Source organism: Cyprinodon tularosa, unplaced genomic scaffold (assembly GCF_016077235.1).
Source record: "Cyprinodon tularosa strain WSP-4 unplaced genomic scaffold, ASM1607723v1 ctg490, whole genome shotgun sequence".
Taxonomy (NCBI): domain Eukaryota; kingdom Metazoa; phylum Chordata; class Actinopteri; order Cyprinodontiformes; family Cyprinodontidae; genus Cyprinodon; species Cyprinodon tularosa.
The window spans coordinates 285,243-532,000 of NW_024039219.1; the positions used below are offsets into that span (position 1 = coordinate 285,243).

Below are 246,758 nucleotides of genomic sequence, written 5' to 3' on the forward strand. Positions count from 1 at the left end.
TTTCAAGAAAAACTGACTTCCAGAGCTGTTTAAAGAACATGTTTGTTTGCTATAGTTTTATGGATCATTATAAACATTCATCATGATTGAACCTCAATATTTTGGTATATTTTATGGCTTTAAAGACCTGCAGAAAGAGGCTGTGACATAAAGTACTTCATCCAAGCATGTCACCTTTGCCTGTATATGAAACTTTGCACCCCCAATCTCAGCGTTTACTCATTTTAAAAGTCTATAATTAGGAATCATTCTAAAAATCTTAACTTCTATGTTTAGAAAGTCAAATATTCATTTCTAATGAATGGAAAACATTGCAAGATTCTTTTCTAAATTAATCTAATCTAATCCTCCGGAGTACCTGTGGGTGATAGGATGGTGAGGGGGGGGGGGGGGGGGGGGGGGCTCTACGCTTTTGGCAACCTGCCCCCGGCGACACCTGCTGAACGGGACGGCCTTTTACGCGCATGCGTAATGATCAGCCAAAAATCCCAACACCGTCTCGCCTGACATGCAGCGGTGTTCCAATCTGTCCAGAGATCCGGTCGGAGCAGGTCGGAGAGGGAAGGGATTAGGATTTATAGACTTTCTGAGTCCAACAAGATGCCGAGGTCCTTCCTGGTGAAGAGCAAAAGGGCCCACAGTTACCACCAGCCCCGCTGGCCGGACGATGACTGCGCCACGCTGGACACTATTCTGGCACAAGTGTGCGCAGGTGGGTCCAAATGTGCGCAACTCAGGGAACTTTTAAAACAAGTTCTCAGTGAAAAAATTATTTTATAAAATATAAAAGATGCTTTTGTGGTGTCAGCAGGGAGCAGAACTCAGGGGGAGTTTGAATCCAAGCTGGAGGCTGAGGAGAACATGAGCTCCGGCGCTGACAGAGACTCCCCCGGATCCAGCCGGAGGTCCCGGGGGTCGCTGTCCTCCAGCTCCCCGCTGAGCTCCGACTGTGATTTCTGGCGTCCGCCGTCTCCGTCCTCCTCACCAGGTTTGGCACCAATCTGCTTTCATTTAGGGGAAACTTTGTTTAAGCTGTTTAATTCCTTCAGATAAAAGATTTATTATATAATAAGTTAAAGGCATCATTTAATTTCCTTATCTGTAAAAATATGATTGTTTTTATTGGCTAATATATTTTAATCGATGTCAAAATCGAAAAGAAATTCTCATTAAGGTGATAAAATCTGAATAAACTATTTAAGATCTGATATTATTCCGTGTTTTTATTAAAGTTTAAATGTTAAATTCATCTAGACTCTGAGAAATGTCCCACACCCGCAGCGGAGGAGGCCCCCTTCCACATCCCGCTCCTTCCTTACACCTGGTCGGCTTACAGCGGCTCAGATCTGCGGCATCTTGTCCAGGGGCCTCACCAGAGACAGCGGCACCTCAGGGGCCACGGGGGGTCCCACCCACCCGCAGCGGGCAGGCCTGTCTACGGGTCGGAGCTCGGCGGCGGCGGCGGAGAGCGCGTTTACGCGCAGCGGGGCCTCGGCGGTGTGAGCAGGTGTTACCAGGAGTATCCACCGTGCGCAAACCGCGGGATCTTCAGGGTGCGGGACGGCGGGGAGCTTTACGCGGGGGCCAAGCAGAAGGAAATCAAATCTGAGGAGGATTTTATTCTCTCTAATCTGGAGGAACATGGATCCTATAAGTGCATCAAATGCTGCAAGGTAGCAGGTTTTCCTTTAGTAGAATTAAAAACAAATATTTATTTTATTTAAGAGGTGAAATAATAATTAAACACATTTTATTCTGTTATTTTCTGAATTTTTTCCCGCGAAGGTTTTTTCCACACCCCACGGCCTGGAGGTTCACGTGCGGCGCTCCCACAGCGGGACCAGGCCGTTTGAATGCGGGATCTGCGGGAAAACCTTCGGGCACGCAGTGAGCCTGGATCAGCACCGAGCGGTTCATTCACAGGTAACCTTCCTCAGACCGAGGGCCTCCACACGCTGGGCCCCGCATCCACACACGCTGGGGCCCCGCATGCACACACGCTGGGCCCCGCATCCACACACGCTGGGGCCCCGCATCCACACACGCTGGGGCCCCGCATGCACACACGCTGGGGCCCCGCAGGTCCAAATCACTCAAACGCATCCAGAACACACACAATAACACGGTTACGATTTGATTTTATAGCTATGGTTCAATTAAAATGGTTCAATTAGAATAATATAAACAATAAAACATAAGTTTGCAACTTTTGATCCAATTAGGCTATTAGTTTAATAAAAGGGTTGGATCAGCAAGAAATACACAATGATCATTATTTATACCCAAAATAAATATGTTCACAGTGATATAAAGTCATTGTCAAATCATTCTGGCTTAAACATGTATATAAATTTACTCTTTATAGGACCATATTGTCCTAAAATTTAGAAAATTTATATAAAAAAAATAATAAAATCCTGTCTTAAAATCTGTGTTTTTTCCCGTTATCTTCTGCAGGCCAGTTAGTTCTACGTCAGCCTGAACACCTAAATTCGGCCAATCATATATCAGCGGTCATCTGTCAATCACATGTTTTCGGTCATAGCATCTTGATTCATATGTCGCAGCTAATATACGCAACGGTTGAAATCAGAATCCTTTCCTTTCCCATTGAGTTGCGTCCCAGTGTTCACGGGGATGGACGTCTGTGTCTTCGGCAGGCGTAGAGCTAACAGAACTGGCAGCGTTGCGAGGCGAGGGCTCAAACATGTATGGCTGGAAGCCTTCTACACCAAACCAAGCTTCTGCCGCCCTGGCGTCCTCTTCCACAACATCTTCGTCCCCGCTTTCCTCCTCTAAATAAAAAATGGATGATGGAGGAGACTCATCCACGACCTCCGACACTAAACTCTCCTCCTCTTGCATGTTTCCTCTGTCCATAGCGTTCCTTGACAGCGTCGTTTCTAAGTCACCAATTTAGTGCTACTTGGTCCCAATGGAATTTCCCATTGGGAACCTGCTAGCACTAAGTTGCTAACTGGTTAGCAAGATGCTTCCGACAAACCGGCCACAATCAAATTTGCTTGCAAACCTTCCGCCACAACAACCCAGCCCTTCTGATAATCAACCAATCACATTAATTTTATTCACTCATGTAAAGTTGTGCACCAATCGGGAGAATTACCGTTAATCAGTAAAACAATTAATCCATCTTCCAGCAGTGACGTCACGGTGCGGTAAGCCTAGCGCCATTCTCCCCGCTTTCCAAGCTAAATCAATGGGAACTACTAGACACATCTGCAATCAACAACAATTATTGAAGATTTCCAGAGGACTTCACCATTGAAATTCACCAGAGCTACAGTGAAACTGACAATGCCCACGTGCATGGCAGCTGGATGCTGGAATACATCGGGTAAAAGTGAAAAAAAAAGAGTTATTCCACCTTTCTGATTCCTGATCCTCCACAGACGGGTTGGTCGTTGGATCGCCAACTTGAAGAGGGAGGATTTGCCATCGAACTTCTGGCCAGAGAAAAAACCCGTAATATGTAGCCAACATTTGGAAGAAGAATGTTTTCAAGATGACTTGGATAATAGCGCGTTGTGACAAACACCAGATACAGCACTGGGACTTGATCAACAGCCGATACCGCACCGTGACGTCACTAACCAGTAGGTGGCAGTAGTGTTCTTTGACAAACATGGATGCCTCCAGTAAAGCACATTCACATGAAAATTACTCTGAATTAAAAACACTGATCATTTATTGAACAGGATGGAATCATTTCAGATTTAAAGAACTTTCAGAAGTTTGAATTCTGAATATGAGCGACTTTTCCTTTCATTTGGGATTTTTTTAATGGTCTTTCGAGTCAATATTCAGCACTTTAACTCATATCAATGCAGAAAATAAATCGCATCCTTCCCTGATCAGATATATTTTATGTTTCTCTGATGTAAAATTTAATCCTAAAGAACAGTTTTCCCGCCAGAGGTGTCTCTTTATTGAACTCTAATCCTCACTGATCACACTGCGCTCATACATTGATTACATTGCCTTGCTGACTGTTACTATAGTAACAACTGTTTAAATGCATCTTGCACTACTTACCTTGACTGAAATATCAATTTGCACTGCCGACTGTTTATTTACAGTACCTATTGTTTACATATACATTTGCAATACCGTACTTTAACTGTTATTTACAATTACCTTCACTGAACTTTAATCTGAAAAGCCTCTGTCCACGTTTTAGTTTTCTTTATTTGTTTTATAATAATATATTATATCCTGCACTTGCTGCTATTGCATTTCTGGTTAGACCTAAACTGCATTTCGTTGCCTCTTACCTGCACCTGTGTAATGACAATAAAGTTGAATCTAATCTAATCCACCCGTTTCATTTCGGATGTGATCAACCATTAGATGAACATTATTAGCGGTTATCAGTCCCATAGAATGGCCTCAGACTGCGCCTCCTCTACCTTCTAGTAAGTTTCTTCAATTCAAATTCTATTCAGTCTATTTCTATAGCTCCAATTCACATCATGTCATCTCAGGTCACTTTCCAGTTCACCAGATCATCCAGTCAGATTGATTCAAAGTTTTCTATCTAAGGAAAACCAGCTGATTGCATCGACTAATTGACTCTTCAGCAATCCCTCACACTAAGCATGCTTGTAGCGACAGTGGAGAGGAAAAACTCCCTTTGAACAGGAAGAAACCTCCAGCAGAACCAGGCTCAGTGTGAGCGGCCATCTGCTGAGGCCCACTGGGGTTCAAGGAGGCTTATAGCTGATAATATGTTTGATAATAGCCGCTTTAGCCACATCTAAAATCTTATGTTTCACTTTCTATTTACCTACTTTATACATTTTATCTACTTTATTTACAGCCTACCTTCTTTAAAAAAAACTGCGTTTTAAAGCTTTAGTTCCAGTGACATGTTTCAGTCATATGGATTTAATGTGGCGTTTAAAAACAGCTGACAGGACATGATATTTTATTTGGGAGGGGTTGTTCGCAATGAGTGACATGCTGATCAACTTTTTATCTTTTTTATAATGGATGAGGAACTATTAAAATTATATTGAGATTACACATAAATACATTAATTAATTCTGTGGGTAAAAAAGAAATGAGTTTAGGGTCAGGATTAGGATTCATTCGGTGATAACCTAATGAGGCAGTGTATTCTCATTATGAGTTCGTATGAAATCGTACGAAAAGTTATGCACCGTAATTTCGTACGTTTTGGACGTTTTTTTCGCCGTATTTTTACGTCTTGCCTCGAGACAAGATATCCTTGCGCATGCGCATCTTACGCACCATTCAATAACATACAATTTAACATACAACTGACCCTAACCCTAAGACACAAAACAGCAAGAGACGTAGTTAGAGACATGAAGAAGTAATTATTGCACAGTTTTTCCCAGTTTTACGTCCGTCCGCGGATCTGCTTTTTTTGTCTGTCTGCCTGCGCACTGATCTGTTTTTTTGAGGAAAAACGTCAAAAACGTACGAAATACTGTGCATAACTTTTCGTACGTTTCATACGAACCGATAATGAGAATATGTTGAATGAGGCTACTAGTAGGAAGAACAATCTGAAGCCATTCTACGGGACTAATAACCACTAATAACAGCCATTTATTGGGATAATAACATCCAAAGTGGTTCATTTAATCTAGGGGTAAAAGTGGCCGTGAATTTATCAGGAATCCCATGAAGTCTCAATCTGCTGCTTCATAGTGATCTGCTATCAGATTCCAACACGCTATTTAAAAAGGGTTCATTTAGTGACTACGGCAGGGCATTAGGGACATACTAAGATCATCTAAAATCATATATAAAATCCTAGCTATACGAGAATGAAGCCATAACATTAAAAGATAGTTTAATATTGCTATTTTAATTCATAGCATTAAGAGATTTAAAATCTTAACATTACAAGATTAGTTATAACATAGAGTACAGTCATAACATTACGACATTAATCACAGCATAACCTGAATAAGGGAGTAAGATTTCGAGATTAAATTTGCAACGTTACGAGATTAAAAATCGTAAAATTTCTAGAATAAAGCTGCAACATTACAAGAAAAAAGTTGAAACTTTACGAGATTAGGTCATAAAACTACAAGATTAGTCATAATATAACACGAATAAAGTCGGAACATTACAAGACTAAAGTTGTAATTTTACAAGATTAAAATTTTTATATTTAGAGATTAAAGTAAAATATTGAAGTTGTAACATTAACAATTTAATTTTTTTTAAGATTAAGAGAATATTTGTAACATTATGAGATTAAAGCTGTAATCCAACCAGATTAAAGCGTAATATCCTGAGTTTATAGTCATAAAACGACAAGAATAAAGATGTTATGTAATGAGATCAAATTCATATTACGAGATTAAAATTGTAACGAGATGATTTTAGAGTTGTAAGATTCAGAGAATAAATTCAAAACATGGATGCCTCCAGTAAATCACATTTAGATGAAAATTATTCTGAATTAAAAACACTGATCATTTATTGAACAGGATGGAATAATTTTATATTTAAAGAAATTTTAATTCTGAATATAACCCGGACTTTCCCTTTCATTTGGAAAAGTCTCAATATCACAAGATTAAAGCTGTAATCCAACCAGAATAAAGTGTATTTACTAAAATAAACTTTTATTGAGAGTTTAGTCATAAATTACAAGAATAAAGATGTTATGTAATGCGATCAATGCCATATTAAAAAATTAAAAAAGTAGCCTACTGTGATCTAACCTCTTAGAAAAAGGCAATATGCTCAGGCTGATGATGGTTGATCACCCTGTCAACAATTTTATTTTATTAGAATGATTTGTCTCATTTCGACGTTAATATTATAGTTTATTCTCATAATATTACAACTTTAGTTTCATAGCATTACCACTTTAGTCTTGGCCTGTAATATTCTGTTATATGTAATAGCGCAGTGTTTCCTGTTGCTTTGTGGATGCAAAACCACAGCTCTAGTGCCCCTAGTGGCTAAAAGTTTGTGGCTTTGAATAACCAAAGATAAGAAAAGTGGATCTGCTGATAACTTTGACCGTCTAGGCTACTGAACATGGAGCGCATATGTCAAACTTGATCCTTGGCAGGAGACCCGCCTCTGGTTCTGCTGCGGCTTTCAGCACGCACCCGCGGCAGCTTCAATAACTGCCTTCTGCTTATTAGCATCATTTCCTCCCTTTTCACATTTCCCTCTTGTCGGTGTTGTTGGATTAAAGATGGAGCTGTTTGCTGCTATTAGCGATATTAGCAGCATGGTTATTAAAGGAGAGGTCCGGTCAGCGAGGAATAATCAATGGGTCATTATTAGTTGTGCGCTGATGCCATTTTTTGGCCCCGATACCCGATACCTGGCTGTGCCTCATCTGTTTGAAATTGATGTGTTTATATATGAAGAACTGCAGACTACATTGGATGTAAAATAATCACCATCATGGCTTCATGTCAAGCTGCTGCCTTCCTTTGTGAAGCAGGAAAAAGACTAAAACAAAGTGAAACCAGTAGAACTTTTTATTGCCTACCTGGAATGGGTGACAATAGTTAAAGAAACTTTTGGCTCAAAATGGTACCGGTGCCCTATTGGTTGGTTCTAGAGACTGACATTTTTTCGGGAATCCCACAGGTCACGGGATTCCCGTGGGATTCCCGTCAGTATTAGTAACGATCACGTGATTGGGACGGTACAGGATTAAACATTAACGGGAGCAGACGGGAGCGGGAGCAAACCAATAGTAACAAAAAAAAAAACTAGTATCGATGCCAAAAAATAAAATAAAATAGGAAGAAAAAAAATCCAGTACTGGCGCCGCCATTTTGTAGTTTTTTTCCTTGAAGCCTACACTATTATGCGAGTCAAAAAAACTACACGACCCAAAAACCAACAGTGCTTCCGCTCTAAACAACAATGGAGGGACCAACAGTTAGTGGCGAACTCGACTCGAATGGTAGTGGTGCGGGAGTGGGAGTAATTTCACCAGGAGTGGGACGGGACAGGATTTAGATTTCTACTCTGGCCTGGGATCGGGACGGGACACCATTTTTTTCTGTGGGAGTGGGACGGGACAGGAGTGAAAATCCACTCCCATGTCAGTCTCTAGTTGGTACTCTCCGATACAGATACCACCATTTTAGTGCTGGATCGGGGCCCGATACTGGTATCGGTGCAACACTAGTCATTATTTATAACTAAAAGTAATACGTTCACCAGGATAGTTAAACTGACAAAGCCCCCATGTGCATGGCAGTTAGATGTTGGAATACATCGGGTAAAAGTGAAAAAAAAAACGAGGAGTTGGTCGTTGGATCGCCAACTTGAAGAGGGAGGATTTGCCATCGAACTTCTGGCCAGAGAAAAAACCCGTAATATGTAGCCAACATTTGGAAGAAGAATGTTTTCAAGATGACTTGGATAATAGCGCGTTGTGACAAACACCAGATACAGCACTGGGACTTGATCAACAGCCGATACCGCACCGTGACAATGTCACTAACCAGTAGGTGGCAGTAGTGTTCTTTGACAAACATGGATGCCTCCAGTAAAGCACATTCAGATGAACGTTACTTAACAGCAGAGATGGGAAGTAACGAAGTACAAATACTTCGTTACTGTACTCAAGTAGATTTTTCTGATATTTTTACTATACTGCTTATTTTTATGGCGACTTTTTACTTCTACTCCTCACATTTTTACACAAATATCTGTACTTTCTACTCCTTACATTTTAAAAAATTGGCTCATTACTTTAGTTTTGAATCATTTCAATGGAGTTACCATTATTATTTTTCACGTCATCAATACCAAATTCAATCTAATTGGATGGGAATCTACGTTGCATTTGACGCACCACTACAAGATGAATCGACAGATTCGGCGGTATTCATTGGCGGCAAATCATTGCAGCTTGGTGGCGGTGGCGTTAGCATAGTAGCATGGACGACGAGATGATTGAAAATGAACACAACGGAGATCTAGTCCTATTGGCAGACATCCATTTAAAATGTAGGCAACGGCATGTAAAAAGTGGTTTCTACTTTTACTTTTAGACTTTAAGTAAATTTACAAGCCTGTACTTTGTTACTTTTACTTGAGTAAAGAAGTTTAATCAGTACTTCCACTTTTACCAGAGTATTTTTTAACACAAGTATCTGTACTTTTACTCAAGTACGGAAAGTGAGTACTTTTGCCATTTCTGCTTAACAGTGTGTAATAATTTCATATTTAAAGTACTTTCAGGAGTTTGAATTCTGAATATGAGCGGACTTCTCTAAGTCCTGCAGAGTAAAGTCTGCATCTGCATAAAGCTTCTCAGACGAGGGAAAGGCAACATGTAAAGTTTCATGTTAGATTGCTGGGATGACTGTGAACTTTATGAAACATGGAGGACTGGAAACTTTACTCTGGACCATTAGCAGCTTTTCTTTTTTTTTTTCTTTCTTCCTCAGTGATCTGGGACTTAGATTAAACTAGTCAGAGGACCGCTGATCAAAACTCCAGTCCTATTTCTCCTCAGTTTAGGAGGAATATTTCAGATGGTGTCTCTTGTCCAGAAGTGACTCAGAACATCCCTAATCCATCAGTTGTAGCCCATAAACCCTGGAGGTGTCCAGCTTAGCGGTTCCTGAAGTTTCTACTCCATCTCCAGTCTTCTACCAAAGGTTTTCCTTCCACCCAACTTTACATTAATATGATTGGAAGTTCCTCTCTGTGAGCAGCCATTTTTCTTTAGCTACAACCTTATGCACCATGACATCCGACCTCTGGATTAAAAACCTTTTTGGCTCTGCTGTAAACCATATAAATGACAAAATAACAGAAATAAACATAAAAGGTAAACACGTAAAAATATAAATATATTGGTTTGACTTTCTAAATGGGATTACTGCATAGATGAACCCATAATAAATCTTATTTCTCTTTGCGTGATTTCTTGAACAGGAAAGGAGCTTTAGCTGCAAAATCTGCGGGAAGAGCTTCAAGCGTTCCTCCACGCTCTCCACACACCTGCTCATCCACTCGGACACGCGACCCTATCCCTGCCAATACTGCGGGAAGAGGTTCCACCAGAAGTCCGACATGAAAAAACACACCTTCATCCACACAGGTGAGGGGAGGTGCGCCTTCTGCTTGGCTTCCTTCTCCCAACACGACTGATTATTTTAACCATTTGTTGCTGCTGCAGGGGAGAAGCCGCACAAGTGTCAGGTGTGTGGGAAGGCGTTCAGTCAGAGCTCCAACCTGATCACTCACAGCCGGAAGCACACGGGCTTCAAGCCGTTCGGCTGCGACCTGTGCGGGAAAGGCTTCCAAAGGAAGGTGGACCTGAGGCGGCACAAGGAGACGCAGCACGGACTCAAATAAGCAGATCTGGTTGAATCAAGCCCTTTCTCTAAACATGGGCCAGTCTTTTTGTTCTCTGCATTGATCTGCTGTTTTTTTTTCCTCACTATTTAACTATTTATCATTGGTTTTTACTTTATAATGAGGAACTTGAATGATAAATTTCCAAGATTGAATATTTGTATCAGCTGTATGAATTTCCTGTTATTTGTTATACAAACATGGATTAAATATTAATTTAAAGATCTGATTTTTTTATTCTCTCCCTCTCCAGGGTGCCGTAACTTAGAAAAATTTTGTCCTGTTCACAAATGTTTCTTCTTTTTCTATCAGGTGTGTTTCACTACATTTAAAGCGGGAAACAGAAGCAAACGCAGGCTTCAGATTTTTCACAAAACATCCAGAGTCAGATTGATCTCATTATGATAAACGTTAGTTCACAGGTTCGATTACTACCTGAGCTATAGTTTAGAAATCACTTAAACAGAACCCATTTGACACCATGAAGTAGGCCAAAAACTTTTAAAAAACACCACCTGAATTTGCCTTTGTGTAAAGGAGTCATAAACCGGTATTTTACTGATACAAACCTTTTAAATTTCTCTTTAAATTCTTGTTCAATCAGTTTTAGGAGACAAAATAATGAATTGGAGCTCATTCTGACCTGTTTTATACCCACTTTTTATTTGCTAGGCTGTGCACGATAATATCAGTAGCGTATTTGTGTGTTCTTATGGATGTAGCATTAGCAACATTAGCAGTCTGCCATGGTTCATTTATCGTCTTTTTTCAGTCTCTTAACCCTTTAAAGCCCGATCCAAGAATAAAACAAAACAGAAAATTACTTTTTTTTTGGTTTCAAGTCCTTATTTGCCCTTTTAACAAAATATGTAAAAAGAAAAAACAGAAATACATTTTTGATATTAATATTTTATTACTATGCGATAAGTCAAGATTATTTTTTGTGTCGTCTTCTACTGGCTGTTATCAGGTATATCTGATTGTGTACAATAGGATTTTGAGCAAAGTTTTTACCATTAAATTATGCAAAAGGTGTCAGACGCAAAACATTTCAGAAACCGTATGTATCAAATACGATACATTTGGCATTTCAGGGTTAATTCAATTCAATACAGTTTATTTCTAAAGCTCCAATTCACATCATGTCACCTCAGGTCACTTTCCAGTTCACCAGATCATCCAGTCAGATTGATTCAAAGTTTTCTCTCTAAGGAAAACCAGCTGATTGCATCGACTCATTGACTCTTCAGCAATCCCTCACACTAAGCATGCTTGTAGCAACAGTGGAGAGGAAAAACCCCCTTTGAACAGGAAGAAACCTCCAGCAGAACCAGGCTCAGTGTGAGCGGCCATCTGCTGAGGCCCACTGGGGTTCAAGGAGACAGAAGCAGACATAGAAAAAGAAGCATACAGGTGCTGGTCATAAAATTAGAATATCATGAAAAAGTAGATTGATTTCAGTAATTCCATTTAAAAAGTGAAACTTGTATATTATATTCATACATTACATACAAACTCATATATTTCAGATGTTTATTTTGTTTAATTTTGATGATTACAAATGACAACAAATGAAAATCTCAAATTCATCATATCAGAAAATTAGAATATTGTGAAAAGGTTCAAAATTGATGGCCCCTGGTGCCACACTCTAATCAGCTAATTAACTCAAACCACCTGCAAAAGCCTTTAAATGGTCTTTCAGTCTAGTTCTATAGGCTACACAATCATGGGGAAGACTGCTGACTTGACAGTTGTCCAAAAGACGACCATCGACACCTTGCACAAGGAGGGCAAGACACAAAAGGTCATCGCTAAACAGGCTGGCTGTTCACAGAGCTCAGTGTCCAAGCACATTAATAGAGAGGCGAAGGGAAGGAAAAGATGTGGTCGAAAAAAGTGTACAAGCAAGAGAGATAACCGCACCCTGGAGAGGATTGTGAAACAAAACCCCTTCAAAAATGTGGGGGAGATTCACAAAGAGTGGACTGCAGCTGGAGTGAGTGCTTCAAGAACCACCACACACAGACGTATGAAAGACATGGGTTTCTGCTGTCGCATTCCTTGTGTCAAGCCACTCTTGAACCACAGACAGCGTCAGAAGCGTCTTGCCTGGGCTAAAGAGAAACAGGACTGGACTGCTGGTGAGTGGTCCAAAGTCATGTTCTCTGATGAAAGTAAATTTTGCATTTCCTTTGGAAATCAAGGTCCCAGAGTCTGGAGGAAAAGAAGAGAGGCACTTCATCCACGTTGCTTGAAGTCCAGTGTAAAGTTTCCACAGTCAGTGATGGTTTGGGGTGCCATGTCATCTGCTGGTGTTGGTCCATTGTGTTTTCTGAGGTCCAGGGTCAACGCAGCCACATACCAGGAAGTTTTAGAGCACTTCATGCTTCCTGCAGCTGACCAACTTTTTGGAGATGCAGATTTCATTTTCCAACAGGACTTGGCACCTGCACACAGTGCCAAAGCTACCAGTACCTGGTTGAAGGACCATGGTATCCCTGTTCTTAATTGGCCAGCAAACTCTCCTGACCTTAACCCCATAGAAAATCTATGGGGTATTGTGAAGAAGAAGATGCAATACACCAGACCCAACAATTCAGAAGAGCTAAAAGCCACTATTAGAGCAACCTGGGCTATCATAACACCTGAGCAGTGCCACAGACTGATCGACTCCATGCCACGCCGCATTGCTGCAGTAATACAGGCCAAAGGAGGCCCAACTAAATACTGAGTGCTGTACATGCTCATACTTTTCATGTTCATACTTTTCAGTTGGCCAACATTTCTATAAATCCTTTGTTTTTATTGGTCTTCAGTAATATTCTAATTTTCTGATATGATGAATTTGAGATTTTCATTTGTTGTCATTTGTAATCATCAAAATTAAACAAAATAAACATCTGAAATATATGAGTTTGTATGTAATGTATGAATATAATATACAAGTTTCACTTTTTAAATGGAATTACTGAAATCAATCTACTTTTTCATGATATTCTAATTTTATGACCAGCACCTGTAGATACAAAAGGCAACCAGCTCCACAGGCGGCCCCGTCCAGGAAACACACAGCCAGGCAGACGAGCTCCGAGCCAGCTCCCATGTCAGAAAATTGAGGTTTTTCAAAAATGCTTGAAAAACTTCCAAGAGGGCTTAGATAGCTTTTTATTCCACGTAAAAAAAAATATAATTGAAATCTAAATGCTGTGTAGCCGGCTTACAGTTCTAAAATATGAAAGATTTGATTTAAGGGTTTTTTACCTTTTCTTTTTACAGTACTGTGTATTCAGTGAGCTTATGTTTTGGGATCCCTCTGCTCAAATTAATGCTAGAACCACCTAAAAAAAGCACTGCTGTGGTTTTCTTTGTTCGCTCCACTGATTTCTATACAAGAAAACAAAAACAAAAAACAAGAAGCTCTACGTGAAGTCATGCAGACCATCAATCACATCCCCCAATCTGCAGTGACAGGTCAGAGCTGATACCTCTCATATCTGAGCACAGGAACGTTTCACAGCATGCGCCATCTGGCAAAAAACAAATATTCTCAGGCAAAGCAATCATTCACATACCCATATAACAAATGACATTAGTGGGGGCCCATAAAAGGCAACGTAAAGGAAGTCTGCAGGATTTGAGCAGCTTTTATTACAGTGGAAGCGCCTCTAACTGCAGCAATAAGCGGCCATATCCACATGGTGTTTTCACAGCGGGCAAAAAGCTGGGTGTGATTTTCTTTTTGCTTTGCGTTGCCTCTACCTTGGTTAAATATTGAAACCTCAAGGATGTGATTTGCACATAACTGGCCACGGATTGTCTCTGTAATCCGGCTCTGCAAGTACAGGGAGAAGCATTCATTGATAAAAAGCAAATACAAATAAATAAATCTTACATTGTCAGAACAAAATCTCTCACTGGAAATGAGCAAATAAAAATGTTCAGATTTAATTTTGACAGTATCCTGTTACCCTGCAGTCATGATAGCCTTTATGACCCCTCTGCTAATAGCAAAATATGTTTGGCCCACAGCATCACAGGTCCTAGATCTTGTTTAACAGTAGGGATGAAGGTGCTTTTCTACATAGCTGTATCCATTTCCATCCATTTTTGTGTCACGCTTAATCCCAGCTGGGGTGGCGAAGGGTGCTGGTTTCTATCTCCAGCTGTCTACGGGTGCACTGGAAAAATGATCTAGAAATAAGAAAACATTTCTTAAATTAAATGTATTTACCTTTGATTTGAGTAGGTAAATGAGATAATTTGCCAATGGAATGAGTTTTTTTACTCTTGAAATAAGATAATTAGATAATATGCACTTCAAATAAGACAATGCATTTGTGTGTTCTTATTTTACATCTAAACTGTCTCGTTCCATTGGCAAAATGTATCTTTTATCTCCTCAATTCAAGAACAAATGCACTTATTTTAAGAAGTAATGACTTATCTAGATTTGGATTTTTTTCAGTGTGAGAGGCGGGGTCCACCCTGGACAAGTCTCCAGTCCATCACAGGGCAACACAGAGACAAACAGGACAACCATTCACACACACACTCACGCCTAAGGAGAATTTAGAGAAGCTAATTAACCTAACAGTCATGTTTTTGGACGGTGGGAGGAAGCTGGAGTACCCGGAGAGAACCCACGAATGCACAGGGAGAAGATGCAAACTCCGTCAGGGATTGAAGAGATCAGAGATTGCATGAATGTTTGAAGACTAAATTTGACTTTGAAAAAACGGCCAGTAGATGGCATCTATATCTACCACTTGCATGAACCACATTTGTTTTGATATCTAGTTTTGCTGCTAAGCGTCATGTTCAGCAATGAAAGCACACATCCTTATATTTAACTCTCATACACGATCAGTTATTGATGCTGGTACATCAGCTGTCGCCGTAGCTCCCGGCTAACGTGTAGCGTGCGCGACCGCACGAACAGCAGTTTGATGACCAGGGTCTAACTCATGTTTTTTCCTCTGGATGTGTAATTAACTGTTCCTGGAGCACAGCATGCAGAAGCAAGCGTCTGGTTGACCTAACTTCCTGCTCCAGCTGCTAAATGGCTAGCCATCTCGTCCCGTCTCCTCCAGCCATGCACGGCGCCATTTATTTTTCAACCTTTATTTATGATCGTGACATCTTCCACGGAGTTCATGAACTGCATGGTTCCCCCTCCATGCTATTCCGTTCTCTCTATCGTCCTTCTCTCCAAACACAAGGTTTCATTTATTTATTTTTTTCACTTTTAACAAGTCTCTCTGTAGAATGGAGCTGTAAACAGCATAAGGTGACTTTCCGTGTAAAACTTCAGAACTGCACAACAATCTATCTGGCGTCTTGAGCGAGAAACGAGAGGAGTAGGTACATGTTTCCCTAAGACCCGCCCCCTTCTTCTTCCGATTGGCTAATACTGTTAGTTTCAAACCGGCCCTGTCCGATACTGGTATCGGTGCAACACTAATTACAATAGTGATTTTCTAGTTTTTTATGACGGAAATCAGTCATTAGGTCAACAAGATTAAAATTGTGAATATCGCCCCATTTACGCTACCCTCTCAAAACCAATCCGTGCTGAGCTCGGATCAGTTAACCGTGCCGAGCTCGGGTCCATACGACCATTTAGACACCACGCTAGTATGGTTCCTCGCCTCCTAGTGGCAAGCAAACCAACATGGCGGCGCCCGTAACATTCAGGAAGTTTGCTGAGATTCTGGCAAAGAAGGCAGCCTTTGGTGAATTTAACTGACAAAGTCGGCTTTAGGGAAGTGGATCCGCCAAACGATAGTCTAATCAGGGTTCCAGACGCAGGAAACAACGACAGACGTTGAGGTTCATCACACTGGTAAGCAGAATCATCACTGGAAATCGTGTGGCGCGGTAGGGATGATAGGATTTTCATGAATGTCTGAAGTTTCATGATTACGGAGGCTGACTGTAAGGAGATAACGAGGTCTGCTCATTGCGCTCTTTGATATCTGAGAACCGAGCCAGAACTGAACCGCGCCGAGCCCTACTGATGAGCTAGCACCATGTTAGCGAGGTTGGGTTGTGTCTGCCGCGGTTCAGTTCAGTTCTGCAATTTACACTCAACGGTTACCAGAGATGGCAAAAGTACTCACTTTCCATACTTGAGTAAAAGTACAGATACTTGTGTTAAAAAATACTCTGGTAAAAGTGGAAGTACTGATTAAACTTCTTTACTTAAGTAAAAGTAACAAAGTACTTAAAGTATAAAAGTAAAAGTAGAAACCACTTTTTTCATGGCGTTGCCTACATTTTAAATGGATGTCTGCCAATAGGACTAGATCTCCGTTGTGTTCATTTTCAATCATCTCGTCGTCCATGCTACTATGCTAACGCCACCGCCACCAAGCTGCAATGATTTGCCACGAATGAATACCGCCGAATCTGTCGATTCATCTTGTAGTGGTGCGTCAAATGCAACGTAGATTCCCATCCAGTTAGATTGAATTTGGTATTGATGACGTGAAAAATAATAACGGTAACTCCATTGAAATGATTCAAAACTAAAGTAACGAGCCAATTTTTTAAAATGTAAGTAGTAGAAAGTACAGATATTTGTGTAAAAATGTAAGGAGTAGAAGTAAAAAGTCGCCATAAAAATAAGTAGTAAAGTAAAGTAAAAATATCAGCAAAATCTACTTGAGTACAGTAACGAAGTATTTGTACTTCGTTACTTCCCATCTCTGACGGTTACCTTGGTTACCGTGCTTGGCCCGATCTCAGCAAGGTTCCTAAAGGGTAGTGGAAATGGGGCCATTATGTCACTTAACCAGAATAAAGTCTTAAAATTTTGAGAATAAAATCGCAATGAAGATAAAGCTGCAGCATTAACAGAATGGTTTACAAGAATAACATCAAAGGGGTCGAAGCTAAGTACTGGAGTACCTTAGAGCTCTGGATGTTGTCGGACTGTCGTGGTTCAACGTTGCATGGAGGTCAGGGTCAGAGCCACTGGATTGGCAGACAGGGGTGGTGCTTCCTGTGCATTTGATGGACAACCTGTCCTCTGACCACTTTTTAATAATATTCAGGATTTCTTTAACAGAGTTCTAATCCTCCAAAAGGAGGCTTCACTTTAGCAGATCATTATCAGATAGTGCAGTTATAAATTTTAAAGAATCTGTTGCATTTTCTCTCTCCTCTGTGTCGCTGAGCAGTGCTGCAGATGGCAATAGCTTAATTTATTCCTCTTCACAGGTTGATGATTTTACACAAAACACAAGCTCATTTTGTTTCATTCTCAACATCTTTTATAAGATTGAAAATATATATCCTACATCTGTTTATGTTCACTTTGAGTCAGTTTGTAGTGGGTTTAAAGAGCTGAACTAGACTCAGAAGGTCCTGCTCCCGTAGGCCCAGCTCCTCCATCAGAGTGTTTAAATATTGGACTGAGGCCGACATCTTCAGGGCCTCCTGCACCACAGGAGACACGTCTGATAACCTAAAAGAAAAGAAAATACAATAAAAAGAAAGAAAAACCACTGGAACCATTAGAGACATTTTCCAGCTTCACTTTAATGAATCAAAGGAAAATAAATCCTGATATGAAGCAGGAGTTAAAGGACTGGGGTCAAGATGGCAACTTCTGCTATGAGGCACAAAAACTCTTAGTCTGAATACGAGTTAATTAAACCAAATAGATGAAAAACAATTATATTATTTCCACTGATACATTATAATAGGAGCTGATTTAAACTCACCAAATGAGTCAGTGATTGCCGCCTAATTTTTACAGATCAATAAACGCACCAATCAAAAAAAATTAAAAAAAGTCGCCTTTTTGGCTCCCACTGTGATCCAGATGTGTTTAACAAAATAACCCCTATGGGGTGCCATTTGTGAAATATTCAGTTATATTTTGGATTATTCAGTCTGTCAATTATATCATATAGAACAGAAGGTGCCCCTTAATTAGTTTAAAGTAGCAGCCTTTCAAAATGGCCCTTCCCAGTCAAATGCCACCCGAATGGCAGCCTACTTCCTGCCACTGACTGACCCCCCTCTTGCATATTTTTTTGCTCTGACTCCACCCTTTCACTGAATTACAGGGTCTGACCAGCAGATGGCGCTTCTCTTTAGAATGTCCACAAATCATGACAGAAAAGGTATTGTAGGGCACCAGCCCTACCAGACGAGCCAAAGACCAGCCGAGGACCAGTCGAGGGCCAGCCAAAGACCAGCCGAGGACCAGTCGAGGGCCAGCCAAAGACCAGCCAAAGACAAAGCGAGGACCAGCCGAGGGCCAGCCGAGGACCAGCAGAGGGCCAGCCAAAGACCAGCCGAGGGCCAGCCAAAGACCAGCCGAGGGCCAGCCGAGGACCAGCAAAAAAAACCCTACCGAGGGCCAGTCGAGGACCAACCGAGGGCCAGTCAAAGACCAGCCGAGGGCCAGTCAAAGACCAGCCGAGGGCCAGTCAAAGACCAGCCGAGGGCCAGCCAAGGACCAGCAAAAAAAACCCTACCGAGGGCCAGTCGAGGACCAACCGAGGGCCAGTCAAAGACTAACCGAGGGCCAGCCGAGGACCAGCAAAAAAAACCCTACCGAGGGCCAGTCGAGGACCAACCGAGGGCCAGTCAAAGACCAGCCGAGGGCCAGTCAAAGACCAGCCGAGGGCCAGTCAAAGACCAGCCGAGGGCCAGCCAAGGACCAGCAAAAAAAACCCTACCGAGGGCCAGTCGAGGACCAACCGAGGGCCAGTCAAAGACCAGCCGAGGGCCAGCCAAAGACCAGCCGAGGGCCAGTCAAAGACCAGCCGAGGGCCAACCAAGGGCCAGCCAAAGACCAGCCGAGGGCCAGTCAAAGACCAACCGAGGGCCAGCCAAAGACCAGCTGAGGGCCAGCCAAAGACCAGTCAAGGCCCAGCCAAGGACCAGCAAAAAAAACCACGCCGAGGGCCAGTCGAGGACCAACCGAGGGCCTGTCAAAGACCAGCCGAGGGCCAGCCAAAGACCAGCCGAGGGCCAGTCAAAGACCAGCCGAGGGCCAGTCAAAGACCAACCGAGGGCCAGTCAAAGACCAACCGAGGGTCTGTCAAAGACCAGCCGAGGGCCAGCCAAGGGCCAGCCAAAGACCAGCCGAGGGCCAGTCAAAGACCAACCGAGGGTCTGTCAAAGACCAGCCGAGGGCCAGTCAAAGACCAACCGAGGGTCTGTCAAAGACCAGCCGAGGGCCAGTCAAAGACCAACCGAGGGTCTGTCAAAGACCAGCCGAGGGCCAGTCAAAGACCAACCGAGGCTCTGTCAAAGACCAGCCGAGGGCCAGCCGAGGGCCAGCCAAAGACCAGCCGAGGGCCAGTCAAGGGCCAGCCAAAGGCCAGCCAAGGACCAGTCAAGGCCCAGCCAAGGACCAGCAAAAACAAACACGCCGAGGGCCAGTCGAGGACCAACCGAGGGCCTGTCAAAGACCAGCCGAGGGCCAGCCAAGGACCAGCCAAGGGCCAGTCAAGGACCAGCCAAGGAGCAGCCAAAGGCCAGCCGAGGGCCAGCCGAGGGCCAGTCAAGGACCAGCCAAGGACCAGCCAAGGGCCAGCCAAGGGCCAGTCAAGGGCCAGCCGAGGGCTAGCCAAGGGCCAGCCAAGGAGCAGCCAAGGAGCAGCCAAGGAACTGCCAAAGGCCAGTCAAGGGCCAGCCAAGGGCCAGTCAAGGGCCAGCCGAGGGCTAGCCAAGGGCCAGCCAAGGAGCAGCCAAGGTGCTGCCAAGGAGCAGCCAAAGGCCAGTCAAGGACCAGCCAAAGACCAGCCAAGGGCCAGCCAAGGGCCAGTCAAGGGCCAGTCAAGGGCCAGCCGAGGGCCAGCCAAGGGCCAGCCAAGGAGCAGCCAAGGAGCAGCCAAAGGCCAGTCAAGGACCAGCCAAGGGCCAGCCAATGGCCAGTCAAGGGCCAGTCAAGGGCCAGCCAAGGGCTAGCCAAGGGCCAGCCAAGGACCAGCCAAGGAGCAGCCAAGGAGCAGCCAAGGAGCAGCCAAGGAGCAGCCGAGGGCCAGTCAAGGAGCAGCCAAGGAGCAGCCAAGGAGCAGCCAAGGAGCAGCCGAGGGCCAGCCAAGGGCTAGCCAAGGGCCAGCCAAGGGCCAGCCAAGGACCAGCCAAGGAGCAGCCAAGGAGCAGCCAAGGAGCAGCCAAGGAGCAGCCGAGGGCCAGTCAAGGAGCAGCCAAGGAGCAGCCAAGGAGCAGCCAAGGAGCAGCCGAGGGCCAGCCAAGGGCTAGCCAAGGGCCAGCCAAGGGCCAGCCAAGGGCCAGCCAAGGAGCAGCCAAGGACCAGCCAAGGAGCAGCCAAGGAGCAGCCAAGGAGCAGCCAAGGAGCAGCCGAGGGCCAGCCAAGGGCTAGCCAAGGGCCAGCCAAGGGCCAGCCAAGGACCAGCCAAGGAGCAGCCAAGGAGCAGCCAAGGAGCAGCCAAGGAGCAGCCGAGGGCCAGTCAAGGGCCAGCCAAGGGCCAGCCAAAGACCAGCCGAGGGCCAGTCAAAGACCAGCCGAGGGCCAGTCAAAGACCAACCGAGGGCCAGTCAAAGACCAACCGAGGGTCTGTCAAAGACCAGCCGAGGGCCAGCCAAGGGCCAGCCAAGGGCCAGCCGAGGGCTAGCCGAGGGCCAGCAAAGGATCAGCCAAGGACCCATCAAGGAAAGTGGGGAAACTTTTTAAATGGCTGCTACTGTATCAAGACCAAATAATTTATTTTTGGAAAATTCAAAGATTCTAAGACTTGGTTTGATTGACTGTTTTTTGCAGATCATCAGATCTCATTTCCAGATCGTCACTCAATTATCCAAACCAGCCAATCAAGTGAAGCTCATTTAAAGAGCAGAACCTAATAAAGTGGCTGCTGGATGTTCTCTGCAGGTCCAGCACATTTAGTCCAGTGGAAGTTTTTAAGTTTTAATGGGACCAAACGTGAATCATGGCTCTTTGAAAATCCTCACTCTTCAAATAAAACTCATGTCCTCCGTGCTGCTTTCTGTCCCTCCCTACTGTCTACCATCCTGCCGTTTAATCTCCGGTTCAACTCGGAGTCTAGTGTTGCAGCTATCGAGGGGGTGTGGGGGGGCGGATATGTATTATTCATCTGGGCCAAACAATAGAGGCCAGACGAGCTCCACAGCTGCCGCGCAGCGGACAGATAAGACCGCGCTCCAAATTATTCATGACGGAGGAATGGAAGGACACGAGTTCAATGAGAACCGATGAAATCATGGAGGTAGGGGGCAGGTAGAGAGGACTTTAACGTCACCTCAGCCGGTCAGAGGAGCCCGTTTCAGGGAAATTCACCCGAAACTGCTGTGATTGATGGGAGAAAAACCCCCTCCGCTCCCATCAGACGCAGAGTCCAAATGTTTTTCGGTTTTTGAATTTTCAGTTTCCCCCAAAATAAAGTCAGTAATTTCTTTTTTTCCTCTGCAGAGAAACCTGTTGGCCTGAGGAGAACTTTGGGTCTAAGTGAGCAAACGGAGCTGGAAGCAATAAATCAGGATGGGACAAGCATCAGGTGAGGGTTTTCCCAGAGAGGCCGAGTCGGAGGAGTGGAAGCTGTGTTTAAATGTGTGTGTGACGGACCTGGAGAGGGGCAATCAGGCCGCGAGATAAGGCTGTGTGTACTCAGGCGGGAGCAGCACGGAACTGTCCATGAACGGCAACACACGTGTATATATACACCATATGGCGCTGCCGAAACAATCCCCCAGCTGGTAGCATGAAGGCACCCCCCCCCCCCCTCCTCTGCAGGAAACTTACAGATGCAGAAGCACCACAGCTATGAGGGTCCACTCAGGGGTTTTATGGATGATGTTGGAGTTGGTGAACCTGCAGGGGAAAGGAAGCAGAGGCCACCATGAGTTCAGTGCAGAGACACCAGGAAGACAGTCTGAGACATTTAGTAGATCTCTGCCTCGGTGAGACTTTGTAAAAACGCTGCTGGACTTCCTGCTGGACGTTGGACTCTCCTTTGTTTACTTTAAATCGGCGGCTCCTCGCCAAAAACTAACGCCAGCATTCTGTCATGTTATAATGGGAAACATTTCTGCATATTTTATTTTATGGAACAGAAATGGAGTCAATTTTGTTCCAAAATATATGTTTTGTAAATGAAAACCTGCAGAAAAAAAACAATCTGAAAAACACACTTGGCTCTTTTCTCAGAACTTTTTTCCTCATATTTTATTTATTTATGTTTTTTTTTCAAACTTTGGTTTTTGAACAGCTTTTTATGCAGATTTTATATTTTGGGTTGAGTTTTATGAACTGCATTATCTTCACTTCCAGCCTGATCCAGCTGCTTGCTATTGGTCACTGCAATGTTGCTAACATCCAGCAGAGCAATAGAAATGATTTTTTTTTGTTCTTCAGTCCAGAGGAAATCCCACCAGAAGTGAAGATAACCTCATTAATAAAATTCAATCGGGAAAACGGAAAATAGAAAAAAAGTTTTTTTATATATATATATATATATATATATATATATATATATATATATATATATATATATATATATATATATATATATATATATATATATATATATATATATATATATATATATATATATACATACATACACATTTTTAAACAATTTGAAAGAAAACTTGATACCAACATTTTAAAAAACCGCAAAGTTACTCTAAAAATATTTTTTGATTATGAAGATTTTTTTTGTATTAAATTAACTTAACAGAGAAAAGAACAACTTTTAGGACAGTAATAAGTCCTAAATGCTCTCTCTGCTTTTTCTCATAGTAGCTTCATCTGGTCTGTTCCTGTTTGGCTGTGACTCCATCCTGGAGAGAAATATCGGGTGTTTCTCAATTCACGAGAATGCGAGTACGTACTCGCGTTCTCGTCAAGTCCGTTCTTGGCGAGAACGCAGGAAGATCGGACTTGACGAGAACGCGAGCACGCAAGCACGTATGTGTATTGGAACAGAAGCGTACTCGTGACGTCATCACATGCAACGTTCTTTAGCATTTCTTTAACAGTCAAAACTATTTATTCCCTACACAAAACATTTTGAAAACAATATTTTAATTTCTAAAGCTTAAAAAACATTAAAAAAATTACCGAACCGCAAAAAACCGCCATCAGAACGAGCGGTAGTTCACACATAACTAGACCGAGAGAAGTGCACTAGAGACTGACATTTTTTCGGGAATCCCACGGGTCACGGGATTCCCGTGGGATTCCCGTGGGATGGGAGTCAGTATTAGTAACGATCACGGGATTGGGACGGTACAGGATTAAACATTAACGGGAGCAGACGGGAGCAGGAGCAAACCAATAGTAACTTCCGCTCTGAGTTTTTCACCCGCGCTCAAAAACAACAAGAACGGGAGTGGAGCAGGAGCGGGAGTCATTCTGAATGGGAGCGGGATGGGAGTGGGAGTAATTTCACCAGGAGTGGGACGGGACAGGATTTAGATTTCTACTCTGGCCCGGGATCGGGACGGGACACCATTTTTTTCTGTGGGAGTGGGACGGGACAGGAGTGAAAATCCACTCCCGTGTCAGTCTCTAAAGTGCACTACTGACGGGGTAACATTAGCCCTGGCTGCGGTTACCCTCGGAGGTCTGCTGGTCACTCTGGTCCGCTCAACGTCGGACTTTTTTTTAAAATTTCGCACTAACTCTGTAAACAGGCCACACAGGGAGGCTTCAATGTATAATTTTATTGCCTCAAACGATTTCAAAACGTACTTTTGAAGAACAACAGCAGCAGAAAAGGGAATGTTTAACTTAACACTGTGAGCGCTGTCTGGAATCAAGCTGCGGCCGCGGGGCATTCTGGGGAAGTCTGCTCTGATGCATGCTCGATAAAGAGGGCGGGGCCAGAACAACATCCGGGGATTTGATGCGTTCTCGATCTGGCGTTCTTGAGAATTGGAAAGGTACTCGGGCTGAGGCTGATGACGTATCACGAGTACACGAGCACACGAGAACGCTCAAGAACGCATATTGAGAAACGGCGATCAGCTGTGCTGCTGCCATCAACACCTTTGTTTCTAGATGTTGGAGCTTGGCCTGTTTTCCAGTGTAGTCCTGTTTCTCTGACTGTGACTAACTGGATGTGCTCTCTTCATCCTCTGACATGGGAGCTGGCTCGGAGCTCGTCTGCCTGGCTGTGTGTTTCCTGGACGGGGCCGCCTGTGGAGCTGGTTGACAGTTGCCTTTTGTATCTATGCTTCTTTTTCTATGTCTATCTGAGCCTGGTTCTGTTAAAAGTGGCCCCGTGTGACCAGAAGGGAGCTAGGGGGAAAGGAAACAGGCACAAGGGGGCAACAGAGAGCAACCAAAGACTGCTTAAACATGAAATGGAAAATTAACCAAAGATCAACAAAACAGAATAACTGAAAATAAAAGAGTCCCAAAAGGGGAAAACCAAAACACTCTCCTGTTTTCTTTTCATTTTCGTTCCGCTTGATTGATGCATATAAATAGCTTTATTATAATCCATGCAGGGAGTATTACAGATTATATGGACACTGCAATGTATGTAGAACAGGAAAGGAAAAACAGGAAAAAGGAGAAAAGATGAAAAAGAGAGGAGATAAAAGGGAGACAATGATAAAACGTTTTATCGCAGAAGATTTTTTTTAATACATAAAACCAGGTGAAACTAAAACTTTTCCATTTGAGGAGTTCTGGATAGAGCAGATTGACAGATGAAAAAGATTTTTTATTTTAAATATTTAAATGTTTACTTTTTTATTTTTTTTTAAACACAATTTTGGTATAATCCTGCTCTAAATGTGTCACTCTGTCAGCTAAAGGCATGTTTTAGAGAATGTATACTCCAGTTGACAATTAATCAATTACTAAATTAGTTGTTTTTTTCAATAATCTGTTAATCTGATTGGTTCAGCCCTAATCTGAACTCTGAGATGCTAAAGAGGCATTAGGAGCAAATGATCATAAGGTCTGAAAACCTTTACATAAACGCATAATAAGCTCCAGCTTTCCCTTAAATTCAGTTTGCCGAGTCTTTAAAGGGGCCAATAATAATCAGGGGTTTGTTCCAATCAGAGGTGCGACCGAAGCACGACAGCAGGAACTGGAGATGGATTAATCCGGATTAAAACTTAGATCTGGTTACAGACCCATAAATTCCCCCTGTTGATCTGAACGAAGAGACAAACATGTTTCTGCAGCCATCAGGTTTGTTCTCTGCAGTAGTGCAAAGAATTTTAAACTTCTTTACTGAATGCTTTTATTCTCTGAAAAAACAAAGTTTGGGTCTTTAAGTATTAAAGTTTGAAAACAATTAAATTTTTGTTTAATCTTGTAATGTGCGATATTAAGCACTAGAGGGTAGCAAAGTCTAATGAATTAGTAAAATAATGTAGGAACATGTCTTAAATGATGACATGAATGCTTAACAACAATGCATTGAAAAAAATAAATGTTTTATACAAGAATTAACTGATTTTAGTGCGTTTGTATGGAGTGAATGTTGTCCCAATATTGTTGCAAAGAAAGGATTTTGTAAATGGAAGTTTGAAAAGAAAAAAGTAGTAGAGATATGAAACTTAGAAAAACATTTTAATAAAAAAACTTTGCTGGTTTATTTTTCTGTTCGAAATTTCTAAATGATCTAATATTTTTTAAATGTTATTTTTCCTGATTTGTTTTTACAGATTATCATCTTTTTTACTATTATTTATTTTCTCAGATTGAGTTTTATACAAAATTCCATTCTTTTCCAGATCATATGATCTTCACATCTGGGGGCGGGATTTCCTCTGGAGGGAGGAGCAGAGATGCTTTTCTATTGGTCTGCTGGACGTTAGCAACTACATTATTAATATAAAATACCACCATTGTACCATTTTACTAAAACACAAGCTTTTAAACTGGGAAAATGTCATCAAGTATGCAAACCTCTGTCTGTTTTTACAAAGTAATCCATGGTCTGTGTGGAGTTAGGAAGCTGAGGCATTTCTTGCAAGAAAAAAGGTTCAAATTTATTTAACGTCCTCAGACGGAAAGATGGAGCTCTGACCGAGGAAACCTCAGTACATTTATACCTTACAAAATCCCAACACACACTCCGCCCAGGAGTGTGTGTTGGGATATATATATATATATATATATATATATATATATATATATATGGGATGTTGTTTCTCTCATGGTGTGAGTGTGTGTTGAACTGACCTGAATGTCCTGACCAGGTGGTTCAGGTCTGTGGAGACGTCGCTCATGGTGAGGCCCACCGGACCCACGATGTTTCTGAGGCTGAGGAACACAGCAAGACGTATGAGAAATGTATTCTTCTCTAATATCGGAATTACGGTTTCATTTTTTTATTTTTTATTTCTTTCCTAACATTAACATCCAGAGCATCGACACGCTGAGAAACAGGAACACATCTGAGGGACCAAAGCTTTGGGTTTTCATCTAAACTACAGAACCATCTAACAAACTGCAGGTGAACAGAGAGCAGACCATGAGAAGAACACCTACCAGCTGCTGAGCCGCTCCACCGTGATCCGTTTCTGGATGAGGTTCTGAGCGTGGGAGTCGATGAGCGGCAAAGCTGGATCCTTAGAGGCCGCCTCCGGTGCGCTGATCTGACACCAGAGAAACAAAATCAGCATGTTTAAATCCTGAGGCATCAGGATAACCGGAGAGCTAAGCAACAGAACCGTGGGGTTCCCCAAGGCTCCATCTCAGGGCCCCTTTTATTCAGCATCTACCTGCTCCCTATGACTCAGTTTAAAACATAAAAAAGCTTCAGTTAGTATAAATATGCAGACGACACTCAGCTGTACGTCACCAGGAGACTTTGAACTAGGGATGCACGATATCGGGATTTTGGCCGATATCCGATAAAACTCATGTAGCCGATAACCGATATCGATACCGATGTTAAAGCTGGACAAAAATAAGTAGTCATTGAAAATAGCAGTTTTGTTATCCATTTCTGACACTTTGAAAAATAATATACTCAAATATATTTTCATATGCTGATATCAAATAGATTTTTAAAAACGCGGTATCGATCTATTTTACTTTTTAAAATCTCGTGAAATTTCATCCTTCTGTTACAAACTCTCGTGATATTTTGCAAATTCTTGTGAGATTTTGTTAGTAAAATAGATCGATACCGCGTCAATATATCAACATATAAAAATATGGCAAAATTTCGTGAATTTTGGGGGGATTTCGTAGAATAACGATGCTGTTCCTCTACGTCACGCAAAGGATTATGGGTAACCATATACCTCCTGGGTGGCTCGGAACGTCAGGAGGTCCTTATGATTAATGGATTGGTGCAAGGAGGCATTCCTGCTTCCTGGTCCTAGCTCCTTCCTAACTCCCAGCAGTATTGGGATTATTATGACGAGCGTGGACGAGGTTGCGTGGATCCACCTGCTGGCTAATCTGGACCCAACCTGATTTAAAACATTTATAAATTACAGCATGTTGTCCAATGACAGTGTCTAATATGACTTGCGCCTCTTCTCCTGTTAATACGGTAAAGCCCTGGGGAGCGTCCGGCTCCAGGCTGCACGTGATCCAAATGAGCCAATGAGCTGTCAGTCTAGGTTGTTGCTGCTGCTGCTACTTTCAGACACAGCAGGCAAACCTGTGGCAAGCCGGGCGATGGGAAAGAAGGAGAAGACCATGAGAAAAGGAGAGCAGAGAAAGTGTGGACTGCTGGAAGAACTGCGGTGAACTGGTGAAAGAAAAGTGAAATGGCGTGCTCAAAGATGACCCTGCACATTTAGAGGATGTTTGGCTCAACCTGCTGCTGTGAAGCAGGATTCTCCACCATGAACAGAATCAACAATAAATCTGGATCCAGGCTCAAAATGAGCACCTTGATATGTGCTTGAGAATGGCTTAGTCTCCGGTTAAACCCAGGTTTAAAGCCTCGCAGGGCAGCCTAAAGCCCACTGCCAACATTAAGACAGAAAAAAGAAAGAAAATAACAAACCATCAGTTCAGGGGTTTGAGAAAATATGGGAATCAGGAAATTATCTATAAACCAAACTGAATGATTGTTGTTCTCTACTTCAAAAAACACTTTAGATGTAAAATGGAAAAATCTTTTATTTTTTGTTTTCTATTTTTTCATTTAAAAATTCAATGTGTAACATGGGTGCATAAAAAACTCATTTTATTTCAGTGTTAAATTCTGTTTAAAGTAACCGTTATAATTAAAAATGTCTCCGGACCTTTACTGGTTGATTATTTTCTTTATTCGGACCCTGATGATTTTTAATTGGTTAAACCTGAAATAGAGCAACGCAACCTTCAGCAGAGATGTGAAAGGAGAGGAAATATTGAAAATCAAGTGTGAAAAAGTTCCGCAAATTATGGCTACAGGATTATGAGAAGAGTAGAGCTCAGAATATGTTATGATCGTTGGGGTTCATTGTCAGGAAAATGCTTGGCACATACTCCGTTTTTCAACATGAATGGATGGTTTTTAATGTTTTTTTTATGTGTTTTAGTACATGCACTGCAAAAAATCAAAATCTTGATAAGTCTTTTTTTCTTGAAATAAGTGCTCTATTTTACTTTCACATTCTCGTGAAATTTCATTGTTCTGTTACAAACTCTCGTGATATTTTGCAAATTCTTGTGAGATTTTGTTAGTAAAATAGATCGATACCGCGTCAATATATCAACATATAAAAATATGGCAACATTTGGTGAATTTTCGGGGGATTTCGTAGCATAACGATGACATATAGCAATATTTCATTAGTAAAAGAGATTGATATGGTGTTTTTAAATGGCAATATATCAGCATATGAAGATATTGGGATATTTTAATGGATCAATATTTTTTCCCTCGTCTTTAGAAGTTTTTAAGTCTGTAAAAAAGAAGTTTTTGAGGAAGAAGAAAAAGTAGTATATAAGGCCGATACCGATAGAGGCCGATTATATCCTGCATCCCTAAACTAGACTAAATAAAAATGGGATGATGTCGACTAAATCTAGCGATGCTGAAACTGGACTAAAACTGAAACTAGATTTAAAAATGGCTGCTAAAATTAACACTAATATACACACAAGGAACCTGGAAACTTAAAAAATACTGAACTACAAAAAACATTTAAAAAACAAACATGTTTCATTGATATATATGCAAAAATGAATATTAGGAACTATATTTATCAAACATTATACTGGGCAAGTAAAAATGGTTTCTGGGCAAATGAAATGTGAAAGTCACTTGCCTTAAGGTCGACCCCTGCCAATAAAAGCGTTTCAGCTGCAGGTTCTCTCACCTTCCTCGCCTCCAGCTGCTCCTCCTCAGGTAGAACCCACGTCCCTTTATAAAACTCGCGCACCCTGAGCTGCAGCTGCTCCGCTTCCTCCCGCAGCTTCTCGTAGTCGTGGTTACCCGGCGGCCTCCTCGGCTCCGCCGCCTCATCATCATCATCATCATCGTCCTCCAGGTCGTCTTCATCCAGCTCCTCTTCCTCGGTGGCTCTCAGGGCGGTGAACGGGACGGCCGGCGGCCGGTCGGCTCCATACAGGAAGCTCAGGGTCTCTTCTGTGCACCAGTCCTTTAAGGTCCTCTTCAGGGACTCCAGGAGACTCCGCCGCACCGACTCGGGGTCGAGCGCCCCGCCGTGCTTCCTCAGAAGGTCCTGCAGCCCGGCGGCTCCTCTCCGACTCATGCCCACCTGGGTGATGCTGAGCCCAGGCGGGTTGGACGGGTCTCCAGTGGAACAGGGAGCCCGTCTGCTTCCTGCTGAAGGTTCAGGTCCTGTACACGAAGCGGCTGAAACGGTTTCAGCCCGCGTTTCTCCGCGCTGGTTACCGCTGGTAACGCACTCACTCAGCTTTGAAGTGAGCTCATCCACGCTTTGGTCTCCAGGTGGCGCCTCAGCGCTTTCCTCAGCGGGGATCTCCTTCCCTTCCTGCTCTCCTCTCAGGCCCCCGTTTTCCTCTGGGTTTTGGATCTGAGGCGGTTCGGCCCGGTTCCCGTCTCCGTCTGCGCCCCCCGGCAGGTCGGCCCAGTGCACCCGGGGTCTCTGCTGCTGGGAGACGTCACTGGAGGGAAACTCCCGCTCCCCGTCGCTGAAATCGCCTCCTGCAGGGACGGGCGGAGGCGGGGCAGCCTGGGGTTCCTCTATGTCCTCCTCCCTGAGGCGGCGCCCTGACAGCATCACCTCCACACCAGAGCTCCCCCTGGACACACATGCAACAAACAAACATCCTTATTTGATGAATCACAGTTTTATTCTGCTGGTGGTGAAGATTCCCAGCTATCCAGGTCAGAGTCATTCCAAAAATGGTTAAAAATCAATCCGCTGGACTTTGTTTCCAAGTTTGAAGACGTTTCTCTTCCATCCAGGAAGATTTTTCAATCCAAAATGTCAGAAATAGCGTTTAGTTCCAGGTTTTATTCAGCAGCCCAACAAAGCCTGGTTTTAGTTTAGAAAACATGCAAATAGAAACGGATGAACGGGTCCCCCCCTTTGGAATGGGGGTCGTTTGGCTTCTTTGTTAGCCTGCAATGCCCCATACCTGTCTATGTCTCTGAAAGGGGGGTAGGTAGAGGGAATTGTTGGCCTGGCTTTAAAGGCCAGGTCTTCTGTTCCCCTGTAAAGGGGTTGGGGTTGCAATAATAGCGGGAAGGAATCAACTCAATCGCTGAATTGTACCTACTATTTAGCAACTGACTTGATTCATAGGCAGGTATGGGGCATTGCAGGCTAACAAAGAACCCACATGACCCCCATTCCAAAGGGGGGGACCCGTTCATCCATTTCTATTTGCATGTTTTCTCAACAAAAACCAGGCTTTGTTGGGCTGCTGGATAAAACCTGGAACTAAATGCTATTACCGACATTTTGAATTGAAAAAGCTTCCTGGATGGAAGCGAAACGTTTTCAAACTGGGAAATTGTCAGTTTCACTATAGCTCTGGTGAATTTCAATGGTGAATTTCCTCTACCAAGTGGTGCCCACCTTTACAAGAGTGAATAAAGTGAATGTGATTGGTCGATTATCAAGGGGGCGGGATTGTTGTGGCGGAAGGTTCACAAGCAAGTTTGGTTGTGGCCGGTTTGTAGGAAGCATCTTGCTAACCAGTTAGCAACTTAGTGCTAGCAGGTTCCCAATGGGAAATTCCATTGGGACCAATTAGCACTAAATTGGTGACTTAGAAACGACGCTGTCAAGGAACGCTATGGACAGCGGAAACATGCAAGAGGAGGAGAGTTTAGTGTCGGAGGAGGTGGATGAGTCTCCTCTGTCATCCATTTTTTATTTAGAGGAGGAAAGCGGGGACGAAGATGTTGTGGAAGAGGACGCCAGGGCGGCAGAAGCTTGGTTTGGTGTAGAAGGCTTCCAGCCGTACATGTTTGAGCCCTTGCCTCGCAACGCTGCCAGTTCTGTTGGCTACATATCACGTGTTTTTTCTCTGGCCAGAAGTTCGATGGCAAATCCTCCCTCTTCAAGTTGGCGATCCAACGACCAACCCGTCCGTGGAGGATCAGGAATCAGAAAGGTGGAATAACTCTTTTTTCCACTTTTACCCGATGTATTCCAGCATCCAGCTGCCATGCACGTGGGCATTGTCAGTTTCACTATAGCTCTGGTGAATTTCAATGGTGAAGTCCTCTGGAAATCTTCAATAATTGTTGTTGATTGCAGATGTGTCTAGTAGTTCCCATTGATTTAGCTTGGAAAGTGGGGAGAATGGCGCTAGGCTTACCGCACCGTGACGTCACTGCTGGAAGATGGCAGGAGGGAGGCGTTATCATATTTGGACAAAAATGGCCGCTCCCAAATAATTAGTTTTTTTACTGATTAACACTAAATTTGTTAAATAACAGCAAACATATTAGTTTTAGGTATAAATAAGGATCCATTGATTATTTCCTTCTGACTGGACGTTTCCTTTATGGGAAAAAGCCACTCATTTTAAGATTATTTTTTTTACCTTTATTTTTCGTTTAGATTTTGCAGTGCAGGACTCTATCAGGCGTATTGTGTGAAAACTGTGAAGCGGAGCTACCAACCTGTCTCCTTTCTTTAGCAACTTGATTTCTGGAGGACTGTAGAGAAACAGAAAGGCAAGAAAATAAATCTCACATCATAAAGAATCTCTTTAAGGAGACAGAGGAACCAGCAGCCGCCAACCTTTCATGCTGCCTCAGCCAAAGAGGCGTCTTTGATATCTGTAGCTCGTACTCCTTGGAGGCTTTGTAGCAGAAGTTACAGCAGAAACACTAAAAAAAATGAACGTTGGAGCAAAGTTAGCTGAAGCTTTCTTTTGGAAACGACCCCATACCAGCAGGAAAACAATAAAAATCACTCGCCTTCCGCTCTGTGATGTCATAGACCCGGTTCGTCTTGGTGGAGATTTTATACTGCTGGGTCGGGATCTATGGATTGAATGACATGGATGAGTCGAGGGGTATGGAGTGGATTTTGTTCCAATATTATTTGAAAGATCAATTTTTGTAAATGAAAGTTTTAAAAATAATGCAACCCAGAAATTAAACAGAAAAATGTCTCAACTTAAAAATCAAAGTTCCAGATTAAATTTACTGTTTTATCAAATTTTGTATTTTTGTATTTTCTAAAATGCCCCCCCCCCCCCCCCCCAACTTTCAATTAATCATTTTTGACAGTTTATATATATTTCAATTCATTACAAGTCGCTTTTTAATTCTCTTCACGTCGAGCCCAATTCAAACATTCGCTTCTGACCAATAGAAATATTGCTCTTAAGGTTCAGCTGACCAATAGAAATGTGTATCTGACCCTCACTTCAGAAGAAACCCCGCCCCCAGAAATAAATAGAATGTGATATGGAAAACTCAACTTGAAAGAAATGGAATTCATAAAACACAATTGGAAAAAAAAAGTGAAAAAAAAAAAAATTAATATGAAATCTGTAAAATTAAATGAAAAAATATAATTTGTAAAAATAAAACCTGAAAATATGAAAACTGTAAAAAACAATGTTTTAAACAATTTAAGCGGAAAAGAACAAAAAAGAAAAATAACATTTTCCTTTTTTTGGATTAAATCATTTTTTTAAATGTAATTTCTAAATGCCATTTTTTTCATTCCTATTTTCATACATTTACTAAATGTTTTCGTTGCTTCCAATAATGATGGAACAAAATTGCCTCCATAGGGACCAGGAGGAGGTTCACCTTGCCCAGTTTGTTGGGACAGACGGGATAACCACAGAACTTTGCGATGAAGCGCTCCTCCACGGTGTCTTTGTAGTTAGCAGTAGTGATGAACTTGGCCTGTGAAGAAGAAGCAGAGATGAAGAACGCCATCTTCATCCTCCATTTAAACTCCAGTAAAACACTCCTGAAGATTTTACCGCTTTTTCAAACCTTTCTAAGCAGAACATGAAGCAATCAGTGGATATTTTCCCCTCAGCAGTCGACTTAGGCAAGCTGTGCTGATGATGCATTTATATGCCATCGTAAAGCTTAAATTTCTTGTTATTTCCCCTTGTATTCAATGAGGCGTTTAAGTTCTGCTGGAATTTACTGAATTTGGCGAGAATTGGCAGAAATTTCCGTTTTCTCTTTGTTTATCTCTTAATTTTATAGACTGTGTTATTTATCAATAATTATTTTAACATATTGGTTTTATTTTTATTCTGTATACATTGCTTGTTAGTTTCTATTCTACTTAGATTTTCTTTGCTCGTCTTGTTTCTTAAGTTACCACCGCGCAGTGGAGGAGGAGGATCTTTGTTATCTGTCGCTGCTGTCGGGTAACGACAGCCTATTGCAGCAGCGGGCCAGGAGAGCTCTCCACGCAAAGCATTCTGGGATATACTATCAGTTTTAGTCCGTGAGGAAGACACCCTGTCTACTTTTAAGGCTAGGCTTAAAACTTTCTTTTTTGATAAGACTTCTAGTTAGAGGGGCTCAGGTTATCCTGATCTATCTCTATAGTTCTGCTGATATAGGCTTAGACTGCTGGAGGACATAGGGACCCCTTTTTCATCATTCTGCTTCATTCTATCTCTATTCTCCCACTCTGCAGAATCTGTTAGTTCAATCTCTAACGTTCTGCTCTCTCTGCTTTTTCTCATAGTAGCTTCATCTGGTCTGTTCCTGTTTGGCTGTGACTCCATCCTGGAGAGAAATATCAGCTGTGCTGCTGCCATCAATACCTTTGTTTCTAGATGTTGGAGCTTGGCCTGTTTTCCAGTGTAGTCCTGTTTCTCTGATTGTGACTAACTGGATGTGCTCTCTTCATCCTCTGACATGGGAGCTGGCTCGGAGCTCGTCTGCCTGGCTGTGTGTTTCCTGGACGGGGCCGCCTGTGGAGCTGGTTGACAGTTGCCTTTTGTATCTATGCTTCTTTTTCTATGTCTGCTTCTGTCTCCTTCAATCACCGTCTGAAACCATAGCTTTCCACAGATACACGCCTGAAAGTGCGCAGAAAAAGGTAGCTAACGGGACGAGCACGTAAGACGGCCTCACGTAAACATATCACCAGGATGATTGACAGTTAGGAGGACCACTGATTGAGATGATCCACCTGGAAACTAAAGATCCTCCTCTATACCTTTGTTCATTTATATCCTGATTTTTAAGCACTTTATAAATGCGGTCATTATTATTATTAGTATCTCTGTTTGCTTTGATGCTTTTTACTGTGAATGTGTGTCTTAAAAGAACAGAATGTTCCGGATGCTGAATGAGATCCAGCAGCATCATGTCAGCTACATACGCAGTCAACCAGGAAGTCTTCAGCCACGCTGTCCTCCAGGAGGCGCTCCACCACCTTCAGGGCTCTCCGCTCCACCTCCAGCCTCTCCCTCAGCCTCTCCTTCATCTCCTCTCTCCTGAGAAACAAACCGCACACTTTAATATAATATTACCGCAAAAAGAAATTAAAAAAACAACCTCAAAATGGTTCACTGCTGTAAACGGTTTCCTCACCTTCTTGCTTCTTCTTCGGCAGTCCGTATTTTGACGCATTTTCCACCTGTAAAAAAAAAGAAAACACAGAGCAAGTGTTAAAGATACCTCCCTCTATGCTCTGACCAGGCAAACACAGCTGGATGATAAAGCAGAATAGAAAGATACGTTTACAAGAAGAAATAAGGTCTGGGTTTATGAGGTCTGATGACAACAAGCCGAGCAACAGACGCTCTTTGTGTCCTTTTAAACAATCCTTCCTAACTTAATATGTCTAAATACTATATATATATATATATATATATATATATATATATATATATATATATATATATATATATATACACACATATATAGATACACATATATACACTTTTTTTTTTAATAAAAGGCTCCCAGTGTAATTTTATAAATTCTGTGACCCTTGAACTCCTCCAGCTCATCATCGGCAAAGTTTGGAACCACTGGTTGAAACGAAGAAAAATAACAAAAATACATGAACAGACTGTCTGGTGACTCATTCATCATCAAATCTCTCTCTTTTCCAACCTGCTAACACATTTAAAGTGGATGAAAGCAGTTCCCATATCCGAGCTTTTTACCGATCCATTGAACGCACCGCTACTCAACACCACAGATTAACGTTATTCAACTGAAATCTGCAGCTTAAAGGAGGATTATGATCAAAACTTAGAAGTAATCATAGAAACATAAAAACCAAAAACACAATTTACTGCTAAAAAGAAACGATGAGGTGCTTTAAACTTTGTGATGTCACTAAAAACCAAAGAAAGCTTATTTTTAGGATATATTTGATTTGAAGTTAAATACGTTTAAAAAAATAAACAGACTAACTCTATACCGAGAAACTTTAATGTTTACTTTAGTCTGTCTTGCTTTAAATAGCAGATAAATAACATAAAACTGGCTGCTGAGAATATATTGGTAATGTTTGGGCTTTAATCAGCCGGACAGCAAACAGGCGGAAAACCTCCTGCTAGCTTGATACCAGCTGCCGTCCGGAAAACAGAGTCAATTTTAAACCTTTTTTAGAGCTTTGAGCAGAACCTCCTCTTCTCCTTCTCTCATCAGCCTCCATGCTGCTTCCGTTTTCTCTCCGGTTCAACTTTGACCCGTGACGACATCGCTGTGCGTCAAACGAAGCTGAAGTTAGCTTCAGATTCGAGGAAAAACCGGCTAAAGGGCAATTCCACCTTTTTTCCTTCAGCTTTTGCGTTTTCAATCTGTTATTGCTCAAAAACTATGGTGCATTTACAATTCAAACCTGGACGAGATTATTCTACATTCTTTTAATATTTAATACATAGTTTGAAATTTGTGAAATTTTTATGTTTTGTGAAAATTCAGAAGCTCCAAAAGTGTTTTTTTTTAAACCATGTTTGGACCATGTTAGAACTGACCCAACTCAAAAACAAAAATACTTAAACGTGAAAACTGGACTAAATTATTACTAAGTTTATAGTATAATCTTTTAGATACAGTTTGGGATCTGTAAAAGATGTATCTGATTTGTGGAAGTTCTCTAAAAGCACAAAAGGTATCTTTTTTTTTTTTTTTGCATGTGGGCCTCGTTAAAACTGACCAAGCCCTAAAATTATAGTTAGATGGTTCAAACCTGGAGGTTTCACAAACCATAATCTGTTTTAAAGACTCTATGCAATTAGTTTGGAAAAATCTACTAAAGGTTCGAGACGTCAAACTACTATATTTTGAATTGGGTCGGTTCTAATGTGGTCTAAATGGAGAAAAAAGGAACTTTTTGGACTTTTATTGGACAAATCAGATGCATCTTTTAAAATGGCAAAATGTGTTTTAGAGATTAAATGTAGAATAATTTGGTTCAGGTTTGAGCTGCTGGGTTTCTCAGCTGGGTCTGTTTTAACATGGCACAAATGAAAAAGAACAAAAAAAAAAAAAAAAGAAAACAGAAACATACTTTATCTTTGCTATATACTATTTGGAGAGGCAGAACTTGTCATGAACCGAGCACAGATGGACCCAGTATTCAAGGAGAGACAGTCAGTAGGAAAGTTCAAATGTTTATTAAATAAAACTAAAACAAAAGCGGAGCTGTGGCTCGCGGACACTGCAGGTGGGGGGGCGGGGCACAGCCCAATCTCAGACACTCTAGGGAGGAAACACAGGTAAGTGACCACGATAAACTGATATATGATTATCTGGGTTGGTCACTTACCTGGTTTAACGGTCCAGACCACGTGTGTCCCCAGTGCTGCAGTCCCAGAGGTTATCCTGGTGAGGGATCCAGAACAGACAGGAACAGGAGGCAGGATCCAGACTTCCAGGCATCCACTGGCTTCCAGGAGGGTTCAGAGTCTGACTGGGACCAGAAGCGTGACCAGGTGGTCACGCACGGGAGCAGACAGGATCAGGTGCAGATGAGCAGGCTCAGTGGAAGAGGGCAGCCGAGACAGGACGTGGAACCAGAACTTGATGCAGGACTTTAAACTGGTTTTCTCCTGGAGCCAGGCTTACTGAGATAAAAACTGAGCCTCCCCACATATTGAGCAAAAAACCCAGAAGACTCCGTGGGGGAGGAACAGTGGACGATCAGGGGACGAGACAAACACAAAACCCTCTTTCCACTGGCTGACAGGATCCAGGACATGAACCAAATAAAACTGAACAGAAAGACAAGCAATGATCTGGCACTGAATGCTCAGGCTGAACTGAATATAAACCAGAGGAAACAGGTGAGAGGAATAAATTATAATTGAGGCAGGGAGGAAAAACGACAGGTGAAAGGAATGACTAATTAAGGGAGAGCAAACAGGCCAGATCATGACAGAACTCTGGGTTTTTAAGAGTTTTTTAAATTATTGATCAAATTTCACTTTTTTACTGTTGCACTAGTAATATACATGTTATATACAGGTGCTGGTCATAAAATTAGAATATCATGAAAAAGTAGATTGATTTCAGTAATTCCATTTAAAAAGTGAAACTTGTATATTATATTCATACATTACATACAAACTCATATATTTCAGATGTTTATTTTGTTTAATTTTGATGATTACAAATGACAACAAATGAAAATCCCAAATTCATCATATCAGAAAATTAGAATATTACCGAAGACCAATAAAAACAAAGGATTTATAGAAATGTTGGCCAACTGAAAAGTATGAACATGAAAAGTATGAGCATGTACAGCACTCAGTATTTAGTTGGGCCTCCTTTGGCCTGTATTACTGCAGCAATGCGGCGTGGCATGGAGTCGATCAGTCTGTGGCACTGCTCAGGTGTTATGATAGCCCAGGTTGCTCTAATAGTGGCTTTTAGCTCTTCTGAATTGTTGGGTCTGGTGTATTGCATCTTCTTCTTCACAATACCCCATAGATTTTCTATGGGGTTAAGGTCAGGAGAGTTTGCTGGCCAATTAAGAACAGGGATACCATGGTCCTTCAACCAGGTACTGGTAGCTTTGGCACTGTGTGCAGGTGCCAAGTCCTGTTGGAAAATGAAATCCGCATCTCCAAAAAGTTGGTCAGCTGCAGGAAGCATGAAGTGCTCTAAAACTTCCTGGTATGTGGCTGCGTTGACCCTGGACCTCAGAAAACACAATGGACCAACACCAGCAGATGACATGGCACCCCAAACCATCACTGACTGTGGAAACTTTACACTGGACTTCAAGCAACGTGGATGAAGTGCCTCTCTTCTTTTCCTCCAGACTCTGGGACCTTGATTTCCAAAGGAAATGCAAAATTTACTTTCATCAGAGAACATGACTTTGGACCACTCACCAGCAGTCCAGTCCTGTTTCTCTTTAGCCCAGGCAAGACGCTTCTGACGCTGTCTGTGGTTCAAGAGTGGCTTGACACAAGGAATGCGACAGCAGAAACCCATGTCTTTCATACGTCTGTGTGTGGTGGTTCTTGAAGCACTCACTCCAGCTGCAGTCCACTCTTTGTGAATCTCCCCCACATTTTTGAAGGGGTTTTGTTTCACAATCCTCTCCAGGGTGCGGTTATCTCTCTTGCTTGTACACTTTTTTCGACCACATCTTTTCCTTCCCTTCGCCTCTCTATTAATGTGCTTGGACACTGAGCTCTGTGAACAGCCAGCCTCTTTAGCGATGACCTTTTGTGTCTTGCCCTCCTTGTGCAAGGTGTCGATGGTCGTCTTTTGGACAACTGTCAAGTCAGCAGTCTTCCCCATGATTGTGTAGCCTATAGAACTAGACTGAAAGACCATTTAAAGGCTTTTGCAGGTGGTTTGAGTTAATTAGCTGATTAGAGTGTGGCACCAGGGGCCATCAATTTTGAACCTTTTCACAATATTCTAATTTTCTGATATGATGAATTTGAGATTTTCATTTGTTGTCATTTGTAATAATCAAAATTAAACAAAATAAACATCTGAAATATATGAGTTTGTATGTAATGTATGAATATAATATACAAGTTTCACTTTTTAAATGGAATTACTGAAATCAATCTACTTTTTCATGATATTCTAATTTTATGACCAGCACCTGTAAGTTGATGAAAGTTGCACTATTTTGGCATTTGAGAGCCAAAATTCAAGGTTTAAAATAGATTATTCAGTTATTAATGTAATTCTACTGTCTTACTGTTGCACTACTATTATACATGTTATAATTTTATGAATGTTGCACTATTTTGGCCTTTGAGAGCCAAAAGTTTCTTCAACTATTGTCCCCCATTCCAGGTAGGTAATAAAAAGTTCTACTGGATTCACTTTGTTTTAGTCTTTTTCCTGCTTAACAAAGGAAGGCAGCAGCTTGACATGAAGCCATGATGGTGATTATTTTACATCCAGGTAGTCTGCAGTTCTTCAGATACACACACATCAATTTCAAGCAGATGGTATCGGCAGAGATGGCAAAAGTACTCACTTTCCGTACTTGAGTAAAAGTACAGATACTTGTGTTAAAAAATACTCTGGTAAAAGTGGAAGTACTGATTAAACTTCTTTACTCAAGTAAAAGTAACAAAGTACAGGCTTGTAAATTTACTTAAAGTATAAAAGTAAAAGTAGAAACCACTTTTTTCATGCCGTTGCCTACATTTTAAATGGATGTCTGCCAATAGGACTAGATCTCCGTTGTGTTCATTTTCAATCATCTCGTCGTCCATGCTACTATGCTAACGCCACCGCCACCAAGCTGCAATGATTTGCCACCAATGAATACCGCCGAATCTGTCGATTCATCTTGTAGTGGTGCGTCAAATGCAACGTAGATTCCCATCCAGTTAGATTGAATTTGGTATTGATGACGTGAAAAATAATAACGGTAACTCCATTGAAATGATTCAAAACTAAAGTAACGAGCCAATTTTTTAAAATGTAAGGAGTAGAAAGTACAGATATTTGTGTAAAAATGTAAGGAGTAGAAGTAAAAAGTCGCCATAAAAATAAGTAGTAAAGTAAAGTAAAAATATCAGAAAAATCGACTTGAGTAAAGTAACGAAGTATTTGTACTTCGTTACTTCCCATCTCTGGGTATCGGGTCCAAAAAATGGCATCAGTGCAACACTACGATTTACTGAACTCTTCCAGTTTATATCAAAGTTTTAAAATTCCTAACCTTTGCTTTAAAGATTTTGCTATTGTTTTAGAATATTGTAGGCCAGGTTTGTAACATCTAAGTAATAGAGTGTTTGAGCTGGTTCAGGTCTAACATGGTCCAAACAAAGAAAACCGCATTCCAAAAGTCAAATAAAGATTTAATAAATCAAACAAAAATGAGTTTTAAATACTTTGCTTTTAGTTTATAATGATGTAGACCGGATTTAAACTGTCAAAGTACAATAGTTTTAACCTCTTACACCCTAAGGGGGTATAAATAAATTTCTGCCTGACAAAAACACACAAAAGTAAATAACTTATAGCCTCACAGCTATTAGATTTAAGAAGAAACTTTTGGTACGTCTGTAAAGGTAAGATGTCATAGAATGGTTTTCTGGTGTCAGCACCATTGTAGCTTTGACCCTGCCTGAAATATTAGGGACAAAATACAAAATATTTTGCATTTTTTGAACCTCGCCAAAATTTTCTTTGAAATAAACATTGCAAAACACTACCAAAATATTATTTATAGCACAAAAAAGTAGTACAGACTTTTAAATCTAAATGTTCTGTAAAAATATACCAAATTTGGACTCAATCAGATGAATCATATTTATTTTAGAATGGTATTAGTGAGAAATTTCTTAGGCGGAGAGGCCATTTTGGCACATTTATCCATAAATGTCACCAAACTGTGCCAAACGTGTTTTTTACATCAATACTGGGGGTTTTGTAAAATTACGAGGTCATGTAGCAGCTGGACCCACCGCTGGGTCCGTAGGGTTCTAGGGGTTAAAGGAAGAGCTGAATAAAAGCCCCTAAATCTGAAGAAACAGGAAGTGGGATCATGTCTATTGGTGGAATGGCCCTTTAGACATTTTACAAATCAGAGGCTGGCTTCAGCTTCGCGTACGGCACGACCAATCCGCTTGTTCACGTTGGATTTAGAAAGTGGCTTAGATTGTGAGAGTTTTTATTTTTAACCGGGTATTTTGGGGGCAGCTCGGCGCTTTGTGTGAAGGTTTGTTAAGTTAGCTTCAGTAAAAAGCTGAGATCCGTCAGAAGCAGCCGGACTGGTTTATAGTCGGCCTTAAATCAATCCGCCATGGGTTTGTTTTAAACGGCTCCCTGTGGATCGAAGCTCGCGCGCTCTGCGACTCGCTTTTCTGTTTTCAAGGTTTTGCTTCATGAAGTTTCTGCCCACGTGAGGACAGCAGAGATGGCTCTGGAGCAGCTCAGTGATGTGGTCCAGAGATGTGTAAGTGCTGCAGGTAGAGACAGCGATTGCATGGTGTTGACTCTTCAGCAATCCCTTACACTGAGCAAGCATGCAGCGACAGTGGAGAGAAAAAAACTCCCGTTTAACAAAAAGAAACTTCAAGCAGAACCAGGCTCAGTGTGAGCGGCCATCTGCTGAGGCCGACTGGGGTTCAACAAGCAGACAGACGCAGACATAGAAAAGGAACATAGAAGTACTGATCTATAATATACTTTCTATGTTAGATAAAGTAGAGGTAAACTATCTGCCCAGGTGGCTCTGTCTGGGGGAAAAAAAACGGTTAAACAGACAAACTCTCAGTTTTAACGTCAAAAGGCATGAAAGAGGGCATAGAGTTAGTCAAGGAGAACATTTCTTGGAGAGAAACATCTATAACCGAAGGTGTTGATGGCAGCAGCACAGCTATTTATCTCCATGATGGAGTCACAGCGAAACAGAACCAAACCAGGTAAAGCTAATATGATAAGTAAAAGCAGAAAGATTGAACTAACAGATTCTGCAGAGTGGGAGAATAGAGATAGAATGAAGCAGAATGATGAAAAAGGGGTCTCTATGTCCTCCAGCAGTCTAAGCCTATAGCAGCAGAACTATAGAGATAGCTCAGGATAACCTGAGCCACTCTAACTAGAAGCTTTATCAAAAAGGAAAGTTTTAAGCCTAGCCTTAAAAGTAGACAGGGTGTCTGCCTCACGGACTAAAACTGGTAGTTGGTTCCACAGGAGAGGAGCCTGAGAACTAAAAGATCTGCCTCCCATTCTACTTTTAGAAATTCTAGGAACCACCAATCTAGGAAATAAACTCAGAAAAAATGGAAAACTGTAAAAATATACATTATAAATTACTTTCCAAACCTTTTTAATTGAGATTTTTATATTACATTTTTTTGTTGTATTTTAAATTTCCTTTCCTTTTAATGTATTTTTTTCTTTCTATAATTTTTTAGCAAATTTCTTTACTGATCTGTTTGGGATTTTTTTATTACACAGTCAAAGTCCTGACTGGTTTCTGGTTTCTTTGCATATTAATGTGTTTTTGTGTTTTTTCCCAACAGGAGGCGCTCCCAGATGACAGCTACACCTCAGAGGATCATGACGTGTTCACCATCGCCGGGCGGACCTGCATCGAGGAGGGCAACAGCCCGCAGGTCCTCAGCATCGTCCTGGATGAAAGGAACCAGGTAAGCGTTCTGGGAGGAGCCGCTGCCGCGTGCGGCTCACCGTAACGCCAACGCCGCTTTTCTGATTCCACTGCAGAACGTAGTGAGGAGCATGGGCTGGAATCTGCTGCCGCCGCTGATCCAGGTGCTGCTGAAGAAAGAGGAGCAGCACCTCCCTCAGTGCATGGCCATCTTTAACCATCTGCTGGAGGTCTGTGAAGCTCCTCAGGCGGCTGAAGGATCAAACCTTTCCTACGGTGGGCAGAAGTTTGGCGTCTGAAACTTTTCACCTCGTCGGTTTTGCAGACCTGCACACCCAAAGAGTTGCTGATCGGCATTTTGGAGCAGCTGGAAGACGACGATCCTGACGGAATCGCGGAGCGTCTCCATCTGCTTCTGAACCCTTTGCAGAAAGGTAGGCGGCATGTTTAACCCCCCCCACCACCACCACAGTCCCTGGCTAAACTGCCGTCCCCCTCAGTGCTGCTGCGGCTGGGCAGCCGGAAGGCGTCCTCCCTGGGGATGACCCTGTCCTCGCTGCTGGACCAGCTGGCCAAGCTGCCCGTCCCCAACACCAAGGAGCAGGAAGAGGACGACGTCTTCTCGCTTTGCCGCTGCTGCACCCACCTGATAGAGTTCGTCAGGCCCTTCGTCGTGGAGGCGAGGCTGAATCCGAGCGGTGCGACCCGATCGGAGGATGAGCTGCGGACAGAACTACTGAAATTGTGAGGAAATTAGGGCTGAAACTATTTATCGGATTAATAGATTATTTAAATAATCATCCACTTGTGCACAAGTTCACTCTCACAATCAACTACAGGTGCTTGGTTCCAGGTACTCAGAGATTCACTTCCATACAGAAAAACCCATATTCTGTTAACAGAGCACATGTCAGATTAAAAAAAAATTATATTAATTATAATTCTATTTTATTGTCATTCCACTGTCACAAGTACAGAGCAACGAAATGAATTCTCTGCATTTAACCCCTCCCCTTGGGGATCAGGGGAACAGTGTGGGGTTAAGGGTCTTGCTCATGGACCCAGAGTGGCAGTCTGTGAGATCAAACTCACAACCTCAAGATTCAAAGCCCTATGCCCTAACCACTAGGCCGCCACTCACCCAAAGTCCAAGACAGGTTTTGAACCATCAACTTCTAGAGAGGCTGTCTCTTACAGATGACATCACCTATGTAGATTAAATAATACTATTTATACTTCAGCGATAGCATCAAACTGTTACTTTATTCTATATCTCTTATACCTTGTCTGTTGGTTGTTCTGTTCTTTTTACGTCTCTTTGCAGCTGATGAAGCAGACTGAAGATTTTTATCATTATCTCCCTTTTATCTCTTTATTCTTTCTCCTTTTCTTTTCCTTTCCTGTTCTACTTACATTGCAGTGTCCATATAATCTGTAAAACTCCCTGCATAATTATAATAAGCAATTTATATGCATAAATCAAGCAGAACGCTATGGCGATAGCCGTACTGCTCCACTGGTGAAAGTAAAATCTGTTGGGCTTTTTTCATCAAGGCAATTATTCTTATTGCCACATCGCCAGACAGGACGCTGTTAAAAAAAATAAATAAAAAAGAGGAAATAATCGTAAACTAAAGTCTCTGTCACACCTTGCCGGATTTATCCAGTGTCTGCCTGATGTCCCAGAATCTCCTAAAACTCTGGGATACGCTGAACTTTCTATGGATTGTTTCAGTTTTGGGCGTTTACATGGAGGATTCATAACGAGTCCAGAACTTCTGTCCAACGACAGCCTAACTTCTGCATAACGCACGGCAGCGTAATGCCCAGGAAACGATGCACATACATCATTTCATGGGCATTACGCTGCATCAGTTAAAGCTGCTCCCCCCCAGGAGCGTTACTGCTCCGATACCACCTGCCCCCCCCCTAAAAAAGAATAAATGAAAATAGAAAAACAAGGTTTGCAGTGGCAGCAGATTCAGCGTCATGTCTGCTAAGAAGTTTGCTGGTCGTGGGCGTGATCCACTTCCTGTTCAAAGGGAGTTTTTCCTCTCCACTGTCGCTACAAGCATGCTTAGTGTGAGGGATTGCTGAAGAGTCAATGAGTCGATGCAATCAGCTGGTTTTCCTTAGATAGAAAACTTTGAATCAATCTGACTGGATGATCTGCTGAACTGGAAGTGATGACATGATGTGAATTGGAGCTATAGAAATAAACTGAATAGAATTGTTTGCAGCTGCATGAAGACTCTGAGCCAGCCTCTGTTGGACGTACAGATCAGGGACGTGGAGACGCTGCCTCGGTCTCCTCTCAGGACCTTTGCCGTAAAAGTTCTGGTAAATCCAAACCCTCAGATCTTGGTTGAAGCTTGTAAATCGGTCAGATTAACAGCCGGTGATTCTGTGCAGGACATTCTGGGCGCCGTTGGAGAGTCCCTCCCTGGTCTGGTGTTCCACCCTCTGCTGAAGAAGAAGGAGGTTCCAGGCTTCCTGGAGGAGGAGGTCCGTTATCCCAAAACGTCTCTGGCCAGCTTGGCCCACCTGCTGTTTGTCCATCACCTGGCTGCTGATACATTCCCCAGCGTCTTCAGGTGAAGGTTTCACCTTTGCTTGGTGGTCTTTGGCTGTTTTTCTAACAACTATTAGAAGATTATTTGGAGCCTAAATGTGTTCTCTCTCTACAGCCCTGTGTTCTGTCTACGCTGCAACATGGAGCACATTTCCATTCTTCTGTCTCGGTATGTCACTCCCTTAAGACTGATTTATACTTCAAAATTAGGTCGTCTGCGTGAACGCAGAGACGTCCCCGCCTCCTCTGCAGATACTTTAGTCGCTATATTTAGCCACTTTTCAGACCCCTCTAGCACTTTGATTTCTAAAAAGCTCCTAGCGCCAAATCTAGAGACTTTTTTCTGCTACTGGAGACTTTGGAGACAACATCTAAAAGCAGCGAACTCTGCTCTCCAGAGCGAGTAGATTGGTAACCCCGCCTCCTGCTCTCCTCTATCTTGTCTGCTGTCATGATTCATGCAGCTATTATTTCATCCAAATGAAAAATGGAGAACAGATAAGCAGATCATGGCTTGTCTACAGTGAAAAGAAGGACTGGGTTATTTACTTTGGCCTTTTTGGAAACACAGGAAGGAGCAATCAGCTAAGTGAGCTTAGTGCTTGGAAAAAATCTTTCATTCCTTTAGAGACAGCATGAAAAGTCAGCTGAGTACAAAACATAGAGAGGAAAACAAGAAGAAAAGGGACAAGAAGAGAGGGACACAACCTAGAACAGATAATGGATGTCTATTCTATTAACATTTCTCTATCTGTATAACGGGTCTGTTTTATGACTTCAGTTCAGAGGGGCCCCAAATTTCCCTAAATCCGCCCCTGCCTGGGGCTAACCTTTAGACCTTTAGTTACTAAACAGTGTTTCTAAACTTTTCTTTTGTTTTAGAACTGAGGACGCCAGGCTACAGAAAGGATTGGTGAGTCTGGTTTTTATTTGTTGTTTTATTTGTATGTTTATTTTATTTGTGTATTTTTCAGACATTTCTCGTTCAATAGGCTTGAGGAGTTTTTGTTTGGGCGGCCGCCTCCGTCTCAATAAATCCCAGGACTCAGTTCATCCTCCTGCTGTTTACCTGCATGCTGTTCAATGACGTTCCAAAAAAAGTTTCGTGAAGAAAAACCGTTCCTGTAGTGTTTTATTAAGCATTTTGTAAATCCCAGAACTATTTTTTCCGATACATCACAACCGCTTATAAACTTCCGCTTCCCGTTCGAATCTGAAGCGTTGCACACTCCAGACCACTAGTTGGCGACGGTATCCTCTACCGTCAAACTCAAAGTCCAATATGTCCTCCTCAAGAATCCACCTTTCGTATTCCATTTTCAGAGTTTTTTAAAGTGTTTAACAGAGACGTTAGCACCTCGACGTCGGAGTACACAGAGTGAAGCAGAAACACTTGGGCCTTGCGAAAAGACTACAACTGTGTAAACAGGCCCCATTTCCGTTTCCGGTGGCGGAGGGATATTGACTATTCCAACAGAACTCAATGGGATTTACAAAATGCTAAATAAAACACTACAGGAACGTTTTTTCTTTACGAAACTTTTTTGGAACGTCATTGAACAGCGCTGACGACCCGGTGAGTAGCATATTTTAAAAAAAGAACGTTTAAGGTTGTTTTAAGGACATTATCGGACATGCACAATGGAAGCCATTCTGAAGCAGCCAGGGGGGGATTCTGCATGAGCCAAAAAGCAGAGACAGGACCAATTGTCAAAATTTTGGTGTCGATCATTCGATTTCATCCTGGACACTACAGAAAATGGGCTAAAAGTGTTAAAAACCGGAATTTTCCTTTAATGTCAACTACTATTTACAAACCGTTCATCCCAACACATCGCATAGATTGGTCGGGGGGGGCTGAGAGGCTGTTTTACTGAGGCCACGCGTGCCGCAAAACGCTGCCTGTGGCGCATTCTTACGGCGTGCCAGGTTCCCACTGGTTACCTGGTTGCCCAGGTCCGAGGCGGTTCCCTATAGCGCTGCCTTTATCTCTGTGGAAAGATAGGAGCCACATTGGGGAGAAGGAGGGGGAGAAAAACAACATATTTCGCAGTTTAACCTTGATAGTTTGAGATATAAAAAAAACTCAGCAGAAGAAAAGCACATGTAACACGAGACATTTCAGCAGAGGGTCACATTGGAGGCGGAGTCACATGAAGTTAATCTGACATTTGAGACATTAGTTGTGTGTGCATGATGATGGCGGTCAGTTTGTCCGTGAACGCCGTCCGCAGGCCATCGTCCTTGATAAGATGGAAGTTTATCAACAGTCACTGAGCGCGTCCACAGATGCTTCGTGGTTAGGGGGAGCAGTTCTTTTGTGTCCTCTCGCCATAACATCCAGGGGAGATTATGGGGGGGCGGGGGCCGAATCCATTATAACACTTATGCTACGTTCAGACCGACGCAGCAAAAGCAGCAAAATCGCGTCTGCTGCTTCCTTTTTGCTGCTTGTACCAGTTAGTTCTGACGCGCGGCTGAAGCAGCTTTGCTGCTCTGGCTGCGCGGTGCAAAAGTGTGTCTGACGCGCGTTGGGCGGAGCTACTCTATCCTTTCTCTGCCTTGCAGCTATATTTGCTGTGATCAGTGGGAATAAAGTAGTTTTAATATGTTTTTAAGTGAGAAAATACACCTGAAAACGTAATCAGTGCAGTCAGTTCATTCAGATTATCATCCTGCCTTCAATATTATTTCTGTCGGAGCCGCTCAGACCCCCACATACCAGCGGTGCGCTGTCAGTAGGAATCCCTTTAACAGCAGCCTGTGGGCGGGTCGCCTCCTCGCGGTTCACCGTGGCGGCTGGTAGGTGTTTTTCATCTAAATAATCCAAATCCAGGAAAATAAAAGCGAACATATTCTGCCGGCAGATTTCTGCATTTTAAGTTAATTTATGCGTCAATAAACTGTTTCAGAGGAGTGATCACAGCGCTCTGTGTCATCAGCGATGTGTCTCTCTCTATACCAGCTCCCAGATCAGCTTCTCTGATTGGTTGATGCGGCGCGTCCAGCAGCAAAAATTAAATTTTTCCATCTCGAGCAGCAGCACGTTTGTGGCGCGTCAGATGCTTAAACGCGCCGCGGGACCTTTTGCTGCGCCTTGACGCGCGTCAACCATTGACTTCGCATGTAAACTCGCTGCTTCTGTCGCGCCTGCTGCGTCAGGCTGCACAGGAATTTCCCATCAGCCTTGACTCTTTTCTAGCTAATTTTAAGTGGCGAGTAATATTCCCAATTTGTTGGGCTTTTCCGCCTCGAAGCGAGCGTGCGCATTCAAGATATTATCCCATCTCACCTTTTGAGTCCAACCACCGCAGCCGTAACCAGGAAAGGTCTTCCATCCTGACAGGAGCTGTATGAGAAGAGTCTGGTGCGGGTGGAGACTGGCAGTCTGCCGGCGGATCTGCTGGAGATCAAAACCTTCCTAACCGTCCCTTTGGTGATAAAAACCTCCTTCCACGTGTCGCCTCCAACCGTCTACCTGATCTGCAGTTAATTCATGTTTGTCTTTTTCTCAGGACTTGGTAAAAGTCATGACGATGTGCCCTCAGCATGATCTGGTAGGAGCTTTTTGTTTTGCGTCTCCTTGTGTTTTTTCTGTTTGAATGAGGTTTAAATGAGGCGTTTCTTCGTTTGTCCTCAGAGGACTAAAGGACTGAAGGTGTTCCAGCTCAGCATCGATAAGTTCAGCACTGAAGCCAAGTACAGATTTTTCGAGTGAGCTGCCAGTCCCCTCTGCACTCAGACAGCCAGAGTTCCTGTCCCGCCTCCTGATGTAATCTGATTACTGTTTCAGATACTTGCTCAGGACCAGTAATCACTCTGGAGTAGAGGGCTACACCATTAAAAACATCCGGAGTCAGATAGACGCCGCTCTGCAGGTAAAGGTCGGAGCTTCCCGGTCCTGCCGCTTGTGCTGAGTCGCTGACAGTCGCTCTTTTCTGTCTTCAGCCAGGAAACGCCAACGTCTGGTTTGAAGGAAGTCACCTGCTGCCTCTGCTCCGTAAGGTGTTCAAGCTTCCAGACGGCCCAGAGACGGACCTGCTGCAGTACATGGACAGGTGTGCACACGCCTACTTCTAGCTTTGCTTAGTCTCTGATGTTGCATCCAAACGAGACTGAAAAGACTTAAATAGAGGTATTACTCGTGCATCATTTGGAAGTGGAAACCTCAGAAGTTTTTACCAAGATATTTGCTTAATTGGATTTTTCAGGTCAATATTGATCTCTTTCCACGTATTGATGCTCCCTGCTGGCGCTCAGAGCGCCATTTTAGTCTGAGCTCCATTTAAAGGAGAAGTCCGGTCAGCAAGGAATAATCCACGGATCATATCTATTCCTAAAACTAATACGCTCGAAGTAATTTCATAAATTTAGCGTTAATCAGTAAAAAAAAATTGACATAAGTTTTGTCGCAATCACAGAGACTGGAATCCTTCCTGCCATCTTCCGGCAGTGATGTCACGGTGCGGTTAGCCTAGCACAAATCTCACAATTCCAAACTTCCACCATGAACCGGGATGAAGTGTGACTGCTGGGCCGCTTACTACACCGGACCTCAGCAGAAAAGCATGAGCCGCCTGTCCTCAGCCGGAGGAGGGGGGCTGGGCGCCGGTAAGGCAGGTGGGGGGAAGCACAGGGCCGCTGGTGTTCAGGCTACCGTCAGCGGGTCGTTTTCGGTGATTCCGTCCGCTGGGGTTCCCGGTCCAGCCCCGGAGCTCACGGCTCGGTCCTGCTGCACTGCAGTCGACCAAACTCTCGGACGATTTTGAAATTCCCCCCGGTCATTTTTCTAAGGTATGAAATGTTAGCCTGGTGAGACCATCCTGATCTCGCGAGCTTTCAAGGTTTCACTCGCAGATCAGAGACTCTCCGTTGAAGAAAATTTGGAGCCGTTCACCAAACGAACGTCCAATCAGCGTTGGCTTTGAGGCGGGTTGAGGTGTGACGCAACGAGAAGCGTGCCAGTTCAGTCTAAAGAACATGGCAGCTTCAGCCGATGAAACTAGCGTTAGCGTGGCTATCGAGCAAGTTTTATGGGAATTACAGAGTATTTCTTCACTGAAAGAAGAGCAAAACACTGCTCTGGAGGCTTTTCTCAGAGGAAAAGATGTTTTTGCTCTTCTCCCGACTGGTTTCGGCAAGAGTTTGATCTATCAATTGGCTCCTCTTCGTCGTCGCTCTGTTAGTACACTGCAAAAACGATCTAGAAATAAGTAAAATTTTCTTAAATTAAGTACATTTACTCTGAATTTGAGTAGGTAAATGAGATAGTTTGCCAATGGAATGAGTAATTTTACTCTTAAAATAAGATATTTAGATAATATGCACTTGAAATAAGACAATGCAATTGTCTTTTCTTATTTTATTTTAAGTGTGAATTGTCTCGTTCCATTGGCAAAATGTCTTTTTTACCTCCTCAATTCAAGAACAAATGCACTTATTTTAAGAAAAAAATGACTTATCTAGATTTAGATTTTTTGCAGTGTACGTCATATGCTTCGTTGATCTGATTGGTTTATTTGGCCCGTCTATCACCAACATAGGCCAATCAGCTGACCAGTATTTTTGCCCCTTCCCAGAATTACTTCAACGGAAGGTTTCCAGATGGATATGCGGAGAAAATCCATCTGGCGGAGTCAGGTTAATGAAAAGTAGGACATGTCCAGGAAAAAGAGGACGTCTGGTCCCCCTACCATATCAACAATCTGATGTTTCAGTGAGTGAGTGCTTGTTGCTATGATGCGTCTTTGCTCAGCAACTTTGCTTGTTGTAAACCAACCAATCGGAGCACAGCTCATCTAAATATTCATGATCAAACCATAAAAGGAAGAAAACCTGTGGTTTCATTCTAGGGCTTTTAACCAGGCTGCATTAGGGCTCATAGAACAGCTAATATGCCATTTTCAGCCCAACCAATGTTACACACCCTATTAGAGACCTGAAGGACCAGATACCCGATAGAATCATTCTATCACCCTATTAGAGACCTGAAGGACCAGATACCCGATAGAATCATTCTATCGCCCTATTAGAGACCTGAAGGACCAGATACCCTATAGAATCATTCTATCGCCCTATTAGAGACCTGAAGGACCAGATACCCTATAGAATCATTCTATCGCCCTATTAGAGACCTGAAGGACCAGATACCCTATAGAATCATTCTATCGCCCTATTAGAGACCTGAAGGTCCAGATACCCTATAGAATCATTCTATCGCCCTATTAGAGACCTGAAGGACCAGATACCCGATAGAATCATTCTATCGCCCTATTAGAGACCTGAAGGACCAGATACCCGATAGAATCATTCTATCGCCCTATTAGAGACCTGAAGGACCAGATACCCTATAGAATCATTCTATCGCCCTATTAGAGACCTGAAGGACCAGATACCCTATAGAATCATTCTATCGCCCTATTAGAGACCTGAAGGACCAGATACCCTATAGAATCATTCTATCGCCCTATTAGAGACCTGAAGGTCCAGATACCCTATAGAATCATTCTATCGCCCTATTAGAGACCTGAAGGACCAGATACCCTATAGAATCATTCTATCACCCTATTAGAGACCTGAAGGACCAGATACCCTATAGAATCATTCTATCGCCCTATTAGAGACCTGAAGGACCAGATACCCTATAGAATCATTCTATCGCCCTATTAGAGACCTGAAGGACCAGATACCCGATAGAATCATTCTATCGCCCTATTAGAGACCTGAAGGACCAGATACCCTATAGAATCATTCTATCGCCCTATTAGAGACCTGAAGGACCAGATACCCTATAGAATCATTCTATCGCCCTATTAGAGACCTGAAGGACCAGATACCCTATAGAATCATTCTATCGCCCTATTAGAGACCTGAAGGACCAGATACCCTATAGAATCATTCTATCGCCCTATTAGAGACCCGAAGGTCCAGATACCCTATAGAATCATTCTATCGCCCTATTAGAGACCCGAAGGTCCAGATACCCTATAGAATCATTCTATCGCCCTATTAGAGACCCGAAGGACCAGATACCTCATAGAATCATTCTATCGCCCTATTAGAGACCTGAAGGACCAGACACCCTATAGAATCATTCTATCACCCTATTAGAGACCTGAAGGACCAGACACCCTATAGAATCATTCTATCGCCCTATTAGAGACCTGAAGGACCAGATACCCTATAGAATCATTCTATCACCCTATTAGAGACCTGAAGGACCAGATACCCTATAGAATCATTCTATCGCCCTATTAGAGACCTGAAGGACCAGATACCCTATAGAACCATTCTATCACCCTATTAGAGACCTGAAGGACCAGATACCCTATAGAATCATTCTATGAACCCTTTAAAGCAAATCCAGCAGCTCCCATTACCTCGTCTTCGTCTCAGACTCTCCTGTGGATTTTTTTCCTACAGAATCATGGAGTCTCTGAACCTCCTGCGCTACTTGGTCATCAGAGACAAAGTTACAGAGAACCAGGTGAGTCCGGACAGCAGACCAGCTGCGGCAGGGCGGCCCAGTAACGGGCCTAAAGGAAGCCTGGACACTTTCATCGGGGTGTTTTAAATATTTAAGGCATAACTAATGATATGGGTCCTGCAGACGGGCATCTGGACAGAACTGTATAAAATAGAAGACGGGTTCATGAAGCCTTTGCGCGTTGGGCTGAACATGTCGAGGGCTCATTATGAGCGGGAGCTGCACAACACCATGGAGAACAAAAAGAAGAAAACTAAAGGTGAGAGTCCCCAAAGCTTTCCCAGCAGAGGCGGCGTGTTTCTCTAACGCCACGCTGTGTGTTTTCTACAGAGGAGGCGGTGCTGTCTGTATCAGTCGGGGGGGAGAAGCTGCCTAAAATGACAACAGACTCTCAGATTCAGGTCAGTCGCCTCTAGACGCCGTAACCAGCAGCTTTTTTTGACCGCAGCAGCGTGAATGAATTTCTGTGGGTCCTTTCAGGCTCTGCACTCGGCGCTCCACACGTTCGACATGATGGAGAGCGTGTTGGTGCGGATAGAGGAGCTGATCGAGGTGAAGGACGGCGAGGAAGCTGCAGCGGAGCCTCATTAATCTCAGGGCCTGACGGACAGCGAATGCATCGTTTCAGATCTTTGCTTCTTCTCTCCATTTCTGATTTGTGATATTCAGTAAAGATTTTCTACAATTAAATCTCCATTTTTAAGTTATTTAGAAAAATAAATGAATATTCCTGAACATTAGACAATGTAAATATTCCTTATTTCCAGGTTGATGTCACTCTAAACAGATAGACAACCTAAAGTGCATCATTAAATCACCTTAAACTTCCTTTGTGTCTCTTCTGATAAAGCCGTAACTTTACACAAAGTTAAGAAAAAAAGTTTGTTTACATCTGCAGCTTCACAGTAAAATAATAAATATACTTTATTGCAGTGAAATTGTTCTCACTAGTTAGATTTTAACATAACATTATTTTAAATATAAGGTTAAAAATAATGGTATTTTCAGTTTTTGCATGGAGAAAATAAAACTGAGTATGTAGGTTTACTTTTTGTTTTTCTCTTTTCATGTTTTTTTATTGATAGAAATGGGAAACACTAATTGATCTGATTAAGAGAACTAAAAAAAAAAGAGAATATAAAATTTGTTTAAAAAAATGAAAAACCAATTTTGAAAAACAAAACAAAAATTCTAAGAAATTTCTGGATTGCATCTCTTTTTTTAATTTGAATTTACAACAACAGTTTAATAAATGTAAGTCCATACATACACCCAAAGTTATAATCCCCCCCCCCCACCCATGGTGTCTTACTTAGTGACACTGGGGGGCCCCGACCCCCATCCAGCCTCATTCTATCTCTATTCTTCAGTATTTATTACTTCCACCCATAACTTTGTTCTCCCTGCTTTCCATCATCATGGCCACTTCATCTGGTCGCGTTTGGATCATAAAATAACTAGTATAGAGGATACAGCTGGGTCTGTTTTTCATCTTTTACTGCAAAAAAGAAAACTAAACGTGAATATTTGCTGTTTCTACCTCCTCATCCAGGAGGAACAGATCCTGCTGGATGCAATCAGCTGGTTTTCCTCAGGAAACCAGCCTGAGCTGGATATTGGTTAAAATCTCTCTATAAAGTCACCTGAGATGAAGAATTTGCACTATATGAATAAAACAATCATTGAATACATCTGCCTCTATGGATTAGACCCATTTTCACAGATAGTTTTCTTCAATATTGGTCCAAATGTCAATATTTACGCCATATTAGTGAATATCTACCCAAATCTTTTTTCTAATGGGTCTAAGTTAACTTTCTTATTCTGAGACGCTGAATTTTATATTTCCTTTACCTGTAAGCAAGGATGCAGCAATAATATCAATATCGGCCAATATTGGTCATTTTTAAAGTCGTAGGGAAGCGGCCGTTCCAACCGTTGCATTTCCGAATTCTCCCAAGTGGTGGCCGACATTACACAGGTGGATAAAGTGCGGGATTGTTGTGGCGCGAGGTTCACAAGCATGTTTGGTTGTGGCTGGTTTGTTGGAAGCATCTTGCTAACCAGTTAGCAACTTAGTGCTAGCAGGTTCCCAATGGGAAATTCCATTGGGACCAAGTAGCACTAAATTGGTGACTTAGAAACGACGCTGTCAAGGAACGCTATGGACAGCGGAAACATGCAAGAGGAGGAGAGTTTAGTGTCGGAGGTCGTGGATGAGTCTCCTCCGTCATCCATTTTTTATTTAGAGGAGGAAAGCGGGGACGAAGATGTTGTGGAAGAGGACGCCAGGGCGGCAGAAGCTTGGTTTGGTGTAGAAGGCTTCCAGCCGTCCATGTTTGAGCCCTTGCCTCGCAACGCTGCCAGTTCTGTTAGCTCTACGCCTGCCGAAGACACAGACGTCCATCCCCGTGAACACTGGGACGCAACTCAATGGGAAAGGAAAGGATTCTGATTTCAACCGTTGCGTATATTAGCTACGACACATGAATCAAGATACTATGACCGAAAAAATTTGATTGACAGATGACCGTTGATATATGATTGGCCGAATTTCGGTGTTCAGGCTGACGTAGAACTAACTGGCCTGCAGAAGATAACGGGAAAAAAAAAAGATTTTAAACAAGATTTTTTTTTTTTTTTATAGAAATTTTCTAAATTTTGAGAATATTGTCTGATAAAGAGTACATTTATATACATGTTTGAGCCAGAATGATTTGACATTTAAATATGATTTTTCTACGACTTTAAGCACATTGGTCCAAAAAGTAAACTGGGACCAGTTAATTTAATTTTTTCTTTCCGAAGTGGCTGTGGGTTTTTTTTGTGGGTGTTTTATGGAAGCTGATAGCAGTGCTGAGTCAGACCAAATGTAAACGTATAGATATTGGTAAATATCAGTCATCTGCAATAATGTTGGGCATCACTATCATCCCAGAGTTTCAAGAGTTCAGAGTTTTGGTGCATCTAAACCTGTTACCATAATCACCTACATTACAAGATTTAAAAGCTAGAAATGTTAAACTCAGGGTTTGGTGGAACTCCAACAAAATTAAATTTCAATTTCTGAAATGAATGATAAAAAATACTGCAGTCTTTATTTTCAGATGTACAGGTGTTCTGTCAGGTGAGCATACCCCGTCAGACCAGCATACCTATAGTCAAAATGCAAGACGGCAGATTTGCGTTTATCTCTTTAATTTTGTACAAAAAAATAGACTTTAAACTACCTCAACAGGCGTGCATTGATTTAGTTTTGTACAAAAAACAACTATTTAAGGTCAGATCACCATACGCTTAAAAAAAAACACCAAAAAGTAAGTCATTAAATTGTTTTTTTCATACATGAGTAAAGGGAAACACGTCTGTTGAGGTAGTTTAAAGTCTATTTTTTCTATACAAAACTAAAGGGATAGACTAAAGGGATAGACTAAAGGGATAGACTAAAGGGATAAACTAAAGGGATAAACTAAAGGGATAGACTAAAGGGATAGACTAAAGGGATAGACTAAAGGGATAGACTAAAGGGATAGACTAAAGGGATAAACTAAAGGGATAGACTAAAGGGATAAACTAAAGGGATAGACTAAAGGGATAGACTAAAGGAATAAACGCTAAGGATAAACTAAAGGGATAGACTAAAGGGATAGACTAAAGGGATAGACTAAAGGGATAAACTAAAGGGATAGACTAAACAGATAAACTAAAGGGATAAACGCTAAGGATAAGCTAAAGGGATAGACTAAAGGGATAGACTAAAGGGATAGAATAAAGGGATAGACTAAAGGGATAGACTAAAGAGATAAACTAAAGAGATAAACTAAAGGGATAGACTAAAGGGATAGACTAAAGGGCTAAACTAAAGGGATAAACTAAAGGGATAGACTAAAGGGATAGACTAAAGGGATAGACTAAAGGGATAAACTAAAGGGATAGACTAAAGGGATAGACTAAAGGGATAGACTAAAGGGATAAACTAAAGGGATAGACTAAAGAGATAAACTAAAGGGATAGAATAAAGGGATAGACTAAAGGGATAGACTAAAGGGATAGACTAAAGGGATAGACTAAAGGGATAAACTAAAGGGATAAACTAAAGGGATAGACTAAAGAGATAAACTAAAGGGATAGAATAAAGGGATAGACTAAAGGGATAAACTAAAGGGATAGACTAAAGGGATAGACTAAAGGGATAAACTAAAGGGATAGACTAAAGGGATAGACTAAAGGGATAGACTAAAGGGATAGACTAAAGGGATAAACTAAAGGGATAGACTAAAGAGATAAACTAAAGGGATAGAATAAAGGGATAGACTAAAGGGATAGACTAAAGGGATAGACTAAAGGGATAGACTAAAGGGATAAACTAAAGGGATAGACTAAAGAGATAAACTAAAGGGATAGAATAAAGGGATAGACTAAAGGGATAGACTAAAGGGATAGACTAAAGGGATAGACTAAAGGGATAAACTAAAGGGATAGACTAAAGAGATAAACTAAAGGGATAGACTAAAGGGATAGACTAAAGGGATAAACTAAAGGGATAGACTAAAGGGATAGACTAAAGGGATAGACTAAAAGGATAAACGATAAGGATAAGCTAAAGGGATAGACTAAAGAGATAAACTAAAGGGATAGACTAAAGAGATAAACTAAAGGGATAGACTAAAGGAATAAACTAAAGGGATAGACTAAAGAGATAGACTAAAGGAATAAACGCTAAGGATAAACTAAAGGGATAGACTAAAGGGATAGACTAAAGGGATAAACGCTAAGGATAAGCTAAAGGGATAAACGCTAAGGATAAGCTAAAGGGATAGACTAAAGGGATAGACTAAAGGGATAAACTAAAGGGATAGACTAAAGGGATAGACTAAAGGGATAAACGCTAAGGATAAGCTAAAGGGATAAACGCTAAGGATAAGCTAAAGGGATAGACTAAAGGGATAGACTAAAGGGATAGACTAAAGGGATAAGCTAAAGGGATAGACTAAAGGGATAGACTAAAGGGATAGACTAAAGGGATAAACTAAAGGGATAGACTAAAGGGATAAACGATAGGGATAAGCTAAAGGGATAAGCTAAAGGGATAGACTAAAGGGATAAACGGGTGTTGACTTTGGGTCTGCTGGTCTGACTGAACACTGGTCCAGTTGTGATGAACATGGTTCTCCTATAAAAGCTGGTGGGTTGTTAGTAGTGATGGTTAATCAGGCATCTTAAAGCCAGACTATTGATGCTGTGTTAAAACTGTCTCACAGAATACTGACCCCTGCTGGACATTTAAAGGAACTTTAGTTAGCTTATTTAACAGATTAAACTGAAGTGATTTGATGGCCTAGTAAAATTATATTTAAGTCGGAGGTCTTCAACAGGGGGTCCGCGCCCCCTAGGGGGTCCACGGAGGTGCTGCATGGGGGTCGCAAAAGTTTCTGTTTATTAGACCTTTTTTATATTCCCTCCTGCAATTTTTTCCACCAATTGAAATGTCTTTAAATCCACATGAACCTGAATCCAACAGACTGTAGTAAACAGATAAATGGAGGCAGAAGATGTCTTTCAGTCATCAATGCTCACATTCAGCGACACACAGGAGCTCTTTCAAGCTGGGCACCGTTTCATTCACAACACCTGTCCCATCAACCAGGAATCAGAAATACTTTAATAATCCCAGGGAGGGATTACTTTAGTTACATTACTCCATCTGTAATAGAGTGACTACAGGAGCAGTTTGATAGAACACTATTTCATACAATATATATAATTAGGGGGTCCCTGTTCCATCCTGCCATCAGTGTGGGGTACTTGGCCTGGAAAATGGCAGCTGATTTAATTTATTGTAAGTTATATTATTTCATATCTATGTTTAAATTCAAAATATTTGATATTTTTAGATGCAGCCAATAAATAATGTAAACATAACGTGTAAAATGTGACAGAGGATGCATGTGGACTAGGGTTTTAAATAATTTTAAAACAATAAGTACAGTAAAAACAGTAAATAAACTAAAAGTCAATTTGAAATTAACTTTAATTCAGATAATTTGAGTGCTAACTGAGAGGAAAAGTACGACATGAGAAAATTAAAATAAAAACACAACGACTGAAACGTTCCTATTCCTTTTAGGCTCCAAAATTCTTGACATTTTCAATGATAAACCTCAAAAGATGAGACATTTTTGTAGCAGATGCATCATGTTGACAGATTTTAAACAGTTTACTGAGTCGGTCAGTCAGAAACAACTCCTGTATCGGTCACATGACTATCTGGAAACGCGCACCGATCCAGCGTTTCGCTCTATGGGCTCCACCCACCGACGCATCGCTGTTAATGGACCCATCACTAGCTTTTTAGCATCTTTAGAACTGAATAAGATTTGCAGTTAACCACACAGAAAAGTGCTGGACAAACTGACGGACAATGATAGTTTGACAACAATGACTAAACCGTCGAGCACGGTGGTGGTAGTATTATGATCAGTGCATGTTCTGCATCTTACCTCCTCTAAATTGTCACTTAACCTCAAAAGCAACAGATGTTTGAATTGGGACACAGATCAACAATCCCGAATAAAGATCAAAACTGGTTTTGAAACTTTTGGAATTTGCTAAACTTACAACATTTTTAACACAAACTATAAATACCATGTAGCCCACTTACCAAATATTTCTGGATGCGTTTGCATATTTCTTCCTTCCTATTGGCTGATCATGAACCAGTCGTCTGCAGCAACAGGTTTTAAAGCTACAGTGTGTAATAATTACAGGCATATAAAGTCAGAAATTTAATATATTATACATAACTATGTTATTTATCATCACCTATGAGCTCAGCCTTTTAACCATAACATTTGCGTTGCCTTAGAATACGTTATTTATAATTACATAGGAGCGGGTCTCGCAGCCATGGAGGCTGACATCTTTGCGCTACGGCAGCGCAGAGGCAACAAACTAGCGATTGCGAGATCTCCCATGACGCTCGAAAATAACTACGGCAAGTTGAGAGAGATGAACTGAGACGGTACTGAACAGTAGATGGCAGTATTATGCCTGAGAAGCGTTTAGTCTGCCTGAAACCAAAGAAGAAGAAGAAGCAGGTATACTGCGCCTCGGTAACAAGAAAGGTAAACAAGGCGGCAGGCGTGAGTGACTTTGCAAACTGTTTGGCACTGTGTGGCCAAACATCAGACGAATGGAGGATCATGCCTACTCTGTATCACAACGAAAAGCGGCGGACACCGAACCCCCGTCATCTAAGAAGCGGAAACACGACGAGAATAAACGCAAGCGTGACAAGAAACGACAAAAAACACGGATCAACATTGGCACGGCATTTACACGATGGAAGTCACTGATGGAGGAAAAAGGTTTTCAAAGTGACGCTCAAGTTGCCAGTTTTCTCTTGGACAGGTAATTAATCCTACACACACAATTGTCTAATATCACTGCAGTTTTTGGAGTACAGGATGCTCAGACCTGTCTAAAACAATAACATGCTGCGTGATGATGCTGTTACTCTCCAGTATACTTATTCAGCAACGTCCCTGACGTTTCACAGGTAATGATTCAGTAATTTTCTGTAAAATAATTTTCTGGATATATACCTCGGTTACTTCTCTCCGGCTCCTTTGGAGATCTTCAAGCCTTTCCTCCTCTGCTCTCACCCCGCTGGCTCCCCTCCCTCGCCTGGCCCCAGCTGCACGCTCACCCCGGCCTCTCTGCCCTCTTCCTCTCCCTCTTCCTTGCCTTGTAACCCCCGTGCCACAAACAAGACTTGGACTCTGTAAACGGGGAATATATATTCTTCCAGCGAACACAATCTCGCTGTTAAACTAATGACTACAATTACTTCGTCTGTTTATATCACCATGCAAAGCAGCTCACCAAAACGTCACAACGACGTAGAAAAAATAACGGGTATATTTATTATCTTAAGTCTACATGAAATCTATACCCTACACAGACTAATGAAATACTATCTGTAAAATTATCTATGTAAACAAACCTCATCACTTGAGAAGGTAGGTGATGCGGAAGTCGTGGAAGACATTTTGTCCCGTAACGCTCGCCGTACTGTTGGGGGGGGAGAAGCGGTGGGGGGGAGACGTTCATGTTGCTGCAGTCTGACCGCTAGATGTCGCTGAAAATTACACACTGTAGCTTTAAAAGGAACAATTCTGTTTTATTAGGAAAAATTCAGACATTCTGCAGTTTTCAGCACCAATGACATCACAACGCATGCCTTCAAATTAAAAGCCCTTTTTAAAGTTAACTCCCATTAGCAGTCCTTTTTTAAGTTAACATGAAAGTTTTTCCTGAGGTCGACTTTAATGCCCGGTATGATCTGCAGCACCATGGAGGTAAAACTACCTTTTTTTTTTCTGGATTTCTTTACTCTTTATGAACATATAATTTCTCGCCCTGTCCAACTATGGAGTGAAGTTTGTTCCATTACTGTTGCAAAGAAAGAAAACGCTTTGAAAATAAAAAATGCAATCTAGAAACTAAACTTTGAAAAAGATCTTTTGTACACACGCAAACATACATATATATTAAATAAAAACAGGATTTGAATGTAACTGCTTTTTGTCATTTTTTTCCCTCCCAACTTTTTTTTTCAAAATTTTTGTTTTTCAGTTTTAATAAAAAAATTTATTTGTTTTAAATTTTTTAATTGTATTTATTTTACAGATTTTATATTTTGATATTTTCTAGAAGTTTCTTTCTTAGACTGAATTTAAGGAGTTGCTTTAAAGTTAGATTTTCCAGACTAGATTCTCTTCACTTTTCTATGGAGTCAAAACCATTTTCTATTGGTCAGTTTTACATCTGTGACATTTTATTGGTCAAGAGGGAGCATTGGATTTGGACGTGAGTTTAAGAATATGCCATGTAAAAAAACTCAATTGGAAAAAGCGCAATTTGTTAAAACTCGATCTGAAAGAAATTTTGGCGAAAAATAAGTTAAAATCTATAATCTGTAAAAAAAAAGGTTATTTTGAAAAACAATAATATATTTAATTACTAAATAATAAAGGAAATGACACTCAAAATGTTTTTTTTAGTCAAGAAGCTTCATTTCTGGATTGCTTTTTTTTGTTAAATGTCAGTTTCCAAATTTGTTTGCTGGCAACAATAATGGAACAGAATTGACTCCATACCTAACAGTGATATGACCAAACCTCAGCCGTGGGGGGCTGGAGCTTAGGGTCAAAGGTCCTTGAAGAGAGGATGCTGCAGAGCTTCGGCGGCTGTGATCCTGGTGGAAGGGTTCAGGTCCAACAGCCGGTCCAGCAGGTCGAAGGCCGCGTCAGGAACCCTGTCCCAGCCTCTGCTGTCCTCGCTTCTCTCTGACGGGGAGCTGTGATTGGTCGGGACTCTGCTTCCTGAAGGCTCTTCTTCTTGCTGCTTGAGCAGCTGCTTCAGTTGGCCTCCGGCCGTCTCTCCCTTTGCTTCCCGGACCCCGGTGACATCACCTGCCGGACACCTCTTCCCTCTCAGCGTCTCGCAGAGCGTCCTGAGGTCCTGACGCGGAAGCTCCCGACTGCACACCACTGCTTTTCCTGGTAAAACACCGACAGCCCCCCTTATATAAAACTTAAACATCCATTAAAAAGGAGGCGTTTCCAGGTAAAGGAGCTCCATGCGTACCAAACGTCTTTGCGGCCTGAATGGTCTCCCTGGAGCCTCTTATAGTCATGATCTGTGTGAGCGCCATCAGGTCGTCGCTGGCTTTGAAGAAGGGGTAACGACCGCTGAGGAGGGAGAGCAGGATCACACCAGCCGACCACACGTCTATGGCTGCAGCCAAGGAAGAGAGGAGGAGAGGCCACCGCCGATGGGAGGAAACAATATTAATAAAACCCAAAACAACTCATATTTTTGTAAAGACCTCCTGCCCACGGAAAATTAGGGCCACGTTAGAGATTATTTATTTCTTAATTTGAGAATAAAGTCGTAATATTAGGAGACCAAAGTCATCAAACAACAACCCGTTTCAGAAAGAAGGCTTGGAGCTCCGCCCAGCAGATGACGGCCGAGTTGTTGCCAACTCCTCAGTAAGGAAAGTAGCTATTGGCTGTGCTAAAAGTCGCTAAATGACGTCATCGCCTGATTTGCATAATCTGCTACAGGAAGTGATGTGCATGTTATTGATGCTGTGGGAGAAATAATGTCGTTACAGAAAGACAAGAAGTGAGAAAAACACTATTATATAGTGTTTTTACTCACTTCACTAAACAATATATAGAGCTACTTTATTCAGGGTTTGATTCCCACTCTTTTCTGTATTTTTGACTGTACAGTTTAGACTGAGACATAATGATTCTCAGCAGCAGATCAATGTTAATCTTAGAGAGGAAAGCACAATGGACAAGGTGATTAAGTGACTGACTGTGGCTGTGTGAATCAGATGCTGTTATTTAAGATAAAATATTTCAAATTCAGTTATTTATTTTAGACCGAATAACATTTTACATTTACATCCCACTCGCTCCCGCCTTGAATGTAAGTCAGAGCGGAGCGGCACCGCGTGATCAATTTGAGCCGTCAATGTTGCAGTCTGGACGCTGAGGGTAAACATCCTGCGGCTCCGACTGCAGCGCTGAGAGGGACTCCTGCGGGAGAACGGGGTTGGGATGGGGGAGGCGCCCCACGGCGGCAGCAGCTGCCGCTGGAGGACAAGAGTAGGAACTAGGGATACACGATATAATCGGCCCCCTATCGGTATCGGCCTTAAAACTGAATATCGGACATCGGCCACCCCACCAATATTTAACCCGATATTTGATCAGCTTCTGAGTTTCTAAAGTCAAAAAAAAATAAAAAATACTACTTCTTCTTCTTCCTCAAAAACTTTGGAGCCGTTTACCAAACGAACGTCCAATCAGCGTTGGCTTTGAGGCGGGTTGAGGTGTGACGCAACGAGAAGCGCGACAGTTCAGTCTAAAGAACATGGCAGCTTCAGCCGATGAAACTAGCGTTAGCGTGGCTATCGAGCAAGTTTTATCGGAATTACAGAGTATTTCTTCACTGAAAGAAGAGCAAAACACTGCTCTGGAGGCTTTTCTCAGAGGAAAAGATGTTTTTGCTCTTCTCCCGACTGGTTTCGGCAAGAGGAGCCTGGCTTGTGGTTGTGTTTTCGTCGTCGCTCTGTTAGTACTTCATCTGATTGGTTTATTTGGCCCGTCTATCACCAACATAGGCCAATCAGCTAACCAGTATTTTCGCCCCTTCCCAAAATTACTTCAACGGAAGGTTTCCAGATGGATATGCGGAGCAAATCCATGTTCTGTTACAAAAAGAGTTTGTAACAGAACGATGAAATTTCACGAGGTTTTGAAAGTAAAATAGATCGATACCACGTTTTTAAAAATCTATTTGATATCAGCATATGAAAATATATTTGAGTTTATTATTTTTCAAAGTGTCAGAAATGGATAACAAAACTGCTATTTTCAATGACTACTTATTTTTGTCCAGCTTTAACATCGGTATCGATATCGGTTATCGGCTACATGAGTTTTAAAATATCGGCATATCGGATATCGGCCAAAATCCCAATATCCTGCGTCCCTAGTAGGAATGATACATGCTTTCATGTAAGAGTCTCCAAAAGCCGCCAGTGACACCGTAAAAAGCCGCCAGATTTGTCGCTAGTCGCTTTTTTGAAAAATAGTCGCTGGAGGGGTCTGAAAAGTCGCTGAGTTGGCAACACTGCGACCAGCTCCACCAATCAGCAACCAGAGTCCACTTCGACATCCTGCCCAGTTTGATGCTGCTGCTAAAAGATTTCCTGATTTCTCAAACCGATGCTAAAGTAGAACTTCACATGATGCTCCACATTCCTCATTTTAGGGAAAAAAGTGTAATCATAAAATACAACTTGTTTCTCGTAATTTTACGACTTTATTCTCGAAATAGAAGGAAAAAAATCTCCAGCCTGGCCCTAATTCTCTGTCGTAGGCTTTGTTGGCTGACATTTTGAATTGAAAAATCTTCCTGGATGGAAGAGAAACGTCTTCAAACTTGGAAACAGAGTCCAGTGGATTGTTTTTAACTCTTTTGGAATAACTATGACCTGGATGACTGGGAATCTTCACCAGCATATTCCTATAATGTTATTACTTTATTCTCATATTTATTATTTATTTATTTTTGTGGAATATTTATCAATAATTCATTTATAAAGCTAATAATAAGGCTCTACGTTGTTTGTTGCAATAAATCCTAAAGAAATCAACCAAACGGTGCGTTTTCTATGCTAAAATATTTCAGTACATCACGGTTCTGCTGTAACCCTTCTTTAATGGACCCACCTGTGCCTTGGTCGGGACACTTGCTCAGGACTTCTGGGGCTCTGAACCCGGGGGTCCCCGCTCTGGGTGCCACCTGCTGCTTCCTTGGATCAAACACAACAGCAGCGCAGTTAATCAAAACGAGCTCTGCGAGAGACGCCGGGTGTTTTTCCGCCCCTCCGTTTTCAACCTGGCCAAGCAGACGTTGCAGACGCGGTCGGTGAGGTAGCAGTTACACGTCAGACCCTGCTGCAGGGTCCTCTGGGTTTTCTGGCTGCTGCCAGAAGCCCTGACAGGCAGAGGAACCCGATTGGCTGATGGGTATCTGACGCTGGCGTCCTCCTCGGATTTCTTGACCTTTACCAAATGATGAAGAAATAAAAAGAAACTTCAGTAAAACGATAAAACCGCCTGCAGTAGATCAAACATAAACATCTGCTTTCTTACATCAGACTTGGAGGTAGGGGGCGCTGGTGTGCAGCTGTTCAGATTTCTCTCTCCAAACACGGGTCGAGGAACTTTACGCAGCCCTGCCAGATCCTAAACGAACAGAGAAACAAGCCGTTGGGCGCCGGAAGGAGAACCAAACAGGAAGGATGATGCAACACAGGCTGAAAATCAAAACACGAAGAAGCAAACTGAACGTCTCCGTGAAAACACCTTGGTGAGTTTTGTTCGAGTGTAAGAGGTGACGCTGGTGCAGGGTTTTTTAACCAGTGCTCTCCCAGCCGCTGTGGGGGGAAGGGGGACACAGGAGAAGGTGGAGGAGGAAGGTAGAGGAGCTGTGCTGCTGGTTTTCAGAGGAGGCGCAGCTTCCCGTTTCCCTGAAAGCCCTGCAACTTTCTGTGACGCCTTCTGTCTCACCACCTTCAGCAGCTCGATCTGGGTGTCTGCGGCGCCCTGAGCCAAGCCGAAGTCCACCAGAGCGTACCTGCAAATACATACACGGTCAAAACGGACAACAGGAGCCTAACTGGGACACATTTCCTGCTACGCTGACATCCCTACATTTAACCAGCTCATCACCATAACATTCTGTTTGGTCGGGATATTTTTACTCCTTATGCAGCCCCACCCTCTGGTAAGGAGTCTAAAAGCTTCCTCTCTGTAATTAGTCCAGAATTTGTTCTCATATCGTTGCAAAGTTTTGAAGGAAAAGTCCAGTCCTTTAAAGTAAAGTTAAATGTCAAATCATTCTGGAATAAACATGTATATAAATGTACTTTTTTATCAGACCATATTGTCCCAAAATTTAGAAAATGTCTAATAAAAAAAAAAAATCCTGTCTTAAAATCTGTATTTTTCTCGTTATCTTCTGCAGGTCAGTTAGTTCTACGTCAGCCTGAACACCTAAATTCGGCCAATCATATATCAACGCTCATCTGTCAATCAAATGTTTTCGGCCATAGCATCTTGATTCATGTGTCGCAGCTAATATACGCAACGGTTGAAATCAGAATCCTTTCCTTTCCCATTGAGTTGCGTCCCAGTGTTCACGGGGATGGACGTCTGTGTCTTCGGCAGGCGTAGAGCTAACAGAACTGGCAGCGTTGCGAGGCAAGGGCTCAAACATGTACGGCTGGAAGCCTTCTACACCAAACCAAGCTTCTGCCGCCCTGGCGTCCTCTTCCACAACATCTTCGTCCCCGCTTTCCTCCTCTAAATAAAAAATGGATGACGGAGGAGACTCATCCACGACCTCCGACACTAAACTCTCCTCCTCTTGCATGTTTCCGCTGTCCATAGCGTTCCTTGACAGCGTCGTTTCTAAGTCACCAATTTAGTGCTACTTGGTCCCAATGGAATTTCCCATTGGGAACCTGCTAGCACTAAGATGCTTCTGACAAACTTGCTGATGAACTTTCCGCCACAACAACCCCGCCCCCTTGATAATCGACCAATCACATTCACTTTATTCACTCGTGTAAAGTCGTTCACCACTCGGGAGAATTCGGAAATGCAACAATTGGAACAGCTGCTTCCCTGCAACTTTAATTAAGAGTAATTTTCATGTGAATGTGCTTTACTGGTGGCATCCATGTTTGTCAAAGAACACTACTGCCACCTACTGGTTAGTGACGTCACGGTGCGGTATCGGCTGTTGATCAAGTCCCAGTGCTGTATCTGGTGTTTGTCACAACGCGCTATTATCCAAGTCATCTTGAAAACATTCTTCTTCCAAATGTTGGCTACATATTACGGGTTTTTTCTCTGGCCAGAAGTTCGATGGCAAATCCTCCCTCTTCAAGTTGGCGATCCAACGACCAACCCGTCCGTGGAGGATCAGGAATCAGAAAGGTGGAATAACTCTTTGTTTTTCACTTTTACCCGATGTATTCCAGCATCCAGCTGCCATGCACGTGGGCATTGTCAGTTTCACTATAGCTCTGGTGAATTTCAATGGTGAAGTCCTCTGGAAATCTTCAATAATTGTTGTTGATTGCAGATGTGTCTAGTAGTTCCCATTGATTTAGCTTGTAAAGCGGGGAGAATGGCGCTAGGCTTACCGCACCGTGACGTCACTGCCGGTGTAGCTACCAGATCTGCTCGGATCCTGCTTCATGCCAGTGACATAACGGCTTGGCTGAACGTTGCCACATGATGTAAAACATTGTGGTTGCCTAGGCAACTATAATAACGTTGCGCAGCGTCCGTTAGCGCGTCTAATGACAGATGAAGTTTTACCTGATCGATAACAAAACTGAAATAAATCAGTTTCTGGTGAACAAAGTAACTGTTAGACCCTGATATAAAGGGGGAGAGCTGGGTCGCCTCTATTAGCTCGGTCAGTTAGCCATATTTAGCTATACTACTTTTAAACTTATGTCAACAACAACCGTTTGTTTCCTATAAGTACAATAACAGTTTTATTTGTTTAAAGTCTCTATGAAATTCATTTTTTAAGATGTTCCATTTGTCCTCCTCTGCCCTCAGATCTTAAAAAGAATAAAAATAAGCTGAGACTTTTTGTGTCGCCTTGATAAATGTCAGAGCTCAGTGTTAGAACGCAGTACTTTCCTTCCAGGCTGATTGTTTTCTACTCTCGGCTACTTTAGATCGCCATGGAAATGTAAAATATAGCAAATATGAGTAATATGTTGAGACTTCCTTAGGAAACGAGTGCGATGCAGTTTGTATGTTGACGTCATAAGAAGAGGCAGGACCCTGAGTAGATCTGGTACTTAAACCGGAAGATGTCAGGAGGGAGGGGTTATTATATTTGGGCAAAAATGGCCGCTCCCAGACTCGGTGATCGCAACTAAAATGATGGTCTTTATTTTTTTTACTGATTAACACTAAATTAATTAAATCACCCCAAACGTATTCGTTTTAGGTATAAATAATGATCCATTGATCTGACTTTTCCTTGAACTTTGCAACTTCTAAACTTTTAATTCGATTAAACATCTGATATCACAGCTAAAAAATAGAAAATCTTAAATATATTCACATGTTTTGACTTACATTTACAGATTGAGACACATACGTTTTATCTCACCCCATAAACACTTGAAATCAGCGTCTGATTAACGCGGCGATGCAGCTGCAGTTTTCCCTCAATAATCCCAGTAGAAAAACCATCAAACCCAAACCAAACCATTCGTCCCACTGCTATGAGGAGGGCTGAAAACGTACGTTCTGCTCTTCCGGTTGTAGAGGAAATTGTTGGGCTTTATGTCTCGATGAATGATCCCGAACTGGTGGATGTGTCTGAGAGCCTTCAGCAGGTGGTAGATGTAGACACGGACCTCTTCGAAGCTCAGCGACCCGATGATGTCCTGAGGAAAACGTTACAGTTTCAGAACCGCTGCAGCAAGAATGGTCCAAACAAAACAGGCGTCACCTCAAAATGAGCTTATTTAACGTACATAACACATGACATCAGTTCAATAGAGGTAAACTGAGGGTCTGGGACATGATTAAAGGGACCTATTGTACCTTCTTTTACACATTTAGGTCTGGGAGCTTTATAAAACACATTAATAAAATATTCTACTACAATTGTTCCCCTACTCAGTTCCGCCTACTTAAAATATTGTTTCCTAATAACATAGATAGTTCAACCAATATTTTCTACATAGATTTGAATTTGCTGTCTGATCTAGAGCTGCAACTAAAGTTTATTTACCAATTCGATTATTCTCTAGAACATTTTTTTTCAATTAATTGATTAATAATCAGATAGCCAAAGGTTCCTTAAAGGATTCTTTTTAATAATTTAAACCAGCTGAAAATAAAACTTTTCCACTTGAGGAGTTCTGGATAGAGCAGATTGAAAGTTTTTTTTATCTCAAATGCAAAATCTATAGATATTCTTTACCTGAACCGACAGCAGGAGAGTTTCTTACTTGTCCAAGTCTATCAAGTGTCTCTTAGTGAATATGGCACACAGCAGTCGCCATCCAGGCTTTTCTGAGTCATGGTTGATGGCAACCAAGTTTCCATTTGCATAGCTCACTAAAGCACCACCAGCAACAATCTGCCAGCGTCTCTGCCTGATCAAACACACCGCGGACCTTCATTGGTCCCAGTTAATTACTGGGTGAGATATTTTCACACTTAATCCAGGAACTATGGATTGGTCTCACCTAATGTCACCTGCAGGTGGCAGTACTGCAGGTTCTATAGCTTTAACTGATCAAGCTGAGCTGTAATGAAGGACTTGAGCAGGACATTTCTATTTGGGGGATCCCTAGGAATCTGTTCCCATGATTAAAGTGGTGATAGAATGATTCTATAGGGTATCTGGTCCTTCAGGTCTCTAATAGGGTGATAGAATGATTCTATAGGGTATCTGGTCCTTCAGGTCTCTAATAGGGTGATAGAATGATTCTATAGGGTATCTGGTCCTTCAGGTCTCTAATAGGGTGATAGAATGATTCTATAGAGTATCTGGTCCTTCAGGTCTCTAATAGGGCGATAGAATGATTCTATAGGGTATCTGGTCCTTCAGGTCTCTAACAGGGCGATAGAATGATTCTATAGGGTATCTGGTCCTTCAGGTCTCTAATAGGGTGATAGAATGATTCTATAGGGTATCTGGTCCTTCAGGTCTCTAATAGGGTGATAGAATGATTCTATAGGGTATCTGGTCCTTCAGGTCTCTAATAGGGCGATAGAATGATTCTATAGGGTATCTGGTCCTTCAGGTCTCTAATAGGGTGATAGAATGATTCTATAGGGCATCTGGTCCTTCAGGTCTCTAATAGGGTGATAGAATGATTCTATAGAGTATCTGGTCCTTCAGGTCTCTAATAGGGTGATAGAATGGTTCTATAGGGTATCTGGTCCTTCAGGTCTCTAATAGGGCGATAGAATGATTCTATAGGGTATCTGGTCCTTCAGGTCTCTAATAGGGCGATAGAATGATTCTATAGGGTATCTGGTCCTTCAGGTCTCTAATAGGGCGATAGAATGATTCTATAGGGTATCTGGTCCTTCAGGTCTCTAATAGGGTGATAGAATGATTCTATAGGGTATCTGGTCCTTCAGGTCTCTAATATGGTGATAGAATGATTCTATAGGGTATCTGGTCCTTCAGGTCTCTAATAGGGCGATAGAATGATTCTATAGGGTATCTGGTCCTTCAGGTCTCTAATAGGGTGATAGAATGATTCTAAAGGGTATCTGGTCCTTCAGGTCTCTAATAGGGCGATAGAATGATTCTATAGGGTATCTGGTCCTTCAGGTCTCTAACAGGGTGATAGAATGATTCTATAGGGTATCTGGTCCTTCAGGTCTCTAATAGGGTGATAGAATGATTCTATAGGGTATCTGGTCCTTCAGGTCTCTAATAGGGCGATAGAATGATTCTATAGGGTATCTGGTCCTTCAGGTCTCTAATAGGGTGATAGAATGATTCTATAGGGTATCTGGTCCTTCAGGTCTCTAATAGGGTGATAGAATGATTCTATAGGGTATCTGGTCCTTCAGGTCTCTAATAGGGTGATAGAATGATTCTATAGGGTATCTGGTCCTTCAGGTCTCTAACAGGGTGATAGAATGATTCTATAGGGTATCTGGTCCTTCAGGTCTCTAATAGGGTGATAGAATGATTCTATAGGGTATCTGGTCCTTCAGGTCTCTAATAGGGTGATAGAATGATTCTATAGAGTATCTGGTCCTTCAGGTCTCTAATAGGGTGTGTAACATTGGTTGGGCTGAAAATGTCCTATTAGCTGTTCTATGAGCCCTAATGCGGCCTGGTTAAAAGCCCTAGAATGAAACCACAGGTTTTCTTCCTTTTATGGTTTGATCATGAATATTTAGATGAGCTGTGCACTGATTGGTTGGTTTACAGCGAGTGAAGCTGCTGAGCAAAGACGCATCATAGCAACAAGCACTCACTGAAACATCAGATTGTTTATATGGTAGGGGGACCAGACGTCCTCTTTTTCCTGGACATGTCCTACTTTTCAGACCTAAAAAAATGTCCGGGGGGAATTTCAAAATCGTCCGGGATTTTGGTCGACTACAGTGCAGCAGAACCGAGCCGTGAGCCAGCGGGGAAGAAGCAACCGAACCCGACCCGGTGACGGTAGACTGGACAACGGCAGCCCCGAAGCACGGAAAGGCAGGCGGGGGGGGGGAGCGTTGGACCAGCCCTGGAGCTGAAGGCTCGGTTCGAATGCCCGGTCTGGTCTCCCCAGAAAAACTGTCTTCCTTTCAGAAACACGAATCTGGTCACCATGGATCTGCTAGCATTGCTATCAACAGCTTAGCGACAGAATCACGCTTCCAGCTTGCAGTTGTGACGGCCTTACGGTGGGAACAGTCCCTCGTTTCTGTAGAAGTTTAGCTAATCCTGCCTTGAACTGTCCAAGATTCTGAAAGCCGTCTTCTGTAAAATGCTTCGAGCAAACGAACAGCTGAGCATCAAACATTGCAGGGATCCTCTAATAGACTAAAATAATCCATGCCTGTTGAGTCTTCGGATCCCTGGAAAGACTGTGAAAATGTTCCCCTTTCTCCGGTCAGCCTGGAACGCTGCATTTCCTCCCGTGGTTTTGGCTCATTTTCAACAGAGAAACTTCCTGCTTTGTAATTCTAGTAGAAGAAAACCCAACTGTAGGCTAAACAGCTAAACTGCTGTCTTCCATCTTCCTCTATTCATGTTCTTGGGCCGTGAACCAGTGGGCTGGGTGTCAATTTCAGGCGTGACAAAAGTCCAGGCCAGAACCAAATAAAGCAACATCCCCGAGTTTACGTCAACTCTGTGCGTCGTTTAGATTCGCCCGTTTTATGGTGGAAGTTTAGAATTGTGAGATTTGCAGAGAAAGTAGGAGTTGATGTAGTTTGAACTTCTCTGTACGTCCATGTCACCCTCTGAACCATCGTTATTCATCTATGACAATGGAAACTCTGTTTTGCATCTATGACCCCTTTAAAAACCTTTACTACGTTGCATCTATGATAGGTTGAATGTATGCAGGGATGAAAAACACCATCAAACAGGTTTAGATAAAACTAGAGTTCAGCCATACGAACCACAATGGCTTGATGCTCCATGTAGGGCATGACGATCACCACGTGGTCCTCCTTCCTGAAGCAGTACGTCACTCCCATCACGTTCTCTCTGCCGCTGCAGGAAGAGGGGCCAGAAAGGTTAAAGAAGATAAAACCATGTGGAAATAGTTCAGCTAAATTCCTTGACGTGATGCTGAAAGGGTTTCAGGGACCCACCCTGCCACCGTCAGACACTGAAGCTCGGCGGCAATGCGGGTGGGATGGCTGGTTGGGATGAGGTGCTTCAAGGCAAACATCTCTCTCCTCCCGTCTCGCATCCGAGCCTCGGCCAAGTACACGGAGCTAAACGTGCCTGAGAGACACAGAGACCCGGATGAGTTTAACACTAAACAGTTATTTGCAACGAATGTTATGAAGGAAGTTAAACATCTACCTTCTCCAATTTTATCCACAATGCGAAACACCTTAGCCAGCTGAGGGACGGCTTTGTACAGGTCCTCTATATCCAGCTGCACATCCTCTGGACATGGACACATTAAGAAAGAAAATGTCACGTCTCCAGCAGCCTGTTTTACAGCGACTCAGCCTGGCACGGGTGAAAAAACGACTAGATCATCATCTTTTAGATAATCAAACTAGGGCTGGGCGATATAGAAAAAAAGCTTATCGATAAAAAAAAATGCATATTGATCAATATCGATAATTATTGAAAAGATTTGAAACCATATTTTATGTGCAGCTCTGCCTGGACTTTTTATAAAATTGCTAAATGATTTAATTTTAATAAAAAACACAAACACAGACTTCGAATTAAATCTTTATTTAACCAACTTTTTTAACCATAACAGAATTGTTTTAAAGAAAAATAACTTAAGAGACCTGAGTTATGTTATTAAATACTGACAAAGAATAAACTAAAGTGACCAAGATAAATATAACAAATAAATAAATGCCCCCCCACCACCGCCCCCGTTTCCTGCTTTAACCTGAGTCATCACTTTGAAGTTTCTGGCCCCTCGGCATTTTTATCCCAATTGTTAGAACTACGTGGGAAACTGCCCAGAACTGAAAATATATATATATTTTCCGAAGATTCCTCGGAGGAGAGCCGCACCGGGGCCTACACAGCTCGTACTCCTGAGGGCTGTGAGCGGCTGAGATGATAAAAAAAAAGTTGGTTTCGTTATCAGACTGGTTTTCACTGGTTCCCGACACATTTTCCAGATGACTGTGGTTTGTTTTTGGTCCGACTTGCCATGACCGAAATACTGCCAGACTGCCGAACTACAAAAACCCTTCTTTGAAACAATTTCCTCCGCCTCTCCTTGCTGCATCTTCATGTGCTCTGTGTTGTGGTTTGAGAGGGCGGCGCTTTGTGACGGCGTGCCTGGGTCCGCGATTGTGATTGGTTGGGAGGAAGCAGTGGCTAGCATAAACCTACTTGCTAGGCTACAATGAGAAGGAAGGAAAGCTGCTTTTCTTTTTTATCGAACTTTTATCGACCCTCTTTTTTTCTATTGCGCCACACGTCTATCGATCGATATATATCGTTATTGAATTATCGCCCAGCCCTAAATCAAACTAATCCAAACTGGATGGAGGTACGTCCATTAGTGACTTTAACGGCTCGTATCAGTGAGGAACTGAGGAAAACTTTTGGGATTAAAGGAGAAATTAAATGAAAGGACAATATATATGTTTTTTTTGTTTATATGTTACTTGAAACAATAAAGAAAATATTTTTTTAGTTTTTAAAAATGGCGTGCCCCGGCACCGAATCGAGAAGGACGAACACACAGACAGCCATTTTTCTTTCGTTGTTTCTTTCTTTGCACAGGTAAACAGCACATTTCTTCTTCTACGCTTGCATTATCAGCAGAGCAGACGCTGAATGCGCACTTTCATCTGGTTTGGTCTGCCGCGGTTTCCGTAGACTCGTGAACGCGCTTTCAGGAAATCCTATACACTACTGTTTATGCTCTAAAAACATTCTAAATGACTTCGTTTCGAGTAAATTCTGGACGCTACCCACTCAGGACACTTGGAAAACATTGGACAAGCAGTATGGAGGAATATTGACACGTTTTTTGTGGACTTTTATGGACCTTTCTGCCTCGGGCGCCATAGACCTCCATTATTTGAATGTCAGCAGACAGCAAGAAGCCTCCCAGATCTCCAGATGCATTTGAGATATCAAAAAAGTACTCCAGAGTGTTGTTCAGCATGGGGGTGAGTAGAAAATGAAGGCTAATCATGTTTTGAGTGTACTATTCCTTTAAGGAGTTCTGGATAGAGCAGACTGACAGATGAAAAAGATTTTTCTCTTAATTGATAAATGTTTATATAATTTTTGTACAATTTTGTTATAATTTCTGCTCTAAGTGGGTCGCAGTGACAGTTAAATGCCTGATTTAGAGTCTCCATACTCCAGGTAATGATTGTTTACTTAATTAGTTGGCGGTTATAGTTTATAGTTTATTCAGATTAATTGTTTCAGCCCAAATTATCTCTATTATATATAAATAATAAAACCCCAAATCTGTCTTATATTCAGTTTCAATGTTTGTATGGAGTAACCAGTAGATTTAGGTGAAAAGCTCTGGATGCACAAACAGAATAAAGTGAGAATATTTTCAGAAGAATCTATGCCCATAAAAAACAATACTATGGATGTAATCACATTATACCTTAACACTTAAATGACAGCGAACAGTTTTATTTAATCGAGACTCACTTGAGATTTTCCTTTTTTTATGAGCTGTTTCCATGATGGCTGCCTCTGAGCTGCTGTCCTCTGAGCAAACAGCAGGAAACTCCATCTGAAAACCACAGAACATTCCAGTTAGCTCATTTTATTAACTTACACTTCATGTCAGATCAAGCAGTTATTCATTTAAGCTGGTCTGAATGAGAACCTGCCATCCCTAAAACATATAAAGTAAATACGGCGATAAAAAGTAGAAGAAAACTCACCAGTTTGGTTTGTGCTGCTAGCGAACAAGCTAACCGTAGCGCCTGCAGCTAAACACAAAGAAACTCAGATTCGTTTGGGTTTTTGGCGCCAAAGAAGCAACGGGAAGGTTTTCAGGAATCCATCATGAAGCCACGGAGTCAATAATATGTTAAATGTTCGAACTTCAGCGAAACGAAGCGGAAAAAAACACTTTGTTCTAACTTTGACAGATTGTTTTCCGCCGACAACAAACTCCGCGCTAAAAGTGACGTCAGCAGTTCTCGCGATAAAACGGCGTAGGCCACGTTCTTCTTTTTGATTTTTTATTGGTTGAAGGAAAAAGTGAGGTTAGCGTTACTCATAGTCCGTCATTAATACGTAGACGTCTCATTGGACGTGCCTAGAGGGCGGCCATCTTGGATCGGACCGCTGATCAGACAGCTGCTGTCAGAATGAACAGGAGGCTGCTCAGATCTCATCTTAATCCACTGGCGTAACTTTCTGAAGGACTGGTGGGGGCCCTAACCCACCAATAATCACTGAGAATAAATTAATGCATTGTTTTCATGTTTCCTTCTCTAAGTAGTCCCGCATACTTTAGCCGATTTAAAAATTTTTGGTATCAAAACCATCAGCTTCTTCTGGAGGGTTATGCTATGTCTTTAGGTACTTTCAATTATTATAATTGTTTAAATATTAAGCTTTTGCCGGCCCAGAGAAATTAATGAAAAACCTTAAAAACTTTGCCCTTTTTTGTTTCCAAGTTCAGCTTATTTCAATATCAACTTTCTGTCCATATTTTACATAACTTCAACTTTTCAACACTTTAATCAAGTTTCTTATATAGCACTAAGCTGCTCATTCAATACCACATTCTTCAACATTTTCACCAAACCTTTATTTCTTCAACCAGATAAAATTAATGTTTTTCTTGCAATTTTCTTTTCTGATTCTGCTAATTTAATAAATTTCATAACATGCCCGATTGTTTCTGCTGTCGGCTTCTTCTTTATTTCAATAAAGAAATGAAGCATTTATCTTTTCTTCTATTTCATGTCCTCTCAGTGGTTCCTGCCATTTTGAGCTTACAGTTTAGTGTCCAGCATTCTCACAGCTGTTTCTCAGGAACAGCTATTTTTCTAGTTTCAATAGACTTATGGGCTCTTGGCAATATTTGGGACAAATTTCTAAATAAGATTTTGCTGCTTTTGAAGGAGGATAATCACTGATGTAGCTGAAAGGAAAAACATCCAATCAATCAATCAACATTTTCCTGGATGGAGGGATGAAGGAAACTGAAATTGTGTGCATATTAGGGAGGCATTGCTGTTGGCATCAGAATCGGCTGTTATTCATCCCTTTTTAATATAAATGAATGTCTAACTATCCATAAATATAAATAGGAGTTTATTTTGGTTCTATTGTGTTCTCAACGATAGGAAAGCATTCAATAAATATATGTGTGAGCTCAATTTTGGAAAATGCAAACCCTGTTGAAAGCGTTTGTGTCGCGTAACTGTAGATCCATCAGCCCCCACTCTTAGATTGTCCCCACCACCTTTCATCACAAAGTTACACCCTTGCCTAGAATATAGGATTTTAGCCGCTACATTTAGGTAGAAAACTGCCTCTGGTCCTTCGATAATGTGGTTTCACAAGCCGCAAAGAAAACGCAGCACCCAAGCAGGTTATTGGAGCCACCAGATAATGTGAGTGAGAGGAACAGCAGAGGCTGAAGGCTGTGCTTTGCGCAGACGGCCTGGAGTGGAGGGTGACAGGATGTACACTAGAAAAAATGGAAATCTAGATAGGTCATTTTTTTCTTAAGTTAAGTGCATTTGTTCTTGGATTGAGGAGGTAAAAGAGACCTTTTGCCAATGGAACAAGACAATTTACACTTAAAATAAGAAAACACAATTGCATTGTCTTATTTCAAGTGCATATTATCTAATTATCTCATTTTAAGAGTAAAAATACTCATTCCATTGGCAAACTATCTCATTTACCTGCTCAAATTGAGGGTAAATACACTTAATTTAAGAAATTTTAACTTATTTCTAGATTGTTTTTCCAGTGTAGGATAACAGCTAGACAGAGGCAACCATTGGAGCCAATTTATTGTTACCTTTTCTAGCTGTAGAGGCAAGGATGCATTTTTGTCATTTCTCTAAGGGTAGGATGCATGTGTTAAAGATATGCATGGGCATGTGTGGGTGGAGCTATAAGTGGGTGTTGGCATGTGTCTGGAGCTGAGTGATTCTCTAATGAATATCACCTGGATCTGCTCTGAGGCTGTTTGTTTGTTTGTTTGATTCAGAAAGAGGCTAAGGCAGGGTGCCAATATTTCTGTTGACCGCAAGTTTAAAGCAAAATAAGTCTGCAAATCTACCTGTTGTACAATGCTTCATAGAAAAAAGGGTACAATAAACATCCCTAACTGTAGTAAAGCTTCATGTTTCATCCTTGGATTCAGCGCGTCGAACAGATCCCTGCTCTCCTCTCAGTGACTAATATTTGGTTGATACTCGCCTACACTAGCATACAAAGTATTTATGGATCAGTGCTTCTTTGCTCCCTTAGTACGTCTGCTTCTGTCGTCTCAAATCGCCCGTCGGTCTCAGCAGAAGACCATTCACAAAGAACCTGGTTCTGGGTTTGATAGTTCTCTGAAAGGGAAGGTTTCCCTTCACCGTCTCCACATGTTCATCTAGGAGAAGCTAATTCTGCAAAGCCAATGACTGGATGCAGTCAGCTGATTTTACTTTGGAAACTTTTAGCCAATCTGTCTGGAAGATTTAGTTGAAGTACCTCTGTAAAGAGGCTTGGTATTAAATGTGTGGTGAATTTGGTATGCATAAATAAAAATGAACAGAAATTTAATTATTACCACACTGGAAAAAAATTGGAATCTAGATAAGTCCACATTGCATTGTCTTATTTTAAGTAAATATTATCTAATTATCTTATTTTAGGAGTAAAAATACTAATTCCATTGGCAAACTATCTTATTTACCTACTCAAATTAAGGGTAAATACACTGAATTTAAGAAATTTTTACTCATTTCAAGATCGTTTTTCCAGTGCAGAATGATGAAAATATATGCTTAAAGTTAATGGAGAAGATTGAGATCTAGAAAAAATAAAATGACCAGTAATAAACAAAGTTTAACTAAACGCTTGTTAATTATTAAGGCAACTGACCAAAGTAAATTTTTACCAACAAAAAATAAATAAAATAGAATATAAATAGAATAAATAATTGTTATATCTCACATATAAAAATAGATCATGTTAACTTATTTTGAACCTATGATGACTTTAAAACCCTCAACAAAACAAATTAACAATACAAGAAAATGAAAAGCTTTTTAGTAACTTCTTCACTGCCTGAATTATTTACGTTGGTTTTTCCATCTTCACTTAAAGAAATCAATAAACTTGATATGTATCATGAATTAAAGATCAAACTTTTTCTTTCTGATCTAAATAAAATTTTGTTTTCTTCCCCGTTTTTAAATTTAGCTTTTTGTATCTTACTGTTTACTGTTATGCTACGTACGTTCACACCAAAAGCAGCAAAGGCAGCAAAAAGGCGCCAGCTGCTTCATTTTTTAAACCTGTACAAGTTTAGTTCTGATGCTCAGCTGGAGCAGCAAAGCTCCAGAAACGAAGCAGCACGCGCCTTTATGCTCCTCCTGCTGCTGCGGTCAGAACGTAGCATTATTAAAAACCTGTTTTTAAAACACATGTAAAAAATATTATGGTTTAAATTTAAATATCTGCAAAAACCTTTTTTTTTTTAAAAAGACTAATAAAAACACTTAATAAATATGAAATGTTTTAATTAACAGTAAATTTAATAAATAAACAACGAACATATGCTTTTTTTAACAAGGAAATGCACAAATAGCTTAACAATCATAACTAAAGTAACTAGTTAAATCTTAGAGGATTAACTCGTTACAGTAAAACTCGGCGTAGAAATGTAAATCTGGTAGATTTGTGAAAGAGAAAAGGTAAAGCATCCAATTGATAGTTTGATATCTGAGGAAAAACAAGTGTTTCTAGAATATTCCATCAAATATGCCCCGGAAAGCTTCCTCCTCTGCGCTGTGGGAAAAAAAAAAAATAATTAGAATTAATCATCTACGGAGCCCCTAAAGGGACATGGAGGGAAAAAGTAAACTTTTACGAGATCCTGCAAAACTTTTGCGAGATCCTGAAATAGTTTTGCGAGATCCCGCAATACTTTTGAGAGATCCTGAAATAGTTTTGCGAGATCCCGCAATACTTTTGAGAGATCCTGAAATAGTTTTGCGAGATCCCGCAATACTTTTGCGAGATCCTGAAATTGTTTTGCGAGATCCCGCAATACTTTTGCGAGATCCTGCATAAGTATTGTGAGATCCTGAAATAGTTTTGCGAGATCCCGCAATACTTTTGCGAGATCCTGCATAAGTATTGCGGGATATGGCAAAAGTATTGCGAGATCCCGCAAAACTTTTGCAAGATCCTCAAATACTTTTGCGAGATCCTGCATAAGTATTGCGGGATATGGCAAAAGTATTGCGGGATCTCGCAAAAAATAAACTTTTGCGAGATCCCGCAATATCACTGGTGCGACCCGGTTCCGGATAAAGCGTGAGATGACGACGACGAGATCCTGCAATGCTTTTGCGAGATCCTGCATAAGTATTGCGAGATCCTGAAATAGTTTTGCGAGATCCCGCAATACTTTTGCGAGATCCTGCATAAGTATTGCGGGATATCGCAACAGTATTGCGAGATCCTGCAAAACTTTTGCAAGATCCTCAAATAGTTTTGCGAGATGCCGCAATACTTTTGCGAGATCCTGCATAAGTATTGCGGGATCTCGCAAAAGTATTGCGAGATCTCGCAAAAAATAAACTTTTGCGAGATCCCGCAATACCACTAGTGCGACCCGGTTCCGGATAAAGCGTGAGACGACGACGACGAGATCCCGCAATACTTTTGCGAGATCTCGCAAAAGCATTGCGGGATCTCGCAAAAGTTCTTTTTTCCCCCTCCATGTCCCTTCAGGGGCTCCGTATTCATCAGATCAGGAGAAACAAAATGAATGTGATAAAACAAGGGAGGTCCGACCCAGTGGCATTTTTTAACAACCATTACTGGAGTTATTGACTCAGAACTCGATATTCGTACCATTTCTGAGCTTATCTCAGCTGCAACTGAAGCAAAAGTTTTACAAAATTTATTTTCAAACAAACAAGGTTTGCTTTATTTTTTCCAACATGCTTTGAAGAACTCGGTCTGAAACTATGTGCAGGAGATCGTTTGGCCAACAGGTTGAATTTCAGCTCATCCCTCCATGAATAACCTAAAGACTAAAACCAGGCTTAGTGGTGACCGAGTCACATATCAATTTAAATAAAATAGTTATTTAAAAACACATTTTTCCTCAGGTTATCTTAAAAAAAACAGCATTTTTAACAACTCGGTGTAACTAAAGAGACATTTGTGTCTTTTTATGAATTTAGAAGAAAACTGGGAGGTTTATATGAAAGGTTTGTCTATGAAAATTTACTGGAAAAATATCTGATATAAAAACATGCAGCATCTTAAATGTCATTGGTCAGTGGGACAGATTCCCGTTACTAATGTAAACCAGTATGACCAGTAATTTTACTGCACTGTAAAGGAAAAGTCGCTCATATTCAGAATTCAAACTTCTTAAAGTACTTTAAATATGAAATTATTACACACTGTTCAATAAATAAGTGTTTTTAATTCAGAGTAATTTTCATGTGAATGTGCTTTACTGGAGGCATCCATGTTTGTCAAAGAACACTACTGCCACCTACTGGTTAGTGACGTCACGGTGCGGTATCGGCTGTTGATCAAGTCCCAGTGCTGTATCTGGTGTTTGTCACAACGCGCTATTATCCAAGTCATCTTGAAAACATTCTTCTTCCAAATGTTGGCTACATATTACGGGTTTTTTCTCTGGCCAGAAGTTCGATGGCAAATCCTCCCTCTTCAAGTTGGCGATCCAACGACCAACCCGTCCGTGGAGGATCAGGAATCAGAAAGGTGGAATAACTCTTTTTTTTTCACTTTTACCCGATGTATTCCAGCATCCAGCTGCCATGCACGTGGGCATTGTCAGTTTCACTATAGCTCTGGTGAATTTCAATGGTGAAGTCCTCTGGAAATCTTCAATAATTGTTGTTGATTGCAGATGTGTCTAGTAGTTCCCATTGATTTAGCTTGTAAAGCAGGGAGAATGGCGCTAGGCTTACCGCACCGTGACGTCACTGCTGGAAGATGGCAGGAGGGAGGGGCTACTATATTTGGGCAAAAATGGCCGCTCCCAGACTCAGTTATCGCGACAAACTTTATTAGTTAGATTTTTTTATTGATTAAAGCTAAATTAATTTAATCATCGCGACTGTATTAGTTTTAGGTATAAATAATGATTTCCTTTAAACTGATGTTTTTTTAAATCAAACATAATTTGAACAAAGCTTCAGACCTCAGGTGACTTTTAACACATTTGCGGTGGAAAAAGTCCTGGTTGGAACCTCCCTAGTTTAAACATGAGCAGGACATCTTTAACCGTACCTCGGATTAAGAGCCGAGCTGGAACCGGGTGGCTGCGTCACCGTGGAGAAGAAATCCAACCTTCTGCTGACCTTTCCTCCCACAGTCTGTGCTGGGAGCTTTTGGGGTGTTATTACTGGGAGCCCAGTGCTGTAAATGTTTGGTCTCTGCACAAAGAGAAACACAAGAACACAGGAAACGCACAACTTCCACAAATGTAAAGAACACAAGAAGAAGAAGAAGAAGCCACGACATACAGCCCCATGTATGTCAGTCAGATTGATTTCATTCGTAAATGTGAAAGATGGGTTTTCCTTTACAAAACCATCCCATGAATTCCACATGTGATTCTCATCTTTCCCATGTGGGCAATATTTTTGACATAGGATCAAGTATTTTGGTCACACGTTCTATTCAACATCTGATCATACGTGGAACTTGTGATCGCATATTTATTACATGTGAACCACATACACTGCAAAAATGACTTTGAAACAGAGTGCGAAATACGGGGGGTTAATGGGGGGGTTAATTAACTCATGGGTTAATCGACCCCCCCATTTATTTACCGCATGAAAGCTGCCGAACCAATTTCACATGTGGTCAGATCATGTGAACGGAGAGGAGCGCCCAGCAATTCCCGCTCCCCGTTCAGGAGGACGTTCACTCATTCGCTCCGCCACTCAAAGCTGCTCCAGGACGCTCCGCTCCAAATCAGCTCCACGCTCACCTACATTTTCCCGCCGCTTCGGCGAAATCGCTCCACGCTCAATAAAAATTTCAAGAGAAGGCATTTTCTGACATTTTTCCTTCCTGTAATGATGCCAGGGCCCTGGGACACGCGGCGTCTGATTTAATGAAGCGACCGATACATGTGGATCGTCTTATTGAACTGTTAAATTATCTCACTGTTTCCCAGCTGTGAACGTAACACCTCGCTCCATTCATGTTGCCCCGCGTTTCCTATTTAATTATTCATTTATTTTACTGGACTACATTAAAAAAAGGTCACTTGGCATCCCACGGCAAATGAGATAATGGCGTTTAATGCATGTATGAGATCCATTTTCAAAAACAGGCTCTTAATATAACGATCACTTTCTGTAAACCCACTCTGTATTGTTCAGTATAGTTGGTGTATTAGTGTTTCTTATGATATTTTATCCCACTTTTTATCCCACAATATGCAATCCTCGTCTTGGCGATTCTGTGGTAAGGTTGAAACTTAGACTATGACAGATTTTATTGGCACAGCTTACAGCATAGGCATTGGCCTTGGTTTTAAGTCAAGCATTAATTTAAATAGTCGGAGCGAACTGGAGCGGAGCCAAATTACGGAAAAGGATTAGGGCCACTGAAAAATAAAAAAAAGTTTACTGATTTTTAAATATTATTTCAATTTAATATGGGAAAAAAATCTAGAATTCTGACTCTATCTCAGAATTCTTAATGTAGATGGGCCCCATGAAGGCAGAGATGTGGAGCACTCAGCTTCACTGACAGGAACACGTTGGTGGAAAATGATGGAATTAGGATGAATTAGGTGCCCTATTTCATTAATGGAAGAGCAGAAGGTGATTAAAACAAGAGAGCTAGTTTAGTCTCTATAACAGACATGGCTACAGCTTGATGCTAACATTTTGTTAGCTAACATAATTAATTTAGAATTATGGAGAAAAAAAAGTCAGAATTCTAAGATTAAAGTCAGAATTCAGATTTTTTTTGTCATATTATACTGAAATAAAATGTAAAAATCAGTTAACTTTTCTTTTTTTTAATGGCCCTAATCCTCTTCCATACGAAATCCTCATTCCAGCCTTTAAATTTAAAACCGCTCCGCATGTCAGACTTAATAATATTACTTCAGCGATAGTTTCAAGGTGTTGCTTTATTGTATATCTCGTACCATGTCCTTTGGTTGTGCTGTTCTTTTTTCATCTTGTTACAGGTGATGAAGCAGACTGAAAATGTTTGGTCATTGTCTCCTTTCTATCTCCTCTTTCTTTCATCTTTTGTCCTTTTTTTTTTCTTTTTCCCTTTTTCTTCTGTTTTTCTGCTCTATTTACATTGCAGTGTCCATATGAACTGTAAAACTCCCTGCATAATTATAAGAAAGCAATTTATATGCATGAAACAAGTGGAGCAATATGGCAATTGCGATACCGCTACACTTGTGAAAGTAAAATCTGTTGGGCTCCTTTTGGCATCAAGACAATTATTCTTATTGCCACATTTCCAGACAGGACACTGTAAAAAAAACAAAAAAAAAAACGCTCTGCTTTCAACCATATTTCTTCCCCTCCTCTCCACCGCTCCGCTCACATGTTTTGCATGTGGTACATGGGTTTGTGATTTATTTGTCAAAAGTTCCTGGATGCACAAACCTGTTGGATCCAGTCCAAAGTGATTCTGTTCTGGGATATGAGGGAGTGACTGGAATCAGAGGGTCCAGCTTCCCTGACCTCAGGTCTTGGAACTGATCTGAAACAAACGTTGGATTGAAAGATTTTATTGAATCACTGGAATGTGTGTAAGCAGTCAGCTTTGTCTGAAACCCTTTGGGCCGGTAGAGCCCAGCGCTGGGCGGTTAGAGGCCTAACCTGAGTGGTGTGGTGAGACTGGGTTTGACATGTGTGCTGCTGATAAACACTGCTGATGATGTTGCAGCACAACCTATAGAAACATTGAAAGTATGATTATCACAGACAAATGCAATTGTGAACACTTATTCCACAAATAATAATGATCACTTATCTTATGTAATAAAAAAAGCCTTAAAATGTTACTTTAATCTAACTATACCTGACATACGGTGTTTCTGCTGCACCTCAGGCTGGGAGCTGGTCGTACACGGAGGCGTCTCGCTGGAATTCAGCAAGTTTTCGTCGTCGAAATCTCCCCATTCATCCCATTCATTTCCCAGGTCAAAGGTCACGGTTGGTATTTGGACAGAAGAAAAACGGCTCTGCTCTGAAGCCACAGTGGAGCGGTTAAATGCTGCACAGTCGCCCGTGCTGCTCTGGTCTATTCTCTGTCGGGAGCTCAGAGGCAGGGGCGTCAACCAGGAGGAATCTGGAAACAGAAATTGTTTAAAAAATGGGGACATGGGTCACGTGCGCTAACCGCCTTGCCACTGAAGCACGCCAAAAACAGGCAGAAAATAAACTAACAATCTAAACAATCCATTCTCTTCATTCTGTAGCGTTTCTCTTGGCTTTGCTGCTTCCATTACTTTTATCTGGTTGCTGTATTTTTTTGTCCAGTAAGATTTCAGCCTGTGTTTGTTGCTATGTCAGTCTAATCTGCCCAGGGCCTTCAGGATCAGCAGTGCTGCTGATGTTACCTTAACAACATTAGTGAGGATCGTTTTCTTCAATGAAACAGATTTCAGATTTGCTCCACAGGACCAGCTAGAGGCCCCGCCCCTACATCAGCATTTTCTGTCCTCTGATTGGTCAGTTAGAGCGAAATGTTTCTCTTTCATCTCTGGTGAGGATGATAGATTTGATTTTCATGCTTTATGCTCCGTTTTATCTGGTAATTAGATGCATATTGAATCTGAACGGCTCCTGATGATGTAAATTTCATTTTATCCCAGCGCTGCGTGTCCCGAGCCTGTGACATCATCAATGACCCCTCACCCCCCCACCATGGACTGTTCTCCCTGCTGCCCTCTGGGAAGAGGCTTCACAGCATTCAATGCAGGACCAGCAGGTTCTGCAGCAGCTTCTTCCCCACCACCATCACACTGATAACTGTTGAATAAAATGGGTTATTTTATTGTTTTTTATTATATTTATTATAAAAAAAGAAAAAAAAACTGAAATGTTAGAACTGTAAATACACAGCCATATGTGTTGGGATCCTCAGGCTTGCCCACCAGAGGGCGCCGAGGATCCTCTTCTGCTCTCTTTGTCTTTTCTTTAGGGCTGGAGTCACTGTTAAGGTTCTGGAGTTTACCCTCTGCCTCCAGCAGAGTGCGCCGTGGGTCCTCCTGAGCTGAGCCTCTCACACACCTGTGGCTGATCTACTAATCAGGAGGACCACAGTATTTAAGCTGCCTTCAAACCTTGATTCCACCCTGCACTGTTGATCTTAGTTGGTTAGCTTCCTGAACCTTCTGCTATAGACTGAGTCTTGGTTGTTCCTAGGTCGAGACCAGATTCTAATCTCTCCTTTATCTGTGCCTCACAGGAATCCTGTCTCCTCGTGAAGCTCTGGATGAGCTTAACCTCCTGTCTCCTCGTGAAGCTCAGGAGGAGCACCCTCACTGGAACCCAGTCTCTGGTCTGCAGCTCTGGTGGAGCTGCATCTTAGGAAACCAGTCTCAAGCCTGAAGCTCTTGAAAAGCCTAACCAGCTAATCTGACCTGGTGAGCCAACCCGAAGATTTCTACGTGGATGAAACCTGACGACTTCCCTAGAGGTTCCCATGTGGATTTCCCCTGTTGTTCCCTACGGTGAGCTGGAAGCTCAGCCTGTAAGATCCCTCGTGTTTTCCCCTGTTGTTTTCTGCAGTAAGCTGGAAGCTAAAACCCAGGACTGCCAGGCTAAGCCAAAGCTAGATGCTTAGCCTAACCTGAACTCTGCTACCAGCCATCTCCCGTTCCCTGCACAGACCCCAGTGAACCAGTCCACTGCCTGAACTGTTTCCACTTTATTATCTATGTGCTTGTGCCTTTAATAAACTCTTTGGACTTTTACCCGAGTCTCCGTGTGTGTTCTGCATCTTGGGCTTACTCTCTTAGAAACCCATCCTGACAATATGTTTATATTACTGTTTTTATGTATTTTTTGTTACTATTTTCAAGGCTGCACTTTAAAAAAATGAAATTGTCTAGAGCAGGGGTCTTCAACGTTTTCCAGGCCAAGGACCCCTAACTGATGGCAAGATGGAGCGGGGACCCCTAATTATATATATATATATATATTGTGTTATATAAAACTGGTCCTATAGTTGTTCTATTACAGATGGAGTAATGTAACTAAAGTAATCCCTCCCTGGGATTATTAAAGTATTTCTGATTCCTGGTTGATGGAACAGGTGTTGTGAATGAAACGGTGTCCAGCTTGAAAGAGCTCCTGTGTGTCGCTGAATGTGAGCATTGATGACTGAAAGACATCTTCTGCCTCCATTTATCTGTTTACTACAGTCTGTTGGATTCATGTTTATGTGGATTTAAAAACATTTAAATTAGAGGAAAAAATTGCAGCATGGAATGTTAAAAAAAGTCTAATCAACCAAACTTTCGCGACCCCCATGCAGTACCTCCAAGGACCCCCTAGGGGTCACGGACCCCCTGTTGAAGACCTCCGGTCTAGAGAACTGTTAAAAAAATTTATTTTTGTTTACACTCGTGTTTTCAAAATGTCAAAAATAAATCTGTCAAAGTAAATGAGGAGGAGCTGCGGTTAGAGAGTGGAGGATATCTGATGTCTTAACTGGGCTTTTTGCTTAACTGATCTCTTTATTCACCCTCACTAATCTTACTCTTGGTTATACTATACTATCTATAATATATATAAAAGGAAACAAACAGAGAGGGAAAGGAAAGTAGTGTAGAGAACATGGATCACTATACTTTTGTGATGAGCAGGCGCTGCAGCAGAAGTTTGGGGCGACTCTGCCCTCCCCTCAGGACCGTTGGCAACATATATGCAGTCGTCTGGAAGAGAATTATGATCATTTAAAACGAACCTGAAACATCCTGAACTGAGACCTTAAAGGGAGGTTCTGCACGGGAAAAACAATCTAGAAGTAAGTAAAAAAAATGACTAAATTAAGTGTATTTACCCTTAATTTGAGTAGGTAAATGAGATGGTTTGCCAAGGGAATTAGTATTTTTATTCTTAAAATAAGATAACTAGATAATATGCACTTGAAATAAGACAAATCAATTGTGTTTTCTTATTTTAAGTGTAAATTGTCTCGTTCCATTGGCAAGATGTCTCTTTTATCCTCAATCCAAGAACAAATGCACTTATTTTAAGAAAAAATGATTAATCTAGATTTAGATTTTTTCCAGTGCGTACACAAACCCTTACTGAGAGCTACCAGTCAGCAACAACCACATCCGTCACCGTTTCTCTATTCTCTCACGTTCTGTCTGAAAATGTATCGAGTTAAAAACAAGGTTAAGGCTGCAGTTTGTTTACCTCGGTCAAGATCATCCAGACAAAATACATCAGGCAGCTGAGCGCAGTCTGCTGCTGTCAGCTCAGGGTCTGCAGCTCTGAACGCATTTTCTGCACGCCTGAGCAGCAAACATACAGAAAAAAATAGAAATATTAAAGAGCACGCTCTAACTAAAAATACAAAATAATACAAAATATAGAGGACAGTGTCTTAAAGTTAGCAAAAATAAAAAATTCCGATTTAAGTAAGAAAAACAAAGATCTACTACAGCTGCAGATCGAGAAGACATTTCTATCACACCAGCTTATACGATTAGAATAAATTCAACCCAATAATAAATAAAGATCATATATTATTTTGTAGTCTAATAATCTCTTTTTTCCTTATTTTCTTATGGTTTCTGGTCTACGGTCCATTAAGATGTTGCAAACCAGCCTTCTAACGATTAAAACTATTTACACACAAATCCCTGATTATTTCTAACGACTGATCAAAATAAGCTGAATTGCTGAACCATGGTCAATGATTAGGGACCGTATCTATGGCGTCACATTTGTTCCATTATTGTTGACAAGCAAAAAAAAAAAAGCAAACCAGAAAGTAACGTCTTAATCAGAAATTAATCAGACGTTTTCTCAGAAATCATTTTCAAACGTCTTTTTCATATATTTATTTTCTTTTTGTAGATTTTTTTTTTGCAGATTTGATATTTCAAGTTTTTTTTTTTTTACTTCTCTTTTTCACATTGACTTTTATAAATCTCATTTTGTTGAAATTATGGTAAATAGACCAGATTTTCTCCGCTTCTGGATTGACGAGCGAAGACGCATTTCTATTGGTCAACATTGAAGTTAACGACATTTTTATCAGTCAACTTTGTATTGTGCTTAAACTGAAAGGAATGTGATCTATAAAATGCAATGAGGTGAGTTTGTAAAAATATGTATATTTTAAAAAAAATTAATAGAAAATAGAAAAAAACAGAACAAATCGAAATGACAGCAAAAAAAAACACATTTTTTGTTTTCAACTTCCAACTTTCCACATTTCAATGTGCAAAGCACGTTCTTTGCCTGCATTAATGCTGGAACAGAATTCCCTCCATACTTTCTGAGGATATTTTTAAATACGGGCCCAGAAATAACCCCCTCTGATTGGTTTTATTAGCCCTGCATGAATAGGTGAGTGAAAGGTGAATACCAGGAGACAGAGGGAAGCGTTCCTTTGGGTTTGTAAGCAAACTTCTGCATGTTGACAGCCTCTTCACTCATTTTCATCTGAAAAACACAGAACATGAACATCAACTCATTAAGCAGATGAAGTAACATGGAGCTCATTATTTCACATGTGAAAGACATGACATATTAACCTTTTACAGAGAGGAACTTTAAAGGAGCTTAGAAAAAGTTCCACACTTTTGCCGACTGAATTTAAGACTCTAACTCAGACCTTTTCAGACAAATGGAGCCTCGGGCGGAAGTTCAACTGAAGGAACGATTACTTACCTTTATCGACCTCCGCACGGGCCAATCAGTTTTCAACCATACCTCCATGAAAGCCAATCAGCATCCATAGTTCATGTTAAAGTCGTAGGGAAGTTATATTAAAACGTCAAATCATTGTGGCTTAAAAAGGTATATAAATGTACTCTCTATCAGTCCCAGAATTTAGAACATTTCTTAAAATCTTTTTTTTTCATTATCTTCTGCAGGCCAGTTAGTTCAACGTCAGCCTGAACGCCTAAATTCAGCCAATCATATATCAACGGTCATCTGTCAATCAAATGTTTTCGGTCATAGCATCTTGATTCATGTGTCGCAGCTAATATACGCAACGGTTGAAATCAGAATCCTTTCCTTTCCCATTGAGTTGCGTCCCAGTGTTCACGGGGATGGACGTCTGTGTCTTCGGCAGGCGTAGAGCTAACAGAACTGGCAGCGTTGCGAGGCGAGGGCTCAAACATGTACGGCTGGAAGCCTTCTACACCAAACCAAGCTTCTGCCGCCCTGGCGTCCTCTTCCAGAACATCTTCGTCCCCGCTTTCCTCCTCTAAATAAAAAATGGATGACGGAGGAGACTCATCCACGACCTCCGACACTAAACTCTCCTCCTCTTGCATGTTTCCGCTGTCCATAGCGTTCCTTGACAGCGTCGTTTCTAAGTCACCAATTTAGTGCTAATTGGTCCCAATGGAATTTCCCATTGGGAACCTGCTAGCACTAAGTTGCTAACTGGTTAGCAAGATGCTTCCCACAAACCGGCCACAACCAAACTTGCTTGCCAACCTTCCGCCCTTGATAATCGACCAATCACATTCACTTTATTCACTCGTGTAAAGTCGTTCACCACTCGGGAGAATTCGGAAATGCAACGGTTGGAACGGCCTTTTCTCTACAACTTTAAAAGGTTTCCAAATCCACATCTCAGTCTGCTACCCAAAGCGCAGGCGGTGGATGCGCCGTCTGACTTCAGATGACCCCGATTCAACCCCCCTCCAGCCCCTCCTCCACCATCGTAGCTAAAGCTTCATCAGAGCGTCATTCCTCCTGGACTCTTACTGCGTTCCCTGTCTCATCTTAACTGGTCAGTCAAAAGACCGCCATGTTGAGCCTGGTTCTGCCAGAGGTTTCTTCCCAAAGGGAAGTTTTTCCTCGCCACTGTCGCTTCATGCTGGACAGGTTCTCTCCACCTGTGTTATCCAAGCTGGACTTCCATCTTCCAGGTCCCTGAGTGAAGCTCTAGTATCGGCTCAAGCGGTCCACTGGATCTCCCCATAAAGCTCAAGCACACTGTCCTGCCAACCAGCAGTCTACAGACTGACCAACTTCATCCATCTCCACTCCTAAAGTAAATTCAGCTCTACTGTTTCTTGCTAAGGTTTGAGTGCCAAAGACTAAAGTAATTGTATCAATAAATTTCTTTCTTTGTGAGTTTTTCAGATTGAAAAATGTTTATTTTCTGACCCTTGTGTGGAGTAAAAAATTTTGAGATATGTTTGTTCTTAGCCTCACAGGCTCCAAACGAAGGTCATGAGAGATAAGAATGAGTCACAGCCTCCTTCATGGCATGAAGGGGAGGACTGCTGTTATTAGAAGATCCATCTGACCAGGGAAAGATAGATTAACCTAACAGCGAACGGCCTTGATCAACTCAAAGTTGTTTTTCCTCCAAAGGTTCAAAGTGTGAGAAAGTTCTTTATGCAGGGGGTGGGTTGGTTCCCCTGGGGGGACTGTGTGTGTGTTGGGATTTCTGGAAGGTATAAATGTTTGTACTGAGGTTTCCTCAGTCAGAGCTCTATCTCTCCGTCTGAGGACGTTAAATACATTTGAATGTTTCTTGCAAGAAATGCTTCTGCCTCAGCTTCCTAGCTCCACAGCAGGCTGTGATGTGGTTTGAGGTGGACTTGTGCACTGCAAATACGATCTAGAAATAAGTAAAAGTTTCTTAAATTAAGTGTATTTACCCTTAATTTGAGTAGGTAAATGAGGTAGTTTGCCAATGGAATGAGTATTTTTACTCTTAAAATAAGATAATTAGATACAATCCACTTGAAATAAGACAATGCAATTGTGTTTTCTTATTTTAAGTGTAAATTGTCTTGTTGCATTGGCAACATGTCACTTTTACCTCCTCAATTCAAGAACAAAGGCACTTATTTTAAGAAAAAATGACTTATCTAGGTTTTGATTTTTTGCAGTGTGGCCGGTTGCTCATGTTCACCTGCTTTGTCAGAGAACATGAGCAGAAGACTACCTATTCACAACATATCAAAAGATAAACAACCATTTTTCCTAGAGATATTAAGGATAGAAGTTACTCCACAATTTCCATCTCCTAACGCCAGAGATTCCTAAATCACATGAATTGCGCAGAAAGTGCTCCCCTCCACTAGTTAGAACTCATCCTTTTGGATGAGAGGAGAAACGTCTTCCAGAGAACTCCACGTCCATGTGCCTAAACTGAACCATTTCACGCGTAATCCTAACCCGGATGACTGAGAATCTTCCCAGAAATCCTAGAATATCAAAGACTGAATTCATCCCCTTACAAAACAACACCATGATTTTCACATGCGATGCTCACCTTCCACATGTTGGTCACATGTTCCACATATGACCAAACATTTGGTTCATCTGTTCATTAAATGTCTGATCCAATGTTAAAATTTCTCTTCCATGTAAACATCATTAGATTGTGATCTGGGTAATATCCTTTGATTTGTCAAAACCTCAAAGAACTTCTGTATATTTTATTGTGTACTGATATACAAATGTAGATCTAAAAAAGGACATTTTTCTTAAACTAAGTACGAGAATGTTTCAGGGAGCCGATCCGACTTGCCCTAGATGTAAACAGGTGCCAGCCAACACATCCCATATGTTTTGGTCCTGCCCCAAACTCAAAGAATTCTGGATTGAAATCTTTAAAACTTTCTCATCTGTCTTCAGGAAAGATATTGAACCCGTCCCTCTGGTAGCCATTTTTGGTGTGGCACCGGGGGGGATAGAATTAACGACAGCTCAAAGGAAGGAGATGGCATTTTCTTCACTGTTAACCAGGAGATTGATTTTATTTAATTGGGTAAAGGCAGCACCACCAGCACAGAAAAGATGGATAGAGGAGGTAACGGCACACCTAAAGCTAGAACATCTTCAATTTACGTCACAGGGTACCATTAAGAGATATTTCAAGATTTGGCAACCTTTTATTTTCTATTTTGAATCCGAGGTTCAATCTGCTTCAGCATAATCAGCATTTTTTTTATTTATTTATTTATTTTTTTGGCGGAATTATTATCATTATGATTATTATTCATACTTATGTTTTTGGTTTTCAATCCATGGATGTCTGGAACATGGGTTGTATGTGCGGGTGTAGTAATTCTCTTGTTGATAGTTTTTTTTTTGTGTGATGTCGTTGTGATGTAATTCTGGAGTCTTTTTGTTTTGTTTTGTTTTGTACGCCCTGGATGGGGTGTTTGTTGCTTTAATATGAAAAACTAATAAAAACAATTTGATTCTTAAACTAAGTAGTTGAATTGAGGAGGTAAGTGAGACACTTTGCCAATGGAACAAGACAATTTACTTTTAAAACAAGAATAAGCAGCTGCATTGTCTTATTCCAAGTGCATATTATCTAATTATCTTTTAAGAGTAAAAATAATCTTTCCATTGGCAAATCATCCCATTTAACTACTAAAATTTAGGGTAAATACACTCGATTTAAGAAATGTTTACTTATTTCTAGATTATTTTTGCATAGATTATTTTAGATATGAGCTGAGAAAGAAGACAAAATCCTTTGTGTTAACCTTTAGTCTTTTGACAGGCGTTTGTTCAAGTACTTCAGACCTGCTCCTCAGGTCCTCCAGGTAAGAGGAGAAGCTGGATTCATTGTTCATCGACCTTTTCTGTGGAACAGCAACACCTACTTTACCTGAGGAGGAAACAGAGAGGAGCTTTAAGGCACAACAGCTGGAAAAACGATCTAGAAATAAGTAAAAAATGTCTTTAATTAAGTGTATTTACCCTTAATTTGAGTAGGTAAATGGGACAGTTTGCCAATGGAATGAGTATTTTTACTCTTAAAATAAGATAATTAGATAACATGCACTTAAAATAAGACAATGCAGTTGTGTTTTCTTATTTTAAGTGTATTTTTTCTGGTTCCAATGGCAAAATGTCTCTTTTACCTCCTCAAACCAAGAACAAATACACTTATATTAAGAAAAAATGACTTGTCTAGATTCCATTTTTTCCCAGTGTGGGAGCTTCTAGATTATTGAAACATAAACCCGCAGACAAAACATTGTTCTACTTACAGCAGCCATGAGCACAGAGACTTTTATTCTTGCAGAGATGGTTGCACTCTTTTACTGGCTTGTTTCTTTTACTGGCTGGATCTGATCAACATCAAACATAAAAAAGAAAAATCATGTCGATATCTTATTTTAACTCTAAAAGGGATGTGAAGAATTTTACTGTGTGGCTTTGAACAGTGTCATCATAATTATGGAGTCAACTGTGCTCCAATATTGTTGCAAACATTGAACCCATTTTGTTAATGGAAATTTGAAAAAAAAAAAAAGAAACCTAGGAAATAAAGTTAAAAACATCTACATCAAAATATTGTTTTGCTTTTTTCTCATATTTTGTTATTTCTTTACAAAAAAGTAAAAAAAACAAAACAAACAGGTATGGCTAACAAAGAACCCAAACAACCCACATTCCTAAGGGGCGGACCCATTTGTCAGGCTCAATTTGCATGTTCTTTATGTCAAAACAAGGCTTTGTTGGGATACTTTATAAATTTGAACTGAAAAAGCTTCCTGGATGGAAGAGAAACGTCTTCAAACTTGGAAAAAGTCCAAAATCCAGTGGATTTTTTTTTTGTTTTTTGTAATGACTATGACCTGGATGACTGAGAATCCTCGCCAGCATTTTGCTATTTCAAATATTTTTTATTTTAATACCGTATATCTAATTATTCCAAATTTCTTTTTCAGATTAAGTTTTAAGAATTTAATTCTTATCAAATTTCTCTCAAACTGTTGGAGAAAACATCAAATTTGCTTTAAAACCTACATAGTTTTGATTATGAAGTTTCTCAAACTTTCATTTCTTTTTGTTTTATTATTCGCTTGGAACAATAATGGAACAAATGTCACTCCATACATAAGAAAACCGCTTCATATTGCCTTGCTCTTTGGTGGATGAGACATTTTCTCCTTGCGCTGCGTCCTGCAGCATCAGATCGAAACGTTGGGGTCTCTGTCCAACAGCAACGTCTGTTACGTTGAAGGCAACTTCAGTCCCAAACCTTCTGGTTGCAGAGTAGTACACAGGAAACTTCATCTGGATGTCAAGCCCCACTACAAAGCAGGTAAAGGTCAAGTTTAACAAACACAAGACAAAAACGTCCTCCTCTTAAAAATATATAAGACATTTCACTCTAAAGTAGAAAAATATCTAATATGACTTGAAATAGATGTAATTATAAACATAATTTAATTATCTTTCGTTACTGGAGCATAATCTCACTGTGAAAAAAAAATAGGGATGCACGATATAATCGGCCCCCTATCGGTATCGGCCTTAAAACTGAATATCGGACATCGGCCACCCCACCGATATTTAACCCGATATTTGATCAGCTTCTGAGTTTCTAAAGTCTAAAAAAAAAAAAAAATACTACTTCTTCTTCTTCCTCAAAAACTTCTTTTTTACAGACTTAAAAACTTCTAAAGACGAGGGAAAAAATATTGATCCATTAAAATATCCCAATATCTTCATATGCTGATATATTGCCATTTAAAAACACCATATCAATCTCTTTTACTAATGAAATATTGCTATATGTCATCGTTATGCTACGAAATCCCCCGAAAATTCACCAAATGTTGCCATATTTTTATATGTTGATATATTGACGCGGTATCGATCTATTTTACTAACAAAATCTCACAAGAATTTGCAAAATATCACGAGAGTTTGTAACAGAACGATGAAATTTCACCAGATTTTGAAAGTAAAATAGATCGATACCGCGTTTTTTAAAATCTATTTGATATCAGCATATGAAAATATATTTGAGTATATTATTTTTCAAAGTGTCAGAAATGGATAACAAAACTGCTATTTTCAATGACTACTTATTTTTGTCCAGCTTTAACATCGGTATCGATATCAGTTATCGGCTACATGAGTTTCAAAATATCGGCATATCGGATATCGGCCAAAATCCCAATATCCCTAAAAGAAAAGTAATCTTTAATGGGAATATTGTTGAGTAAATATTGTTTTTAACAAAATCACAGCGGACAAATTATTGGAAACTAGCAATTCCTTCAAAGGATTCCTATCATGTACTAAAACACATAAAAAAAATCATTAAAAACCATCCATTCATGTTGAAAAACGGAGTATGTGCCAAGCATTTTCCTGACAATGAACCCCAACGATCATAACATATTCTGAGCTCTACTCTTCTCATAATCCTGTAGCCATAATTTGCGGAACTTTTTCACACTTGATTTTCAATATTTCCTCTCCTTTCACATCTCTGCTGAAGGTTGCTTTGCTCTATTGCAGTGATAACCAATAAAAAAATCAGCGGGGTTCGAATAAAGAAAATCATCCACCAGTAAAGGTCCGGAGACATTTTTAATTATAATCCGTTACTTTAAACAGAATTTAACACTGAAATAAAATGAGGTGTTTTTCCATCCATGTTATACATTGACATTTTAAATGAAAAAATATTTAAAAAAATAAATACAAAATTTTTCTATTTTAGAATCTAAATTGTTTTTTAAGTAGAGAACAACAATCATTCAGTTTGGTTTATAGACAATTTCCTGATTCCCATATTTTCTCAACCACCTGAACTGAGCGTTTGTTATTTTCTTTCTTTTTTCTGTCTTAATGTTGGCAGTGGGCTTTAGGCTGCCCTGCGAGGCTTTAAACCTGGGTTTAACCGGAGACTAAGCCATTCTCAAGCACATATCAAGGAGCTCATTTTGAGCCTGGATCCAGATTTATTGTTGATTCTGTTCATGGTGGAGAATCCTGCTTCACAGCAGCAGGTTGAGCCAAACATCCTCTAAATGTGCAGGGTCATCTTTGAGCACGCCATTTCACTTCTCTTTCACCAGTTCACCGCAGTTCTTCCAGCAGTCCACACTTTCTCTGCTCTCTTTTTCTCATGGTCTTCTCCTTCTTTCCCATCGCCCGGCTTGCCACAGGTTTGCCTGCTGTGTCTAAAAGTAGCAGCAGCAGCAACCCAGACTGACAGCTCATTGGCTCATTTGGATCACGTGCAGCCTGGAGCCGGACGCTCCCCAGGGCTTTACCGTATTAACAGGAGAAGAGGAGCAAGTGAAATTAGACACAGTCATTGGACAACATGCAGTAATTTATAAATGTTTTAAATCAGGTTTGGTCCGGATTAGCCGGCAGGTGGGTCCGGATCCGGACCGCGGTCCGCTAATCCATGACCTCTGCTCTATTACTTCCTTGTTTGCTAATTCAGGGCATGCATCATATTGTGCCTCCAGTCACATGAGGAGTGCTTCATAAAACTGGTTTAGTTTCATATTTTGTTCTCATTTGGGTTCCATAAAGCTGGGTCCCTCTGAGTCGGACTCGGTTACTATGGCGACTGGTCCAGTAAACGGAGCCTGGCCGGGTCCAAGTTTAGAGCCGACTCAACCTCGTCCACGCTCATCATAATAATCCCGATACTGTTGGGAGTTAGGAAGGAGCTAGGACCAGGAAGCAGGAATGCCTCCTTGCACCAATCCATTAATCATAAGGACCTCCTGACGTTCCAAGCCACCGAGGAGGTATATGGTTACCCATAATCCTTTGCGTGACATAGAGGAACAGCCCACCTCACAGAGTTGAACAAAAATAAAAAGAATTTTATTGATCTCACAATGGAGAAAATAACTCTACATTTAACACATCTCCTTTCAGGAGCAGTGTGGGGTTAAGGGTCTTTCTCAGGGACCCAGAGTGGCAGTCTGTGGGAGTCGGGCTTGAACTCAGAACCTCAGGATTTAAAGCTCTATGCCCTGACCACAATGCCGCCACTCCACCTCTATAAGACATAATCCTAGTCTGGAGTTGGTTTCCTACCCTGGATAGTGTTAAAATTGTTAGCCCTGCGGATGGTGAAGGAACAGGAGGTTGGAGCTAAAATTTGAGGTATTAGGATTGAGCCTAAAGCTACGTTCACATCTAATGTACTTTTGGCAGCAGAAGTAGCCACTTTACATGCAAAGTCAATGGTTCATCAAAAGGCTCATCGAAAGGTCCTGCAGCGTGTAGAGCAGCAGGAGCAGCAGCTGCTGGAGATGGACAAAATGAACTTTTGCTGCTCGTCGGCACATCGACCAATGAGAGAAGCTGATCTGGGAGCTGGCAGGGAGTCAGACGCAGCACTGCTGATGCAGAGCGCTATGATCACTCCTCTGAAACAGTTTATTAACGCCTAAATTAACTTCAAATGTAGAAACCTGCCGGCAGAATATGTTGGCTTTTATATTCTGCTGCCTGCAGTTTGGATTATACGGAGCCCCTAAAGGGACATGGAGGGGAAAAAAAGAACTTTTGCGAGATCCCGCAATAGTTTTGCAAGATCTCACAAAAGTATTGCGGGATCTCGCAAAACTTTTGCGAAATCACAGAAAAAATAAACTTTTGCGAGATCCCGCAATAGTTTTGCAAGATCTCACAAAACTTTTGCAAGATCCCGCAAAACTTTTGCGAAATCACGGAAAAAATTAACTTTTGCGAGATCCCGCAATAGTTTTGCAAGATCTCACAAAACTTTTGCGAGATCCCGCAAAACTTTTGCAAAATCACGGAAAAAATTAACTTTTGCGAGATCCCGCAATAGTTTTGCAAGATCTCACAAAACTTTTGCGAGATCCCGCAAAACTTTTGCAAAATCACGGAAAAAATAAACTTTTGCGAGATCCCGCAATAGTTTTGCAAGATCTCACAAAAGTATTGCTGGATCTCGCAAAAGTTTATTTTTTCTGTGATTTTGAAAAGGTTTTGCGGGATCTCGCTAAAGTTTTTTTTCCCTCCATGTCCCTTTAGGGGCTGCGTAGGATTGCATACTGAGCTTGTCTCTCTTTATTCGTGTAATGTTGTGTTTTTGGACTTCTCTAGAAATTAAGAACCTCTCCAAATCATCCTTCATGGTTGTAGCTGACACATGGGCGTATTATTCTCCCATAGCAGTACACTTTGCCCTCCACTGTTGTGTGTCTGTTTTACTTCCGGTTCGCTGACAACGCAAAAGCTTATTTTTTCCTCCATGTCCCTTTAGGGGCTCCGTAGGATTACCTACGTGAAAAACGCTAACATCTACTTCCAGCCGCCACCAACAGGAGGGGAAAACCCCCAAGAGGCGAGCGGCCTGAGGCAGCTGCTGCTGGGGATTCCCAGTGACAGCGCAGCGCCGGTATGTGGGGGTCTGAGCGGCTCCCACAGAGAAATAATCTTTGAAGGCAGGATGGTAATCTGGATGAACTGACTGCACAGACCATGTTTTCAGGAGGACTTTCTCACTTCAACATAGATTCTAACTACTTTTTACCCGCTGATCACAGCTAATATAGCAAAGCTGCTCTCTGGCATCGAACACAGGAGCAGCAGAAGCATCTGGACTCACTTTACTGGATGGCTGACCTTAATGCGGACAAGCATCGGAAATGAAGCAGCAGAAGCTTTTTGATGCTCAAAGCGCATGCAGTTTGAATAAAACTGGGTCTTCTTTGATGAATCCTCATTTCATGGCAGCTTTGGCAAATATAAATAATATAAAGTACACATATAGCATGTTATGTATTTTCTAGAAAGGAGTTAATTTAGTTTCCTGCTTGAAACGGACCTCAGTTTTTCCACAGATCAGCTCTAATCGTACCCAAAATGTTCCTCAGACATTAGGTCTCCAATTCTTTCCCGGAAGGTTTAAAGTCTTTGTCAAATAATTCATTTTTTAGATGCTTATTATTTCAAATTAATTCTCTTTTTAAACTTTATCTTTTCAAAGTTCTCTTTTTGAAATACAGTTGTTCAGCTGGCATTTGTATGGAGCTAAACTGGGGACATAAAGTCTGTTAAAAGAATAAAAAAAAGCATTTGTTAAAAAAAAGAGAAAATTAAACATGAAGACAATAGTTTTGTAAAAAGAATAAATAACTTGACGGATTGAAGTTTGTTTGTTTTTGTATGTTTTTGGAACTTGCTAATATTTTGTGTTGAACTTAAAGTTTTTTTTTAGGCTTCATATTTATGGCCTTGTTTCGGTGTCGGAGGTAGAGCCTCGGATAACATCCTCAGGCTCAGGCTAAGAGAATCACGATTCCACGAAGGGAAATTTTAAAACAATAAAATTAAATTTAAAAAAATATTTCTAAAAATCTAAATAAAAAAAAATAAAAAATATTGAAAAAATATCATTAAGGAGTTTTTAAAAGTTTGATTTCTAAAATAAACATTTTAAATTTTTAATAAAAAAAAAAGTTCTCTGGTCGGATAAATAATGGAAAAAATTCACTCCATATAGAAAGTGTTGATAGTAGGAATACCAATAATTTTATAACCAATTATTATATTAAAATAAATTATTTCTCAACATGGGATTTTTTCATTTACAGAACCAATATGTTCAAAGTAAAGGATATTGAGGCACATGGAAACCTGCTGTATGTTGCTAATATATGTCTAAACTAAACATATGAATGTATGTAAAGGAAGATCATTTCCACAGTTTACCATATTCTGAGCTGATGAGATGGACACTGATCTCATTTCCTTTGGAAGCTTTTGGCACATCGATCTTTTTGGTCCAACAGCCAGACTTCAGCAACAGGGAGTCCCTGACAAACAGACATGGAGAAACCCCCCCCACCCCCCCCCCCTCCTTCAACCTCACTGATGTTTTATCAAACCTCATCAATTCTATTCAGTTTATTTCTATAGCTCCAATTCACATCATGTCATCTCAGGTCACTTTCCAGTTCACCAGATCATCCAGTCAGATTGATTCAAAGTTTTCTATCTAAGGAAAACCAGCTGATTGCATCGACTCATTGACTCTTCAGCAATCCCTCACACTAAGCATGCTTGTAGCGACAGTGGAGAGGAAAAACTCCCTTTGAACAGGAAGAAACCTCCAGCAGAACCAGGCTCAGTGTGAGCGGCCATCTGCTGAGGCCCACTGGGGTTCAAGGAGACAGAAGCAGACATAGAAAAAGAAGCATAGATACAAAAGGCAGCTGTCAACCAGCTCCACAGGCGGCCCCGTCCAGGAAACACACAGCCAGGCAGACGAGCTCCGAGCCAGCTCCCATGTCAGAGGATGAAGAGAGCACATCCAGTTAGTCACAGTCAGAGAAACAGGACTACACTGGAAAACAGGCCAAGCTCCAACATCTAGAAACAAAGGTGTTGATGGCAGCAGCACAGCTGATGTTTCTCTCCAGGATGGAGTCACAGCCAAACAGGAACAGACCAGATGAAGCTACTATGAGAAAAAGCAGAGAGAGCAGAACGTTAGAGACTGAACTAACAGATTCTGCAGAGTGGGAGAATAGAGATAGAATGAAGCAGAATGATGAAAAAGGGGTCCCTATGTCCTCCAGCAGTCTAAGCCTATAGCAGCACAACTATAGAGATAGATCAGGATAACCTGAGCCACTCTAACTAGAAGCTTTATCAAAAAGGAAAGTTTTAAACCTAGCCTTAAAAGTAGACAGGGTGTCTGCCTCACGGACCTAGAGACAAACTATTTTTTAACTGCAGAGGGATTAAGACGAGTATTCCTCACATGAGTTTCTGTAGAAAGATGACGTTGTTTTCATAGTTGCCGACGATCAAAGACACACAGTGGTTGGCTGGAGCTGTTCTCTTGGACTGCAGCTGGGCTCGGTTCAGTAATGTCACCTTGACCAAAATCTCCGCTGTGGAGCTGCTGTACCTTGGCAGCTAGTAAAAAAAAAACAGAAAACCAGATTTACTTTATAAAGCTATTATAAAGTAATCAAGAAGGTAGAGATTTTATCAAATTACATTTTCAGAAATTCTTGATCTCTTTCTAAAATCCACTCATCAGGCTTCCATTTCTCTGAGTAACATTTTTTTTACAAGCATTAAATTAAGATCAGGATTGAAATCAAAGATAATTTTTGAAAGTTTCATCATGAAACTTACTTTAATATTTTCAAAATCATATTTTGCAGTAAGAAGATGTGAAAAAAGTTGCGTTCTTTTGTTTTTTTTGCCATCGCAGTCAAACAGCTTTAATATTTTCTTATTGCTTTAACTTTTATTTCACCTGGAAATCTTACTTAAACTAAAATCTCTATTCAAAGATCGTCCTGGTAAAGACAGCAGCACAGAAAACATGTTTTAAACAATCACACAGCCTTACATTAAAAAAATAATAATAATAATTGGAGATAAATTAGCTATCTACGTATAGATGTAAAGGTGGCCAAGTTATCCATCATTTCCCTAAAAAGAATAACAAGAAGCCGTAGAAGAAAGAAAGAAAAGTATTTCTGTTTTTCAATGTATGAATAGACCAAAAACATCTAAGCTGTTTAGTAACCTGATGTTCTGCTTAAATGATAAAATGCTTTTCAAATTGAACCAGAGTGCGATTAATTGATGAGAATAAAACAAGGTGATGAAGATGAGGAGAACTAAGTGGAGGAAGAGGGGAGAGCTGGCTGAAGCTGGTGTTTATGCTGCTGCTGCTTGGAGACGCTAACCAAGATGGAGAGCTATGCTGCAAAGCTGTTAGCAGTTAGCATCAGGATCCAAACATTTTCTCAGGTATATTAGAACGACATCTTACTGAAAGACGATTCACTGTCACTTTAAACAGTTGTTCATTATATTCCTATTTGATTCAGATTTCACGTTAGCTTCTGCTAACGTGTTAGCTCTGCCTGATATAGAAAACAGTAGATAGATATCTCATGTATAACAGTTCATGAAAACTCTTGAGGCAGCAACTTAGTGTGGTACTGTTTACATTTAGACCAGATGTTAGCATTCCTATGTTTACTCAGTAGGACCTAACCGCATCATCAACCCAGCATGCTTTGCAGAGATCAATAAATGGTGACATTGGCCGTTTCTCTCGTGTACTCGTGAAACGTCATCAGCCTCAGCCCTAGTACTGTTCCAATTCACAAGAACAACAGCAAACGGACAAAGTCCCCAGATGTAGTTCTCGCCCCTCCCTCTTTACCCAGCATGCATCAGAGCAGACTTGTCCATTCTTGTGACTGCCAGCTGTCCCAGCATGCACTGCAGCAGCAGCAGCTTCCAGGTTAGCGCTCACTTAGCTCAGAGTATTAAGTTAAAAGTTCTCTTTTCAGTTACTGTTGTTCAATAAAAGTACATTTTAATATCATTTGAGACGAGAACATTTTACTTTAAGCGTCACCATAAGGCCCATTTACTGACTTATTGCATAATTAAATAGTTTTTTCCAAAGTTGAGGACCGCGAAAACCAGCGGACCTCCGAGGGTAACGGCAGTCAGGGCTAACGTTAGCCATAGCCATGTGTGAAGGACCGCTGGCTCTGATGGAGGTTATTTTGTGTTATTTGGCAAAATGTTCATTTGGTTTGTGTTTATCTGACTGTGTTCATTATCATTCCCCCACTAAATGATAAAAGTTAGAATTTATTTAATATCTAGAGACGATTAACAACAGGAGGAGAAATGCAGCTCTAGACTTCTTTCCTGAAGTGAATATAAATATTTTCAATGAATACAGAAGATGTCTGCCTATTCATAGCCATAAAAAAACAGAAAGAATGAAACCGTATAACAAATGCAAACGTTTTTTTCCTCCTTTGTCTGCAGTGGCGCCCACCTGCTCCAGGTTGACGTCGTACTTTGGGAGATGTATGACAGAGTCTCTGATCTGGTTTCCAAATGGTGGATGTCGGTTAAGAATCTAAATGGAGGTGAGTAAAAATCAAGCAAAAGAGTCGAATAAAAACACATTTCATGACTATTGACAAGAGAAAAAAGCTTTGTGAATCAGCTGGTGGGGCTGACCAGCTCCAGCTCTCTGGGGTTGGTTTGCTCTATTTTCGTGAAACTGGTGAGTCCAGCATTCACCATCGCAGTAGACAGAGTCAGACCTTAAAACACAAAAAGTTACCAGCAAATTACCTGACAGAGGAAAATCCCATTTTAGAAATGTAGGCATAAGGAGGCCTTAAACCTGCCATTAATAGTGGCAACAAACTGACCTATTTTCTCGATCTGTTTGGAAACAAAAGGAGAGTTTTCCCAAACTTTAGCTCTGAAGCACTTAGCCAAGATCAGGGAGTTCAGCACAGCAGAGAAACCGGCCTTAGCCTGATGAATGAGGAACTCTGACAGGCCTGTTGAGAAGAAAACACAAGATAAAACCTGAAAAATCTGAATCTTCCTAGCTTTTTTTCTCCAATTCAGAAGCCTCACATTTGCTGATGCGCATCCCGATCCGGAAGATCTTTGCCGTCTCTTGCGTGAGACCAAAGTCCTGAACTGGGATGGAGCTCAGCTGAGCCTGAATCAGGCTGCAAGACAACAACAAGCATGGCTGATTTCCACCAAAGTTACTGAGAGGAACGATTTTATAAGACGTCACACCTACCAGTTCACTTTCATCTCACTGGTTTTGATCTTTCCCTCTAGAGGAAATCTGAAAACAATACAAACCAGTTAAAGTGAATAAGTCTCGTTTCTTACCAGCCCACTATTTCATCTGGTTTAACTCATTTCTGTATCGGCATTATCAAGTCATTAAAAGGGCCGCACTGGAAAAACAATCTAGAAATAAGGAAACATTTCTTAAATTAAAGGAATAGTACACCCAAAACATGATTAGCCTTCATTTTCTACTCACCCCCATGCTGAACAACACTCTGGAGTACTTTTTTGATATCTCAAATGCATCTGGAGATCTGGGAGGCTTCTTGCTGTCTGCTGACATTCAAATAATGGAGGTCTATGGTGACCGAGGCAGAAAGGTCCATAAAAGTCCACAAAAAACGTGTCAATATTCCTCCATACTGCTCGTCCAATGTATTCCAAGTGTCCTGAGTGGGTAGCGTCCAGAATTTACTCGAAACGAAGTCATTTAGAATGTTTTTAGAGCATAAACAGTAGTGTGTAGGATTTCCTGAAAGCGCGCAGCTGCGCGCTCACGACGCTACGGAAGCCGGCAGACCAAACCAGATGAAAGTGCGCATTCAGCGTCTGCTCTGCTAATAATGCAAGCGTAGAAGAAGAAATGTGCTGTTTACCTGTGCAAAGAAAGAAACAACGAAAGAAAAATATCTGAGGACTTCAGTGTTGAGGAAGAGCATGAGTTCTTTGCCGAGCTGAATGCGCTGGTTTGGTCTGCCGGCTTCCGTAGCGTCGTGAGCGCGCGTGTGCGCGCTTTCAGGAAATCCTATACACTACTGTTTATGCTCTAAAAACATTCTAAATGACTTCGTTTTGAGTAAATTCTGGATGCTACCCACTCAGGACACTTGGAATACATTGGACGAGCAGTATGGAGGAATATTGACACGTTTTTTGTGGACTTTTATGGACCTTTCTGTCTCAGTCACCATAGACCTCCATTATTTGAATGTCAGCAGACAGCAAGAAGCCTCCCAGATCTCCAGATGCATTTGAGATATCAAAAAAGTACTCCAGAGTGTTGCTCAGCATGGGGGTGAGTAGAAAATGAAGGCTAATCATGTTTTGGGTGTACTATTCCTTTAAGTGTATTTACCCTGAATTTGAGCAGCTAAATGAGATAATTTGCCAATGGAATGAAAATGTTTACCCTTAAAATAAGAAAATTAGATAATATGCACTTGAAATAAGACAATGCAATTGTTTTTCTTATTTTAAATCTAAATAGTTTTGTTCCATTGGCAAAATGTCTCTTTTATCTCCTCAATTCAAGAACAAATGAACTAGATTTCGATTTTTTCCAGTGCAGTGTTCTGTCAAATGAGCACACTGCAAAAACCTTCTAGAAATAAGTACAAATTTCTTAAATTAAGTCCATTTACACTTTATTTGTCTTATTTTAAATGTAAATCGTCTTGTTCCATTGGCAAAGTGTCAAACTTACATCTTCAGTTCCGGAACCCCCCCCCCCACCTATTTTAAGAACAAATGACTTATTTAGACTTCAATTTTTTGCAGTGCATACCTCATCAGACCAGCGTATCCATAGTCAATGCGAAAGACGTCAGATTTGCATTTATCTGTTTAGTTTTTATGAAAAATAGACTTTAAACTACCTCAACAGGCGTGTAACCCTTTAGTGATTTAAGCTCAGATCACTATATGCTTCAAAAAACACCAAAAAGTAAGTAGTTAAATTGTTTTTTTGTACATGACTAAAGGAATACACACCCGTTAAGGTGGGTTAAAGTCTATTTTTCGTACAAAACTAAAGTATGGAAGCATATTTAATTCATAAAAAAATATATAAAAATCTTATCTCATAATGACGAGATCATAATTAAGATGTCATAATTACGAGATAGTGAGAGGTTTTATGCAGTTTTTGTTCAGAGCACCAGACCTCCAGCATACCGTCGGGAATTAGCGCTGAAAACCCCCCCTGAATGCTCTCTCCTGTGGCCAGCCTCTGGCGGATTTCCCGCTTCCCTTCGTAGCGGCACGTCTGGTGCAGAGGAACACCTTGATATTTATTTATTTTTCCTATGCAGAATGTCTGCAGAAGCGATGACAGCTTGCAGGTAGTGTCCGTCTCTCCCAAAAACTGCTAGATCGGCTTTTCTGATTGGTTGACGCCCCGGTGTCCAGTGGCAAAAATTAAAATGGAGCCTAGGCGGAAGTATAACTGAAGAAACTGATTGCTCTCCTACATCGACCTGCGACAGCCAATCAGCTTTGAACCAGGCCTCCACGAAAGCCAATCAGCATCCAAAATTCATCTTAAAAGGCCTCCGATTTTCAACACGTCTGCTCCTGTGTGCAGGCGGTGGATGCTCTGTGACTTCATTCAGATGAACCTGTTTCAACCCCCCCTCCAGCCCCGCCCCCACCATCGTAGCTTAAGTTGGACTCTTACTGCGTTCCCTGTCTCATTTCAACCGGTCCAGCAGAAGACCGCCATGTTGAGCCTGGTTCTGCCAGAGGTTTCTTCCCAAAGGGAAGTTTTTCCTCTCCACTGTCGCCTCATGCTTGCTCATCATGGACAGGTTCTCTCAACCTGTGTTATCCAAGCTGTGTGTGTGGGCTGTGTTTTGTTTTTGGTGTTCTCTCCTTCCACCACCAGGTGGCACCCTGTTCTCGTTGGTCCTCCCACACACCTGCGGCTGGTTGCCTCATTATCTGAGGACTCTTAATCGGTGGACTGCCACTACCTCGTCGCCAGAGTGTTTGCCAGTTTTGGGTAGTCTAGCCAAGCTGAGTTTAGCTGAGTTCTAACTTTGTTTTTGTCTTTGCCTTTTCGACAGGAAGTCATCCTGTAATCTGGAATTTTCTCTTTCTCCCCCTGGAAGGATTGTTTTGAGCTTCACACTGAGCAGGGGATTAATCTCCACACGACCCGTTCAAGTTCTCCTGGAAATCTTAGTGGCAGTCCGCTTCATTGCTCCTCAAGGAACCAACTCAACCTAAAACCTGTCCGCCCTCCAACGAGCCCCCCAATCTCTGGATAAACCCACACCGACTGGATTCTGGGAAGAGAACCTTTTTCTGCTAACGTGAGTCCCGTTTATCTCTGATTTTTGCAAGACGTTGTTCAAAGTTCCCACGGACCCTGAACTAACCTCTGAACTTCCCTTCTCACTTCCAGTTCCGGTTCACCAGCTCTCTGAGTTACCCTGGATCAACCTTATTGATTATTTCAATAAACCTGTTAAACTTTTACTCTGGTTCTCTGAGTGGTTTCCTGCATGTGGGTCAGATCTCTTAGAACATCATGACATTAATTGTATCAATAAATTTCTTCTAATTGTCTTTTCTCTTCGTGTGATTTAGTCAGATTGAATTTACTGAAGTCCAGCATCGAATGCTCAGATGCTCGGATGCCAGGACACTCGAAATGCGTCTCTACCAAAGCTCAGATGCGATGCTGGACCCCTTAACGCCGCCCCCCATAGAATTTGCATGTAAACCCGATGCCCAGAACGCGCCCGTCGTGAATGCAGCTTTAAAAGAACATTACTTCAGCTTTATGACATGAATCCCATTTTTGTCTCTTGTGGGATGGATACACTGCAGAGGAAGGCTCTGAGTTTGACACCTGTGATCTGAAGTGATTCTGACCTGATGGTTGTCCTGTTCCTGTCTCTGTTCAGAGTGTTCAGCGGCCTCTTCTCATTCACCCTTAACTGAACGTCTCTGAACTCCTTGCTCTTTGACACCAGATCAACCTGCACATAAAACGACTTTAGTCTGGATTTTTGTTTTCATCAAATCTTAAAAATAGTCATGCATCTGCACCAACAGGAGTTCCATTTTAACCATTTTGACACAAAACCAGTTTTGTTGTTTAGCCTCTCAAAAAAGCGTTTTAAAGCGTTTGCAGCTAATAACTCAGAATGCATGAAATTTACACCTATAAAACGTTTACCAATAGACATGTTAGACATCGTTGGAAAACTTAGATTCTCCACAATTCAACCACCTAGTTCATTTTATGGACACAGTGAGCAGCAAAGCACAATTAACACAGACATAGCAGCATGTCAGAATGTAAACATGACAAAGCAGCCACAACAAGCAAGCAGGTCTTTATTACTGCGGTTCAAAGAAGACTTATTATTTTCTAGAATAAAAAAACTACTTTGAGTCAGGTTTGAACGGATGCAGCTTGGACTGTGTTTTACTCACCCAATTTTCATCTAGAATTTTCACCAATTTTCACCTCAAACTAGAAGTTGTCAGTTTCCAAATAATGTAATTTGGGCTTAGAGATCCTAAGTTATTTCCTTTTAGCATTTGGGATGCAAAATAGGTGAGAATTTCCCAAAATTAGGTGGATGTTAAGAGGTTAGAGAGCCTACCAGCTCAGGCAGGGTTTCTGTGCCAGTCACTCTGCTGAACAGCTGCATGGTTTCAAAGGCAACGCAATACCTCGCCATCAGCCTGCCCGCTTCTGTCGAAACAAAACAAGCGTCTCCAGGTAAACACAAGGAAAAGCTCTTTCAAACCACTAAATTGAGACTTAAAGGTTTTCTACCAGTTGCTTTGATGTTGATATCCTCATCCATGCTGATCAAGTCAATGGAGGACAGAGAGTTGAGGTTCTTAAGACACAGTTCTGAAGAAGACAGAGTAATCAGACTTTAGCTTGACAAGAGGAACACTGTTAGCAGCTAGCTGGTTGTTGGAGCTCTATTCAGAATGATTAAAATGTTTCAGTTAGCACTCACCTTGGAGTTTGGCTTCAATGCCATATTGGTCAATGTTGGTAGAGAAACCTGAGCAGAAAGTGAGGATAGAGGAGTAAACATAGGATGACAAGAGATGCTGAAAAACGTTTTTAGCTTTGAAGTTTACAACCAAATAGTTCATTCACTTGGATTTTGTGTCAGAACGGTCTTTCCAGTCTTTCAACGATTCTACAAAGGCAAAAGACTCATGTTTTTCTTGGAGCTCTGCAGCTCCTTTAAAGTTATCACCCTCTGGCGGGGGGGGGGGGGGGGGGGGATTTACCATTAGGCAATACTAGGCAGCTGCCTAGGGTCCCATGTTCCTGGGGGCCCCATAAAACTCTGTTTACATATGGTTGATACAACTTATAATATTAAGTGTGTCTCAGCCCCCCCCATCAGTGTCCACCATATTGGATCAGTCCATTTGCTGCACATGTTCAGTAAGGTCCAAACAGACAGCAGCAAACCATTTGAAAACAAACCATGCAAAGAGCAGTGTTGCCAACTTAGCGCTTTAGTCGCTATATTTAGCCACTTTTCAGACCCCTCTAGCACTTTGATTTCTAAAAAGCTCCTAGCGCCAAATCTAGAGACTTTTTTCTGCTACTGGAGACTTTGGAGACAACATCTAAAAGCAGCGAACTCTGCTCTCCAGAGCGAGTAGGTTGGTAACCCCGCCTCCTGCTCTCCTCTATCTTGTCTGCTGTCATGATTCATGCAGCTATTATTTCATCCAAATGAAAAATGGAGAACAGATAAGCAGATCATGGCTTGTCTACAGTGAAAAGAAGGACTGGGTTATTTACTTTGGCCTTTTTGGAAACACAGGAAGGAGCAATCAGCTAAGTGAGCTTAGTGCTTGGAAAAAATCTTTCATTCCTTTAGAGACAGCATGAAAAGTCAGCTGAGTACAAAACATAGAGAGGAAAACAAGAAGAAAAGGGACAAGAAGAGAGGGACACAACCTAGAACAGATAATGGATGTCTATTCTATTAACATTTCTCTATCTGTATAACGGGTCTGTTTTATGTGTTGTCTTCTCAGTTCAGAGGGCCCCCTGCCTGTTTTTGACTAGGGCCCCAAATTTCCTAAATCCGCCCTTGTCTCTGGACTGTTTCTACTTTTAATGCCCTTTTTTATTTGGCTGCTGGACAGGGAAAATGTAGCAGAACATTTTTGAAAAAGTTTATTAAAAGTTTTTTTTTTTTTTTGCTCAGCTGTGAACTGAGTTCCAGCAGAGCAGTAATTTCTACTCTTTTTAGCTATTCTTCGATTTAATTGTAGCCCTGAGAAGGGCTGGGCAATTCCAATATAATCTTACAGAAGCCAACAATTTGGATTTTGTTACATTAAATAAGTGGCAGTAAGTTTAAAGTGGGTTTCCTACCACAGAACTAAAACTTCCAGCTAGCATGCAGATCTATGCATGCAGTAGAAGTAAGTGCCTTTCAAAAAAACGTTACAGTAAAGTCCTGAAAAATTGGACTTTGGACAAACAAGCTTTAGAGGTAATGAAAAAACTGAAACATCTACATGCTTGTAGTTAGTGTAATGATGCTAGCTAGTGCTAGCTAAATGCTTGTAGCATAACAATACGACTGAAGTCACTAGATCTGCTCAGGTGGTCAGATCTGCTCGGGTAGTGTTGCCGACGTAGCGTTTTTGTCACTAAATTTAGCACATTTTCAGAACCCCCTACCAATTAAATTCTATTCAGTTTATTTCTATAGCTCCAATTCACATCATGTCATCTCAGGTCACTTTCCAGTTCACCAGATCATCCAGTCAGATTGATTCAAAGTTTTCTCTCTAAGGAAAACCAGCTGATTGCATCGACTCATTGACTCTTCAGCAATCCCTCACACTAAGCATGCTTGTAGCGACAGTGGAGAGGAAAAACTCCCTTTGAACAGGAAGAAACCTCCAGCAGAACCAGGCTCGGTGTGAGCGGCCATCTGCTGAGGCCCACTGGGGTTCAAGGAGACAGAAGCAGACATAGAAAAAGAAGCATAGATACAAAAGGCAACCAGCTCCACAGGCGGCCCCGTCCAGGAAACACACAGCCAGGCAGACGAGCTCCGAGCCAGCTCCCATGTCAGAGGATGAAGAGAGCACATCCAGTTAGTCACAGTCAGAGAAACAGGACTACACTGTAAAACAGGCCAAGCTCCAACATCTAGAAACAAAGGTGTTGATGGCAGCAGCACAGCTGATATTTCTCTCCAGGATGGAGTCACAGCCAAACAGGAACAGACCAGATGAAGCTACTATGAGAAAAAGCAGAGAGAGCAGAACGTTAGAGATTGAACTAACAGATTCTGCAGAGTGGGAGAATAGAGATAGAATGAAGCAGAATGATGAAAAAGGGGTCCCTATGTCCTCCAGCAGTCTAAGCCTATAGCAGCAGAACTATAGCGATAGCTCAGGTTAACCTCAGCCACTCTAACTATACCATCTTTATTTTAAAAAAACACATAGCCCCATATCTAGCAACCTATTTCTGCGTTAGTGGAGACTTTGGTGACATAAAAGCATAAAACTCTTTCCTTGTGCATGATACGATCATAAGCTTTCCTCCCTCTGACTGTCCACTCTCGTCATGAGATCTTTGGATAGAAGAAAATAAGCGTTTAGGTTGTGAGTATAGGTCAGTGTTTCTGGTTGACTTTAGGCCAGCAGTGAAGGCTTTAAAGGCCCTGAAACCTTTCTCCAGTTTTTATCACTCTACATATTATGAGTTTCTTTGTGATTGTCCGTGATATAGAGCCTTAAAGAATAGATTTGGTTTTTTTATGTGAGAAAATGGACAGTGGATTGTAATTCAGAGACTGACCATAGTAAGAGGGGTTCTTAAGAGCTCGGATGTAGAGAAAAGTGGAGCGGATCCAGTCTAGAGCCATGTTGACATCACTGATGGTTTGGAGAACAATCTCAGCATTCAGGTGCTCCATCAGGTGACGGTGTAAGCTAGGAGAGGACAGAGTATTGTTACCTCATGTGCTACAGTTCTGCAGGAGAGAATGAGATAAGCAAAAAAAAAAAGGGGGTGGGGGATGAAAACAAGCAGCTCTTTGTCCTACCTGCTCTCAATGATCTCCATTCCATTCATCAGCTTCATGTACTTCTCTCTGGTTTGAACCTTGGTCATGATCACTGCTGTTGCTGACGTATCAAACTGGGAGATTAAGAAGGCATTAAAACTTCAAAGTGTTTCTGACCAAACTTCACGGCAAAGGTTTATGTGTTCCAACCTGAGGCCGTCCGGCCCGGCCAATCATCTGCAGGATGTCAGCCTCGCTGTACTCTTCGCAGGAGCCGGCCACGTACTGCACTGTCGACTTGATCACTACCAGGTGAGCGGGAAGGTTCACGCCCATGGCCAGCGTCCGAGTTGTAACTAGGACACAACAACTTATAGTGACGCCTGCATCCCGTTAACACAAGTCTGCAAAAGTTCAGTTTATTCAATTTCAATTCAGTTTATTTCTATAGCTCCAATTCACATCATGTCATCTTTTCCAGTTCACCAGATCATCCAGTCAGATTGATTCAAAGTTTTCTATCTAAGGAAAACCAGCTGATTGCATCGACTCATTGACTCTTCAGCAATCCCTCACACTAAGCATGCTTGTAGCGACAGTGGAGAGGAAAAACTCCCTTTGAACAGGAAGAAACCTCCAGCAGAACCAGGCTCAGTGTGAGCGGCCATCTGCTGAGGCCCACTGGGGTTCAAGGAGACCGAAGCAGACATAGAAAAAGAAGCATAGATACAAAAGGCAACTGTTCACTGGAAAAAAATCTAAATCTAGATTAGAAATTTTTTCTTAAATTAAGTGCATTAGTTCTTGGATTGAGGAGGTAAAAGAGACATTTTGCCAATGAAACAAGACAATTTACACTTAAAATAAGAAAACACAATTGCATTGTCTTATTTCAAATGCATAAGATCTAAATATCTTATTTTTAGAGTAAAAATACTCACTCCATTGGCAAACTATCTCATTTACTTACTCAAATTAATGGCAAATACAGTGAATCCTCGCTATAACGCAGTTCACTTTTCACGGTCTCGCTGCTTCACGGATTTGCATCATGCATTGTTAAACTTTATTGTCGAACATAATCGATGGTGGCATGTCGGTTTATAAGGATCTTTTGGCCCAGAAAAAAAAGAGCGACAACTACTGATAACTATGTTCTTCTCTCCAAAAAACACACCTACAACGCAGGCTTTAGAAGAAAAAAACGCCACAGAGCAGAGTCAGGACGCAGCGGCTCCGTCAAACAGCAGTGAAATACTGTACTGTACATGTCAGTCACTATTTGTCCTACTGTACTTTGTATTTTTTTTCATAATCATTTTTCATTTTCTCCTGTTCCAATCCGTCACGGCGGGGCGGTTATGATCCCCGCAATATTAACACTTCATTTTGTATTGATGATTAAAATTATTACTTATTTATTTATAACTATATTATTTTACAGTACAGTACAGTAGTTAACAACATTTATACCGTACTTTTATTTGTTAAACAAATGCTTGGGCCTAGGGATGCACGATATAATCGGCCCCCTATCGGTATCGGCCTTAAAACTGAATATCGGACATCGGCCCCCCCACCGATATTTAACCCGATATTTGATCAGCTTCTGAGTTTCTAAAGTCTAAAAAAAAAAAAAAATACTTCTTCTTCTTCTTCCTCAAAAACTTCTTTTTTACAGACTTAAAAACTTCTAAAGACGAGGGAAAAAATATTGATGCATTAAAATATCCCAATATCTTCATATGCTGATATATTGCCATTTAAAAACACCATATCAATCTCTTTTACTAATGAAATATTGCTATATGTCATCGTTATGCTACGAAATCCCCCGAAAATTCACGAAATTTTGCCATATTTTTATATGTTGATATATTGACGCGGTATCGATCTATTTTACTAACAAAATCTCACAAGAATTTGCAAAATATCACGAGAGTTTGTAACAGAACGATGGAATTTCACGAGATTTTGAAAGTAAAATAGATCGATACCGCGTTTTTAAAAATCTATTTGATATCAGCATATGAAAATATATTTGAGTATATTATTTTTCAAAGTGTCAGAAATGGATAACAAAACTGCTATTTTCAATGACTACTTATTTTTGTCCAGCTTTAACATCGGTATCGATATCGGTTATCGGCTACATGAGTTTTAAAATATCGGCATATCGGATATCGGCCAAAATCCCAATATCGTGCATCCCTACTTGGGCCTGTAAAAAGAATTTGTTCCTTGATTTCAATGTTGTATGGAGTATTTCATTGTATAATAACTGTAAAAAAAAAAAATAAAGGTTTCTACTTCACGGATTTCACCTATCGCGGGTTCTTTTTGGAACGTAACCTCCGCGATAAACGAGGGTTCACTGTACACTTAATTTAAGAAATGTTTACTTATTTCTAGATCGTTTTTCCAGTGTTGACCAGATCCACAAATTTACAGTAAAGCTAAGTAAAGGTATTATCGGGAAAGTTGGAATTCTTTATTTATTTGAGATAAAAAAAATTTAAAAACAACAGATGAAATAGTTAACTATTAATCCGGACACACCTGCTGGCTCATCCGGACCCAACCTGATTTAAGACATTTATAAATTACCACATGTTGTCTGACGACAGTCTCTAAACGTCACTTGTGCCGCTTCTCCTGTTACCCTAAAATCCCACATATTTGTCTCCTCTCCGCCCCGCAGCATCCAGACCTCCTGCGCAAAGCAAAGCCTACAGCCTCCGCTGTTCCTCCCGTATCGCTGAGCTCTGATTTATCCTCGGAGCTCGAGGACAGCATGAACGATATTATCATTAAATTAATAGGAGCAAAACATGCAGAAATGAACGCTTAATTTAATATGACATATTAAAAAAATCCCCATCAGCATCCAGCAGATGTTTCTGATGGAGATGAGAAATCTGCTTCCTGGTCTGTTGAAGGACCAATAGTTTGCATCCAATCTTTTAAATAAACTGTGTTAGTTTTTTGAAATATATAAGAATTATGCTTTAATTTGTAGTTATTACCGATCTGTTGTTAATATGTTTTAATTTGACAAACCGGATCTTCTTGAAGTTCTTTTTCCTGTTTGGTGCGATTGCAATAGCGGATCCTGACCTGGCCGGCGCGGACCGAAGATGACCCTGCACATTTAGAGGATGTTTGGCTCAACCTGCTGCTGTGAAGCAGGATTCTCCACCATGAACAGAATCAACAATAAATCTGGATCCAGGCTCAAAATGAGCACCTTGATATGTGCTTGAGAATGGCTTAGTCTCCGGTTAAACCCAGGTTTAAAGCCTTGCAGGGCAGCCTAAAGCCCACTGCCAACATTAAGACAGAAAAAAGAAAGAAAATAACAGACGCTCAGTTCAGGGGTTTGAGAAAATATGGGAATCAGGAAATTGTCTATATTCCAAGCTGAAAGATCGTTGTTCTCTACAGACCCAAAAAGCCCTTGTTCCTGTTTAGAAATCATCGCAGCTCCAACCCCTTTACAGGAGAACAGAAGACCTCACCTATTCAGCCAGGCCAGCAATTCCCTTTAACGACCCCCCTTTCAGAGATATAGACAGGTATGGGGCATTGCAGGCTAACAAAGAAGCCAAACGACCCCCATTCCAAAGGGGGGGACCCGTTCATCCGTTTCTATTTGCATGTTTTCTAAACTAAAACCAGGCTTTGTTGGGCTGCTGGATAAAACCTGGAACTAAACGCTATTTCTGACATTTTGAATTGAAAAATCTTCCTGGATGGAAGAGAAACGTCTTCAGACTTGGAAACAAAGAACAGTGGATTGATTTTAACTTTTTTGGAATAAATATGACCTGGATGACTGAGAATCGTCACCAGCATAGTTTTTAGACAACTTTTTACTTCTATTCCTTACATTTTGGAAGTAGACTCATTGGCTTTGTTTCATTTAAGCTCATTTTCATTATGACCTGTTGGTATTTAAAAAAAATAAAAACCATCAAATAATTAGTTTCATCCAGACAATTAATTTCTTTGATGTTGGAAAAAAAAACATTAATTTTTCATCTTTTGGTTCATCTCCTGTTATAATTTTCTTTAAAAAAAAACAGATACATTAACATTTCCTGAGTCATAAAAAAATAAAAAATGTTTTTTTTCCCTGTCATCTATGTTTGCTCTCACAAAGGACAGGTAGGTCTCCCAGGGTAAAAGCTTCTTCTACCAGCTTCCTGTCAGACAAGTCAACGCCTGCATGGTGGTAACCAACTCCTAACATCATCAGATCTGGAAAATAAGCCAAACACAATTTTTTGGGGGGGTTAAATAAGTGCCTTCATAACCAGAAGTAAACATGTATATATTTTAAACCCTCCAACCTTTATTGCAGAAATCAAAACAATTCATATAAGCATTTTTTTTATTTCTTTCAGAAAACTTTATAATTCATCGTGAGGCACTATGGACCTTCTGCAAGTATGCGCTCTTTTAAAGAAAATAACATTAAAGAGTTGTAGCTATGACCTTTAAATTAGGTTTGTGGTTGTAAATAAACTGTGGAGGAGTTCAAATGGTGTGAATAGTTTTGCAATGAACAGAACTTGTCAGTGCTTTAAATTTATCAAAGACTGGATCTGCATTTACTAAAAAGCAGACCACCAAACCTGTGAAAGTATTAAATATATGCATTACCTCTGAGCTTTGTATCCAGGATGGAGTTTGCATATTTCATCAACCTGCAAAGTCAGTCAGATCTCATAAGGCCAACAGAACCGCCATATTGTTATTGAACGATTAATCCAGGGGGGAAAGAACTGCACCTTTGCTTGTGTTCGTAGCTCATGATGAATCGGGCGTCTTTAGCCAGAACCGCAGCCGACTGCTGAGCTCCTTTTCTGGTTGAGCAGAACTAAACCACGTCAGAAAAATAAGAACAAAAACAGAAAACAAGGTAAAAAAAATAATTATCCTTGAAATAATTGTCATGATCTACTATTCTTGAATATTTGATTCTGCTTAGGTTTCACCTCGGGTTTTCAGTTATGCTTGGATTTATGTTATTAGCTTTTTTTTTTTTTTTTTTTACTGTTAACAGTTTTTTAAAAAAAAGTAAAAAAAAAACAATCCGCTGCACCAGTATTAATGTTTATTACTCTAGTAGAAGTATAAATCCTGCTGTTTAGAAACACTTTAATAGAAGTTAGAGGATCAACTTCAGCTTTTTACTCCAGTAAAAGTGTAAAACTGTCATTTTTAAAACAACTTAAAGTATAAAAGTAAAAGTAATGAAGGAAAACTGTTAATTCCAGAAGCTTTACTGCTCTACTCCATTAAAGGAACATTTTTCTACAATTCTGGACGATAACTTTCTTAGACTTCTTAGTTTTATAACTAATGGTAACAGCATCACATTTATCTTTGCATCATCGTAAAAAACTACTTATTTTGGTTTGTGCTGAGCAACAAGTTGGGGCAGCACCGAGTCCAACCACAAAGAAATTAATTGTCTGGATGAAACTAATTATTTTCATGGTTTTTATTTTTTTAAATACCAATTAACAGTTTTTCAAGATGATGCAAATTTAAATTTGACTGTTACCATAAGTTATAAAACTAAGAAAATTAAGTCTAAGGTAGTTATCATCCAGAAATGTAGAAAAATGTTCCTTTAATAGGGTAGTTGAGTTACGACGGAGTATTAGGACCAGGCTAAATATTTTTTTATTTCATTTCAAGAATAAAGTCATAACATTATGAGAATAAATAAGAAAAATTACGAGAATAAAGTCGTTTTTTATGACAACTCTTAAAAAAAGAACTGTCTTCCCTAAAATGAGGAATGTGGAGCATCATGGGAAGTTATACTTTAGCATCAGTTTGACAAATAAGGAAATTTTAGCAGCATCAAACTGGGCAGGATGTCAAAGTGGACTCTGGTTGCTGATTGGTGGAGCTGGTCTGACGTCATCTGCTGGGCGGAGCTCCAAGCTTTCTTTCTGAAACGGGTTGTTGTATGATGGCAAGGCAAGGCAAGGCAAGGCAAGGCAAATTTATTTGTATAGCACAATTCAGTACAAAGACAATGAAAAGTGCTTTACATGATTAAAATACAGGAAGATAAATCAGAATCAAAGCAAGAAGGGGAAAAAATAAAAAAATAAAATAGAAAATGCAGAAACAAAAAAGAATAATAAAAACTGTTGGACTAAAGAAAATAAAAAAGTTGAACTAATGATGTTTCAGTTGAACTGTTTAACTAGAACAGTGGAAGGCAATCCTAAACAAATATGTTTTAAGTCCTGATTTAAAGGAACTCAGGCTTTCTGCACTTTTACAGTTTTCTGGAAGTTTGTTCCAGATAAGTGGAGCATAGGAACTAAATGCTGCTTCTCCATGTTTAGTTCTGGTTCTAGGTCTGCAGAGCAGGCTGGAGCCAGAAGACCTGAGTGGTCTGGAGGGTTGATACACTGATAGCAAGTCTGTGATGTATTTAGGTGCTAAGCCATTCAGAGATTAATAGACTAACAGAAGTATTTTAAAGTCTATTCTCTGAGATACAGGGAGCCAGTGGAAGGACTTTAGAACCGGGGTGATGTGCTCTACTTTCTTAGTCTTAGTGAGGACACGGGCAGCAGCGTTCTGGATCAGCTGCAGCTGTCTGATCCACTTTTTAGGCAGACCTGTGAAAACACTGTTGCAGTAATCAATTCGACTAAAAAATAAATGCATGGATTAGTTTTTCCAGATCATGCTGAGACATTAGTCCTTTAATCCTGGAAATGTTCTTCAGGTGATAGAAAGCCCACCTTGTAATTGTCTTTAAATGCTTTTGGAATGATGACTTTATACTTTATTCTCTTAAAATTACAACTTTACTCTCGTAATGTTACGACTTTATTCTAAAAAAAAAAAAATTTATAGTAGTAAAGCTTCTGTCCTTAACATTTTTTCCTGCATTACTTTTACTTTTATACTTTAAGTAGTTTTAAAAATGGTACTTTTACACTTACTGGAGTAAAAGGCTAAAGTTGATACTTATCTTCTATAAAATGATTCCTGTTGACACCTCTGTGTGTCGGTATCTGCATGTCCGTCCCTCCTGACTCTATGTAATCTGCTGTATACATTTATTTAATCCTTTTAACTGGTCTACTCACCACCAGCGTGGGCTTCTGGTCAGAGTAAGTCTGTATGATGTTAGCCATCTTGTAGTTGAGTGACAAGTCGAACTTGAACTCTGTTTGCGTTGCGCTGCAGGGGAATCCCAGGACCACCTTTCTCAGCTTTACGGGACGGTGGCTCTCGTCCATGCTCAGAAACGTAGCAGGCTCGCTCCCGTTGGACAGCCAGTCTGCTATCTGATGGAAGCAGAGCGGTTCTGGAGTCAGTCGCCATTTTATGTCTGATCTCACAGCAAAGGGAATCTGTCGCAGACACCTACGTCTGATACGTTGGGGACCGTGGCCGACACGGCCACAAACCTCATGGTGAAGCTTCCCTCTGGGCTCTGAGATGCTCTGTAGGAATTCACCGCCTTCATTCTGCTCACCACCACTTCCAAGGTGGCGCCACGGGTGGCGTCCTTCACCACGTGCACCTGGAAACACATTTATAGTGGCCCAGTCGTACAACATGCGGTAATTTATTCATTTTTAAATCAGGTTGGGTCCGCTAATTTGTGACCTCTAGTTTAGAGAGTAACTTTACTGTTTTCTTTTATGGTTTAGTTTTTTTTTTTCAATACTTTTTACACAATATTTTAAACTTCTTATTTACTTTTTTTTATTTCATATTTTCAGTTTGTTTCTTAAAATGTCTGTTTTTCAGATTGAGTTTGATGGATTGAATTCTTTCCACATCCTCTTCACTTCTGGGGGCGGGCTTTCCGCTGAACTAGTCAGAAAAGACGCGTTTTTATTGGTCTGCAGGACGTTAACAACAGTATTTTATTGCTTAATGTGAGCATCTGTCAGTTGAGGTGAAGGATAAGCTTATTTTGTTTATGCCTTGGGCCGCCCCTGGTTAAGATATAGCTTAGTAAAGCATGCTGACCGGTGACGCTGCTTGCTAACCATTCTGTGACTGACAGTCCTCCAATATGTTAAAAAGTGACAAACGATTGTTATGGCAGGCCGTTTTGACATTTATTATAAGCACTCTTATCTCTGTTGTTCAATTTGTAGATCACTAAAATCGATTCTTCATGATCCGAATCTACCTGCTCATAGAAACTGTAATAACATATTTTCTACGGTAAATTAAATTTTTGCAGCAGAAACAGAATTTCAGAAACTGAAAAAAACATAATTGTACTACTAAGAATTAAGTTTTATATAATCTAGAAATGTTTAGTCATTTTAAGTGGCCGTTTTAACATTTATCAGCTTGACTCAATTCCTTTATTTCTGATATCTGAAATGCACTTCTTCATAGTCAAAATAATACAAATGCTGACCAGTAAAGATGGGAATATGGCCTTTCAGATATCAGAAACACATTTTAGGACAAACTAATTAATATCAAAGCTGCCTGCCTTAGCCTGTTTTAATCACGATAACATTATGGCTGAAATAGTTTGTCATGATTCTGCCCTTTGTGGATTTCTCTTTAAGTTTCTTTTTATTTTATCAGTTACACTTTGATTTTGATTTTTTCCATTTTGTTTCATTTTAGTTGTTTTCAGGAAAGCGAACCTCTGCTCTCCAGCCTTGACCTACAGAGAATGGTTTTATCCAATATGGACCAGAAAGCTCTTTAGCACAAAAGCAATAAACCAACGACACCTTCAGAACCGTCCGGTCTGCATCTGGACAGAAAAACTTTATATAAAAGCCCTAAGTGGAGACCTTTATACACGCCCATTGGTGATCTCCAGTGGAGGATTTTACGCAAACAGTTTCCCATCCAGGAAGATTTTTCAATCCAAAATGTCAGAAATAGCGTTTAGTTCCAGGTTTTATCCAGCAGCCCAACAAAGTCTTGTTTTAGTTTAAAAAACATGCAAATAGAAACGGAAGAACGGGTCCCCCCCTTTGGAATGGGGGTCGTTTGGCTTCTCTGTTAGCCTGCAATGCCCCATACCTGTCTATGTCTCTGAAAAGGAGGTAGTTAAAAAACTGTTTTTATGGGTTAATAATCAGGGTGTATTAAACGAGTGTCATTTCTGCGGTCTGTCTGAAAATATGTTCCATGTTTTTATGGAATGCACAAGACTGAAGAACAATTTTTAGCATTTTATTTTGTGTTTTTCTTTTGGGACGGCTTTTAAAAATGCTCTTTTTTATAGGAGGAGTTTGCCAGAATAGGGAAAATAAGCCAAAAGTTGGATTGGCCGTTTATTATCCCACAGAGACAGACTGCAGGAAGGAGCTCACCTTGATGCCATGGTTCTGTGGAAGTACAGCGTTAAAGCCAGAATAAGACTGGAGCTTCACTTCAACAGAGACACGCACAACATGGAGGATTTTATTCAGCTGTGGGGTTAGATGGGGGACAACTAATTTAATGAGCTCCTCATTTAATGATTTTTAGCTAACATTTGTTTTACAACAATAATTGATTCTAAAAACAGATTTTTAGACAGGATTTTTTTTTTTATAGAAATTTTCTAATTTTTGAGACAATATAATCTGATAAAGATTATATTTATATACATGTTTAAGCCAGAATGATTTGACATTTAAAAATGTCTTCCCTACGACTTCAATACTAAATAAAATACATAGAAACGGTTATAAACATTTCTAACATGCTAAAGCCAGAGACCAGTTTGTCTAATATGCGATTTTTTCTAACAGTGAACAAGATTATCTACCTTCTATCGGACGACACTTATCACCTCTGAAAGTGACGCAGCTGACATCACACACTGACCTCATCAATGAGGAAGAGTCTCACAAGCTGCAGTAAACAGTTATCCTTCCATTTCCTTGTCATGCTGTCCCACTTTTCCTAATAAATAAACAAGATAACAAACACAAATGAACACAGAGTTAACTGCAATGGGAAACAAACGGTGAATGAAATGTAAAAAGGTTCTCTGTTGTTGCACTAGCTCGATTTGGATGCAGAGCTGCAGAACGCACAGGCGTGGTCAGGATGATGTGGGAGTCGTGAATCTCGAAGAAGTCATCGATCTCTGTGTCGCCCGTCAGCTCCTTGCAGGTCAGACCCAGGGGGCCGAACTTCTTGCTCCAGTTGTCGTAACACTGGCTGCAGAGAGCTTTGATGGGAGCCACTGGTGAGAGGAAAACAGTGAGTGTGTTCACAAGACGCGCCTCCATGTGTCCGTTTATTGTTTCAGGTTTTTTTTATAACTGAGCAGAGGTGATAAAAACACCCAAACAGTTTGCATTTTCTCTCTGAGCGTGGGTTCTCTCCCGTTACTCCGGCTTCCTCCCACAGTCCTGTTTGTCTCTGTGTTGCCCTGAGATGGACTGGCGACCAGTCCAGGGTGGACCCCGCCTCTCGCCCATTGACAGCTGGAGATAGGCACCAGCACCCCTCGCCACCCCAGCAGGGATAAAGTGTGTCAGATAATGGATGGATGGATAAAAACAATTGTTTTAACAGGCACTGATATATTTTTCTATATATTTTCTAAATATATTTTTATATTCCTTTTTCAACATTTTATTTCATATTTGGATTTGTTTTCAGATTGAATTTTATAAATTGACTCCTTTTCAAATTGCGCTTTTTCAAATCAAAGATATAGCAGGGGTCCGTTTCACGAAGTCGGTCGAACAAACTCAGACTAAAATCCCAAACTCTAAATTGATCTAGCCTAAAGTCGGGAACTCTTAAGTTTCAGATTCACAACAGCTGCTATGAATTAGTTTAATCCATTTTAACTATGTCGACTTATAGTTGAACATGTGCGTAACAAGTATTAAAAGCCATTATCAGTGCAGCCCAGATTCAATTAGTCACCATGGCAACAGGCAATCAGAAGTGCCAATTTTACATCACTGGAACTAGAGATTTTAATGCAGAAATGCAAATAAAATGGAAAATGATTTTAAAAGACAGGGAAGCAGCGCTGCAGCTGCAAAGGAGGGGAAGATGGCGAAGGAGAAGATTACTGCTGAAGTTTAGATGCAGTCCTCTATGGCAGGCCGTTTTTACACTTATTGAAACCACTTCTCTCTTTTGTTTCATTTGTAGATCACTGAAATATAATTCTTTCTTGTCAAAATCACATTCCTGGACGGAACTTTTATAACAGATTTTCTAAATTGAAGTTTTCCAGCTGAAACTGAATTTAAGAAAGTAAAAAAAACTAAACGAAAATTACTAGTAAGAATCAAATTATATATATATATAGAAATGTTTACATACTTTAAGGGGTTGTTTTGACATTTATCAGCTTGACTGAAAATGTATTTCTGATATCTGAAATACATAATTTCATTGTCAAAATAATACAAACGCTGACCAGCAACAATAGGAATATGGAGATCTGTAATACATTTCTAGACATGCAGAATGTTAATTATAAAAGTCCCTAATGGCTTAAGTACGGTGGCCCTGAAGGACAAACTGCAACTACAAATCTAAAAGCGCAACTACATTAAGGAAAACACAATTACATAAACTACCGGAAAAGGTAGGTACCAGTGGGAAACATGAGACATCGCTGATTGGACGACGGCGCCGTTTGACCCTTGAACCGGAAGTCATTCTGCCTGCTGCGGCTTTTGAAAACATGGATATTAACTGAAATTTCGTGATTAGTCTTGAGCATATCCAGTGTATAGGATTTCCTGAAAGCGCGTTCACGAGTCTACGGAAACCGGCAGACCAAACCAGATGAAAGTGCGCATTCAGCGTCTGCTCTGCCGATAATGCAAGCGTAGAAATGTGCTGTTTACCTGTGCAAAGAAAGAAACAACGAAAGAAAAATGTCTGAGGACTTCAGTGTTGAGGAAGAGCATGAGTTCTTTGCCGAGCTGAATGCGCACTTTCATCTGGTTTGGTCTGCCGGCTTCCGTAGAGTCGTGAACGCGCTTTCAGGAAATCCTATACACTACTGTTTATGCTCTAAAAACATTCTAAATGACTTCGTTTCGAGTAAATTCTGGACGCTACCCACTCAGGACACTTGGAATACATTGGACGAGCAGTATGGAGGAATATTGACACGTTTTTTGTGGACTTTTATGGACCTTTCTGCCTCGGGCGCCATAGACCTCCATTATTTGAATGTCAGCAGACAGCAAGAAGCCTCCCAGATCTCCAGATGCATTTGAGATATCAAAAAAGTACTCCAGAGTGTTGTTCAGCATGGGGGGGAGTAGAAAATGAAGGCTAATCATGTTTGGGTGTACTATTCCTTTAAGGACTTCTCAATCTGCTGGTCCAAACTGGTCTTATATCTAATTGCCAGTTGCTTTCAGGGGGGTTAAACCTAGAAGATACAGGTCTAGTGGTAAATGGTAAATGGCATGTACTTATATAGCGCCTTTATTCAAGTTAGGAGACTTGACCAAAGTGCTTTACACCACATTCATTCACCCATTCACGCACACACTGATGGTGGCAAGTTACACTGTAGCCCTGGGGCTCACTGACAGAAGCGGGGCTGCCGTACACTGGCGCCACCGGGCCCTCTGACCACCATCAGTAGACAATGCAGGTGAAGGGTCTTGCCCAAGGACACAACGACACTGAAAGTCGGAGTCAGGGCTTGAACCGTCAATCCTTCGATTTCAGAGCAATCTCCTACATCCAACGCCACTGTCGCCCCAGTGGCTCAAAGTTACCCAGCCTTGCTTTAACCAATCAGAGCCAATCGCATAGAATGAGATAAATGGCATTTGTCTGATCTACTGGTGCGTCTCTAATTCTTACTATATACAACTTTGACGTTTCTCCAGGGCTCTGGTGTCTCCATCAACAGGCGAATGATGGCGAGCTCAAACAGAACCGTTTTACCCGACCCAGTGGGAGCGCAGGCCACAAAGTTCTTATTGGTGTAAAGAACCTGCAGACAAAGCAAAACCAGCATAGTCACAATCTTAGCTTATTCCTCTAAATCAATAATATTGCTGTTTTTTTTTTGGTCTTTATCCTTACATCATCCAAAGCTTTGGACTGAACGTAATTAAAAAAGGGAAACTCGCTGAAGATGGATCTGAACTTAACCGCTGAGTTGTGCGTTTTTTAAGGAAATTGTCCAACTTGTAAAAAGATTCAGGCTTTTCAGACGTCATTCAACTTTCAGAGAAAAAGGATACGTATTTCTGAAACTGGTCGCAAAACTTCAGAGGGAGAAGATCCTGAAATGGAAACAAATCAAAAATTACATTTGCTTTTCTTCATTATCTTATTTATATGACAGTATTTGTATTTTTTTTATTGTGATTGAGAGATCTGAAACAATTGAAAGATATCTATTCTCCCACTCTGCAGAATCTGTTAGTTCAATCTCTAACGTTCTGCTCTCTCTGCTTTTTCTCATAGTAGCTTCATCTGGTCTGTTCCTGTTTGGCTGTGACTCCATCCTGGAGAGAAATATCAGCTGTGCTGCTGCCATCAACACCTTTGTTTCTAGATGTTGGAGCTTGGCCTGTTTTCCAGTGTAGTCCTGTTTCTCTGACTGTGACTAACTGGATGTGCTCTCTTCATCCTCTGACATGGGAGCTGGCTCGGAGCTCGTCTGCCTGGCTGTGTGTTTCCTGGACGGGGCCGCCTGTGGAGCTGGTTGACAGTTGCCTTTTGTATCTATGCTTCTTTTTCTATGTCTGCTTCTGTCTCCTTGAACCCCAGTGGGCCTCAGCAGATGGCCGCTCACACTGAGCCTGGTTCTCTTGATCCAGCTAAAATTCTGCATGTGAAATTATTTATATCACTATAGATTAAATGGCAAATTCCAGCTCTGAACTTAATGTGGTTTCTGACTTACTGGCGTTTGAACTGAGTCATGTCTGTAATTGAGCCTGCTGACCAGGGGTAACCAATTAATAACCAGCAGGGTCCGAATAAAGAAAATCATCAACCAGCAAAGGTCTGGAGACATTTTTAATTATAATCCGTTACATTAAATAGAATTTAACATGGAAATAAAATGAGGTTTTTTTGTATCCATGTTATAAATTGACTTTTTAAATGAAAAAATATTAAAAAAAAAGAAATAGAAACATTTTCTATTTTAAAATCAAAATTGTTTTTTTTTAAGTAAGGAACAACAATCATTCAGTTTGGTTTATAGATAATTTCCTGATTCCCATATTTTCTCAAACCCCTGAACTGATCGTTTGTTCTTTTCTTTCTTTTTTCTGTCTTAATGTTGGCAGTGGGCTTTAGGCTGCCCTGCAAGGCTTTAAACCTGGGTTTAACCGGAGACTAAGCCATTCTCAAGCACATATCAAGGAGCTCATTTTGAGCCTGGATCCAGATTTATTGTTGATTCTGTTCATGGTGGAGAATCCTGCTTCACAGCAGCAGGTTGAGCCAAACATCCTCTAAATGTGCAGGGTCATCTTTGAGCACGCCATTTCACTTTTCTTTCAGCAGTTCACCGCAGTTCTTCCAGCAGTCCACACTTTCTCTGCTCTCTTTTTCTCATGGTCTTCTCCTTCTTTCCCATCGCCCGGCTCGCCACAGGTTTGCCTGCTGTGTCTAAAAGTAGCAGCAGCAGCAACCCAGACTGACAGCTCATTGGCTCATTTGGATCACGTGCAGCCTGGAGCCGGACGCTCCCCAGGGCTTTACCGTATTAACAGGAGAAGAGGAGCAAGGGAAGTTAGTCACTGTTGTCGGACAACATGCAGTAATTTATAAATGTTTTAAATCAGGTTGGGTCCAGATCCGGACCGCAGTCTGTTAATCCGTGACCTCTGGTGTAGAGTGTCGAGGATCTGTTTTTTATTTGAAAGGATGCACACCACCTAACTTATGGTGATGATGCCTCATTATATGACCTTACAAAACATTTGAGGTTCACATTCATATTTGACTAAATATTCATCCTATGAAGCTGAATCACATGTGAAACACGAGAGCTGATGTTTAGGAATCACAGAAAAGTCCATTTATACGTATGGATATGGAACGTTCCATGTAAAAGGGACATGTGATTTATGTGTTTTATATGTTTCACATGTGATTCCTATGTGAGGCACATGTGCTTTCACATGTAATTCATATGTGAAAAATAGTGTATTGCATGTGAATCATATGTGCTTCTAACATGAAATGGTCCAAATCCACACGTATGCATGGACTTATCTGTGCGATTCACATGTTCATCTCTTTTCCACATGTGAAAACATGTAACATGAAAACATGTAACTTTTCACATGTGCTTTCAATATCAAACATTTCAAATTCACATGTATAATTGAAAGTGTATCATGTGTGATTCACATGTTTATCTCGTTTCCACATGTAAATCACATGTTTTTAACAGGAAATGGTCCAAATCCGTACGTATCCATGTGCTTTTACACATGTTAATTTCACATGGGGTACATGTGTTTCACATGTGACATTCATTGGAGTGGAGAGCTTGGCAGAAAAAGGAGTTTCAACTGATACATCCTGTGTGTCTATGTCATTGCACCTTGTATGTGCAGCGGCTGAGGAGTCATGGGAGGGACCAAGGCTCTCTTTGCGGTCCGGACCAGGGTTTGAGCGCCTGGCGCCTGCTGCAGGGGTCGGACGTTCGCTGCAGAGGAGCCCAGAGGAGCAGGGAGGCAGGGTAGGGGAGACATGGTGGAGCAGGGAGTTTGAGGTGGAAACGTTTCCTTGCTAGCACCGCCGCTCGTGAGTTCAACGTCGGCTGACGAAGCGCTGCTCAGCACAGGACTCTTAAACAAGCTGTGGCGGGAGGAAGGAGAAAAAGAGGAACTTCAGGAAGTGAAGAAGGAGAAGGAACGGTTACACCGCGTACACTGCAAAAAATCTAAACCTAGATAGGTCATTTTTTCTTAAAATAAGTGCATTTGTTCTTGGATTGAGGAGGTAAAAGAAACATTTCGCCAATGGAATAAGACAATTTACATTTAAAATAAGAAAACACAATTGCATTGTCTTATTTCAAGTGCATTTTATCTAAATATCTTATTTTAAAGCTGCAGTCTGTAACATTGAGAAGAGAGCGGACTTCGACTGAAAATTTGAAGAAAAACAGGTTTCACGCCACTCCCCCACCCTCTCTGCTTCACTCATGCCCCACCTCCAAGCTCCACCCCTCTCACAGCACCTGCGCGGCTACCGCATGCGACCAGAAGGGGGGGGGGGTTGGGATTTAGCGTGTGTGAGCTGTGATTGACACTCCATCAGACGCTCCTCTGGCTGTGATTGGTTGTTTTGACTCGTCCCAAATTATTCTTTCCAGATTGAAATACAGGCAGTAGGCGGCACCAATTGAAGCTGTTTTTTTCACAGGTTACATATCAAATGTACTGCTGTCTGGGCATAGGGACAGTTTTAGCCAATATGACAAAAAAGTGATTTTTAAAAACTTACAGACTTCAGCTTTAAGAGTAAAAATACTCATTCCATTGGCAGATCATCTTATTTATCTACTCAAATTAAGGGTAAATACACATGATTCAAGAAATTTTTACTTATTTTCAGATCGTTTTTGCAGTGTACACTTCATTTTCTTAGTTTTATAACTAATGGTAACAGTATCAGATTTAACTTTGCATCATCTTGAAAAGCTATTATTTTGGTTTGTGGTGAACAGCATCTTGTGGCAGCACCGAGTCCAACCACAAAAAGAAATTAATTATCTGGAGGAAATTAATTATTTTTATGTTTTTTTGTTTGTTTTTTTTAAATACCAACAGGCCACAACGAAAATGAGCTTAAACGAAACAAAACTAACAAATCTATTTTTAAAATGTTAACACTTGCCTTCTTCTTAAAGGTGGACCAGGGTGGGATCCGCCGACGGCTGCATGACGAGACTCCAGCTGGGTTTCACTTCCATCTCTGCCGCTCAGAAAGTTCCCTTCAGTGTAACCTTCTGCATCGCCCCAGCAACCGTCATACCCGCTGGGGCTGCCGGTGACCCCACCTTCAGCCTCCTCATATCCTGCATCCTCATCATAGCTGCTGTAGAAACGACTGCCTGCAGAAGAATAGGCCTGGAGTTCTTGTAAAGGAGGCGGGGATGTTTTGGGTTTCTGTATAAAACCTGGACATTTATGGAGTTGTTGCAAAGAATTAAATTCAGTTTATTTCTATAACACAGATTCACAACATACTTTACCAGATCATCCAGTCAGATTGATTAAAAATTTTCTATCTAAGGAAAACCAGCTGATTGCATCGACTCATTGACTCTGCAGCAATCCCTCACACTAAGCATGCTTGTAGCGACAGTGGAGAGGAAAAACTCCCTTTGAACAGATTCTGCAGAGTGGGAGAATAGAGATAGAATGAAGCAGAATGATGAAAAAGGGGTCCCTATGTCCTCCAGCAGTCTAAGCCTATAGCAGCAGAACTATAGAGATAGATCAGGATAACCTGAGCCACTCTAACTAGAAGCTTTATCAAAAAGGAAAGTTTTAAGCCTAGCCTTAAAGGTAGAAAGGGACTTCTTCTTACTAGTAGTTAAAAAAGCTTGGATTCTCAGAGGAAAATGATTCCCAGTTACAGCTTAAAATTCACACGTTTTCTTATTGAACAGACAAATGTTGTTTCTGGCATCATAATATTGGCAAAGAGGTTCATAAATCTTTTTAAACAGAGCACAGAGAGAAGTAGGGAGAGCTGCAGATTTAAAGGTAAAACAGATTTACTGGGATATGCAAAAAGCAATACAATATATCTCCAAGTTTACCAGAAAGTTTACCAAAAAATGCAACGCTATAATTAAAATGCAACATATCCAATTTTTTCTGGATGGAATTGAAATTGTACTTCTAGGGATGCGTGATATATCAATTTTGGCATTGGAATCGGCTCTTATTAATTATTTTTTTCATGCATTTATGTTTTTGGGCCCTATATATGTAATGCACTATAAGACATCTCAAAAAACATCTATAAATATAAATATCAGCGTATTATGGTTCTCTTGTGTTCTCAACAATAGGAAAGCATTCAATAAATATATGTTTGAGCTCATTTTTGGAAAAGTATCCTAATGAAAGTGTAACTGTAGGTCCATGAGCCCCCACCCAAGTGTCCCCACCAACTTTCATCACAAAGTTACACCCTTGGTTCCACAGGAGAGGAGCCTGATAACTAAAAGATCTGCCTCCCATTCTACTTTTAGAAATTCTAGGAACCACTAGTAAACCTGCAGATTGAGAGCGAAGTGCTCTGTTAGGAACATAAGGAACAATCAGATCTCTGATATCAGATGGAGCTTGGCCATTTAAGGCTTTATATGTGAGAAGGAGGATTTTAAATTCTATTCTGGATTTAACAGGAAGCCAATGAAGAGAAGCCAGGATAGGAGAGATATGATCTCTCTTTTTCATTTTCATCAGAAAATTAAAGGCACCCAGTGCTGACTGCTGGAGGTCGTTAGATATGAGATGTCTGGCAAGTAATGTTGTGCCGATACTGATACCAGTATCGGGTGGAGCCCCGATCCAGCACTGTTGGGCCAAAGGTTTCTTCAACTATTGTCACCCATTCCAGGTAGGCAATAAAAAAGTTCTACTGGATTCACTTTGTTTTAGTCTTTTTCCTGCTTCAGAAAAGGTAGGCAGCAGCTTGACATGAAGCCATGATGGCAATTATCATACAACCAGAGATGTCAAAAGTACTCACTTTCCGTACTTGAGTAAAAGTACAGATACTTGTGTTAAAAAATACTCTGGTAAAAGTGGAAGTACTGATTAAACTTCTTTACTCAAGTAAAAGTAACAAAGTACAGGCTTGTAAATTTACTTAAAGTATAAAAGTAAAAGTAGAAACCACTTTTTTCATGCCGTTGCCTACATTTTAAATGGATGTCTTCCAATAGGACTAGATCTCCGTTGTGTTCATTTTCAATCATCTCGTCGTCCATGCTGCTATGCTAACGCCACCGCCACCAATCTGCAATGATTTGCCGCCAATGAATACCGCCGAATCTGTCGATACATCTTGTAGTGGTGCGTCAAATGCAACGTAGATTCCCATCCAATTAGATTGAATTTGGTATTGATGACGTGAAAAATAATAACGGTAACTCCATTGAAATGACTCAAAACTAAAGTAACGAGCCAATTTTTTTAAAATGTAAGGAGTAGAAAGTACAGATATTTGTGTAAAAATGTAAGGAGTAGAAGTAAAAAGTTGCCATAAAAATAAGTAGTAAAGTAAAAATATCAGAAAAATCTTCTTGAGTACAGTAACGAAGTATTTGTACTTCGTTACTTCCCATCTCTGCATACAACAGCCAATCAGGATTAACGAAATGAGATAAAAGCTTCCGAGGAATATGGCAAGTGTCGCATCCCATAGTGAGACATCTCCCTCGTGCTACTCTGAGAACTGGGGTTACGCAAGTAGCCTTTAGTTTTCTTTTGCTGGCATTCATGTAAATATACTGGTGTGATACCTTAATATACATTTCATTGGTTTCTAGTAAACGTCTATTTTGAAATTATAGCGCCCCCATGGAAAAAACTCCACCAACCGCCAGTGGTTGAGAGGTGACATTACTGAAATGTAATGCTGATGTTTACGTGAATATAAGTAAAGAACTTTCAAGTTCATTAACATGATCAATAACTAGCCAAACTTTAAGGGTTTCTACAACAACTGATGCAAAGCATTTTATTCAAACTAGGTGAAAATGTTTTGAATAATTCAGAGCATACCATATAAGGCAGAGAGAGATTCAGCCTCCTCTTGTATTTCCGTAGTGGCTGGAATATGAGTTAGCGGTGGCGGTGCCTCCAGTTGCCACCAGCTGTGCTCCGGCGCCATTGGTCTTCTGTCAAACACAGTTCAGGGTCATTTCCGAGAAAACCTGGGATTATGTGGGGCAGCCGGATGTACTTACACCTCATGCACGATGGGTTTCTCAAAAAACAGACTGTCCAAGGACAGCGTGCTGTCGTCTGCATGAAACATCACTCCAGATGATGCAGACACTGATTCACATGCAAACTGCAGCAGGTTAATCAGGCGACCTGGATTCTGGTGTCTGAGGTTGGGATATAAAAACAAGAGATCATGCAAAGTTTGAATGGCAGAGACTATTTCTGCTATTCTATTCAAACTGAGGCTCATGGACTGATCCAACAAAACACGTTCATTCAGTTGTTCATTGAGGTTTTTTCACAACGGAGCATTAGGGCCAGGCTAGAGATTTTTTTATTTTATTTTAAATATGAGAACAAAGTCATAATATTACCAGAATGAATTAATAAAATGAGAACAATGAAGTCATCATACCACGACCCGTTTCAGAAAGAAAGTGTCATGATTTTATCCAAAGATCTGACCCACATGCAGAAAAACCAAACTGGGAGACCAGGGGAAGGTTTAACAGGTTTATTGTGAGTTGGTAGAGAGGAGTCCAGTGCTGCTCTGAACACTGGCGAACCGGGACTGAAAAGTGAAGGGGAAGATTCAGCGGTTAATTCAGGCTCAGTTGGAAATTTGTGTCCTTGATTTGAAAAAAAGGAATAAAGGCAACAGTTGGTGTGGGTTGTTCCAGTAATAGACTTGCTGTTGCTTGTTGGAGGGCGGACAGGGTTTAACCAGGTTGAGGTGTTTACTTGAGGAACGAAGGAGCTGACTGCCACTTAGATTTCCTGCGCTACTTGAACGGTTTCTTGTGGAGATGATGAATCCCTTGCTCAGTGTGAAGCTCAAACAATCCCTTGGGGAAAAGTAGATCCAAACCTCCAGTTGATGATCATAATTTGATGCTAAAAGACTGAATCTCTAGCCTGGCCCTAATACTCCATCGTAGCTGGTTGATTTAATGACAAAGGAACGTTTTCTCTAACCTTTCTATGGAAGGCCGCCATATTGGATTTGGTGGTAATGGTGGAAACGTCTAATTTTTAAGTCACTTTTTTTCATTTCCCAACTAAAATACATTCTTTAAACATCAGGAAAAAAAAATACATCTTGGGCTGTTTGTTTTGTGACATAAAACAGCTGAAAACCCTGCGTTAAATTACAGCTTTATTATAAACTAAAGCGTCTGTATTTGGAAAAGCTTAATATTTACAGAGGCAACCAGAACAAATGTGATGGGGTATTTTATATGGTTGTTAACTCCAAATAATACATTTAATACGCTTTAAATATCTAGCATTATACTGTTTTTAAGGCCATCCATCATGGGGCTCTGCTAGCTAAAGTTAGCTAACAAGCAACTGCTCAGTTATGACTCTGTAATAAAATTGGTTTATCTGAAACTGAATGATTTCTATACATACCTGTAGGAATAGAGATATTCTTTATATTTATTCCAATATGGTTTGACAGGCCAGGACCCTAAGTAATGTTTATTCTAGTAATGTTACGACTTTACTAGTAGCTGGTTGATTTAATGACAAAGAAATGTTTTTCCTCTAACCTTTCTATGGAAGGCCGCCATATTGGCTTTGGTAGTAATGGTGAAAACCTCTAATTTTTAAGTCCCTTTTTTTTTTATTTCCCAACTAAAATACGTTCTTTAAACATTAGGAAAAAATTACATTTTAGGCTGTTTGTTTCGTGACATAAAACAGCTGAAAACGCTGCGTTAAACTACAGCTTTATTATAAACTAAAGCGGCTGTATTTGGAAAAGCTTAATATTTACAGAGGCAACCAGAACAAATGTGATGGGGTATTTTATATGGTTGTCAGCTCCAAATAATACATTTAATACGCTTTAAATATCTAGCATTATACTGTTTTTTAAGGCCATCCATCATGGGGCTCTGCTAGCTTAAGTTAGCTAACAAGCAACTGCTCAGTTATGACGCTGTAATAAAATTGGTTTATCTGAAACTGAATGATTTCTATACATACCTGTAGGAATAGAGATATCCTTTATATTTATTCCACTATGGTTTGACAGGCCAGGAGCCTAAGTAATGTTTATTCTAGCATTGTTACGACCTTATTCTTGTAATTTTATGACTATTCCTTTTACAACTTTATTTTCGTAATTGTACAACCTTATTCTCGTAACGTTACAACTTTATTCTCGAAAAAAATCCCTAGCCTGGCCCTAATTCTCCATCGTAGCTGGTTGATTTAATGACACAGAAATTCTTTTCTCTAACCTTTCTATGGAAGGCCGCCATATTGGATTTGGTCGTAATGGTGGAAACCTCTAATTCTTAAGTCCCTTTTTTCCATTTCCCAACTAAAATACGTTCTTTAAACATCAGGAAAAAAATACATTTTGGGCTGTTTGTTTCGTGACATAAAACAGCTGAACAGCTGGTTGTCAACTCCAAATAATATATTTAATACGCTTTAAATATCTAGCATTATACTGTTTTTTAAGACCATCCATCATGGGGCTCTGCTAGCTTAAGTTAGCTAACAAGCAACTGCTCAGTTATGACTCTGTAATGAAATTGGTTTATCTGAAACTGAATGATTTCTATACATACCTGTAGGAATAGAGATATCCTTTATATTTATTCCAATATGGTTTGACAGGCCAGGAGCCTAAGTAATGTTTATTCTAGCATTGTTACGACCTTATTCTTGTAATTTTATGACTATTCCTTTTACAACTTTATTTTCGTAATTGTACAACCTTATTCTCGTAACGTTACAACTTTATTCTCGAAAAAAATCCCTAGCCTGGCCCTAATTCTCCATCGTAGCTGGTTGATTTAATGACACAGAAATTCTTTTCTCTAACCTTTCTATGGAAGGCCGCCATATTGGATTTGGTCGTAATGGTGGAAACCTCTAATTCTTAAGTCCCTTTTTTCCATTTCCCAACTAAAATACGTTCTTTAAACATCAGGAAAAAAATACATTTTGGGCTGTTTGTTTCGTGACATAAAACAGCTGAACAGCTGGTTGTCAACTCCAAATAATATATTTAATACGCTTTAAATATCTAGCATTATACTGTTTTTTAAGACCATCCATCATGGGGCTCTGCTAGCTTAAGTTAGCTAACAAGCAACTGCTCAGTTATGACTCTGTAATGAAATTGGTTTATCTGAAACTGAATGATTTCTATACATACCTGTAGGAATAGAGATATCCTTTATATTTATTCCAATATGGTTTGACAGGCCAGGAGCCTAAGTAATGTTTATTCTAGCATTGTTACGACCTTATTCTTGTAATTTTATGACTATTCCTTTTACAACTTTATTTTCGTAATTGTACAACCTTATTCTCGTAACGTTACAACTTTATTCTCGAAAAAAATCCCTAGCCTGGCCCTAATTCTCCATCGTAGCTGGTTGATTTAATGACACAGAAATTCTTTTCTCTAACCTTTCTATGGAAGGCCGCCATATTGGATTTGGTCGTAATGGTGGAAACCTCTAATTCTTAAGTCCCTTTTTTCCATTTCCCAACTAAAATACGTTCTTTAAACATCAGGAAAAAAATACATTTTGGGCTGTTTGTTTCGTGACATAAAACAGCTGAACAGCTGGTTGTCAACTCCAAATAATATATTTAATACGCTTTAAATATCTAGCATTATACTGTTTTTTAAGACCATCCATCATGGGGCTCTGCTAGCTTAAGTTAGCTAACAAGCAACTGCTCAGTTATGACTCTGTAATGAAATTGGTTTATCTGAAACTGAATGATTTCTATACATACCTGTAGGAATAGAGATATCCTTTATATTTATTCCAATATGGTTTGACAGGCCAGGAGCCTAAGTAATGTTTATTCTAGCATTGTTACGACCTTATTCTTGTAATTTTATGACTATTCCTTTTACAACTTTATTTTCGTAATTGTACAACCTTATTCTCGTAACGTTACAACTTTATTCTCGAAAAAAATCCCTAGCCTGGCCCTAATTCTCCATCGTAGCTGGTTGATTTAATGACACAGAAATTCTTTTCTCTAACCTTTCTATGGAAGGCCGCCATTTTGGATTTGGTCGTAATGGTGGAAACCTCTAATTCTTAAGTCCCTTTTTTCCATTTCCCAACTAAAATACGTTCTTTAAACATCAGGAAAAAAATACATTTTGGGCTGTTTGTTTCGTGACATAAAACAGCTGAACAGCTGGTTGTCAACTCCAAATAATATATTTAATACGCTTTAAATATCTAGCATTATACTGTTTTTTAAGACCATCCATCATGGGGCTCTGCTAGCTTAAGTTAGCTAACAAGCAACTGCTCAGTTATGACTCTGTAATGAAATTGGTTTATCTGAAACTGAATGATTTCTATACATACCTGTAGGAATAGAGATATCCTTTATATTTATTCCAATATGGTTTGACAGGCCAGGAGCCTAAGTAATGTTTATTCTAGCATTGTTACGACCTTATTCTTGTAATTTTATGACTATTCCTTTTACAACTTTATTTTCGTAATTGTACAACCTTATTCTCGTAACGTTACAACTTTATTCTCGAAAAAAATCCCTAGCCTGGCCCTAATTCTCCATCGTAGCTGGTTGATTTAATGACACAGAAATTCTTTTCTCTAACCTTTCTATGGAAGGCCGCCATTTTGGATTTGGTGGTAATGGTGGAAACCTCTAATTCTTAAGTCCCTTTTTTCCATTTCCCAACTAAAATACGTTCTTTAAACATCAGGAAAAAAAATACATTTTGGGCTGTTTGTTTCGTGACATAAAACAGCTGAACAGCTGGTTGTCAACTCCAAATAATATATTTAATACGCTTTAAATATCTAACATTATACTGTTTTTAAGACCATCCATCATGGGGCTCTGCTAGCTTAAGTTAGCTAACAAGCAACTGCTCAGTTATGACGCTGTAATAAAATTGGTTTATCTGAAACTGAATGATTTCTATACATACCTGTAGGAATAGAGATATCCTTCATATTTATTCCAATATTGTTTGACAGGACAGGAAGATAAGCATTGACCCCTTCAACCCGCATTCAGTTCAGTTACTGTAGAACAGCTGGAGGCTCATTTATAAGACAGAAGCTTTTCACTTTAGATTTTCCCTTTTTTTTTTTTTTTTTAACATAAGGCCCTCTGAGCTAACAGTGAAAGGCTCTTTCTGTTAACTGCTGTCCACAGAAAGCTCGCCACAGAGGGGACAGGACAGGAAAATTACCGGCCATTGAAACAACAAAGGCCATTGAGAAGACAACCTTGGGCAGATGGTGCTAACATTTAAACTCTCTTCTTAATGGAAGATGATTTTTCTGTCTCTGCCTTAATGGCAGCTGTGGACGGGGAAATGTTTGGATCCAGCGGATCTACCACAATCATTAATCTTATTGAATCAAGCGGCGCTTAACCGCTATCACCTGAAAGAAAAGGAAAAAAAACTGCCACCCAAAAGAGATGGTCATTAACTCAGGCTTTTATCCCTCCTTTCTGGACTCAACCATTCCGCTGTGTTTCAGGGGGGTGGGAATGGCGCCGCCGCGTCACAATACGTGACGAAACGATACACGACAGTAACTGCAACGAATTAATCTGCTTTGACGTTTTTATACAATAGTCATAAAATCCAACTATATTGGAGAAACAGCTTGTTTCGTAGCGGCGGCCCTGCCTGGATGAGCGGATGCCCTAAGTAAAGAAATGATCCGGCCCACACCAGACCACCACGGAAAATGGCGACTGTGAAATAGATATAAGACGAAAGTAAGAAATCATTAAATGCAGCGTTTCGGCCGTCTTCAGCTTCCATCCAAGCCGCTCAGAGGTAACGTTTGTTTGCTTATTATCATGTTATTCACCTTTCATTAGCAAGTAGCGAGTGGGTAATAGCCATTAGCCACAGTTTAGCCTAAGGAGTAGGTTTTGGTGTGGATCAGCCTTAATGGAATGGTCTGCAGCTCCTGCAAGCAGCATCCAACAACACAGCGTGACACTACTGTCAAGAGAAACGCTCCAACACCGCAACTAAACTGAGCGAATAAAGCTCAGATGGACGCTGGAAGTAGAAGCCTTCAGAGGCGTATGACAGCTGGCGGCGGAGGCACCATAGTGAACTCCTGAGCTGAAAGTTTCAGCTCTGTTCAGAATCCACCATCAGAAGCTCTGCCATGTCCATCGGTTCGAACATTCAGTACTGCCCGATAAATGTGGGGGGAAAAAACTACAATCTGCTCCACTGAGATGACACTTTTATTGCCCTTCATGCTACAGACCCCTCACTCCGTCGACCTTGTAGTTTCAGAAACAAATAACCGTTGGAGTTCATTTTGATTTAGCATTTAGCCGTTGTGATTATTAGATTATTATTATTCCCCTAATGTTGCTGCACTGGATGTAAAGAGTTTATTTAATAATGGTGATTGCCAGATTTCTGAAGGGGGGACTACAGCAGTATATTTATATGAATGCCAACAACAACAAAAAAAACATTATAAAAACACTTTATAAAAACAAAACATAATTCAATATGTTTTGTCCAATATTGTGACACAAACCTAAAAAAATAATGGACTGGTTTAGTAATGGAGAAGCTCTTAGTCAGCTTATTTTCTTAATATATAATATTAGTTTGTTTTCCGAGAATATGTTTATTTAAGAGCAACTATGCGAATTAACAAACATGTAGAAAAAGTAGACTATATTCTATTATTGTCCATGTTAATTTTAGATTGTTCATTCTTCTTTGCCTTTTCTGCAAAGTGCTTTAAAACAGTCCTAGCTGTCTTTATCCATGCTGGATCTGATCCTGACATTTGAAAAACTAGGCAGGGAAAACAGAATAAAGCCTTAGCCTCGCTGCATGCAGTTACCCCTTGCTCACACTGGCTCCGGTGCAGTTACCGAGCCGACGGAGACCGCAACTCCCGCACACCCCCTCTCACACCGCCCTTTTGACTACGGTGCGGTGCGGCTCCGGCAACAGGTCCGGAGATTTAACAGAAGTTCACTTGAGTTCAAGTAACTTCACGCGATAACACGGCCCAAATAAAGGATTTTTGCGAGAGCTTGTTGCGGAGGGCTCCGGCACACCGCAAGGATAGCTTTCTTGCGGAATTTTCTGCAGCGCCGGAGTGTCTCGGTAACCGCAGCCGGACAGCTCAGCAGCCGGCGAGAGAGGTTTACGTCTTTTTAATGACTTGGAATCACTGCGGCACCGCACCGCAACGGTAAGACCGGAGTCGGTGTGAGCCTGGGGTTAGCCTAGCCTTGGAGCTAAACCAGGGGTTCTTGCATCATGTCTCTCTCTCTTCAATGCGTCTCCAACTCCCGCTACTCGACCTTTCAATCACCTGCAAATCCTCTGCGCTGTAGCGGGAGGTCGCCTGCAAATAAACTTCCCGTATTGCAGAGGAGTTACTGCGCATGTACAACTTTTAACGAAAGTCAATGGGCAATGATTTTTGCGCCCTAGGGCGAAAATACATCACCAATTTTAGATACGAAGAATGGAATGACGCTTTAATAGTCACTAAACATTAAATATGCATTTTGCATATCTAAAAATTACATTAATAAGATATTAACATATTTCGAAATATTTTAAATGTTATTTTAAAAGTAAATAATAAAAAAATATATATATTTTTTCATGTCTTAATCATGGTCATTGGGTGGGTGGGGCGGCGCCCTGGCGCCCTTTATTGGCCCGCAGCCGCTGGTGATTGCACTGATTAAAGTATGAAAACAAAAGGTATCTTTTTTAAAAATTATGTTAAGAAAATATGTTTCAAAATAAAAGTAGGACTTAATAATCGAAGTTTGCTGAAATAAAAGCGTAAAAACATTGTTAATCATGCTAGTTATGATTGTGTTATCATCCTGTAGCAGACCACTAGGGGGCTCCACTCACATTCTGACTTAAAGGAAAAGTCCGCTCAGCAAGGAATAATCAGTGGATCATTATATCTACAACTAATACGTTCGCATTGATTTAATGAATTAAGCGTTAATCAGTAAAAAAAAATGTAAAATTTTCATCACAATCACTGAGTCTCGGAGCAGCCTTTTTTGCCTAAAAATAGTAACGCCTCACTCCTGCCATCTTCCGGCAGTGACGTCATGGTGCGGTAAGCCTAGCGCCATTCTCCTCGCTTTACAAGTAAAATCAATGGGAACTACTAGACAGGCTTAAACATGTATATAAATTTCCTCTTTCTCGACAATATTGTCCCAAAATTTAGAAAATTTCTGTTTTAAAAACAGATACTGTCTTAAAATCTGTGTGGTTTTTTGTTTTGTTTTTTCCATTATCTTCTACAGGCCAGTTAGTTCTACGTCAGCCTTAACACCTAAATTCGTCCAATCATATATCAACGGTCATCTGTCAATCAAATGTTTTCGGTCATCGCATTTTGATTCATATGTCGCAGCTAATAATATACGCAACGGTTGAAATCAGAATCCTTTCCTTTCCCATTGAGTTGCGTCCCAGTGTTCACGGGGATGGACGTCTGTGTCTTCGGCAGGCGTAGAGCTAACAGAACTGGAATGGAATTTCCCATTGGAAACATAGTAGCACTAAGTCGCTAACTAGTTAGCAAGATGCTTCCGAGAAACCGGCCACAACCAAACTGCTTACGAACCTTCTCTCTCAACAATCCCGCCCCCTTAATAATCGACCAATCACATTCACTTTATTCACTCGTGCAAAGTCGTGCACCACTCGGGAGAATTCGGAATTGCAACGGTTGGAACAGCTGCTTCCCTACGACTTTAAAGATTTCCAGAGGACTTCACCATTGAAATTCACCTTTCTGATTCCTATTTCAATTTTCTGATTCCTGATCCTCCACGGACGGGTTGGTCATTGGATCGCCAACTTGAAGAGGGAGGATTTGCCATCGAACTTCTGGCCAGAGAAAAAACACGTAATATGTAGCCAACATTTGGAAGAAGGAGGTTTGCAAGATGACTTGGATAATAGCGCGTTGTGACAAACACCAGATACAGCACTGGGACTTTCCGTTTTATCGTTCTGTGCCGGAAATGGGATTTACGGTACTTCCAGGAGCTAACTTTTTCAGTTTTGGATTTAAACAGTTTTATGTTTCCCCTGCGTGTTAAAATTATGGTATATCGGGCTAATCTTAAGAAAGAAACAACTAAAACGCAGATATGGTTTGATCATATTTTGCTGGACTGCTCTGAGCATTTCTGATGATGATGATGTCATATAAGCAGTTTAACTGAAAATATGTAAAAAGTATCAGAATTTTCTCAGAAAAGTCATAAAACATTTTTAAAAGTGTGTGTTAGGATTCTTTAGTGAGTTAAGGATATAAATAAGTACATTTAGGACCATAATTGCATGAATTATGGAAACCCGGATGTATATTTGGTCACGGAAATGAAATTACATTCGGATCGTGCTTCCGCAACGGTTCGGGTAGTGATGCTCCCAAGGGGGAACGTAACTAAACGTGTGCGAGAGCATGCACAAGCTCATTTTTCCTTGTGCACCTTCTGATTAAAAGTTACCGATTACATCGCCCATACAAGCTTACCTGTATGAAGTAGAAGATTTGCAATTTTTCCACCATGTTACACTCACCACCGGTAAGTGAAAATGCGGATGACCACGTAGGACGGCGTAGGACGTAAACATATTACCAGAATGATTGACAATTAGGTGGACCACTTTTTTGATGATCCACCTGGAAAAATAACATCCTCCCCTATACCTTTTACGTTTGTATTTTGGGCGCTTTTTGTTCAGAGTGGTGTTGAGAAATACCCCTTTCCCACTGGCTAAAACCCTTTTAAACCCAGGAACAATGGGCTTTTGTTGGCAGTGTGAACAGCTCACTGACGCATTTCCACCCGGGTCAAACGACTCAGCAAGCCACCCCCGTTAAAATCTCCTCGGCTCTGATCGGCATGTTGTGGAAACACCAAAACTGGGTCTACTCGATAAATTACATGATACCATTGAACGCAACGTGCGGACGTCAACACACCGCACCAGTTGTTTCTGATCTAACTAGCAGAAACAACTGTTTACATTCGATAAACATGGAGCAGCTCTGGTGAGAGGGATTCAGACAGATAATATAGAGAAATGGTAAAACACAATGACTACATCCTCGCTTCCTTCAATGTTACTCTCCATTGTTTGCTTTCCTGATTTCTGTCGTACTGCTGACATCATCAAAGCTAACCCAGCATGATGATGTCAACAGACATATGACTTCGTGGGGTCAGAGGCCACGCAGCTGCCAGTGAGGGGTTAGATCAGCTTTTAGCAGAGTGTCTGCAGAAGGGGCGGGTGCACATTTGCGTTAACTGCAACACCCACACAGACGACCTGGTTTCTAAACATAAACCAGCTTTTAGCCTCTGGAAGCTAGCGTCAGCCAGTCATAACCTCTTCCTTCTCATTCATCCTGTCGGTCTTCTCCGATGTACCACTGTCCTATTCCAGGCCAGTAGTTGCCTCCCCGTTTTCAGCTTTCTGTTTGTCCAGCGGACTTATCTGATATACGACTTTGCTGCTTAGACTTTCTGCATCTAACCTCTTTAGCTTCCTTCGGTTAGCTGTAACCTTTGTTTCCCCAGTGGGCTTTTCCAATGAACCGCTGTTCTCCTCTGCTCTCTCTTGCATTCCTCTCATATTAAGGATGATTATGGGGATGTTTGGATTTCTATAGCCCCATTTACACTACCGTCTGAAAACCGATCCGTGCCGAGCTTGGATCAGTCAACCGTGGCAAGCTCAGTTCCTTATGACCATTTACTAACCACACTAGCACAGTTCCTTGCCTCCTAGTGTTGATCTACAGTACTACTGCTCTCTAGAGGTAAACAAGCAAACCAACATGGTGGCGCCCGTTACATTCAGGAAGTTATGTTTTTGTTATCATTGTGATATTTCAGTGTTTGCGGAGAGTCTGGCAAAAAATGCAGCCTATGGTGAATTTACTTGACAGAGTCAGCTTTTGGGAAGTGGATACAACAAATGATAGTCTAATCATTCCTGCTTACAGATGCAGGAAACAACGACAGACGTAGAGGTTCATTACACTGCTAAGCAGTATTATCACTGGAAATTGTGTTGCACAGTCAGGAAGCTAGTATTTTTACGAATATCTGAAGTTTCCTGAGTACGGAGGCGGACTGTAAGGAGATGAAGTGGTCTGCTTATGCGCTCTTTGTTATCCGAGAACCGAGCCAGTACTGAACTGCGCCGAGCCCTTCTGATGAACTAGTACCAGTTGAGGGCTGGGCAGTTGTGTCTAGCACGGTCCGGTTCAGTTTTTCGTGCTACTTACACTCAACAGTTATCCCGGTTACTGGCTCGGACCGATCTCGTCACGGTTTTAAAAGGGTACTGGAAATTGGGCTTATGTCGTAACTTTGTCGCGGCTCAGCTTTGGGCACAGTTACGAGTCTACTTTGAAAAAAGGGCGTCTGTGTAGGTGTCGCAGTGAATGCAAAGACGTCCCCGCGCCCTCCGCAGACACTCCACTGCACCTCTCCCAAATTGTAGGTGACCGCAGACAGTGCTGCAGACAGGAGGCTGGCTTGTTTTGTTTGTATGAACGCAATTGCGAAAAACGACTCATGAAGACAAACCAGCTGGAAGAGCGAGGGGTGCAAGAACGCTGGGACCCTTTTTCCACCTGGATCCCCACTCTTTTTCGCCCTAATGTCCCTCTGTTGTTGGACAAACTCGCCCCGACTTCCTCACGGCCTCGGCCATATTTAGAACGAGAGCGCATAGCCCAGACCATGCTCAAAATTGAGCTGTCTGCGTCAAGCTTAGGTCACAACCTGTCTTCAACTCTGACAAACTTTGTTCCGCCTGTGGTGCTCTCTTGCTTCACTCCTCTTTTTCATGCAATCGACAATATTTCTGTGTGTTTACTGCTCTGTCTGCATTCCTGCAACCCTTTTGTCTGCAATCCTGCAATCCTTTTTTCCTGTGTGCTGGATGTGTTGTTCGCAGTTTTATCACACGTTTCAGCTGTGTTGTTTCTGTGTTAAATGTTTTTTGGCCGAAAACCAAAAATTTACTTTTGGGTAATTTTTGGCTAGGAATTGTCAGTGGGCAATTTTTGGTTCATCCCCAATACTGTAAATCTCCAACCTTTAGATAACTTTTGCTCCTGGACTTGATCCTGCTGTCAAAATGAAACTTAATTTAGTAAATAAATCTCCTACCTAAGTTCGGAAAGATTGTTTAACGTTTTATCATGGCTTTGTTTTCTTTCTTTTAACGTGTGCCTTGGTTTAAGAATCAACCTGACGTTAAGAAATGTATTTGTCATTGTAACCTAAGTGGTTTTTACCATTGTCTTTCAGGTCATGGCCATGGAAGTATCATGTCTGACAGGTGTTGATGAAGATGAAAAAGATGCAGAGTCAGAAATCCATTCCTTCATGCTGCTACAACCTGTGAAAATGGCACAGGAATCTTGCACAGATTCTTTTGACGTTTTGTCCAGCCCAGATATGTTGTCTCCAATTGGTTTGGCTAATGGACCTTCTTTGCATCAGGCTACTCAAGCTCATGAACCTAACTGCATTACCTCTGAGAAAGAAGAGGAAAAAAGCATCACCCAACTAAAGACTGTGCAGGAAATAGACAGCCCTGGAATATGGGGGTTTGACACAGAATCAACAGAAAACTCGTTGGACAATTTCAATAGTGCTGGTGACCTTAACTGGGACCCTCACAAAGAGTTTATGCAGTTTCTTTTGGAGAATCACAACGAATCCCCGACAGAGGAACCTAAAGAGGACACTTGTTCTGCCAACAGTCAAAGGAGAAGGAAAAGGAAAATGGATATGGTGGTAATGGTAGATCCTTCGGAAGACCTCTACCCAGATCTAAGCCCTAAGTCCTCTGACAAATCGTCAGATGCTGAAGGCTTGGTAGACTCCAGTCCTGTTAGAGAAGTCAGTAAACCACAGAAGCTCTCCAAGCCACAGTCATCTGCCACCGAAGTAGTTCCCAAATACCCTAATGGAACCGTAAAGGCCATTAAAGAAGTTCTGTATGAAACACCTGCAAGAAGTTCGTGCGAGATTAACGTAAATGATAAACTTCCAACACTACAAAGGCGGCTGAAGATCATTTCGCATTCACAGCGCAGGCCATCATCTTACTCCTGCCCAAAATGTAAACTCGTGTTCAAGAAGGAACACCGCTTGCTTCGTCATATGAAGTCTCACAAAGATCCCCCTAAAGTCTCAACGGAGCCTTTTATATGCAGAGAATGTGGCAAAAGTTTCAAACAAAGTAATGCGCTTATTAACCACATGTCCACCCATCGGGAAAAAACGACAGTCGCAGACGAAGTGAAAGATAGGACTGAGAAGAAAAAGAAAGAAGATAAAAATGCAGATAAAAAGTTTTTCTGCCCTCAGTGCCCATTCGGTACAAGCTGCCCAAACTCATTTGTTGCACATGCAAAAACTCACGAAAAAGACAAACGAAAGTACAGATGCGACAAATGCAGTTACAGGACTGTGAATGACCAGGATCTTAGGCGGCATAATGTTATGCATCACACGGTTATTAGAGTTCGAAAAAGAATGCAGAAAGATGACAACGAGGTTTTCCCATGTAACATTTGCTCCTATAAGGCTTTCGGCAAGTATGTATTTGAGAAACACTTACTCATACGTCATGACATGTCTTTTGAGGAATACACGGCAGCACACAAAGATGAGATAACCGCACAAAAGTCCAAGGAGCGCAAGTCCCCAGTGCGCAAAACTCAATTTGAAGAGTTTAGGTCAAAAATGTCAGTGCAAAATCAAATCTCCAAAAAAGTGGATTTAACAGAAGATTCTGGTGGGATTTCTGACTTGCTCCAAAATAGCAAGTTTAAGAGAGATCCCAAATCTCAGTTGATGGAATCAAAGCTTGACAAATCTATCAATGTTCTCCTGTCTCGTCAAAACCATAGAAAGAAGGGTGGTGAACACAAGGAGGAAAGCAATAACATGAGCACAAATGATCATGATTCCAAAAAGGAAAAAGATGGTTGTGATGAGTCACAAGAATCGTCGGCCCAGGCCGAAGACTCCTCTGGAACCAGCAATGGCCCCAAGTTGCGCTTGGATCACCCATCGGTCAAAAAGTCTCAGTCTAAACGGAAAATGTCCACTCCATATCGCAACACCTCTGACCAGGACTCTTGTTTCATTTTACCAAAACCGTTACCTAGCCCGAAAAAAGTGAACTCGGAGGATGTGTCAGACCGCGATGAAAATGACATTTTCCCCGTTAAAGACTCAGAAGCCAATGGTAATCATTTTAACGATTTGATGACAAAAGAAAAGAAACACATAATATACACATATAGTAGAAGAATGTCAATGAGGGGAGCTCTTCAGGCATCAAAAAAGCTGTTTGAGAAAATCAAGACCGAAGAAGAGCAGAGTGAGGTTGAAATCAAAGAGGAATGCATTGAAACTGAGGTGTATCAAGAAACATTTGAGTCCCACCAAATCCCTCTGGGAGAATCGCCAACAGACGATTTGTCAGAGCTGGAAATGGACAGCAAGAAGTGTCCGTACTGTCCGGCCATTTTTGAGTCTGGAGTTGGACTGTCCAATCACGTGCGTGGGCATCTTCACAGGGTTAGACTGAGCTATGATTCACAGAACGCCGTGCCTTCACAGGAGGGGGCTTATCGAGATCAGAGACCACGTATGCGACGGAAGAATGCTGCATTACGCCGACTGAAAAAAGGTACTGAAGTTTTTATGCACCTCTTTTCAGAAATGAAAACTGTTTTTACTTTAGGAATATAGAAATACTAAGTTTATAATTTAAGATATGTATTCTATGTGAAAAAAATTGAATGAAGGCTATATGAGATTATCGTAACAATCTAAAACTGAACCTAAAAGGTCAAGGCTAATTTCAATTTTTATTAAGTTTGAATTTTTATTAAGTTTGATTTAAAATTTGACCTTCCAACGTCTACGTTCACAAGTTTGTCGGTAAACGGCAAAGTTCCTGCAACCAGGGTCCGAACTTACTTACAATCAACTTTTTGACTCACTGGCTAATTGGACCAGAGGAGTTTTCACCAAAAAAAAAAAAAAATAGAAATGAATTGCTATCATATATTTTTAAGGTACATAATATTTCCCCAAGGCAGTTACAGTAAAAGGTTGTGTAGTTTTATTAAGTAAGTTGGCCCATAAATAAAAGTGTAGCCCTCCCTCCAGTGCCATGGGCAGTGTAAAAACAATATTTGAATCTTTGTGTTGATATAGCCATCAGCTTTGAGTGCAGTGGCTGTAGCATTGGGTTGTTTGGACTGAGTCTCAGACATGGACACCCAGGGAATGTGGCATTTTCTGCTTTTGTTCACGGATGCTCTCCAGTTCAATAGACTGATAGCCAGCGACAAATTAATTGTGTCTGTTCTCTTTTGCGTATTTGCTGCACACTGAGCAGCTCATTAGCTTAGCATCTTCACACATCAGCTATTTTCCTACGAAGCACGGTTTTTCCTGAAAGCACCATAATTCAATAAAAATTCTCTTCGCTCTGGGGGCTGTAGATCCTTGCTCCCGCTTCTCCTCATTGGCATATGTTTGAGGTTTGTTGCACCAGTTACAGGGTTGGTAATTGATAAGATTTTCAAGATTCCGATTCCCTTATTGATTCTGTGAAACAATGAAATTGGTAAGTGCACGATGACATTCGTCTACCTTTGCCTGGGATATTCTTACCACATTTACACTACCCTTGAAAAACCGTACCGAGACCGGTCCGAGCTCAGTAACTGAGATAACTTATCGTGTGTAAATGGAAAGCAAACTGAATCGAACCGAGCTAGACACAACCGAACCGAGCTAACTGCAGACCAGTTCCAGAGATGGGCTCGGCTCGGTTTTTCCTTGGCTCGGTTCTCTGATAACAAGAGCGCATGAGCAGAACACGTCATCTCCGTCTGGCTGCACATCCCGATTCACACTCCATTCCAGTAGTTGGCGGCAATGCCCCTCCGGAAGTTGCTTGCTAACCAACACAAAACAGAAGAAGAACAACTATAAACAACAATCGAAATCTTCTCCATGCAACATTTTAAATAGTGGCATTTTAAATAATAACACCGAAGTACAATAATATTCAAGCATAACTTTCTGAATGTGACGGGGCGCCGCCATTTTGATTTGCTTGATTCCCTCCTTCTTCGTCTTCTTCTTCTTGTGTTTTATGGCGGTTGGCAAACAACTTTTGGTGCATTACCGCCACCAACTGCTTGATTTCCTCCTTCAATACTGGCAGTAATACCGCAGATCGTCACTAGGAGGCAAGGAGTCGAGGAACCGAGATAGCGTGATGTGTAAACGGTCGTCAGAACCGAGCCCGGCCTGGTTAACTGATCCGAGCTCGGACCGGTCTTGGCATGGATTGGTTTTTCAAGGGCATTGTAAATGGGGTATCTATTTATTCCTGCCTCGGTGAAAACAGAAGGCAGTGAACAGGAGCTGCAGCCTCTGATCCAGCCAGGCTACCCGTCTCGTCATCCAAATCTAATGGAGAAGGCATCCGTTTAATGAAAAAGCATTACTGTACAATTTGGCGAAATAAACTCATCTCCTCCTGATTTAAATAAATGAGCGTCACCTTTCTCTCTCTCCCTGAACTGTGGAGCAACTTGGTAGCATGTTTAATAACCCCAAAGAGAGGTAGGAAACTGGTTTATTTCCAGAAATGGCGTCTGATTTACTAGGAACCACATTAAGCTCAGCCAGTGATATAAAACTAGATACTTACCACCACAGTTGCCTTCCATGCTGGTCATAACTTTAGCTTCTGTCCGGAAACATCGAAAACACGGCATTCGTTAAAATTTATGCCATGTTGCGTGCGCAGGTGTTTCTGCATGTTGGATCTATTTTATCCCGCAGATGTTTTTGCCACTTTACATCTAAACTTTCAATCAGTTTACCCGATGGGAAGCCAACTTTTTTGTTTTGCTTTTCTAGACTTACGCCTGGTACTTGTTTACTGTAACTTGCGTAAAAATCGTGACGTAACTTACGTAGAAAGCGTGATGTAAGTCGTGCTGCCCAGCTAGGATCTGGTGCTGCGTAGAACCGTTAAAAGAACCGTTTAGCGGGCTGCCAAACGGTGCCATGGAATTGGAACACACGGAACCGGTTCTGAACAGGAACCGGTTTTCGATTCTCTTCCCTAATCAGTCAGCTGCTGTGGTTGATGCACAAATCGGAGCAAATTTGACTGAATCTCCATAACATGAAGCTGCAAAGTCTCTCCCTCGTTTAAGTTCATGCAGCTCCGTGTTGCAATTGATTCTCATAGTGGATCAATACATAAGTTATTTTATACATTCCTAGTATTTAAATCACACATAATGATACTCTTTCTTTCACGTTTATAGTTTAACACAGCCAGTGTGGTAACTTCACATCCATTAGCCTATTTATTCAGTTTCCTCGGTTACTGCTATGATTTCTCAATAAATATGTGGAATAAAAAAAATCCCAATAATAGACGGCCTTGAATTGATCTTTTCTATTGGATCTTATTGTGGTGCGTCTCCATCAGCAGCTGCCTTCCTATTGGCTGATCTGCTGTCACACTGCAAGGTCGTCATTCTACATAACAGACAATGTCAGATAATCATCCCTGTTATCTAGAATAGAAATGGAATAGAAAATCCCTTGATTGTTCCACAATGGAGGAATTATGATGTTACAGCAGCTAAAGTGGTCACACAAATGTGGACCTTAAAAGTGTATAAAAATAAAAGATAAGTGGCAGAGTTAAAAAATATAAATAAAATAAAATACTGTAATGAACAGTGTTTTTACAATGTAAATGCTGTCATCTGAAGAATAGGTAATTAATATATAGCTGTGGACATTTAAACAGTAATCGGTATGTAAAAAATGGCAGCAATACCAGAGATGTGCAAGATGACAGCAGCATGTTATCAAAGAGAGGAAGAAAGAAACTGTTCAAAAACCAGCATGAATGTAACAGCTAAAGCTGATCGTACGCTGTGCGATATTTTCAATCGTTGTACTCAGGGTTTCCCTATGGCCATTAAACATTATTAACAGTCATTAAATAATTCGTTTTTAAATTCAGGCCTTAATTGGCATTACGTTTATTAAATGTGATATCGTGGCATCTAAGATGTTGGTTTTTTTATTGTTTATAAAAACAATTATATCAGGTATAACTGTTTCTGCACGTTTCACGAAACTGCTTCCGGTTGATCGTAAAGCCGTATGTTTGGAAAAGAAGCTTGAGGCGGAGGAAGAGCTAGAGAATGGGAAAATGAACATTTCAACAAAAGTGGCTGAAAAACGAGGAATTTGGGACATGGCTGCAGCCTGTCGACGCTGAAGAGGTTTAAGAGTTTACAGCTCACGATGTTTGTTCTCACACTGTGCGATCTACCTGCTCACACTGTACGTCTAAAAACCAGGTGGGACTCAGTGAGATGATGCTACTCGGACTAGAGTGAAACGCGCTGCCTTGGTAATTTTGGCAATTTAGTGCTGAAAGCCCTAAAAAGAAAAGGCGACGACATATTTGGACAAAGACATGGCTGAGCTAGCGTGCGGTCTGTCAGTTTTAAGGAAAGAACTCGATTTCACTCATTGCACCCCCGCCATTCTTCGGGGTTTACATCTGAGAGGAAGCACAAGAAGAATCCTTGTTTGCCCACTAAGGATTTGCCCACGACCACCTTAAGATGGTTGATGAATTTCAAACATGTTTGATTTTCTCCGACCTTCTGATTCCTGATGGGGAGGTGGTCGTTAGAGGCTGATCGTCCCTCGTTACCCCCTGTTCACTACACCACACACCAACAGGCAGAAAGTCCGTCCGATCGAAAAATTCTCACACACCTGGAAAGTCGGCCCGAAAAGCGACGTACATTGTGCGAAAAAAATCGCACAGTGTTTATTATTGATGGGGACATGTCCACAAAAGTTACATCTTTCAGTGAAACCAACTACCAGTTTTAGTCTGTGAGGCAGACACCCTGTCTACTTTTAAGTCTAGGCTTAAAACTTTCCTGGCTTAGGTTAACGTTAGCCTGGGCTGCCACAGACGGGCTAACGTTAGCCCGGGCTGCCGCAGATGCGCTAATGTTACCCCTGGCTGCCACAGACGGGCTAACGTTAGCCCGGGCTGCCGCAGATGCGCTAATGTTACCCCTGGCTGCCACAGACGTGCTAACATTACCCCTGGCTGCCGCAGACGTGCTAACATTAGCCCTGGCTGCCGCAGACGGGCTGACGTTAGCCCTGGCTACCGCAGACGGGCTTACATTACCCCTGGCTGCCGCAGACGTGCTAACATTAGCCCTGGCTGCCGCAGACGTGCTAACATTAGCCCTGGCTGCCGCAGACGGGCTGACGTTAGCCCTGGCTACCGCAGACGGGCTTACATTACCCCTGGCTGCCGCAGACGTGCTAACATTAGCCCTGGCTGCCGCAGACGTGCTAACATTACCCCTGGCTGCCGCAGATGTGCTAACATTACCCCTGGCTGCCGCAGACATGCTAACATTAGCCCTGGCTGCCGCAGACGGGCTAACATTACCCCTGGCTGCCGCAGATGTGCTAACATTAGCCTGGGCTGCCGCAGATGTGCTAACATTAGCCTGGGCTGCCGCAGATGGGCTAACGTTAGCAAGTCTGCGTCTCACGTTAGCAATGGCTATGCTGGAATAAATTTGTACTGCTACCTTTTGAAGCAACAGTTTTTCTGGCACGTTTTACAAATGAACACCTTTTGTTCGACGTCCTCGGCGTGAAATCGAAACTGCTGCTGTATATCGCTCAGCTTAACCACCTGCCATATTTTGTTTGCCGGTTGCTGTAGTGCCGCGCAGAACATAATGCTGTTTGGAGGAGGGGTTTATAATGCATTCAAAGTGTGTGGGGAAAAATAAACTCAGTGATATAGATGCCGACGGCTCAACGTCCGCATGCAAAGTTGTACTTGATGGCTGCGTTAGATTTGTTCGTAGGAAAACTCGAGATACACCGATTAGATCCATATATCGCCCACCTTTAGTGGCTTTTCCATTTTTTTTCCTATGTTATGTTGTCTCTTTGTCAAAAATACTTCTTTTTTTTGTCTAAGTACATTTCATTCTGCTAACAGTGATCTGTTGGTTCAATGTTTTTATGTTGAATGTTGTCGGTTGTCACAGCAGCTTTTATACAGACGTTTAAGAAGTAGATGTGCCCTTATTGTTCAGTTAATGTTGTTGTTCTTACTTTGTTTTTTTTTTCCTCCCCCCCGACAGCACTACAGGAAGATTCCGACTCTGAAACTGTGAGGACCGTTCACTCCTGTCCTTTATGTGGGGATTCATTTGACAACAGAACTGGGCAATCCAACCACATACGGGGTCACCTGAAAAAGCTTGGGAGAAACTTTTCCACAAAGACTAAATCCCCGATCATTTTACTCCGTGAGCTGATGCGCGACAAGAAGGAGTGCCAGCGGGCCTTGCAGATCCTAGGAAAAAGAAGGAATAATTTCCGATACGGTGCTTTGCCAAAGTTCCCCGTCATCAGTCGTTTCACTTCGTCTCAGATGGGATTCCCAAAAAGTCAATCGGTTTCAAACCTTTGCACTGATGCCAAACCACTGATTTCCTCCTTTTCTTTAGAAGAAAGCAAATCTGAAAACGGGCAGCCGGAAAAGTTGGAAGTTAAAAATTCCGTTTCTGGTACAACTGCCCTGATAGGGATCCTGAAAAAGAGGAAGTGTCAGGAAGATGCAAAACAAAAGGGATCCTCTCAGGTGTCAAGAAATGGTTTACCAGTTTCTTCCAATACTGAAGAAGGTTCAGGATCAAAAGACGAATCTTCACTGCCAAACCCGCTACCTGGTGGTAAGTAACTTAGGCAGAATAAAAGAGTTGGAGAGAAAATGAACACTTTCCCTTTCACAACTTATCATTACACTGGAATAGATTGGTCAGTGATCTGAACACAAACTGTTACATTTTTAAGGAGGCTGTCATCGGCATAAAGGAGTAGAATGGATTCAAAATATTTATTGGTTTCTCTCAACAGAAATATCTTATATTTCATTCATTTGAAAGTGACATGCAGATTAAAATACACTAATAGGAAGATTATTCAGGTCAACAGGTAACATTTTTCAAGTTTAACAGTTACCTCTATAAAAGTAATGCGGTATATCTGCTTTCTGAGCAAAGAAGATCAGTTATGTTAAAGTATCATCTCCATAAAAGAGAAGATTTGGTTTTACAACAGCCTGATAGGGCATTTAATCAAAGTAGGGTAAAAATAGGATGCATTAGAAAGGAAAATCCTCCGTATTTAATTTCATATAACTCATATAATTCTTTCTGTCATGATTTGTGGACATTAAGATCTAAACAGAAGCGCCATCTCCTGGTCAGACGCTGTAATTCAGTGAAAGGGTGGAGTCAGAGTAAATAAAATATGCTCACCCAGGAGTTAGAGGGGATTTGGCTTCCCTCCGGCTGGGGTTCGACTGGGGGGTGGGGGGGCATTTTGAATGGCTGCTAATGTAACTATAAAAAAGAATAAAAAAGGAGCCTGAACAGTGAACCCTGAAACAAAGTAACATATTGGACAAACCAATAAAAACAAGTTTAAATGTTCATTCAGGCTTATAATAACGTTGCACAGTGAAAGCATTCCATCCTTAAAATAATATCATAGTGTTTTGGTTAAATCTACTTTTGTGAACATTTTAAGTGCATTCATGGTTATAACTAGGGATGGGGATCGAAACCCGGTTCTATCAAGGACCCGGTTCCAGTTTTTTCAAAACCCGAAAATCAATAACGTTTGGGCTTATCGATACCACTATCGAGTCTGGTCTTTTTTTTTTTTTTTCCCGGAGGTCCTGTAACATAATTGTGTGTCCCTCGAGTCGCGTCACAGCATTTAAATCTAATCAATCCAATCACTGCAGCATGTCTACCAATGTTTTGGAATGAAATTGTAAGCAAACAGATATTAAAAGTAAAACAAGTGAAGTCTGGCAGTTAACTTTGCTCGCAACTCGAGAATGGCTGAACGGAAAAGACTCCTCCTCCTCCTGCTGCTGCCCCGCCGCACCACAGTCGGGCCCGTCTTCATCATCCACTCAGAGAACCACTGGTTAGCGCGCACACAGACTTTGTAGCTTGTCTGGTCACTTAAAAATGGTAATTGTGAAATCCGTGTTGTAATCGGCAGCATACAAGCTAGTTAGCTTAAAAAGTAAATAAAGTTTCAGACGTGCTGCGTGATGATGTGTTCAGGTTGGCTCAGTAAAACGACAATTAGGTTATCATGATGCGTTCAAGTGTAACGTAAAGAAAAGGGAAATTGAGTTTTTGGCGAGAAACATGAGTAATACAGTTGTATATTGCTGTAATTATTTTACAATATATAATTAAACTACTGATGCCAACATTTATTAAAAATTACATTTAATTTAAAATAAAATTATTTATTTGATAAATATTTTCCTAATCTCTAAAAACCTGATGAAAAGTGACAGACATGTTAATTTTTCTGCAAAAAAATACCTGTTAATTTATGGGCTGATATTTTATTTCCTTTTTTTCTGACACAGCATATTATTCATTTAATTTATATACATTATGACATTTTATTTTTCATTTGGTGCTGCTGATATATTCTAGTTAGTTTTATGTCATTTAGAAGTGGCCTATTACATTAGCCATGTTTACTGAAGGCTAGAAACTTTTTTGTTATGCTCACTTGTTAAGCAATAAAAGCAATACCAGTTCTGTTAAAAACATATTGTCGCATCGTCTTTCCACCAAATAACAGAAAAGTATCGATAGTGGTATCGATAAAGACTCGGATCGATAAGGAGTATCGATAAAGGTATCGATATCAATAAATATTAACGATCCCCATCCCTAGTTATAAACGGGTAGGTAGGCGGTACACTATGGTTTTTAGCAAAGATTATACATTATGAAACACATATTGAAAAATAAAGATGTTAATTATTTCCAGCAAACTGAGCTGAGCTGTGAATAACGAGCGGCTGCCCATTAATGGCAATGCTGGTTGCTGAGGGACCAGTGGAAGAAGTTAGAGGGTTTTAAGCTTTAATGTATTTAATGTTAGGGAATATCTACCAGGTTCTTAAAGGAACGTAACGAAAAGATTTCTGGGAGAAATATGGTTTGTTTAGCAGATGTGTTTGAAAAATGATCCTGAATCCAGCTGCTTGATTTTGAATAACCAAATGAAATAAACTTGGAGTCAAAGACAAAAACAATTTCAATGTTAAAGATACTGTTTGCACAAACAGCTGTATTTGTTAAACTAGAAGGGGTTCATTTTTAGCTACATATATATATATATATATATATATATATATGTATGTAGGTAAAAATGAACCCCTTCTGGCCTAATTTTTTGACTGGAGTAGGCTTGGAGAACCAGTGAAAATTTGCATTTTTCAAAGTAATATTGAGGAGTTTTTGTTAAGTGTTAAGAATCCTGATTTTGTATTTTCTTGGATAATTTTGCTAAAAGTTTTCTTGAAAACAAAATCTGAATATAAAGCATTTATCTGCATAAAGTAATAGAATGTATGGAAGAAGATTAGGGCCATTGGGGGAAAAACAAAGGTAACCGACTGTTTTAGTTTATTTGAGTTTAATACGGCAAAAATATTTATCTTATTACATGCATATAGAATTAAACAATCTGTTCTTGTAAAGTAAATTCTAAGAGGAGAAAGCCAGAGCTCTGAGATTAAAGTCACTATTTCGCCCATATTAAACTCAAACAACATAAAAAAATCTATTAACTTTTTTTTTTCCAGTGGCGCTAATCCTCTTCCCTAGGAATGGGATGTTTAACGATCTACTGAAATGTTGAACGATCCTTTGCTTTTTTTCTACATCTTTCTTCTTCTTTTTTTTTTACAGAAAAGGGTGAATTCAACAGGAAAGTTTGCATCCACTGTAACGCAACTTTCCACAGTGGAGTTAGCCTGTCCAATCACCTTCGGGCTTTCGCTAAGAGACAACAGATTGCCTTACTCGAAGGGACCAGTAAGTTCTGTTTCCATTCTTTCCTCATTAGCTCAGCGGACAACAAGACATTTTTACAAACTGGATGTTCTTCCATATGCATGATCTCAGCTGCCCTCTTTGTTTACTGAACAATATAGTAAAGAGTCACATTTATACGGCTCAGTTTCAACGTAAGAAAGAGAAAGTACTATTTAAAAACCCTGAAACATTAATACTGCAGTTTAATGGCTTTTTTAAGCTGCTTTGCAAACAGACTCTCAAATTCGATAGTATTAAGTTTCAGATTCCTGAGAACCTTTTCCTTCAGTTTTTATACACGGGGGGTCGGCGCTAGGCTACCAGTAGCATTATCACAATTCTAATGTGGAGTTTTCCCAGAGCGGGAATTTTAGAAGAAGCAAAACGTGAGGCTGGAAGTTGGCTGACAGTCGGCTTTTGACTGGGAAAGACCCAACAGCTGGCTAAGCTAGCATGCTACATGAGGCAAAGATTCTCACTTTTTACTGGGAATGATTCGATTTCTTGCTTTTGTTAAGCTCACTTCAACTCTGCCGCCAACTGACGGTGTGGAAATAATCATCCAGCCTGTTAGCAAATAGCAATTAGCCATTAAGCTAACTGCTAGGCTATATCAACATCTAACCAGTCAGTTTTTTCATTTTTCCCCAAAACTTCCTCCAAACCAGTGCAGCTATAAGATTAGCCTCCAGTTAAACCATAATGTGAGTTAGCGCTCCCATGGCGTCACCATCAGTTAGCGTCACAATTAGGGCTGAAATAATTAATCAGATTAATTGATTATTAAAAAATAATCATCAACTTATGTTGTGATCGATTAATCATTGACTGGAGTATAGTGACAATAAAACCTGCCTTTAGCTGACAGAGCGACACAATTAGAGCAGGAATTATAGCAAGATGGCAAAAAATATATAAACATTTTATAATTAGGATTAAAAAAAAACATTTTTGTCTGTCAATCTGCTGTATCCAGATCTCCGCCAGTGGAAAAGTTTTAGTTTTACCTGGTTTCATAAAAAACAAAACAAAAGAAACCTTTGGCTGTCGGATTATTAATCGATTAATCGCAAAAATAATCAACAGATTAATAAATTTACTAAATGATCATTAGTTGCAGCTCTAGTGACAATACAGACTCTGCACTCTGACCGGATACAAGAACATGGAATAAAAACAGACAGAAATAAAAATGTATTTATTAAATGAAAAGGCTGAAAATACATAAAAGTAGCTTTACATGATTAAAGTGTCACAAAAAAAACTAATGTGAAATAAACCCAGGAGAAAAAAACCCAAATAAATCTTAACGTAAACAATGATTAATGGATAAATAAGCAAAGAAACATTATATCTTTTTCATGGGGACATTATTTTATTTTATGTAATATTTATTAATAACAGTATTTATTTGAAATAAAACAGCTCTCCATATATAAAGGTGTTTATAGCTGTAATAACAAGGAGCACAAAACAGGAGGAGGAGGAGGAAACCATCTAGACAGATAAATAAAACAGATTTTAGCTTAAATTGTAAACTAATCAAACGTATCCATGGAAACCTCCCAGAAAATAAATCACAGATAGATCAAACTGTTATGTTTTTCTCATATTTGTGGAGAATTCTGTAAAAAAACAAGCAGGAGAGTTAGATGGTGAAACCAGGAGGAACAAACGGACCAAAGGAAATCTAGAATGTAAGCTCTATAACCTTCATATTTATTGTTTATGTCCTGAATCTCCCTCTCTGTGTGGTGGCTCTAGAAGCTCTGATTCTAGACCCGCTCAGTGCAAATAAATTAACTTTTAAATGATGCCTGAGCTGCATCTTTATTAACCGGCTGCTCTCTCTAGTTCCCTGAAGAACTTTTTCACTCTACTGCAGTAAAAGCATATCTAGATATTTAATCTCTCTGACGCCTGTTTTGTCGTTGGGCGTTAATCTGCGTACTTTAGAGGTCCGAATCAACGGTTAGAGGCACCGCACAGATTTAACGGAGGACGGACCTTCTGATGATTGAAAGCTTTCTGGTGCTGCTTTGTTCTGCAGACAGATGTTTAAACTTTCATTTTGTGCTGCAAACCGTGTATTTATCCGCAGCGGCGTACAGATGAGTGAGTCACGCCACTCACCTTCCTGGATCGCGGCCGCCGCAAGACCATCGATCAACTCAGAGCTGAGAATATCCAGACAGAGATGTCTGACAATGAATGTTTGCCTGAGAAAGCATGGATGTACTGTATGTATGGAGGCCCAGGAGGGCCAGCGGAAAAGAAATACAACGTCTGAATCATAGATTTAGAAATCCAATTAAAAAAAAGACTTCTTTTTTTATTGCACATTATAAATAAAATTAATCACATTTATCCATTATGAAATCCTACAATGTGAGGATTATTTAATCCTATTTCTAAATGGAGAAAAAAAAAAAAAAGTTAATTTCCCATTTAACTTTGCATTTTTCAAATCCTTTTTTATTCGTTAACCTTCTCTGGAGCTTATTACCAGTTTAGCTGCTGCTTTTTAATCAATGGTTTCGTTTCAAATTATTAATGATTTAGCATCATACTGTTAGCAGTTTAGCTACAGCGTATAAATATTTTATAACCTGCTTATTAATGGTTTAGTAGAAATGTTTTAACTTTTTAGTTTCAGCTCATTAACAGTTTTTCAACAGTTTAGTGTCAATTTAATAATGGTTTAGCTGAAGCCTGTAACCAGTTTACTGGTTTAGTAGCAGCATATTAATAGATTAGCAACGGCTAATTAACAGTTTATTAATGTTTATTAACAGATTATTAACAGTTTGTGTTTTTGTCTTTTGTATGTTGACCTTGAGTGTCCAGAAAGGTGCCTTTGAAATAAAATGTATTATTTCAGTAATATTTATTAACGTTTAGTAACAGTTTATTAACGGTTTAGTAACAGTCTATTAACAGTTTATTAATGTCTATTAACTGTTTAACAGTTTGTGTTTTTATCCTTTGTACGTTGACTTTGAGTGTCCAGAAATGCGCCTTTGAAATAAAATGTATTATTATTTTTATTATTTCAGAAATGTTTATTAACGGTTTAGTAACCGTTTATTAACGGTTTAGTAACAGTTTAGTAACAGCATATTAAAGGCTAAATGGAAAAGGGAAACCCTTTTTGGGAAAAGTAAAGATGTAAACAAAACCATGAAAGCGCAAAAAGGATTTAAAATGGAAAGAGCAATTACCCTGTTAAATATTTGATAAGGAAACTTATCAGATTTATAAATAATGTTCTTTAAATCTATTTAGAAATGGGATTTGAAAATAAATTTTCAAACTGCAGTTTGCAATATTTGAATAAATATAACTTAAAATATTGCTTCAGTAATTTTCATTTAAATGTGCAATTATGAAAGTCCTTTTAAAATGAGATTTCTAAATCCACCATTTAAACGTTAAAACTTGAAATATTTTTTTCCACTGCCTCTCCTGGTCTTCCATAAAACTGAACCACATTGCAGTGATTATTACGGCGTTCTGGTGGAGCGAGGCTGAGCCCGATCGTCCCCCTGTGAGTCTAACTGCCGTTTTCATCTTCCAGCCATTCAGTGCAAAGCAGTGAGGACGCGTTCGAGGCCCGGTTTGAAGAAGAAGACACTGCCGTTAGCCCAGAGTCCAGAGGAAATGTACAGACTCACCTGCAGGCACGTTTAACACGCAACTCTCTCTCTGCTCTTCAGCTGCTTTAGTTCTGGGGGAAGAAAAACTCACTTCCTCGTTTTCTCTTCAAAGGTTCTGTGACCTCGTCTTCCAGGGTCCACTGTCTGTCCAGGAGGACTGGATCAAACATTTACAGAGACACATTATGAACACCGGGGTCCCCAACAGCGGGCTCGGCATGGCCGAAGTCACCTCGTTGTCCGAGAACGCTCCGATCCTCAAGACTGATCAAGACAGCTCCTTGTCGACCGCACACGCCGCCTCCTGAGGCCACAGGGGACCCTTTTCTAGATTTCACTAGATTGTATGTACGTGTACATTGGATGTTTGTTCACTTTTGTTTTTAAAGTTAATGAAATCACAGCCAAGAGGACAACGCAGCCCGATGCGTCACGCATCGCGCCCGTCGGAGCATTTGGACGGCTGAGAAAATTTATTTTGGAATATTGTTACCTTTTGTCTCTTTTTACATGGTCCATTTTGAAGGAATTTAATTCCCAAAATGGATAAACTCTTTGTTATTTTATGCAGTAATGTAGTGTTGGATCCATTTCTTAAGAAGACAACTTATACCTCAGATTTTTTCATGGTTTTAGTCTGTTTTAGTCCAGACCTGGACGCAGCTCCACCGCTCTGGATCAACACTAGAAACGTTTCCTTTCAGTCGCAAAAACCACCCAGTCAACCCGCTCCTATTAGGCCAGAGTTAAAGCCACAAATAACTTCTTTTTTTAACTCCTTGTGCAAAAAAAGATAATAAAAAAATATGATCTGCTATCTTTTTTTTTTATACCATAAAACATTTTATAAAATGTCAGTAAATGCATTGTTTTAAACTACAGTCGGATCTGAACGTAGGTAAGGAAAAATAAAAGCGCACAACCCACGCTGATCATGCCCTTCTTTCATGTTACCTATATTTAATGTTTCAATATACCGTTTTGAAATAATTTAATTTGAAATGTACTATATCACACAGAAACAATGCGTAAACATTTGTGTTGTTCTAAATAAAAAAAAAAAAACTGAAAAACGAACCACATTTGTTCTAGTTTTTTTTTTCAGTTAAGATTAAACTAAAGATTCAGCAGCAGATATTTACAGATTTATTTTATTTACACTGTCAGGTGTTACATATGGAGGACCAGGAGAGTCATTTAAAAAGAAAACATTTCCACGATATAATCGGCCCCCTATCGGTATCGGCCTTAAAACTGAATATCGGACATCGGCCACCCCACCGATATTTAACCCGATATTTGATCAGCTTCTGAGTTTCTAAAGTCTAAAAAAAAAAAAATACTTCTTCCTCAAAAACTTCTTTTTTACAGACTTAAAAACTTCTAAAGACGAGGGAAAAAATATTGATCCATTAAAATATCCCAATATCTTCATATGCTGATATATTGCCATTTAAAAACACCATATCAATCTCTTTTACTAATGAAATATTGCTATATGTCATCGTTATGCTACGAAATCCCCCGAAAATTCGCAAAATGTTGCCATATTTTTATATGTTGATATATTGACGCGGTATCGATCTATTTTACTAACAAAATCTCACAAGAATTTGCAAAATATCACGAGAGTTTGTAACAGAACGATGAAATTTCACCAGATTTTGAAAGTAAAATAGATCGATACCGCGTTTTTAAAAATCTATTTGATATCAGCATATGAAAATATATTTGAGTATATTATTTTTCAAAGTGTCAGAAATGGATAACAAAACTGCTATTTTCAATGACTACTTATTTTTGTCCAGCTTTAACATCGGTATCGATATCGGCTACATGAGTTTTAAAATATCGGCATATCGGATATCGGCCAAAATCCCAATATCGTGCATCCCTAATTTCCAGTTAAACATTTAAATAAATTTGAAATCCAAATTGAAAAGTAGAGACGGGTCCAGTAACCCCGATGCATCGGTGCACAGTTAAAGACATCCATGTGACCGATACTGGGTTGTTTCTAACTTTCTGACTAAACTGTGTTTAAAATCTGTCAACATGATGCATTTCCCACAAAAATGTCTCATGTTTTGCGGTTTATCATTAAAATTATCAAACATTTTGGAGCCTAAAAGGAATAGGAACGTTTCTGCCACTTATCTGAATTAACCCTTTAATGCCAAATGTATCATATTTGATACATACGGTTTCTGAAATGTTTTGCGTCTGACACCTTTTGCATAATTTAATGTTAAAAACTTTGCTCAAAATCCTATTGTACACAATCAGATATACCTGATAACAGCCAGTAGAAGACGACACAAAAAATAATCTTGACTTATCGCATAGTAATAAATTATTAATATCAAAAATGTATTTCTGTTTTTTCTTTTTACATATATTTTTAAAAGGGCAAATAAGGAATTCAAACCAAAAAAAAAGTAATTTTTTGTTTTGTTTTATTCTTGGATCGGGCTTTAAAGGGTTAAAAAGAAAATATGTAAAAAGCATCAAAATTGTCTCAGAAAAGTCAACATTTTTAAAAGGTGTGCATTAGCATTCTTTAGTGAGTTAAGGATATAAATAAGTACATTTTCTCACTGTGTGAGTTTTTTCAGATTGAAAGTCTATTAAATGTGCGAGAGTGAACGAGCCCATAGCTCCTCTATTTAGAAGTTGCTGCTTGCGTCACTAATACAAGTTTACTTTCCAAAAGACTTGATCAACAGCCGATACCGCACCGTGACGTCACTAACCAGTAGGTGGCAGTAGTGTTCTTTGACAAACATGGATGCCTCCAGTAAAGCACATTCACATGAAAAGTACTCTGGATTAAAAACACTGATCATTTATTGAACAGGATAATTTCATATTTAAAGTATTTATCTGAAGTTTGAATTGAGAATGTGAGCGGACTTTTATGTCTAAATTTAATTTTTTTATTTTTTTATTCCAGTTTACAAAACTCATTTGTAAAATGAATAGAAGCAAATAAATAAAAACGTGTAAACTAGTTTACAGCTTGGACCACCGTCACACATCCAAGTATGGCAGAATAAAGAAAATCAGGTCTGATCGATCAGCCGCCGATCAGACCTGATTAAAAATAAAAAACGTACCAAATGGAGACAGTATTTTATTGAGTGGAATGCATATGGGAGGGACGACAGTCTGAACGCCGTGGTTCTGTTAGGGTGGGGCTCGCGTCCCGTGGCTCACTGGGTCCAAAGCTGTTCTTCAGAGGCGGTCATTCGAATGGGCAGGTTCCCTGAAACAGAAGGAGTTGCTTTTATTCTCAATTCTATTCAGTTTATTTCTATAGCTCCAATTCCCATCATGTCATCTCAGGTCACTTTCCAGTTCACCAGATCATCCAGTCAGATTGATTCAAAGTTTTCTATCTAAGGAAAACCAGCTGATTGCATCGACTCATTGACTCTTCAGCAATCCCTCACACTAAGCATGCTTGTAGCGACAGTGGGGAGGAAAAACTCCCTTTTAACAGGAAGAAACCTCCAGCAGAACCAGGCTCAGTGTGAGCGGCCATCTGCTGAGGCCCACTGGGGTTCAAGGAGACAGAAGCAGACATAGAAAAAGAAGCATAGATACAAAAGGCAACTGTCAACCAGCTCCACAGGCGGCCCCGTCCAGGAAACACACAGCCACATAACTTCCAACCCGATTTAAAACCAAAAATGTGGAGCTTTCAGTTAACAGCTTTCCATTTGCTCATCATTGCCAAATTTGAACAAACATTTTCACTTCCTGCTTGAGCTTTTTTCACTAAAATGGCAGAAAAACTGTGAACCTTAAATGATTTTTCTCTTCTAAGACACTTTACACTAAAGAAATTACAAAACAAAAATGTATTTTAAACACCAATAATCAACAATCTCAAAAGGAACTTGAATGGGAAAAAAAGGAAAAACAATTGCAATTCTATCACTAAGTGTAGTTCTGCACTCCACCAGTAGGTGAAATGTTCTCATGAAGCTTCATGAACTGTGGAATTAAAAATGTCAGAAACAGTGTTGAGTTTGAGGCTTTATTTATTTATTTAAGCTATTTCTGACATTTTGAATTGAAAAATCTTCCTGGATGGAAGAGAAACGTCTTCAAACTTGGAAACAAAGTCCAGTCGATTGTTTTTAACTTTTATTTAATGATTATGACCTGGATGACTGAGAATCTTCACCATCAGATCAGCTGAAATAAATAAATATGAAAGAAGAGAAAATCTCTCAGCTTCTAACTTCCTGGCATCAACATTAAACAGAAGGATGTTTCTGTCTCTCCTCCTCTGATGACACCGATAACAGGGAAGCTCAGAACGAGCGTCGCAGCTGTTTGGAAATCCTTCCACATGCCACTAGATGGCAGTAAATCTGACACACTGGGACTTTAAGGCAGCTGAGGTGGTTGAAAGGATTAAATATGGAAGCACAAGATCCAAGAAGAAAGTAAAGTTATCCATCATTTTATTGAACTTTTTTATTCATTTTTAACAGAATTAAAAAAAATCATATAAATTAATCAGGATTAATCTCACAGTAAAGGTAGCAACTTGGTTTGAGTTATTAATTCATGTTTTTCTTTTACAAAGCTGACATTTAAATGGGAAAAACCTTGAGAAAGAGGTCAAACTGGGGCTGTAGCTTCTTGAGCATGGCCTCTGCTTTGCTGAGGCAGGAACGTCTCTGCTGCACCTCAAACTCCTGAGAAGGAAAAACAACAACAACATAAAAGCATCAACCATCAAAAACAGCAGAAAGATGCAGCTTTATGGGGAGAAATTATTGCTGGAAGCAAATAAAGCTTCTTAGAAGATTGAAATTCAAAAGAAATTTACATTCATTCGCATTCATAGAAAAAAAATCTGACAGCTTATGAAATATAATAAGCTATAATTACGAGATATAACATCATAATTACGAGATCAGTTTCTCGTAATAATGAGATCTTTCCTCATAATTACGAGAAGAAGTTGGACCAGGTCCCAACTCCATGCAGGATATCGGTTCACATGAAAACCTAAAACCAAACAGAATCTGTATTAATGGAGCTGTTGATGGATTTTGGCGTATGGTCATAAGGCGGCGTTCACACCGAACACAACAGGAGCAGCGAGTTTACATGCAAAGTCAATGGTTGATGCGCGTCAAGGCGCAGCAAAACGTCCCACAGCGCGTTTTGAACAGCAGGCGCAGCTCGTCGGGAGCATTTAAGGATAGAGTAGCTCCGCCTAACGCGCATCACACCCACTTTTCCCCCGCGCAGCTAGAGCAGCAAAGCTGCTTCAGCCGCGCGTCAGAACTAAACTGCTACATGCGTCAAAAAGGAAGCAGCAGATGCGACTTTGCTGCTCCTGCTGCGTTCGTTGTGAACGCAGCTTAAGGCTGCATGCTTACTGCAGTAGTAGTAATCCAGGGTTATAGCTGCGTACTTTGTTGTTAAGGTGAAAAACAGGAGCGGAGCTCCGACGCGGATCAGGACAGACCTCGGTACAGAGAACCGTTCAGAGGAAGAGATGCAGAGATTCTTAAGAAGTAATCATGAAGACCAGTTTTCTAAGAGATGTTTCATTACTGGCTCAAGTAATCATAACCAAATATATAGAAAAAGATCTCCTAATTATGAGATTGTATCTCTTGATTGTATATCTATTGATAGGTAAGGCCTTAAAAGGGTTGATACAGGAATTAGTTACTCAGATTGAATGCTCTTTTAATGCTCTTAGAAATAATTCTACATATTACTCTCATATATATATATGTTTTTTAAATGTTTTTTGTAATTCAGTATTTTTTAAGTTTCCAGGTTCCTGGTGTGTATCTGCATGCGTCAGATAATGAACTCCAACCTACATTACCGTGTTAACATGCTTTTCAATCCTTCCTGCTCATTCTTTTCAAAATAAACTTTGCTTTAAACTGTTGTGTGCTTGGAAAATATAAATTGTAATGTTAAAAATCTAAAAAAAGCTTGACAGGTTAAAAACTTGAGATAAATTACAAGACAGAAGTCAATGTTACAAATGAATAACTTTTATTTTAGAGTCACGGTATGTTGATACAAGATAATACTAGGGCTGCAACAACGAATTGATAAAATTGATAAAAATTGACTTTTAAAAGCGTTGGTAACGAATTTCATCATCGATTAGTTGTGTCGCGCGATTAATGCGTCATCCGCCGCCGCCGTCAACGCTGCCACTTGACTGAAGCGGAGGAAGAAGAAAAAAATACAGCAGAGCGAGCCAGCGCTGCAGGTGCAGTGTTGCCAACTCAGCGACTTTGTCGCTATATTTAGCGAATTTTCAGACCCCTCCAGCGACTATTTTTCAAAAAAGCGACTAGCGACAAATCTGGCGACTTTTTACAGTGTCACTGGCGGCTTTTGGAGACTCTTACTCTGACAGCACTGCAGTCAGAGCCGAAGGATGTTTACCCTCAGAATCCAGACTGCAAATGAAGCGCGCATGCGCCGGGATTGATCACAATAATTACAATAGCCTGCGCTTTGTAAAGCGAAAAAAAGTCTTAACATGCAACTTCAGTAAAAACAAATGAACATGGCACCGAACCACCACTGTTATGACGCAGCACCTGAAAAGGAAACACGTTGGAGCCTCGATGGCAGTGAAGAGAGCTGATCAGCAGGGTGAGCGGCCATGTTTGTTTGGTTTTAAAGTGGGGAAACGTAACGTTAGTTTCTCAGGTAGCTCATCTGATGCTTTCCTTACCGTGTTAGTAGGTTACAGACAGTGATAAGGTTGGCTACTTATTTTACTTTTAATTTCATTTGAATTAGCTTAAGCAGCGTTTATATTTACTTTATAAATAAATTAACTTGCAAATTATGAGGGCAAGGCTTTTAAAGTTTAAATCTTCTGGCAAAGATAAAGTAAAGATGATCCTGCAATTTATGGAAGTAAAGCAGAATAAAATCCAGCAAGATCAGTAATATGTCAATTAATTATCTGCCACATTCCCATGTAAATATCTGTCTTTGGAGGATGTGTTTTTTAGCACCCCTAGTTCTCTCATTTTTATTCCAAATACAATTTATAATTTGAATCACAGGGCTATTTTTATCTCTATGGTTCAGTATTTTCTCAAGTAGCAACTTTAACTGCTATACTTTCCTGTCTTAAAAGGCAGAACTCTTCTAGTCTAAAAAAAACTCATTTGGTGAAATGGGGGGGCCTATTGTTTGAACCCCTTAGGGGCTTTTAAAAACAAAAATGTCTTATTTTGCGCTTTATGAAACAAAGTAGCCTATATTTTGTGGATGTACAGCTACATTTCTCATTTAAGTTTGCATAGTTTTAACACAAATATTTATTTTTCATATTGCACCAGTACAGTTAATGAGCAACCTGTACTTGTGTGCTTGTTTGTTCTGTCTAAAATGTTCATTTTGGAATAAAGAGGTTAATATAAAAAATATTTTTTGTCCGATTCATCGATTAATCGAAAAAATTATCGGCCGATTCATCGATTTTTAAAATAATTGTTAGTTGCAGCCCAAGATAATACTATTAATATAATGTGACTTTTCTAGAGAATCATTATACATAGTTATTTTATTCAGGGTTTCCACAGTCTGACATCATTTCAGAATTCCCTGACTTTTAACTGACTCAGGATTAGTTTTCCCTGACAAAATAAATGCAGCAACAAGACAATAATAATAACATAACAGGTCACCAATCTAACATGCTTAGCTCTATAACATTTAAATGCACCTCTCCAATGTCTGAGAGAAAGAAATTATGAATATTTTATAATGTATGACCTGCATCACTGTACAGAAGACTGCCTTATGATAGCGCTTTCTAGCTTGTTTGTCATTTTGGTAACTACATCAAAATTATCGCTAGGTGGACAAAAATCACGCCATCTGGCGGGAAATCAACCGGCTTTTTCAAATCACAGGAGAATGTGTAAAAAACAACAAAAATGGCGCCGTCAACGCTTCTGGGTCGTTTTCATCGAATGTTGGTGATTTTAATGTAATTTTGAGTGATAAATAATTTTTGTTTGCTATCATTGTTAACATCGAGTCCCGTATATATATATATATTTTTTATTTTTTTTATTTTTTTTATTTTATTTAACCTTTATTTAACCAGGAAAGTCCCATTGAGTTAAAGTAACTCTTCTTCCAGGGAGTCCTGGCCAAGAAGGCGGCTTAAAAAGTTACATTAACATAAAACTACAGGAGACAAGACAACCACAGCTACATATCATCTAGGCAAAATTAAACACAACAAGATTGGGCATACACATACAACCAAAAAGCAAACAGCAAACAAGGCATCCAATCAACAACAGTTGCATCTGTCAGTTAATGATGATTTTAACAGGTCTTTAAAAGAATTTATGGATGGAAGTACTTCAAGATTTAAAGTGGCTTGAAGTTCATTCCATACTTTAGGTGCAAATGATGAAAATGCTGTTTTTCCTAGTTCAGTTCTAGTAAATGGAGTATGTAAAAGTATTTTTTCTGATGACCTAGTCCTGTAAGTACTATCTTGAACGGAAAGTAAATTAAAAATGTATAAAGGTAGTTTACCCATAAGGGCTTTGGCAATAAAAGTCAGTACATGAATTTTTCTCCTCATGGAAAGAGAAGACCACTGTACAGTTTCATAGAGAGTGCAGTGGTGAGTCCTAGCTGATGCACCTGTGATAAAACGTAAGGCAGAGTGGTACAGTACATCCAGTTTTTTAAGTAAGAATAAACTGGAGTGAATATACAGTGTATCCCCATAGTCAAGCACTGACAGGAATGTGCTCTGAACTAGCCTTTTCCTCGCAAGATAGGGAAAGCACTTCCTCATTCTAAAGAAAAAACCCAACTTTGGTCTAAGTTTCTTACAGAGGCTCTCAATATGGACACCAAAGGACATCTTATCATCCAACCAGATGCCTAAATACTTGTAAGATGATACTCCTTCTATTTTAGTGCCATCTTGTGTTGAAACACTAATGTTAGGTGAGGATCGTGAATGTGTGAATGTCATTGTTTTAGTTTTTTTTAGCATTCAGTACCAACTTTAATTCAATAAGAAATGTTTGTAAATGATTAAAAGCAGACTGCAATTGTGCAAATGCAGCATTCACTGATGAAGCTGTGGTGTACAAAATAGTGTCATCTGCATAAAGATGCACTTTTGCTGTCTTCAGGTCCTTACCCAAGTCATTTATATAAAGAGATATATAAATATATATATATATATATAAAAAAGTCACTGCGAAATCCTTGGTCATCTTTACCGTCAACAGTTTGCAGCCATGTCCCGAATTCCTCGTCTTCCAGCCACTTTTGTTGAAATTAGCATTTTTCCATTCTCTAGCTTTTTCTCCACCTCGCCCTTTTTTCCAAACATACGGCTTTAAGATCAAGCTGAAGCAGTTCCACGCAAAGATATCATGATATAATATATCTGACGAAATAGTTTTCATAAACTGATATATATTTTTTTTTTTCCAAATGAAGCATTTTAAATGCCACGATAACCCCATTTAATACATTTTAAAGTTGTAGGGAAGTCATATTCAAATGTCAAATCATTCTGGCTTAAACATTCAGCAGGCGTAGAGCTAACAGAACTGGCAGCGTTGCGAGGCAAGGGCTCAAACATGGACGGCTGGAAGCCTTCTACACCAAACCAAGCTTCTGCCGCCCTGGCGTCCTCTTCCACAACATCTTCGTCCCCGCTTTCCTCCTCTAAATAAAAAATGGATGACGGAGGAGACTCATCCACGACCTCCGACACTAAACTCTCCTCCTCTTGCATGTTTCCGCTGTCCATAGCGTTCCTTGACAGCGTCGTTTCTAAGTCACCAATTTAGTGCTACTTGGTCCCAATGGAATTTCCCATTGGGAACCTGCTAGCACTAAGATGCTAACTGGTTAGCATGATGCTTCCCACAAACCGGCTACAACCAAAACTTGCTTGCGAAACACAACAATCCCGCCCCCTTGATAATCGACCAATCACATTCACTTTATTCATTCGTGTAAAGTCGGGCACCACTCAGGAGAATTCGGAAATGCAACGGTTGGAACAGCCGCTTCCGTACGACTTTAATCCCAATTCACGCCTTAATTAAAAACTAATAATTAAATGACTGTTAATGATGTTCAAAGACCTAGGGATACCCTGCTTACCTTGCTGTTGGAGAGGTGTTCCAGGGAGGAGATGTGAGCCTGCACCTCGGCTGCAGACGTGGACACATGGACTTTACAAGCTGCACAGTAAAGCATTTCAACTTTGCTCATGTGGTGGTTTTCCTGCAGCCCTGAAAACACCAGAGGGGGTCGATCACCGAGCAGCAGAAACTCTCTAAATAAAGCCGATCCAAAGGAGTCTAACCTCCGACGGCTTCAATCCGTCAGACGTTCCTACCTGGTAAAGCGGTTTCCTCTACGGCTCGGCTGCAGTGCTGGCTTTTATACACCATGACTTCCTGTTGGGAGGGAGACGACTGGAACTAACCCGACTTTATGTGTTTCTAATGAGATGAGAAATGCTGGAATACGTCAGCGGTATAAACTAATGCCATCCCACCTGTAGGAAGGCCACGGCCATGTCGTCATAGTTACTGCTGCGCTGGATGTACTCCAGTGTATCCCAGTGGCCTTTGCTGTCCAAATGATCCTCCAGCTCCTGGGCGTTGGACAGCTTGACGTCACAGAGGTCACAGGTGATGGGGCACCTAGAAGACGGAGGTAAAGGTATCACAGCAATCAGTCTGGTGCTGAATTCAACTGATCTTATCAATGAATGGAAATGCTTCCATCTTCTCTGGAAGGGTTCCTCCAGCATAAAGTTAAATTCAAGACTTTTTAAAGCCGGCTGAATTTCAAACATGTTTGATTTTCTCCCGACCTTCTGATTCCTGATGGGGGGGTGATCGTTAGAGGCTGATCGCCCCTCGTTAGCCCCTGTTCACTACACCACACACTATCAGGCTGAAACTCTGTCCGATCGAAAAATTCTCGCACACCTGGAAAGTCGGCCCGAAAAGCAACGTACATTGTGCGAAAAAAATCACAGTGTTTATTATTGGTGGGGACATGTCCACGAAAGTTACGCCTTCGAGTGAAACCAACTACCAGTTTTAGTCCCTGTCTACTTTTAAGGCTAGGCTTAAAACTTTCCTTTTTTTTTTCCATTTATAGTTAGAGTGGCTCAGGTTATCCTGAGCTATTTCTATAGTTCTGCTGCTATAGGCTTAGACTGCTGGAGGACATAGGGACCCCTTTTTCATCATTCATTTCTATGTCTGCTTCTGTCTCCTTGAACCCCAGTGGGCCTCAGCAGATGGCCGCTCACACTGAGCCTGGTTCTGCTGGAGGTTTCTTCCTGTTCAAAGGGAGTTTTTCCTCTCCACTGTCGCTACAAGCATGCTTAGTGTGAGGGATTGCTGAAGAGTCAATGAGTCGATGCAATCAGCTGGTTTTCCTTAGATAGAAAACTTTGAATCAATCTGACTGGATGATCTGGTGAACTGGAAAGTGACCTGAGATGACATGATGCGAATTGGAGCTATAGAAATAAACTGAATAGAATCTTTCCCATCTTTCCATAAACAGATCTCTTTTAAGTCTTAAAACAAAAGTAATTCTTTTCATATTAAAGATGTTATAATGTCAAACCATTTATCCACTGTAGGTCTTTCTAGTTTTAGCCTCTTCCTTGTTACAGCTTTTCTAGAAGCTGCACTTAGTATCTGAAATAACTACAATATAATGACAGAAACTCAAAATTAATATCCGTCTGAAACACATTTTGCATTATATTGTAGATCTCCTACAAGAAAGTTAATATTGGATCAGACCAGAATATGCGATAATGATTTGCTTCCAGGCCTCCATGACCCTCTGCCATTTTCAATGACCGTCTGAAACCGTAGCTCACCACAGATTTACGTCTGAAAGTGCACAGAAAAAGATCGCTAACGGGACGAGCTCGTAGGACGGCGTTATGTAAACATATCACCAGAATGATTGACAGTTAGGAGGACCACTGATTGAGATGATCCACCTGGAAGTAAAAGATCATCCTCTATACCTTCAATAGTTATTTGCATGTTTTTACTCGTTTTGCATTTTAAAGTGAAATTACAAACATTAAGTATTTTTTTTGTAGCTTACTTGTCCAGTGGAGCTTTCTCCCCCTTGGTTCTCGTCAGCTTCGGAGGCGTCGGCGCCTCTATATCCGGTCCTGTTAAACAAAACAAATAAAAGAAAGAAATTCAAGCAATAAAACTTAAACATCCGACTCTTTTAAACCAAGGAGCAAAGAGCGAACCTCTTTCTACGTAACCCAGCGGCTGATGGTCGCGTTTTAACCTGGGTGGCGATGCCCTGAGAGTGGAGGTCATCTGCAGGGAGACACGCAAAGACCAACGTTTACATTTTGAAAGAATAAACCGAGTTCTGACAAACTTAGCAGAAAAATTCCAGGGAGTTCTACTTCTCTAGAATATTCCAGACGAGGCCCCGTGGCCTCAGCCTTGGACGCCTCCCAGCGCCTGCTGTCTCTGTCCGCAGACAGATGCTGGGATCTCAGGCTGATGTCCTGAGGAGGGGGGGGCTGGCGGTCTGGAGGCAGCGACGTCTCTGCATCCGAGTCTGACGACAGAGGGCTGCTGGGGTCATAGATGCTGGCCCTACGGGGAGAAGGAAGACTTTGATGGAAGCGGATTCAAGGGTGTAACTTGGTGATGAAAGTTGGTGGGGGCGCTCTAAAGGTGGGGGTGCTCTAAGGGTGGGGGCTCTCTAGGGGTGGGGGCGCTCTAAGGGTGGGGGCATTTTAAGTGAGGGGGCGCTCTAAGGGTGGGGAGCGCTTTAAGGGTGGGGGCGCTCTGAGGGTGGGGGCATTTTAAGTGAGGAGGCACTCTAAGGGTGGGGGCTCTCTAGGGGTGGGTGCGTTCTAGGGCTGGGGGTGCTTTAAGGGTGGGGGCGGTCTAAGGGAGGGGGCGGTCTAAGGGGTGGGGGCTCTCTAGGGGTGGGGGCGCTCTAAAGGTGGGGGCTCTCTAGGGGTGGGGGCGCTCTAAGGGTGGGGGCGCTCTAAAGGTGGGGGCTCTCTAGGGGAGGGGGCGGTCTAAGGGGTGGGGGTGCTCTAAGGGTGGGGGGCGCTCTAAAGGTGGGGGCTCTCTAGGGGTGGGGGCGCTCTAAGGGTGGGGGCGGTCTAAGGGAGGGGGCGGTCTAAGGGGTGGGGGCGCTCTAAGGGTGGGGGGCGCTCTAAAGGTGGGGGCTCTCTAGGGGTGGGGGCGCTCTAAGGGTGGGGGTGCTCTAAGGGTGGGGGGCGCTCTAAAGGTGGGGGTGCTCTAAGTGAGGGGGCGGTCTAAGGGTGGGGGCGGTCTAAGGGTGGGGGGCGGTCTAAGGGTGGGGGGCGCTCTAAAGGTGGGGGCTCTCTAGGGGTGGGGGCGCTCTAAGGGTGGGGGTGCTCTAAGGGTGGGGGGCGCTCTAAAGGTGGGGGTGCTCTAAGTGAGGGGGCGCTCTAAGGGAAGGGGCGGTCTAAGGGGTGGGGGCGCTCTAAGGGTGGGGGGCGCCCTAAAGGTGGGGGCTCTCTAGGGGTGGGGGCGCTCTAAGGGTGGGGGCGCTCTAGGGGTGGGGGTGCTCTAAGGGTGGGGGTGCTCTAGGGGTGGGGGCGCTCTAAGGGTGGGGGCGCTCTAGGGGTGGGGGCGCTCTAAGGGTGGGGGCGCTCTAGGGGTGGGGGCGTTCTAAGGGTGGGGGCGCTCTAAGGGTGGGGAGCGCTTTAAGGGTGGGGGCATTTTAAGTGAGGGGGCACTCTAAGGGTGGGGGCGGTCTAAGGGTGGGGGCTCTCTAGGGGTGGGGGCGCTCTAAGGGTGGGGGCGTTCTAAAGGTGGGGGCGCTCTAAGGGTGGGGAGCGCTTTAAGGGTGGGGGCATTTTAAGTGAGGGGGCACTCTAAGGGTGGGGGCTCTCTAGGGGTGGGTGCGTTCTAGGGGTGGGGGTGCTTTAAGGGTGGGGGCGCTCTAAGGGTGGGGGCGCTCTAAGGGTGGGGGCGCTCTAAGGTTTGCTTCCAGGCCTCCATGACCCTCTGCCATTTTCAATGACCGTCTGAAACCGTAGCTCACCACAGATTTACGTCTGAAAGTGCGCAGAAAAAGATCGCTAACGGGACGAGCTCGTAGGACGGCGTTATGTAAACATATCACCAGAATGATTGACAGTTAGGAGGACCACTGATTGAGATGATCCACCTGGAAATAAAAGATCATCCTCTATACCTTCAATAGTTATTTGTAATGTCAATTTAAAATGCAAAACGAGTAAAAATATGCAAACATTAAGTATTTTTTTTGTAGCTTACTTGTCCAGTGGAGCTTTCTCCCCCTTGGTTCTCGTCAGCTTCGGAGGCGTCGGCGCCTCTATATCCGGTCCTGTTAAACAAAACAAATAAAAGAAAGAAATTCAAGCAATAAAACTTAAACATCCGACTCTTTAAAACCAAGGAGCAGAGAGCGAACCTCTTTCTACGTAACCCAGCGGCTGATGGTCGCGTTTTAACCTGGGTGGCGATGCCCTGAGAGTGGAGGTCATCTGCAGGGAGACACGCAAAGACCAACGTTTACATTTTGAAAGAATAAACCGAGTTCTGACAAACTTAGCAGAAAAATTCCAGGGAGTTCTACTTCTCTAGAATATTCCAGACGAGGCCCCGTGGCCTCAGCCTTGGACGCCTCCCAGCGCCTGCTGTCTCTGTCCGCAGACAGATGCTGGGATCTCAGGCTGATGTCCTGAGGAGGGGGGGGCTGGCGGTCTGGAGGCAGCGACGTCTCTGCATCCGAGTCTGACGACAGAGGGCTGCTGGGGTCATAGATGCTGGCCCTACGGGGAGAAGGAAGACTTTGATGTTTGAGATGCCTTATAGTGCATTACATATATAGGGCCCAAAAACATTAATGCATGAAAATAATAATTAATAAGAGCCGATTCCAATGGAAAAATTGATATATCACGCATCCCTAGAAGTACAATTTCAATTCCATCCAGAAAAAATTGGATATGCTGCATTTTAAATACAGCGTTGCATTTTTTTGGTAAACTTTCTGGTAAACTTGGAGATATATTTTATTGCATGTTGCTTATCCCATTAAATCTGTTTCACCTTTAAAGGTACACTATGCAACCGGTGTTGATTTTCCAGCGAGGCTCCCCCCAGAGGGGGGGAAATATGCTCAGCTGTTCTCCTGGTTTCTCCGTCAAGCCAGGCGCGGTTGTTTTGAGCTTAGCAGACAGGCGAACGCAACGAATGACTAAGCATCTGACGCGCGTGACGCGCCGCAAACGCGCTGCTGCTCGAGATGGAAAAATTTATTTTTTGCTGCTCGACGCGCCGCGTCAACCAATCAGAGAAGCTGATCTGGGAGCTGGCAGGGAGAGAGACACAACGCTGATGATCAGAGGCTATGATCCATCCTCTTAAACAGTTTATTGACGCCTAAATTAACTTAAAATGCAGAAACCTGCCGGCAGAATATGTTCGCTTTTATTATCCTGCTGCCTGCAGATCAGATTATTTAGATGAAAAACACCTACCAGCTGCCGCGGTGAACCGCGAGGAGGCGACCCGGCCAGAGGCTGCTGATGAAGGGATTCCTACTGTCGGCGCACCGCTGGTATGTGGGGGTCTGAGCAGCTCCGACAGAAAAAATATTGGAAGGCAGGATGATAATCTGAATGAACTGACTGCAATGATTTCGTTTTCAGGTGTATTTTCTCACTTAAAAACATATTAAAACTACTTTATTCCCACTGATCACAGCAAATATAGCTGCAAGGCAGAGAAAGGATAGTGAAGCTCCGCCCAACGCGCGTCAGTAACACTTTTGCACCGCGCAGCCAGAGCAGCAAAGCTGCTTCAGCCGCGCGTCAGAACTAACTGGTACAAGCAGCAAAAATGAAGCAGCAGACGCCATTTTGCTGCTTTTGCTGCGTGAACATAGCATAACTGCACAAAGATCGCCACTGTGCTAGCAACGAGAATGCTTTTAACTGGGGGGTGTAGCAGTTCTCGCCGTAAAGCAAGACTGACTCTCACGAGACTTCTGAGCCTGTGGGTGCGGGTCGGTGCTCCTGCAGTTGCAAGTGCAGTATTTCCCCCACAGACCACCAGGGCGGCCGAGAAAACCTTTGTTCAACCTGAAATGACTCATTTAATCATCCAAAACGTTATGGAACACATTAATTAACTGAAAAAATGTTGCATAGTGTGCCTTTAAATAATCTGCAGCTCTCCCTACTTCTCTCTGTTTAAAAAGATTTATGAACCTCTTTACTAATATAATGATGCCAGAAACAACATTTCTAGATCTGTAGAAGCTCTGCAGTCTGATCCTGTCTGTTTAATAAGTAAACATTAAGTTAAGCTGTAACTGGGAATCATAGTCCTCTGAGAAACCAAGATTTTTTCAACAAGTAAAGAAGAACATTTACACTGTTTCATCAAGATTCTTGCATTATAATACTAACTTGGATAAGCTTACAATCTGTTGCCATTTTTAGTTTAAAAAGCTCTGCATGTCTAACAGATTTTTCGGTGACATCTCTAATTATTTAACAAACCCGTCTCCCAACTTTTACTAAAACATCGAAGTAGCTGCTGGTTAATATTCACTGAGTGCTGCTGTGTTTCTCTCCTCCTCCATGTAGCGACTGTCAGTGAAATGTGAACGCGAATTAGATTCTCAAAGCTACAGATTTGATGATGTCACACTGAGAGGCGGGACATGGAAGCAGCGGGAGAGAGGAAAAAAAAACACAGACTCAAAACGCTCTGAACACAGTTAGCTGCACCCGACCTCTGTTAGCTTCGGCTAAAGAAGATGAGCAGAAAGGGGGAAAAAAGTGGAGATTATTGGGTCCACACAAGTCCTTCAGAAAGTTATGCCTGCACTGCAAAAATGATCTGGAAATAAGTAAAAATGTCTTAAATTAAGTGTATTTAGCCTTAATTTGAGCAGGTAAATAAGATTATTTGCCAATGGAACGAGATAATTAGATAATATCAACTTGGCATAAGACAATGCAATAGTTTTTTCTTATTTTTAAATTAAATTGTCTTGTTCCAACGACAAAATGTCTCACTCTTCTCCTCAATTCAAGAAAAAAATGCACTTAAAGAAAAAATGACTTATCTAGATTTAAATTTTTGCAGTGTGGCGGTGAGTGGCTTACATGATTTAAAGCAAGTTCAGCTCCCAAACTATAAATTGGAAAAACAATTGATTGTATTTGTATACCGGTAAGGCATTGAGGAATATTTTCAGGTTTAACTATTTTAAATTAGGGCTGGGCAATAATTCAATAACGATATATATCGATCGATAGACGTGTGGCGCAATAGAAAAAAAGCGGGTCGATAAAAGTTCGATAAAAAAGAAACGCAGTTTTCCTTCCTTCTCATTGTAGCCTAGCATGTAGGTTTATGCTAGTCACTGCTTCCTCCCAAGCAATCACAATCGCGGACCCAGGCACGCCGTCACAAAGCGCCGCCCTCTCAAACCACAACACAGAGCACATGAAGCTGTGCAGCAAGGAGAGGCGGAGGAAATTGTTCCAAAGAAGGGTTTTTGTAGTTCGGCAGTCTGGCAGTATTTCGGTCATGGCAAGTCGGACAAAAAACAAACCAGTCATCTGGAAAATGTGTCGGGAACCAGTGAAAACCAGTCTGATAACACAACCAACTTTTTTTTTTTATCATCTCAGCCGCTCACAGCCGCAGGAGTACGAGCTGTGTAGGCCCCGACGCGGCTCTCCTCCGAGGAATCTTCGGGAATTTCGGGAAAATATATATATATATGTTCAGTTCTGGGCAGTTTCCCACGTAGTTCTAACAATTGAGAGAAAAATGCTGAGGGGCCAGAAACTTCAAAGTAATAACTCAGGTTAAAGCAGGAAACGGGGGCGGCAGTGGGTGTCCATTTATATATTCGTTATATTTATTTTGGTCACTTTTCTGGTCACTTTAGTTTATTCTTTGTCAGTATTTAATAACATAACTCAGGTCTCTTAAGTTATTTTTCTTTAAAACAATTCTGTTATGGTTAAAGAAGTTGGTTAAATAAAGATTTAATTGGAAGTCTGTGTTTGTGTTTTTTATTAAAATTAAATCATTTAGCAATATTATAAAAAGTCCAGGCAGAGCTGCACATAAAATATGGTTTCAAATCTTTTCAATAATTATCGATATCGATCAATATATCAATATCGCCCAGCCCTATTTTAAATGTCATCATGTCTGAATTATAGATCATTAAACAAAGGAAAAAAGAAAAATGTAAAAAAAAATTTTAAAAATTAAAATTTGCCTCGCCAAATTTTTTTTCCAAAATAAACTCTGCAAAACACCATGAAAGCCCATTTGAAACTCTGGATGAAGCCTCAGACTTTATAGATCCACGTCTTGACAAGGAATCCTGAGTTCCCCCACTCCCACAGACTGCCACTCTGGGTCCCTGAGCAAAGACCCTTAAAGGCACACTATGCAACATTTTTTCAGTTAATTAATGTGTTCCATAACGTTTTGGATGATTAAATGAGTCATTTCAGGTTGAACAAAGGTATTCTTGGCCGCCCTGGTGGTCTGTGGGGGAAATACTGCACTTGCAATTGCAGGAGCACCGACCCGCACCCACAGGCTCAGAAGTCTCGCGAGAGTCAGTCTTGCTTTACGGCGAGAACTGCTACACCCCCCAGTTAAAAGCATGCTCGTTGCTAGCACAGTGGCGATCTTTGTGCAGTTATGCTACGTTCACGCAGCAAAAGCAGCAAAATCACGTCTGCTGCTTCATTTTTGCTGCTTGTACCAGTTAGTTCTGACGCGCAGCTGAAGCAGCTTTGCTGCTCTGGCTGCGCGGTGCAAAAGTGTGTCTGACGCGCGTTGGGCGGAGCTTCACTATCCTTTCTCTGCCTTGCAGCTATATTTGCTGTGATCAGTGGGAATAAAGTAGTTTTAATATGTGTTTAAGTGAGAAAATACACCTTAAAACTTCATCAGTGCAGTCAGTTCCTCCAGATTATTATCCTGCCTTCAATATTTTTTCTGTCGGAGCCGCTCAGACCCCCACATACCAGCGGTGCGCCGACAGTAGGGATCCCTTCATCAGCAGCCTCTGGCCGGGTTGCCTCCTCGCGGTTCACCGCGGCAGCTGGTAGGTGTTTTTTATCTAAATAATCCAAACTGCATATTCTGCCGGCAGATTTCTGCATTTTAAGTTAATTTAGGCATCAATAAACTGTTTAAGAGGAGAGATCATCAGCGCTGTGTCTCTCTCCCTGCGTCAGATCTAGCCCGACGCGCTGCTTCAGCTGCTCAGACGTGGTGCGCCTGCTGCTCAAAACGCGCCGCGGGACCTTTTGCTGCGCCTTGACGTTACGTTGCATGTAAACTCGCTGCTTCTGTCGCGCCAGCTGCGGTGTGAACGCAGCATTAGTCATTCGTTGCGTTCGCCTGTCTGCTAAGCTCAAAACAACCGCGCCTGGCTTGACGGAGAAACCAGGAGAACAGCTGTGCATATTTACGACAGTGCACTTTTACTTTCGCCCTCTGGGGGGAGCCTCGCTGGAAAATCAACACCGGTTGCATGGTGTACCTTTAACCCCAAACTGCTCCCCGTGCGCCGCACAATGGCAGCCCACTGGGGATGGGTTAAATGCAGAGAGTTCATCTCGTTGCTTTGTTCTTTTGACAGCGTAATGATAATAAAGTTGAATTCTATCTATTCTAGAAGCAGACTGCCATCACCAGAGAGAGCAACATTCCCTCACCTGGTCGCATCCTTGGGGTTTTTCTCTTCAGGCTCCTCTTTCTGCTTATCGACTGCCTGGAATGCAGGTTTCCATTTGTCCACAGCCTCCTTTGCTAAATGAAAAAAACAAAATAAAATACAGATACCTGAACAAACGGTTTCAGAAATCCTTTCCTGTCGCTCCTTTTAATTTTTGGTATTGCTGTGAAATACTTCCAACTACACACATTTGAGAAAGAAATTAAATGCATACAAAGTTATAAAAACATTGAATAGTTATTGAGATTAAAATATAGAATTTTTAAATCTGATTAAAAATGTCATTTTAATTTCCTCAAATGTATGTGTGCTGTTATGGGACATAATCAATGTGATTTTCAGTTTAAAATGTTACATTTGATGTCCAACTTTATTAACAATAAGAATATTTTTCCAATTAAAAAAAGGAACCTTTGAAATTATAAAAGGAATGAATTCAGTTTTAACCCCATTTAAAAAACACAGTATATTGCTAAAAGTCTAAACCAGCTTATGAACCAAACGACTTAATTCTCGTAATTTTATTACTATTCTCGTTGTGAATTTATTCTCGTAATGTTATTTTATTTAACTTTTATTTTACCAGGAAGTAATAAGACACATACAATAAGACATATAAAAACACATAAAAACAACATAATAAAAATCAATCATAAACTAGACTCTAGAATGACTATTCTCGTGATTTTGACTTCATTCTTAAAAAAAAAAAAATCTAGTATTAGGGCCAGGCTAGACATTAATTATTAGATATTAATTATTAAAGTAAAGTTGTGATTCTGACCTTGATTAATTGCCATTTCTTTTCTTGTATATTGGAGTCTATAGAAAGAAACTTTATTATTATTATTTTTTACATTAATGTTTAGGGTGATAAGTACTATTGTGTTTACATCCTTTGTGTGATTTCTGTATTGCAGAAGTAAAACATTACAACAAATAAAAATCGTATATGTCAGGCGAGAAACCTGACTGGCACCCCAGTGTTTGACAATAAGAAACCGTCACAATAATAAACAATTTAAAAAAAACACCATTCAAATTATAAAAGGAAATAATTCTATGTTTTAATCCTATAAAAAACACAGTGTATTGCTAAAATATTCTGCACATATATTCACCTGAGAACTGATGATGTCTGTGTGTTAAAGACCCTGATTATACTGAAGTTTAAATGACAATAAAGTACTGAATCTCTATTTATTGTATTTTAAATAGGCCTATCGGCTCATAGGTCTTTTGTCCTAAAATAAAATCCCCTGCATCTGGACACACCTGAAGGGATATTAATTATTTCTGTTTCCTGCCCAGTCAGTAAACATGAGTCTGAAGGTGCAAACCTGAAGGCTGCTTTAACTGAGGCTTCGAAGCCACTTCCGGGGTTCCTGAAATGCGTTTCATGGCTTCAATAAATTGTTGGGGGACTCTGCAAAAAAGAAAGAGTAAACAAATAGGACCATCCCATGAGTGATGCTAATAGACCTCAACAGCAGCAACTATGAACAGGTCAGGGAAGGGAGCTAAGCTAAGGCTTTGATTTTATTACACAGTTAGGATAAAATTAGTAATTGTGAGGAAAAACTCAGATAACTGATTAATCTGCGCCTTATAGCAAACACGCAGCAGTTGAATCAAGTGAGAATATTTATTTTTTCCAATAGTTACTGCAGAATAAAGCTAAGCTATGTTAGCTACTTTGACTGCATTAAGAACAGAGCTGATAGTTTGCTCACCTTTTAGCCGTGGTTAATCCCAGAGGAGCTGGTCGGCCTCTGCTCAGTGATTCAAACGTATTTCTGTTGTGGCAAACACGCAGCAGTTAAATCAAGTGAGAATATTTATTTATTTTTTCCAATAGTTACTGCAGAATAAAGCTAAGCTATGTTAGCCTGTTAGCTACTTTGACTCCATTAAGAACAGAGCTGATAGTTTGCTCACCTTTTAGCCGTGGTTAATCCCAGAGGAGCCGGCCGGCCTCTGCTCGATGATTGAAACGTATTTCTGTTGTGGCGTTTCATTATTTCTGTAAAAATGTATCAAAGCGGCCTGTACTAAAGCCTTAAGTGATGTTTTTAAAACAAACTGCCTCAATACACCGACAGGTGGCAGCAAAGCTCCAACAGGGAGACTGCAAACCCTTCTTCGTCTGATCCGCAACGGCCTTCTACAGTTATAATAAAGTCCATGAAGGCGCTTTACCGCCACCTACTGGACCGGAATCATTCTGCTCTTCCAACAGATCGAGCTTTTTATTTCAATGATGTAACTCGAAAAACGTTTTTTTTAATATTGTGTAAGTGATTATTAGTTTATTCAATCTTTCATCTGTCATATTTCTGGTCCATACGATCATTCTGATACATTCCATGAAAACAATGCTGCCCAAAATATTCAACTTTATTGTCAAATGTGCTACATGGTAAACATACAACACAGATAAAATTGTAGTCCTCTCAACCCCACGGTGCATAATAAACTATAAAATATAATGAACCAACACATAAAAAAATAAAAAATAAAAACCTAAGATATAAAAATAAATATCAAAATATATTAATATATACAATAATCCCATTAATTTATAGGATGCATTTTAACAAGTTAAGACCTGTTTAAACTATAGGACATACACAACTGTCTCTTGTTTTCTTTTTCTCAGGTCTTCTTTTAATTTCTTATAAACTTCAGAGTGCTGTATAACATAGAGGCATCAAATTAACTTTTACATTCGGTCACTTCGGCATCATTGTGTTTTTAATAAGCCGGTTACCGTTGCAAGAATGAAAGTTTTGATTTCTGAATTTTATCTGGTTTAAACAACCAAATAACCCACTTTTTTTTTTTTTGCAGAGTTGAACACACCCTGTTTAATTTGACACTACACTGCAAAAACTAATTAAAAAATAGATCAACCTTTTTTTTAAATAATTGTATTTGCTTTACAGGTTAAAAAAAATGATTCTTTCCACTTGAAATAACATAATTAAAAAGTATAAACTTGTTTATTGTTTCTTATTTTTAACATAATCATCTTATTCATTTTCCAGATGTTCTCAAAATAAGGCAAAATACACATATTTCAAGAAAAATTGACTTTTTATTTTTATTTCTGCAGTTTAGGGCCGGTGTTCTGTCAGACCAGCATACCTATAGTCAATACATATGCACAAGATGTCAGATTTGCATTTATCCCTTTAGTTTCATACGAAAAATAGACTAAACTACTTCAAATGGCGTGTATCCCTTTAGTCATTTACAAAAAAGAAAAACAATTTAAGGTCATACACTTCAAAAAAACACCAAAAAGTAAGTGAATAAATAGTTTTTTTGTACATGACTAAAGGGATACACGTCCGTTGAGGTAGTTTAAAGGCTATTTTTCATACAAAACTAAATGGATAATCTGGTTCTGACTATGGGTATGCTGGTCTGACCGTGTATGCTCATCTGACAGAACACCGGATTTGGCCAACAGGCCTCGACTTTGACACACATGCTTTCTACTCTTCTTGCTTGATTTATTTTCCTATAGTTTTTCCAACTATTTTTAAAATCATTTACTGTTTTTTTTTTGTAATCAGAATTATTACATAGAATCTGAACCATTTTAAATAATTGTTTTTCAGTATCTTGGTTTCCCTCCAATCCCAGTAGAATTTGGACCAATTTAACCATGAGTTTTAATGTAGAAAAATTGTACAGAATATGATAAATCTGCTTGTTTTATTTCATATTTGTTAAAGCTGTTATACCTTCGGAGGCTATCCAATATTTCCAGCCCTTTTGTACTTCAACCCAATTCAAAATAAAGAATATTGCAGATAATGCAACCGTATATCAGTTGAATTGATTAATCAAATGTTTTATGCAAGAAAGAAACCTAGAAATTAGTTTATTAAAAACAGGAAAATGAGTGAGTATGACAGCGCAAGATATAAATCTGAAGCCTTCATAATCCAAATCCACTTAAAAGTGCGTTCGTTCAGCTGTACTTCCTTGTTATCTGAGCTGAGGATCCTCTTATCAGATCATTCACCCAGGAGAGGAAGCTGCTGTTGAAACTGGTTAGAAAACTGACCTGAAGCTACGATGATGAACATTCTCAGTCATCCAGGTCATAGTCATTCCAAAACAAAATAAATGTATATATATATATATATATATATATATATATATATATATATATATATATATATATATATAAATTCAAAGCAGCAAAACATGCGGAAATGTTTTTCGGTGTAACAATAAACATATACCAAACCGAACCGAAAACCGTGACCATGAAACCGTGAACCGAACAACCGTGGATTTTGTGAACTGCTACACCCCTATATATACACATATATGGCCCAACACAGAAGAGCGCCCTCCTCTGGACAAGACTCTGCGGTACATCTACACCTGATGGACAAAGGACATTCTTTGGAGGACCAGAATGTTCAGATTTTGGACAAAGAAGACAGGTGGTTTGAGAGGAAGGAAGCCATCTTTGTTAAGAAAGAAAAACCTTAAAGGAATAGTACACCCAAAACATGATTAGCCTTCATTTTCTACTCACCCCCATGCTGAACAACACTCTGGAGTACTTTTTTCATATCTCAAATGCATCTGGAGATCTGGGAGGCTTCTTGCTGCCTGCTGACATTCAAATAATGGAGGTCTATGGCGCCCGAGGCAGAAAGGTCCATAAAAGTCCACAAAAAATGTGTCAATATTCCTCCATACTGCTCGTCCAATGTATTCCAAGTGTCCTGAGTGGGTAGCATCCAGAATTTACCCGAAACGAAGTCATTTAGAATGTTTTTAGAGCATAAACAGTAGTGTATAGGATTTCCTGAAAGCGCGTTCACGAGTCTACGGAAACCGCGGCAGACCAAACCAGACGAAAGTGCGACCCCCATTCCAAAGGGGGGGACCCGTTCATCCGTTTCTATTTGCATGTTTTCAAAACTAAAACCAGGCTTTGTTGGACTGCTGGATAAAACCTGGAACTAAACGCTATATCTGACATTTTGAATTGGAAAATCTTCCTGGATGGAAGAGAAACGTCTTCAGACTTGGAAACAAAGTCCAGAGGATTGATTTTGGAACTTTTTTGAAATAACTATGACCTGGATGACTGAGAATCTTCTCCAGAAACCAACACTGATCTCCGTTATGCTATGCAGTCAAAATAAATAAATAATGCACTGATATCCGGAAGTCCAGACTGGGGATTCTCAAGGACAGGTACACAATGATTACCTTCTCAGAAAGTTTATCTCTCTGTAGAAACACTGATGCTACTGTTCCACCTTCAGACTCACCAGATCCATTATGCTGCTGCAGGAATCCCAGCTGCTGTCATCTGGAGGGATTTAGCCTGATTGGACAAATCTGCACAGATATTTCCTAATTTCCCAGCTTGGGATAAATAAAGTCTATCCATCTATCTGTTGAATTTATATTTAGAGGAAAAGTCCGGTCGGCTTCAGAATTCAAACTTCTAAAGTACTTTAAATCTTAAATTATTACTTCAATAAATAAGTGTTTTTAATTCAGAGTAATTTTCATGTGAATGTGCTTTACTGGAGGCATCCATGTTTGTCAAAGAACACTACTGCCACCTACTGGTTAGTGACGTCACGGTGCGGTATCGGCTGTTGATCAAGTCCCAGTGCTGTATCTGGTGTTTGTCACAACGCGCTATTATCCAAGTCATCTTGAAAACATTCTTCTTCCAAATGTTGGCTACATATTACGGGTTTTTTCTCTGGCCAGAAGTTCGATGGCAAATCCTCCCTCTTCAAGTTGGCGATCCAACGACCAACCCGTCCGTGGAGGATCAGGAATCAGAAAGGTGGAATAACTCTCTTTTCCACTTTTACCCGATGTATTCCAGCATCCAGCTGCCATGCACGTGGGCATTGTCAGTTTCACTATAGCTCTGGTGAATTTCAATGGTGAAGTCCTCTGGAAATCTTCAATAATTGTTGTTGATTGCAGATGTGTCTAGTAGTTCCCATTGATTTAGCTTGGAAAGCGGGGAGAATGGCGCTAGGCTTACCGCACCGTGACGTCACTGCTGGAAGACGGCAGGAGGGAGGGGCTACTATATTTGGGCAAAAATGGCCGCTCCCAGACTCAGTGATTACGATGAAAATAATTTTTTTACTGATTAACGTTAAATTCATTAAATCACTGCAGACCTATTAGTTTTAGGTATAAATAATGACCCATTGATTATTGCTGACTGGACTTCTCCTTTAGAGCTGAGGCCATAAAGTCAGTTTTTGCCCAATCAGATCGTTTGTTTTTAATATATTTTCTCCATCTCCAAGCAACGCTGAAATAACGACCCTAATGTCTGTAGCATGTACAGGAAATAGACCATTAGCAGGAAAAAAAGGTCCTGATGGATAAATCAGGAAAACTGACACTCATTTTTCATCTAATAAAACAAAAATTTCCCAGTTGTTCAGAGACAGGGGTGGATTTAGGAAATGTGGGGCCCTAGGCAGAGACAGGCAGGGGCTCCTCTGAATGGAGAAGACATAAACAGCCCAATTCTCCAGATATAGAAATGTTAATAGAATAGACATCCATTATCTGTTCTAGGTTGTGTCCCTCTCTTCTTGTCCCTTTTCTTCTTGTTTTCCTCTCTATGTTTTGTACTCAGCTGACTTTTCATGCTGTCTCTAAAGGAATGAAAGATTTTTTCCAAGCACTAAGCTCACTTAGCTGATTGCTCCTTCCTTGTTTCCAAAAAGGCCAAAGTAAATAACCCAGTCCTTCTTTTCACTGTAGACAAGCCATGATCTGCTTCTCTGTTCTCCATTTTTCATTTGGATGAAATAATAGCTGCATGAATCATGACAGCAGACAAGATAGAGGAGAGCAGGAGGCGGGGTTACCAATCTACTCGCTCTGGAGAGCAGAGTTCGCTGCTTTTAGATGTTGTCTCCAAAGTCTCCAGTAGCAGAAAAAAGTCTCTAGATTTGGCGCTAGGAGCTTTTTAGAAATCAAAGTGCTAGAGGGGTCTGAAAAGTGGCTAAATATAGCGGAAGACCAGTGGGGGGCTGAGACACACTTAATACTTTAAGCGTTCTGAAGGCATTTTAGCAAAAGGATTTCTATCAAAAACATAATCAATGTGCACAAATAAGGAATAGTTTTAACCATACATGGAAATAGAGTTTTATGGGGCCCCCAGGAACTTAAAAACTGCCTATTATTGCCTAATCCCCCCGCTCAGAGAAAGCAACTTGTACTGATCTATTAACCTAAATGCAGCAACAATACACTTTTATACAATGATTTACTTTGTGATAAAGTTTATCCAGTGACAAAAACTTGTTTAGGAGTCATAGTGGTTTTTCTGTACATATGAGGAATAAACTGACGCTACTCATAATAAATAACACTCAGGAAGTGTAGATTTTATTTCCTTTATTGCCCAATTAAAATGCAAACATGGAACATGACTAAAGAGATACGCGAGCTCTGAAGAACACTTAAAGGGTTACGAAGAGGTACATGTAAAGAATGAAGGCAGACATCATCAGCAGATGCTAAAATATTTTAAAAACCAGATTTTGAAATTTACAGCCGACACGTTTCCCTTTAATCGGTCTCTACACAGGCCGTCGGTAAGCAACATTCACAAGGTGGAACATCATAACGCTTTTAGGTACAATCTCAACTACAGTGAGGTAAAAGGTAGATTTCTGGTGCCGAGTTTCAAAACTCTAACGTCTTTTTTTTTGTCAGCTACAGGATTACGCATTATGGAAAAATAGAAGCAGGTTTAAAAACTACCAAGAGATGAGGGCAGTTTTTTCTTTTAGTTCTACAACATAAAAAAAAAAAAATAGCTCCATTAAAGCACTCTAAAGACAAGAAAAAAAAAACAAACATTCGCTCTCATTTTTGGTCTTCTGTTTGTGGAAAAAAATGTAGCAGCAGTTAAGGCAAAAATGACTGTTTCCATGGTTACAATTATACCTGAGTACCTAAAGAGACTAAGAAACACAAGAAAACAGAATTTTATAACTGCTTTGGTTTAAAGAAAATAAAAGCTACATTAGTTTTATCTGATAGACAAAAATATAATAAAAAAAACAAACGTAGAGACATATACAGCGCCTTGCAAAATTATTCACACCCTTTAAACAATCTAGCATCATCATCATAGGGCTGAGAAATGTATTAAGATTTTTTTCATATTGTTTTATATCAAGATATTTTTAAATGTGATGTATTTATATCTTTATGCCGGTAGGTTATTTTTCAGCCATTTCTAATGAGTCGTTCATTCAAATTATTTGTCAGTTTTTTACATTTGAGCAAAGATTTGACTTTTATAATTACTTAATTGAAAAAAAGAAAAAAGTAAATATTACCATTTGCGGAGTGAATTCTGTTCCATTATTGTTGCAAAGAACATGTTTAGTAAACAAATCTTTTGGGGAGAAAAAAAATGCAATTCAGAATTAAAACTAATTAAAAAAACATTTTATCAAAAAGATTTTCAGAGTAACTGTGTATTCTGATAATAATTTTTTATTAATTTTGTATATTTTCAGATTTTTTTCTTTATTGTTTAAATTGCCTTTTCCAGACGTCCACTTCTTGGGGCGGGCGTTGATCTGGGGGTGGAGACACATTTTTATTGGTCTTCATGGTTTAATGCGTGTTTTTGTATTGAAGTATTGATCTTTGAAATATAATATAAAAAGAATGTAATAAATAAAACTCATAAATATGTAAATAAAAAAAAGATTTAACCAAAAAAATGTAAAAAAGGTAAAATATGAAAAAACAGACTGAAAGCCCTTTAAAAAAACCAAAAAACTTTTATTCTTAATTCTGTATTGCATTTTTTTTTTTTTCAAATTGAATACACTAAATATGTTTTTGCAGCAGTAATGGAACAAAATGTTATTAAGACTCAATGCAATTCAGTTTATTAATACAGCACCAATTCACTACACGCGTCATCTCAAGGCACTTTAACCAAGTCATACACAGACCGGTTAAAGGTTTACGGGGAATTGCTGTAGAGCATAACTGGTGAAATGCTCAACCACTCAGCATAAAACGCGGTGCGAATTTGAGCCACTAAAGGCACTAAAGCTGTAACTTTCAGGTCTGGTATCCCTTAAAGCTAATTTCTATGCCAGTGCACTGTAGCTCAGTGAACCAGTCATCTTCTGTGATTAGCGATCTGCTAGCTGACCACGTTGGACCCGCAGATTGAGAAGTCATGGACCCCATCCCAAACCGGCCGCTAATCCCTAACCCTGAGAACAAACCCTCTGAGTGTTCCCGCAGAGGGTCTGCCACATTTAGGGCAAACCCAAACCATGTAGTGGATAGGGCAGGTGAAACGTCTGAACGTCCGCCCTAAACCCCTCCATCACTATATAGGCGGGGACTATATAGTAGACTTTATAGTGAACTCAGTTAACTGATCAGTTAACTACATTTTGCACCCTATTGGTCACGTGACTCCGCCTCCTCGGTGGCTGCCTCTTTGTAATTTTTTTGCCATCAGGTAGCGATGTCACCACCCGATCTGTGGCGGAAGCAGGATCCGTAATCTGCTCATCTAAGCTACCTGATATACATCCGGGTCGCCTTTGATTTCAGTTTGTAAAAAAAAAAAAAAAAAGACCTAAATTTATTTTTTTCCTCCATTAAAATAGTAAGCGACTAAAATGTGTTAAAGGTCTGTAATGTATCTCTTGAGAAAATAAATGCATTTAAATCCCGTTTTATCACTCGTCTGTTACCGATCTCTACAGGAAATGGGATCCTACGATACTTCAACCTAATGACGGAGGAAACACATTCTTCCAAATGCAAGTTCCGCTTGTTTTCTGCAACTTTGTCACAATGACGGAAATCACAAGTTATATGAAAAAACTTAATTCCAAAACAGAAATTGTGAAATTGTTTAACTTCCATTTGTTCTAAGAAAGGGGCAAATGTTGCAATGTGAGACTATATTGGGAGTGACACTTGATTAGAGCTTAGGGGGCGGTTTGGGATTCAGCCATGGAATTACTGGGAAAGACCAAAAATAATCTACCCCTCTGAATTAAAGTCGACAGTTACATCATCTGCCAAAGGACTTCGTATTCTGTCCCTTAAAGTAAGGAAATTATATATACTGCACTTGAAAGAAGATGCAGGAAATTACTTGTTTTACTTACTCTAATCAAGTCTAAATACATTAATTCAATACTTCTATTATTGATTTACTTTTTGCATTGCATATATTGTATAGATAAGAGTCATGTCTGCTTTGCTAACAAGCTACATCATTAGCTTAATTGGCTCCAACTGCCGTAAAACAGCATCCTGGGTCATATGACTAATTAAATAAATCTTAAATTAAGCTAATAGCTGGATTAAAATTTGCTTATAGATAGGAAGGAGAAAAAAAAAAAAAAACATCGGCATTATCTTGTTTGAAGTGGGCAAGCACTCCTGTCTGTATTTTCCTCCTACAGGCAGGAAAATACCTTAAACATAATAACTAGGAGTGTAAAATATAAAAAAAAAACCTGACAAATATTGAAATATTTTATTGGATTTTTCTGTCATTGTTCTACTTTTATATACCTCTTTAACCTACAGTAACCTCCAACCACTAGGTGGCAGCGCACCTCCAAGCAGCCACAGATCAGTACCAAGATCTTGTCAGGTTGTTGGGTTTTCTTGACCTATACCAGGGGTCTCAAACCGGTTCCAGAAAGGGCCATGTGGCTGCAGGTTTCCTTTCCAACCAAGCAATAGCACACCACACTCCAGTCATCTCATCAAGTCATCATGTTCAGATTGCACTCAGTTGATGAGATGACTGGAGTCTGGTGTGCTATTGCTTGGTTGGAAAGGAAACCTGCAGCCACACGGCCCTTTCTGGAACCGGTTTGAGACCCCTGACCTATACGATAATGTTGCACCGGTACCATTTTTTGGCTCTGATACCTGGCTGTGCAGTATCGGACGATACCATCTGTTTGAAATTGATGTGTGTGTATATATGAAGAACTGCAGACTACTTGGATGTAAAATAATTGCCATTATCAAGCGGCTGCCTACCTTTGTGAAGCAGGAAACAGACTAAAACAAAGTGAATCCAGTAGAACTTTTTATTGCCTACCTGGAATGGGTGACAATAGTTGAAGAAACTTCTAGCTCTCAAAATGGTATCTGTGCCCTATTGGTTGGTACTCGCCGATACCACCATTTTAGTGCTGGATTGGGGCCCCACCTGATACTGGTATCGGTGTCTGTGCAACACTAATAATAAATCATCTTTGTTACTGAATGGGGATAAACTGAACTGTACTGAAATTCTTGTCAATTCACACTTTTACAAGTAACCGGAGCATAACCTGAAAACCCGTCTCTGGAAGATGTTAACTTGAGCTCTTAAGCAAAGAACAAACATAAATTTTGTCTCTAGGGATTGAATTAGGTTTAAGATTTATATTTCAGAAAATTTAAAAAATAACCAAAACATTTTTTATTACTAAAAAGTTGTTCACAGGTTGTGTCCGTCTACCACATCAGATTTGAATATTTTTGCGAGGCGCTGCACAAACCTACAAACAAAAACAAAAAAAACGCCCCAAAAATTAAAACGCATCTTTAAAGCTATAGTAATGTTAGCAACCGATAACATAATCTGAAATGCTCACGTGAATGCATTCAATTTAGTAAATAACACGATAATTACGTTTTTTCATTCCCGTTCCTTTCAGACGGTCTATAAGCCACCGAAGGAGACGTTTGTTTCTCTGCTAATGCTCTCTTTGACCTCCACAGGCAGGGTGTCAAAAAGATGGTCCTCCACAATGAGGCCGTTTTTACGCAGCAGTCGGCAGTTTCCTAACTGGGCGGGCAGTCTGTCCAGGCAGTTTCCTCTGAGCTCTAGCTGCGTGAGCTGCACCAGCTGACCCACGGACTCCGGTAGGGTGATGAGCGCGTTGTGGCCCAGGCAGAGTACCTTCAGCTTGGTGCATCTGAAGAGAGGTTTGGGCAGGGCTTCAAGCTTATTCGAGTTAATGGCCAGATGCTGGAGGTTGTTGAGAAGACCCACGTCTGGTGGAAGCACTGTGATGGAGTTATGGCCCACATCCAAGTGTCGCAGTTTATGAAGAGTAAACAAGGCTGAAGGAAGGGACTCCAGTTTATTGTGAGAAAGGTGGAGAGCTTCCAGAGATTTGACGTGACCAATGGACGCGGGGATAGTGAGGATTTTGTTGTGCCAGAGTTTCAGGCATGTCAGCCTCTTGAGGTGCTGGAAGCTGATGATCTCCTCTATAGTTCTGATGTTGTTCAACTTCAAGTCAAGTTCCTGCAAGTTGGTGAGGCTGAAGATGGCGTGAGGGATCCTTTCCAGTTCGCAGTTGTGCAGCTCCAGTTCGATGAGGCTCGTCATTTTCTTCAGGCTGTTCAGGACCAGCAGTTTGGTCCCGTCGTTGTGCACCTCTAACCGAAGCAGATGCGGAGACAGCTCCGTGATGTTGGTTGGGATCTTGGTGAGGTTGCTCGTCAGGCACAATGTCTTCAAATGCCTCAGATCTCTCATGGACTCCAGGCCGATCATTTTGTTGTTCTCAGAGTTCAAGTTCCCGATGAGGTAAAGCTCCCTCAGGCTCCGCAGCAGATAGACCCACGGCGGGATCTCTGCGACATCTGTGAATTTCACGTGCAGGCGGCGCAGGTGATCCCGCAGGAAGGCAAAACCTGTCTGCTCCACCTTGGCTGGGCAGTGGCACAGGTGCAGCTCTTGCATACTGGTCATCTGGGAAACCTTCGCAGAGAACCTGACCTCGGGAATCAGCTCCAGCTTCAGCACCTCCAAGTCCGTCAGGTCAAACACCGCATTTGGGAGACCGGACAACATGAAGAGGTGCAGCTCCTGCTGGTCGTGTGCGTTGCGCGTGACATGCTGCTTTAATTTCTCAAAGGTCCACTCATGATTGAGGCTGATCTCCCTCAGCTTGTTCTCGCTGACTTCGGATAAGAAGATACCGAAGCGTTTGGAGTAAAGTTGATCGTACTGGTCTACCATGTGCAAGAGGAACGCAAAGTCGTTCTTGACATCAGGGATGTCGCTAAAGCTGCTCTCCTCCCTTACCTTCTCGAAGGAATACTCTTTTAGAGGTCGCCGGAACACCCAAAACAACGAGTAGAGGCACGTTATCCCATAGATGAGGATCAATGCCATGTAGGTAATGAGCAGCTTCTTCAGCATGAAAGCCATGTTGTGTGTGCAGTAGAATCTCTTATAGCCTATAAGCTGCTCCATGTCAGGCTCGCAACAATGCTTAAAGGAGATTTTAGCCAGGAATGTGGAAGTGTAGGACAAGATCAGGATAAACTTTACAGTTTTGACAGATGTTTGGGCTACATAGAGCTTGTAGATAAAGTCGCTGTCCTCTACGTGGGCCCTGAACTTTCTCACCTTCTCAAACAAGGCTTTGGCCTGTTCTCCGTCCTTTTTATCCAAGATTGTCATGCTGCTTGGGACCTCTGCAAGGGGCTTATCCGCAGAGAATTTCACCCCAAGCATCGGTGTGGATTGGTTGGCATCGGCGCCTTCCTCCTTCCCCTCTAAAGACACCTGTTTGGGGCCCGAGGAGCTGCCTGTCAGCCTCTGTTTGTTCTCAGAGTCCTCACAAGCCGTTTCGGACAACGCTTTTGTCGTCCAAGGAGACTCAAAACAACGTCCCAAAATAGATACAAAATGCTCAATCTTTGAACTGGTTTTGGGGTACTTGAACCAGAAATTGCTACTGACCATGAGGATGAGGGTGTGGATGAGGGTGAGGTACGGAAAGTACTTGGAATACCAGGGCAAGGCAACATGGTAACACATTTGGTTGATAAAGACATACTGTTGAAAGTCCAGGTTGGTTTTAATCCCTCTTGGTTCATATTGAGGGAAAGTTTTCTGTGCTGCCGTAGGCCGATCTGTTGGCAGGACGCCGGTGACTGCTTTGTTCGACTTCCCTGTAGTGACCAAAGGCATGCTAGTGGTAGTAGGGGCTCCGGTGGCTGTTGGTGAGGAAGCTTTTAGGGTGGTGCACTGTGGATTATCAGTTCCTGAAGCTTCGCCCGCTTCCTCTGGATAAGGAAGGCACGCGACGTGGTCCTTGGTGATCTGCATGGTCATTGCGAATATGGCCAGCATGAGCATGACCAGGCCCAGGTAGTCCATAAAGACGTCCCACCATGGCTTTAAGATGCGGTATGTTGGCTGGATGTCGTTCAGGGATGCAACCTCAGTCAGTGTAAACATCACTGTAAAATAAATGGAACAAAACAAATTAAACAGAAGAAGGTGTCTTATTTAAAAATCACAAAGAAAGAATCTCTGTTTACTCTCTATAGCAGTAACCTTATTTTTTTAAGTTAATATTTTAGGCTCTATTGGCCTTTATTTTTGTTATTTCTGAGAGTAGGCAGAAAGGAAATGGGAGTAGAGAAAGGGGGACTCAAGGGGCAAAGTTCACCAGGCTGGGACTGGAACCTGTGACCAAAGCCACCGTACACGGGTCACCCTAAACCCCTGGGCCACCGGCAAGCCCCCTATTGTCGTAATCCAAACTTTTTGACATGTGGCCAAAAACGTTAAACTGGAAAGCTCGAGAGGCCATTTAGATTTTTTCTTTAAATTAAAATTTAAGGAAAAAAATTGAAGTTTTTCTGAACACTTCTTCATTCACACACACAAAACGGGTCAGTTCATTTTTTTTTTATTTTTTTGCATTCAATTTCTATTAGATAGGCGATCAGATTCATGTTGCTGTGTGCATTGGTATGATAGAAGGTAGTGATGGGTTAATGGTAGGCTTAAAACTTTCCTTTTTGATAAAGCTTAGAGTGGCTAAGGTTATCCTGAGCCATCTCTACAGTTATGCTGCTATAGGCTTAGACTGCTGGAGGACATAGGGACCCCTTTTTCATCATTCTATCTCTATTCTCCTATTCTGCAGAATCTGTTAGTTCAATCTCTAACGTTCTGCTCTCTCTGCTTCTTCTCATAGTAGCTTCATCTGGTCAGCTCATTTGCGCATCCAGATATACATCCTGGTCGCCCTCAATTTTATTTTGTAAAAAAGACCTAAATTACGTTTTTCCCTCCCCCAAAATAGTAAGCGTACTAAAATATAATGTGTTAAAGGTTGATAATGTATTTCATGAGAAAATAAATGCATTTAAATCCTGTTTTATCTGTCGTCTCTGGCCAATCTGCACCGGAAATGGGATCCTACGCCATTTCTGGTGGTTAACTTTTTAGACTTTGGATTTAAACAAATCTAGTCTTTTTGAGTTTTACGTTTTCGTTTCGTTTTAACCTTATGCTATATAGTGCGGAATCTGAAGAAAGAAAAAACTAAAATGCAGCTAAACATGGTTTAATCCGATTTAGCCGGACTGCTCTGAGCATTTCCCATGATGACGTCAGAGAAGCTGTTTAACGAAGAAAATGTTAAAAGCATCAAAATTGTCTCACTAAAGTCCTAAAACATTTTTTGAAGATGTGTATTAGCATTCTTTAGTGAGTTAAGGATAGAAATAAGTAGTTTAGGATGAGTTAAGGATAGAAATATGTAGTTTAGGATGAGTTAAGGATAGAAATATGTAGTTTAGGATGAGTTAAGGATAGAAATATGTAGTTTAGGATGAGTTAAGGATAGAAATATGTAGTTTAGGATGAGTTAAGGATAGAAATAAGTAGTTTAGGATGAGTTATGGATAGAAATAAGTAGTTTAGGATGAGTTAAGGATAGAAATAAGTAGTTTAGGATGAGTTAAGGATAGAAATATGTAGTTTAGGATGAGTTAAGGATAGAAATATGTAGTTTAGGATGAGTTAAGGATAGAAATAAGTAGTTTAGGATGAGTTATGGATAGAAATAAGTAGTTTAGGATGAGTTATGGATAGAAATAAGTAGTTTAGGATGAGTTATGGATAGAAATAAGTAGTTTAGGATGAGTTATGGATAGAAATAAGTAGTTTAGGATGAGTTAAGGATAGAAATAAGTAGTTTAGGATGAGTTAAGGATAGAAATAAGTAGTTTAGGATGAGTTAAGGATAGAAATATGTAGTTTAGGATGAGTTAAGGATAGAAATATGTAGTTTAGGATGAGTTAAGGATAGAAATAAGTAGTTTAGGATGAGTTAAGGATAGAAATATGTAGTTTAGGATGAGTTAAGGATAGAAATATGTAGTTTAGGATGAGTTAAGGATAGAAATATGTAGTTTAGGATGAGTTAAGGATAGAAATATGTAGTTTAGGATGAGTTAAGGATAGAAATATGTAGTTTAGGATGAGTTAAGGATAGAAATATGTAGTTTAGGATGAGTTAAGGATAGAAATATGTAGTTTAGGATGAGTTAAGGATAGAAATAAGTAGTTTAGGATGAGTTATGGATAGAAATAAGTAGTTTAGGATGAGTTAAGGATAGAAATAAGTAGTTTAGGATGAGTTAAGGATAGAAATATGTAGTTTAGGATGAGTTAAGGATAGAAATATGTAGTTTAGGATGAGTTAAGGATAGAAATAAGTAGTTTAGGATGAGTTATGGATAGAAATAAGTAGTTTAGGATGAGTTATGGATAGAAATAAGTAGTTTAGGATGAGTTATGGATAGAAATAAGTAGTTTAGGATGAGTTATGGATAGAAATAAGTAGTTTAGGATGAGTTAAGGATAGAAATAAGTAGTTTAGGATGAGTTAAGGATAGAAATAAGTAGTTTAGGATGAGTTAAGGATAGAAATATGTAGTTTAGGATGAGTTAAGGATAGAAATATGTAGTTTAGGATGAGTTAAGGATAGAAATAAGTAGTTTAGGATGAGTTAAGGATAGAAATATGTAGTTTAGGATGAGTTAAGGATAGAAATAAGTAGTTTAGGATGAGTTAAAGATAGAAATATGTAGTTTAGGATGAGTTAAGGATAGAAATAAGTAGTTTAGGATGAGTTAAGGATAGAAATATGTAGTTTAGGATGAGTTAAGGATAGAAAGAAGTAGTTTAGGATGAGTTAAGGATAGAAATAAGTAGTTTAGGATGAGTTATGGATAGAAATAAGTAGTTTAGGATGAGTTATGGATAGAAATAAGTAGTTTAGGATGAGTTATGGATAGAAATAAGTAGTTTAGGATGAGTTAAGGATAGAAATAAGTAGTTTAGGATGAGTTAAGGATAGAAATAAGTAGTTTAGGATGAGTTAAGGATAGAAATATGTAGTTTAGGATGGGTTAAGGATAGAAATAAGTAGTTTAGGATGAGTTAAGGATAGAAATATGTAGTTTAGGATGAGTTAAGGATAGAAATAAGTAGTTTAAGATGAGTTAAGGATAGAAATATGTAGTTTAGGATGAGTTAAGGATAGAAATAAGTAGTTTAGGATGAGTTATGGATAGAAATAAGTAGTTTAGGATGAGTTAATGATAGAAATATGTAGTTTAGGATGAGTTAAGGATAGAAATATGTAGTTTAGGATGAGTTAAGGATAGAAATATGTAGTTTAGGATGAGTTAAGGATAGAAATAAGTAGTTTAGGATGAGTTAAGGATAGAAATATGTAGTTTAGGATGAGTTATGGATAGAAATAAGTAGTTTAGGATGAGTTAAGGATAGAAATATGTAGTTTAGGATGAGTTAAGGATAGAAATATGTAGTTTAGGATGAGTTAAGGATAGAAATATGTAGTTTAGGATGAGTTAAGGATAGAAATATGTAGTTTAGGATGAGTTATGGATAGAAATATGTAGTTTAGGATGAGTTATGGATAGAAATAAGTAGTTTAGGATGAGTTAAAGATAGAAATATGTAGTTTAGGATGAGTTAAAGATAGAAATATGTAGTTTAGGATGAGTTAAGGATAGAAATAAGTAGTTTAGGATGAGTTAAGGATAGAAATAAGTAGTTTAGGATGAGTTAAGGATAGAAATATGTAGTTTAGGATGAGTTAAGGATAGAAATATGTAGTTTAGGATGAGTTAAGGATAGAAATATGTAGTTTAGGATGAGTTAAGGATAGAAATAAGTAGTTTAGGATGAGTTATGGATAGAAATAAGTAGTTTAGGATGAGTTAATGATAGAAATAAGTAGTTTAGGATGAGTTAAGGATAGAAATAAGTAGTTTAGGATGAGTTAAGGATAGAAATAAGTAGTTTAGGATGAGTTAAGGATAGAAATATGTAGTTTAGGATGAGTTAAGGATAGAAATACGTAGTTTAGGATGAGTTAAGGATAGAAATACGTAGTTTAGGATGAGTTAAAGATATAAATATGTAGTTTAGGATGAGTTAAAGATAGAAATGAGTAGTTTAGGATGAGTTAAGGATAGAAGTGAGTAGTTTAGGATGAGTTAAGGATAGAAATATGGAGTTTTAGTACCATAATTACATTATTTATGGACACCCGGATGAATATCTCTTTGCGCATGCGCAGAACGGATCGTGCTTCGTAGCCGGATCGGGTAGTGAGCACGATCACTCATTACGCCGTGGTTCAATCACAAGATGAGTAGAAGTACCATCAATACCAACAGTAGGAAAAGTGGTAGAATTGTGCAGTGATTCGATCAGCTAATAGCCTAGTATTATTTTGAAAATTTGAAGAGTTTTTAAAACGGTGAAAATATGCATGATAGGAGAAAAAACCCAAAGTCTCACAGGAGGGGGAAAAAAAAAAAAGGAAAGGCAGCTTTAAACTTCAGTTAATTATAGTAATTATAGCAATGACTGGTAAATAAAGTGGAAGCAGATTGAATTACAGAAGAGGCACAGCGGGAACATTAAGAATACATTACTCCATGTTTCTAAACCTAACTGGTCAGAGGTCATAATCTTATATCTGATCAGAATAAACAGCCCTCTGCGAGCCAAGGCCCATATCTCAACAGTTCTCCTTTAAGGAGAGGAAGGAAGTTATAAAAATGAGACCGAATGTGACTTTGTGGTAAAAGCAGGCCAGCGGAGTGAGAGGGTGGAGAGCCTCGCTGCTGGAAGAGTCTTATTTCACCACAGCAAAACAAGCTGTAAATGAGTAACCCCCCAGCAGGACACTGCGCCGTAATCGCACCACGCTCTGCTGCATTCAACTTTCACTTCCTGTCACTGATATTTTCAGTCATACTTCAGTGTTTGAGCGCTGCGCCATGATTGTGCTGAATGCAGACATGCTACAACGTCAGAGCCGGAGGGGCCAAATAAAGGCCCGTTCTTTTGAAATGAGTGTCACCGACTGGGGGGACAAACGCTTCTGTTGTCCCAGTCCTCCGATAGGGGCGGGGCCCAGAGGTCCATCCATTAACGCACTAAATTATCTTAATCTGGGGTAGGCTTTGCAATAAAACCCGTGGATACATACATGGTTTATTCATGTAGTTTATAGGTGACAAATCAGAACACGGAGGATAAGAGAAACTAGGGGTTTGCCAAGTGGGGGTCTGGAACACCAAGTATGGACGTAAAAAATGTAATGAGATCCCGCAGGTATACAAAGGGCCAAAATATACAAGAAAGACATAAATGTTAACTTTAATAAAAAAGATTGAACAGGAAATAAGTAAATACATCTTAGTACAGAAGAGGATTAGGGCCACTGAAAAGAAAAAAAAAAGTTAACTGATTTTTTTATTTTATATCAGCATAGTATAGGAAAAAAGTCAGAATTCTGACTTTTTTCTCAGAATTCTGACTTTTTTCTCAGAATTGTGGATCTTGATGTAGATGGGCACGATGAAGGAAGAGATGTGGAGCACTCAGCTTCACTGACAAAGATGTGAGTTGTTTGAGGTGGCCAGTGACACATTGGTAGAAAATGACGGAAATAGGAAACTTTTTATGTGCCCGAGGGGTCCCCTCATTAATGGAGGAGCAGAAGGTCATTAAAACAAGAGAGCTAGTCTCTAAAACAGACGTGGCTATGGCTTGATGCTAACATGTTTGTTAGCTGTCAGAATTCTGGGAAACAAAAGGCAGAACTCTGGGAAACAAAAGGCAGAACTCTGGGAAACAAAAGGCAGAACTCTGGGGAAAAAAAAGGCAGAACTCTGGGGAAAAAAAAGGCAGAACTCTGGGGAAAAAAAAGGCAGAACTCTGGGGAAAAAAAAGGCAGAACTCTGGGGAAAAAAAGACAGAACTCTGGGGAAAAAAAGGCAGAACTCTGGGGAAAAAAAGTCAGAACTCTGGGGAAAAAAAGTCAGAACTCTGGGGAAAAAAAGTCAGAACTCTGGGGAAAAAAAGTCAGAACTCTGGGGGAAAAAGTCAGAATTCTGGGAGGGAAAAAAAAGTCAGAATTCTGTACTAAATTGAAATAATTTTAAAATCAGTAAACTTTTTTTTTTTTTTCCAGTGGCCCTAATCCTCTTCCGTATCATAGAAATACATAACATGGAAAATGTACAATTAAATGTCCCATTAAATAATGAATAATATATTTCAAATTAGGGCTGCAACTAACGATTATTTTAAAAATCGATGAATCGGCCGATTATTTTTTCGATGAATCGGACAAAAAATATTTTTTATATTAACCTCTTTATTCCAAAATAAACATTTTAGACAGAACGAACAAGCACACAAGTACAGGTTGCTCATTAACTGTACTGGTGCAATATGAAAAATAAATGTTTGTGTTAAAACTACGCAAACTTACATGAGAAATGTAGCTGTACATCCACAAAATATAGGCTACTTTGTTTCATAAAGCGCAAAAAAAGACATTTTTGTTTTTAAAAGCCCCTAAGGGGTTCAAACAATAGGCCCCCCCATTTCAACAAATGAGTTTTTTTAGACTAGAAGAGTTCTGCCTTTTAAGACAGGAAAGTATAGCAGTTAAAGTTGCTACTTGAGAAAATACTGAACCATAGAGATAAAAATAGCCCTGTGATTCAAATTATAAATTGTATTTGGAATAAAAATGAGAGAACTAGGGGTGCTAAAAAACACATCCTCCAAAGACAGATATTTACATGGGAATGTGGCAGATAATTAATTGACATATTTCTGATCTTGCTGGATTTTATTCTGCTTTACTTCCATAAATTGCAGGATCTTCTTTACTTTATCTTTGCCAGAAGATTTAAACTTTAAAAGCCTTGCCCTCATAATTTGCAAGTTAATTTATTTATAAAGAAAATATAAATGCTGCTTAAGCTAATTCAAATGAAATTAAAAGTAAAATAAGTAGCCAACCTCATCACTGTCTGTAACCTACTAACACGGTAAGGAAAGCATCAGATGAGCTACCTGAGAAACTAACGTTACGTTTCCCCACTTTAAAATGAAACAAACATGGCCGCTCACCCTGCTGATCAGCTCTCTTCACTGCCATCGAGGCTCCAACGTGTTTCCTTTTCAGGTGCTGCATCATAACATGACGTGACGCATTAATCGCGCGACACAACTAATCGATGATGAAATTTGTTGCCAATGCTTTTAAAAGTCGATTTTATCGATTCGTTGTTGCAGCCCTATTTAAAATGATCAATTAAATAATTAAATGTAATTTTTAAAAATGTATTCAAAATTGAACAAATATAAAGTTTTAAAAAATGTACATTTAAGGGGTCAGAGGATGAAATGTCGTTCTAGATGACCTTTAAATCACAGGGATTTAAAGCTTTTCCCAGACTGGGTAGTTAGGTGGAGGAGGACAGGATGACCCGTCCCTTAGTGAGTCGCTACTGAAAGTGGGCTATGATAATGAAAGCCTGTACCAGTGACCTAGGCATGTATCAGCATGTACCAGGTCAACCAACAGGAGAGTTTAAATCCGATAGCCACCGCTAAAGAAAACTCTAATGCTACGTTCAGACTAAACGCAGCAGAAGCAGCTGGTTTACATGCAGTCAATAGTTGACGGGCATCAAAAGCTCCTGCAGTGCATTTTGAGCAGCAGGAGCAGAGAATCTTGATGCATCTGAGGCGCGTGACGCACTTTGCAAGCAGCAGCTGCTGGAGCTGGAAAAACTGAACTTAAGCTGCTGGACGCGCCACATCGACCAATGAGAGAAGCTGATCTGGGAGCTGGCAGGGAGTCAGACGCAGCACTGCTGATGCAGAGCGCTATGATCACTCCTCTGAAACAGTTTATTAACGCCTAAATTAACTTCAAATGTAGAAACCTGCCGGCAGAATATGTTGGCTTTTATTATCCTGCTGCCTGCAGTTTGTAGCACTACCATGGGGTATTAGGGCCAGGCTAGATGTTGGAGCTTGGCCTGTTTTCCAGTGTAGTCCTGTTTCTCTGACTGTGACTAACTGGATGTGCTCTCTTCATCCTCTGACTCCTTGAACCCCAATGGGCCTCAGCAGATGGCCGCTCACACTGAGCCTGGTTCTGCTGGAGGTTTCTTCCTGTTCAAAGGGAGTTTTTCCTCCCCACTGTCGCTACAAGCATGCTTAGTGTGAGGGATTGCTGAAGAGTCAATGAGTCGATGCAATCAGCTGGTTTTCCTTAGATAGAAAACTTTGAATCAATCTGACTGGATGATCTGGTTGAACTGGAAAGTGACCTGAGATGACAGGTGTTGTAAATTTGCATTATAGAAATAAATTGAATTCAATTGAAATACACTTTAATTGCCTATTGTCACTAATTTATTTATTTGTTTGTGCTGCAGCTAATGATTGTTTTGCTAATCGATTAATCTGTTGATTATTTTCTCAGTTAATAATCGGAGCCAAAAGTTCCTTAAAGAAGATTTTTTACTAAATTAAACCAGGTGAAACTAAAACTTTTCCCCTGACAGATGAAAAAGTTTTTGTTTTTTTTTATCTTAAATGCAAAAATGTATATCTTGTTTTACAATCTTGGTATAACTCCTGCCCTTAAGTCGCTCTATCAGCTAAAGGCACGTCTCTATATTCAATTTAATGATTAATCCATTACTAAATTAGTTGACGATTATTTCAATAATCGACTGATCTGATTAATCCAGGCTTAAGATGTTTTATCAAACAGCTTACAGACAGACTTCCAATTATTTGGAGATAACAGATGTTTGAAATTAGCTGATGAAGTTGATCTACCTAAAGGGTTTTACTGTTAATATCTCTTAAAAAGTAACAAACATGATGAACACCAAGCGTTTTTATATTCATAGTGTCTGTTTTAAAACTATGGCTGCTGATCCATTCAAATCCTCACCAGACAGCAGCCGTCAGTGCTGGAAACATCCTGAGGAGCTTTTTTTAAAACAATGACAGGTTGAAACATCCGGACCTGCATCAACCAGCTGAGGACACGGAGAATTGGATTAGAGAGGAGGAAGAACGCCATCAATGCTCTCACTCAGGCCACATGTTGGCCACATGTTGTCAGGCCCTGATATTGATTGTTGGTGCAAACTGCAGTCAGCTTTCTATTTTAGTTTCCTATTTATAGATACTACAAGCTGCAGCACAGTTATTTAAACAATACAAACTGATGAATTAAAAAATAAAAACTTATGCAGACCTCCTCTATAGGAAATTAATTTCTATCAAAAGTTTTTAAGAAGCAAACTTAGTTTATCATAAAAACGATTCCTTATTTAAAAATAACTAAATTGGCAGAATTTGTAGACTAGTGCAGGAAAGATATATTTTTGCTTAAAGAAAAATACAATAAAGTATGGAAGCCCGTTTCCACCAAAAGAAAATAAAGAAATGCCACATAGAAAGTCATAATTGTGAGATATTCGGTTTTCAAACTTTGTATCTCATAATTTACACTCTAAAAGTCAAAATATTACTATGCATCTTAAAATTATTACTTTGCATCTTAAATTACTACTTTGCATCTTAAATTATTACTATGCATCTTAAAATTATTACTTTGCATCTTAAAATTATTACTTTGCATCTTAAAATTATTACTATGCATCTTAAAATTATTACTTTGCATCTTAAAATTATTACTTTGCATCTTAAAATTACTTTGCATCTTAAATTACTACTTTGCATCTTAAATTACTACTTTGCATCTTAAAATTACTTTGCATCTTAAAATTACTACTTTGCATCTTAAAATTACTACTTTGCATCTTAAAATTATTACTATGCATCTTAAAATTATTACTATGCATCTTAAAATTATTACTATGCATCTTAAAATTATTACTTTGCATCTTAAAATTATTACTTTGCATCTTAAATTACTAACTTTGCATCTTAAAATTACTACTATGCATCTTAAAATTATTACTTTGCATCTTAAAATTATTACTATGCATCTTAAAATTATTACTATGCATCTTAAAATTATTACTTTGCATCTTAAAATTATTACTATGCATCTTAAAATTATTACTATGCATCTTAAAATTATTACTATGCATCTTAAAATTATTACTATGCATCTTAAAATTATTACTTTGCATCTTAAAATTACTTTGCATCTTAAATTACTACTTTGCATCTTAAAATTACTACTTTGCATCTTAAAATTACTTTGCATCTTAAAATTACTACTTTGCATCTTAAAATTACTACTTTGCATCTTAAAATTATTACTATGCATCTTAAAATTATTACTATGCATCTTAAAATTATTACTATGCATCTTAAAATTATTACTTTGCATCTTAAAATTATTACTATGCATCTTAAAATTATTACTATGCATCTTAAAATTATTACTATGCATCTTAAAATTATTACTTTGCATCTTAAAATTATTACTTTGCATCTTAAATTACTAACTTTGCATCTTAAAATTATTACTATGCATCTTAAAATTATTACTATGCATCTTAAAATTATTACTTTGCATCTTAAAATTACTTTGCATCTTAAATTACTACTTTGCATCTTAAAATTACTTTGCATCTTAAATTACTAACTTTGCATCTTAAAATTATTACTATGCATCTTAAAATTATTACTATGCATCTTAAAATTATTACTATGCATCTTAAAATTATTACTATGCATCTTAAAATTATTACTTTGCATCTTAAAATTATTACTTTGCATCTTAAAATTATTACTTTGCATCTTAAAATTACTTTGCATCTTAAATTACTACTTTGCATCTTAAAATTACTTTGCATCTTAAATTACTACTTTGCATCTTAAAATTACTTTGCATCTTAAATTACTACTTTGCATCTTAAAATTACTTTGCATCTTAAATTACTACTTTGCATCTTAAAATTATTACTATGCATCTTAAAATTATTACTATGCATCTTAAAATTATTACTTTGCATCTTAAAAGTATTACTTTGCATCTTAAAATTACTTTGCATCTTAAATTACTACTTTGCATCTTAAAATTATTACTATGCATCTTAAAATTATTACTTTGCATCTTAAAAGTATTACTTTGCATCTTAAATTACTACTTTGCATCTTAAATTACTACTTTGCATCTCATAATTAGGAACTTTCAGTTAGTTTTTGTTTTTTTACTTTGGAAATAATAAAGTAATAAAGTTATTCCTTGCTGAGTGGACTTTTTTTGCTATGCTAAGGGATTTTAATTTTGATTTTAACGATAATCCAAATGAATGGAAATTTCACTTCATGCAGCTCTCTTAATATATTTGTATCCCTTGCCAGTTTTTTTTTTAATCTCAGAATTTTGGACCGGAGGATCCCTGGTGATGCTATTTCATTAATGGAAGAGCAGAAGGTGATTAAATCCAGAGAGCTAGTTTAGTCTCTAAAACAGACATGGCTACGGCTTGATGCTAACATGTTTGTTAGCTGTCAGAATTCAGAGATTAAAGTCAAAATTCAGAGATTAAAGTCAAAATTCCGAGATTAGTCAGAATTCTGATATTAAAGTCAGAATTCTGACTTTTCCCCCATATTAAACTGAAATAAAATTTAAAAATCAAGTCAGAATTCCGAGATTAAAGTCAGAATTCCGAGATTAAAGTCAGAATTCCGAGATTAAAGTCAGAATTCCGACTTTTCCCCCATATTAAACTGAAATAAAATTTAAAAACCAAGTCAGAATTCCGAGATTAAAGTCAGAATTCCGAGATTAAAGTCAGAATTCCGAGATTAAAGTCAGAATTCCGAGATTAAAGTCAGAATTCCGAGATTAAAGTCAGAATTCTGACTTTTCCCCCATATTAAACTGAAATAAAATTTAAAAATCAAGTCAGAATTCCGAGATTAAAGTCAGAATTCCGAGATTAAAGTCAGAATTCCGAGATTAAAGTCAGAATTCCGAGATTAAAGTCAGAATTCCGACTTTTCCCCCATATTAAACTGAAATAAAATTTAAAAATCAAGTCAGAATTCTGAGATTTAAGTCAAAATTCCGAGATTAAAGTCAGAATTCCAAGATTAAATTTAGAATTCTGAGATTAAAGTCAGAATTCCGAGATTAAAGTCAGAATTCTGACTTTTCGCCCATATTAAACTGAAATATAATTTTAAAAAATCAATTAAAAAAAATAATTCTGTTGTTTTTTCAGGGGCCCTGATCCTCTTCCGTACCTTTAAAATATCTCAGGGAAGCAAAGTTCCTCCTCGGGATTAATTTCTTGCCAGCGGCTCATTTTCATTCCCAGTAACGCAAAACTAAAACGACACCTGAGTCTAAACAGTTCAGACGGGATTCGCTTAATGATCAACTTCCTCGCTGCTTTAACAGGTGTGCGCGCGCGCGTGTATTAGAGCCCAGGAAAAGGCGGAACAAGCCATCCTCGGTTAACCTTTGAAGAAGAAAAAAAGGCACAATGTGCGAAAATGAAGCTCCCACGTGACAGTAACGGGAGCGCAAGTCAAGTTCAGGCAGATAAACTGTAACTTCTATGCTGCTCAACATCACGAGGCTTTTCCCATATAAACACATTTTAATTCCTAAAACATTTTTGTTTTTTCCTTCCTCCAAAGATGATAATTAAACTATTGGCCTTTTCCTCTCAGTTTTTGAACGTCGCAGTTTTTCCCCGCACTATGCTGCCTCACAGGGTCAGGTGACTTGATTGGACATGTTAAACTCAACACTCAGTTTGTTTTTTCCTTTTTTTCGGCGTTAATACATAAAAAAAAAGAAATCTATACTTTATCATAGTTTCTATGCGTATTTAAAGGGAAGTATACTCACTGGCAGCCCTATCTCAGTCCCAGTGGTTCTTTCTCACTCTGCATGCCACTTTTTGCAGCCGCTCCTCAGGTGCGCCGTTGACCTAATTTCTGAGCTCCGGTTATTACGGCGCTCGCAGCAGGAATGACGCCGCTCGGAGAAGCAGAGTCCCGGGGGAGGTCTGTCGGTGACGCCGCTGTTTGCCGGCTGCCAGCCCTCATCACTGGGGGCTTCTGGTCCGTGTGTTAGATAACATGAGCAGGTAGACCGCCCGAGGAGAGTATTTCTGGGAGGATTCAGATCCAATATGGAGCCGCGCACAGCGCTGTTTGTGGGTTTTACCGCCGCTTCCTATTGGCCGGTGAGATAAGAGCGAGTTCCCGTAGACGCCGCCTGCTAGTTACCACCATGCTGCGTTCACTGACCGTGGGGAAAAAGAGTTTTACAATTCCTAACCGATCACTGTAAAAACGATCAAATGTCACCGTTGACCATAAACGCTTAAAAAAAAAAACTAAATTATACTGTTTAATATTACAACGTGACTATTTAGTATCGTATTTTACTCACACCTAAGCAAATGAACACACTTACACTTAAAATTTCTATCATGAAAACCGAAAATCCCACATTTTCAGACATTCTAGAAGTGTACCAGAAAGACGGAGAGCAAAAAAAGTGTTTCGTTCATAGTCTAAGGATTATGGTTCATTAAAAAACAAAAATGCAAAGATTATTTTTTTTTTGTTTGTTTGTTTGTTCAATATGTCCGACACTGTAGTTAAATAAGTCACCCACCCCCTATTAAATAAGCTACAAGAAAAAGTAGAATATTGGCAAACCAAGAAAACAGATTCAATATAATAGTACTTAAACGCAGCATCAGATTCGAACTATTTAAATATTTTGTCTGCAAACATCTTAACTGGGAAATAAAAAGACTCTGTTAAGTAATCGATTCCTTTCTTTGTCTTTGTGCATGCAGTAGAACATAAGTTCCAGCTCTTTCTGGTTTGGTTGATGATGCACTGGGCGGAGGAAGTGTCTTCTCAGATGCAAGCCAAACAGGTTTCAACCGGTACCGGGCTGCTGCCTGCTGCCAGTCTGCTTCCTCTCACTCTGCCCCTGTGTGCAGAGGGAGAACTGAGAAAGCTAAGGAAGGAAAAGTTAAAGCTAGACTCAGCATGTTAGATAGAAATTATAAATACCAGAGAGAGGTTATGGTTATGTTCTCTAGGCTACATATTTTAAACTATTACATACATTTGCATAAATCTTTACATAGCTTATGAAAACAAAGGGGTCCACCCCTTTAGAATGACCAGTTCGTCCGTTTCTATTTGCATGTTTTCTAAACCAAAACAAGACTTTGTTGGGCTGCTGGATAAAACCTGGAACTAAACGCTATTTCTGACATTTTGAATTGAAAAAGCTTCCTGGATAGAAGAGAAACGTCTTCAAAGTTGGAAACAAAGTTCTTAGTTTTTTCACTTTTTTTGGACTGACTATGACCTGCATGACTGAGAATCTTCACCAAGATATATGTTGGTAATAGTTAGGGTTTGGGTCTGGGTTAGGCCATAGAAAATGAAGTCAATGTAATGCCCCCATAAGTCAAAAAAACACTACCGTGTGTGTGTTTACCAGTTTAGCCATTTTTCCAATTTCACCATCACATTGAGGACCAGTTGTTGCAAAGTGAGGACATTTTGCCGGTCCTCATGAGCAATTTTGCCAACTGTTATGTTTAGGGCTAAGGTGTCAATGGATTAGGGTTAGGGTAGGGTGAGGTATCCATTGGTAATGTTTAGGTTTGGGGTTAGTTTTAGGGTTAGGGCATAGAAAAGCTTGAAAAGGACTAAAAAGCAATGGAAGTCAATGGGAGTCAACACATGGTCCTCACTACATATAGCAGAACGTGTGTGTGTGTGTGTGTGTGTGTGTGTGTGTGTGTGTGTGTGTGTGTGTGTGTGTGTGTGTGTGTGTGTGTGTGTGTGTGCGTGTGTGTGTGTGTGCGTGTGTGTGGATGGTGTTTTGGAGATCAGGACTTTAGGATCCTCCCCAGGAAAAAAAAAAAAGTTTAAATAATGTTCGGTGAGTTAATAACACAGTTTCAACAGTTTGGTGTTAAAGGGCGTTTTGACGTTGAATAGTTTCCTTAAACTGACTTTATTTCAACATATAGATGTTTTAACAATTTCTCAGTAGGTTTCAGGATGTTTGTCCCTTCCTGGCAGATGCCTTGTTGCCTCAGAGTTTTAACAGAATATTCTTGTCCAATCCCTACTATCTGTTCTGTGAAATGCGCTGCTGCCACCACTATACTTCACTTTTTTAATTCACTAGATCATCCAGTCAGATTGATTCAAAGTTTTCTATCTAAGGAAAACCAGCTGATTGCATCGACTCATTGACTCTTCAGCAATCCCACACACTAAGCATGCTTGTAGCGACAGTGGAGAGGAAAAACTCCCTTTGAACAGGAAGAAACCTCCAGCAGAACCAGGCTCAGTGTGAGCGGCCATCTGCTGAGGCCCACTGGGGTTCAAGGAGACAGAAGCAGACATAGAAAAAGAAGCATAGATACAAAAGGCAACTGTCAACCAGCTCCACAGGCGGCCCCGTCCAGGAAACACACAGCCAGGCAGACGAGCTCCGAGCCAGCTCCCATGTCAGAGGATGAAGAGAGCACATCCAGTTAGTCACAGTCAGAGAAACAGGACTACACTGGAAAACAGGCCAAGCTCCAACATCTAGAAACAAAGGTGTTGATGGCAGCAGCACAGCTGATATTTTCAACCTTTTCCTTTTGTTTCTTTGAAAATACTATGTTTTTTTCTTATGGATAAAAGCTTCAACTTTAGCTTCATCAGCCTACAGGACATTTTCTATCGAGTTAAAGTCATTATTTCTGAGAGTATTTGCAAGCTGTATTTCTTGCTTGCCTTTCAGTCTATGCAGGTACAGGACTTGTTTTACTGTAGCTAACAACAGTTAGCTACAGTAAAACAACCAGCTTCAGCCAGCCTGTTCTTAGGACCCTTTGCTTAAGTTCTGGTATTGCTGGACATTCAACGCCAATCATTTCATCTCTGCATCCTTCCTAAACCTTATGATAACTGGATATTTACGGACGCCGTAGCACAGTTTTTTTGGGGAAACACTTCCTTTGAATCAAGTGTCAGTATGTATCCTCTTATAGGCAAGGCAAGGCAAATTTATTTGTATAGCACAATTCAGTACAAAGACAATGCAAAGTGCTCTGCATGATTAAAATACAGGAAGATAAAACAGAATCAAAGCATGTAGGAAAAATAAATAAATAAATAAAATAAAATAAAAAATGCAGAAAAAAAATATTAAAAACAGTTGGACTAAAGAAAATATGTTTTACTTGAACTGTTTAACTAGAACAGTCAAAGGCAATCCTAAACAAATGTGTTTTTAGTCTTGATTTAAAGGAACTCAGGCTTTCTGCACTTTTACAGTTTTCTGGAAGTTTGTTCCAGATAAGTGGAGCATAGGAACTAAATGCTGCTTCTCCATGTTTAGTTCTGGTTCTAGGTCTGCAGAGCAAGCTGGAGCCAGAAGACCTGAGTGGTCTGGAGGGTTGATACACTGATAGCAAGTCTGTGATGTATTTAGGTGCTAAGCCATTCAGAGATTTATAGACTAACAGAAGTATTTTAAAGTCTATTCTCTGAGATACAGGGAGCCAGTGGAAGGACTTTAGAACTGGGGTGATGTGCTCTACTTTCTTAGTCTTAGTGAGGACACGGGCAGCAGCGTTCTGGATCAGCTGCAGCTGTCTGATCCACTTTTTAGGCAGACCTGTGAAAACACTGTTGCAGTAATCAATTCCACTAAAAATAAACGCATGGATTAGTTTTTCCAGATCATGCTGAGACATTAGTCCTTTAATCCTGGAAATGTTATAGGAGACATTACTTGTTCCCCAAACAAAGAAAGAAATGTCTGTGAAATTGCATAATTTAGTTCAATTATGATTATCTCAATAGCGCCAATTCACAACCAATATTATCTCAAGGCACTTTAAGGAGACAAATCAAAAGAGAAAGAGAACACTCATTAGGGGTTGAACTAAAAATACTGCAGAATTGGAGAGAATGAAGCAGAATGAGGAAAAAGGGGTCCCTATGTCCTCCTGCAGGCTAGCCTATAGCAGCATAACCTGAGCCACTCTAACTAGAAGCTTTATCAAAAAGGAAAGTTTTAAGCCTAGCCTTAAAAATAGACAGGGTGTCTGCCTCACGGACTAAAACTAAGAACCACTGGTATACCTGCACACTGTAAAAAACTGAAACCTAAAAGTATTTATTTTCTTAAAGTAAGTGCAGTAAATGAGACACTTTGTCAATGGAACAAGACAATTTCCATTAAAAATAAGAAAAAATCTATTGGATTTAACTAACTAGGGAGTACCAATATGGCGGCCGCTGGCTTCACTTCAACCCTGTACTATCAACGGGCAATCAGCGATCCAGGGAATAAACAGAGATCAGTGGAGTAAACACCCAGAATAGTGGTCCTATCAGGACCAGAGCTGGGGGAAGCATTGCTTAATGAGGCTGTGGCCAGACATACGGTTTGTGGGCTGAACCAGACCTAGTGGTAAAGAGATTGTTTTTCATCACATAGTGAGGTATTGGTTAGACCTTAATGGGTTTCCTTTTTAGGGCACAGACGTTTCAAAGCCCCTGTGCTGCTGGCAACCAGATGAGTGTGTTGGGAATCAGACCACCGAGGTAGAAATACTCCATCAGCCTCAATCTGTGTTCGAAAAAAGAAGAAGGCCCACACATTCACAAACAAAACAAGAACATGCAAACTGCACGTTAGACAAAGCAGCCAAACCAAGTCTTTGGCAGCTGCTGTGGTTTATTATTTTAACAGTAAACCGTGAGGTCAGACTCTCAGAGCGAGAGTAAGGGGGTGGAACAATGATCTGTTGCCTTTAGGGCGTTCTAAGAAGTTCTGATGGGATAAGATTTAAAAAACCACATTGTGAAAATGTGACACATTTCTCCCAATAGCAATATTAATGCTTAGCAGGCGGCCTCTTTTGTCTTGTTGTGACTTGTAGGTATTCTTGCTTCTGGTATTTGCACGGACACGTCAGTCTGACGGATGCTTTTGTTGTGGCAGTGTTCCTAAACAGTCTGGTATGTCAGTGTGTCTTTGTGCTTTCCAGGAACTACAAAAAAGCTCATAATAAAAATAAGAGGAATGGGGGAGACTGGGGGCAGTACAACATGGATCAATGCGAATATGTCAAATTGCAGCTCCTACCTCTGCTTCCTTTAATATTTGCAGGATCAAAAGTAGAACTCTATCCAGGGGAATAGAACTCCAGACTGCTGTGCTGAATCCAGATATCCTTTAGCCTTATGGACATCATTTCATTTTGTTATTTCTTTTTTTTTTTTTTTTTTTTTTTTTTTTACGAATGGCGTTCTTTTCAAATTGCATTTCACAGATCTCATTTTCTTCCCTTCAAGCCAAACACAAACGACCAATAAGAATGTTGCTAACTGGAAAACACAAAGGCTATCATATCAGACAGTGGGCCAAGGTCAAACCTTTTCCTGCACAGCAGCACTTTGAAACTGTAACCAGAGTGGCTCCAATCAAAACAATAACCAGAGGTGGAAAGAGTACTAAAAAATTGTAATTGAGTAAAAGTATCTTTACTTTGCCTAAATTCTACTCAGAGTAAAAGTTAAATTACCCATCTCAAAATTTACTCAAGTACAAAATTACTTAATTTAAAATGTAATTTGAGTAAAAGTTACTTATTTACTTTAAGTTATTTAATGCATAAAAAGGATGAGTCATGAATCGAATTGAGCACAAGGTGTTTTAATCGATTTCAAGGCGTATTTCAGTGGAAATCCACACTGCAAAAGATCAGCTGGGCTAAAGAACATACTTCCTCACAGCACAAGGACAGTCACAGCCTGAACCATAAAGTGCAAACTATTTTCAACCCTACTGTCCAACAGACACCATGATAACTAACTTACCGCCACATTTTTACATAAATTGGACGTTGATGTTTTAATAGCCGAAAGCTCCGTTTTGCTGGGCAGGCACATGTTGCAATGCATTATCACATTATTCCCTTTTGTGCATCTGAAAACAAATAATCCTTCCAAATATGGCCGAGGGTTTTTCTGGCTTTCGTCTCCAGAATATGTTTCCTCTTCAGGCCTTTCCTCATCCATACTCCCTACGTTGTGATTAGCAGCTGCCATCTTCCGAAGCGCAGCACTGGATTATGAGACAATACAAAGGGTAAATGCAAGGCTGGGCCACATTTCATTTTTTCACCATCAGTATTATTATTTTATTTTATTTTTTTACACAGTAACGTACGGAAGAGGATTAGGGCCAGTGGAAAAAAAAAAGTTTACTGACTTAAAAATTTTTTTTCATTTTAATATTGGAAAAAAGTCAGAATTCTGACTTTAATCTCAGAATTCTGACTTTTTTCTCAGAATTCTGACTTTAATCTCAGAATTCTGACAGATAACAAACATGTTAGCATCAAGCCATAGCCATGTCTGTTTTAGAGACATGCTCTCTTGTTTTAATGACCTTCTGCTCCTCCATTAATGAGGGGACCCCTCGGGCACGTAAAAAGTTGCCTATTTCCGTCATTTTCCACCAATGTGTCACTGGCCACCTCAAACAACTCACATCTTTGTCAGTGAAGCTGAGTGCTCCACATCTCTTCCTTCATGGTGCCCATCTACATTAAGATCCAAAATTCTGAGAAAAAAGTCAGAATTCTGAGATTAAAGTCAGAATTCCGAGAAAAAATTTAGAATTCTGAGAAAAAAGTCAGAATTCTGACTTTTTTCCGATACTAAATGGAAATAAAATTTTAAAATCAGTACACTTTTTTTTTTTTTCCAGTGGCCCTAATCCTCTTCCGTAGTAACGTGAGGGGGTTTTAAATGTAGCAAAGTAAAACTACTTAGGTTAAAATTTACTTGAGTAAAAGTAAAAATTACATATTTCAAAAACTACTCAGAAAATTACAAATTACTCATAAAAAGTACTCAATTACAGTAACTTGAGTAAATGTAATTCATTACTTTCCACCCCTGACAATAACCCTTTCCCATTTGGAGCTAACGGGAGCTTTAATTGGAGCGAGGTTGGCAAGTAAAGCCTCTGTTACTCCTTGAAGGTTTAGACCAGCGTATGTCTGATGTACGAAAACTCTGGCAAAAACGCTGGAATATGTTGGAAGTTGAAGTTGAAGTACGCTGGCACACGTCGACATACGGCAAGTATGTTGACGTGTGCCAGCGTACGTTGGCCATAAGTTACAGGTAATGCCGTGCTTACACTGTGCGATTTTTTTGCCCTTTTCAGGCCGACTGTCCAGTCATGCTTGAGTTTTTCGATCGGCCCGACTTTCAGCCTGATTGTGCGTCGTGTAGAAGGGGGTAACGACAGCAGCCAGAGCTGAAAGCAGCTTTATTTGCTCCCCACCTCCCTCCACAGCGCTGACGTCACAGTTGTCTGCTAGAAAGTGTGGCTGATGGACAGGTTTAGAGGATTATTTAGCAACAAGGCTAGGCTAACTGCATGCAGCGAGGCTAAAGCTTTATCCTGCTTTCCCTGGCTCCTTTTTCAAACGTCAGAATCTGAACCAGCATGGATAAAGACAGCTAGGACTGATTTAAAGCACTTTGCAGAACATTTTACAATGTTGTTGTTTGTTGTTGGCATTCATATAAATATAATGGTGTGATACCTTAGTATACATTTGATTGTTTTTTGTATGTCTATTTTGAAGTTATAGCGCCCCCTGGAGAAAACTCCACCAGCTGCCATTGTTAGAGACATTGTAATAGGAAACTAAACTCAGCTGATCTCACCACAAGAGGTTGATCTTTAACAAAGCTGAAAGAGGAAGAGCTCTGGTGGTCAGGCCGCCATTTCTGAAAGATAAAATACTTGGAAAGAGACCTGCAGATGCAACACCGGAAGTGCTCTGAAAAGCATTCAGTAACCTCAGTAATAGTGAAAGGCGGCAGACTGAACCATTGTTGCAACTGGAAAAATACAGCAAGCTACAAAGGGTATTAAGAGTGACAGCATGGATTAACAGATTTCTTCACAACTGTCGGTCAAAGCAAAGGAAAGTTGGCGAAATGACAGAACAGCAAATATATAAGAAGCTGAAAGGATTTGGATACGTGAAACAAAAATCAACAGTTATTAAAGAGAAACAGAAGAAGAAGGTAAAAAGTGGGAACGATAGGATTCAAAAATCAGAGACTTTAAGTCTGTCCTCGATGAGAATGGTTTAATATGTGTAGGAGGAAGGCCACATCAGTCAGATTTGAGTTTCACTGAGCAGCACCCATGTTTGTTACCTTCAAGTCACAGATTTCCCCAACTTTTGATCAACTACAGCCAGGAGAGGATTTACCATCAGGTAATACTAGGCAGTTGCTTAAGGCCCCAAGTTCCTGGGGGCCCCATAAAACTCTGTTCACATGTATTGTGTCAGGATTCCTGTCTCTGTGTTTGCGTTTCTGTGTTTGTCTCCCTTCCTCCACCAGGAGGCGCCTGGTTCTGGTCCGCCTAAACTGGAGGTTTGAATCCACTTCCCCTAAAGAGATCATTTGAGCTTCACACTGAGAAAGGGATTCATCTCCACTATGTCCCGTTCAAGTACAGCAGGAAATCTGAGTGGCAGTCAGTTTCTCCGTTTACCTACAAACAACCGCATTCAGGGTAAACCCTGTCCACCCTCCACCGAATCAGACAAACACTGGAATTACCGCATACAGACTGGATTCAAAGAGTCAACAACTTCTCTGGAAACGTGAGTCAGCAACCAAGTTCTCCTCTTCAAGTTCAAGAACCAAATTTCCTACTGAACCTGAACTAACCACTGTGTCTTCCCCTAACTTTTTAGTTCCGGTTGAGCATCGTTCAGAGCTACACTTGTTTCAGCATGATCTCTTCAATAAACCTGTTAAACCTTTCCCCTGGTCTCTCTGAATTGGTTTCTCTCCATGTGGGTCTGAACTCTTGATAAAATCATATGGTTAATTCAACTATTCCTATTTTGTGCTGATTAATTATGTTTTTTTTTTTTTTATCTTTTCACTAAAATGCATTCAGAACGCTTATAATATCAATTGTGTCTCAGCCCCCCCCCCCTTCAGTGTCCACCATGTTGGATCAGTCAATTTGCTGCACATGTTCAGAAAGGTCCAAACAGACAGCAGCAAACCATTTGAAAACAAACCATGCAAAGAGCAGTGTTGCTAACTTAGCGCTTTAGTCGCTATATTTAGCCACTTTTCAGACCCCTCTAGCACTTTGATTTCTAAAAAGCTCCTAGCGCCAAATCTAGAGACTTTTTTTCTGCTACTGGAGACTTTGGAGACAACATCTAAAAGCAGCGAACTCTGCTCTCCAGAGCCAGTAGATTGGTAACCCCGCCTCCTGCTCTCCTCTATCTTGTCTGCTGTCATGATTCATGCAGCTATTATTTCATCCAAATGAAAAATGGAGAACAGATAAGCAGATCATGGCTTGTCTACAGTGAAAAGAAGGACTGGGTTATTTACTTTGGCCTTTTTGGAAACACAGGAAGGAGCAATCAGCTAAGTGAGCTTAGTGCTTGGAAAAAATCTTTCATTCCTTTAGAGACAGCATGAAAAGTCGGCTGAGTACAAAACATAGAGAGGAAAACAAGAAGAAAAGGGACAAGAAGAGAGGGACACAACCTAGAACAGATAATGGATGTCTATTCTATTAATATTTATCTATCCGTAGAATGGAGCTGTTCTATGTGTTGTCTTCTCCATTCAGAGGGCCCCTGCCTGTCTCTGCCTAGGGCCCCTCATTTCCTAAATCCGCTTCTGGGAGCGAGAGACACTCTGGTTCACTTGTGCGAAAAGTACTGGATTCCATTTATCAGACAGTTAATCCAAAAATGCATTTCAAACTTACTATTTGCAACATATTTCAGGTGAAAGCAGCAAATCAAACATCTGCCACACACCCAGAGACAGAACTATAGCAGCATTTGAAATCTCTGGGGTAAACTTTACAGCTTTACTTTATTTGAAGTCCAAAAGTAACATGAAGACGGCATATGTGGCAATTTTCACATGATACGCGTAGTGCATCTCGCCTAACATCACAAGATTTGTTTCACAGAGAGAACTCTGCAGAATAATCTATACAGACAATGTACAAACATTCAAGACAGCAGAACAAAACCTAAAGGAGGGGTTGGTAATCCATGAAGAGACCAGAGCTGCTGGGAGGGAACGACTAGTGCTCTCTGTGAAGGGATGCTTCAAAGAGTAATGGGTGGGTAATCTCTACATTTTAAAGGAAACGTCTGGTCATGTTCAGAATTCAAGCTTCTGAAAGTTCTTTAAATATGAAATTATTGTCACGGTCTTGGTTCTGTTAAGTTTTCTTTTGAGTTTTGAGTTTCACTTTGATCCATGTTTTTCTTAGTTTTCTAGTTTTATTGGTTTTATTCCTATTTCGTTGTGTTTTCTGTGTATATTTGAGTTATTAGTTTTTCTTGCTTGGCCTCTGTTTCTCTCTTGTGTTGGCCTCCTTTTCCCCAGCTCCTTCTAGACTCCTCTGTGCACACCTGCTCCCAATCAGCTCATCAGTCCTATCTTTGTTCAGTCTCGCATATATACTCTCCCTGTGCAGTTCCTCAGTGCTGGTTCCTCTTCTTTTCCTGGTTCCCAACGTGAGTTTTTCCCAAAAAGTTGTCTGGTTTTTGGTTCCATGTATTTTGTTCTTTGGTTTTTGGATTTTTGCCTCAGTTATTCAATTAATCCTCAAGAACTCACCTCTGCCTCCTCGCCTGCATTTGGGTCCTCAAAACCTCAACCAAACCCTGACGGTTATACCATCCTGTTCAATAAATGATCAGTGTTTTTAATTCAGAGTAATTTACATCTGAATGTGCTTTACTGGAGGCATCCATGTTTGTCAAAGAACACTACTGCCACCTACTGGTTTGTGACGTCACGGTGCGGTATCGGCTGTTGATCAAGTCCCATTGCTGTATCTGGTGTTTGTCACAACGCGCTATTATCCAAGTCATCTTGAAAACATTCTTCTTCCAAATGTTGGCTACATATTACGGGTTTTTTCTCTGGCCAGAAGTTCGATGGCAAATCCTCCCTCTTCAAGTTGGCGATCCAACGACCAACCCGTCCGTGGAGGATCAGGAATCAGAAAGGTGAAATTACTCTTTTTTTCACTTTTACCCGATGTATTCCAGCACCCAGCTGCCATGCACGTGGGCATTGTCAGTTTCACTATAGCTCTGGTGAATTTCAATGGTGAAGTCCTCTGGAAATCTTCAATAATTGTTGTTGATTGCAGATGTGTCTAGTAGTTCCCATTGATTTAGCTTGTAAAGCGGGGAGAATGGCGCTAGGCTTACCGCACCGTGACGTCACTGCTGGAAGATGGCAGGAGGGAGGGGCTACTATATTTGGACAAAAATGGCCGCTCCCACAAGTTATTGTTTTTATACTTTTACTGATTAACATCAAATTCATTAAATCACGGCAAACATAATAGTTTTAGGTATAAATAACGATCCAGTGATCATTCCCTGCTGACTGGACTTCTCCTTTAAAGAGTTAACGTCTTTACTGTCAGAAATAGAAGCCGCCATCAACTCAAGAACCCTCACCTTTGTGTAGTGGTTTAAAAAAGTTTCTCTCTCTCCTGATTGGAAAGAGGCTCAGTTCATTACCTTTCAAAGCCTTTCTGAACAGCAGGCCAGACAACAAATGCAAATAAAGAGCAACTGACCAGAAGGTGGAAATACTGGCTTAGACTGGTAGATCAATTCTGGAACAGATGGGGGGGCGGGGGAGGGCCTCAGGTCACCTCACAGACCCAACAACCTATGCTGCTTAAAACTGGAGATTTGGTTGTAATTGGAGATGATAAAATGCTGCGTTTAACATGGAAAACAGGATTTATCAGCAAAGCGTTCCCAGGAACAGATGGATTGGTCAGATCCTGCATATATACACATACATATATATATATATATATATATACATATACACATACATATATATATATATATATATATATATATATATATATATATATATATATATGTATGTATATATATATATAGAATCTGTAAAAAGAAAATTAATTAATCCTAAAATTCAAATAAAATCTGAAAACAAAAGCAGATGGCATCAAAATTTCTGATTAAAACTATTTTCAAATCAAATATTCATTACTTGTTTGCATTTTCTTTAACAAAATGTTTTCATGCAATTAAACCAGATTCACTTCATTGATAAGCTGAAAATGTTCGGCTGGTTCATCCTTACTAGCGAGACAGAAGACACATTAAGCATCATTTTATACATTTATAGGTTAAAACATTTTTTTATAGATGAAAGTAGATTATTTGTCGTGTGATGTATTTTCATCATGCTTTCCTGACCATTTATATGGATCAATTACAACCTAGTTTACATTGAAATGACATAATTAGCATGGGCTACAATCTGTGCATCTAACTAACACATTGTTTTTAATGAGTGACAACTTTGGTACGACTAATGCAAAAATAGTGCAGTAGATATTCAAGATGTCTATGCTCTAAAAAAAAAAATAGTTTTCAAACCTTTTTTAACGTTTCAAAACTGTAATTTCTCATGTCATGAATATCATAAATAGGGTTTGCCGTGCTAGTAAAAGTAGTATTTGTGAAAGTTTGAATATTTTGTTTCATTATCGGATGTCTGTGCTCTTATGAGAGAGCCCACGAATACGGTTTAGTTAAGTTTTACGAACAAAAGAAATACTTTGAATAATACTCTTATTTAGACAAAGAAAAAATGACTGCATGTTTATATGGGAAATCAAAGGATTTCTGACATTTTGCAACCGTCCCAGGGATGTGGTTAGTTGCAGCAGTTGATTTTTTGAATTCAGTTTTTTTAAAATATGTCTCATGTAATCATAATTAAACATTATGAGTTTTTAGCAAGCATAAAATATAGTATAATCATGAAGTAAATAGTTGGTGGCCCAGTTGTCTCAGAGTAGTGGAGAGAAAAGAAAAAAGTGCTGCAGACGCCCATAGACTTCCTCACATTGTTTATTGTTTCACTATTTTTTTTTTATAGACTTTTATGTTTTTTTTTAGGTTTATAAATGCTACATGTTGTTATCTAAAAAAAAGTGAAAAAAAAAATACTTACTTCATAAATGTTTTATGGCCATGAAAATGCTTCAGTGTTATTCTATGGGTCAATTGGCACAAGTTGGAGAGGTTTGAAGACGCTGGTGACACCAAAAGTTCAAAACCCCACAGCTCTGGAACTGTTGGAGCTAGAGAGCTGAAATTTTCTGCATTTATGGTTGACATGATGTAGAACAAATGTAATACAATTAGACAAGTCTTTTCTCAAGCATGTCTTTATTACTGCTGTTGAAACAAGACCTATTATTTTCGAGAAGGAAAAAAACACCAACTTTGAGTCATGTTTGAACTGATGCAGTTTAGGCTGTGTTTTACTCACCCAATTCACCAATTGTAATTTATATTTTCAGAAACTAGAAGGTGTTCATGATCAAATGATGTATCATACATGTAATTTGGGCTTACAGTTCCCCAGTTATTTGCTTTTCCATTTTCCTACTTTGAAAGCACTACTTGGCATTCAAGCCTCCTGTGATGCTTATTCTGATCCCAACAAACACAACAGGACAAGGAGAATGTTCTGAATAAGCTGAAAGCCTGAACTTTGACACAAAGGCAAAGCCACTGAGACATGGCTATCTATCTAACCTGTCCAGACTGGTAAAGCATTACTCCATTTATAACTCCATAATTCCAGCAGCCAACGCCTGTAGCCAGAGGTACAATGGAGCAGATTAGATCAAAGTATTTTTACCAGTTAGAAAGGCTCAAAGTCCAGACGCAAACCCAACTATATTGTTTGAAAGAATCTAATTTCATTTAGGTTGAGTTATTCTTAAAGGAGAACTTTCCAGAGTTTCAGTAATAAGCAATATATTGGACCTTGAGTCTGTAATAATAATAAAATCAAAAATAATGTCATACCTTCATTCAAAACTTTAATAAATGTGTCTGTTATATGACAGAATGCAAAAATACAACAAATAAAAAGGATGTGAATAGTTTTGCTGAAGCAAAGATTCAAACCTATTTTAAACCACATACATTGCTTTAGTGCAGGGAGGAAGATGTTTTTCCTTTTGTATAGCTCCACCTGCTGTCCACTTTATACACACAGACTAGACTTAGACAACTTTTATTGTCATTTTCTATAAACAGAGTTTTTTTTTTCTTCTCAGAATTCTGACTTTTTTCTCAGAATTCTGACTTTAATCTCAGAATTCTGAGATTAAAGTCAGAATTCTGAGATTAAAGTCAGAATTCTGAGAAAAAAGTCAGAATTCTGAGATTAAAGTCAGAATTCTGAGAAAAAAGTCAGAATCCTGACTTTTTTCCCATGTTAAACTGAAATAAAATTTAAAAATTAGTTAACTTTTTCGTTTTTCCAGTGGCCCTAATCCTCTTCCGTATAGTCGTGTTTGCAATAAATAACTGAATAAATCTGAGACTTGGATCAGAGATGTTCTTCACTTCAGTAGGTTCCAGAAAATTATATTTAGCTTACAGGGGTCTACGAGCGTCTTAAAGGTATGGCGGCCCTTTTCTGATTATATTCAGACTTTGCCCTGTCTATTCCTTCCTGAGCTGGCTGAAATTATTATTTATATATTAATTTTTTCCCCGTTGATGTTTGTTTTGTTAATTTATAAATTTGGATACCTGGTTTTGTTTTGTTTTTGTATGCTATTCTTGTTGGTTACATCATTTTTTAAACATTTTTCTGAATTATTCTTGAGATTTTATTCCATATGTGGTTGTGTGTAAGTACATTTATACCATATTTCACAGGCCACCATTAATTATTACCATTATTGAATAATTATTACCATTATTTAATAATTATTACCATTATTGAATAATTATTACCATTATTGTGAAAACGCTTTACAGTACAGTATTAAATTTTTTATCTTTTAACTCTTCACTATTATGTTATACTTTTATACTCATTTATACTGTTATATTTTTGTAATTTCATATTTGTGTGACATTTTTTCTATAAAATTTCCCCTTTGTAGGACAATAAAGGGATCTTCTATTCTATTCTATTTTGTTCGGGGGAAGTGGGGGAGAAAAAATGAACATTGTACTATATTTTGACTCTTTTTTGACATTGTTTATTTTGTGAAAAGTTCAATAAAAAAATTTCTTTGAATACATCTAATTTGTCCTCCTTGCCTCGCCGTAGTTTGTGCGTCACGTGAGGAGAGCAGGTTATAAATAGAGGTATTTCTGCCGGTTGTTTTCTTTGAGCAAGGGGAAGAGCAAGAAGCAAGATGGCGTCTACGAGTCGGTGGGTAACCGCTTTCACTAACTCTTTAGGTTTTATTAAACGCCTTTAAAACGTATTTTAGGGAATATATAAATCTTTAGCTCCTGTTTAGTAGCAAACTGCTGGTTTGAATCAATAAAACGATCTTCTTTATGGCTTTGGATTTGTTGAGTCTATTGTGTTTGATGACAGCTAGTTAGCTCGCGCACTCGTCATCAGATGCTGCCAGAAGTCGTTGTTGTTTTCTGTGTTTTTCACTTTACGGCTGGTTTTAGGCGGATTAATAAAGTAATATGAGGATAAAAGTTTCAGTCCGACTGTTTGTAAACGTTAAAATGGAGGATATTTAAAACGTTGCATAGCAACTAAACACTTAGTGTTCTATGAGCAGCTAATATTATCTAACTGCTAAAAATTATTCAAGTAAGATTCTCGATTCTTTATCTCGCTGTTCTAAACTACATAAACTAGCCACCTATATACTAACTAGTCTCCAATGATCCAAACCAAGCTTGACCTTTGCTGCATTAACATGTTTCTATCTAATAATAAATGCAGCTTAGCATCTCCAGCTTTTATTAGATTTAAGAAACACTAAAATAAATCAAGAATAAAAATGTGAAAGTAAGTTTTACACTATTAGACTCAGCAGAGGAAAAAAAATGTGGAATCTGAGGGAATTCTGAGGGAAAAAAGGAAGAAAAACAAAAGAACCTCCTCTGGCTTTTCTAACAGCTTTCAGGCTCTGATGGACTTCATGACAAACTGGACTCTTCAACTTCCTCTGATTGTTGTTTCCAGATCTGGAACAAACGATTATTTTACAAATCAATTCATCTGTTGATAATTTTTTCGATTTATAATCGGATAGCCTTTAACAGAGTATTAGGGCTAGGCTAGGGATTTATTTAGAGAATAAAGTCGGAATAGTAAAAGTACTAATAAAAGTACTAATCAATGCAGCTGAGCATCACTGGGTCCAGTTCTTCTAATGAGGATATTAGATCATTTTTAACTAAACTTATTAGGTTAAATTTGTCTTCTGTTTAACCCTTTATAGGTGACTCCATGAAACCTTGATACTTTAAAAATCTAAATTTCCAGCCAATAGTGTTATTGGAATCCAGGACAAAACCTTATTACCTTTGTAAAATTATAAGAATATGGATATTTGATGGCAAAAATGAATGTCAATATAATAACTTGCCCGAATATATTAAGAAAAATAACAAAGGTTACTCTATAAGAAATTCATGAAGAACACTTTTTTTTTTTTTTTTGTCGAACATAAACATGGAGGCATTAATGCTGATACTGGCACTTTTTTTTAGTTTATAAACCTAAATATAACTGTTATTTAGGCTTATTAACTTTTTAAGTTTACTTTTTAACTTTTCAATTAGCTTTTTTGTCCTGTTTTCTTGACGTGTTAACTGTTTTTTGTTTTGTTTTTTTCAACTTAACAGTAGGTAATATATCATTCAAGGGCTCATCTGATTGGTCAAATGCCAAAATAAGTAATAAAAAGTAATTTTCCTCTGGGATTATTTAAGTATTTCTGATTCTGATAAGATGTGCATCCATGTAGCAGGATCTTTGCTGAATGGATGGATATAGATCTTGTGCTTCTAGACCTCACTGAGGGATCAAAAATGGTAACTTGCCCTTTAAAGAGTGAAACGGGAAGTGAGAGTGAGAATGCAAAATACAGAGTGAGAACTGAACTTTTCTATCTGATAATAGGATCAACAAGTTGGTTAAGGCCAAACTAACACTGATTTAGTTCTGTCCTCATAAAACAGGCTGCATAAATCAACCCTTGCTGCCTGATTTACTACTGTTTGCTGCCAGGCGATGCTCACTGATGCACCGATGAAATTATTTAAGTGAGGCTCCCTTATCATAATAATAATTGAACTCTATTAATCTCGCATTGGAGAAATTCGCTCTCTGCATTTAACCCCTCCCCTTGGGGAGCAGTGGGCTGCCACTGTGTGGCCCCCGGGGAGCAGTGTGGGGTTTAAGGGTTTTACTCAGGAACCCAGAGACGTTCTGTCAGATCAGCATACCAGCAGTCAATACGCAAGGCGTCAGATTTGCGTTTATCCCTTTAGTTTTTGTACGAAAAATAGACTTTCAATATAATCAATCAATATAAATTTGATTGATATAATCCAGTAATTGATAAGCAGCAATAAAAAAAAAAACCCTCAGTTTTCATTGCATTGAGGATCTTTTCATGACATAAAGCATTAGGTATGCTACGTTTAGAAAAAACAGTAATGAGTTATATTTTTATTGTTCCAGCTGTATAAAACGCTGACTGAATAAACTAAAACATCTTTTGTTAGACATTATTAAACTTATGAGATGTAAAAAAAAAACATGGAATCCCTTTGTTGTTCTATCAGACTTTTTAGCCCCATTTCCACTCTATGAAACCGTGCCGAGATCTGTCCGAGCACGGTAACCATGGTAAGTGATGAGTGTAAACGGCAGAACTGAACCAGACCGAGCTAACATGGTACTAGTTCATCAGTAGGGCTCGGCACTGTTCGGTTCTGGCTTGGTTCTCAGATAACAAAGAGCGCATTGAGCAGACGGCGTCATTTGCTTACAGTCAGCCCCCAGAAGCAGGAAATTCAGACATTTATAAAAATCCCAGCTTCCCTACCGCGCCGCACGATTCCAGTGATGATTCTGCTTAGCAGTGGGATCTGTCGTTGTTTCCTGCGTCTGGAAGCTCTGATTAGACCGTTCTTCGTTTTTCGTATCCTCTTCCCAAAAGCTGACTGTCAAGTTAAAGGGGAACACCTTTTTTTTACATTGGGCCCTTGATTTTAGGTTATTCCATCATGTTCTACTCACCCATATGAGTTTAGTGTCATGTGGAGCCGTTCTGAAGAGCATTCAGAACATGGAGGCCAATCACTGTCCCACAGACATCCGCCGTTAGATTTTTTTTAAAACAAAGCGGATTGTGCATGATGTCATCCGCGCGAGCCGGCTACTGTTCATTCATCCTGTCCGCTGAACTGCTGCTAGTTTTCTTCACATGCCTGGAAGATGTCTAGTGCTGCTACCACAGATGATCTCGCTCTCCAGATGAACGATTCAGATTAGCTAGAATGAATAGAAGGGGTAGAGCGTAGCCTCCTGTGGCCCGGGCTGCCTGTCACTACTCCAATCCGGCGCACGGATGACCTCATATCATCATCATTGTCATCATTTTTTAGATGTACCTGCAGAGGTATAAATACCTTTTACCAGCTTAAAGATCTGGTGGTGGAGGCGTCCTGGTTTGGACTTGCTCTTCAATCATTAGTACTTTAATCAATACATTAAATTATTGTTTTATTATCTCTTTGCCTCTATTTAAGTTCATAAATAATTTTCCGGTGTTTTCTTGCAGTGGAGAAGCTCTGGCCTTACCCAAAGTTCAGTGTCCCAACCATCCTGATGCCATACTGGTGGAGGACTACAGAGCAGGCGACATGATCTGTCCTGAATGTGGCCTCGTCGTAGGTTCGTCTTTAGTCCACATCTTTCACTCCAAAAAAAAATGCACCTTTTTTTTTATTACTTTATTCCACTTTTAAATCTTATTTTTACAGATTGTCATCAAAATGGAATCCATTTTTTATTAAATGTTAAAAATAAGAAGTTCTAAATTTGTGAATTTGTGAAAGGCTGCTGACCAGATCTGAAACCACATCAGGCTGCAGTCTGCTCTTCTAACCAAAGCTTTTATATCGCTAACAGCTGAGCCGCGTGTGGAAAAGTTATGATTATAACACAGCTGGTTATAAAGGCTGTGATACAAACTCTGAATACTGAGTCACATACGATTAAAATGTGGTTTAAACTGTAAATTTGATATCAACATAAAAAACAAGCCTAGCATGTCAGAAAAAAGCTGCTCGCTCTCATGCATCTAAAATTAATTTGTATTGGAAAATAAAGTAAATAAAGTGAATGTGATTGGTCGATTATCAAGGGGGCGGGATTGTTGTGGCGGAAGGTTTGCAAGCAAGTTTGGTTGTGGCCGGTGTCTCGGAAGCATGTTGCTAACCAGTTAGCAACTTAGTGCTAGCAGGTTCCCAATGGGAAATTCCATTGGGACCAAGTAGCACTAAATTGGTGACTTAGAAACGACGCTGTCAAGGAACGCTATGGACAGCGGAAACATGCAAGAGGAGGAGAGTTTAGGGTCGGAGGTCGTGGATGAGTCTCCTCTGTCATCCATTTTTTATTTAGAGGAGGAAAGCGGGGACGAAGATGTTGTGGAAGAGGACGCCAGGGCGGCAGAAGCTTGGTTTGGTGTAGAAGGCTTCCAGCCGTACATGTTTGAGCCCTTGCCTCGCAACGCTGGCAGTTCTGTTAGCTCTACGCCTGCCGAAGACACAGACGTCCATCCCCGTGAACACTGGGACGCAACTCAATGGGAAAGGAAAGGATTCTGATTTCAACCGTTGCGTATATTAGCTGCGACACATGAAGCAAGATGCTATGACCGAAAAAATACAGCATTGTGCTTAACTGAACTTGTTGCTGATTCCCTGAAGGACGGAGATGATGCGATGGAAGAGGAGGGATGGACTTCACACATTCAACCATCACCTGGTTTAAAATCAAACTTAGTTTTCTTATGACCGTTTCTAGTGGACTGTTTTCTGTTGAAGCTCAGGCACCAGTTGCATGAAATGAAGCCCAGCCCACAGGGCTGAGCCGCTGGGAATGCAGAGTTCTGCTTTAATGAGCTCCCTCTACGGCGAGCAGGTCAGTGGGGAGAAGAGACGCGACGGCGGATCGCTGATGAAAGACTAGCTCCCCCATGTCAAAGAGAAACTGGATTAAAATCAGGCAGAGAGTCATGAGAGGAGAAACCTTCACGTCTTCGGTCACTTTTATTTCCTGGTCGGCTGCATTTCCATATCTGTAGATCATTTCATAAAAGGATTCAATCATTAAAGAGGTGAGGATTAAAACCTAAAGGGATCCAGATGAGCAGGTTAGCATGAGGTAATGTTGGACAGATTATTGCACCATCTTCTGCTTAATTATCCCAGTGGGAACAGGGGGCCCTGTCTGGTTCAGGTGTTTATAGAACCAGCAGTGGAGCCTGAACGCCTCCTTCCTGTCAGACTGGACATCCAGGAAGCGTGAAATGCAATAAAGGGAGGATTTCTTTATTTTCAGCTCACATGAGGGGAATTGTGGTTAAATAAACTGCAGTTTGAGCTTTTTAAGGTTAAAGGATGACGGGATCCTGAGCCGTGAGGTTGGAAAAGGTCCAGATGGGAAACAAAAATATCTTTTACATAATTTCAACATTTCTATATGGACGTTCTTCAAAGAAATGGTTTAATCCACAAAAACACTTAGTTTTATATAACTTTTAGGGGAAGTCGACTGTTTTAACTTTAGTTTTCCATATGGGATTTCCTCAGCATTTAACAGAAAGACCTTTTAAATTTAGTTTATGAAATAATGTCACATCCAAACTAACAGTATCTGTCAGCGGCAATAGTGAGAAATAAATGTGCGACTGTATCCTGGGGTGTTTCGGCGCGGCTGTATCCTGGGGTGTTTCGGCGCGGCTGTATCCTGGGGTGTTTCGGCGCGGCTGTATCCTGGGGTGTTTCGGCGCGGCTGTATCCTGGGGTGTTTCGGCGCGGCTGTATCCTGGGGTGTTTCGGCGCGGCTGTATCCTGGGGTGTTTCGGCGCGGCTGTATCCTGGGGTGTTTCGGCGCGGCTGTATCCTGGGGTGTTTCGGCGCGGCTGTATCCTGGGGTGTTTCGGCGCGGCTGTATCCTGGGGTGTTTCGGCGCGGCTGTATCCTGGGGTGTTTCGGCGCGGCTGTATCCTGGGGTGTTTTGGCGCGGCTGTATCCCGGGTGTTTCGGCGTGGCTGTATCTGGGTTGATTTGGCGCGGCTGTATCCTGGGTGTTTCGGCGCGGCTGTATCCCGGGTGTTTCGGCGTGGCTGTATCTGGGTTGATTTGGCGCGGCTGTATCCCGGGTGTTTCGGCGCGGCTGTATCCCAAGTTGTTTTGGCGTGGCTGTATCCCAAGTTGTTTTGGCGTGGCTGTATCCTGGGTGTTTCGGCGCGGCTGTATCCCGGGTTGTTTCGGCGCGGCTGTATCCCGGGTGTTTCGGCGCGGCTGTATCCCGGGTTGTTTCGGCGCGGCTGTATCCCGGGTGTTTCGGCGTGGCTGTATCCCGGGTTGTTTCGGCGCGGCTGTATCACAGCCGGGTTGTTTCGGCGCGGCTGTATCACAGCCGGGTTGTTTCGGCGCGGCTGTATCCCGGGTTGTTTCGGCGCGGCTGTATCCCGGGTGTTTCGGCGCGGCTGTATCCCGGGTGTTTCGGCGCGGCTGTATCCCGGGTGTTTCGGCGCGGCTGTATCCCGGGTGTTTCGGCGCGGCTGTATCCCGGGTGTTTCGGCGCGGCTGTATCCCGGGTTGTTTCGGCGCGGCTGTATCCCGGGTGTTTCGGCGCGGCTGTATCCCGGGTGTTTCGGCGCGGCTGTATCCCGGGTGTTTCGGCGCGGCTGTATCCCGGGTGTTTCGGCGCGGCTGTATCCCGGGTGTTTCGGCGCGGCTGTATCCCGGGTGTTTCGGCGCGGCTGTATCCCGGGTGTTTCGGCGTGGCTGTATCCCGGGTGTTTCGGCGTGGCTGTATCTGGGTTGATTCGGCGTGGCTGTATCTGGGGTGTTAAACTGATACATTCCAGATTGTTCTACAAGCAGGTCAAGAGGCGGCAGTTAACTTTAATTATTACTTTTTATCGACCTGCAGTTATTATTAAAGAACTATATAAATCAAAACATATTTTCTGCTTAGAACTGTTAGTAGTTTAAAGTATGAATGTTAAATTTTTTTGTAATTGATTAATCATGATTTCAGGCTTAATTGATGCAGAATTGATGGAATTTGAAGTTTCACAAAGTTTTCACAATATAAGAAATAATTTTATCTTCTCCGTACATCTTCATAAACATGTGATTCCAAACATTAGTTTTCTGTATATTTGGCGCCCCCTGGTGGCCACAGCAGGTTCTAGTTTCTGAGCCTGAGCTCAGCCTGAGCTTCTCTCTGTTGAAGTTTCCTGCTGCTGCTTTTCTTTGATAACTGATCGTCTATCTGGACGGGTCAGAACCAGCTTTTAATTAGACTTTTTTTTTTTTTTTTTACCTCTGTGCGGTTGATCTGTCCTCAGGCGACCGGGTGATCGATGTGGGCTCAGAGTGGAGGACGTTTTCTAACGAGAAAGCTCTGAAAGATCCATCCAGAGTGGGAGACGCCCAGAACCCGCTGCTGAACGGAGGAGACCTGACCACCATGATCAGCAAAGGAACGGGCGCGGCCAGCTTCGACGAATTCGGCAACTCCAAGTATCAGAACCGCCGGACCATGAGCAGCTCGGACCGGGCCATGCTGAACGCCTTCAAGGAGATCAGCACCATGGCCGACCGCATCAACCTGCCCAGAAACATCGTCGTACGTTAAGCTGTGGCCTCCTTCTTCCAGACCGATGTTCTGTCAGATGAGCATACCCGTCAGACCAGCATACCCACAGTCAATACCATTTTATCCCTTTAGTTTTGTACAAAAAATAGACTTCAAACTGCCTCAGCGGGCGTGTATCACTTTAGTCATGTACAAAAATCTATTTAATTACTTACTTTTTGGTGTTTTTTGAAGCGTATGGTGATCTAACCTTAAATTGTTTTGGGTTTTTTGTACATTTCCTCGACACGTCTGTCGAGGTAGTTTAAAGTCTATTATTCGTACAAAACTAAAGGGATAGACCTGGGTTTCCGTAGGTCATAAAAAAGTTAATTAAAGTAATTAGTTATTTTTTTAAATTAAGGACTTAATTGACATTAAAATTCATTGAAACGTTTATAAAAACAATTTCATCAGATATAACTGATTCTGCATGGTTGTGCAGAACTGCTTCCTGTTCATTGTAAAGCAGTGTGTTTGGAAAATAAGCTTGAGGCGGATATATATATATATATATATATAAATAAGAGTCATGGGGACTTGATGGCGTTGATGGCATTAAAATGATTTCTAAGAACATTAAATTAGTTATTATTTCCTTTGTAAACTATATAAATGCAGATCTGACGTCTTGCCCATGCGTATTGACTTTAGGTATGCTGGTCTGACAGAACACCAGCAGTGTGATTGTGAACCGTTGCTTCTTTTCTTCTCAGGACAGAACCAACAACCTGTTCAAGCAGGTTTATGAGCAGAAGAGTCTGAAGGGGCGAGCCAACGACGCCATCGCCTCAGCCTGCCTCTACATCGCCTGCAGACAGGAGGGGGTTCCCAGAACCTTCAAAGGTCTGAACACAGAAACACCAGATTATAAAGCAAAAATATTGTTTTTGAGAGGAAAACAACATCTGGATGGTGATTAAAGCAGATCCTGAAACGCCTCCAGAGAAGCCGCCATCTTGTCTTTTTTTTTTTTTTTCTGGCTGTTGAAGGACCAGGACTGTAAACTAAATCCTTTCATTAGTTTGCAGCCGATAAAAAAACATCTGTTAGGGCTGAGAGGAACTGATCTCTCTGCTCTTTCTTCCAGAGATCTGCGCCGTCTCCAGGATCTCCAAGAAGGAGATCGGCAGGTGCTTCAAGCTCATCCTGAAAGCGCTGGAGACCAGCGTGGACCTCATCACCACGGGCGACTTCATGTCCCGCTTCTGCTCCAACCTGGGCTTACCCAAGCAGGTCCAGATGGCGGCGACGTTCATCGCCAGGAAGGCCGTGGAGCTGGACCTGGTTCCGGGCAGGAGCCCCATCTCAGTGGCCGCCGCGGCCATTTACATGGCCTCCCAGGCGTCTGCCGAGAAGAAGACCCAGAAAGGTGAGAGGGCGCTGCTGGGAGAAGCACATGATGATGATGGAACAGAACACCTTTGATGTGCTCTGATTAGAATATGATTTTACATCAATGAAGCGTAATTTGGTTCAAAGATTAAAACCCTCCTCGGTTTATAGTCGACTTCTCAGGTCGGAGCAAAACAACCGGACCTTGAAGCTTCCCTCTAAAAGGAAGCATAGAGGTGGAAAAGCTTCCTGTTTTCAGGAGCTAAAGCCGAACATCCGCTGTACGTTTTTATTTTATTTTTTACCTTTTCGGACCGATTCGGGACGATCCAGTCGTTTGAGAATTCTTCAATCAGCCTGACTTTCAGCCTGATGGTGCATCATGTAGGGTAACGAGAAGCGATCAGCCTCTAACGATCACCCCCCCAATCAGGAATCAGAAGGTCAGGAGAAAATCGAACATGTTTGAAATTCAGTCGGCCGTCGTAAGGTGGTGGTGGGCGAATCCTGCTGCTGGAGCAGAACTACGACACGTTTTACCAGAACTTCGAGCACCGAGCATGAGCAAACAAGGGAGTTCTTCTTCCAGAAAAACGAGTCCGACCAGCGACACAACCGAACCGCTCTAAATCTAGTACTAGTTCATCAGTAGGGCTCAGCGCGGTTCATCTGTGGCGCGGTTCTCCGATGGAAAAGAACGCGCAAGCAGACCGCCTCACCGCCTTACAGTCAGCTGACTCCTTTCAAAGGTTTATATCTGCTCGGGTCCTGCTTCCTGTCAGTGACGTTACTCTACATGACTGGCTGAACGTTGCCACATCATGTAAAACAGTGGTTGCCCAGGCAACGACAATAACATCACACAGCGTCCGTTAGCGCGTCTAATGACCGAAGTTTTACCTGATCGATAACAAAACTGAAATAAATCTGTTAGACCGTGATATAAAGGGCTGGGTAGCGCTGTGGCTAACAGGTTAGCCTCTTTTAGCTCGCTCAGTTAGCCATATTAAGCTACACTACTTTTAACTTTGTGTAATCAACAACCATTCATTTTCTCCAAGTAGAATAACTGTTTTATTTGTCTAAAATCTCTATGAAACTCATTTTTTTAAGATTTTTCATTTGTCCTCCTCTGCCCTCAGATCTTAATAAAAATAGTAAATATAAACTGAGACTTTTAGTGTCTCCTTGTTAAATAGCAGAGCTCAGTCTGTCTTAGAGCAGGACTTTCCTTTCAGACTGAGAATCATTGTTTTCTACTTTCAGTTACTTTAGATACGAGATGAGCTTTAAAATAATATGTTGAGAGTCCAGGAAGAGATAAGATTCTTAAGAAACGTGTGCGATGCAGTTTGTTGCCATATGTCGATGTCATAAGAAGGGGCGGGGCCCCGAGCAGATGTGGTACCTACGGCAGCTTTGTGATTCGCAGATCTCTTTACCTGTTCATACCTCGAATTTCTTCTCAGCTTATGAACAATAAATGGCATCAAAAGAGCGCGAATAAAGTTACTCAAAACCTTTTAATCTATTGTTGCATCTTTTGTTTTTTTGAAAGGCAGCGCTAACTGTTAGCCACCAGTGCAGAGCATGTTCTACATGTTTCTGTTCCAGCGCCTAAACCAGATCAGGGCTCCTCATCTGCAGTCAGGTGCTGCAGAAACCTGTTGATCATCTCTTCTTCTCTGGTGGGAATGATGCAACAAGGAAACACCTTAAACCTGCAGGACAGGCGACCCTGAGGAGCAGCGTTACCCCAAAATCCCACATCCCCCGCCCCGCTCCAGACCGCCGGGGCAAAGCCTACAGCCTCCACTGTTCCTCCCGTCTTGCTCCGCTCAGACTTCCTTTGACTCGAGAACACGTACGATATCATTACATTTATAGGAGCAACATATGCAGAAATTAACGCTTAATTTAATGACATTAAAACAAATCATCAGCCATTTCTGCTCAAATATTTTCTTGTTGTGGATTTATGAAACAGGGAGAACTTTGATCATACAGAATTGGTTTGTTCTCCGTTACCAAACTCAGCATCTCTTCATCCTTATTTTGAAGTTTTCAGATTCGCTCTTGGAGATTTTGACTGAATTTGATGAAACTTAAGCCTCTCGGTATAAAATAATGTTTCTGATGGAGATGAGAAATCTGCTTCCTGGTCTGGTGAAGAACCGATGGTTTGCATCCAATCATTTAATTAAACCGTCTCAGTTTTGGGGAATATATAAGAATTATGCTCTAATTTGTAGTTATCGATCTGTCGTCACTATATTTTAATTTGACAAACCGGATTTTCTCTCCGTTCTTTTTCCTTGTTGTTCTTTTCCTGATTGTTGTGATTGCAAATGCGGATCTGGACCGGAGCTAAAAATACACTCCTGATCAAAATCTTAAGACCAGTCAAAAAATTGCAAGATTTAGCATTTTGCTTCACAATGTTAAAAGAAAAAATCAGTGTAAGAGACAAAAACTTTTGAGCGGGGAATTAATTGAAAACTGCATTTACACTCAAAGATGATTTTTTTCCCAGCTGATCAAAAGTTTAAGACCATAGCTCAAAAAAAAAAAACCCGAAAACCCCCCAAAACAGAAATCAAAGTGTCAAAAAAAGGACTCAGTAATGAGCAGCTCCACCGTTCTTGTTAATGACTTCAGTCGTTTAGGCATGCTGGATGCCAGTGTTTCCAGGAGGCTGGTGGGAACGTTGCTCCAAGTGTTGAAGATGGCTTCATGAAGGGCATCCACAGTCTGGAACTGATGTCCATTTTTGTAAACTTCCCTCGCCATCCATCCCCAAATGTTCTCAATAAGGTTTAGATCGGGGGAACATGCAGGATGGTCCAAACGAGAGGTGTTATTCTCTTGGAAGAACTCCTTTGTCAGGCAGGCGTTGTGCAGGCGAACTGCAGCAGTACCAGCCAGACGAGGGCCCTCAGTCATGGGGCCAATAGTGCAAAATGCAAATTCTTGCCATTTTTTGACTGGTCTTAAGATTTTGATCAGGAGTGTAGCTGTGCTCCATATTTTGCTGTAGGTAGATGGTGAAGTTTGAAGGATTGGCGGCGGATGTGGAACAGTGCTCATTGGTTAACATGACAGACAAGTCCTCCGCATGACGTAGGTGGGCGGGGCGGAGACGGAGGATGTGGAATCTGGGGGTTATTGCTCCTGGTCTGCAGAAACCTGTTGATCATCACCTGAATGATGCAAAAAGGAAACACCTTAAACCTGCAGGACAGGCGTCCATGAGGAACCAAACCTGTAGCGTAAAAAGTCTCCCTCTGCGGTTTTGGATCCTGTCCGCTCTGTAAACTCTCTGTCCTTCTTCCCCAGAAATTGGCGACATCGCCGGCGTCGCCGACGTCACCATCAGACAGTCCTACAGACTCATCTATCCGCGCGCAGCAGAACTTTTCCCTCCGGACTTCAAGTTCGACACGCCTGTGGACAAACTGCCTCAGCTGTGAAGCAGCCTCCGCCTCCTTTTCCTCTGCTGTTCCGTTTTTACGTTGGTTTACGATGCAAACCCGTTTGTTTTGGTCAGATGAAGCCTTTCTGGAGGCGGACAGGGACACAGCAAACATTCCAGGGCTTAAACGAACCGCCTGTACTTTGCAGTATTTCATTTGACTGTATATATACACTCTACCATGTATATATGTCCAAGTGGGAGGATTAAAAAAATGTGACGCTTGCAGTTTTAGGCTTTTTTTCATACTGAGCACTTCGTTTTGTAGAACATTTGCCAGGTTCTATTTTGTTTGAAATGTCTCAAGTAATTTAAGAATAGAAGATTTTCAATTTGTGGTTTGTTCTACAAAAATAAAACAGTTTAGAAGATATAATTAACCGTCTGGATTACTCAGCTCAGCAGTGAAACAAACCAACATTACAAACGTTTAATCTGTAACAGCGACTGCAGAGACGTCCTGAACATTTTACACCAGGATGAATGAAAACATGTGATTCGGGTCGTTGGTACCGTCCGTACAGTCCGACAGCGGTTCTGGAAACATGCACATTAAAAAAAAAACACTTTTTACAATCTATGTTCATAATTAAGAAATGTAGATAAACTATTGATCAAATTAGTGCTTTCAGTTTACCTGTTTACATACAGTATGCGTGTAAAATATACCCCCCCCCCCCCCGTAGTGATTCATACGCAGGTTGAAACATGCAAACTGCTGGAAAAACAAAAAAACAGATTTCTGTAGGAAGCACTGGATTTAAAATAAACTAGATGTAGTGTCGTCTGATAAAAGTGTAAATGCGCAGGTTTGGTGTGCGCTGAGGTATCATTAGGAATTATAGAAACCAAACTTTTAATTTAACTGTGCTGCCCTCTAGTGGCTGCAGAGTGCAACGCTTTCCTCCAAAGCAGAAATTTGATCCAATATTATTGAAAGAAAATTTCATTAATGGAAATTTGAAAATTTTTATGAGTAATTTATAGTTTAATCAGAAGTTGGGTTAATATTTTTACCGTTTTTGTTTCTTTTTGGAGGGGAAGGTTTGGTTGGGCTCTACGGTTTCTGGTTGATCTGTGTGGACCAATAGGAATGAGTCTGCTCTGCTCTATTGGTCCATGAAACACCCAGAAATGTAATGGGTGAAGAATAAAAAAAACAAGATTAAAATCTCCCCGAAGGGAAAATAAAATCTATAAAATTCAACTGTAAAACGTTTTAACCAAAACTTTTTTTTTATTTGTTTTTTGCTTCTAATATTGGAACAAATTTCTCCCCATACATGGAGGTTTCTGGGGGAAGTGTTTTGAACGGGCTCGCATATTTCTTCGTTTGATAAAAGTGTAAATGCGCAGGTTTGGTGTGCACTGAGGTATCATTAGGAATTATAGAAACAAAACTTTTAATTTAACTGTGCTGCCCTCTAGTGGCTGCAGAATTCAACGCTTTCCTCCAGAGAAATTTGATTCAATATTATTGAAAGAAAATTTCATTAATAGAAATTTGAAGAAACAATTTTGAGTAATTTAGAAGCTGGATTAACATTATAGTTTTTCGTTTCTTTTTGGAGGGGAAGGTTTGGTTGGGCTCTACGGTTTCTGGTTGATCTGTGTGGACCAATAGGAATGAGTCTGCTCTGCTCTATTGGTCCATGAAACACCCAGAAATGTAATGGGTGAAGAATTAAAAAAAAAGATTCAAATCTCCCTGAAAGAAAAACTAAAAAAGATTTTTTGGAGGGGGAAATAAAATCACTAAAATTCAACTGTAAAACGTTTTAACCAAAACTTTTTTTTTATGCTTCTAACAATTTTGGAACAAATTTCTCCCCATACATGGAGGTTTCTAAGGGAAGTGTTTTGAACGGGCTCGCATATTTCTTCGTTTGATAAAAGTGTAAATGCGCAGGTTTGGTGCGCACTGAGGTATCATTAGGAATTATAGAAACCAAACTTTTAATTGAACTGTGCTGCCCTCTAGTGGCTGCAGAGTTCAACGCTTTCCTCCAAAGCGTTTTTGGAGAAAAGAGAAATTTGATTCAATATTATCGAAAGAAAATGTCATTAATGGAAATTTGAAGAAACAATTTTGAGTAATTTAGAAGCTGGATTAACGTTATAGTTTTTTGTTTCTTTTTGGAGGGGAAGGTTTGGTTGGACTCTACGGTTTCTGGTTGATCTGTGTGGACCAATAGGAATGAGTCTGCTCTGCTCTATTGGTCTATGAAACACAAGATAAGAAAAAATAAGATTTAAATCTCCTTGAAAGAAAAACTAAAAAAGATTTTTTGGAGGGGGAAATAAAATCTATAACATTCAACTAAAACGTTTTAACCAAAACTGTTTTTTTTTTTTTTTGCTTCTAACAATATTGGAACAAATTTCTCCCCATACATGGAGGTTTCGGGGGGAAATGTTTTGAACGGGCTCGCATATTTCTTCGTTTTTCAAGTGAGGAAGCAGCCGTAGTAGTCAAGATGTCTGCTGTAGCCGAACCGACCGGAGAAGAAGGTAACACTCGACACCAGATTCAGATATGATCCATGCTAAGGGCTTTACATAAAATAGAACATCAAATATGTGACTGAATATCTGTACAGGATAAAAATAAAAAAGACAGCCACACTGCATATTGTGATTGTACTGGAGCCGCCTTCTCAGTCTATTTGTAAAACATTCTCAGTGGTCAGTCAACGGACACGGCAACGATCTGTGCAGGAAGCTTCCATCCAACCACATTCTTTTAGATTTTTTTAAAAAGATCTCACAGATTAAAAAAGCAACAGGTCCGAGTAGATGACGTGGTCAATGGCACAGTTTGGAGGCTCAGGGACCAATGAGCTTCGTTCTCTCATCATGTCGGGCAGGAAACCGTCACCGCCGGGCTGCTCGGTTCACAGTGAGTCTCTGATGACGATGGGCGGAGCTAACACCAGTCAGCGATGTAGTCAAAGTCAGAAAACAGGTTCTGCTCCTCTGAGCTCAGGTGTCGAGGTTCTCTGGGGGGGGTTAAAATCGGAGCCTCTGAGGTAAATTCGTCATCGAAGTTGCTGACGTCGTTGGCGCCCTGGATGGTCGGCACGAACGGCGGCTTCACCTTCTTGGCCAGCAGCCCCTCCCAGTCCACGTTCTGTGGGTGCAGACGGCGGCCGTTAGCTTCCCGTTTCATTAGACGTTAACTAAAAATAATGTTTTCCTTTTTTCTCGTCTCTTACCCTGAAGAATAGATGTTTCTTCACTTCGTCTGCGTCTCTCTCTCCTGCTCCCAGGCGGCGCTCCGGGCTCCTCCTCAGCAGCTAAGAACATTTATAAAAACAGAAACTTTATTCGCTTCTGTCGGTGGCCACTAGAGGGCGCATTTCCCCCACAGAGGATTTACATCCAGAGAAACATTTTTAATTTCATAAATTAAACAAGTTTAGACAGAAGAAAAAACTCAGAACCAGTAGCTCAAAAAAAATGAAACTAAAATCAGATAACTTCTAGTTTAACCTTTTATAGCTCACTCCGTGAAACCAATAGTGTTACTGAAATCCAGTACAAGACTTTATTACCTTTAACATTCAAAAAATATGGATATTGTGATGGTAAAAATGAATGTTAATGTAACAAGAAACGCCCGTATATATTAAGCAAAATAACAAAAGTGCTTTGATAAAAAATTCATGAATAAACCTGCTGAGTGCCTTCATGATACTGACACATTTTTAGTTTCTAAACCTAAATATTATTGTTAACGAGGCTTATTAACTTTTCACCTTTTTTCCAAATTAATTTCCAGCAGGTTATATAACTTGTAGTGTAACTTGATTTATAAACAGAATCAACAGCATGTTTTTAAACATATAATAGAGCCTTTATTGATTTTGAGATAAATGTTGATTTAAGATGATTAAGTTTAGATAATGTAGTACCGGCTGTACTTAACGTTTTATTTATTTTGTATATATACCTAGATACTGATATAGGAACAAAACGAAGGGATTTTATTTTATTTTATTGAGTTTTTAAGGCACTAGTGGCTCGTTTTTTTTTACTGGAAAGAGGGAATGAGAGAGAGGGAGAGACATGCGGCATTACAGGCCGGATTCGAACCCGGGTCAGACATGTCGAGGACTAAAGGGCTGGTTATCCGCAAACCCAGCGCGTCGCAGGTATGACGCCGATATTTTTTATTTATGCCCAATATTGAAGCGTGGTCTGCGCTACGTGATTCCACGCCACAACGCCAGAGGGCCAATCAGGAACTAGCTCTGGGTCTAGATACGGCCGAGGCAGTGAGGAAGCGGAGGCAAACGGAGGGACATGAGGGCCAAAAAGAGCGGAGATCCAGGAGGAAAAAGGGTCCCAGCGTTCTCGCGCACCTCGCTCTTCCAGCTGCTACATCTTTATCAGTCGTTTTCCACAATGGCGGTCAGACAAACAAAACAAGCCGGTAAGGAACCAAACAGGAAATACGCATAGAGTAGAGGGGATGGAGAATTGACCAATCAGAGGCCTCCTGTCTGCGTTCACTGCGACACACGCAGACGTCCTGGTTTCTGAGTATGAACCAGCGTTAAGGCGTCCTTAAATGGGTGGTGTTCACTAGTGACCGCACACCGAAGCACGTTTCTGATTAAATGAAGTTACAAACATGGCCGCCCACCGACAGTCTGGCTTCAGAAACAATTCTTCCTTTTTAAACTTTTTCCCAGAAACATTCACTAAGTTTGGTTTAATGTTTCACAGCAAACTGCATGTTTAACACTAGAACTCCCAATGAACGCCAGCAGTGATGATGTCATCAACTGAAAGGGTTCTACTGTAAACCTTAAAACAGGTCTAATATATATTTTAAAGGCTGTAGGCTATTATTATTATTTATGGTCTAAATAAGTGAACAAAAGATTCACTATCGTCTGATTGGTCACTGATCCGATCATCATCCATCTCTCCGTCTCCGCCTGAATCGCTACCATCGATATGTTGAAGCATTTCTAAGATCGAGGTCAAATGAACCATAATCTATTGTTTATGTTTTTATTTTGTTAAGAACATAAACTGTGAAAATGAAGGAAATATAGAAACAGGAAAGTCAGCTAACATGAGCAACATATGATTAATGTAAATAAAGTTGTTTCCCTTTACGATCTAAGAACGGTCTAAATGATGGCGTTAGGAGTTCTAGTGTAAACACGGTGGAGGCAGCAGCATGCTGCGGGAGACAAGAGGCAGAAAGAGTTCTGCTACCCACCCTCCTCATGATGGAGATGGCCTCAGTGGAAAGGAAGCGCGGGTAGCGAACTTCGTCGTTGACGATGCTGTCAAACACTTCCTCCTCGTCGTCGCCGGGAAACGGCGACTGGAAGGAAAAAAAAAAAAAAAAAAAACAGTAAAATGGGTGTTTACTGGGAAGTCAGAGGAGTCTGCTGGGAGTCAGCGGCTCACCTCCCCAACCAGCATCTCAAAGATGAGGACGCCCAGCCCCCACCAGTCCACGGCGCGGGTGTACGACGTCTCCGTTAAAACCTCTGGCGCCAGGAACTCAGGCGTGCCGCAGAACGTGCTGGTGCGATCCCTGAAACCCATTCCTGAAAGCAGAGAACGGCGGCTCAGCAGATCGAAGCGGGAGAAAATCTACCGAAGCGTCCAGAGTTCACTCTACCTTCTTTGCAGAGGCCGAAGTCAGCGATCTTGACGTATCCCTCCGTGTCCAGGAGCAGATTGTCCAGCTTCAGATCCCTGATGGTCACATTAGGTTCGTTTACATCAACACATTTTTATCTCCCTGTTCTACAGACCAGAGCTACGGAAACCTAACAGGGCCAAAATAAGGAAACAGCCCCGGATTAAAGACAGGGAGGGAGGAGGAAGAATAAAAGATAGAAAGGAAAGAAGGAAGGAAGACAAGAAGGAAACGTAGGAAAAAAATTACAAAGGAAGGCAGGAAACACCTGGATAGATAGGAAGGAAGGAAGGAAGGAAGGAAGGAAGGAAGGAAGGAACGAAGGAAGGAAGGAAGGAAGGAAGGAAGGAAGGAAGGAAGGAAGGAAGGAAGGAAGGAAGGAAGGAAGGAAGTATGGATGGAAGACCAGAAAGAAGAAATGGGAGGAAGAAAGGGGGTAAGGAAGAAAGGACATGAAAGATGGAAGGAGGAAAGGAACCACAGAAGGACGGAAGAATAAAACATTTAAACCACAAACTAAGTATTTTAATTCTAAACTTTTACAGATGTTGAAAAATCAAAAATTAAATCCCGTAAAACGGATGGTAATCTGAAGGACGGTAAAGCGGGGCTTACACTGAGATTATTTTAATCTTTGCACGCACCTACAGCTCACACCGTGCGACCCGACGCTCTGATGCGATCTACCTGCTCACACTGTACGTCTAAAAACCAGGTGGGTCCACCATGTTCCTGATGTCTGCGGCGGAAACGCCTTCATTCTGTTTAACTCTTATTCTCACATCTGAAAACTTTGCCTTTTCTATTTTAGAGCCTGACAAAGACACGGCCATCTCTGCAGTTGATTTCATCATTTCATTTCATCAGTCTCTTGCTCTTTGTCCTTCTTTCAGGAAATGTTTGCCTTGTCTTTACAGACACTGCCCCCTATTGGTGGCCCTGGGAAACACGCTTTAATCAGCTGTGAGAGCAGGACTCCCGGTATCTCCCAGGTCTCCTCGCTCCTTCAGTGACACGGAATTCAGTTCTCACATGAAAAAATTATTATTTGCACAAAGAAAATATTTTCTTTCAATTATTTATAAAGAATAGATTGGAAAATGAGCATTTGTCTGCAAAAATTAATGGTAAGAATTTGACGCTGAAGGACACTGAAGACGGGCATAAACTGCGATTTTTTTAATCATTTTACGCAGCTACAGCTCAAACTGTACGATGAAACTGCAGGGTTTAAAAGTTCTCAGCTCACGATGTTTGTTCCCACACTGTGCAACCCGACTCGATGCGATCTACCTGCTCTCACTGTACGTCTAAAAACCAGGTGGGACTCAGCTCCGCAGTGAGATGGCTCTACTGGGACTCGTCTATCCAGAAGCCGGGGAATAGACCGGCACTACTGGGCAATTTAGTGCTGAAAGCCCTAAAAAGTAAAGGAGACGACGTATTTGGACAAAGACATGGCTGAGCTAATGTGGCTACTACGGTCTGTCAGTTTGACAGAAAGAACTCCATTTCACTCATTGCAAATATCGACCTGATCTGAAAATTCTTGCACGACTGGAAAGTTGCCCAAAAAAGGGCAAAAAAAATGCACAATATACGTCCGGCTTAATCTGAAGGACAGTAATCTGAAGGACGGTAATCTGAAGGACGGTAATCTAAAGGACGGTAATCTAAAGGACGGTAATCTAAAGGACGGTAATCTGAAGGACGGTAATCTGAAGGACGGTAATCTGAAGGACGGTAATCTGAAGGACGGTAATCTGAAGGACGGTAATCTAAAGGACGGTAATCTAAAGGACGGTAATCTGAAGGACGGTAATCTGAAGGACGGTAATCTGAAGGACGGTAATCTGAAGGACGGTAATCTGAAGGACGGTAATCTGAAGGACGGTAATCTAAAGGACGGTAATCTAAAGGACGGTAATCTGAAGGACCGTAATCTAAAGGACGGTAATCTGAAGGACCGTAATCTAAAGGACGGTAATCTGAAGGACGGTAATCTGAAGGACCGTAATCTAAAGGACGGTAATCTAAAGGACGGTAATCTGAAGGACCGTAATCTAAAGGACGGTAATCTGAAGGACCGTAATCTAAAGGACGGTAATCTGAAGGACCGTAATCTAAAGGACGGTAATCTGAAGGACCGTAATCTAAAGGACGGTAATCTGAAGGACCGTAATCTAAAGGACGGTAATCTGAAGGACGGTAATCTGAAGGACCGTAATCTGAAGGACCTACCTGTACACAATCTTGTTGTCGTGTAAAAACTGTAATCCCAAAACAACACAAGCGGCATAAAACCTGGAAGAGAGCAGAGCAGCAGAGGTCAGAGGTCACAGCCGCAGCTGAGGCGGCGATCGGCCAGAGGCCGGGGTCACTCACACGGCGCGGGGCTCGGAGAACACGTCGGCGTGGATGTGCATCATCAGGTCGCCTCCCGCCGCGTACTCCATGACGAAGCACACATGTTCCGACGTCTGGAAGCAGGCGAACAGGTTGACCAGGAACGGGTGGCGGACGCTGTTCACCGTCTCAAAGATCCTCTTCTCACACATCAGACTGAGGCGGGATAGAGAGAGACCGTTAGACATGGCGCTCTGCGCAGGGCGTCATGATGGAGGGACGCCCTGTCACTTCTTCACCTCATAGGTTCTAGAGCAGTTAAACAATCCTAAACATCAGGACTGATAGAGTGACGAATCATTGACTTAATGTGTAAAAAGACGTCGCAGGTAAAGCAGATCCCCCCCCCCCCCCGCCGCAGACAGGAGGACCTGTTTTAAGGTTTACAGTAGAACCCTTTCAGTTGATGACATCATCACTGCTGGCGTTCATTGGGAGTTCTAGTGTTAAACATGCAGTTTGCTGTGAAACATTAAACCAAACTTAGTGAATGTTTCTGGGAAAAAGTTTAAAAAGGAAGAATTGTTTCTGAAGCCAGACTGTAGGTGGGCGGCCATGTTTGTTTGGGGTTTTATTTAGGAGCATCAGATAAGATCACAGAAACGTTGTGATGTTCTGTCAGTGTTTGTGACGTCACGTTCATTTCCATCCTGTTCACAGGATGGCTAACTTCGCTGGGACCCTTTTTCTTTTTGGCCCTCATGTCCCTCCGTTGTCGCACAAACTTCCCCCCACTTCCTCGGCCGTATCTAGACCCACAGCTAGCTCCTGATTGGCCCTCTGGCGTTGTGGCGTGGAATAACATTGCGCAGACCACGCTTCAATATTGGGCAGAAATCTGAAATATCTGCGTCATACTGCTGCAGGACGATAACCCGCCTTTAAGGTACCTTCACACTGAATACGGTCAGTTTTCCACCTGCTGTTGCCCACTTAGCCTTCGTGTCAGTATGGCAAGCCATTTAAATATTTATTCAGTTAATTTAACTATCTGAAAGTTCCCTCATATCCAAACAGTTACTCTGACTCACCAGAACTGCAGTTATACATATATCTAATTTAGTTTCAGGCTTCCTACAGCATAAGGAAAGTTAAATTCAAGACTTTTAAAGACTTTTTAATGCCATTTGAAATAAAAATTTAAGACCAAATTCACAAGAAACACGAGAAAAACCTGCTTGCTCCAACTTAACCCGAAGGTTTATTTTAACATAAACCACTGCACTAATGTTTCAAATGTTGAAAAGCTTCCGCTTCCCATACAGGAAGAAAGTTAAAAACACACAAATGACAGATATATTTGAACAATTATTTAACTGAATTCACAAACGTTGTTTTAGCAGGGAACAAAACAAATGAGTTTTAAAGCCCCAACATAACCAGTGCTAAGTCTTTTTAGCAGCTATTTTTCTTTGTATGGTTTTCTTAGTATATTTGATTTGGTGATAAGTGGAGGCGTTGCAGAGACAAGGGTGGAACTAAACTGAGAAATACCGGCTGTTTCTCTGTAACTCCATTTTGACGCTTTGTGTTTCGTGCTTCGCATGTGCGACTCCACTGCCTTAATTCCCATCGTTCTGAGCTTGAATGACTTCTTGCACTAAATCCACTAAGCCTCATGTATGTTCCCTGGTTTTAGCCATGGAGAAAACTCTTGGCTGGAGACAATTTTGGTTACATTTAGGGCTGCAACAACGAATCGATAAAATCGATAAAAATCGACTTTTAAAAGCGGTGGCAACGAATTTCATCATCGATTAGTTGTGTCGCGCGATTATTGCGTCATCTGCCGCGCCGTCATCACTGCCTCTTGACTGAAAGAGGAAGAAAAAAAAATACGGCAGAGCGAGTCAGCGCCGCAGGTGCAGTGTTGCCAACTCCGCGACTTTTCAGACCTCTCCAGCGACAATTTTTCAAAAAAGCGACTAGCGACAAATCTGGCGACTTTTTTCGGTGTCACTGGCGGCTTTTGGAGACTCTTACGTGAAAGCATGCATCGTTCCTACTCTGCCGTGGGGCGCCTCCCCCACCCCAACCGCGTTTTCCCGCAGGAGTCCCTCTCAGTCAGAGCCTCAGCGTCCAGACTGCAAATGAAGCGCGCATGCACCGGGATTGACGGCGCAAATTGATCACAATAATTAAAATAGCCTGCGCTTTGTAAAGCGAAAAAAGTGATAACATGCAACTTTTTTCAAAAGAAATTAACATGGCACGGAACCACCATGTTTGTTTGGTTTTAAAGTGGGGAAACGTAACGTTAGTTTCTCAGGTAGCTCATCTGATGCTTTCCTTACCGTGTTAGTAGGTTACAGACAGTGATAAGGTTGGCTACTTATTTTACTTTTAATTTCATTTGAATTAGCTTAAGCAGCGTTTATATTTACTTTATAAATAAATTAACTTGCAAATAATGAGGGCAAGGCTTTTAAAGTTTAAATCTTCTGGCAAAGATAAAGTAAAGATGATCCTGCAATTTATGGGAGTAAAGCAGAATAAAATCCAGCAAGATCAGTAATATGTCAATTAATTATCTGCCACATTCCCATGTAAATATCTGTCTTTGGAGGATGTGTTTTTTAGCACCCCTAGTTCTCTCATTTTTATTCCAAATACAATTTATAATTTGAATCACAGGGCTATTTTTATCTCTATGGTTCAGTATTTTCTCAAGTAGCAACTTTAACTGCTATACTTTCCTGTCTTAAAAGGCAGAACTCTTCTAATCTAAAAAAACTCATTTGTTGAAATGGGGGGGCCTATTGTTTGAACCCCTTAGAGGCTTTTAAAAACAAAAATGTCTTTTTTTGCGCTTTATGAAACAAAGTAGCCTATATTTTGTGGATGTACAGCTACATTTCTCATGTAAGTTTGCGTAGTTTTAACACAAACATTTATTTTTCATATTGCACCAGGACAGTTAATGAGCAACCTGTACTTGTGTGCTTGTTTGTTCTGTCTATAATGTTTATTTTGGAATAAAGAGGTTAATATAAAAAATATTTTTTGTCCGATTCATCGATTAATCGAAAAAATAATCGTCCGATTCATCGATTTTTAAAATAATCGTTAGTTGCAGCCCTAGTTACATTTACACTTGCTCAGATTTTCCAGACAAAAAGTTAAAGGAGCATCTCCCAAATGTCCCCCCCGCAACAACGCTTTATTGGTTCCGCTATCGGGACGGAACCCATAATGGCGAGCCGTTATTTAAAAAAACAACAACATTTTATTCAGATTACAAAAATACATCATAATAAAAATAATCCTATTTATGATGTTTTAAAAAAGACTGATTTAAGACATTTTATTACCAATTAAGGCCTTAGTTTTATTTTGAAGAATTCAATGCCTTTTAAGACTTTTTAAGGACCTGCAGGAACCCTGAGTTTTGACCAATTTATGTTATATAGTGTTTATATCATAAATCCCAACCATAAACACATTTATTTCTGATGGGAACATATGGGAGGGAAATGTGGGTTTTTAAAGCTGAAGTCAGTTAGCTTCTGAAGGCTCTGCTGATGGTTATGAGCATAAAGTTTCTCAGATAAGAAAGCAGCTGGACTGATCTAACATTTAATAAATATAATAT

The 246,758-nt window shown here is 40.5% G+C and overlaps 10 protein-coding genes across 13 annotated transcripts in view; 4 read left to right on the forward strand and 6 right to left on the reverse strand.

Moving 5' to 3' along the window:
• Nucleotides 1-10,575, forward strand: part of gfi1aa (growth factor independent 1A transcription repressor a) — a 13,110-nt gene extending 2,535 nt beyond the window's left edge. For 2 of the 3 annotated variants that reach the window (XM_038302469.1, XM_038302470.1), the window contains 6 exons: nucleotides 535-712; nucleotides 809-988; nucleotides 1,255-1,673; nucleotides 1,786-1,923; nucleotides 9,931-10,096; nucleotides 10,175-10,575. In XM_038302469.1, coding sequence (XP_038158397.1) covers nucleotides 601-712; nucleotides 809-988; nucleotides 1,255-1,673; nucleotides 1,786-1,923; nucleotides 9,931-10,096; nucleotides 10,175-10,353 — 1,194 coding nt within the window. In that variant the 5' untranslated portion in view covers nucleotides 535-600 and the 3' untranslated portion in view covers nucleotides 10,354-10,575. The remainder of the gene's footprint in view (nucleotides 1-534; nucleotides 713-808; nucleotides 989-1,254; nucleotides 1,674-1,785; nucleotides 1,924-9,930; nucleotides 10,097-10,174) is intronic. The other variant, XM_038302471.1, reaches the window with a different exon arrangement.
• A 7,037-nt stretch (nucleotides 10,576-17,612) lies between these two features.
• On the reverse strand, nucleotides 17,613-36,374 carry rpap2 (RNA polymerase II associated protein 2). Its single transcript, XM_038302465.1, has 12 exons — nucleotides 36,279-36,374; nucleotides 35,256-35,301; nucleotides 35,044-35,158; nucleotides 33,495-33,593; nucleotides 32,649-32,714; nucleotides 32,470-32,558; nucleotides 32,349-32,384; nucleotides 29,602-30,511; nucleotides 26,822-26,928; nucleotides 26,513-26,593; nucleotides 22,103-22,171; nucleotides 17,613-17,824 (listed from the first exon to the last, which is right to left on the reverse strand). The coding sequence occupies exons 1-12, from the start codon at nucleotides 36,331-36,333 to the stop codon at nucleotides 17,680-17,682; spliced, it is 1,818 nt and encodes a 605-aa protein (XP_038158393.1). The 5' UTR covers nucleotides 36,334-36,374; the 3' UTR covers nucleotides 17,613-17,679.
• Nucleotides 36,375-41,729: 5,355 nt separating this feature from the next.
• On the forward strand, nucleotides 41,730-54,018 carry glmna (glomulin, FKBP associated protein a). Its single transcript, XM_038302464.1, has 18 exons — nucleotides 41,730-42,069; nucleotides 43,142-43,267; nucleotides 43,344-43,457; nucleotides 43,553-43,661; nucleotides 43,728-43,971; nucleotides 45,468-45,567; nucleotides 45,640-45,821; nucleotides 45,915-45,968; nucleotides 46,682-46,712; nucleotides 49,146-49,235; nucleotides 49,315-49,356; nucleotides 49,440-49,513; nucleotides 49,593-49,677; nucleotides 49,748-49,857; nucleotides 53,222-53,285; nucleotides 53,409-53,544; nucleotides 53,616-53,686; nucleotides 53,766-54,018. The coding sequence occupies exons 1-18, from the start codon at nucleotides 42,031-42,033 to the stop codon at nucleotides 53,874-53,876; spliced, it is 1,782 nt and encodes a 593-aa protein (XP_038158392.1). The 5' UTR covers nucleotides 41,730-42,030; the 3' UTR covers nucleotides 53,877-54,018.
• An 8,451-nt stretch (nucleotides 54,019-62,469) lies between these two features.
• cdc7 (cell division cycle 7 homolog (S. cerevisiae)) lies at nucleotides 62,470-76,284 on the reverse strand. Its single transcript, XM_038302483.1, has 12 exons — nucleotides 76,022-76,284; nucleotides 75,783-75,867; nucleotides 73,482-73,568; nucleotides 73,265-73,400; nucleotides 73,070-73,163; nucleotides 69,218-69,360; nucleotides 66,242-66,512; nucleotides 66,029-66,121; nucleotides 65,772-65,938; nucleotides 65,603-65,685; nucleotides 62,937-63,086; nucleotides 62,470-62,848 (listed from the first exon to the last, which is right to left on the reverse strand). The coding sequence occupies exons 2-12, from the start codon at nucleotides 75,865-75,867 to the stop codon at nucleotides 62,496-62,498; spliced, it is 1,662 nt and encodes a 553-aa protein (XP_038158411.1). The 5' UTR covers nucleotides 76,022-76,284; the 3' UTR covers nucleotides 62,470-62,495.
• A 3,576-nt stretch (nucleotides 76,285-79,860) lies between these two features.
• On the reverse strand, nucleotides 79,861-138,059 carry hfm1 (helicase for meiosis 1). The gene is made up of 40 exons (XM_038302482.1): nucleotides 137,578-138,059; nucleotides 132,641-132,784; nucleotides 132,456-132,571; nucleotides 129,547-129,829; nucleotides 128,246-128,502; nucleotides 125,919-125,960; nucleotides 125,758-125,828; nucleotides 125,533-125,665; nucleotides 122,766-122,917; nucleotides 122,554-122,631; nucleotides 120,122-120,277; nucleotides 119,838-120,038; nucleotides 117,501-117,589; nucleotides 117,373-117,416; nucleotides 116,866-116,967; nucleotides 112,918-113,063; nucleotides 112,747-112,841; nucleotides 112,500-112,633; nucleotides 109,663-109,710; nucleotides 109,470-109,550; nucleotides 109,294-109,385; nucleotides 108,554-108,660; nucleotides 104,901-104,948; nucleotides 104,726-104,823; nucleotides 104,512-104,646; nucleotides 104,315-104,400; nucleotides 104,127-104,210; nucleotides 102,063-102,220; nucleotides 101,009-101,112; nucleotides 95,416-95,589; nucleotides 94,540-94,620; nucleotides 94,030-94,154; nucleotides 89,919-89,995; nucleotides 88,739-88,836; nucleotides 88,165-88,248; nucleotides 85,386-85,655; nucleotides 85,184-85,256; nucleotides 84,968-85,064; nucleotides 82,605-82,750; nucleotides 79,861-80,111 (listed from the first exon to the last, which is right to left on the reverse strand). Exons 2-40 carry the CDS (start codon nucleotides 132,709-132,711, stop codon nucleotides 80,066-80,068), a joined length of 4,482 nt encoding a protein of 1,493 aa, XP_038158410.1. The 5' UTR covers nucleotides 132,712-132,784; nucleotides 137,578-138,059; the 3' UTR covers nucleotides 79,861-80,065.
• An 84-nt stretch (nucleotides 138,060-138,143) lies between these two features.
• On the forward strand, nucleotides 138,144-161,469 carry znf644a (zinc finger protein 644a). The gene is made up of 6 exons (XM_038302481.1): nucleotides 138,144-138,444; nucleotides 144,981-147,381; nucleotides 152,951-153,544; nucleotides 156,611-156,736; nucleotides 160,314-160,416; nucleotides 160,505-161,469. Exons 2-6 carry the CDS (start codon nucleotides 144,984-144,986, stop codon nucleotides 160,698-160,700), a joined length of 3,417 nt encoding a protein of 1,138 aa, XP_038158409.1. The 5' UTR covers nucleotides 138,144-138,444; nucleotides 144,981-144,983; the 3' UTR covers nucleotides 160,701-161,469.
• Nucleotides 161,470-163,507: 2,038 nt separating this feature from the next.
• Nucleotides 163,508-182,346, reverse strand: LOC119794758 (serine/arginine repetitive matrix protein 1-like). 2 transcript variants are annotated; one of them, XM_038302462.1, is made up of 15 exons: nucleotides 182,161-182,345; nucleotides 181,956-182,018; nucleotides 181,563-181,648; nucleotides 180,203-180,296; nucleotides 175,066-175,261; nucleotides 174,901-174,973; nucleotides 174,750-174,813; nucleotides 172,880-173,075; nucleotides 172,715-172,787; nucleotides 172,558-172,627; nucleotides 170,969-171,116; nucleotides 170,807-170,867; nucleotides 170,569-170,699; nucleotides 165,015-165,104; nucleotides 163,508-163,657 (listed from the first exon to the last, which is right to left on the reverse strand). In XM_038302462.1, the coding sequence occupies exons 1-15, from the start codon at nucleotides 182,238-182,240 to the stop codon at nucleotides 163,637-163,639; spliced, it is 1,446 nt and encodes a 481-aa protein (XP_038158390.1). In that variant the 5' UTR covers nucleotides 182,241-182,345; the 3' UTR covers nucleotides 163,508-163,636. The 2 variants fall into 2 exon arrangements, with proteins under 2 accessions (XP_038158390.1, XP_038158391.1); XM_038302463.1 differs by lacking the exon at nucleotides 181,956-182,018 and having other exon boundaries at nucleotides 182,161-182,346.
• A 9,489-nt stretch (nucleotides 182,347-191,835) lies between these two features.
• LOC119794770 (volume-regulated anion channel subunit LRRC8D-like) lies at nucleotides 191,836-207,640 on the reverse strand. Its single transcript, XM_038302476.1, has 2 exons — nucleotides 207,304-207,640; nucleotides 191,836-194,526 (listed from the first exon to the last, which is right to left on the reverse strand). Coding segments are annotated over exons 1-2 (2,544 nt in total). The 5' UTR covers nucleotides 207,305-207,640; the 3' UTR covers nucleotides 191,836-191,983.
• A 15,063-nt stretch (nucleotides 207,641-222,703) lies between these two features.
• On the forward strand, nucleotides 222,704-235,468 carry gtf2b (general transcription factor IIB). Its single transcript, XM_038302473.1, has 6 exons — nucleotides 222,704-222,794; nucleotides 226,186-226,298; nucleotides 229,996-230,276; nucleotides 231,002-231,131; nucleotides 231,376-231,657; nucleotides 234,957-235,468. Exons 1-6 carry the CDS (start codon nucleotides 222,778-222,780, stop codon nucleotides 235,088-235,090), a joined length of 957 nt encoding a protein of 318 aa, XP_038158401.1. The 5' UTR covers nucleotides 222,704-222,777; the 3' UTR covers nucleotides 235,091-235,468.
• A 1,181-nt stretch (nucleotides 235,469-236,649) lies between these two features.
• On the reverse strand, nucleotides 236,650-243,369 carry pkn2 (protein kinase N2). Its single transcript, XM_038302474.1, has 7 exons — nucleotides 243,146-243,369; nucleotides 243,002-243,064; nucleotides 240,740-240,816; nucleotides 240,523-240,665; nucleotides 240,329-240,436; nucleotides 238,308-238,388; nucleotides 236,650-238,222 (listed from the first exon to the last, which is right to left on the reverse strand). Exons 1-7 carry the CDS (start codon nucleotides 243,352-243,354, stop codon nucleotides 238,019-238,021), a joined length of 885 nt encoding a protein of 294 aa, XP_038158402.1. The 5' UTR covers nucleotides 243,355-243,369; the 3' UTR covers nucleotides 236,650-238,018.
• Between the last annotated feature and the right edge of the window lie 3,389 nt (nucleotides 243,370-246,758).

Bases quoted from the DNA above. Each gene is read 5' to 3' on its own strand.
- rpap2 (XM_038302465.1), bottom strand. From the start codon at position 36,333: ATGGAGGCTGATGAGAGAAGGAGAAGAGGAGGTTCTGCTCAAAGCTCT. The intron at 35,302-36,278 runs GTTTAAAATTGA...TTTTTTTTACAG, and splicing joins TGCTCAAAGCTCTAAAAAAG to GTGGAAAATGCGTCAAAATA. The intron at 30,512-32,348 runs GTTGGTAGCTCC...ATGTGTGTCCAG, and splicing joins TTGCTAAAGAAAGGAGACAG to GGGGAGCTCTGGTGTGGAGG.
- glmna (XM_038302464.1), top strand. From the start codon at position 42,031: ATGGCTCTGGAGCAGCTCAGTGATGTGGTCCAGAGATGT. The intron at 45,969-46,681 runs GTATGTCACTCC...CTTTTGTTTTAG, and splicing joins ATTTCCATTCTTCTGTCTCG to AACTGAGGACGCCAGGCTAC. The intron at 49,514-49,592 runs GTGAGCTGCCAG...TTACTGTTTCAG, and splicing joins GCCAAGTACAGATTTTTCGA to ATACTTGCTCAGGACCAGTA.
- cdc7 (XM_038302483.1), bottom strand. From the start codon at position 75,867: ATGGAGTTTCCTGCTGTTTGCTCAGAGGACAGCAGCTCAGAGGCAGCC. The intron at 65,686-65,771 runs GTTGAAAACGGA...GTTTGATCCAAG, and splicing joins TGCAACGTCTGCTTGGCCAG to GAAGCAGCAGGTGGCACCCA. The intron at 62,849-62,936 runs GTACGCATGGAG...GTGTTTTACCAG, and splicing joins TCAGGCCGCAAAGACGTTTG to GAAAAGCAGTGGTGTGCAGT.
- hfm1 (XM_038302482.1), bottom strand. From the start codon at position 132,711: ATGTTTCATGCAGACGACAGCACGCTGTCCTTGGACAGTCTGTTTTTT. The intron at 117,417-117,500 runs GTGCAGTTCTTT...CTGACTTTGCAG, and splicing joins AGCTACGAACACAAGCAAAG to GTTGATGAAATATGCAAACT. The intron at 82,751-84,967 runs GTTTGTGCATCC...CTCTTTGTGCAG, and splicing joins CTTTGGACTGGATCCAACAG to AGACCAAACATTTACAGCAC.
- znf644a (XM_038302481.1), top strand. From the start codon at position 144,984: ATGGCCATGGAAGTATCATGTCTGACAGGTGTTGATGAAGATGAAAAA. The intron at 153,545-156,610 runs GTAAGTAACTTA...TTTTTTTTACAG, and splicing joins GCCAAACCCGCTACCTGGTG to AAAAGGGTGAATTCAACAGG. The intron at 156,737-160,313 runs GTAAGTTCTGTT...TTCATCTTCCAG, and splicing joins TGCCTTACTCGAAGGGACCA to CCATTCAGTGCAAAGCAGTG.
- LOC119794758 (XM_038302462.1), bottom strand. From the start codon at position 182,240: ATGAAACGCCACAACAGAAATACGTTTCAATCATCGAGCAGAGGCCGG. The intron at 182,019-182,160 runs GTGAGCAAACTA...TTGCCACAACAG, and splicing joins GGATTAACCACGGCTAAAAG to AAATACGTTTGAATCACTGA. The intron at 174,974-175,065 runs GTAGAACTCCCT...GTCTCCCTGCAG, and splicing joins GTCTGGAATATTCTAGAGAA to ATGACCTCCACTCTCAGGGC.
- gtf2b (XM_038302473.1), top strand. The intron at 231,132-231,375 runs GTCTGAACACAG...TCTTTCTTCCAG, and splicing joins GGTTCCCAGAACCTTCAAAG to AGATCTGCGCCGTCTCCAGG. The intron at 231,658-234,956 runs GTGAGAGGGCGC...CTTCTTCCCCAG, and splicing joins CGAGAAGAAGACCCAGAAAG to AAATTGGCGACATCGCCGGC.
- pkn2 (XM_038302474.1), bottom strand. From the start codon at position 243,354: ATGTCTAACGGTCTCTCTCTATCCCGCCTCAGTCTGATGTGTGAGAAG. The intron at 243,065-243,145 runs GTGAGTGACCCC...GCTCTCTTCCAG, and splicing joins TTCTCCGAGCCCCGCGCCGT to GTTTTATGCCGCTTGTGTTG. The intron at 240,817-243,001 runs GTAGGTCCTTCA...TGTGACCATCAG, and splicing joins GACAACAAGATTGTGTACAG to GGATCTGAAGCTGGACAATC.